Source organism: Pseudopipra pipra, chromosome 5 (genome assembly GCF_036250125.1).
Source record: "Pseudopipra pipra isolate bDixPip1 chromosome 5, bDixPip1.hap1, whole genome shotgun sequence".
Lineage (NCBI taxonomy): Eukaryota > Metazoa > Chordata > Aves > Passeriformes > Pipridae > Pseudopipra > Pseudopipra pipra.
This window is the reverse complement of record NC_087553.1, coordinates 20,050,494-20,338,851: the sequence shown is the minus strand read 5'-3', so window position 1 is coordinate 20,338,851 and position 288,358 is coordinate 20,050,494. Positions and strand designations below refer to the sequence as shown.

The following is a 288,358-nucleotide window of genomic DNA, read 5'->3' as shown; positions in this document are numbered from 1 at the left end:
ACCAACTTACAAAAGAAAAAGGCAGGATTTGTGGACTGCTGATTTAATAAACAGAACATCTTGGTTTTTCACAAAAATTGCTAGAAAAGTATCAAAAACTAAATACTGAGAGGTAATATGGGGATTTCAGTCAGGTTGCAGGAGGAAGGAGGTGCTGGTGCAGTCTGTTCAGCACTGCTGCCCTCTTCCAGCTTATGCAAAAGCAACAAAACTGCCTCCGTTCCTCTGTTCATCTTGTTTATTTTCCCCTCCAGCTTCTCTCTTCTGCTGCCAAAAAGGAGAATGCATGGAAACTCGGTTTCTCCTGCTTGCTCCATATCACTGATCCACTCCTACTTGATGTGAAAATACATGTGTTGTTAGTCCACCCATATGTATTGGAGCTGTGCTTGTGGACGTTAGCCAGCCTGGGAAGGAGCCACCATGTGCTCTAGCATAGCTGGATCCATGTGGAGGGGACTTGGGCCAGTGACATTGGGGCTCATAAGATGTAAAGTTGATAGGCTGTTACAAGGAGGGGGAAGGTGGAAAGGTAGCAATGCCCTGTTTGTGGTCCAGGGGAAGGAACCCGGTACAGCTGAAATGCTGATGAGCCTTAGTGATGCTGTGGGGTTCTCTAAGGATCAGTCTGCTTCTCCTAATGTTATTCTCCTGTGGGGGAAAACACTCTGTGAGAGATTAGAGAAGCCTGAGATGGAGAGAGAGAGAGAGAGAGAGAGAGAGAACAGGATGTATTTGTGTTGTAGGCATGTGCTAAGGGATTTTAACTTTATGCTTTTGTGTGTCTGCTGCAGCAATGTCTCATGAATGCATTCACCAGCTGGCATTTCCTGCTGCAGGAGACACTGCCAGGTGAGAATTCAGTGGGGAGTTAGGTTCCCCAGGAGTCACTGAAAAATAAAAGGAAACTAAAGTTGTATTTTCAATTGAAAAATTTTTCTTTTTAGCAGATGGGAGTGCAGAAAGCTCAAAAAACATGTTGTGTCTGTGCTGTTATGTACTGCTTCAGAGCTTTACATCTTGTGGCAAGGTGTGGCAAAATTAATCTACAGTGACTGATGTGGTTACTATCTACAGTTTATTATCATTTCTGTCCTGCTTCTTTGGCAGAAACAACTGTGTGGAATGTGTGTCAAGTGCTTCAGTTCATTGCATATAATTTTCTGCTGTCCCTCTTGTAGGGTAGCAGTTTGGGAGACGGGATGAATAAATACCACATGAAGTACTTAAATCGCAAGAGGCCTTTGGTTTCCCTTCAAGAGATCAGTTTTGCAAATCATTGCCAGATAACTTCCCCATTCTGAAGATAAAAATCATGTTTCTTTGATTAGTTTTAATTTTTTTTTCCTTTTATACTGATCTAAGCTTTAGTCCCTTTGCCCCCTCAGTGCTAACAGGTCTGGGCTTGCATTCTTCTTCAGTTATCATTTAGTTGAGCCACAGATACTGGTCTCTTAAGAGAGCTCATAAGATTAAACAGGATGCAAGATTTACTTTGAGATACTGAGATTTTATTAGTTTAGTATAGACATGTTATAGGAACGGTCTGAGTTGTGGGCAGCTGACAGGAGCATGTTTTTTTAAGCACCCTTCAGAATATTTATACCAGATGTCAGACTAAACCTGTATGTTCATTCACTTGCATCTTATCACTGAATTTTCGTTGATGTCTGAAGTGTTTCTCTTTTAACGTATTTATCAGGTTAATTTCTATGCATCAAGTAATTTATATATTCCTAGTAATATTCTTTTTCATTAAAGATGAAAAAAACAAAATTGAACAGAAAACCACTAGCAGAAAACTTTGTGCTGCTGCTCTGTATTCAGATTTATTTATTTTTTTTGCAGTGTAGCACTAAATGGTTGTGTCCTGTACTTCCTTGATTTCTCTTCCTGGTTGTTGATAAAAATCAGATAGTAGTGGCATGGTCATTTTAGAGACTGACATGTCACTTCAGATATGCTTAGCTCTCAGTCTTGATTCAGTCCATGTATATGCATGGAGGAGCTTCAGTGTTTTCCTGGTACTGGAGGCAGAGGATAACGTCCAACATGTAGTAAGTACTTCTTGCAGGTGTACACAGTATGTGCTCTGAGACCAGGTGTTGGAAGCCTCCTCCCTCATGCAATTCAGTGGCCACACAGGGCTAGGATTAAAAGTATCTTGTATTAAAAGACACTGCACTGTCTGCTGAAACTGCCATGCAAATGGCATGTATAATCTGCAAACGGGTACTTGTTTTTGAAGCAAGTTGTAACAACTCCAGGGGTTAAAGCAAAATCTGAGTGGGGAGTTCTTGCCCATCTGGACCTTTTAGGATTAGATCTCCCAGGAGATCTCCTGTTCATGAAATTTAGCATCTATTTCCATCCAAAGTGGTAGCTCTTCCTACTAAACGTGCCAGCATAAGAACTGTTGTCCTTTTAGTCTCTCAGTGACTGCAGTTAGTGTAGGCAGGGTGTTGTTTGTATGTTACATTGGAGTGTTGCCTTTCTAGAGTAACTTCAGGGACACAAAGTTTAGTGTATTTTGTGGCTTTGGAGGCGTTTTTTGCCTCTTTGTTTAAAGGAATGGGATTAATTAGCAACAGTGTATTGAGAGCAGTGTGTTCTCGTTTTCTGCGCCCTGTTGTGTGTACTACAGACCTTGTGCTGAGCTTGACAATCAGATAATGTGATTGACTTGTTTTGAACATCTGAAATTAAAACTGTAGTACATGAGCGTGTAAGTGTGTTGATTATGAGATGACCAGGATAGCAGTGGCCACAGCTTTCTGCAAGGTCATGTTTGTGTCATCCATCAGGCTCAAAGAAATACTAGTAGGGTGACTAGATGGTATATTAATTACAGTTGCTATATTCAGATGCCTAGGTCTAGATTTGAATTAAATGACAAATGTGGCTGAAGTTCTTCCATCAGCTTACTTGGATTGAAGTGGTGTGCAGGGATACAGCTCCTTTTCTCACTGTGAGGCCAGACAGGCTGTGGAGGGGGCTCATGGGGTAGCTGGGCAGGCTCTGGCTGTGGGGGTCTCCAAGATGGATAATGCCCTGGGCAATCTGCTCTGAGCTTGGAGCTGACCCTGCTTTGAGCAACAGTGGAAGTACAGAGACCTCCTGAGGCCCCTTCCAACCTGAATTATCCTGTGATCCTGGATTAGGGCCTGGTTATGCAGAAGGGTGTTACGCTGTCCATAATCTCCTGTCCCAAGGTTGTCCTGGCAGCTAAAAATCTTTCTTAAAGTAATGCTGACAGAAGTAATTTCAGTTGATATTAAGCTGTCAGTGCCTGTTTTCTTTATCTGAGTCAGATCTGCCTTTTTCTGTCGCAAGCCTTTTCCTGTCAATTTTGCTAATCACTGTTTTAGATTCATAATGTTGATAAACATTCACACAAATTCCCACTAATGGTGAAATAATAAACACTGTAAGTAGATCTGGAAATGTGCACACATAAAAGAATAGAAGCAAAGATGGTACCTTGAGGATGTATTAGTCTAATGTGGCCAAAACTGTCTGCAGATGCAGCAGAGGTTTAAAAGAGATTCAAGCAGAAATTGTCTTTTGAAGGTGGGCTGGGCTAATGAAAGCAAGATGGTTTCTTAAATGATATTGATGGGTCTTGGCAATAAAGGTTCAGATGGGGTAGCCTGCAGGAGGGGTGAGCAGAAACCAGTGAAGGAATTTGAAGAATATTGCAATCATAAAGGAAGGAAATGTTTTAGAAGATATGTTTCATAGGAGACTAAAAAAGGAGGGGGAAAGAAAGATCAAGGTATTTAAAATGGTCCTGGGGCTGAGTAAACTCAATGCTTAAAGATTGTTGAGATCCTGTGTTAAATTCTGGTATGGATCAGAGAGCTGAAACTGAGAATGAGACTGCCAGAAAATCCTACCTTAACTTTGGAGGTAGCTTTGGGGATTTACCAGACTGCAGAATGTTAATTGTTTCAAATTGCAGAAGGAAGAGAGGGACACAACTCTCTTAATGTTGTGTGATGTCAGTTTTGGTAATTCTTGACGTGCAGGACTGTGATATCCTTGCATTGTCGTTACAGTGAGCTGAGTAAGCAAACAGCAGATCCTTTGGAAAATTAAAAAGCAAAGTTAAATCTCCCAACAAAGTGTCTGCAAAATGCAGACGAAATGAATTTATGTGAAAGTTGGCACATAGAAGGCTAATGCCTAAAACACTACCTTTCCTTTGGGCAGAGATGCTGTGTAAGAAGTGAAACTGTTCTACAAAAGCCTATCAAAAGGGACCAGTAGTTCTTTAAAAAAGTCTCTGTGTGTGTGTGTGTGTGTGTGTGTGTGTGTAATACTCTACAATAAAGAAGACGTAGAAGGGTTGGTTTTTCTCTTGAGCAGCTCCTAAGGCTACATCCAGCTGTTGTAGTATTGCCTGAAATGTGAGCAGTGCTCGGGTTACTTGTGCATCTGTGGCCAAGTGCAACACCGGACGTTGCCTGGAGGTTTGAAAGCAGAACTCAGCCTTGTTGCCACAGGCAAAGTGCAGATTAGAGAGAGGTTAAATGCTCATATTTCTGGGTAGGTATAAAAATAACACCACATTGCTTCTTCCTGCCTCTCCCTCTCCAGGCTAATGTTTGTGGGAATAAGTGAGCTGTGTGGTCTCATTGGCAATGACCACATGACCCTTTGGGGCAAAGGTTGTTCTCCAAAGACACCAGGGACCAGTACAGTTGGTGCAGGACAGAGAGTGAATCCAGCTGAGTTCTGCCTTCCTGGGGCCTGTGTGCGCAGCTTGTCAGTAAAAAGGAGGGCAGTACTGGCTCTTTAGGCGTCCCTGTTTCTCCTGGCATTCAAACTATTGGACTGTGACCCCATCTCCAAAGCCTCAAGAAGAAGTCTTCTTGTTGGCCACCCTGTCAGAACATTGAGAGAGGAGCATTGAAGGATGCCCAGAGGAGTGAGGCAGGGCAGGACCAGGGAATGCAAAGGGAAACAACTCAGAAGGCACACAGGGGTGAGTGGTGCCTCAAGGAGGAGGAAGATGCAGAGCTGGTCCTGAAGTCTGGCTAGAAGTTTGTCAGTGGGCTTGACCAAAGCTGTTTGTGTGGAGTGTAAAGGTGAGTGAAGGATGCACTCTGTGTAGTAATAAATAGGTAAAGCATTCAGTGAGCAGGGCCCTGGTATAGGTTTTGGGTGTTGTTCAGAGAAACAAACGCCTTGACCTGTTCTGGTCAGGCCCTCCTGGGAACACAAGGTTGCTGTGTATGTGCTGCATGAACCAAATGGTTCTGTGCACGGCCTGTGCCTCTGGTTGAGCTCCTGGGGAAGCCTTACAAAACATTTTCTCTATTTCCACTGACTGTAAAGCTCAGTAACAAAGGTGGGGATGCTGTTCTCAAATGACAAAGTATTTATGCTTTGCAGAAATTGGTCTAACAGTTTTAAGTTGATTAATGTGCTGGTTTTCAGTAGCAGCTGTACTTAACAGTGTAACAATCATATCTAAAAGGTTGCCTTCCTCTGGTTGTAGATGGATGGTGATAGCTCCACGACAGATGCCTCTCAGTTAGGAATTGCTGGAGATTACATTGGTGGCAGTCACTATGTGATACAGCCTCATGATGGTAAGAAATGTTATAGTAAATGTACTATTTCTCTGTGTGTATATATATAGATATATATAATTTTTTTTTCTTTCCAGTTCTTGTATAGTTCTCTGCTATCTTTTCTCAAGCTAAGAATTTGCAGTTGTTTGTATTCATAATGTATTCAGATGTAAAGCATTTTTTCTGCATTCTGAAGGGTGGAGGTTGGATTTTTCAATGTTGGCACCGAGACCTTGAGGTGATGACAAAAAAAATTGATTTCCTAGGAAACAGTTTGTATTTTGACATGACGTTAAGAATGCCTGGTGATCAGCAGCCATGTACATTTCTGTGCATAATGAGATAAAGATTATATGTTTATAAAGATACCCTGATGTTGCATCTGTTTTTTTAATTATTTTGATGGTGTTAATGCACTGTGCTTTCAAAGGACTTCGTCCTTCAGTGTAAGATTTTAAACTGACTTTAATTATTGCCTGCTGTCTATCAAATACCATTTCTGTTAACTTTTCTTTATTTCATTAGACACAGAGGACAGCATGAATGATCATGAAGATACAAATGGCTCAAAAGAGAGTTTCAGAGAACAAGATATATATCTTCCAATTGCAAATGTGGCAAGAATAATGAAAAATGCCATACCCCAAACAGGAAAGGTAATACCCTTGTCTGTTAAAGAAAATGTGTTAATGAGTTTTATTCCTTCCTTTTGGTGAACTTGAGCTGGTAGAACAGTATATTTTTCCAAGTGATGCTGGTTTATTGGATAAAAGCCTTATAAAAGAAAAGGAAAAAAAATAGGAGCAGGAGGTAATTGAGACCAAGTCCATTTTTGTTAGGTTTCTGGAAGCTTTGAGTAACCACTATAATTAGAGCATCCAGAACAGTGTTCTTCATAGGGCTTTCAAGAGCTTTCTTTTTCCAAGATGTGTTCTCTGAAACTGTTGTAAAGGATGAGACTTGGTGACAATCCTGTATTACTAAAAATATTTTCTATGCAATTCTCTCAAGAGACTTAATCTACTTTTACTGAGGTGCATAACATTTTGAATAAGTGAACCATTTTGGATGAAATAAAAATCTGATCCTCATCCTGAAGGAAAGAGAGTGGTTAGCCTTCCATCACCCTGATTTTTACATACCCACATGCCAAAGTGACCTAGGAAGTCTGCCTTATACCATGTAGCAGATAAGGCCAGATATTGAAACCCTGGTTTTATTTCTTACTTCTAAGAATAGACTTTTTAATCCATTCTGCTGAGCTGGTGGTTGTATAATTATTTGATTGTTCTACCTGTTTATCTTAAACCTTTGCAGGGCTCCTATTACTTGCTGTTTCTCTATTGTATTCCAATTCCAGCCTAGCTAAAACTGGGATGGGTTTTTTTGGGATCACTCTAAATAGAAGGAAGACATAATTTACTTGCATCTCCTTGTACTTTTGTAGTGTTCAGGGCTTTCTGGAGATCTGGGTGTTACATTTATAACTTTGCTGTGAAAAACTCTACCCTAGTCCATATTGTCATAAATTTTTAGTGATCAAGATGAGATTTTTCTCAAGAATTTAGCATATGGGATGTAGAGCTATCTTGAAAAGTCAGGCTGTTTTTTTGTGAAAAACTGCAAAGGAAGTTGCTGGCTGGTGACTTCTGAAAATCTCGCCCTATGTGTCTGAAAATATCAGAGGAACTGGTGAAGATTTTGCATATGATTACTGCATCTTTTTTTTTTTTTAAATACAAATAAGGTTCTTCTCATGTGAAGAATCAGGATCTTAATTATTAAAATCTTCCCAAGTAATCATGAGTAATGCTTGCTGTAATTTTAAGTCATGAAAATTACTTTTGTCCAGCTGAAAACAATAATCACATTTACTTGTTTAATTCTTGCCAGGGGCATATGTTTCTTCATTTGAATTCTCATTTGGAAAATTTATACCAGAATATTAAAGCATTAGAAAGGCTTCCTGCTAGGCATATATTCTAGTCCCTGAATCTGTTCAGGATAAAAATACTTGTCATTGCTGAATTTGTGGGAACATACTGCAGTGGGGTTGGAACTGCTGGGTCTCTTAAAAGGAAGATGGAAGTGGGCTATGACATTGTAATGAACAGATTTAAAGAGACATAGGTAAGCAAAGCAAGCAGTACTGAGGTGCTTCTGTGTGTAAAAGCTTGTACAGAACATAGTTAGGACTTCAGGAGATCCTGATAGTTGTCTGTGCAGGCTGCTTGAAATAGTGAAACATAGGTAAAGCCATGTTGCAGCTGTTCTTACATAGAGCAGTGATGACATCCAGTGATTCCCTATGCAGTGTTGCCTGAATTGGTATTATCATTAGGTTTTGGGATGTTACCTTTATTATCTGGTGTATTCCCTGAGTTTTTTGTGGTGGGTTTTTTAAATCTTGCATCTTAATTAATAATTTTATGATACTTTTTCCTTACTAGATTGCTAAGGATGCAAAGGAATGTGTACAAGAGTGTGTAAGTGAATTCATCAGCTTTATAACATCAGAAGCAAGTGAGAGGTGTCACCAAGAGAAGAGAAAGACCATCAATGGAGAGGATATTCTCTTTGCCATGTCTACGTTGGGGTTTGATAGCTATGTTGAACCTTTGAAGTTATACCTCCAAAAATTCAGAGAGGTTGGTATATGCTTGAGTATTTCCTCACTTATTTAACCTAGTTGTGTTTAGCTCTCTGTCATTGTAATTATGTAACAGGTAACTTGCACAGTATCTCACAGCCACTAGGCAGGGAGTAATGTTATGTTTAAAAGCCTTCAGAGGATATCAAGAGAAAAAGGAGGAAGTAAGCATTTTGATTAGACTTGCTGATTCAGAGTAGTTAAAGCTTTCAACTGAATAAATTGTCTAATATATTCGTGGTAGTAAATTGCTCTCTTCTTTAAAGGTGCCTATTAAGAATGTTGGATTTGCTCTTTGGGTTCAGTCAATAAAACTGTGCTTGTCTACATCCTCTGTGGAAGTAGCCTAATGCCTTTTGTTTGTCTGGACTTCAGAGCTGCAGAAGAAAAATTGTTTTTCTCATGCTAGAATAATGATTCACATGGAAACCTATCTGCTTCAGTGGGGTTTTTAATTATTTTTTTTTAGCCTGTCCCTCGGTTTGCTTTTGATACATAGTAGTTTAACTTATCCCTTCTCTAGCAGAAAGTGTTTTTCTTTCAGCAATTTAGACTTTTTGAAAAAGGAAGTTGCTTCTGCTTGGGTGTTTTGTTCTGTTCTGCCTCCCCTGTCTAAATTGGCATTGCTATAGATGAGTATGCTCTTCAGACTTTGTTTTGTAGACCTAAGGTTTTTTTAATTAATGGGGTCAGACTCGCTAATGATATTTGATTTGCTGACAGCACTTAAAGCTTCCCCTTCCCAGAAGGTCATTTACTGTGATAACTGAGTAACAGGAGGGGTAATCTAAAAGTTGAAGTACTGCTGTGTACTGTCTTTTTCCAGTGCTGTGTAGCAGTTGCACATGCTGTGATAGTGCTGTATGTGCTTTAATTAAAAATGCAAATATTGCCTAGCTAGTTTCAGTACTACTGAAGAAGTCTGAAGTGGGTCTATGCTACTTTCATTCTTAATTGACTGTTTTTGCAGATTATATATGCTGTGGTAGCAGAGTAGTTGGATTGGGTTTTAATTGGATGGGTGAATCAGATAGCTTTGCTCATCAGTTTTAAATCTCCGTTCCAGCTAGAGTGTCTTCAGGGTACCATATACAATGAAATATTTCTGTTTTGTAACTGAGTATTTAGTCTGCAGCAAGCACTTGCAGAGAATACTTTTTATGCCCATATTATTTTCTTAGCTGTTTTTATGTAATAGCATAAAGCATTGAACTTCATACTTGTAAACCTGCATGCAGATGACTGGAGGTCTTGGCTTTCTGTGCCAATAGCCTTTCTGGCTGTAGTCCTTGACGTGGGAAGAGAAATTCAATATCTTGGTTTTAAATGTCAGTTCTTGTAGTTGTATGATGATGGTGCCTGTGTGTGGTTGGTAAGCAAATGTTGCACATTCTTGGTAGTTCTGAGATTCTGTGATTTCTTGTGAATGCTCTTAACAGCTCTGTTTGGATTACCACAGATCTTTGGCTTTCTGCAGAAGATGAAAAGCCTTTCTTAGAACTACACAGTCCTAGTTTGTCAAGTTTTGGTTTCAGGAGTATGGCTAAGATGAAAGACACTTGTAGTATGCATGTTATCAAATCCAATAGAGTTTACAGGTCTTAGATGTCAAGCTCCAGTTGCTGCACAGTGACTCTTCTGCAAGTTCCAAATGTTGGCTAGAGCTCATGGGGCTTTGAAAAAGTCTCAAGCTTGTTTTTTTGTGCTATCTCTCTCTGTAGGCAATGAAAGGAGAAAAGGGAATTGCGGGAACAGTTACAACCGGAGACGGTCTAAGTGAGGAGCTCACAGAGGAAGCATTTAGTAAGTAATAATTTTTAATTTATTATATTATTACTACAGCTTTCATAAAAACAGCAGTTCCTTTAGATATCAGAATTCTTACTTGAGGAATATATCCTGGACTGGCCACATGTTATGCCTGTAATCCATTGAGATTTTTGTTTGAGATATCTGGGGGATAACCTGTGCTGAGATAAACTCCTACCATTGAGTAGGGTTTTGGTCAGAAGTCATATAGTGGTAAATGATAACACTCCAGTAATAGCTAATATCAACTGTGGAAGATTTTTAAATGCATATATTAGTGCTAGTATTTTTCTCTACACTTTCTTCTTTTTTTTTTTTTTTTCCCTAGCAGCTACATGTTTAGGCCACATTCGTTCTACTTGCAAGACTGTGGGGGGATAAAAGTGACTTGAGGACTTGAGGAGCTCATCTTTGAGAATGAGGCAGAGAAAAACGTCATCTTCATATAATTCTAAAATACTTAGTATTTCTTACATTTGAAAGAATACACAGATTGGCAAATAAAAGGTGTAGGGCAAGGAGCATCATGTGAATTCACTGTAGTTCTTCTTCCTTATACTGTGAATTAAAGCCTGACAATTGTAGGGATTTGCACTGGTTTTGTTGATGTGGGATTCCTGCATGTAGTCTTTACCTTGGCTTTCAAATGTTAGGGGCTGGTAATGTTGAAGCTGATACAAGAAGAATGAGTAAGCACAGCTCTAGTCATATCTACTGATAAGATTTAGTTTTTCAAGTATCTGATAAATATTCTGTTTAAAGTCACTGCTGAACTAGTAAAAATTCAAAGCCTGAGGACCAAAATGACCTATTCAGGGTCAGAAACATACTTTGCTCCCAGTTTGATGACTTTGGATACCTAATACAGATTCTTCAGGTCTCTTCCAGCCTGGAAGATAAGCTTGTAAAACTGGCTCAAAACTAAGAATCAAAATTTAAATATTGCAGTGGACTTATAGAAAGCTTTATTTTTTTAAATATGACCCTTTTAATTTTATAATTAAAGATTAGGCAATGCAAATAGTAAAATCTTATCTGTAGTCACTCATAGGTAATAGCTCTGTTTGTTCTGAAGTAGTAAGGGACTATCACAACTATGGGCCCTACTTGTTTTACCTTGGGCATGTTGCTAATGGTTTCTATTCTACATTGCAGCTGTTTGGAGTCTGTCCAGTTTGGAAGTGTGTTGAATCAATATATAGAAATTGTTCTAAAAGGTTTATTTCATGTAAATACTGATTTGTATTTGTGTATATTCTGATTTTCGCTTCAAGCATCTAAACTGCTGTTCAGGAATTGAGGGGGAATATGTAGTTGGAAACTTCTCGTTGTGTCTGTGTCCACTGTCTTGTTTTATAGAGCAAAGGGGCAAATTCACAAAAAGTTTCTCCTCTTGATGCTCATGGGCTGCTTAGCCCGAGTACAATGCTCACCAGAAAATAGAAACTGGAATCAAGAAATCAACTTACTCTATGGATCCTCTGTCCCCCTCCCAGATTTGATGTGATCTGTTAAGCTTCAGAAGGCTGAAGGGCTGCTCCTAGTTCTTGTTCAAATATCTCAGGCTTACTCTATGAAATAGAGTACTCTATGAAATAAACCTCAATTTGGTGTGATTTGAAAAGAGCAACTTTAAAAGTAATATTAAGTCCTGGCAAGATGCAAAGGAGATGTTGCAGTAGTAGAAGAAGGTAGAAAAAATTTATGTGAAATAGCTGACCATGTCAAGTGCTGCAGGTATTTCTCTCCCAAGGGGCAGCTACAGATCTGTCCAGAATGATGGTCTCACTGCAGCAGTAGCAGTGACTGCTGTGGCACAACCCTCAGCTATTTGTTTTAGCCTCACATCAGAGCTGGGTCAGAGTCTTGCCATTAAGCTGTGTTGGATGTGAAACATGCAGATTGAAGGGCAGTAAATTTTAGACCTGCCAGAGCCACTCTCACTATGATCTTAATGCAGCTCTTAACTTGCAACTGAAGTAACTGAAAACTTGTACAACCAAGGAGGAAATTAAAAAAAAAGGTGACAAAACCCCCAACCAACCAAAAATCCAATTACGAAGCCATCAAGTGTCAGCTTTCAAATGAAAACTGTTAAGGATTATACTGTGTTTTCAAAATTTTTTGTTGGTTATAGATCTTGTCTATACTTAATGACTGAAAACAAAGCCCCATTGTTTGCATCCTAGAGGAAAATGTTATGTTACAGTGACTCAACTTACAGTTTAAGAGTTCTGCTACTTTGCTGCCAAGTAGCAGTTGTAACATACCTACTCCCTCACAGAGCTCAGGGTACATGTTATTGTGAAGGTTTATGTTATAGCATCGCTCCCCATGTCTTCTCTCTGTATTTCAGAAGTACTTTTTACTCTTTTTGTTGGCCTCCTCTCTCCTGTGTGAAATCCAGAGCTCTTGTGCATACCCTGAAGGACATGCTGAAGTCAACCAGTGTAACGTCAGGCTCTGGCAGTGCCTTTTATTTTTTGCCATTGCCTGCCTCTGTTCATCTCTGCTGCCTCCCAGGAGGCTTCCATATTATGGAGTTCCTGATGGATTCTGTTTTATAAAGCAGCATAACCATTTCATTGAGTTCCTCACACATGGGTATGCTCAAGTGCTAACCAAACACAATTGAATTTCCCACGTTTCTTGGGATATCAAATGCTGGAGATTGCTTTTTCAGTGGTCAGGATGGCCACTCTGCTCCATTTGCCAGGGTACAGCTGGGTATGTTCTGCTTCAGACATGTGCAGGGCAAAAACAAGGTGCTGTCTTTTAGGTTATCTGATGCAAATTTAAGTTGAATTTTGTTTCTTAAGTGTTTCTTCTTAATGGGAAGAAACTTGTTTACTTATAACACTTGGTAACAAGTGTGTCTATATGCAGTGTGGGATGGTAGCTGTCAGGAGATGAAGGGCTCTGTAGCCATGGAGTGGAACACAAAGGTTATTTAATGGACACAAGGCTCTGTATATCCAGCAGCTCCTGTCTAACTTTTTTAAAATACTCTTTCTTTCAGCTAACCAGTTGCCAGCAGGCTTAATAACCACAGATGGCCAACAGCAGAATGTTATGGTCTACACAACATCATATCAACAGGTACTGTATCCCATCCCCTACTCTCCCTTTCTGCTGCTAAAACTCAAGCACTGATTCAGCTGCTCTGTTCTGAAAGATGAGAATGGATTTCATTTAGTCCTTTGGTGGTGGCTGTGCTGCCATTTCAACACCACAACAGTTCACGGCTGCTGCTGCTGCAATGCAGTTTCAGAAAAGGTGCATTTGAATGTAAACTTGCATTTTCTTTCTCTAGATCTCCGGTGTTCAACAAATTCAGTTCTCATGATTTTGAAGAAAACTTTTTATCTGGGAACATGAGACGGAAAACCTGTGCAACTCTAATGAAGAGGCAGTTTTAATGACTGGTGAAGAGATTTATCTCTTTGTATATTAAATAGCTGTAATGTAGCTACCAGAAGCTTGACTAATTGAGGTGTGAGTTCTGACTCAAATCTTTTTCATGATGATTTTAAAAAAAATAATTGGATTTTAAAGGTATTAAAGTATTTTTGTTTTGTACAAGAGTTTGTTGCTCTGTATAACTCCTGTATGCATTGTATATTGCAATTTATTACTGTCAGAGATTTGTAGACAGTTTCTTATTTTCATATTGAATCATGTTACTTTTGTAATTCAGGTAAACAGCTGGGTTAATTCATGTTTACCCTTTGAATTAAATTGTAAGGGTAAAGTTCATTTTTGAATGCAAGTTGCCTTTATTATAAAGATTGAGTTGGTCTTGGTTATGTAACTTGTCTTGCATGACAACCTCAACTAACTTTACATGTCAGCATATTTATTGAAATTTTGAAAGGGACTTTTTCCTCATGAAATGAGCAGCTCAAAAGAATTGCTACAACTGTTTTTTTAATGTAACTTCTGAATTAAAAGTTAATCAAAACCAATGAATGCTCTACTACATTTAGGGGCTTAGAGCTTATCAACAGTGTTGAAAGCACTGACTGTGTGTGATGCAGGTTTTTTTTTAGTTGCATTAACTCTCCTTTAACTTACTTTGATATTTTTAAGGTGGTCTTTCTGCCTTCGTTTTTATCTATGGTTTTTAGAATCCAAAACTTAGAAATCCAAGGCTAGTGGGGGAGGGGGGGATTTTATAGTCCTTGTGGTAAAAGATCTCATTTTAACTTTTTACTGAAATGTTTTAAGGTTTCTTGTGAGACTGTGGGAACTCAAATGTGTTAGTGACTCTGTGTGCAGGCTGCCTCTGTGTGTGTGTGTGTGTGTGTGTGTGTGTGTGTGTGTGTGTGCAGGAGTGGCTGAAACTTGAACAAGTGATACAAACCTGAAATGGAAGACAGACTTCTAGTTTGCTGTCTCTTTCCTGGTTTTGCAATAAACTCTTCCTGGGTAATGTAGTGCTGTATATTTAGTGAGCTGTTCTTGGTAACATTTCTGTTTCTTTAATAATTGGGTGGGTAATTTTGTTGCCATGTCTTAGCCTGTTAGGGTAATGGTGGGGGTTTCAGTAATATATCTTACTCAGACTGAATTTTGGGACCTTTGATATTTTTACTGTTTGCAGTGGACTGCAATGTAATATAATAATTATCTTTCCACCTACATGTCATTAATTTAAGCAAACTGCACCTTGCAACTGTTGCCATATAATTTCTTGTTGGTTTTGTCTTTTCTGAAAAAAAAAAAGAAAAAAAAAAGTAAAAAAAAAGTAACAGTTCAGTATTGGGAAAATAGCTTAAACTAAGACATCCTGGAAGCCTGAAATAGGCAGTTCTTTGCTAAACAAAAATTTTATGTATGTGCAGATTTAAACAGCGTTTCTTACATGTCAACATCATGCTGGCAGAGCCTTTGGAGGTGATCCAGTGTATTCTGTGGCAGTCTGGATGGATGTTCTGGGTTTTGTGGCAGCCTGTCATTCTTCAGCAGCTATGACTGAACAAATGGAGTTTTTCATTAAATGTAAAAATGAATAACACAATCCCTACATGAGCCCCTTCTGTTTGTATTCCATTTATTTCAGGGCAGCATACCCTGTTCTTGATGTTCCCAGATTTGCAATGGAAAAAAGCTGTGATACCAGCTATGGAGAAGCTAAGAGAGATTTGGCAGTTGGAAGTGCAGGAAGGGGGCTGAGGTCATCCCGCTCCACACATTTGCTTGAAACAAGCAACATTTTTCAGTCTGCCCCCTCTTCTGAGAGTTTAGGTTAAAGTATTTTGAGTTTGTGGTTTATACACCATTATGTGAGCAAAGGAGCGTTTTTTCTTTCTTCTCTTCCTCACCCCCTGAGGTCCAGGCACAAAACTGCAACCAACTTGCTCATTCACTTCTGAAACTGCATAAACAGAAGTAATAGTGCAACACTTTGTTCCATCTCTCTTTGAAACCATTCTAATAAAGTCTGAAAAAATACTTGCCTAATTTATATTAGGAGTAGCACAACCACTGCAGAGCCGTTAGTTTTGTTTAACAACTGCTGATGCATGTTCTCACTTTTTAAGTATTCCAAGTTTACAAGTAGCTTAGACCCAAAGCAAGAATGACCATTCCTGCTGCATCCCATGTGTCCCTACAAAACTGCTGTGTTTGGTTCTCTGAATGTTTTGTTTGAACTGACATAACCCCAAATTGAGCTTGTGCTCGAGACAGCTGTGGCAGCCTGTGCTGAGACTTGGAGAAAGGCTGCTTGCAACAGCAGTGATGTTCAAAGATCTGTTTCCAAGCACAGTGACTTTTTTTAGGTGTGTTTTCATGACACAAGCAAATTTTACCACAGCGATTTTTTTAAAATGAATTTCTGTGTAACTTGATCCTTCTGACATTTCTTTATAGAGTGCTTGTGGTGTCTTTAAAAGCACAGAATTGCTGTTATCTCTGGTCAAACTGCAGTTATGAGAAAAGCTGATTTAGGTGGTGCTCTTCTACATCCCCTTTTCATTACAGGCTTAATGGGAGCTGAGGCTCTGCCTTTACCAGTTTTGTTGATGTACATATGCATTGTTTTACTATTTTATTTATTCCTCTCTTCTGATCTCTACTGAATGCTAAAATATGTGGCTGGATGATGTAGCCAGAACACAGATGGAGTCCTGGCATGAGGTGGTACATTCTAAATATCTACTGACCCATGGTTATCTGCCTGTAGGTAAAAATCAGCCTGAGTTATGTGGGCTGTTCTTCAAATAGCTGTCCTCCTTGAACTGCACCCTGATATGCTGTGCATCATGTCAGATTAGTAGATGATCCCTATTGCAGTTTCAGGATGATGCTCATTAAGATGTTGCAAGCATATATAGGTGATTTCTCTCTTGCCTTTGGCAGGAGAGGAAGCATATGGGCAACTGCACACACAGAGGAGATTCCTCAGTGCAAAGCAAGGGGGAGAGCCAAGGGCTAGTGTTTTCCCCAGCACCTTGCTGTCATGATAAGAGTTGGCAGCAGCCTTGCTTATAGCTATAATATGTTCCTCATTTTGCAGAGCTCTGAATGTGATTAATGTTCTAGTTGTTATGTAGACTCGCTGCTTCAGTTGCATTTACAGCAATAAGACAACTTGCTTTTAAGTCACTGTACTCCCAAGTGGTGCAGGCTTGAGTTTTTCAGTTTTGATTTGTACCAAGTAAAGTAAAAGAAAGGAAGATTTTCACCTAAATTTGAAGTGAATTTTCTTGTGCCTATAGATGAAAAAACCACACCCCTGTATGTAGATTCTAAGATTAATAACACTATAGGAAAATTATATTTTATACAGGGCCCAAGCAGCCCTAGAGGAAGAAGTTAAATATTGATAATGTGGACCATGGTTCTTACTGTTCTCCTGTCAGAGTGGTTTGGTGGAAGGAGCAGTGGTAGGATGCCTTTTGGATGTGGTACACTTTAAGATATACCTTGTTGAAAATACAAACCAATTTCTCCTCTTCAAAAATCAGATATGCTGTTCTGGCAAAATAATTCACACTTTTGTCCTTTAAAAGGCTGAAAAAATACATTCAAGCAACCAAATATCGATCCATTTACCTATTGATTTGTGAAAGTGGGATGATAATGGAATGCAACGTCACCTCTGACCCTCAGTATGTAAAAGTTTAATGGGAAGCTCTCTGGAAACTGCCAGTTCAGCTTGTGGTGACATCCAAGGCCACGTGCTCTTGGGAGTGAGGGCAGTTTGCTCCTGTGCACAATGGTCTCCAAATTGGTGCCAGCTGCAGTTTATTAAATCAGAGTCTCCAAGGATGGCTGTGGAGGCAGGGCCAGAGGTGAGGCTGTGCACAGCAGCTCAGACTGAGTCAGCTCCCCGTGTATAAGAAATCTTCCAGGCAAATTTCCAGGGTCATTTCCTGGAATATTTTACTGCAGCACAGTCGGCCAGGGGATCTGTTTATCAGGAGCAATGGCACCTGATTTGCGTTTGTATGAAAGAAAACTATTGATGGTTTAAATCTGCTGGGCAGAGGAGCATCCTTGGGGCTGCTAATCTGATCTGTGTGTGCCTTACACTTAATCTGGCTCAGCCCACACAGTAACATGAACAGCAAATAAAACCACCTCCCAACAGCACACCTGAGACTCACAGTTCAGGTGTAAGTGCTGTGTCACTCAAAATACAGCTGCAGCTAGAGCATGGCCACCATTTTATGCAACAGCAAATTAGGAGGAGTATATAATATTTTCACTTCTCTCTGCACCCTGTGGGAAGACAGTCAACCCCAGAAAAGCTTATGTCCCATCACTGTCGAGAGCAACACAGCACAGATAAAGGGTGCTGGGATGCACAGGTTTGTTTCTGCAGCATCCAACTCCTTGGCCCCAGCCATGAAATCCAAAGCCAGCCAGACACCCAAGTTCCCTGTGTAATGTAACATACCAGGAAAAGCAACCTGATGAGCAGGGAGATGCCCAGAGCCAGCTAACAGGAAAGGCTAAGCACTGAGGGAGAAGGAAAGGATCCAAAAATCTCACCTCCAGCCAGCTGGAGAACATTTCTGCTACAGGGAAACAGGCTCCATCACTTTGTGATGAGAAAACAGGGCCTGGGGAGTGTTGCATCAGAGGATGAGTCCACTCTCACTCCATTGAAAACCATGAGCAACAGCCACATTTCACAAGCCAAGCAGCTGAAACTCATCCCAAATGTCTCTGGGGTGGATGCAGTGGGATCAAGTTCTGTACCCATCAGAAAAAGAAATAATAACAATAAATGGCCATTTCGTCTGGCTTGACAGCTCCCACATTGCTTCAGATGACTCAGCAGCACTTTTCTACAGCAGCTTCATCTTCCTAACTTTCTTCGGTTATCTTTCAATAATAACCACATAAATATCCTGCATTTACACTAAAACATTTACGCTGTAACATAAATAGGTGAAACCTCAAACTATTTCAAGCCTTTTTTTTTTCAAGACAGTTATTTCAGAGAGTTGCTCCTGGACTCCATTTTCCTTATGGAGCAGACAGCATTTAAGGTCGACATAAAAGTCTCTTCTCTAGTCAGGCAAAGTACAATGAAGAAATAATTGCAAAGCTGCTACTAAAAAGGAAAATTTGGGATATTTCTTAATACTGCTCAAAGTTGCAAGGTGCTACTTGTACTAAATAACTTTTTGTTAAAGGAGAACTATCAGCACTCCACGTAAGAGAGTGATGGTTACTCTAAAAGGCAGTAAAGAGTCCCAGACAATAAACATTTAAATTAGTGAATGCAGACAAAAAAAGAGGATGCAAACAAAACTAAGGAAATATTGCTTTTGAACCTTCTAAAATGGCATTATACCCAGTGTGCCTCTTTTAAGAATCACTTGGAAATAACTATATTGATAACTTCCATGTGTGGATAACAATATTTCGTAATTTAAACAGATACAGAAATAACTCTCTGAACACCAGGACACACTGAAATGCTTCGTCTCTTTTTCTCTTTGAAGATACCGCATCCAAGCCTTAGTTTTCATTTTAAGGAGCTGCTGTACCAACTTAGCAATTATGTCATATATTAAAAGCAGATGCTTGTGAGAGGCAAGAACCCCCTTGAAAAAAAACAATGACAGCAAACTATGCCCAGCCCCAGTTTGGTAGACATTTTTGTTGTTACTGTCAGGGCTGTAAGTCCAACAAGTACCGTAAAGTGCTTCAGGCTTTTGAAGGATTTAGGGAACAGACCAAGGCTTCATTTAGCAGCTTTATAGATGCCAGATTTTTACCAGATACCCTTAGGCACATAAGGATGGAGTTAGACAAACGGGCCCACAAGCTTACAGAGATCTCTTGGGCCTTCCTGCCATCCTCCCTCCAGGGGGCTGCAGGTGCAAGACACAAATTCTACGATCTGGCTGGATGCCCAACCTACCCCCACCTGCCTCCCAGCACGCCCTGGGGGTTTCCCCTCTCTGGGGGCAGTGCTGGAGATGCAGTATCCTACAGACTCATTCATGGAACAAGAGAATTCATTTTAAGCTCATCGTCCTGATACCTTTCAGCTAACTTCTGGATAAATAAAGGAGATCTCCACTTCCAGATCAGTGCAAAACACACCAAAATGAAGATTTCACAGCTACTAACAGGAGGAGGAACACGCTCACTGCACACAATGCCAGCAGTCAGTGCTCCACCCCTGCCCTGGGAATCTGGAAATGCTTCAGTGTCAGAACTGGAAGCCACAGAATAAAACCCCTGATGTTTAGCTCATTAGAAAATATAAAAATACACAGAGGACCAGCTAATGCCATAAAGAAAAATAAGCCTGAGTTGTTTTTAAGATAAATTCATACAGCAAATTCAAATTTGCCTTCAAGAGAAAATAACTCCTACTCTGAGAATCTTATTAACAGAAAGAAAACAGCATGAGGGAATTCTTCACTGATTGTTTAGGTTTTCCCATTTGTTTTCCACTAATGCAAGGATCACAAATAACAAAATAATAACAACAGTTATTACAATAGCTAGGAACACAAGGAAGGAATAAATCTGGAGCAGACAGCTTTTAGCAGTTTCTTGTATGAAGTCTCTTAAGGAGGTCTAGAAACAATCCAGACCTTCCAGTTCACTTGCTTGTCTCTGCTCCCCTGCTTCTGGCCACACGTATTGCTTGTTTCCTCAGTAGTTCCCCATAGTCAACTGCCATAAAAGTTTACCAGCTTGCCCAAGATGATGTCATTTTGAGCAGAGCTGGACATGAATGCAATTCATGTCCTTACCAGAAGCCTTCTGAGCACACTAAGTACTGACAAATGTTTTTAACAAACTGTAACAAAGCAATACCAAACTCCTTGTCACTCATTTTGAACAGCATGGCTGGTATATAGGCAGGGGAAGTAATTTCAAAATTTCACTTCAGAGACCTGCAAGCTGCATGGCACAAAGGCAAGGAAGGGCAAGAGTAATGGTGAGGGCACAGCAACTGTAGGAGAAGGTGGGGCAAGGAAAGTGGAGAGCTTCCACTAAGGAAAAAGCTCATGAGGTAACCAAGAAGTAACCTGAAACAGGGATAGTATTACATTATCATTAAATCCTCTTCCCTGCCTTGACAAACACACTCACTCTCTTCTCTGTATCAGAAATCTGAAGTCTGTACACGTACACCTTTGAAAAAACAGCCCCACACAGTGTTTACAATGCATTTGATAGGACAACCACTTTATTACAAAGAACAAACAATGCTTTGAAATAAGACTAATCAACTTCAATTGTACAAAATGTCAGTTTCCTTGTAGAGGTCATTAAGTAACAGGCTGTAAGACTAAGTTCACGTCAAATTCGCTATCCTGAAATATCAGATAACAACAGTAATACTTATTATATCTTCAGAGTTTATGGCATGATCATGTGCTCTACTCCAAACTACATTCAAAAGATATTGCTATAATTACTTTGAAAACACAAAGTATAGGTTATTGTTCATTTCATTTCCACTTTCACAAGAACATTCTTAAGGTGAAGCTGTAGCAGTGTCGGCCATAAGTGGCACGACTGTCCTATACTTACACAGTCACAACCTCCCTAAGGAGTTTAGTAAACCTAGACATTTCTACAATATGGATACTGTCATCTGATAGATTTCAGTTTCTGTTACATCTCCTTTAGCGGTATCTGAAATAAATGTATAACACGAATTCTCAAAGAGCTGGTGTCAACAGTCTTCTAAACAAATTTAAAATTGAACAATCAATATTTGTCTGATATCTAGTTGATAGGCAAACAGGTGGGATTTAGACATTATAAATACAGTTCTAAAAACAGACCACAAAGTGTATTTTACAGTGTGTACCACAATTTCAGGTTAAAGTAAAACTGTGAGGAACTGAAGGTTTGCTTATGGTCACTATTCAACATCACCCAACTTGGACAAAAAGAGAAAGTGACATCTTATGTCAAGTCAGCTGAAGAAAGCACACTTACAAGGAAATTACACTTTCATTGAAAATGCCACAGTTTTACCCTTTGGTAGTTGTGACATACCCACTGAAAAAGAAATTGTGCAAAGCAGGTGAAACCAAGTGCAAAAAAACTCCACCCAGACATACCCAACAGGTTTTATTCTTAAATAACGACTCTACAATCACAGCTATCAACCAACAAAATCAAAGCCACAAATGTTTTCTCTAAAGGCTTCTTTCACAGTACTAATAAGAAAAACCAAGTTCTACTCTTCTAGTTAACAGTTCGTGTGTATGATATTTTAGTTATCAGACAGTATTGGTAGTGAGATCATACCTGACAAAATGGACCATTAAAACACAAATATCTTAAAGCCAGTTAACTTCAGGAAAAGTCCTATACATTCATACTATAAACACTGTTTAAAGTGAATCTGGGATATCTGTTATTATCACAAACACACGGTTTTCCTCTGGAGTCAAACCACATGTATTACTCCTGTGCCACAATTAACACTATCAGAGTGATTTATGGTCCCCAGCACTTCTCATATGCTATTGTGGCGTGTGATGCGTTGTGATAATTAAGGCTGTACCAGCACTTTCGTTATAACCCTGATTTTCAGGGTAGCCAAAACTTGGCTATTAAATCTGCTCTGGGATACTTGAGCTGTTAAATCTCTTAATATTTTAGTGATACTTCTCCCACCAAACCAGGCACATAATTTATTTTAGTTTATATATTTACAAACGCTCTTAAGACAAATTTAACTGGAAGAGGCAAGAAATTCTACCTTGATGTATAGTCTTTTGGCATTTGGGGCAAAATTAAAGTGCAAAGTATAAACTTCATTGCACAGTAAATAATTTAGATTTTATTTTAAAATAAATCTTATTTAAGTGCCTCAATCTATTCACCTAGTGACCTTGTCCAACTCAGCCATTTTCCTCTACACTTTGGTAAACACAGGTTTACATATAGATATATAAATAGCATTTAAAATGTTTACCTTTATTTCACTACTGTGAACAAATTTTTTCTTTTAGCATAGGAATGGATCAACCTATTCCTAGAAGTAATGCTTGTTGATTTTATCAGCTAGCTAGTTAATGTAAAATGATGCATAGTAAAAGGGAGATACTGAACTTGATTGGTAGAATATATTGGTAAAGCAAACAAGCACTTAAGAAGATTAACTGGAATAAATATGTTGAAAGTTGCCATATAATATGTGCAAAATTGCTTACCATGTATTCTAAACTTTGGTTAAAATTTTCAGATTGAAGTTTTACAGAAACAGTATGGAAGCAACACAAGTGATTACAAACACAGGAATGAGGTAAGTTATTATTAGTGCAAAAAGCAAGCATATGCTAAAAGCAAAGCATATGGATTTATTAAAAAAAAAAAAAAAAAAAAAAAAAAGAGAATGAATCTCATGGAAGTTTTCATACAAGACCAGAAAGGTCTCTTGTAAACATTGGTATTTACAAGTTCAAGATTTGTACAACTACAAAAGGATAATTCTAAATATTAGTAGTGCATTTACATTGAATTTATGTTTTTTGTAATAAGAGCAATGGATAAGTTTCTCTTTTTCCTTTTAAATTTTCGGGGGATATCTTTCAAGATTAAGATATTTGTTACAAATAGTAGAAAAAATCATTTCTTTACAAAAAAAGTATATATTAAAATATTTATACATTTTAAGTTACTATATAATAACTGGAAATTTTTGCCTTGTACTCAGACACCACAATGAAGAATGTGGTATAAGGAACCAAAACCAAACAGAATTTGCTCTTATACCAAATCTTATGAATTATCTGTGCAAGATCCGAAGCAATAATGGGGACTCTACCTCAAATACTGCTGCTTGTGCCAAATTTGTTCTTTGTTTTTAATTTGAAAGTGTGTATTTTTTACATTTTAACTATCACTACCAAAAAGAGCTACTGGACAGGGTGTGATCCTTCACCCCACCATCTTCAGTATAGTTTCTATACGGTACTCATATACCTGAGCAAGGCTGTGTAACGCTGATGTGTCAAACGTAAAAAAGGTTATATATTTTTAAGATAAAAACAATGCAAAAATAAAATATTTGTAGCATTTACAAATAGTACAAGAGTTACATTAAACACTACATTCGAAACTGGAGATTTATTATGTTGTTTCTACTGATGGCTTTGAGAGTAGCAACACTACTTTGAGCCTGATGTTTTCATATCTGAAAAAAGGAGGAGACATTGTTAAATGCTTCGTAATTTCACGTGGTGTACATGGTCAAACACTTTCAAACAACTGCTGCTTCAGAGTTCTGGGGTACAGATCATGGTCAAACTCCTTGCCAGTTAAAGGGTTAAAACAGCACTGGAATACTAAACATTTTGGAAGACAGCAAAAGTTCTTGTTTAGAGCCTCTGGAGTGGCTGACTTGTAAGGTGAGCCAGAACTGATCATGCTAAAACTAATCTTTATTTTCAGTGAATCCACTCCCATCCCCAGGTCATCATGAACCTGTACAAATTCAAGCGCAGGGACAAGATGACAAAACCTCTTCTGGCTGTAATACAGACTTTAAAGTGTATAAGCATCACAAAATTGCACCTTACATCATCTAATGAAAATTTTTTCTAATAAGGAGGGTGAAAAGACTGAAAAACACCCCCTGATTACACACATGCATGTAAATGGATTGCTTATTAGACTGGAAAAATTTTTGAGCTGAAGTGAAGCCCAGGGAAGTCAGAAGCTTCCTAGGCTGTTACAGTTTTAGGGAGCGGGTAAGACTCAATGACCAACAAACTTGCTTGGTTTTGCTTGTGAACAAATCTAATTTTTTTTTTAAAATGCAAAGACAACTTCAACAACTATATTTGCATAAAGCTCCTGTAAGGAACAAAAGAACATTTCAAGACTTTACCTTGGAGCCACCGGACTTGCGTGGCCGGTCCGTACCCCCTCTCGTTCTTTGCGGAAATCCTGAACACTATGGCAGGTCGGGAAGTGTAGTCAACGTGAGCGTTGGAAAGCTGGGCAGCAGTCACTATACAGGATGTTTTAAGACCACAGTATATTCTCATGAATACAAGTTGACTTGGATTTTCCTGTAACTGTGTGGAACGGATTGCTAAGTAGGCAGAATATTCTAAAATATTTCCAGAGGGTGAAGCAGGAGGCTCCCAAGAAAGATGAATACAGTCTACACTCTGAAGGAAAAGAGAGAAAAACGTGATAGTATGTAGCTAACCATAAATATATAAACAATATAAAAATAAAACCCCCCAAATTCTAAAGATTATCTGAGAATTCTAACCTAAACATCATCACTCTGGAGATAAGGATGTATCTTTTGACTTTTTTTTTTTTTAAAAAGCATGGTAAACCCCTACAGATTTAAGGATGAATGAACAGAAAATCACAGGTAAACCATCAGATGACTGAATAAGACATGTATCTGGTAACATAATCAGTAAGTCTTAAAATTATTATTTTTAGCAATTTTCTTAAAGAAGAAGAGTTAAGTAAGTATTTGAAACTATTTTATATGACAATTTTAACTTAAAAATAACCCCAACAACAAACCAACTAAACCCAAGAGTTCTGAGATTAAACTGATGTATAAAGAATTTTATACATCGGAACTAGAATTACATTTATTTCTCACCTTGGTGATTTTGACTGTTGAAGGAGCTCCAGGAAAACCCGGAATGCAAGTTTTGAATTCACTGATTTTACTGAAAGGCCCAACACCACAGCCATTAATTGCAGCAACTCTGAACCTGTACACTGTGCCTGGAAAAAGATCCTGTTTCTTCAGTAATCTGTAGTCTGGTACATCTGCACCTTCCGTCTGAAAAGAAAACAACATCTGAGTTAATTTTCAAAATATTCTAAACACAATTAGCCTAAAAAAAGTAAGGTGGGTAGTAATAAATTAAGTTTAATTGAAACTGAAAATCTACCTAATACTTTTGTACTTAAATGAGAATTTATGAAAAGGTTCTGACTGAGGGCACTATCTCACCTCAAAACAGGTGATCTAAGATGCAATGTGAGAGACTATATCTCTAAACCAAAAAAATACCCCCTTTTTTCAATCATTTAAATTAAACTGCACCTTGTGGTTATTTTTACTCTGGAAAGCAAAGTAGCATTTACAATTACATAACTTATGATTCAGTTAGCATAATCTTCTGTCCTAAAAAATATTTTTATTTCAAAAACAGTTATTCCTGTAGTTAGGAGCTGCAAATTGATGTGGAGGTAATCAAAATGTTTTTAAAGAAAAGCTCTGTAAGATAGTAACAAATAGGTTTCTGAAACATTATGTGCCACTGTACTTCCATGATTAAAATATGCATTGATCCATCACTAAAACTTACAATGGAACTATTTGCCTTCTGAATAATGTACAAGAAATACAACCAATGTAAACACTGTAAAATGTACTATGCTCTTTAAAGATATACAATATTTATACTGAAGTGCTTTCAAAGAGAGGGTTCTGTTATTTTTCTTCTGTCTCACAAAAACAAAATACAATATTTGTTTCAAGTTCACTAAGACATCATTAATTTACACTTTTGTCATCAAACCTGCAACACCTTTGCAAGTTTCACATGTATTTTCATATATCAACTTACATGTACAAAACCATTAAGATAGAAAGATCTAATACAAAACCCACTACAGTTCCAGATCTAGTCTTTTTAAACAGCCTAGCCTATGTCTTATTAGTATCTTTAAGAATTTTTAGGCAACAATTCTGGGAAAAGAGAAGAAACTTTGAAACATTTCAATGCTGTACCAAAGTGACATATTAAAAAAGTTGTGGGTTTTTTAGTTTTTAAGAATTTTTACTGGTTTGAAAGTTTATTGAGTTTAAAATTCTTTCTTAAGGTTAGAAATAAGAATAGAATTAACAATAGCAACAGGTCCCAAAAGATTTTATGTGCAAGTTATGTCAGAGGAGAATCAGCAAGCACCTTGTTAGAAATGTTCAGTGTTTCCTCTGGCAGCAAGTAGAACTGGCTCACCACAGCACTGTTGTTCTTGAAAATTCCAACATCATACCATCGCCGGTCTCTTGCTTTCACTGGTGCCATCGGTCTTTGTGGAGTTTTCTAGTATTTGAAGAACATGTTATGTGGATTACCCAGAGTTCAGAGTAATGTAAAAAAGTGTTAAGACTCTAGTATATGTGAGAGACAACCCCCTTTTATACCAGTGTTACTTTCTTATACTTCAAATGGATATGCATATACTATTAAAACAGTGTTCAAAACCAACTGGTTCTTAAACATTGACTCAGACACAGTCTGTCATTTAAAAGGCAACAGCTGGGATGTCACATCTGATATTCTAAACAGGCAGGGGAAGAAGTTTAAAGCTGTAGAACTAGGTGTCTGTAGCAGCATGTAGTTGCGAGTTAATTTGGCTCAGAGGTCAAGAAGTTCCACAGAGTGGTCCAACAGCAGCAGCTCTCCCTGGGAATCAGCTGTATCTCAGCCCCAAACATGCTCTCCCTCAGCCACTGCTGAACTCGCCGGCAGCTGAGAACAGGCCTCTGCTGCGGCGTGGGGCGATGGTGGTGGAGGGTGTGTGAACCGTTCCTGACTGACCCAGAAAGACAAACTGTCTTTCCTGCTTGTCTCCAGACACCAGGGAGAGCACTTGCACAGTCAGTGTGCCCAGCACAGACAGGCCATGATCCTGCTGGCACGGAAACGGGGCAGGAACCGCAGCTGCTCTTGGCAAAAGCACCCCAACCCTTTAGGCAGCAGCTGCTTCTCCCCATCCTTAGTTCCTCGCTTTTGGTGGCAACAGTGGCACCTTGGTTTTGTGTATTAAGTTGTAAGCAGGTGAAATAGGAAGCATTTACTTTTTCAGGCAGTATTTACAGCTTGCATAGCCAGTCCCCATCTCCTCTAGGGAAAAACATCAAGATGTCAGTTAAGTAACGTTTCAAATCTATAGATCAGCAGCTAACAATAGTCTGATCTAATACATACTTCATTTTCAATTCAACTGTGCATACAGAAAAACATTGTACATTTGCACATCATGCAGCAGAGAGACCATTCCACTGTGCCAGTCAATAAAAATGATTCAACAGCTGAAACACATACTTGGATCTCCTCCCAACTACACAACTGCTACTTAGACTCACATCAAACCCACACAATGCAATTAGTTTTACAACAGAAATGTTTACCCCTGTATTATTCACTTCAAGCCCTAAATAAACATTTCCTTTAATTATATTTCTGAAAGAAAAGCAAACAGAAGAGCCCTTACAACTAATCAACAGAACAACAGATACAGAAATTTGATTATACTTTTTCAGACTTACAGAGGAGTGTGAATCATTTGTCTGTCCAGTACTGACCCTTGTTGAAGGCATGATATAAGCAGTTTCAGCAGCTAAAAACAAAAAGTTAAATTTAAAAAGCTTGAGTGATACAGAAAATTGAACACAAAATCGACAGAATATGGAAGTTGACCTCAATAGCCATTTACAAGTATTTGTTGCACAAGTCTGTCTCAGACTTCTTTTGCATGCAGTTCTATTTATAACACAAACAACTAATTTTGGCTTCTGTCCTATTCACAGAACAATTCTGAGAGTCTGGCATTGGAGGCTGCTACAGATAATAAAAACAGAAGGCAGAAAATCCTAAATAAGAACAGAATTATGAAATCCATATTAAATATTTGCAAGCAAATAATCTAAATACCAGATTGAGGCACAAATTGATGACACTGTATGAACAGTCTAAGTGTGAAATCTTAATTTGATTGCATTGTTTCTGACATCAATACAATCTGAATCTGAGCATGAGCAGTTAATCTGTAACAATCCTAACAAATGGGAACAGAGCATTCATTGAATTTAAAATGGAATATTAAAAAAAGAAAAAAGATAAGGCACACAAGCAACACAAGGGAATATTAGTATTCTATACTTGTGTTTCTGGGTTTTGCTTTTAAAACACAGTACTGTTTGGTAAAAGTTATACTACACACGTAACATCAATATAAGAATACAGTTCTTTAGTTAACAATCAAAACAATAACAAGCACAGCCTGTTGATATTTGTGAAAAACAAAACTCAAAAAACTACCCATATGTTTATTTTCTGCTTTGCTGCTTATTTTGGATATTTCAAGCAGACTATGAAGAGGCCAGCACATTTGACTAGTGGTGAGCTAGCCATGTTAACTGGACATATTTGTTAAAGGTCAATTGCTTAAAATCAAAATCATCTAAGGTTACTATTTTAGTCTTTTGCTGACTCACAATCACTGAACGAAAGCAAATGTGCAATGGGCACCAAAACTGGCTACCACTGCTATTTAGAAAATGGACCTTAAATGAAGACTTTAAAGGACCTTTCACTTACAGGAAAAACAGTGATTTACAGATGTATAAAAGGAATATCCTGATTTTAAAAGATGTTTAAATCATAGCAGAGATCATCCAGGCTGCACAAGGTCTTCAATGCCCAAAGCCTATCTACATCCCAGGTACTAGTCAAGATGGGAATCCCACCACACTAAGGGAACTCTGATGGCCTTAGATATATATGGCTCAAAATACAGTATGTGAAACACATTTCAAACCTTCAGATTTTGAATTGAATGTTGTTAGTGAAGTTTCATCTTTAACAACTGCCCCATTTGTACTTGATGATTCAGTTTTAACAGCCTGCTGGGTTACCATAGTTTGTGTGCTGGAGACAGTACTGGATACAGAAGCATCGGGATTTACAGTTTGTTTGTCCAAGTCATGTAATTCACCTACATTTGCTGATGTCTGAGCACCTTAAAAAGAGAAAATATTAGCCAGAAATCAATATTGATAACACATAACAAATCTCAACCTGATCTAATGGCTTTAGTTTCCTATGAAGCCTGAGTTTAGCTCAGAATTAGGTTAGAATAGATCTGATCATATTGATTACCAGTGCTTTCTTTAGGTATATAACTGAACTAAAGTCTGTCTGCACAGTCATAAACAGATACATGTAAACAGTTGTTTTAAGCTTGCCATTCTATATTTATTTTGTTACAAAAGGATTAATTTGGGAAAAATACACTAAAATAAAGCATCCACACAAATCACTATCACAGAGTTGTAACAATCAAGATTAACCCCCGTGGAATTTTGTTTCTCACTTAGCACTAAGAACCAAAATTTCCACATGATACTTAAATTACACTGTGAAGAAAATAAAAATCCAACAACCCATAAAGTACATGAAAGTCAAATATAAACAGATCAGGTGACTGAGCCTGGATTCACCACGCTGAACTTAAGGCACTTCAGTGAAATGCCTACATCAGTGCCTTGTCATCTTCTATTTCCTCTACAGTCAGAGAGAAACACGCTTCTCTGTACATTGCCTGAAGTTTTACATTATAGCTTTTCACTGCTAACAGACATGGTGTCAAAGAGTCTGGAGTTACTATCACCATGATGTTGTAAAATGTATCTGTCCTTTTTTTTATGTTAAAAATGGCTACTTATGTTTAGACACATTTGCCATCATAATAATGAATATATTGAGAATTTCACGTCCCTTGCAACACTTCAAATAATTTAGGATTTCATTTTTCCCTGTATCTTCTAAAAATATGTTTGGTAATAACTAACACAAGTTGGGTTTTTTTAAACTACAAAGGAATCTAAAATAATTTTAAATTACAAGACAAATAATCTTATTTTATGTTTATGAGATGAATTTTAACTCTGTCTTTCCAATTAATTTTTATTCTACAGTCATCTTACTTGAAGTACAAACAGGCAAAAGAGAAGGGGCATTTGATTCTTTGAATCCTGTAGCATCTGTGTGGTTTTTCATAGTCTCCTGTGTAATCTTGTTTTCAGGTGCTGCAACCTTTTCTTTTCCTTCTACTTTCAATAATGAGTTGGATGAAAGGGAAACTTGGACCTAAGCAAAACAACACATTTGTTAGTGTTTAACCGCAAAGTTGGGAAATTTCAGCTGCAAACATGGCATGAAAATGCTTACTCATAAGCAACAAGCTAAACTCCTCCAACAATTCCCTAGTACTCTAAATTAAACCAAGAAACCATTTAAAACCAAAAACTCAAACTCTGAGTTGACCTGGACATGTGTCTCTGATAGATACTAAATTTTATCTGACAGTGAGCTCACGTTCTTTTGTCATTACATGGAAGTTCATTGATGCACATATTTAGTCTACTGGGGGGACTTGAGGAGATGGGGAAAATCACAATTACAGAGGCTTTCAATTTTTGCTTTCCTGGCATGTACTTTAGATACTTCTACTGCTAGTGAAATTTATAGTATAACTACATGTGTTTTCTCCAGGAATACATTATGGATCCCATACAGATCTAAGACTTTTCTCATTTAAGAAAAGGTGCAAAATTACAAAAATGTGATCCTTTAGCCAGCCTTTGTCCTCACTCTTTCTGTTGAATTGGCAAGACAGTGGAATGTGTACAACTGTACAAATAGAACAGATAATAATTGGGTTTAATCTGTAGTAAGAACCTACAGCTAAGCAGACTAGCATAAAAGCACTAACAAAGAAGGAATATGCTTTATTCTTTACGCTTTCCACATTAATTTCACCAACATTTTAAGGATGAATAGTATTTCTACTGGTATAAGGCTCCCAAGTTAGCATTCTGGAAGTCAATACAGTTGCAGTTTCTTTTCTGCCAGGAAGAGGACTTGAAAGACTGTCTGTCAATCATAAAAGTAAAAGCTACATAAGAAAACAGACACAACTACTTCAGCAAGTGTCTTTTTGTTTGATTCGAGTTTTTTTTCCTAAGGCCCAAAAATTATGCAAGGACTTTTAAAACTGAGGAAGTGTTCTGGCAGTCCTCTAGCTTCCCACACTACTTTGCCACTCATGCATTTTTCAGTTTAACACTTACATTATTAGGAATGAGATTATTTGTTTGGCTGGGATGATCAACCTTCAGTTCTGGATAAGGGATGCTAGGCAATGGTTGTGGATTTTGATGTAGAGAACAGCCACCTAGCAGGTAAACAAAAACAAATCCCCATCAGTTATGTAAAATTTAATACTATGTTGGTTGGAATCTATTCCAGTAAGGGAGAGGGAGACCCAAAGTTTCCTGAAGGAAAACTTTGTTCTAAATCTGAAATGAAACTGCATGGTCAAACAGTCAGATAAAATCCCTTTCTCACTGTTTCCTTTCTCAAATCGTGCCCAGCACTGTACAAATATCTTCATAATTCAGACAGCTGACCAAAATCAACAGAAACAAGGTAAAGTGGAGTTTTACATAATCACAATGCAGGCATTCTGGGAATAACCAAAGAAATAGGGTCTCTCTCTCGCAAAAAATGGTTCTTTAAAAAACAAACTCATATCAAATACTTGTGCAATACTCTAGTCTGCCTGTGCACAAACATCAGCATAATGTGATCTGACTTGTGAGATCTTCATTACCTTGTGAACTCAGCACGGATGTCTCAGGAACACCAGTAACGGGAATTCCAGCCACCGGTGGCACTGGTGAGTCAGCGTGTAACTGAAGAAGATATCCTTCAACTGTAGGAACTTCATCCCATTTCAACTGAAAAGAGTTGGTTGTAGCTCTAATGAGCTGTACCTGTGATGGTGCTAGGGGCTTCTCTACAAGAAACCAATAAAACACAGATGGCATGTTAGAAATGGCCCTCCCTTAATCAGCTTACTAAATATCTATACATTGTGAGTAAAATCAGTAGCTCCTTTTCCACTGATGTACAAGGTATACCAGATTCAACAAGAAACCCTTGCCAAAGGTGGCAAGACAAGTCAGAGAATTATGCAGTGTCATGTTAGAGTGCTCAAAAATGCTCAAGTTTTCATGCTTTGTTTTCAAGGGCTCTTCTGCTGCCAGTAAGACTTCGAGTTACAGCTACGTCACTATAGAAATTACAGAGATAAGAGATCTTTGTGCTTTCCCAAAAGGCTACAGGTAGCTCTTTGGCCCCTAAAGCTTTACATATTCCTCAACAGAATTCACAGAAGATCCCTCTTCCTTTTTGTATGCTCTCTGTAACTAAAGTGAGTTTCCTTCAAACTTCTTCTGCAGAGACTGAAGCCTAGACATGACTGATGCCACTGGCCTGCTCCTCTCACTTGCCTTGACTAGGCTGCACTCTCAAGCACATCCCCTGCTACTTTTTTCATTTTATGATCTTCTGAGGGAAAAATAAAAAAAGAAAATAAAAGAAAAACAAAACAAACAAACAAAAAAACCCCACCTCACTATCTCCTAAATATTTCACAATCTCCAATAACAACTTCCATACTTCTGCTTCAATAGGCATCAACTCGCTCCCAAAAGTTCCATTCTAGTCCCCTCTTCCCCAGTACCATCTCAGTGTCCTGCCATTAATCCAGCTACTAATGAGTGATTAGTGCTCCAGAATTCCCTTCATCCCCAGGAACAATTTGGTCCTTTTTCAGATTCAATAGTATCATTTTGCAGTCCAAAAGATGAGGAAGCAGCAGCAGCAATGATCCCAAGAGAAGGAAGGAGTAAGTAGTAGCAGAAAAGATCACTAAAAGGAGAGGTCAGGAACCCTGAGTTCAGGCAAAACACCCTTTAGAACCTTGTATCAACTGACTATAGGATGCAATGCAGAATCTAGCCACAAAGTTCTTTCAGAGGCTCTAAACAAGTCTTCCTAATTTTTTCAGTGTAAGTTATAGCTGTAGCCTTTGAACAATCAAAAGCGAAGCATGTTTTTTAAAATAATCTTTAAAATTTAAATAATCTTCGAGATTGCTACAGCTTAGATGTTCTGATCATCCATGATGCAAGCTTCCCAGATGTTAATAAAACACGGAACATAGTGCAAGTCTCTTATTTTTGACTCACCAGTATCAAGGTACCAAAGATCTTTGCAGCAGACTTGATTGTTCCAAGCTTTTCTGTAACCATCTCTCCCACTCCAGATATACAGACGAGTGCCAACCGCTACCGCGCAGTGTCCTGCTCTCGGCCCTGGGAACAAGTTACTTTTGTCCTCCTGGCAATCTGAGATCAGACCTATCCATTCTGTGGTATCTAGTAAATGAAACTCGAAAAATTTAGTTTCTAGATGTTTTCCAAAGCAAGAAATAAAGATGTTAGTATGCTTAACTGCACAGAAAAAAATGTAAATAAATCACTTCTGTTTTTATAGACAATTGCATTTAAAATTGAAATATTACAAAGAGAAGGTCACTTTCCAATTAATATGCAAGTTAAATCAATTAATACAGGATGAATTTTCTGACCTCTGGTTATCTCTCTCAGGCAAATACAAAATCAGAAGTTGAGGATTCAGAGATAGTACTATCATGTTTAGAAAAATATCATTTCAGGATTTGTCTCTTGTGTTCTTCTATAAATGAAGGAGTATTTAAATTACTTAAAGTTGTATTAACAAAGATTTGCAGAAGCAAACCTGCTGAATCTTCCAAGAAAAACAATTATTAAAATATCACTTCTCAAGAAAGATGTAAAAACCCGGCAACTTCTTTAGTCCCTAATGTTACAGCTATGTATCCCTAAACTTTTCTCAGGGTCTTCAAAATAGTTACTCCACTCTGTTAATAAAGTATCATTTAAAACGCCCACTCCCAGAAAGGCAGAAACACTAACCCAAATTAAGGTAAGAAAATGAACCGGTACATTTCCATTCGCCATCATGAGCAGAAATTTCACCTCCTGCTGACTGTGGAACCCAGCCACCAAAAACATACATTCTGAAATATAGGAAAAGAGGGAAGAGGGAAAAAGAAAAGAAAAGACAATTAATATCCAGATCTGCTGCATGGGCTCTCTCAAACTAGGACGAAACAGAAAATTCCCAGTGCTTTACAGTTCTGGTTTACAGCAAATTTTATTTGAATCTACTCTCATTATAAAGTACTGTTGCAGACATCCACCTTCTGAAATTTTTGAGTAAGTTAACTGATTAAAAAACTCAACCAAACAAAAAATCCCACAAACTCCTCAAACGACTTCCCAGAAACAGAAGTTAATACTGTCACTTCTTACAAGCCACCAAACTGCTAATGCTCTCAGAAAATCACACTTTTACACAGTATTTCTACAATCCTTTACTGCAGACTTCTCAATAACTAAAATAAGAAGACTGGTATCTAAGTCAGATATCAAAATTTAAAAATATAATGCAGGCTACAAACTACTGACATGTTAAGTAAATAATCAAAAACTAACCTACTGAATCATAAGATACAAAGCTTGAACATCTTTTTTCCCCCTTGCCTCTTTCTCCTCATGCCCACTTGTAAATTGATATAAAATAGACTGAAACCCATGTTTAAAAATCCATTTTATCAATGCTATCTGCCAAAACAAACTACATTGGTAAGAAGCAGAGTAATGAGAAACAGAATACGGAAAAAGCGTGGAATAGTTTTGCCTAGAACTAGTTTTACTCTTTGAGCAGTTTTTTTGCATAGCTAATTTCATTTGTGTCACAGACACAGAGGCACTCGAGCTCACTCCTGACAGAGCCAGCTCAGGCCCAGGTCACCAGAATGCACAAAGGTGCTTTAAGAAGCCTGGAAAGCTGCTTGAAGGCTGGGCAGACTGTTCTGCTGGATGGAAACACTGACAGTTTGATACCCTTAAGTTAACAGTGGTACTTAAAATAGCAGCAGCAAAGTACTCTACAGGGCTGATGGTTTATACTGAGCAGTAGTGGATAAGTGTCATCATTCTCCTACTAGGTGTACCTTTCTAGAGTTGAGCTTTTAACAACAGACATACTTGTTTCCTATTACATTGGCCGTATGGAGACTGCGAGGAAGTGGTACTGTCCCTTTGGTTTCTGGTCTTGACCAGGTCATGGTTTCTAAAAGAAAAAGAATAAAAATCCTCACAGAAATCTTGTTATACCGCATATTTCACTCCCTGGATTTTAGGAGGGAACATACCTCTAAGATTAAGCAAAACAAAACTTCATCTTTTTCGGATGGCAACTTTAAGAAAGAAGCACAATAACAAGCCCCTAGAGGTTCTTTTAAAAAACAGGAAGGAATACAGTGTTTATCAGAAAGATATATTATGGTTCCATTATGGTTATTCAGCTTGGTTATCATAGTGATAACCACTCTAAAGAACTCTCTAAAGAAACAATCTCACCCATAATCAGCGAGGATAATATATGCAAACAATTTTGTATCTATTTCATTCCAGAAATTACAAGAGGTTAGCACTATGGTGTTAGACTCAATAATATCTGTACCACATCATGCCATTAACCATTCTATACTGTAATTTTTCCTCTCAGCAAGTGAGCATGGACTTCTACTGGCAAATCAACTCACCTATGTCAAGTTCCCAGAGATCATTAAGCCGACAGCCACACATCCCTCCAAAAATATACATCTTCGGACTTCCCACATCTTTTCTGCAGTATACGATGGCTGTGTGAGATTCTCGGGGAGATGGCAAGATTCCTTTGGTCACAGGAATACTCCAGCCAACGACGCCAGAACCATGTTGCAGCTCCAGTTCATAGAAATCATTTAAATATCTAGGGTATTATTGTCAAAAGTATGAAAAATTCACTTACAAGCATGATTACAAGTGCGCTTTAAACCCCAACCCCTTCCAAGTATTACAGACGTCTGTCTTGGGAGAGTGTAGAGTTTTAAACTCTCAAAACATTTGATGCATTGTGGACAGTACCAAAACTGGATTTAAAACAAAAAACCTGAACAATTATAACTGGTTGCCTCTAAGGAAACATGCTCTCATATCATATTTGCAACACTGTATTACATGAAGGAAACATTCAAGAGGGGTAAACAACATTCTTCGCAGAAATTACTACATACGGACACACTTGGAATAAACTGCAAAGTTGTGAGGAATAACATGATGACCAGAAACATTAGAGATGAATTTCTGCAACTCCAAAGCAATAAAGGTGAGAAGAAGCTATTTTTTTCTTGTGCCTTCAGGCTGGCCAATAGACAAATTAGCCATTTGTTGCTGAATCTATCAGCAAGTTATTTTTTAGATAACTGTTTTTGAATCTTGGCATTCACATGACGTACCCCTTGTTTACTGAGCTTAAAACTGCCAGGTTATAGCTCAGTGGATACTAGTGCTCTGAACTGCAGGTGAATGTGGATCTAAAACTGGAGCATTAGAGCACTGTTTGCTGGCAACAAAGGCAACTTCAGCTGTTACTGTAAAAAATTTCCAAATGAATTCATAACTATTTTCCACAGTAATATAGAGGAAACATCCATCGTGAATTCCCTGATGACTCATGAGACTTGGCTGATTCAAGTAATTCTAACAAACAAGCCATTCTTAAAATCATCACCCAGAATACTAGGAAAAATACCAAAGTCTACTCAGGTTTGCCTACATAAGTGTCAGAGCTGTCAGTCAGTGTTACATATTGTGGGGTTAGCAGAAGAAATATTTAAGCTTCTTCGCATGTAACCCGTCCACTGCACAAATAATCCATCTGCAGGTACCTGGTACACACAACAGCCTGACTAGAATGTTCCTGCTCAAAGTTGTCACATCCAGTCATTTGTCTTTAAAGCCGTTAAATATTCAAAGCAAATCAGCATACCTGGGAACGTTATTATTTGAATCTTCACTTTCATTTGCCAGGCCACCAAACAAATAGCACTTGTTACCATATAAAGAAAAGCTATGGCCAAGTCGAGGACAGGGTGGTGATCCATTGGAAGGAGCTTGAGGTTTGACTTTTTTCCAGAGCCATCGACTTGCCTTGAAGACAAGAAAAATAGTTCAGAAATATCTTCATTTATAGTCACTCACAGTAAATAGAATTCAGGTAATGTTAACAGTCTTATATTTTCTGAACTATTTTTAAAGGAATGCTGGGCTTTTCTCAGGACATATGTTAAAAGGGACACATATGAGCTTACTTAAATAAAAGACTAAATATTTTATACTTTATTTAGACTACATGGAAGTCTCTTTTTCAAAGGCATTTGGATTTTCTCCATCTTCAGAATCTATTTAAAGTTTATTCTTCCTGGAGCAGAGCAAAGCTTATCTAAGTTTCTTCTGCAGTTGGTAAAATAAAATGTGTTTGTTCATAAACAGATAAATATAGTAGTCCTCAAAACTGAAACATTTTCATACATTTCCTACCTGCAATTCATATAAATCATTACTGTATCTTCCATATTCAACCATTCCTCCAAAAACTAGTATTCTGGTACCATCACAAACAAATCCATGTGCTGCACAGCCTGGAGGAATATCTCCCCTTACAGCAGGAAGGAACCATTGATTTGTAACTATAGTAGAGAAAAAAAAAAAAGAAGAAAAATATTTAAAACACCGAAAAGTGTATTTTTAAACACCTCTGCTTTTTAGAGCATTACTTTTTACCTGTAGATAACTGTGAATGGGCTATTTGCTTAATATAGTTTTAATTGAGGGTTTTTTTTTTAATAAAAAGGAAAGCAAACACCTGTATCAAACCAATGTTACTCAGTATGAATGAACCCATGAGGTCACTGTAACTAAGTCATTTACGAAGGGTCACCCAGCAATTTAACAGACTTGCCAAGAATAGAGGCTAATGAGGAACACAAGTGCAGTTCTACAGAAGAGAGATAACTATGCTAACTCAGAGGGAGCTAGCCCTAGAAACAGAATTATTAGAGCTACAGCAGCATGGCAGTGTGCCTGGACTTAATAGCCCTATTCAAAAACTAATTACACTGTTCTGGGACCCATGTTAATATCCACAGAACGCTGCACTGATACATGGGAGAGGAGAGGCACACAGGCAAGAAAGAGCAGCTGAGACAGTCTGATCCAGCAGCAGCATATTGGTGTTTAAACTGCTCTGGAATTAAAGAATTACAGGAGACACTGTCTTCTTTATCCTAAGCTTTTTTCATGAGCACGAAGAGGAAAAGTATGAAATTAGAAGCTTCCAGTGAACACTGCTGCAGCGGATTAAGATGCTCACTGTGTGCCAGCTCCTCAGAAGTCATCACACGCATAGCAAGAGCCACGGATGGCATCCCACACTGGGGCAGCCTGGGTCACAACCCTGCACCTTAAACCCCAGAGAAAAAAAGGTCAGTTTGGGCCAAGCACTCGTCCAGGAACCGGAACAACTGAGTCATGATCCTTTTTGTCACTGCTATGAAGGGGAAACACCTTTAGCAGAAAATCCGGGCAGGAAAAAAAACCCAAAAGACTCACTCAAAAGGTACACATCAAAACCTTTGTTCTGACAGACAGCATAACTGTACTGTCTGAGAGTTTTCTTTGGGATTACTTGTCAGAACAGAAAGGTTAAGAGATTTTTTTTTTCTTCTCCCCCCAAAAATGTGATTAAGAATAGTAGATCTTTAAGATATCAGAGAAAAATCTGCTTGGAAAAACTCAATCAGCTAACACTGGCAGATTGAGAAGCACAGATCAGTCACTGAACTCTCCCGTCTCAGCCCAAGCTCTAACACTACACGCAAGTTTTCCAGCCTCATTCAGCATCCCGTACAGTAACTATTTAGGCATCTAATGCTTCACAAATAAAATCGGTCTCGGGCAGCTTCCTGTTTGGAAAGGCTCCCAATGCCAGCATGTTCACTTTTCCAAGCAAGATTCCTATTCCAGCGCGTTCAGCTCTCGTGAGCTGCCGCCACCAGAGGGAAGAAGGGGGATCCGGACACTGGCGGGGACTAATCCCGCCTGCCGCCATTCAGCCGAGCCCTGCCGGGGGAGACTCCGCACCCCCGCGCCAGGGGCTGGGAAAGCACAACAGGCGCATCAAGAGATTTTCCAGGTTCCTTTTCCCCAGAAAGGCCCACTAACGCCGCAGCACCGGCCGGCGCGTAGCGCTATCCCAGGGAAGACCCCACGGCCCAGGCGTATTTCCCGTCCCGCCATTTCACCTCCAGGCAGCTCCTCAGCCCGCCCGCCGCCCCCTCGGCCGAGCCGGGGGAGCGCGGGAGGCTCGGCGGGCGATCCCGGGTGCCGTGAGGGGCCCGGTGCCACCGCCGGCCGGAGCCGGGACTGCCCCGCCGCCTTCCCCCCCCGCCCCGCCCGCCCCGCCGCCCGGCCCCGCCCCGCGCACCCGTGTTGTAGACGTGCAGCTCGTCGGCGATGCCCTCGTTGCCGCCGCCGAAGATGATGAGCAGCTCTCGGATGGCGACCGCGCGGTGCCCGTGGCGGGAGCGCGGCACCGGCCCCGTGAAGGAGGACACCCGCCTCCAGCTCAGCCCGGCGGCGGCCGCCGCCATCTCAGCGCCGCTCCCACAACGCACCGCGCGGTCGGGGCAGCCCGCGGGGAAGGGGGGGCGCTGACGTGAGGGCGGCGGGTCCGCGGCCCGCCCGTGGCCCGCCCGTGTCCCGCCCCGCGGCCGCCTCCGCCGCAGCCCTCTGTCAGCACGGCCCCTCTGTCAGCACGGCCCCTCTGCCCCCGAGGACCCGCCGGGCTCGGCCGTGCTCTGGCGGGAGCCCTGTGGAAGCCGACCCGGGGCACCGCTGGTGCGGCGTGTGCTCTTCAGCCCGGGGCGCCCGGCTCTGCCCCTGAGCCCCCAGAAACGTGTAGCAGACTCACAGGTTTTTTTTTGACTGGCGACGTAATGCTGCTGCCTGCGAGGCGTGCGTGTGAGAAAAGGCATGAGCTGCTGTTTAAGCGCTGAGGGTTGAGATTAGAAATCAAGGTTTCGGTTCTGCAGTTGACGGCGGGTGATGTGAGTGAATTCGAAGGTCTCGTTCTGCAGGAGAGAGGCTGCTCTCTTTCCTGTGAGAGCAGGGTGTTATGTGAGAATGTAAACGTGTGAGGCTGCGGGAAACCCAGAGAAGGTGTATCTGGTACAAAAAGCCTCTTTCCCTTATCGAGCTCTGCGTAGTAAATTGCAATACCGAGATGTATAATTGAGCGCTGTCAGTATTCTGTAAAATACCACATATAGTCTTCAACTGTGCCATGGGAGGTTTAGGCTGGACATTAGGCAGAATTTCTTCACAGGAGAGGTAATTAGACGTTGGAATGGGCTGCCCAGGGAGGTGGTGCAGTCATGGTCCCTGGAGGTGTTTAAGGAAAGCCTGGAGGTGGCACTTGGTGCCATGGTCTAGTCAACACGGTGGTGTTCGGTCGTAGGTTAGACTCGATGATCTCAGAGGTCTTTTCCAACCTAATTGATCCTGTGATTCTGCGAAGGTGCTACTGTGTTGCCAGTAATCCAGGGGTTGCTGTCAAGTGAAGGATCTGGTCCCAATTCCGCAGGCTCATGTGGCTGTCTGCTGCTTGGATCTGTTCAGATTCACATAGAAATGGAAGGGAGGTGAAAAAACACAGGTGGATTTTGAAAAACTTTAAGCTTGATACAGCTTAAATACCACAGTATGGGAAAAGTACTAATAGTTGTGGCCATCTGCACAAAGCACATAACTGTATGTTTAACTCTTCATTTATTTTTCCTTCAAGCAGCTCTGCAAAAGATGAATTTCTGTACAAAATCAGACACAGATAATACAGTTTGGGCATGTTTGAGACATACAGTTGAAACCCCATATTTTCAGTTCCTGCAAATGGAAGAGCAATCTTCATATAAAACGTTTAAGATTTTTAAAACCTTCACTGAGTACTCCTTGTAAGTTTTGCACTGCCTCATGCTAAAAATATGAACAATAGTTTAGTGTTGAAGATGTTTATTATTATTCCTTTCAGTATTCATGAAAATCTTGTGACAAAACAACATTTTATCACATAGAAGGGTCATTCCTAGAAGGGAGGGAGAGAATTTGAATAAAAGCGGTGCTGTAGAAATAAAACAGCAAAAGCATTCCAGGAGAGCTTAGGAGGCAGGATATCAACATGTACTGGTAACCTTCATCTAAGATCCTTTTGAATCTAAACCAAACCTGTGGATTAAATGCTCAAAGATTTGGAAATGAGATGAGTCAAGTCAAAGTGCATGTTCAGAGTTGATTTTTGTGGGTTTCCCTTAGCTTTTGACTTGCAAGAACTCTGCCAACAGACATTGGAAAAACTTTGGCTTTCAGTTTGACTTTGGCATGTTGTATTTTGGCTCTTGCACACTAGTTATCTGTTCACATTTACCATAAATAATGACTAGAAACCTAACTTGCAGCTAGACTGTTGGAAGTAACTTCTGGAAGGGTTTGCTTCCTTCTCTTTCCCCCACCCCTTTAAGACTTTTTGTCTTATGGGATTTGTTTGCAATCTGCTAGCTGAAGCTCTGAGGCAAGTTTGCCAAATCTGGGGCTGCATCATCGTTCTGCACATCTGGAAGTGGTTTATGGGCTCTCATTCCTCCAGTGCAGCGTCTGGACTCCGTGCTATTCCTCAGCAGCAGAGAAAGAAAAGAAAACCATTACAACTCCAAAGTAAACTTTGAAGAGTCTGAAAAAGGAATTGAATCGTAAAACTGTTACTGTGCCCTGTAAGGCCCTTTGTGCGGGTGACTTCAAAGGAGGATGATGGTCAAGGAGGCTTTGGCAAGAGTGCTCACAGCTGTGGGCTATCTAGGATCCAAGTAAATAGCTCCTCAGCGCTTCAGAAGAGAGGAGTCCCGAATACTGTGCTGCTTTGAAGAGGTAAAAAGACTAATTAAGCAGGAAATATCTGAGCAGTAATGTCACTGTTTCTGAGCTTTCCCTTCTGCAGCCCCTCGTTTTGTTACAGGATTTGGCAGCTGAGTTAGGGACTGCCAGGTTCCAGGAAATAATGTCTACAGGCAGGAAAAATGAGTAAATATTTGTAGGGGAGCAAATATACCTCTCGTTTCTTAAAACTCAGCAGGTAATCAATCGGTGTTACTGAGGCGTAGGAATGCTGTAGTCCTAGAACTCAAACTTGCTTGGGAGTCTGTCTGAGTGTGGATTTTAAAGCTTAAAACATGATTCAGTTTGTGTGGATTTAATAATTTCTGAGGATACCGTGAAGCTGTGGCTATGCAACTTTCCTCTTGCAGTGATCATTAGGACTGTTTGTGACTATTATTACAAATACTAATTCAAAGACAGTGATCAGCTCTATGGAAATCAGTGGAAGGTTATGATTAGCTAAATGGGGTTAGAAAGTTACTCCAAGAGTGTAGGGGTTCTGTTGCCTCTCTGTTTACCTAAATGAGTAAAGTTTTTAAATGCATATGAAGATGATACTTGTGTGTAATGCGTGAGAGAAAGGCTTTCTCAGCTGTGGTGTTTTTTCCGACAGATAAACTTGATTTCCTCTGTGTAAATTAATGCCACATGAAGAGAGTGGTCTGCTGGAATGTAGATAAGTAGTGCAGATGTGAAAAAACTTCCAGAATGACTTCTTTCTTGCTGCAAATTAGTCTTCTGTTGGGACCTAACTACATAAGTGGTTTGTAAACAAAGCCACATCTTAGATTTTTTTCTCATATTTCTGTTGTCATTTAAGTCGTTGGTCAAAGTGGAGACTAATTTAGGATGCTGCCTGAACTTGAGCATTAACCAATGAGAGGTGGTCAGTTTTGTGACTCAGGTTTCAAGAATTCCTGCTGTTCCGTCTGTCTTCTCAAGGAGCTGGACAAAATTTCATTTTTATGTGGCATAGAAATCCCCATTTACCCTTACCTATGCTGTAATGTGTCCCTACGTATGCGTGGTAACTGGAAAAATTGTTTTCTGTCCTATATCCAGCTACACAGTATAAAGGTTAGATCACACAGTATAAAGGTTAGATCACACAGTTGTCTTGTTCCCTTCCCTCCAGCTTCTGGTGCTGTTTTTTACTGTTGGTTGTTTGTTGTTGTCTTGGTTTTGTGGTTTGGTTTTTTTTTTTCATAAACAGTAGGTTTGGGTCCAGAATTCAAACGAATGTTGTATTTCCCATAATCCTGTATTTTAGGGTTTATGTTCTGTCCTCTCGGGCATAAGGTCATGACTGCTCTTAGGCCTGGCTTAGAAGTACAGTTTTAGGGTACATTACACATACTCCCTCCTTACTGTTTGTGGAAGGATACTGCTCCTAGAAAATATTTTTACTATTGTTCTGAAATTTTCTGCAAGTCTGATAGACACTGTTCCAAGATAAGATTCCCATATGTTTGTGAGCATACTCCAGCAAGAGATCAGTATTCGTGACAGTTACTATGTTTTAGGTGAAATTAGAGATAAATGTATTTATAAATTGCGTCAGTGGGTGATTTAATGCTTCTTTGCACATTATTTTAAACTGTATTAAAAATGTTAGTTATCGCTGATGTAGGTGATCAGATGGAATTTGTTAAAATGCTTTTTACAACCTGCTAGTTCTTAAATTAAAATATGAAATATTTCTAGCCCAGAATATTAGTTATTTGTTCCAAAAAAGCAGTGTATTTACAGAGATCAAATACAGTTTTACTTTGACTAGTTCAGCAGTAAAATTGATAATTCAAAAACTTGTCCCTGAAATAACTAATTAGTATTCACTTCTGGCATTAATGATTTTTCTCTATTTTTTTTCCTCTTTTAATTTTTTTTTTTTGTTTTATTTTACCACAGATCACAGTTCTCATCCAACACGACAATGGCTCTTTTAAAGAAAAGTAAGAGAGATCAAAAACATTTGAAATGTATATTTTTTTAAAAAGCACAGAAATGTCAAATACAATTTCTCATGCAACTGCTATCACAGTTATGTATAAATTTATAGTTCTAGTTTTCCTAAATCATGCTTAACTTTCAGTATACAAATAAGTCTTTTCCTGTTAACTAAGGGGGATAAGTACAACCATAAATCCCATTAATTTAAAATTACTGCATGCATGAGACAATATTCTGAAATTTCAAGAGTGCAGGTAGCTGCTGGTTCCACGTGGGTTGTGCCTAGAGCACTGAACTTGACTGTTTTTTAATAAACTCTGGACATTAATGCTGTTCATACTCAAAATTGAGGTGTGTCCCTCGAGAACTTTGGGGTTCTCATCAACTGTCAGGGTCAGTGACTGAAAATGGGCCGTTGCTTGCCTTCAATTATGCACCCAAAATTTCTCTGCAGTCAGTAGGCTTTTTCCTCAGCCAGTTTAAATTAGTGCAGGTTTGGTGACATATGTTTACCAATTTCAGTTTATTCTCATGCCCAGTTGTGGCCAGTTGGCCCTTTTGATTAAAACACTTCAAAATCCTGCTCCCTTTGCTCTTTTGTACATCTTAAAATACCTTTTATGGTAGTCCAAAAGAAACAAAGTTGTCTGAAACAAAGAATTCCCGTCATCAAAGTAACTGTTGGTGATGGCAATGCACTCCTTCCCCTCTGTATTCCGTAAACTCTTCTGGTCCCTGCATGTGTTTAGTTTGTGTTGAATGACTTTATCTTGTCCAAGATTTGTAGGAACTGTAAATCAGAATACACAGTCAGGTGTATTTGCTGTCGCATGCCTTGTTTTGATTTTACTGATTTAAATTACTCTGTCAAAATATGTATTTTCAAATATTTTGAAACATTCCTGGTTCCAGTAGCATGCTGGGTTTGTGTTTCTAGAATTTTTGGAGTTTTGCTCAAATACACCTTGAAGATCTGAAATAGAAAAAAAAATTCTCCTGTGCATGAAGTTTTATCAGAGAAGCACTAGAGAAGAAAGGGCTAGCCAAATATAATTAACTCATGATGTCCTGTGAGGATAAGCAGACAACAAATTAGGCAGGAAAAAAGATTCCAAGCTCCTGGTAAATTCAGAAACATGTGAATTCCCTAGTATGGATAACCCATATATATTGTGAGTCTTATGATTTAGTGAGTAAATTAACCATGAAAATGAGGTAGTTGGAAATTATGTAACAGGGAAGACTTATGTTTTTAACATAAAATTTTTAGCTTGATCAAATAACGTGAGAAAGAAGAATTTGATAAACACAGCAGATACAGGTTATCATATGTACTGGTTGCAAATTGGATTTTTTGTTTTTAAGCAGATAATTGGGAATTATGTTATACTGTTATACTGGTTGTTAATACATTCTCCCTTTCGTTTCAGTTAACCAGATCTTACTGTTACTTCTTGTCTTAACTGTGTGTGCCATTCTGTATAACAAAGTTCACCAAGTGCCATTGACGTTAAAAAATGAAACAGGTAAATGACTTGCACTTCTGTTTCGTTTTACATTCCTCATGTCTTGATTTGAACAGCACTTTCCATCTTACTGAATCTTGTTTGTCCTGCAGCAGCTGAGCTACTCACACCATTCCATATGGTCTGGGATGCAAAATTTCTTGCTTCTGAATTACTTGGAGAAAATAGAAAGGAATTGGTAGTAATGACTAAGAGTTGTCATTCTGATTTCACGTTTTTATCCAGATGTCACTGATGTAGATGGAAGCTGGAGTATATCCTTATTTGTGCTGAACAGATTGGTGTTGTCAACTGGTAATAAACTTCGATCACGACTTGCCTCTTTGGGAATGTTCTTGGCCTGCTTATTGATTTCAGATAGACCATCAAATCTTGACATTTACAGCAGAAGTTTTTGCTGGAATATTTATAGTGACAGAAACCTGCTAGGGTTGATATGGTTGAGCTAGTACTAAATGTTAATACAAATAGCTTATTCACTGTTCCCAAGGAAAACAAACTCTTTCTGGGTATAAACCATCTATTTTCATTATATTTTGGTTGGGGTTGTTATGACTTAAATGGTTATGTTTTAACCAATATAAATATATCCATTTAAGTTCTGTAAGTTAAGCAGTGCTAGGGATAAAAATCTTCCTTATCAGTAATGTGACCTGATTCAGTATTATTTAGAGGTTTTTTTCCTTTTATCATTAACAACTTCCTGCTGGCACAAACTTTTGCACTGTTCCTTTTAAGCCTACTTCCCAAAGAAGTGGAGGTCATGCAATTGCACTCTTTTTGACTCACTTCTTTCCTTTCATAATTTTGGAACCTATTGTTGACTTTGTACTAGATATAACTGAGAAGTAGAAGTCTCAAAGGTATTCAAACCTCTTCAGGTTTCATGTGAATAAGCAGCTACATGAAGGACAGGCTGAATTGTGACCCTGCTGAGAAGAAGATGCTGAGAACTCTCTTATATATTCTGTTTGGAGGCATCCAGCAGTCCAGTCAAACCTCACGCAGTTCTGGACTAGTGACAGCTCATGCTGTGTGCCTTGCCAGATGGGGATTTGTGTAGAATGTGGTAAGGAAATGGGGTGATGGTGAAATGATTCCACTGCTCATGAAAGTATTTATTCATTCCTGGGACCCAGGTATGATGTAAAATGGATTTGTTTCTTGTAGTTGATTTGGAGAGTCCTGAGGAAATGGAAGAAGAAATCCCAGTGGTGATCTGCGCTGCTGCGGGCAGGATGGGTGCAGCTGTAGCAGCCATCAGTAGCATCCACAGCAACACAGAGGCCAGTGTTTTGTTCTACATTGTTGGGCTGAAGACAACCATCCCACACATTCGGTATATACCAGCCTTTCTTTGCATCATGCTGAAGTCAGGACCAGGTGGTTGTTCTCCCTAGCACAGGGATAGACTTTGCAGGACCTTTCAGGGAAAGGTTTCTCCCTTTTATTTAAGTAGTGCTATTGGTAGTAGCCCCCAGGATTCTGTATGTGTAGGAAGCCACTGACTGATGTAAAAGGATGTGAAATAGCCAGACCACAGACAGACCTGTCCTTCTCTGCTTTTTGTAGATAGGCTGCAGAAGTCTTTAGTAAGTATACATATTCCTACTCATCATAATCCCACTTTGTGGCACTGCTCTTACCTCTCATCTATCTTAAGCTTCAGAACTGTTTAAAACTAATTTCATCTAAGAGGATGAATGAAAGGTTATAAAAAGAATCCCAAAAAGCTTGTAACGAAAGCATGTTTCGGTGTTAAAATTTGCAAACATTGTCTTTAAGAGGAGAAAGGTGTGAAGCAAAACGAAAGCAGATTTCTTAGCGGGTCTCACCTCTGGCCTGTGTGCCACAATTTGTGTCAAACTGAAAAGATGTAATGAGTGGGGTCCCCCAGGGAGCTTTTCACATCTAGTTCATCAGCAACCTAGATAATAGAGTGAAGAATGTTCTTTATGAATCTGCAGTTGGCATGAAGCAGCAAATTTATTGAGGACAAGAGCTGAAAACAAATTAATCATGATGAACAGGAAAAATTAACTGTAAAATATGATTAGAATCAGCAGAGGGAATGACAGGGTAATGTTGGTGGGAATAGCTGATTGTATTGGCTCAGAGTGAAGTGGAGGTTCAGTAGCATTCATTTGGAAAACTGCAGAATTATGACTGATAACTGACCACACTGATTCACAAAACAGAAGGCATGCATCAGTGGTTATACATGTTGACATATATAACCAGAGGAGATGTGAGGAAACTTTTTCCAATCTTGCAGACGTTATTAAGGCATCAAAAAAGTGTGGTTAGCTTTAGGTGCCTTCAGGAAGGATTTAGAAGAGAGGTCAGAGGAGAAAATAAGCAGTGATGATAAGAAGTCTGACAAAATAATGAAAATATTAGTTTAGTCTGAAGAAAATATAATTAGGATGTGATGTGGCAATCATCTAGAAGGACATAAAACTGTAAAAGGGAGAAAACTAACCTCTACTTTAAAAGCATGGTAGATAGGATAAGAAATAATGATCTTTAATTATACAAAGAAATCTTAGAAAAATAGCACTTATTGCTAGTGATGGTGAAAGATGGGTCATTTGGGCAACACGTGGAGTCTGGCTTTGACAGTGCTGTGGGGTGTTTGTTTTGTTGAGGTTTTTGTGTGGATTTTTTTGTGTTTTGTTTTAAAGAAATATCTGTGCAATGGCTGTAGACATAAGTGATTCTGTGTTGGGATAGAATAGATGAGTGAGCTTTCAAGCCTTCTTATTCTCCTAAGAGTCTTTGAATTGAATGTTGCAAGTACTTGCCACACACTCAATATTTCTTTTATCACTTCTTTTTTAATCACAGAAAATGGATTGAAAATTCTAAACTGAAAGAAATAAAATTTAAGGTTGTAGAATTCAACCCTATGGTGCTAAAAGGAAAAATCAGACAAGATGCATCACGTCCTGAGCTACTGCAGCCTGTGAGTAAATGAACACCACATAACAAATTTTTGGGTTTTTTTAACACCTATTACAGGCTTTAAAATGTCCTAGATCCGTTCTATTACATGTGGGGGTGTAAGTCAGAGAAGCCAAATCAGATCCAAATGCTATACCCTGACTTAAGAAGGAGAAGTGCCCTATAACAAGCTCCTTGCAACTTGTCTGTCTTGCTGGGACCTTACTATTTGATGGCATAAAATTGGTAAATTGAATGTATTGTATCTTTGACAGTATATACATTATTTATTAGAGGGAGATGTAATAGTGTTTACTGTGCCTTCATGATGCTTGAGTTGGCTGCGTTCTGCTCATGTTCAGGGTTAATTCAGAGTCTAATGACTAATCTAAATTCCTGGCTGTCAGAAAAGACAAATCAGATGTTAAAAATTATTAGAAAAAGAGTAAGGATCAAAATAGAGAACATCAGTTTGCCACAATGCAAATCCACAGTTTTCTCTCATCCTAAATACTGTGTGCAGTCTTCATCCCCTTAACTGAAAAAGATGTAGCACCACCAGAAAATGTTCGAGTTTGTCCAGAATGTTTGTTCACACTGGCCTGCTCTGAGCCTTTGACATTTCTAATATATGGAAAAGATTTCATGAAGGGAATCAGCGGGTTAAAACTGTTCAGCCTGGAAATAGTGGACTTTTAGCATGAAAACAGTAGCGGTCTAGAGAATGGAGTGGTGTGAAGGGCTGAGGGGAGGATGGTTGCTCACTCTCTTCCCATGTAAGAACTAATGGCCATGAGATGATATTAGTTGGACTGACAGTCAGCACAAACAGGAGAGGTTGCACACTTCTCATGCAATGAGTGCTACTGTTTTGGGCTGTTTGGTTTGGGCCATGGCAAATAAATATGGATTGATAATAATGATAATGATAATAATAACAACGGACTCAGGACACTAGTAAAGGTGGGGGGAGGAAAAAAATGATCACTGGCTAGTGCTCAGTTAAGAGATATTAAAACTGATTGTTAATAGAGTCAGAAGTGTGAGACAAGTACATTAAACAACTTTACCATTTAGTCTTTACCTTTTTTTTTTTTCCTGTTTAATAGCTGAACTTTGTTCGATTTTATCTTCCTTTGCTTATCCAGAAACATGAGAAAGTAATATATTTGGATGATGATGTTATTGTTCAAGGTAAGCTGTCATCTAAAAAGCAGTTTCTAGCAGAATTAAAACTAAAGTTATTGCAGCTTTTATGGTCATTTGGAAATATGAGATATAATGGAAACTAAGGCAGCTGCTAGGAGTGTTGAACTTAGGGGAACTACAAATAATCTATTTATCTAAATGAAAGTCTGAAGAAGAACTTATCTGCATATGTTTTGAATAATTGTGATTGAAATTGTATGTGGGTTTCATTGTAATTGATTCTGGTCAATTCCTGAATGATACAATGGATTTCACTCAGGTGCTGCAATATTTATTAAATATGTGACGTGCATTTCCTGCTAGTATTTGAATTCCCCCAAATGCTACCAATTCCTTATCCAGAATTGCTGTTCTTGAGAGCAAAAGGAATTAACTCAAATAAGAGGATTAAAATTCCAAACGCTCAAAATATGATTTGAGCATCTTCAGCTCAGAATCCAAAGCAATTTGCAGAGTCATGATCAAAGATCTGAGAGTCCCCAAACAAATGGGAACAGTTAGAAGATATTCCAATCCTGAAAAAAATTTTTTTTCCTTATCATACAAAGTAATCTAATCAGAGGAACAACAGTGGTTTTTTTAAGTTCTGTTTCCCAGTAGGGGTTTTTTTTTCTGTTTAGAGTTGTTGTTCTCCCTTGTGTAATCACATTTTCTTGTTATTTTATAACACTTTTTTAGTCAGGGTGTTGTGCTTTAACCCTGGTGGGCAGCTGAGCACCACACAGCTGCTCACTCACTTTCTCCCCACCCCCAGTGGGATGGAGGAAGAGAAAAGGGTCAAGATAAAACAATCAAAGAAATAATTGTTTAATAAGCAAAGGATAAGTGGAATAAGAGGGAAGAGAAGAAAACTAAACCCCTTAGATGGGCAATCCATGCCCAGCCAGTTCCCAAGCACAAGCTGGCTACCTACACCTCATCTCTCCTTACCCACCCCAGATGCCCTCTTTCCCCTTTTCTTGCCGAGCATGGCATTGTGTGGCATGGAATAGCTCTTTAGGCAGTTCAGATCATCTGCCCAGTTGTGTTGCCTCCTGGCCTCTTGTGCACCCACCAACCTATTCACTGAGGGAGGCAGAATGAGGAACAGGGAAGGCCAGAACATGAGTGTGCTAAAAATCTAAACCTCAGCACCATATGAGCTGCTATGAAGAAAATGAATTCTATCCTAGCCAGGCCACAGGGGCAACAAAACCATTTTACCTGTTCTCGTTAAACATTAAAGGAATGTTCCAATGAACATTTTCTTTGGAAAGGACTGAGTATAACTACAATAAACTTGTTGCCCTAAATTAGTCTTTGCTGTAAGAACATTAAGACCACTGAATTTACACATGACAAAAGTATAATTCTCCACTCCTTTTCTACACCTTTTTCTAATTTTGCCTCTTGAGAGACAGATTTCAGAACATCTGCACTTAAAGTGTTGCTTTATGAAAGACGACTAAGCCACTCTGCCTTTCTTGTTTTAATTTGCAATAGACTTCGTATCACAGTTCTTAAACATGGGTGTTTCTCTGCTTTTTGTTGTTCTGTTATCAATGGACAACAGCAATATTTAACTCTTCGAAAAGTTCTGAAAATCTTCATTTAGGCTCCAGTTTCATGAGTGGTTCAAGCTGAGCCCACCACTTCCCCTGCGCCCCACCCTGCACCCGCACAGGGGTTCACCGGGAACGCGATTACTTTCAGCCTTAATTAGCCCCCTGGCAGCAGTCAAGGCAGCGTGGCTGGAGGAGGAGAGATGGGGCTTTCTCTTTAACTAGAGGTGTCAGTTTATGTCAGCTGATGGTGTTTGTGGAGCTGCAGGATAAAGGTGCAGTTTCTCATTACAGCTCGTGGTTGGCTGCTGCTGACCAAGTGGCCTCTCCTGCCCCCAGGCAGCTCCTGTTACTTATGTCGTTGTATCTGCAGTTGTGCAGCTGCAGAAGAATCTGATTCAGCTGGTTGACCTGGCAGAAGACTAGCAGTACAAAATGTAAAAAAAGAAGAAACCAAACTCTTCTTTTTTTTTTTTTAAGTCTTTTTTTTCCCCTTTGTTTCAGTCAGCCTGTCTTGTTCACCCTTTGGCCATGCAATCATAGGGCCCACAAGAAGGGAATAAAGATGGACATGTGGGAGTGAGGTGGAGGAAGAGAGCCTGTCCAGGCAGCTACTCCCTGGGTCTTAGCTGTAATTTGAGACTGTACTCTCTCAGATGTCTCTGCAATGGGAGTGAATGAGACTTCTCATGGGATAGGGAGAGAATGGGACTGAACTTTGGGATCATTTATTTGTTGGTTGTTGCTTTCAGCAGAGCGGTAAGAATGAAGATACTGAACTTGGGGTGTCGGCCCAGAATTCTTTGCTTTGATTTTTTTTTTCACTTGTTTTTGCTTCTCAAGAGAAAAGCATCAGCTGTTTAGAATCATGAGAAAACACTTAGCAAGGCATGCTGATCTTCAACAATTAAGTGTCCTACTAATTCAAATTCTGTTTTTGGTGGGACATGAATTTCCAGTCACCTGGTGAGTTCAGACAAATACATAATCTCTCTTTATTTCAAAATACTAGTTCCAGTGTTGGCAGTATGGGGAATGTTTTTGGTTACTTGTCTTTTAATGAGCTCACCTCAGGCTACTGGGACATGGCCTTCCAAGATAATTCACCTTAACAGTGACCAACCCATGCCCAGCAGCAGAACTGGCAGCTGTAGGAGTTTGGGTGCAGGCTCACTCGATTGCTGTGGCAGTGCTGTGCTTCCCACCTGCCCTGAAACTGTTCTGGCACATCGTGGGTACCTGCCAGTCAGGTGATGCGTGAGGTGCCAGGCATTACATTATTTCTCTCCACCAGAAAGGAGCTGGATGGTCTGTGAAGCCAGCAGGGATGGTCAGGAGTGACAGGCACGTTTCTACTAGCCATTGCTGGGAACCTAGGTATCTTACAAGGAGGTATAAATGCAATAATACCAGGAAAAACCTGATCCTGTGCAAGAGATTGAAGTGGCACCTTTGTCGGACTTGAAGAGGATCAGAAAAATTGCCTGTGCTCTCCCTCTCCAAAGGGCAAGCTCTGTCAATACAGAATTTTGTAACCAGGCTTCTTAACAGTGTATTCAGCTTCTGCTGTAAGTGATTTTGGACACTCAAACCAGAATATGAATGTATTGAATACCAGTGATAATATTTAAAGATAGACCTTAGACATCCAGGTACAGGACTGAAATTTAAGAATTGTCCCATATTACAAAATTCAGCCTTTATCAATATCCGGGCTATCCCTGAAAACTGGTGTGTTTATAAGTAACATATATGAGAAGGGATGTTATCCTATCAACCCTGTAGCAATGCAGTAGGTGTTGTTTTATGCTTTTGACCTTTCTGTAATCAGGTGACATCCAGGAACTCTATGATACTAAGTTGTCTCCTGGACATGCTGCAGCTTTTTCAGATGATTGTGATCTGCCTTCTACACATGAAATGATTAGAAGTGTAGGGATGCAGGTAAGATGCCATTCTGGAATTCTAATAATGAATTTGTTTACCCATAAGTGTAAGAAGATTTCATATGTGTTCCCCAAAGTGAAAGTTATATATACATATATATAGATATTTACTTTCGTAATAGTTTTACCGGTAATTAAGAACTTCTTGTAGTAACTCTGTAGTGCTATGCAGAGTTGTTTCCTGTAATAATTTAAATATATCTTGTTCTTTGGATTCTACTAAATTATGTTTGGTAATTTGCTATCAGTAGATAGTGAGCATTTATAGAACATCTAGTGAAGACAGAATGTATGATATTTGTATTAGTCACATTGGGAATGAAACCTAGGAAAACAATTTAAAGACTAACTCCTGGGCTGAGTTTCCCAGAATTGTCAGGGCATCCCTCTAGTATTACGGCTGCAGAAGTCTGATGCTGCATATTTGGTGTGAGCTACTGAAAAACAAAGATGTGGTGAGGGAAGAGCCTTATCAAACTTCCACTGTACCATACTGTGGAGAAACTAATTTAGTATCTGGAAGTATCCTGCCTTTCAGCCTTGTGTCATATGGAAATCACTATACATAACCACCATCTAGAAATTCAACTTTGGGAGCGCCTGTTTAGTCTCCCTCTCAGTGATAGAGAGATGAATGTACACATCTTTAAAAAGGTTCATAGGGGACAAACATAGTTTTTTATTTCTTAGAACACATACATGGGATTCCTGGACTACAGAAAGCAAGCCATCAGAGATCTTGGCATCAGCCCCAGCACCTGTTCCTTTAATCCTGGAGTAATTGTTGCTAACATGACTGAATGGAAACATCAGCGGATTACGAAGCAGTTGGAAAAGTGGATGCAAAGAAATGTAGAGTATGTGTAGAAATCTAGCTTTGCACTTTACTTTTCATACTTGGTTTACAGTTTTATTTTCTGTTTAAAAGCTCTTAAAAGTTTTTTTCAACTCCAGGCAGTCTTTCTTTTAACTCCTGTTTCAGCATTTCCATCTGTTTAAATCTGACCAATTTTGTACCAGGAAATGACCAGCTGGAATTTTAGTCTTGTGTTTAATGACAAACCACACATAATCCTGAGGGACACTGAGAACATGTGGTTCTCATTTTGGGTGACCAACTTCACTTGGGATCAAGCCACTCTTCCCTTCCTGAGGCTGGCTGAAAGAATAAGGAATCTTTCCTTGTTTGTGTGGGGACTCTCCTATTGTAGCATCAGCCAAACTGTAATTGGACACCATCTTTTTTTTTTTTTAATACCAGTAGAAAAGACTTCTTTTTCTCTAGTTGAAGGAAATTTGACGTGAAAGATATCTTTATGTTATTGACCACGAATAAGTCATAACACAGTGAAACAAGCACCATTCGTTATTTACATTAGTTCCCTGTTAACCTGTATTTGAAAACTTGACTCTGTAAAGGATTGAATTTCAGTTTAGTAAGGCTAAACTGCCACTGAATGGTTTGTGCTGTTGGGCTGTGTCCATTACTTGTTACTTTTAGAAATGAACAGATGAGGGACACAAATGAGAAGTATGTGAATGACAGAAGCCAAATATTTTTCTCTTACTCTGCTTATGTAACATATCCTGACAAGCTATTGCTGTGCTTTTAAAGAGATTTTAAGAGTGAGAACTCCATATTACTGCAAATTTGATCTATAAAGTTGATTTTGTGCCTGATTAACACATTCATGCTCCTTTTAGCTGGATTTTGAAATGGCAGTGAAAAAAAATTGCTTATCAATTGAAACTCAGTTTTGAGGGGAGGTTATGATTTTTTTTGTTCTGTGGCCTTTCAGCACCTCCCTGTACTTCCCAGGTTTCCTCCCCACTGGACTAGGTGGGTGGCACAGTGTCCCATAGGTGGGGTGGCTTTGCCCATGTGCCAACTGGTCAGCAGGGCCATCAGCACATGTGGACAGACATCTGGCTGCCATCTCCTAATGCCTCCCATTACCATGATTAGGCTTGATCTAGCCCTGGATTTACCACAAAATCCATAGGAAACTAATATTCTAATTGATGCTAACTAGGCTTTGACAAAATCCAACCAGAGGTCTAAAAGCTGGGGGAGGGGAAAAGGGAAAGAAAGGGAATGGAAAACATGGAAATATGTACATTTTCTTAAGAAATCAGGCTAAATTATGTTTGATTCCTTTAACAGCTTTCTTTTCTACAGTTAACTTTGTCATTATCGAGGACCACTGGCTGTGTGCAGAAGAAACTGGCTTCATGGTGGGTCTGACTCCCATTTTTCTTGGTAGCAACAATTTACTCCATGGGAATTGGAGTTACAGATACAATCAATTAACAGCATAAGGAAGAAGTCTGCTGAAAACTGATTCAAAATGATTTTGAATTTTGCCAGAATACTTATTTTTTAATCTTCTGCCTTTTGTGCTAAAAATTCTTTGAGGTTTTAAACATACTCTCTTATTTTTCCTTTTGCAGGGAAAACCTCTACAGCAGCACCCTTGGGGGAGGTGTGGCAACCTCTCCAATGCTGATTGTATTTCATGGAAAGTATTCCTCTATTAATCCTATGTGGCACATAAGGCATCTTGGTAAGTTTAACTTCTCACTGTTGCCAAGTTGGAACTAAAGTGAGTGGTTTGTAAGATCCCAATGCAGGACCTTACATTACTGTACCTCAGGTATTACTTTTTGTCTCAGATCCACAGCACATAATCCCCACTTCCCTCAAGGCTCATGAGTCCTGCTTTCTTCAGGGCAGGGCAGAATGTGGGAGTTGGATGCAAGTATCCTAACAGGTCAAGCAAACAACATATTTGCATCCCTGCAAAAACCCCAAGCACCTAATAGTTATGAAATTGCATGAAAAAAGGAAAAAGACCGAAATACCAAGGGCAAGTTACATGTTTAAAGACCAGCTAACCTATACTGCCATCAGCTATGAAAGAATATGTGAAAGATCTGCATATAGTCAGACTGAAAAAAGTCAGTTTTTTCTAGGTGCAGTTGGAAGAATATGGGAGGCTGGGCAGCATTTGTTGTCAGTATTCTGGAGGATGCAGTTACCTTTCACCTAGGAGTGAATTATCCTAGGAAAAACATAATGTCTTAGCTGGTGTGGTAAAATGAATAGATTTTGGTTTTAATCCCAGCTATGCCAGGATGATAAAAGTGTTGGGAGAAGAAACTTGCTGAAATTTTTTTGCTGATGCAGCATTAAAGGCATCAAGCTAAAAAAAAGCTACTCTATCATACAACTATCTGATGAAACCATACTAATAAGACTTCTGAAAAAAAAATCACTTGAATTTAACTCACTCTGTAGTGTTTTCCTTTATTAAAAACTGGATTTTTAAATTTTTTTTTTTAATCTACCCATGCAGGTTGGAGTCCTGATGCCCGTTACTCAGAGCAATTTCTTCAAGAAGCTAAATTACTTCACTGGAATGGGAGATACAAACCTTGGGACTATCCCAGTGTCCACACTGATCTGTGGGAAAACTGGTTTATTCCTGACCCTTCAGGGAAGTTCAAATTAACTCGTCCTGATAGCTGATACTGAAACAACTTAAATACTGCCAAACATAGTGTATTGGATGCATGTAATAGTTTGAGACGCAGCATATGAGGAATATGATTAACTGATTCTAGAAAACGAAGTATTTGTTAAATATATGAATAACTGACCATCACTTTTGTGTGCTTAGGGCTTGAGAGGGAGGCTGGAGTGACCATTACATGGTTCAGATTATCCTGACTTTCATGTGAGGTGAGGAACTAGGTTTACTTGACAGTGAAGTATTTTCATTATACATTTACAGAGGTAAAACTCGGTGCCAGACAGTGTACTTTAATTTAAGGTCTTTATAAATAAGACTCCAATGTCTTCTGGTAGAAAGACCTACCCAGCAGATACCTGCAGTATTACACACAAGGTGTCTTAGGTTGTCTGGCCCACATTGAAGAGCATGAAATGAGATCTTAGGCATATGTTACTGAGTAGAGTTGTGTTGAGTGGTGACTCTGTTTTGAGGCGTTTCTGTGTATGACACATCCTGTAGTGCACTTAGACCTTCGCTAGCAACATGTGAAAGCACATTCCGAGACACTGCAGTACAATTCCTGATTTTATTGTGAAACATGGATAGATTTAAGACAGATTAAGAACTTCTGTATTACTGTAACAAAAAGAGCACCAGTTCTGAGGGAGGACACATAGAATTGCAGTATTTAGTGAAACGGTCATTGTAGACTTAACTGTATTTTGCATCCAGTGACTCCTTTAAAGAAGACACCTTTCCCTTCCACTCAAAGAGGATAGCCTTTCAGGAGTTAAATCCTACTGTGCTACATACTCAGCAGTGCTAATTCCATGCTTCCAATTTTGTTGAAAATAAAATAATTGAATTGTAACAAATCCCTGATGCAAGATACTTTGAGCACCTGCAGGAAAACACCCATGTAAACAGCAATACATGATACAGTACACTTTAAATAACAGACAAGTCCTATACCTTTCTGACAATATACAGAATAGCTTTATGCTGAAGCTAATAAAAACAATCAGAATCATAATGCACACTTTCTTGATTTAAGACGCTCAGAATTAAGCCACATAATTTGGGAAAAAACTGTAAACATCATGCCTGCCTCATAACAGGTTGACAGTGTGCGATCTCAGTGAGAGCTGTTATAGCAAGATTAGAACCTACACTAACTAGTTACACACAACTGACAACCGTTGCTGGCTGTGAAGAAAGGATAAATCACACCCTACAGGACTCTCTGGCCCGCACGGAGTGTGGAGATACTGTTTGTATCTGTTTTTCAAGTACGTGAAGCACCAACTATTATAAGATCATCAAAACTGTAGTGTTTTGATCAGCTTATTGCTTTTACTTCATTTCTTCCTCACATGATAAAGGAGGGAAAGAAGACGATGGTTAAGCACCAGGATGGAATCTTGTTTCTTTCTCAATAACTAATATTGGTCAAAAATCTATATCATTTAGGCAAGTTCCTCAGAAGAGAGCTGTAGTTTCTACAGCCAACTTCTCATTCATAGAACAGCAGCTCCTATACTTAACTCAGTATTTTTTGCTTGTAAGAGGAATAAGAAGACCACCCTCTACAGACTGAAGAGAACGGAATGTTAAAACCTGCTAAATTGCAAACTCTTTTCACCCTGTGCTAATTGTACATGATGTAAACAATGTAGCTGTATGTGATTTTTACAGAGAATGCAGCCTTTCAATTCCCTGACATGTAATCTGTTTGAAGGGGTTGTCTACTGCTGAAGGTCATGTGAAGAGACTAATCACACAGTAACAACAGTGTTTGAATGCTACAGAATTGAAGAACCACCACTGTTGTTTGTTTTGGGGCTTTTTTCAAGGAATTCCAGTTCCTTACATTGTAATTTCAGAGGGAAAGAGATAGAGTGGTAGGGATATCTTACCATAAGCCAGCTCAGCTAGAATATTTAGGCCCTGTCCTGTGTGACACAAATTTTCCTCCCCAGTGTTGTGACTTGAGAGATGTCTTCACTCCCTTGATCCTGAATATGGTCCACTCACCAAGCAGACAGAGCTCTCTCTTCCCACCCAGAAGATACTCAGTACTCACAGCTGCAGAGTGCAACTTTCTGCACTTTTTAAGAAGGTAAAAGGCAGACTTAAAAAGCACAATTTCCTTAACTGTGCCTGATTAAAAATATCGCTTCACATAAGTTAAGGGTACACTTCCCATTTTCCCTTCTGGATATAAAAAGATTGTGAGATATCCAAATATTGAGGCATCAGTAAGAAGTATACTGCTGCTGTTATTACTACATTACAATTCATGAAATAAAATTAACGCCCAAAAGAAATCTTCACAAATGAGAAAGCAATTTGTCAAAACCTGCAAGAAATGGCATACATTAAATATAAAACTCATATACAAAAAAGGGCTAACTTTTTTAAAAAAAGTTTGAACAGTTCCTTAAAATCATCTAGTTCATCGATTTCAGCCTACCACACACTTACTTTGGACTATAATAAAATAACTAGGGGAGATAAAATACTATTAAAATGCTTCAGTTGGAGAACCGAGGTACCAATCTTGGTCACTGCATTAAAACTGCAGCATGGATGCATAGCTGAGAAGGAACAGCCCCTACACGCTGCTTCCCTCGTCTTCCTGTGTCACACCGGCACTGAACTCTGGAATCTGGTCTGCAAAGGACTGTGTCATCCATTGTCCATTAGGAACTACACCGAAGGACGGCCCCTCGCAGTGCTGTGGATCGCTTCCCGCTGAAACAAAACAAAAATCCCACTGTTTACAAAATGCAGCTGACAGCCCTGAGTCCTTGTTCCCAAGCAGTGGTTGACAGCCCGAATGCCCAGAGCGCTGCACTTTACCCGTTCCATTGGAAGAGAAGCTGCACTGCTCACTGTCATACGGTGCACGATCACAGTAAGCTCCTCCATACGCTGCTTCATAGCCTGGGTCATATTTTTCTTCTTTGACAGCCATCTTTTTAGCATCCTCTGCAGGAACAGAACACCTCAAGTATTAATATTTAGAACAAACATTATCAAAGAGCACTTTTATCAGAAAACACTTGAAAAACAGCCACAAATTCTACAAGATAATCCCCTGCTCTCCTTATAGAATTTAGGCTGTACTATGAAGAGAGTTGGAATCTGTAATTCTACACAACACAGTTTAGAAAAGATGGCACATCTGCCTCCCTCTCCCCCATCCCCCATTAAATTCTTTATTTCTTTCTTGCTTGGGAAACTTCTAGTTGTCTTGTACACTACACTGCATTTTAATAAAGGGTTAACAAAATAAGCACTGTACCTTGTGCAAGTTGCAAGTCGAATGTATACTGCACCTCCTGCACGTCTGTGTTTGGTGTGATGCCTTTCAGTTGGTCCCTTAAGTCTTTCAGCTTTATGTAATAATGAACTTTATCTTGTGCCCGGGGAAACTGAGCACATCTTGCACTGGACGATGGCATAACGTAGCAGAGCTTGAGACAAAGAGCAAGAAAAACAGCATTATTGAGCTATGAGTTAATATTTAGTGCATTGAGAACAACTTAACAGTTAAGCCCACTGCTTTAACCCTTTGTACAAACTTCGACTAATGCCAGAGGTGGTCGTGGAAGGGGCTAAAAGGAGTCTTTAGTTTTTCTTGTCCAGCCAGCTGTCTTGCCCTGAAGACAGGGGCCAATTATCAGCTGCCAAAGTGAGGACAATTTTCACCAGTTATTTATGTGCTGCAGGAGAAGCAGTACCAGTGTGCGGTACAAGAAATTTGCAGTGTGTGCCAGAGATTGGAGCACACTGCAGAGCTCCCTGAGCAAGCAGAGCCCTGAGCCAGAGAGTCCACAGAGGAGTTCGTGGCAGCATGCAAACAGCCCACACCAGTGAGGGAGGCACCATGGGTTAATTAGCTTGGCTTCTGGGCCAAGAGCATCCACAGCACACATGCCAGGGTGTGAAACTGCAGTTAGTCAGTATGGTTGGAGCCAACTCAAGTGTCTCTGCCTCTGCCAACAGCCTTAACTAAAGACATCAAGTTAGTTGAGCAAAAACAAACTGTTCAATCCTTTTATCGCCATGCAGTATTTACGAACAAGTACCAGTAAAGGGGATTATTTATCTTTCTTACAAATACATCTGCTGCAGAAGTCTTTAAGAGCTACTTAAGAAAGCAAGCACTTTATCAACAACAGTTCTTCAGGCTCTAATGGCAACACTTCACCTTTAGAGAAAGACAGCTTAAACTTGCTGCACTAGTAATTTGGGACAGAAATAAGAAGAAAAACAATCCAAACCTTTGAACTGACAAGGTAATGAAGCTTTAGAATAAGCTACCTTGGCAGGTAGTGTAATTGCCTTTGCCCTAACCTGTTTATAAGAACATGTTAAACAAACCTATTTCTGATGATAAATAGCTGGTCTATTGAGATACTTTCCAGCACTAGATGTCTGTGACTAATGCACTCTTCATCAAATTGTTTGTTTTATCTTCAGTACCCAATTGAACTTCAAACTGCAAATCAGCCCAAGGAGGTCCAGACTGATGGCAGTGCTTGGGCATGCCCAGCTCCTGTAATGCTGTAGTGGTTGTGTGTAATGGCACAGTGATGGACTTGCTGTTCTTTCTGCCCCACAGTGGCACTACCACCACCATGGTCATGTTCAGTATTAAAGTTCAGTAATACAAATATCCAGCAAATTGGACACAGGAAATCAGATTAAAGTTATCACAAAAGCATGCATGTATTATTTGTACTTAGACAGTTGTCAGAGAATGCACTAACCAACTAATCATAATACACCATTTCCCAAATAAAATCTGCAAGTCTGAAGAAGCTGCATGAAAGATGTGTCCGAAAATTGCACTATCCCCCTTTCTCTATTTAAGTAAAAGCCTTTCACACCTGTTGTACTTTGGTCATTATCAGAATGTACTTGGTTCATTGTCAGAAGTGTATGCAAGTCCTGAGATTTTGTTAGTTTTTAAACGGAATGCCCTGGTTTTGTTTCTTAGTCTCAATACTCACAGTTTCTGTATCTGGCACTTTGTGTGGCTGCAGTCCAAATTCCAGGTTCTTAACTTTAATTCCGAAAACTTCTCTACTAAAAATTTCATAAATACCTAAAATAAAAAAAAGATAGGATAAGTGTGAAGAAAAAAAAAAGCTATTAACAGAACAAATTAATTTAAAAGTCAAGGTTCTCACATTTTCCATTGAAAACTGCTATACGAGGTTTATACTTTTGTAGCTTCTGCATCAGAATTCGCCCTCCTTCCCGAATCTCTTTGCTGAAAGAGAAGGTACTCAAGATTATAATCACAACTATTAATTCATTAACAAGCATGATATATTCCCCCTTGCTGCCCTACCTGGAGAGGTCTTTGCTTCCAGGTGTTGTCCTTTCAACCATGTTTGTAAATCCAATCCCATATTTATGTGGCAAAGTGTGGTCATCCATATGGTTCAGTTGTTCATTACTTAGACCAGACATGAACAGACACTTCCCTGTGAAGTAAGAAGGTAGATATATTATTTGCCTATTTCTAAGGAAAAGAAAGCACAATGGAAAAAAACTCAACTGTCAAAATACTGGAATGCTAAAGGAAGAATCTATTTTAACAAAGCATCAGTTAATTTGGGAAGATTATTGCCCTATCTAGAAAAGTTTAAAATAACGATTATTACTTTATCTACTGCAAGAAAATAGAAAAGCCCTAGTGAACAGGAATTCCTCATCATGATCCTGTGTATGGAAACCAGTCTTTTATCCTAAAAGTTCAGTACAGAGCTTTAGATTTTGTGACTCACTTAAGCAGGGAGCGAATGTGATCAATATGGATTCCGTGGGAAAGAATGTGGCAAATACAATGTGTCAGCTTTCTTTTACAAGCTTGCCATTGCTCCTCCTTGCCCTGAGCCTCTGGGACAGAACTGCTGACATCTCACATTCATATTTAGCACATAAAAGTGGAGTTTGGGCGATGTGCAGTGCCAGCACAAACTCACGCCAGGTAGCTCCCAATGATTTGGGAAGGTTACAAACACCTGGATTTGCCAGAGCATGCATAGCTGGCCTGCTTCTCAGTAAAGGAGGTGATCAGTCTGACCAGGCTGCAGAACACTAGAGAAATACCCAAGCCTGGTTTTGGGTCTGCTGGGCACTAGGAATGTTTTGACTGGAATATCACAAGGCTGCAATTAGCCCATGTGGAGCTCCCTCCCACCACCACGGCTCCTGTATGCAGAACTGAGCATTTCAGAGTTCAGGTAGGATCTTTTTTTATGAGAACATGATGCAGCAAATGCTATACTGAAAATGGAAAAATATTTAGGACAAAACATCTGCCTGGAGAATCAGGTATGCCAGATGCACATGTCTGCTGGGAAATGGCAACTGGCTTTGCTTTTTCATCACTTAGAAAGCTTCTAAAGAAGAGATGGATGAATAAATGCAAACAGAAGAGGGCTTAGTGAAAAACATTTTTTGGATAATGCTTGTAGTTTTATTTTACATCAGAAATTGATGCTTATTGACTCACCCTTGATAACTGAAGTATTAGAGATTTAATTTTTATTCCTTAAGCTGCACCCTAATACAAGAATAAGGTATTTGGTAACGGTGTGTTTGCCTGACAATTCTAAACCTGCATCTAAAGTCACTGATTATTTCTCTTTTATTCCTTTTTATGTGCAGTATTTGACAGAACTACTTATGGGATTTAAATCACTCTTGGATGGTTAAAAGCAAAATCCCTCTCTGCATCCAAAACAAAAGAAAATCAGGAGAAAAACAAAACCCAAACCAGTTTAATTAAAATACCACAAATTCTAACAAAGTTCTGCAAATTCTAAAAGCAGAAAGGAAAATGAAAACGTACAAAAATGGTTTCCAGGTCCTGGGTAATGATGTCCTTTGTAAGCTGCCATCAGGCCAGGGTTTATGCCAATCTGGAAAGATATCAGTCCATTTGAACAATGAGAACATGGCTTGTAGTCAGCAATTTAATCAAGTTACAGTAAGGATGCTTGATTCAATTCTCTCTAAGTTACTGTCAACAAACAAAACTGTGTTAATGGCACCTTCCATCATTTAAAAAACCTGACAATTTTACAGCAGTGCCTCATTTAGCTGTGCAGTGTCAAAAGGGCAGCTCACAGTGTGCAGAGCTTCCAGTAAACAAAGCATTGAGTAACGGTCTCTCATGACTCTGTATCATACCTAAACCTTAGATTTCTCAGAAATTAGGACTGTGCTACTATGGCTTTTAACAGAAAAGGCAAAGCAGCTCTACACACAGGAAACAGTTTATATACTTTATCTTGCAAGATCTTGCCATATAAGCAATATAGATAAGTCAGCAGAAGGAATGTAAATCATAACGAGTACAAGACTTTTCTACCTAATCTTGTAACTCTGAGTTACTTACTATTACAATGTCCAGATCAAAGGTCAAAATATCAGGCAAGGTCTTGGTCAGAAGTTCAGCTTCAGATACACCATTAAAACGATCCACTTTCCTTTTGACTTTAAAAGTATCTGTGATCTTTTCTTGTTTGCCTTTTGACTTGGCTGTTTTTTCTTTTTTAGCAGCAGGCTTTTTGGGTTGCTTTGGCTCAGTTGCTTTGGCTTTTCTTTTCCTTCCTCCTTTCTTAACTTCTGAAACACAAAGCAAATATTCCTTTTGTACATTTCTAATGTTGCAGTGTCAAAAAGACTCAGCTAAATGTATAGATACAAAAAAGATGAGTTTACCTTCAAAATTCACTAATTAAAAAAATTACCAGATGAATCTTGGTTTTGCAGGCTCAACACAGAGCTAGCTTAGGTGTCTCTGTACCACACACAGACACACTACTCTCAGACAACTACACTGACTTGGGATACAAACCAAGAGTAACCCCATGATTAGGTTATGTTGTTTACATGTTTTATGCCACAGTCCTTTGGAAACAGCTTCATTGCTTTTGGAGGATATGCCAGAGCATCAAAGCTTAGGTTCCAAAGAATGCCACAGTAAGTTCTAGTCAACTATCCACCCTTCAGCTTCTAAATATGAAAGTTGAATGTTACAGGTGACATAACATCTTGAAGAAACCAAACTGCACGTCAAAAGCAAAAGGGCTCAAGGATTACCCACAGTGTCAGGAACACAAGCACAGAGGCTGAACGCTACATAAGCTATTCACACATTCACATACATTCACATGCTGCTTCCAGAACAGATACTCTCCAGGGCAGCATTCAGCAAGGTAATGCAGCATCTCAATCTGAGTGACACCAAACACTCATTTTTATTTACAAAATGCCAACATGAAGTAGTCACTGTTCACTCATCTGAAGCTTCCTCATCTTCTGGCTCTTAAAATTTAGAGATTCAAGCAGCACAGGTACTAGCTATGACATGACTACCCAGAGAGTGCTCTCTATCTCTATGTTCATTAATAATGTCAAGCTGTAGAACACAACTTGAAAAATATGAAAACATATCTAGCAGCAATCAGCTGCTAAATAGACAAAGTAATCTATTACTTTAAAACTGAGACTTCATCTTATTTTCAAAATTCATAGATGAAAATCTCCCTCAGATAAAAAATAACTATGGTAGATGCCCAGACACTGCCCTAAGTCTGCAAACTTTTTTGGAGCTATTCTTGTAAGAAAGCTGTGTAAACAAAAGGGAAAACAAAAATCATGTGAAATTCCCAGGGCATCACTGCAGCAACTGCTTAGGGAAGCTTTAAGTAACAGTACTCAAGCTCTAGTCTAGTTGCAATAAAGAGAACAGAAGGGTCTAGACTTGGTGAGCCACATAAACAGCTTTTTTCTACCCCTTGAAGAGTTAGAAGGTTTTTCATGTGACAGCATAATGCCACATAATGCTCCCACTCAGAGCAGTCAGAGTATTTTAAATGAAGCAGGATAATGTTTTTCTAACTGTCACACTGATCAGGTACCTACCAACCAGACACTGCCATGGAAGATGAACAATGCCAGGGCAGCCTTTCAGAGGATAATCCTAGAAATCTTACTATTTTCACCACAGCAGTAGCTGGACTCCAAATCTTTGTCTTTCATATATGTTCCTGTACATTTCACAGACATTTGATAAATATTCCATCCCCAACTTTGAAGGCCCTACTCAATTTACAGTTCTTGCAAAAAAACACCACTAGGGAACAGCTTCCTAATAGAGGATCACAGTTGTCCAAAAATACTTGCAAGTGCAGTCAAACAGGGTGCTCACAGTGACACTATGTTATCCAATACTAAAACTGCAAAAGAAGACTGACTACACAGCACTTGAGATGCAGCCTAACTGAAATGAATAATACTGTGACAGAACTGAGCAGTCACAACTATTTTAAACTGGAGGTTTTCCTCCTACGATTTTATCTGGCCATGCATCACAACTTTAACAAATAAAAATGGTTATCAAGCAATGTCATTGCATGAACTGGCTGATAAGTCTCCTTGGTACACAGAGCTCTGAGCTATATCTATTAAAGTAAGGTGAAACTCTATGTGTGAGTATTGGCTACTGAATCAGAATTTAGGCATAGCAGAAATCACTGCTTTTTTATGTCCTAAGAGTGAGCACAGTAACAGAACAACAGATGTCCCCTTGGCATAGCTACTGCAAAGACTAAGCGTACAAAATCCTAAGGGGGGAAAAGAAAGGCAACATACAAGTACAGAGAGTACAAAACTTGTGTCATGTACACTTTCCAGCACTGTCTGCATTTTGTTTAAATGAGCTGCACTAAACCAAGTGATTCTTAGTCTATACAACCAATTCCCTACCTATGATTACTACAACACACTAAGGAACCATTTAAACAAAAATATTTCAAATAAACAGTATTATATCGTTCTTCTCCTGCAGAAATTTAAAAAAAAATTTTGAACTCAGAATTTTTAAAACCCACCTTGTCTAACATAATATTAAAACCCATGACATTAGCTAAAAATTATGCATTTATCTATTGAAACAAAATTTTGCTTTTCCTGGAACAAGATAATTGTGTGAGACTGAACAACCTGAATACACTCACCTGGGTTTACTTCTTGTCTTTTTAATTATCTGTTAAAACACCTTATTTAAAGAATACAATTAATCAATACTTCCTCAGACAGCACCAAGAAAAGGAAATCCAATATGTCCAAAGAAGCAGTTTAAGAGCAATATTTTTTTCCCCAATCAATTACTACTGTTTTAGCTCTCTCAGCACAGCCCAGTCAATCTACCTTTCGGAGGCTCCTGAGCAATGTTTGGCTCTGGAATGCCCTCTAGAGTCGGCTGCTCAGCCATCGTTTCCATGTTGGGCACCGCAGTCATCATCTGATGGAATGGAAAGGAGTAAAATGCTTGAGCTTGCTGAAGATATGCGTAGTATCTTAGGAGGGAGAGGAAAGAGACATAATTTGTCAACAACTTAGAAACTTGGTGATGTACCGTACAGACCGTAAAAATCAAACTTTATCAAGGCTGGCATGTATCACACTTATATTCTCCAATGACTCTATTAACGAGGGAGTAAATTATCCAAATCTGTGAAGCAGTTTGGCTGCTGAGCTGGTATCAGTTAACAGTACAGTTCTTGTGGTTACTATAATGTGGAATTAACACAACATTGGTAAGTGAAGTGTAGAGCTTTACCCTTTTTTTCAGGAAAAACACTCTGTAGCACACACTTCCAAAGCAAACTATCAAACACATCAGCAATTTACAACACATGTGAGTTAAAACTCTTTGGACTTCAAGTTTCCTAAATTTTAGATTTTTTTAATGTTGCATCATTTACTTGATCTGGTAAGATCCAGAATGGATGAATCATTCTGGGCTATAAAGCATGAAGAACACACACAGCCTTTGTTACTATGCAGATCATTAAACAGCTTTAACAAATTGTGTGGCAGATGTTGTCCAGTTATCACACACTGGATCCCAACTCAAAATACGGCACTTATTCTACATGGAAGTGTTCACATACACAAAAACTCAATTTTCTTCCATGCATAAAGACATTTTCCCATATACAGCTTTCTTCCTCCACACATTTATTAGTCACCTACAGCCCTCACACCCCAACGCAAAATTCTGCTTTATACTGTCACTTCTTTCTACCTACACAGCCATTTTCTTGGCCACAGATTCTGCTGCTATAAAAATACATAGAAAGGATTTTGTGAACAGTAAATTTTCAGGAAATAATTTTATCATCTCAAAGCTATTAACAAAAACACCAAATAATTTTTAGACATAGACATATTTGTCCAAGAAGGCCAATGGCATCCTGGCCTGTATCAGAAATAGTGTGGCCAGCAGGACCAGGGCAGTGATCAACCCCCTGTACTCAGCACTGGTGAGGCCACACTTCAAATCCTGTGTTCATTTTTGGGCCCCTCACTACAAGAAGGACTCTGAGGTGCTGGAGTGTGTCCAGAGAAGGGTAATGGACCTGGGGAAGGTCTAGTGCACAAGTCTTGAGGAGCAGCTGAGGGAGCTGGAGTTAAGTTTAGCCTGGAGAAAAGGACACTCAGGGGGAACCTTATACTCTCTACAGCTATGTGAAAGGAGGTTGTAGCCAGGTGGGGGTCAGTCTGAAGTAACAAGCAACAGGACAAGGGGAAATGGCCTCAAGTCGTGCCAGGGGAGGCTTAGATTGGATATTAGGATAAATTTCTTCATGAAAAGGGTTGTTAAGCACTGGAACAGGCTGCCCAGGGAACTGGTTGAGTCACCACCCCTGAAGTATTTAAAAGCCGTGTAGATGTGGCACTTATGGACATGGTTTAGTGGTGGGCTTGGCAGTGCTGGGTTAATGGTTGGACTCAATGATCTTAGAGGTCTTATCCAACATAAATGAGTCTGTAATTCTAAATATCTCCAAAGAAGGGACCATTCACTACTACACAATGAATTTTTAAGAATCCCACTGTAAATCAGATTTATACAAGAACAGCCCACACTCTTATGATCAAGCCACTGATTTTGAACCAAATACCTGTCCTGAATCAAGGAGAATAAATATGAACGTAGGACTGTCAGATTCCCGAGGAAGTTGCCTAATAAAGTCATGGGAGATTTTCTGAGTACTGTGAATACTTTAACCCCTCTGCAGGAAGAGTTCCATTTTATATAAAATACTTGTGCAGCTACTGAACCAAACCAAACTGATCTTCAGATTTGTGTTGGGAAACACAACTGAGACATGCAGAATCCAGCTCATAAAGTAATACAAGCTTAATCATGCAGAGCAGAACAGAGTGAGTAACAAAGATGTGAAATGAAGACCAGATGCCTTCTTGTAATACAGGCCCTATTTTATGAGTATATAAAGTATCCTTTTCGTAAAGGGAATAAAACTTCCTTTAAATAGAGAGAAAATTCGCGCCATGCCACAAACAAGTCCTCTAACCACTTACTAATGAGAGGAAAGAGAACTTTTATCCCTACCTCTAAGTTTCCCACACATTTTAGGCCACATTTCTCGCGCGTGGGTTCAGAAATACAATTCTTTGTTACTGATGTATAACAAACATAAGAAAATGTCATGGGACATTTGAATAAATATTTCCAGTTCCACGGGGAATAAATATTTCCAGTTCCCTCGCACTACGCCCCCCCCCCTTCAGTTTATGCTAAAAATGAAAGAAAAATTAAAAGAAGGGTAGAGAAGATTTCTTTACAAAACAAGTATTAAATAATACTCGGAACAAACCCAAATATTAAACGATTTTCAGCTCCCCCTCGGGACGCAGCCACGATCGCGGCCCAGCGCCCCGTTCCCCCCCCGGGGCCCGGCCCCTCCGAGCCCCGCTCTCCGCTCCCCTTTGTGCCGCGGAAGGGGCGGGAGGCGCCGCCACAGCCCGGCCGCGGGCCCGCCGCCCGCGGGACGTGGGCGAGCAGGAGGAGCAGGACCACGGCGGCCCCCCCGCGAGGCCCGAGCGCGGCCGCGGGCGGGCGGCGGTACCTGCCCAGCTCCTGGGGCTCCATGGCGGGCGGGGCTGTCCCTGTCCCTGTCCCTGTCCTTGTCACCGCCGCCGCTGTCGCCGCTCGCCCCCCGCCCCGCTCGGCCCCCCGACCGACCTGCCGGGCGGCCCCGCCCACGTGACCCGCGCCGGCCAATGGGCGCGGAGGGCGGGGCCGGGTGTGTGTGTGGGGGGGTGTGTGAGATCCCCCCGTGCCCCGGGGGGTGCGGGGGGTTCTGTCGCGACTCACCGCGCTCTGCCGCGATACTCCTGCGCGAGGGGCGGGTCTCCACACCCTCTTCCCTTTTCCTTTTTCCCTGCCCCGCTGCCGGCGGGGATGACGCACGTCCGGCGCGGTCGGTGTGTGCGGAGTGCCCGGCCCGGCCATGCCCGCCGGCGTGCCCTGGCCCACGTACCTGCGGGCGCTGGCCGCCAGCATGCTGGCCATGTTCGCGGGGGCCGAGGTCGTGCACAGGTACTACCGGCCGGACCTTGTAAGTGCTCCCAGGGGCCCGGTCGGTGGTGGCGTGTGTGCGGGATGGAGGCTTTGCCCCCGGGAGGCGTCCGGCCTGGCTGTGCACAGAGATCGGCCTCTGCAGGGGCACCGTCCGGGCAGCTGGGACCGTGCTCTGCCCCAGTCTGGGCTCCTCAGGACAAGAAAGACAGGGAGCTACTGGAGAGGGTCCAGTGGAGGCTACAAAGATCATTAAGGGTCTGGAGCATCTCTCTTATAAGGAGAGACTGTGGGAGCTGGGCCTGTTTAGTGTAGAGAAGAGAGTGTGGATGAGAGGGGCTCTCATCAGTGCATATAAATATCTCAAAGGTGGGTGCCAAGGGGATGGTGCCAGACTCTTTTCGGTGGTGCCCAGCGACAGGATGAGCAGCAATGGCCGTAAACTAAAGCACAGGAAGTTTTCCTTCAACATGAGGAAGAACTTCACGTTGAGGCTGGCAGAGCACTGGAACGGGCTGCCCAAGGAGGTCACGGGAGTCTGCCTCTCTGGAGACATTCCAAACCCACTTGGACGCATTCCTGTGTCACCTGCTCCAGGTGACCCTGCCTTGGCAGGGGGGTTGGACTGGATGATCTCCAGAGGACCCTTCCAACCGTAACAATTCTGGGATTCTGTGACTTCTCTGGGGAGCCACCTCCACTCTATTGATGTGGTACCAAAAATAAAAGCTGTGTAACCCCCTTCAAAAGGGGTCTCTGCTGTAGGAAGCTGGGTTTTGAAAAGAGAGTTCAAAAGTGGTGAGAAGGGGCTGTGCTAGATTTAAATAGACTTCGTTTCCTTCAGTACTTGAAGACAATCAAAAGTTGACTTTAGAAATGACAACAGGCAAGGCTGTCAAAACTACAGTCACAGAAATAAACTTCAAATGAAACCACCCACCAGGAATATTAATGGTTTAGTCTGTTGGAGGCCTGACTTGTAAGTTTTCCTTAACCCTCCTGCTCTTGATTTTTGTAATTCACTGTGCTATTTTCAAATGGAAAATAAGTTTAAAAAAATTACCATGCTTGAGCTGTCACATCAAAATTTAAGCAATGAGGCTTAAATCATTGATAGATGCATAAGAATTTATGTATTTTAGTAGTCTCTACTGTAGCCTTCGTTACAGACAAATAGACATATTTATTCAGAATGATCAAATGATCTATATCCCTAAAGTAGGATGAATTTTGAGGAGGTATCTCGTTCTTGAAATGTCATCTGGTACCTTTTTAAATTTCATCTTCAGCTTCAGTGCTTAATTTCTAAATCAGGAAGGTAGAGGCAGTGAGACATTTTCTTCTGTCACCAAGAGAAAGAGTATATGTGGAAACTTCAACTGTTTTAGACATCTCTACCAAGCTTACTTTCTTTAATGGCAAAAAAGTAGCTTTGTTCATTTAAATGAAACTTAATTCTCTTTTATCTTCTTTTTTTGTTTTCCCAATTATATTTTGCTATTTTAAAATAAAAGTCAAATTACAAAAAGGTAATAATTTTTAAGATGTTTTGCATATAGGAATTATACTCTGCTCAAAGAAGAGGGCAGTATAATCACAGTTTAGCTATAATGCTCTTACAGAGTGTGATCCTTTACTGTTTTGTGAGTTTAGTGTTTCTTCTGCCACAACACTGATGTCTTTCTCTGTTTTTAATAGAGCATACCTGAAATACCTCCTAAGCCTGGAGAACTGAGAACAGAACTGTTGGGTCTAAAAGAAAGACCAAGCAAAGTTCGGACTTCACAACAGTGACCAGAAGTTACTTCCGTTATGAAAACTAGGACTGATAAAATATTTATTCAACTGTTTAAGTTGCAGAAATATGTATGTGAAATACTGTACTGCCTTAATGCTTTTTTGCTTTCCTTTAAGCAGTTTCAGGCAGCATTTAAAATAAACGTACAATGAGTACTGTTGTTAAAAGTCCAGTTGGTTGTGTGCCAAAATAGTTGTGACTTCTTAAATCTGGATTGCAGTGTAACTATCCTTCAGAATAAAGGGTTAAACCATGACAAAGATGTATCACTGACAGGAAACCTACTTTGGTCCACTGTAAGGCTGGGATCTTACAGCTTGGTCATTTTAGTTAAAATGGGGCAATTCAGATTACACTGAAATTACGTACATTTGTACTCCATTTGGGCATCTTCATCTGTTTATGGCTGCTTTTGATAGCTGTAAATATACAAAACTGAAATAACAGATGCAGGTTTACCTTTCAGTCCTGAAATAGGATCACCACAAAACTTGCACCAGGAACTGGAAGGTACAGAGTCAAGATCCTGTAGAGGTGGCACAACAACCCATTTTATGAGTGGTACACGATAGAGCTTGTGAAGGTTGGGGATTGTTTTCCCTTGAGAAAGATACCGAGATAAGGCACAGGCTTCATCCTCAGTTCTCACTCGGGTTTAACTCAGGGGGGTAAAAACCACAGTCTGACAGATTATGCATTAAGGAAACAAAAAAGCTCCCTAATTCCTCCTGACAAAGTACTTGGATGTCTTGTAATAGCAGAGGGATCCAGAAGTGATCAATGAGAGTGCTACTTTTACATCTGTTCCAGCTGTGAAGCTTTTGTTTGCATAAGTTGGAGCGGTTTATGTAGGAAGAAAGGTTTGTAATTCTTCTGCATGTGTATGTGCCTCTGCTCTCCTACAGTTTTACACCTGTTGGTGGGATGAGATCCTCTCCTGCTCTTATGTGCTGTTCAGGATGCAGCCTGCACTGAGCATGAGTACGTCACAGACTCTCTCTTTCAGGCTCCTTTATCAATGACAGCAGGCATTGATAGAAAGGCTGTAGTAAAACACATGTTAAATCCAAATGAAATCAATCAGTGAGACCATCTTAGTAAGTCCAGTTCTGGTGAAAATACTTTTCCCCCTACTGCACCTAACAAAGCTGAGATTAGCAACCTTCCACCTCAGCATAAGAGAATGTTTGTTGAAGAGAGAAGACGGTGCAGTTCAGCAGTATTTTGTTCCTGTTCTAACTGAGGCAGGAACAGCAGTTTTTCAATGATCCCTTTACAGAGCCAGGATTCACCAACCCCTTATCCTGTTACTCACACTTTGTCAGAGTAGCACCTCTGCTATGTTGTTGATTTCTGACATGAAAAATGCATTTCTCCCCCTTTTCTAAAGGTTTTTAAGATCTAAAGGCTGCAGAGGGAAGTTTCTAGTAATTAGGCTTAGATTTCTAGGTGTATCCTGTTGCTGCTGGAAACTGAGCAACACGGAGCTCAGCCTTTTCTAGCACTGAGGGAACTGTCCTCATTAGTGCCCATCTAGGAACAGCAAAGCTGACAACACTACAGGTTTTAACAGAAGCGACACCCCCAGAGCCAGTGTAACTGCAGCACCAAAAGAAACAGCCTGATGGGAGACACTTCTTCCAGCATTGACACCATTTTGCCTCAGAGCTGACAAATAAGTAGGCTTACAAGTGCATTTTGTGCTTATTAATAGCAAACACTTGTCACTCCAGGGTCTAGAGAAAGCAGCTGAACCACAGCTATGTTGCACATGATACTCTCAGCTGAAGTAGATGAAGAAGCACAAAGCATGACTCTCATGTGTGCTCTTTATTATTTCTCAAATTGAATTGTCATCCTCAAACCCATCACGGCAACGAGAACTTTAGCTATACAACAGAGCAAAGGTTGCCTAAGTCTACAAGTAATTAACAGACTAAGAATACTGTAGCAAGCAACCCTACACTTCCAATATTCCACTTTGGTTTGTTGGCTGCAAAAGCACTCCCAACCATACAGGAGTGAGTCGCAGTTCCTGTTTGGGGTCAAAAAGAGATATAAAAGTGGGGGTAGTAATGATATACTCAGAAAGGTATCACTGAAAATAAGTGATACCTTTGGAAGTATTAAAGCATCAGCAGCAGTTGATTGCTACACAGCACCAAGAAAGAAAAAAAAAAAAATAAAAATCACGCTGCTACAGTAAGAATAACAAGCCTCCAGAAATGGTGCACCTGCCCAGTCACTAACTTACTGCCAAAGGCTGCTATTACAACTGACACTGCCAGGTGCTGAAGGACATGCTGGTGTCAGACCCCTCAGCATGTGCCAGTAACAGAAGGCTCTTCTCTAGGATACTACTACACTGAGCAGAAACCAGAACTCTGAACTCTCTCAAAAACACCCCAAACGAAGGTCTCATTCCTTAGGCCTCAAACAGCATACTTCAATAAAACCATCTCTCTACAAACCCTAACACCATAACCACAGTGATACATGGCATATTTATTGCATGGAAATGGTAATCAGGCAATATAGAAGCCTAGTAAAAGTAAATGGAAAGCAAGTTCTTCAGGTCAGTGTTTAGTGCTCTAACCTAATTAGAAAGTTTATTTTGCTTCAGATTGCAGAACCTTGTAACTTCACAGAAATTCTGTTAAGAAAACAGAAGTGAGGGGTTCTTAAGGAGAATCACTATGTAGAAGTACCACACCTATGTAGTTCTTCCACAGAGGAAGGCAAAAAAAACCCCAAAAAACAAACCCTTCAGTGCAAACACTTCCTACCAACCCTGTGAAGATGTTTTAAAATAGAGGCACTACTGAGAAAATGCAGTGCTTCATCCAACCACTACATAAAACTAATGTAATGAATAGAAGTGGTGCCTCCAGTTTAACCTGTCTGCATCAAAATTTGGTGTCAACAGATTTAGCTTGAGTTATATTAAGTATCTATAGTGCTTTGCCATACTAAAGAGACACAGAACAATAGTGATAAAGTTTAGGAATAACAGCATTAAGGAGTGACCATGAGAAAAGAACTTCCACACCTTTAAAAAAAGCCTGTAGCAAACTGCTGTAGCTACACAAGTCAAAGGCAGGGTTTCCAAGTACCACAGAGGATGGCAGCAGCTCACAGGCAGTAAAGCCACCTCTGATGAGGGCTGTCCACATACTTAGTGAAAGGAATTCCCCCCATCTCAGCTGTAAAGCTACAACTGCCCAGCCCAAGTTCTAATGCCATTTTTAAATGCCTTGTCTCAACTTTAAGATGGCAGTATAGATACATAACTTGAATACTTTCTTCAACTAGCAAGTTCAACACAGCTCTCAGATACCACGTGTCTTTTGGCAAAGCAGCACAGCAGGCTTGTAAACACAAAACCCAACCATAGCCCTATGCTACACTAGTTGGTGTGGCTGTGCCAGCATGGAAAGGCACGAGGATTGCCAACTGCCCAGTTGTGCAAAGGACCATCCCTTTATTTCTTTGTGCCAGCCCACAAGGTGAGCTTTCTATGTAGAAATTTAAAGTTAGTGGTGTTTGGGAACATTTTATTTTGTACATGACAAGATTTTACACCAAGTCAGTTAAATAATACAAATTTACATTCATGAGGAATGTTTTTAGAAAAGTGAACTTAAAAAAACCCTCCTTTACCCTTAAACCCCATACCATCCCTCAACATTTTACAGTGGAAAAAACCAAAACAATCTAATTCACATTCCCTCTTAACCCCCCAATGCAGGACAGTAGTTGAGTGTAGTTTACAGTTCATCTTTCACATCTGTGGATTCCTGTCAAGACAAAGAAAGAATCAGGATATTGCTTTCTGAAAGTGGAAAAAGGTTACAAGAGCTGCTCCAGAGAACAGAAACTTTGTATTACTGTAATCACAGGTTATACTGCATCAAAGTTAAGTAGCTATAGTACAATAAGCATTCTCCTGTAGGAAATTACATCTCTGTAAGCTATAAATTTGCACTAGTCACAAGAGGTCATCTTGCAGGTCTTTTCCCAAGAAACTAAGGTATGGGAAGGGTTTAGCATATCCATCAAGACATCATTAAAACTGCAGCCATTAACTAAGTGAAGGCTGACTTCACATGATAGTTGAACTGTTTAGAAGCAATGCTGCTGTCTGCAGTCTTGCTACAAGTCTGTACTGTAAAAGCACTTGAAAAACTACATTCTTGCTGATCTTTGTTTTTGTCTGCAAGCTGTGGAAATATCACAGATAATCCAAAGCTTTTATCTCTTAAGCTTAATTTAGCTCCACCTTATCCAAGTGTCATCTTCTTACAATACAGTTTGATATGGAATTTGTGCTGCCTTTTTCCGCCCCCCTCCAAGAAAAGCCTGGAAAACCTGACACTAGATTTTAGTGTGATGAACAAAGTGAACAAATTTGTTTCCAGGAAGCACCACAGACAAAACTGCACATAAATATTGTCAAGAAAGTGTCAAATTCAAAACCCTACCTTCTGTGTTTCACTGTCTTCAGCATCGGCATCCACTTCCTCTTCATCTTGCTCTGCGTCCTCAGCTGCATCTTCAGGCTCTTCAGGTTCCTCTTCCACCTGTATGACAGTCACAAGCAATTTGCTTTACTTGTTTAGGATGTTTTGCTAGTTGTGGACTAGCTAAATACAGGCTATGGAAATATCCTAATGTTTGCCCCAAGGAGAAGGCAAGTTCTGTTTAGCACTGACCCACTGTCATGCCTTTCTCCAGCAAAATACTCAGGATAAGTTCTTGCACAGCATTATGAGAACTCATATTACTTATATCCACTTAGAAATTTCTCCATTAAAGAGATAGGCACACATGCCTTTGATCCCTAATTTACTCCTGTAGAACCACCACTTAGCTAGGGATAGGACAACACTTGAGAAGCGTAACGAGGTAGCAGAATCTCAAGCAACTAGAAAGAAGAGGTGGGGAAGGGAAAACATGAGTAGGAAGTCCAGATTCATGGCTAGACTTCTGGTGGCCCACTTATGTGGCAGGAAGCTGGATACATTTAATTGAATGTATGTGAATCAAGGAGTTACACTTTTTAGATGTAGCAATAGTAAAGTCCATTATCAGCCCCAAGTTGAAGACAAACTAACCTTTGCATCCAGGTCAATATTTAAACTCAAACGAAGCATTCTTTCTATTCGGTCTCCATATTCCTTAGTGTCTGGCAACATATATCCTGATCTCAAAGTTGCAGTTTCAAACAATACCACTGCAAGATCTGAAACAGTTTTGTCATCTTCATTTTCCTAATGTGGAAGAATATGAAAAACCAAACCAGACCTGTTAATTAGGCTGTGTGCAGCCAAGTAGTCAATGTTTCACTACTGTTATTTATTTACCTTGACTCGCCTGAGCATGTCCTTGATCAGTGGATGTCTGGGGTTAATTTCAAATGTCTTCTTTTGGCTAGCATAGTAACTGAGAAAAAGAGAAGTCACATCACTAAGTTTTAAAGTACAGGACCCAACTACATCTTTAAACCCATGAACACTGGTGACAGTCACAGCAACAAGTATATTCCCCCCATCCCACTTTAATACTAGCTTAATTCTAAAAACATTCAAGCTACTAAATTCATCTTCTCTTGTCAACAAATGACAGATAGCAAATGTCACTGATGAGTCTTGCTCACTAGGTAGTTTTACAGACTGAGCTTTGAATTAAAAAACGTAAGGCTATATTGGAGACTACCTTGGTTATAAGTGACCTTAAAAACACCAAGGATCATCTGAACCAGATGGAAGCTTGGTATAGGCACAGCAAGCAAGGGAGGCCATCAACTGCATTTCATGTCTGCTGCTACATAACTGAAAGCTTACTTTGTGGATATATCCTTCCCAGTTTGGTAAGCTTGAGCCTTCATGATTCTTTCCATGTTACCAGACCATCCATACTGACTAGCCACAAGAGCACATGGAGACTGGGTTAAACGCTGAGACAGCACAGCTTTTTCAATCTGTAGGGAAAATAAGTGCCTTAATTTTCAGAGATAATAGCTTATACAGCAAATACAGTAAATAACTCTGAAATTTCGGTCACTTCAATATTTTGTGAAAAACATCTAAGATCACATTCTAACTCAGTATCTTTCTGAAATAAAGGTATTAAGCATGTTTATCCATAGAGACAGAGAAGCTACTGTCAAGTCTGTGCTCAAATAATCTGCAAGGTGCATTGTAGCAAGTACAATAGAATTTAAAAATAATCACTACATGTAACAGAATAGTTTACCTTGTCTTTTAGAGCTTTGTCTTTCATCCAGTTTAGAAGTGGTTCGAATTCCTTTTCCAAGGCTTCCCGACTCTCCTTAGACTTTTCACTTTCTTCAAACTTAACTCCTTCTTTTGCTACATTCTGAAACCTCTTGCCATCAAACTCTGGCAAAGCCTGAATACAGTACTCATCTACAGGTTCAGTCAGATAGATCACTTCATAGCCCTTTTTCAGCAGACGTTCAACAAATGGTGAGGACTCAGCCTAAGAGGACAAAACACATAAGATTCCAGTTTAATTGCATTTGTATCAGCAGCTACTGAAACCTGTACAACTATTTGACAAACGTTGGTACAAGAAAAACTGAACTGCAGTAGCAGCATAAGCATGGAGGCTCCAAATTTACAGCAAATACATAATTCACAATGTTCATAGTACTAAAACTAGAAGCTGTAATATTTTTTACCCCTTCCTTCTTTCTTTCACTCTCACATACCTCCTTTCTGCTGGCCCCTGCCATGAAGTAGATTTTATCTTGTTTCTCTTTCATTCTTTCCACATACTGATCAAGGCTTGTGAGGTTACTCTCATGATGAGAGGACTGGAAGCGAAGAAGTTTAGCCAGTCGTGTACGATTGGAGTGATCCTCAATAACACCAAGCTTCACATTAGTACCAAACTCTTTCCAGAATGTGTCATTGTATTTTTCCTCTGCAATTTTCTTGATCATATCGAGAGTTTTGCGAACAAGTTTCTTTCTGATCACCTAAAAAAAGCAGCATTATTGAGTTACAACAATAAGCATTTGGAAGAGCCCTCAATTCAACCCCACTAAAAACAACGGATTCCAAACACTTAAGTGTCTCTGATCTAAAGTAGACACAGGTATTTTGAGAACAGCAACGTGTGAATTTCCTGTAGTTTAATTTCACAGTCCTTATGTAACAAAACGAAACAAGCTGTTATTCTCCTAAGGCTTGCTACAATCATGTGCTTACAATGAAAGAAATTAAGATAAATTAGCTTACCTTTAACAATTTATGCTGCTGAAGTGTTTCACGGGATACATTCAAAGGAAGATCATCAGAATCCACCTAATTGGGGAAGCAAATTTTAAGTACACATGACCGTATTTAAAGATTAAAAAAAATAATCAAATGATAGTAGGACATTTAATACTTACAACACCCTTAACAAAGTTAAGATATTTGGGCATCATGTCATGGAAGTCATCAGTGATGAAGACTCTTCGAACATACAGCTGAATTAAAAGAGAAGACAGCAGCCAGGTTACTTATTTAGTGACTTATTTTTTACATGAAACCATGTCCACACACTTGCTTGTCCTACCTTAATGAAATCACTTTTTTTGGATCCATATTCATCAAACAGTCCACGTGGAGCAGAATTAGGTACAAACAAGATGGATTTGAAAGTTACTTCCCCTTCAGCAGTGAAGTGGATGTATGCCATCGGGTCATCATGTTCCTGTGGAGAGAAAATGCTTTTAAATGACATGGGGAAAATATCAGAGTTAATATATTTCCACTAATAACCTTTGTTTGCCAAATAAATGCCATTATTTTGCAGCTAATCTACCTAACCATGCTTTGTTAGAATCTATCATGGAGACAAGAGTTTAAATTACAAGAGCCTAGTTACTCACAAAAATAACCTTCCTAAGGACCTACTAAGTTTTGTTATTTTTCAACAAGCCAATCACAAAAAGATAGCCAATAGCACAATAACCAACATAATATCATCATAGCACAGTTAAGAGACTCCCAAGTTAACACATTATGCTGTACTGACACAAAGACATTTCTAGAAATCTGTACCTCCCTTTTTCTTCCACCATGTGCAACAAGCACCACCATTCAGACTAAATATAAGTTTTCCTGTTAACATTTAGACACACCAGCAAGCTTCACATAAGATGGACCACATTGCTTCCTAAACCTAGGCCACTCAACACTTGGGTGTCAATACATTTTCTCTGGAAAAAATATTAACTCCAGACTGAGATGTTATACCTTCCAGACTCTGCAATTCCATCTACTGACAGCAACTAATTAATTCTTCAGAAACAGCCCATCCTATAAGCGTTCAGTTTTATTTACAAAGCAAGAGATACCAGAGCAAACCATTTGCTTTGGAATCATCTTGAGGCTCAGAGCTTACCTTGGAAAAGGTTTTGTAAAAAGCTTTGTATTCATCTTCTTCAACTTCTTTAGATGGTCTCTGCCAGATTGGTTTTATGTCATTCATTAGCTCCCAATCCCAGACAGTCTTTTCAACCTAGGTAAGTAAACACCACACAGTATGAAGAGACTCATTCTTTACTTCAGCTTAGGTCAATTAAAGACACTCCACTGAAGCCAACACGTAAAATAGCATGTAAAAACCACCAAATATGCTAATTTACAAAATTGTGCAATGGCCTGGACATTCTCAATCAAGTATATGCATTAGTGCAACATGTGGGAACAAATGTTTAGTCGACATTGTATTCTGTTGTTCTATGTACATTTAACACACTCACTATCAGTATTTCTGTTCTACTGCCACTCTGGAAAAAGCTTCCCAGCAGAGTATACTTAAACTAGTCAGTGTCAGCTTACTGAAGCCTGCTACCATTTCAAGCAGTTCACTCAAATACTTATAATTAGCTCTGTGACCACTGCCCCACAAGGCTCTTGTCAGTCATCTGCCTGACCTCAACCAAGTCTGTTTCATTTACAATCCACTGTCCTGCCAAGACACCTCCACTTAAAAGGGATTGGTCCTTGAAAGCACACACTACTGAAATGCACCTCTGCAAAATCAGTGAACCATCTGAGTTCCAGAACCCCAAGTTTAACAAAGCTTACCTTCTTAGTTTTTGGTTTCTTTTCTTCCTCCTCTTCTTCAACTGCAGCTTCATCATCATCTGTTTCTTCTTTCTCCTTTGCTTCCTCCTCTTCAATGGGTTCTTCAACCGTCTCTGTCTAAAGAGACAACTGAAAGTGGGGATTTGAACACCTTGACTTCCTACCAGGTATGTTCTAGTATTCTCTCAAACAGCTTAATCTCTCACAGCACTAGTTTGATTTGTGCTATTTGTCTATTGCAAACTTTTCTCTATACTGTTTTGTTAAATTTTCATGAATACACACTTTCCTTCAATAAACTGGGAGATGACCATCCTCAAATTTAAGTTTTTCATAAAGCTAATCAGAAACTTGGTGGATTTTAAACTGGTGCTACAGCAAGAAAACATCAGAATAGGCCTAACATTTAAGACAATGCCCTATTTTTAGGAGGACACCTGCCATGACCCCATTTGAAAACTTAGAGCTTCCATCTACCAAACAAAGCCAGTGGAAGAACAATCCTTCCTAGTAATCAGCAGTCTTTTTCCTTTGATAAAGTTCTTTGAGTCAGAATAAAACCAAGTTCCTTTAAAGTTTGTGATTTTAGCAACAGACCAATTTTTGGAGAGAAACTAAGTAGTAAAATACTAGCCAGAAGAGTCAGGAACAGAAGAACTTTAATAATTAGACAAGTAGCAGCTCTCTGACATGTCCTCACCCTTCCTGAAAGATCTGGCCAGACAGCTGTCACAACCCAAGCTCATACTGTGCAAGGCTCAGTTAAATGCTCCCTTACCTTGCTGCTCCACACGTAGATGGGGAAGTTTATGAACTGAGAGTATTTCTTTACAAGATTTTTCACAGTATCCAGCTCAAGATAATCAGATGCTTCCTCCTTCAAGACAAGGCTAAAGAAAATAAAAAAATCCTTCAGTTTAAGTGCCGGACAAGTATTTTGACATAGTTTTATAGGAGAAGATGCATTTTCCTGTTGCAGCTATAGCAATTCAGATTTATGCAAGTCAGCTTTAATAAGTTCAGCTCAAAGAATCCCTTAAAAAAATATAATCCCTTCTGAACTACTCCAATGACAAAGGGCTATTGTTTTCATCACTTGAGGCAGAACACAGTATCCAAAAGTCTATAGGAAAACCTTAAATCATATTGGTACTCATCAGGATCTTGATGTGCTTTCACGGGCTTTGCTTGAAAATAGAGCACCAAGATCAACTTTTTCATGCTAAGTGCCTTCTCCAGGAAAACAGCCTCTAAACCCAGACCAAGTAAACTTATCTGTACATGAAAGCAATGAAAATAGGACTGTCAATCTACCCCCCTAATTTGAAATTTGCATCAGGCCAGTCTCACTGGTGTATAAATAGCAGCCAGTTTCCAAGACAAAGCTCTACAGCCACTGTGTAGGTTTTGCCAGTTGTGTTGAGGAACTGAATGAGCCTGCATGCAGCTGAACTGTCCGGAATTACTTGCTGACAGTTCTTAGGATGCTCATGGTTTTCTTATGTTGGCTGCAGTTTACAATCTGTATGTTTCTATTCAACTCAATAAAGCTGTATTACAAGAATCAAATGCTATGAGTCACAATGCTGAAGTCAATTGCACATTTTAATAAGAAAACTGTAACCACACAACTTATTTTAAATCCAAAGAAACTTAGTACTTACGTTATGGTTGTGCCACGTCCCAAAGTGTTCCCTCTGGGGTCATCAATCACAGAGAATTCATTTGAATCTGACTCCCAAATATGTTGAGTGTCATTGTTGTGTTTTGATGTGACAATAACTCTGTCTGCTACTAAGAAAGCAGAATAAAAGCCAACACCAAACTGGCCAATTAACTCGGATGTTGACTGGCTATCATCCTGCATTTCAGTCATCTTGTTTAAGAATTCACTTGTACCAGACTTTGCAATGGTACCCAGGTTTTTAACTAATTCCTCCTTTGTCATGCCAATACCCGTATCTGTAACATGAAGCATGTTCTTCTCTTTATCACACTGAAAAAAAATAAAGAAAAACGCAGTTTGACTTCACTTTGAATCTTAATACATAACACACTGTCCCCTAAAAATGGCTAACTGTATTACCCATTCAAATATGCCTGGTTACAATAAAAGGAATTTGCAGTAACTACAGAAATGAGGAAGATCCTCCCTTCCAAATATTCCAATACTTCAGTTAGTGTTTATAAAATCAGAAATATATTTTCACCATTAAAACAAGAGTAGTCTTTGATAAATCTAATTGCAAGGGTCTTGATGTGCTCCTAGTCTGTATTTGCATCAGTATGAAGCCAAAAAATTTAGATTTAATGATGGACCATCTTTTTATATTCCTCCCATCACTCCTCTGAAAGAGATGTTTGTATTTAATGCATCTTACCTTGATTTTGACTGTAAGTTCCTCATTACCAGCCAGAGCATTTTCATCAGTTAATGATATCAACCGTATCTTATCTAAGGCATCCGAAGCATTTGAAATAAGCTCCCTCAGGAAAATCTGAAATAGAAACCAGTAGTCAGGAATTCCAGAAGAGACACACACACTCTCCTCCATGTTCTAATGTGATCTACTGATAAAGGCACTAACCTCTTTATTTTTATATAAAGAATTGATAATTAGCTTCATCATTCTGTTCACTTCTGCTTGAAATGCAAACTTCTCAGATTTTTCTCTGATTTCTTTGATCTGGGATGCATTTAGGCCGTCTAATTGGATAGCTTCTTCCTCTCTGTTAGGACAACGAAAACCTGTCAAGTAGTCTCATCCACAAACAGCATCACTAATTTTATCATCAAGCAACAGCAGTAACAGCCTAGTTCAAACAACATGAAGACCCTTTGTCACTGATGTAGCCCAAAATTACACGATGAAATGACCTAAGTGCAAAAGCAGCTACCCTCAACTGCACAACCTTAACCTAGAACTGGAGTGAAAATTCATGACTGCAAGTGAGACATTTTCATAAAAAGAAGTCCAGGGAATAATTCAGATACGTTAAAGCCACTGCAATCCTCAGCACGCAGTGCACCTCACAGTTGAGGCAGTTCATGGGCACAGAGCTATTTCATTAACAGGCGCTACACCGATGCCATTTATGACATGCAAGACTAAACTCCATGAACATACTGGTTTTTATATAGCTTATCGATATTGGACAAAACCAAGTTGAGCTTTCCTGAGCCCAAGTCCTCAGGGTCACTTCAGGGTCTTTTCCAGAAGTATTTTCTTTCCCCCAGCTGACCAGATCTCTCTTTTGAACAGCATTCCCTCCCCATTTCTGAGGCCTCAGGCATTACTGAGCACGAGTGCCCCGCGTACCAACCTCTGCACAACTTCATCATCAGTTCGAGACCCTTCTCTGCTTTTGCCCAAGTCATCTTCCACAGTCCCATCTACATCCACCTCCTCGGCTCTGACCGACACTGAGAAAACAAGGAAACCGATGCTCTGAGCCCCCGCACCGTCCAACTTCCCCCCTTACCCCTCCCCACGGCGTTCGGCTCAGCTCCGTCGTTCCACCACTCCCTCCCCCGGAAAGTTGAGCCCAGCTGGAGACACGGGAGATGGGCAGGGGCCGCCCCCTCGCTCCCTCCCCTCCGCCCCCGCCCGTGACGGCGCATGAGCCGCCCCGGCCCCCTCCCCCCGCCGCCCCAGCCCTGGGGACAGCCCGGCCCGGGCAAGGGCTCGGCACCGCTTCCCGTCCCCGCAGGGCAGAGCGCGGGGTCTCCCCTTCCCCCAGCGGCCTCCGTCCCCCTCACCCCAGCGAGCGGGGGAAAGGGGCCCTGCTGGCCGGGACCCCGACACCCGCCCCCCCTCCAACCCGTCAGAACCTTCTAGAAGCCCGCGGGCACTCACCGGCCAGGAGCAGCGCGCACGCCAGAGCGAGCCCCCACACGGACCTCATGGCGGCCGCGGTGACAAGCGAAGAGGCCGCGGTGACGAGCGAAGAGCTCCCGGCACCGCTCCGAGCCCGACCCGCGCTGCTGCCGCCGCCGATGGCGCTGGAGCGGCCGCGGCCCTCCCCCTTCGCCTTATCAACCCCCGGGCGGGGGGCGCCGCGCTGCGCCCACCAATGGCTGCGCACCACGCCAAATATACAGCCAATGGGGAGCCTGGAAAGGCGGGGCCTGCGGTCGCCGCCACCAATCGCGGCTTTCCATGTGCGGTTTCCTGCGGTCGGAGCGTGGCCGGCGCCCATTGGCCGGGCGGGGCGGCGCTGGGCCAATGGCGCGCGTGGGGGGGCGTGGCCCGGGCCGCAATGAATGGGCCGCTGCGCCGAGCGGCGGGGCCACGTGGGCGCGGCTACCGGGAGCGACGGGCGCCGTGTCCACAGGGAACCGCTTCCGGGGACACGCGGGACGTTCGCCGGGGAGACGGGTGCTATGGCAACGAGAACTTCCGGTCGCGGCGGCACCCCCGGGTGCGAAAGAGGAGCGAAGGGTCATGGTTACGGCCGTAACCAGCGGGGCCGGCAGCGGAGGGGCGGTGCTGGCGGGTTCCGCCGGCAGCCTTGAGTATGCGCATGCGCCTTTCCTCCGCGTTGCATGCCGGGAGCTGTAGTTCGCGCCGTAGGAGCCCCGCGGCGCCCCCTTGCGGGAACGCTATGGCAGGACCCTCCCTCTCCCCCGTGCTCAGGGTCCCCCGGCCTCGACGGTGTCCCTGTGCCCTTGGCCTTGGCTCTCCGCTCCCTTGCCGCGTGTCCAGTGCCCTCACACGGCCATGACAGAGACTGGCTGGCTTCAGCCGAGTCTCCCCGCAGCCTCGTCCGTGGGGACGCTCGGTGCTGGTGCAGGATAAAGCAAGCTGGGTGCTTGGCAGGTCTCCCTGATTCCCAACGCTCATCAGGGCGACCATCCTCCTGGGAGCTTGTTGGCACTCCTCAGCCCACCCTCAGGGCTGTTGTTTATCCATCAGGGGCCCGCTGGTGTGCGGGGACACGGGGACAGCTCCCCTGTGCCGGCCCTGCCAGGGAGGGACGGCGTGATGAGCAGCTGGGATTTGTGGTACTGCTGCTCAAGAGATGGGACATTCCCACCCTTTTCCAGTATCCCTTTCAGGGATTGCAGCTTGTGAAAAAAAACCACAATGCGTGCAAATCCTGCAGTGCGTCGGTGTTAACAACTTATGTTAATGAAGTGCTTGAAACCACTTCTGACCCCCTACCCACCCACCTTGCCATACTTAAAAAATCTGCCCAGGCTCTCATGTGCCAATCACCTGTTTCAGCTTACACATGTGCAACACTGGATTGGGGAAAAAAACACTAACAAAGTGACAATCACTGATTTAATGGACTTTGTACTTGGAGAGGAATGTGTTGGAAAGATACCGATCTGTGATGTTCAGTACAAAAAATAAAAATCCTCACTGGGTTTACAACTTCACAAACACAGAACTAGGTCTAACAGTAGCTAAAAGTCTTGGCAAAATGAAGTTTAGCACCTTTAGTTGTACAATGGACCAGGTAGGGTTTTTTTTTTGTTTGTTTGTTTTTTGTTTTGTTTTTTTTGTTGTTTTGTTTTTTTTACTTCAAAACTCAGTGATGTACCTTTTTGTCCTGATGGTAATTAAAGTACATAGAACTGGAAAGGAGCCTCTGTATTGTGGTAAATAATGGTTATCTTTGGGTTCTTCTTAATGAAGTGTCACGGTTCAACCCCAGCTGGCAACAAAGCCCCACACAGCCACTCGCTCACTCCTCCCCCCAGGGCGAGGGGGAGAATCAGAAGATTAACAGTGAGAAAGCTCCTGGGCTGAAACAAAGATAGTTTAGTAGGTAAAGCAAGAGCCACGCATAAAAGCAAAGCAAAACAAGGAATTCATTCACCATTTCCCATGGGCAGGCAGGTGCTCAGCCATCCCCAGGAAAGCAGGCCTCCAGCACACATAACAGTGACTTGGGAAGACAAATGCCATCACTCCCAACATCCCTCTGTTCCTTGTTCCCCCAGCTTTATGTGATGAGCATAATGCCATATGGTTTGGAACATTCCTTGGGTCAGTAGGGGTCAGCTGTTGTGACTGTGTCCCCTCCCAACTTCTTGTGGCCCTCCAGCCTCCTCAGGGATGGTGGGGTGAGGGGCAGAAAAGGCCTTGACTCTGTGTAAGCTCTGCTCAGAAATTGTGAAAACACCCCTGAGTTATCAACTTTGTTTTGAGCACAAATCCAAACCCATACCAGCTAAGAACATTAACTCTACCTCTGCCAAAACCAGGACATTAAACCAAAACTCAGTCTTGACCTGTTTACAAATAATCATGTAGCCTTTCTCTGTGATTTGTGGGTTTAGTAGTTGTTTTTTGCTGATCACAAATTATCAGAGAAATACAAAAGAAAGCTACTTTCCCAAAACGTATATGAACGACTGTGAAAACTAAGTATGAGAGGTCAGTGTCGGGGTTGCAAGTAAAAAATTATCTGTCAGGTTTTTCTGGAGACCTGTGTGAACCAGGAGAATTATTTTCCAAAAAGTAGTTTTACTTATTTGAAAATACAATTCATTATTCAGAAGTCTAAGCAGAGAAAGTTTGCCTTTTTCTAAAACTCACTTACAAGCAGTTCAGGATTTGATTTTCTAATTGTGCCTGTATGATTCCCAGAGTGAGATATGTTGCTTTATGACTGTGAATTTGAGGGCCATAGGGATTCACAGAGTAATTTTCCCTGTCTTGAAGAATCCTTGCATTACCAGGTTTTTATAGCATTTCTGGTTTTGCAGTCGTTTTGCTGGCAGCAGGAAAATATGCTTTGTGGCAATCTTTTTGAACTTTGGTAACTGGAATAGTAAGAATGCAAACCAATTCTGTTATCAACTGTGCTAAACCAATAGAGATTTTAGATTAAGTTTTGTGGAATTTGAATTTAATTGGCTGCTTTGCTCCTGTGATTATACAAAGTATATTATATATGTTGCTTTTGAAGGAAATACAAAACCTGATAAATCTGTGTTTGTCTGTTGAATTGAGGCCAGACTAGTAAGAACTGTAATGAGTTTAGTGACATTCATTACTTTCTGTAAATTATACTGTTTACTTTCAAGAATACCCATTTGGATTACCCAGGACAAACTGATAGGCAAGAATGAGGCAGCTGAGTACTTATGCTCTCAGAAAGAGAGTTTGTTCTCTTTACAAGGAGGTTGTAAATTGAAGAAAATATCTTCTTTGAATATTAAACTTCTAAAAATACTTTCTTTATTCTATTTTAAAACCATACATATACTATCAAATACCATTGTCAATGTTATAAGCAAATCTGAGTAGAGTTTTCACTGAAAATTTATTCATTTCAGCTTAATTTCTGCTTAAAAAACTTAGGGGGGTTTTTAAGATCTTAGTTGTACTGACTACAGCTGCCATTCAGAAGAAGTCTGAGTATCACCTTTCAGGATTTAATACAAAAAGAAAGGTGTAACAGTCAAGCGGTGATAGTTCCTCAGCAACTTAGCTACATTACAGAGCAGTTAGATATACTTTGATAATTGTGTGCATAATGATGGAAATAGTCTATTTTAGTACTCTGTTGTTCTGTTAACTAAAAATTCAGGGTCACGTGGTGATAAGATGAATAGAATAGAGGCAGTGTCTCCTTTCATGCAAACAGAAGAGCAAGACCCTCTCCAGTCCTCTGAATGCAACTTTATCAGGTCATCCACATGTCTATGTGGAATTCAGCTCACTGAAGCATGCCATGTGATTCCAGCTCTAAGCTGCAACCAGCAAGAAGTATAACCTTGACAGAAATAGCTGTAGAGATAAAGTGAGAGGAGTTCATAAGACCTGACTGTGGATATTGGACTTTAACAGCTAAATTAGCCAGCTACTCTGCCCAGGCTCCATCCATAACAGAGAGCCAGTCCTCCTTTCACTGTCCTGTTTTGGTGTATGTGAGACTCTTTCCTGAGCTGATTTAACTCTCTAGCCCAGCAAAATACTCCGTAGTTAAATCAGTTTAAATCAGGTCCAGGCTGCACCAGACTAGAGCATGGTAAAGAGGAGGACTTTATGACTAAGGGAAGGTGATATCCTGGTTTCCATGGTGGTGGGCTGAACCTGGGATGTAAATTACACAGGACAAAGATTTTGTACATAGGTGCAAACATAAGGAAGCCATAAAACCAAACACTGCGTTTGCATTGTCAGAATATCACCTCTTTTAATACACGGTTAAATTGAAATCTGTAACTAATGCAAGTTACATTTTTGTTCAGGGATAATTAAAGTGATTTAATTTGTGTCACTGCTAACTAGCCATTTACTGTCATAGTGTATTTGAAAAAGACACGTAAGTGATTTTATTTAAGAATAATTAATGCAGTCTGAAGTTTGTACCATCAAATTGAGTCCTGTCCTTCTTACATTATAATGCATTGGAAATATGAAGAACTACTTATCTGTATTCTCTGTAATTTGAACTTCATTTGTGTCTTGTAAAACAATACATTGAGAGTTTATATTCCCTTCTTCATCGATGTCTGCATCAGAGACTAAATGTTGTATGTACAGCACAGACTGAAGAAGGCTTAACACTTACACAAGATGCTCTACAATATTTGGGACTGAGTGTGAATATGAAACAAACAAAATGCTGCCATTAGCTATCTTTTCAAGCTGATTATCCAAATATTAGGAAATTTTAACAGTAACTACATACAAGAAGGATTAAAATACTACTGTTTGTAAACACTGACAGCTTTACTAAATGCCCCTGCTATGTAGCATTCTTACCTGCTCTCTTTTTATCAAGAACTTGACCAAAATACCATGCTTTGATTTCAACTTTTTTTTCCAGTTAGGAGAAATACATCCTGTATCCACTGCCTACAAAGTCAGTCTCAGAATTAGTAATCTCCACCAAACTGGGAATCCAGTAGTACTCCAGTTTTCAGAGCTGAGAAGGCTAATGAAAAAGTGAGCTCTTTCATTCCTATACTGTGAATGGCTGTGCAGCCAAACGTTCTGCAGCTTCATTTCTTTGAATCTTTTATTCTTTGCAAAGGAACTGCAATATGGTTTGTTTTATGAAAAATTAGGCTTTTATTGATTTGTTCTCTTCTTGTCCTCTGTTCTTGCCATGGCATCCACAGCTGGCTGCTGCTGGAGACAAGATCTGAGATGGCCATTCTTAGGAACTATCTAGGAACCTCTTCAGCTTGTATAATAACTGGAATGCCTAGGGACCTGAATGCAATGAATTTATCCAGGAAACTACAGGCCAGTCAGTCTGACCTTGGTGCCTGGGAAGGTTATGGAGCAGATTATGTTGAGTGCAATCACACAGCACATACAGGACAACCAGGGGATCATGGGTTTGTGAAAGGCAGGTCCTACTTGACCAACCTGATCTCCTTCTATGATCAGGTGACTGCCTAGAGGATGAGGGAAAGGCTGTGGATGTTGTCTACCTAGACTTAAGTAAAGCCTTTGATACTGTCTCTTATAACATACTCCTGGAGAAGCTAGCAGTCCATGGCTTGGATAGGAGCACTCTTTGCTGGGTAGAAGACTGGCTGATGGCTGAGCCCAGTGAGTGTTGGTGAATGGAGTTATACCCAGCTGGCAGCTGTTCACTAGTGGTGCTTCCCAGGGCTCAGTGTTGGGTCAGTTCTGCTTAATATTTTTATTATTAAAAGGAAGAGGGGATTGAGTGAACCCTCAGTAAGTTGGCAGATGACACTAAGTTGGGTGGGAGTATTGATCTGCTGGAGTGCAGGAAGGTTCTGCAGAGGGATCTGGACAGGATGGATTGATGGGCCAAGGCCAATTGTATGAGGTTCAATGAGCTGAGCTGCTGAGTCCTGCACTTTGGGCACAACAACCCCATGCAGTGCTACAGGCTTGGGGCAGAGTGGTTGGTTAGCAGCCCAGTGGAAAATGTCCTGGGGGTGCTGGTCGACAGCGGCTGAAGATGAGCCAGCAGGGTGCCCGGGTGGCCAAGAAGGCCAATGGCATCCTAGCTTGTGTCAGGAACAGTGTGGCCAGTGGGGCCAACAGCACTAGGGAATTGATTTTCCCTCTGTACTTGGTATTGGTGAGGCTGCAGCCTGAATCCTGTGTCCACTTTTGGGCCCCTCAATTCAGGAAAGACATTGAGGTGCTGGAGTGAGTCCAGAGAAGGGCAATGAAGCTGGCGAAGGGTCTGGAGGACAGGTCCTATGACAAGCAGGTGAGGCAGCTGGGTGTCTTTAGCCAGGAGAAAAGGAGGCTCAGGGGAGATCTTATCACTCTCTACAACTGCCTGAAAGGAGGTTGTAGCCAGGTGGGGGTTGGTCTCTTCTCCCAGGCAACCAGCGACAGGACAAGAGTACATATCCTCAAGCTGTGCCAGGGGAAGTTCAAGTTGGACATCAGGAAGAATTTCTTCATGGAAGGGTTGTTAAGCATTGAAACAGACTGCCCAGGGAGGTAGTGGAGTCACCATCCCTGGAAGCGTTCAAGAAATGACTGAACATGACATGTAGTGCCATGGTCTAGTTGACGAGGTGGTGATATGTCAAAGGTTGGACTCGATGATCTTGGACGTCTTTTCCAACCTAAATGATTCTGTGATTCTGTGAGTGTGGAATACAGTCAGAGCCAGATCCACAGGGAGCCTTGGGCACTACAATATTGTCAAATTAATCCTTCATTATTCAGCACAAAAAGTGGAACAACTGTAATGAAATGTGTTGCTGCATGTTTTCAACGTTTTCTTCCTTTCCCCACCATTTTCATATCACCATTCAGAGTAGTGAGAGATATGAGGGTGAATACCCTAAGGTAGAGAACTAACTGAACTGAAGTTTCACTCAGCTTGGGTTAATATTTTAATCACTGAGTAACTGGATAGAAATGCTGTGAATAGCAGCTAGTTTTTGAAGGAAGGAAGCAGTCTCCACCTGTTTTTGAAACTTGATCTAGAAAGTATGCTCCTGGTTTCCTTTCTGGACTAAAATCACTCTGGCGTGAAAGATGGAGGGAAGTTTGTTTTGTGAAGGTCAGGAATGAGCTAGGTTCTTCACTACTTGACACAATAAACATTTGCAGTACCAGAAAAGAGAGTTTCTGTGCTTGGAAAGCTTCAGAGTGAAAACTGAGATGCTGACAGAGCAATACAGGGTTGTTCCCGGGCTGGAGAAGGATTTTGGAGACAGCTGGTCTCCAAAGAGACACCCATATGTCTGAAGAGGGAACTAAAGGTGAGTTATCACTGTCCATGAATTTAAAGTTCAGTAATGTCCAGAAGGTCAAAAGGATCTAGTAGAAACTTGGTCTGAAATACCTAACATTTCAGACGCTACATTTACAGGAGACATAGTACTTGTACTGATATACAAGTCCCAGGAGACTGATGAAAGATTCATTGATGTTAGACACACTATACATGTGGTCAGAGCTGGTGTTTAGACATCTAAAGAACTGGGGTCTAAGTTGTTCCTTCAGCAAGCACTTTTGGTATAAATGTTTCTTTCAATATTACAACTGTTATTCACAGCACTATCCAAATCACATTAGGAAAAACTCTTCATCTGTATCTTTTGTCATTTTATATTTGTAATAATGTCCTAAAAAATGTTAAACACTGACTTAGACATCAATGTCATATTTACAGTATTTCTAACTTTTATTTCTGCTCTGCTCTAAGTTTGGAAGAAAGTGTTTGTTCTTCAGGTATTATTTGGCTTTTAGTTGTCTTTATCCCATTCCTCCTGAGACTGCAACTGGCACTGTTAGTGAAAAGTCAGTAATCTGTGGGGCTTCCCCCTGCCCTTCATCAAGTATTTCTGAAATTTGCAGGGTGTTCCTTGAAGTTTAGTGCTCTGTAGAGGAATTCATAGAAGAGAATGGATTTCAAGGAACCTAGCATTAAGGGGAAAATTAGTTAAGGTGAGGAATCATAACTAAAAGAACCTTTGTACAAATAAAATAACCATGTTTTGATCATTATAGAAGCCTCCCTGACTCTTCAAATACTGAAACCTCTGTAAGTTTCAGTATCACTGGAAATCTGCACCTGCAGCAACATATTTCTGTGGCTAAGAATAAAAAATATGTCACAGTGAATATCACTCTTCTCAAAATAGCTATGCCTTATTCTGATCTGTAAGTACTATTCCCCATGGCTGAAGAAAGTCTAGCTTGAAATGGCTGGCCACAGTGAGTGCACAAGTGGTGACATCAGCTATGAGTTCCCTTTGGTTTCACAGCAGCTTCTGCCTTGTGGTGCATGATTGGATTTAGGGGGTCAACTCCGTCAAAGCACATATTTTAACTAAAACCCAAGGAAATTATTGACATCTTTGAAGTTAATGCTCCCATGCTGTGGTGGTCTGAAGTGTTAGTACAGAGAAAGAGAGAAAAGCCAAAATGGTCAAATATTCTATTTGTGGAAGAGGGCACATTTCTGTTAACAGAGGATGAGCTTATTGACACCTGCAGCGAAATGGGCCCAGCAAACCCGTGGTGTAAAGAGTATCATTGCTGCTTCCCCCCGGGGATGGCAACCGGGGAGTCTCGGCAGCAGAACAGAAGAGCTGCTGGTGAGGAGGTGTCACCCTTCGGCTGGGGCGGGTCCCCAGGGCTCAGCTGGGCTGGGGGAGCAGCTGCGGCAGCACAGACTATTTGCATGGCATCACCCAGATGTGTCGGGATAGCTTCCAGCTTGTTCCTGCGAGCTGGGCCAGCTTTCTTATCGCTCAAGAGAATGTTAAATTTTTTCAGTGTAGAGCCCATGTCCACAGCGACCACATCTGAACGTATCCGCGGGAAATACAATTTCTGCGCGCTGACACTCCTCTTTTGCTCAAGAACAGAGGCACGAAGGTATAAAAGGTTTCGAAGAGACGACCTTAAGCTTTAAATAACGTGCTTTCTTTTTTCCCTTCCCATGCGTGGAAGCACGGGAAGAGGGAAGGACCCAAAGTGGCGGAGCTGCAGGGCTGAGGCTGGATTTGCTGGGCGAGAGCTCGCCCTGGTGGCCTGTCGGCAGCTTGTCCTTGCAAGAGTTCACCGCTGCCAGGTCCTTACGTGCACACGGCTGTATTACATTTGTTGTTCCTCTTACTTTACCATGGTATTCTCCTTTTCCCACTGCTTTTATATATTTATCCCAGTGTAGAGACATTAAGACTAGAAAGAGACATTTCTCAAAAATTTCAGCTATTCTTTGCATGTATGTTTTTGTGTAAAGTAAGTATTTCTCTAACTTTTTAATAGGGAAAATACACTTTTTGTCATTATAGAAATTGCCACCTCCTTGAAAATGTGTCATGACTTCTCTCTTGTGTCCCAGAAAGAGGCTCTTTGCAGTACTGCCAGAGAAGGTTAATAGACAACCTTTCAGGAACCTTAATTTGTGTCAGAAGTCCTTATTCCTTCATTCAGAAACATCATAAGTAAATACAGTAGCCTGAAAACTCCAGGCCTGTTGACTGTACAGAAAGGAGTACCAGGATCTCTCTGAATAGCTGGAGGTATAGTTTAGTTATCTCTGTTTTTTGTTTCTTATATGTTAGGTCAAATGTAATTTGCCTGGAAAATAGATAGTATAGGACTATTGACTAGAAAAAAAAAATCATTAAGCTTTCCCAAGGTATGGCAAGATATTTTCTTTTCAAATTAATTTTGTGAAATCCGGATTTATATCACTGTAAAACCCATGTACTGATTGCATGTCCAAATATACCTAGAAATAAGGAAAAACCTTATACCATGACAGTGAAATGAATTTTAAGGATGACACCACAATTTTTTCCTTACTAGACTTTGAATGATGGTAGCCCAGGTGGAGTTGAGTCCAGTCAGGAAGTCACTTTGCCTATACCTAGAGCACAGCCTATATGAGGACTAAAGCACAGGCTTGAACTTAAAGGCAACTGGTGAGGCAAAGGGTGGGAGGTGTGTGGGTGGAGGCACAGATAAGGCTTCTGACAGCTGTTCTCACAGGAGCCTGTTCCAGGTTACAAAGCTGTGCCACATCAGAGCATAGCTTGAACGCTGGCAGCCAAAGCCTGGATGGAAGGATATATCATGATGATGATGACAACAAAAGTTCTGTAGGGAAGAAAGGTTACAGGCTTCTCAAGGTAGTTAGAGCCTCCTTGTGTGCCTTGGGTTTTGATTCTGAAATATTTCCTGTTTTGAGTTAGGGGGTGGTGACACACCCTAGCCCAGGTGTTCTAGCTGCGTACACAAGTATGAAATCTCTCTCTTCTTACTTAATTCAGGAAACTCCAGTGACCCCTTGTACTTCCATCATTGTAAAAGCCCCAGACAACATGAGCAGCTTGGTAAGTGAGCTACTGGATAATACAGTAGAAAAGAACTGAAGTATTTATTGATCAGGACAATGCTCTTTTTTTCCTCTAGGGTGTGTTAGTCTTCTACACTGAACTTGGTTTCTTGGTTCTGGAGCACACTAGTCACAAAACTCCTTTTCAGGTCTTCTCTATGATGTTGGACCATCCTTTCTGTTCTGGGGCCAAATGATTTAATTATTGTATGTGAAGTGAAACAGCTTTAACAGGGGTGAGTGAGAATATCTATTGTTTGAATACTCAGAATTACATGTCTAGCTACTTTTCTTGTGTTCTTTTAGCCTGGCATTTCTCTGTCATTGTACATGCTAACTCACTTGAGTCTCTGTTCTGTCTCTTGGTGTACAAGTGTTTCATCCATAGCTGCCTTGCTATCCTTATGTATTAGGAGCTTTTTTCAGCATTTGTGAAAAGTGTGTGCTTAATGTGGTGACAAGGCTGATGTAAATAATTTCCTTGACAGCATGTGAGTCCTTCTGCAGATTTAATCCAGTCTATCTCTTGAATATTCTGTGTGAAATACGGTGGGGTATTTAACAGGAGAAAGAGTGTGTTTCCTAAGATAAATGGTGTTTGTAAGATGAGAGTATCCTAGCTAGGTGATGAGTTGGCCGCACAAACCCAGCTATAGGATACAACACTGTTAGACTCTAGCACGTTTAAAGCATAAAAAAGCTTTATGAGGGGTTTATGTTTGTAAGCTGTATTTTATTCAGCTTTTTCTGGACGGTGGCAAGCCAGCATGTGGTAGTAACTCTCAAGTACTTCTGAAAGCAAAATGATTTTTACAGTGTATGGGAAGTACTCTGACAGATTTTCTTTGAGTCACAGGTAATTGTAAGCAATCTGATACTGATGGATGCTACAATGAAGTCACTATACCTCTGTATCCTGAACTGTGATATGGGCTTGGAGGGTTGAATATAAAGAATTAGTTTTGAAAATTTTTTGAGAATTCATTCTGTTTGTATCCAACAGCTAACAGGTTGTGAAAATGCCTGTAGGAATGATTAGGTAATGAAAGCAGACAGTAATAACATTTAGGATAGAGAAATAGACTTTGGATAGGACAAGGTGCTGTGTAAGACAAAACACTGTCATGCCCACGTTAGGCCCGTTAAAGCTATGGGGGAAAAGGGCAGGAGTGAATCTTCTGCATTCTTCTGAAAGACAGAAACTGTCAAAAGAGACAGATTGAAATCTGTTGTAATAGTTTTGTACCAAGTCATTCTCAAGTTCTCTGGCTACAAGGCCTAGACACTTTTAAAGAAATAAATGCTTTTTGGTGTGAGTTTTTATTAATAGCAATGGTAAATATACTGCTCTATTAAAGAAGTAGTAGAATGCAGTGGATGATGTGCTGAAATTATCAATCTTAAAAAACTAAAGAACTCTTTAAAAGGATTTGCAGTAGATTTTTAAGAGCAGATGTGTCTGTCTATGGCTTTAGATCCTTCTGAGTAACTTGCATTTTAAGAATGGTGTATTATGATGTATTACTACAGCTGTAATACATTTTGCTGTACATATTGGAGTAGCATTTCAAAGGCCCCCATTATCTGAATTTAGATCTATCAATAGACATCCAGATCTTAAAAGATATAATTGCTCAATAGAACATGAGAGTCAAATCTTAACCCAGACTTCAAACTCAGGCTGTACCCAGCAATTCCTTATTATGGTTGTTATTAAGTGAGAGCTGCTTAGCATTTAACAGTTCTGGAAATGTTCCCTATAGTAATTAACTCTTGGAACACTCCTAAGGAAATACAGCCAAAATTCCTATCAATTTCATACGTGCATGATTAAGCCTCTATGGTCTTATTTCATAATTCAGCCACTTAAAGATATATGTTACCTTGCAATGACAGGGTTGTGTTATAGTTTAATGGAGTATTCTGTGTTACCGTGTTGACACTGAATTTTCCTGAACTCTCAAATGCATGAGAAGTTCTGTATCTCTTTTTTAAGGTTGCTCTAAAGAAGACACAAAGATAGCTTCAGTTATTTGCCAAAAATGGATTTCCATGAGAACAACTTGAAATGTTCACACTAGAAATTAAGGGTAGATTAGAAAGTAAGGTACTTCATTTCGGGTGAATTATTATTGATTTAAAGGGTGTTGATGTTTCCTGATAGGCTTGTTAAAAAATGTTCGTAGTGTTTAATTCATGCAAGATACACACCAGGATTTTTCCAGATGGCACAGTGATACACTGGATGGCTGTAATGCTATATTTCTTCTGTCTACAGTCCTTACCAGTAAGAAGTTTCCAGCATAAACAGGGTGATTTGATTTATGGTGCTCTTGATCTATCCTGATTATAGCATATAACTCACTTTGCCATGTTTGGTCAGCAGACGTAATTGGACATCATCCTGTTTTCCAAGTCCATGTCCTCCCTGACTACAGAATGGCCTGCCAGTGATTGCCATCACTGATGGTATTTCTGCTGTGCTTCTGTAAGACTGGTATCATTAATCCAGCAGTTGTGCCATAAATTCTACCACACGTGGTTCGGTTCTTTAGGATATTGAGATTTCTTGGTTGGGCATCTGCTGCTTAATATATCAAAAACGTAAAGACAAAAGCAAACATGTATTTAATTTCATATCAGAAGACGTAGAGAATATGAAACCCACTATAAATTAACTGTCTATTTACTCTTTGTGAAATGAAATAGTCTGAGCCTTTCTTCCGATAAAACTAATTATAGGGTTCAGAAATTACTCAGATTGCAGATTGAAGCTGTACCAATTTTATCTGACAGATCACTGTAATTGCAGCAGTAAAGTGCCTGCAAATTTGTGTTGCTTAGTAACATTATGGACAAAGTTATGAGGAAGGAGTCATACTTTTTAACATATACATACTTCCACTGACTTTTCTGTTGGAATGTCATTCACTACTTGCATATCACTGTTTAAACATTATGCCCTGGCAAGACACAGTCCTGTGTTCCTGGAGCTTGTGCTGGTGAAGACTTATCTCAGGGAATACCTTTGTGCAAGGAGGAATTAAAGCTTCAAGGAGACTCCTAAGCCAAGTGTATCCATAAATCTTTGCAAGCTCCAGACACGGTGTAGTTATGCTAAACTTAGTTACAACTGGGATGCAATGTAATGTAATGGATTTTGTAGAAAGGATGCACAGGCTTGCCCCATAGAAGGGAGAGCCATACAACATCACATTGAAGGAACATTAAGAATATGGTGCATCTATCTTTACCTTCACCTCACTTAATGTTTATCCTTGCATATTATTATGGTTATAGGTGGCAACATTAACCAATAGAAAATTATAATAGCAATTAACTTTAAAGTTTGATTCCATGCACATACTCTCAAATCTAGGCCCAAAAGAGGAAACAAATTGTCTTCCAACCAGTTTTTGCCATCCCGTTTTTGCCAAGTCCTAGAAATGTAAAATGTTCTAAGGAGTATGTATTAACCCAGAGATGGATACATGTCAGGAGTATTATTTCTGCTACAAACCCAACAGTTAAATGCTGATGTGGATGTCTGGGCCTGCCACAGCCTTGTGCTCAGCAAACAGACTCCTTTACCAGGATAAAGCACAACTCATGTTAGTGACACTTTGCGAGAAGAGAAGAATTCAACATTTAGTCAGATGTCAGTTTTGAGGCTTCCAATTTAATTCGTGATAAAATGTGTTTAAATGTGTTTTCCTTTCTTCCTTCTTAAAAGGGCAACGGAGATAGAAACTTTGACCAGTCTTTTCTGATATAATTCAAAACCAAATTCAAATACACAAGACCAGATAAAGTAATAGGATTGCATGGTTGGAGGCAAATCCAATATGTCTGGCATTAGAGTAAATTTTACTTTTATTTTCTCTGAATAAATATCTGTTTTCAAGGAAACTTCTAAGAAGAGAGGTTGCATTTTTACAGTATATGTGTGATATATTCAGTTTGAAGTAATACTGTACACCCTTACATTGTCTCTCGGCTTTGAGATGTTGATATTTAAAAGAAGGTAAACCCACCTTTTTTTTACAGGATTTTTTAAATTATAGGCGCTGCCTCTAGTAACAGGAAACATCACAAAATCTTATAAGGCTGTTTTCAGTTGGTTTTGACTTTGGCAAAGTTTTGCTATGTGGACTATAGGGTTTACAACAGGCTTTTCTCCTTTGTTTTGGAATTTCAAGTAGAGATTGCCTAGGAGAAAGTATACACTGTTAATTAAACTACTCTGGTTTAGAGCAGGGGATGGAAATGGGAGGCTGTGTTCCATATGCTACAAATGACCCTCTCAAAATCTGCTTAACTGTCTAGGTTGCAAGTGTCTGCAGAATTGCAGTTTGTACGAGCTCAACAGGGACTTGGCTAAACCACCCTGATAGTGCTACTGTGTGCAGTCGCAGCGATCCCAGTGGGCTGCAGTGTGACGTTCCCACAAAGTTTGTATCAGGTTTCAATATAACTTTATTTGATCAGTTAAGTCTATTCAGGCAAACAAACTGTCCCTCAAAATTAATCCTTTGGTTTTGAGCCAACATTTGTTTTTGCTTGCTTCTGTTCAGGAAAAAAGAAGTTTTCATTCACTTCTTGCTGTGGTGTTTGGTTTTTTTATTACTTCTTTTTTCATCTTCAGACTTTTTGGGGTGAAGGATATTTCCTGTTTTGCTTCTACGTTACATTGTGCATGACAGGATTAATCCTTTAGTTGGAGGTCAAGGACAGCTGGCAGAGTTTTCAAGTGATCTCAAGAAAAGTCAGGGCTATATATAAAGTGTTGAGTAATAAGTGACATATTATATGATCACCTCACCTAAATTTGTCAGTAAAGGAAATAATGTTTTGGATATATTTGAACCCTTATTCAAGTTTCATTAGTATCTTTAAAGATTGAAAACTGCTCAGTTTTCCCCAAGATCTTCAAACTTATTGTCAGTGTTATCTCTGCTTAGCTGGGTGAGTGACAACAACCCAATTCCCCAGGTGTGGAGGAACCCTGACAGCTGATGGATTACGGACTCTTGGCTTTGACCTGCTCATAAACTCATTGAAAGCAAGATTTTTTACTGAGCTCTGGCTAAGTATAGTGGGGGGAAAACCCCCCCAGACCTACTTAGTCACATAATGTGATGTCATGTGTTATGCTGATAATTGGGTCAGTTATGTAAAGAGTGGTCTTCTAGTGATAGAGAGACAAGATAGCAAACGCTATGACATCTTCTCTTTCTGCAACCCTAAGGTGAGGCAGGCCTTGGGAAACTAATTCCTAGATCCTGCACTTGGAACGCCTTGGCCGTCACTTTTTGAGAGGGAAAGGGCAGCATCAACTGGAGTAACTCGGAGGACACTCTGGCCCATGTTAGCATGTCTGTGCAATTCAAAAATATTCTTTGCTCTTTGAGCTATTCTAACTCAAATTGGTGTAGCATAGAGATGCCTGAGCTACAAGACCAGAAGCAGTTTGGTGTGATAGCACCAGCTTCTGTATAGGCTAATTTGTTCCTCTCAGAGGCAAATATTTTGAATTATTTGCTAGGATCAGAATACTGATGTGTCTACAATGCAAAATGGAATTAGTTGTAGTTAACAACACTTGGTGGGCTTTTCTTAATCAGGATATTTTTTTTATGAGTGTTAAACAAACTTGTGCAAGAGCTAATGGAAATGGTTGAGGGTGGTGGCAGGCAGAGGTGTCTGGGATGCGACCCATCTTCCGGACAGTTTGACTGTCTCTGGAGTGTGTTTCTTTACATTTCCTGTCCACTGTGAACTTAAGTAAAGACACTCTTGGCTGTGCCTCCTTTGCCAGCATTATTATTTTGAGGTTTGGTATAAAATAATTTAACACTGTTTATTTTTTACCTTGCAGACTCAGAATATCCTTTGGACCAGATACTGGTTAAGTGCTCACCTGTCACATAACAGGTAGCGTGTGCTATACTGGATGGTATTAACAGAAAATAATGACAGGCATCTAACTCCTCTGGTAAGTTTGCTCCTAAGTCATATATAGTTCAAAACGTATTTCATGTGAAAAGAAAGGTAGGGTTTTTTAATTGCCATTTAATCTTCTCAATATAAGGCTGAAAAGCTAGAAAGTTGGGCAAAAGCAGTTATAAAACTCATGTCCCTATTTTTGTTTTTCCTAAGTCTGTACAAGCTTTATGTGCTACTTTAAATTATATTAAAACACCTTGAGAGTTTTGGTCATGTCTGTAGTGGATGGAATAACGTACCAGAATTCACATCCCAAGTTTTCTGGATAGCAAAATTGTCCCACTTTGAGTTACCAGAAAATCTCCTAACTTGTTTGGATTATGTATTTCTTCTCGGAGGAGGGGCAGCTGATAAATTTTCACCAGGTAGAACTAAATAGTCAGAATCTTCTCTACCCAGTTGCATTATGGAAGTGTAACACTGGAAGTATTCAGCTGTGGTTTATAGAGAAGTTTGTGTGGAACAGCGCACGCACTAATGTTTCTGTCGATTGCTTTATTTTTCTGCTCTCATTTTAACCATGTATTAATATGCACAGGTAGTGTGTGCTTATATTCTCATTTTTCCACTTTGGATGTGGCAAATTAATTTTACTTAGTGATAGTATTATTGAAACAGAAGCAAAGGAAGCAGATATGTAGCTCAGGAAAAAAAGTTTTTTTCTCCAAAGAGTTAGATGCTTTTACGAAATAGCTGCACATGAACACAATTCCACTTATTTTTAAATACCAATACGAAAATGAAAAGCATATAAAAATTTAACATATGAAAAAACTTTCCATATGGAAGCATTTGTTAGTGGGAGAAGTACTGGCTGGTTAAAGGGACTGTAACAGGGTGTGGTTTCCAAGAAGACTAGAATCAATAGCATCTGATGGCATTCTGTGGCCGTTAAAGCGAAATAATTTTCACAAACACATTTAGTAAAATTTATGTAAGCAGGAAATATGTTAAAGATGAGGAAACTAACATTCCTCAGAATCTTTTAAGGCAGTAAGAAAGACTGTTCTTTCTTTATTCTTTCACAGGAGGTTGTTTCTGTGCTGCCTTTGCCCATTCTCTGTCAGTCCAGGGTCATTCAGCTCTGTAATAAACAACTGTCTGATAGAATCTGTCAAAAGCTTTTATTGCTTACCAAGCTGTTCCATTTGGAATGTTGCACCACAGAAGCTGCAGTAAGATATTGTCAGCTTTCCTAGCCTTGCATTTTAATTTCATTCAATGGCACTTTAATGAATTGTAGTATCTGTTAGCCCAATCTGAGGCTTTATTTGAAGGCTGTACTAGCTGATTATAAATCCATCCCTCAGTGACTTAAGTGCAGGAGTGTCTTTATTAGCCAAGTGGTTTCCAAAGTGTTGAGTGCTCTCGGTGACCTCAGACATGAGAAGGAGCTGGCAGGGCTGAGCAGGCTGTGGGGAAATTTGCATGTTTCCCCTGTGTGAACAAAACTCTCAAAAGCAAGAAATTAGAGGTGGTGTAATCATAGGTCTAGCTCGTCATACATAATATATGTGAAACACTTGACAAGTTCTCAAAGGTGTTTCAAATATGCACACATGGAGATCACATGGCATCTGTGTCTTGAACCTTCAACATTGTTAATAGAGTTGGTGTTTGTGAACTGAGGATTCTATGTAGCCTCTCTCTGAATTACTCCCGGCCATAAAATTCAGTCAAAAATAAACCCGTTAATGAGCATCATGTGCGTTATCCCCAACCAGACCCCAGTTAATTCCACAGGCCTTGAATAGTAGTGGGATGCCAGATATAAATCAGGCTCTGTGATATGTACATAACACATATGCTGTTTTGCTTTTAGGCCCATGCTTTCTCTTGTTCTATCCATGCAGTAAGACAGCCCTCTGAGATTCTTCTTTGAAAGGATAAGTCTTCTGTGAAACTCTTTATGTCGGGTAGGGGTTTTCATTTTCTTTTTTTGTTTTTATTTTTTCATTGTCAGCCTTACCTAAACACCTTTCAATTTGTACCGAGTAAGTATCAAAGGTGTGGTAAATTCTGAAAATAACATGAGGGAAAGTCTGGGTTCTTTTGTGCATTGTGTAAAGTATTGGAAATTTCTCTTTTATTCATCTCTAGGATCACTTGGACTGATCTGATTAGAAGCGACATTTAAAGTAAGACTAGCCTGTAGGATTATATTTCATGTTAAGTGCCATTTTAGAAAAAAATTGACATCCTCTACTTCTGCATGTTGTATTCTGCTTAAATAAAAACTGATACAAGTATTGGAAGATGGGATGTGGATGCAAATAAAGGCAAATTAATTTCCACGCATGCTCCTTCATACCAGTTTACATTACCACATATTTTCCAGTATTTGAGTTGGAAACCAGCAGACAAGGGAAAGGACAGAGGTGTCTGAAGTTGAGTTGCTTAAAAACTTATTTTTAAACACCATTACTTCGTGTTTTAGCTCTGTCTCGGGGCTTGCTGCTAACACTTAGGGATTACGTTGATTTGTGAGAATAACCTGCTCGCCAAACACCCCATTGAAGTTGTCTTAGCTAACAGAATCACATCAAAGAAACAACTTTTCTTTTAATTTGTACTGCATACATCAAGCATTAAAAAAGCATGTTGTCTGATATGCAGGGACAATGATCTTTGAAAGCACTGGGACTAGATACTTAAGCACAGATCTCTTTTTATAGGTTAGTCCTGGCTATCTGGGGAGCCAAACTTTCTGCAGCAAAAGTATAGGTTTCTACCAACAATAGTAGTTTTCACATTCAAGCCTCTGTCTTGCACATGCCTGCAGAAGAAATAGAAGTATTGTCATTCTAGTCTATTAGTATAAAAGAAGAAATGAATGTGAAACTTCAAAGCCTTCAGGTTTCAAGGAGTGAGTGATATTGCTACTGTCTTTTTCCAGATTTCCATTAGAGACAAGTTTTCTAACCTTAATCCTGGTGTAACAGTGAGGGAACATAAATCCATGTCTGCAATACTCTCTTATTGCTTATGCCAGAACAAGCAACACCTCCACTGAACTGCTGGAAATGGCTTCTTCATTACTGCTCCTCCTTGTATTATTCAGAGCAGTCCTTGTAACTTTTCCTTGAGAATGCCTCACCTAGCAAAGTGGTTATTGTTCACAATATTTATAGTCTTGGGACTGGGAGACCAGGCTAGGCCGTGTTCAGGAGAAGAACAATGTGACTTTTTCTATTAATTTCAACTGAATTGCATGTGGGATTAATTAACCCATAGGCTGGAGTGAAAAAGCTGTCCAGTTGTAATGCATTTTTGCTTTGTTGAAGGTGATTGATTAGGAGTTGGAGTGACAAGAAAACCTACAATACTCTAGAACTACGCCATGAATTCAGAATTTGTAATTTCATAGATGACTTAATTTTATTTTCTAGTTGTACATGAAAAATCTGATGCCAAAACTTAAATGGGAGTTTTCATTTTCTCTGCCGTAGGGTGTTGCAATGAAAGCGTTCCGTAAAAATCTTCTCTGACTAGAAAGATCAAAGAAAGCAAGTACCAGCTCAGGCATTCTCTGCGAAGCTGTCTTTCCTCTCACCTTGTCCGTTTTCTAAATATTGACCATCTTGTTCTCTCCTTGTTCCCAGAATTTATCATGATTTGTAGTGATGTATACCAGAATCACTTACTGAAATAACAAAATGACAGTGTAACATAAATGATAATGTTGGAACTTTGATGAAAGGTGTATCTTGTCTCCACCAATAAGCCAGTGTTGGAAGTCTGTAGAGTATCAGACTTTTGGCGATCACGATTGTAATGTCAATCAAGAACTCAGCCTTGCTAGGAAGGATAGAGCACATATCTTCCCAGTGACAGACACTTCAAAATCCAAATTGATTGTTTCTCTTTCAGTTTGTTGTGGTTTTGCCTGTAAAAATAAGGTGAGCATCATTCTTTGTAAAAAAAGAGAACGCTCAGGGTAGTATTTAGCCTGAAATCCTTCAGTTTTGTATAGGATTGCTTTATTTAGAGATGTTTGGAAAGGAATGGCTGAGTAACTTCCAGCCATAAGTGACAATGGGTTATGTGGATCTCCTTGGTATAAGAACAAGTCGTATTTGATGTTTACTGTACTGGAAAAAGAATATGTTCCTTTTGTTGTAAAAGAGTTTCTGAGCACATCAGGAATTCTGTTTTGACAGTGGTCTGGTCTTTGTTCTTTTTCATCCATGCATCATCTAATATATATATTTTTTTACAAGTGTTTATAGATTTGGCTCAAGTTCTCAGACTGCCAGAATCTACAGCTGTCAGTGGCAAGTGTTTCACAACCACATGGGGGGCCTCAAGACAGCGGTAGAACTTCTGTGGGTTTCACTGTATTTTATATTCAGCTTGATGATGATGATGATGATGATGTGTTTTGAGCTTGTTTTTCTCACGGATTTAAGCAGGTGTATAGAGCACTTCCGAAGCGCACGCTGGCTGAAAAGGTAAACATCTGATGTGGCGTTTGTGGTAAAAGGACCCCAGGCAGCTCCGAGCACAGCAGAGAGCAGAGGAGCAGCAGAGGCATGAAACTGGGGGACACTCCCTGGGCGGCTCCACTTGACCTTGACCTTGACCTTGACCACCAGGTGCTGGAGGCGGTGACGGATGGGGGGACGCTGCTTTCCTTCCTCAGCTCGGCAGATCCCAGAGTCCCGGCCCGGCGGCCCCAGGTGAGCCCCGAGGGCACCCTCCTGCCGGACCACGGTGCTCACCCAGCAGCGGCCGCCCCGCCCTCCTTCCCTCCCGGGCCGCACCTGCGGCCGCAGCCGGACCCGCCTCCCGCCTCGGCGCGGCCCCGGGGCGGGGCCCGAGGAAGTGACTTCAGCCGGCGGCGGCGGCGGCGGCGGCGTTGTGGCTCGGCGGGGCTGCGCGGCGCGGACCGTGTGCGAGCATGGCAGCGGCAGCGGCAGCGGCAGCGGCGGGAGCAGCGGCGGCGCGGTCGCTGCTGGCGGCGGGGCGGGCGGGCGCGGGCGGGCGGCGGGGCCGGGTCCTGCCCCTGCCCGCCGCGGGGGCCGCTCCCTTCTGCACCGTGGCCCCGCAGCAGCAGCAGCAGCCGTCGCCCGACATGAAGAGCTACCTGTGGTCGCGCTACAAGGAGGCCAAGAGGGTCACCAAGGGTGAGCGGAGCCCGCGGGCGGCAGCGGCGCCGCCGCCCCGCCATGCCCGGCAACCTGCCCCGGGGGTCGGGGCGCCGCCGCTCCCGGAGCGAAGGGATGCGGGTTGGAGGCTGGGAGCGGGGGAAGGACGAAGGCTGTGGGGGCAGCCTGAGGGGCTCGGGGGCGAGGCGCGGGTCCGTCCGACAGTGCCTGGCGAAGCGCTGCCCCCTCCCGTGGTCTGCCCGGTGCCGGGCTGGGAGAGGGGTCGGACCGTCCCCTCGGCAGGTCCGCAGGGCTGAGCCCGTCAGAACACCCACCGGGGCTGCAGCTGTTTGGAGGTGCCTCGAGGAAGGAGCCTTTCGTGCAGCGTGGCTCGGGCTGGGCAAGGTGGCAGGTGCTGGAGATGCGTTGTGTGGGGAAAGCAGGTGTAAAAAGGAAATCGAGAAGTTGGTCGTCTGTTTGAGGGAGTTCCTGCAGTAAGCTGCTCTTCCGAAAAGTTAAAATCCTGTGAAGTTTTGGATGATGTTTTTCATTTTTCCTATGGTTCCATTATAACACTGTAAAGCGTTGTAAAATGCTCGTGATACGTCCGACTCTGGGGAGCCCTGTTCTTTGGCCCAGCTAGGCAAAAAGCTAGGGGACAGATGCTTGCTTGCTTCCTTGCTTCTGCTTTTGCTCTGATGGGACTAGTATTACTAAGGTAATACTTGCTCGAGTGCAAGCTTGAACATGTGATCTTTTTTGGGAGTTGAAAGTGAAAGAGGCAGAGTGTGTTCTACAATATCAAGTGAAAAAGATTGTCCCGTAGTGGCAATGAATAACCTTTAGATAGCATGTTTTGGCCTTATAAAAAGAAATTACTGTGTTATTCTGTACCTAAGAGTCCTGAATGTGGGCTTCACAATGCTGGGTGCAAATAAAGCATTTGTGAACATAAAACAGCGTCAGCATTTCAGAAGTGAAATTAAAAACTGTGTTAGAGATCTCAAGAGAGTGCTGTGGGATTTTGGAGGGTCAGATAAGGGATAGGAAAAAGAGAAGAGCCTTTTATTTTGAACCTTTTTTCCTTTTCTTGTCTTGGGAATTAACTTTCTCTTATTCTAAACCACACCCAAATAATACTTCAGGGTAATGTTATGAAAAAATAAGTCGGTCAGTGGGTGTGAGTTGGCAAAAGATGAGGCAAGTGCTTCTAGAATAATTCAGACTCATATTACAGCCTAAGTCGCCCAATGGCTTCAAGTATGTGACGTTTCATTTAGTTATGATGTTGAGATGATGTTTCAACATCTCCCCTGATTTTTGAAATAAGGTTTATAGCACTTTGGATGCTCTCTGCTAGCCAGAATGTCTAATAGCTACCAAGCGTTTACGCTGTCTGTTTTTAGACAGGCAGTACTCAAGCTTTTTTTTAGCTGAAATATCTTTTTATCTATGTGTAGCTATATAAATATCTTTGTTTTTAAAACAAGTGTTGAGTCACCAGGCTGAACAATTGACATTTGAAAAAATACTTTAGCTGTAATACAGAAACGGGTATTGTAACGTGATTTTAGAAGTTCGCAAAAAATATGCTTATGTCTTGAAGTTAATTGAATGATTCATGGCTGTTTTTATAGAGGAAGAGTTTGCCTTAATTGTAGCATGTCAAATTGCATTTGATATGATTCCTGGGCTTTATTTGAAATTTGGAATTAAACTCAGTGAATTTGCCTTTCTTCTTCTCTTAAAAATTAAAAAACTCGGGTATCTGCATCTGATAAAGTTGAATGGTTGCAGATTACTGACTGTAATTGGGCATCTCTATGTTTCTTACTATATCTGCCTGTCAACTGTGCAGCAGTTAAAGGCATTGCTTTTACAAAAGAAGTGTAATTTCCCATTCCATGAGTTGGCCAGAGTTTCCAAAATGGAGTGCTATCTAACAGACCTGGAGTCTCCACACCTACCCCCACCTTGTTGAGATGGTTTCCTCTGGTGGTGGAACATGTAGTGATCTGTACTCAGAGCTGAAGGTGTTGAGGTAAACTTGACCAATTCCTTTTAAACCTATATAGAAAGTAACCAAACAGACCATATTCCCTTTAGACTTACCCTTCCAAGCACAGATTTAAGATGATAGTTCCCCTTTTTTTTTTTCCACTAGTAGGGAAGTCTGGAATATATAAAGGTAGTCTATGAGAAAGGAAGGAAGGAAAACATACTCATGTTTTATGCTGACAGGAGAGTAGTATTTAGCCTCCTAATGTTGCTGTTTAAAGTTTTCTAAACAAGAAATATAAACATTCTTAGTGTTTAGTACTGACATTGGTGTTGGTCTGAAGTTACTTGATATATTATGGATTTAACTTCTCTGTATACTTTTCCATCAAATATCAAGAGAAACAGCCTTAAAAATGGAAGTGGTTTACACACTCTAGGCATGTTAAGTAGAGAATAAGCAGAATATTTTTGGTTTCCTGATTTGCTAGAAGGTTAGTAAGCATAGCAGTGTGTTTGCAACAGTTGTTTGGAAACTATGGCAGTCATATAAAGTTTACTGAACTCAAATAAGTAATGTGGTAACCTTGAAATGGTGAAACAAAAAAAAAATCAATGTCAAATTAAAACAATGTCAGTTCTGCTTCTGTAGCAGGAGCTGGACCAAGTAATGGGAGGAGAAGACAAGGTTCCTAGAGGAGTAGTAATAATAATAATAATAATATCATTCTCCAACTCCAAATTAATTTTCAAAAGCCTTAATAAATATATTAACAGAGTTAGCAAGAAATTATGTCTGCTGTTCTCTGATAAGCAAGATGGCAAAATGCATTTTCTCTCCAACTTGGACTGTGCAGATAAAAGTGTACTTCAAATAAAAACTATGGGTCATCCAGACAAGTTTGGGACAGCATGTTCAATAGCATCATATTGTTAAGGAATAGCTGCTTAGTGTGAATTAGTTTGGTAGTTTCCATCATCATTTATCTATATTTAGCAGTTGCTCATGGATTTCTATGTCTTTATTTAAATAAAACTGCAAGGCTGATATAACTTTTTTTTTTTCTCTTCACAGAGTTGGTTCCTTCAATTATGAGTAACATGCTGAATCCAGATGCTATTTTTTCAAACAATGAAATGAGCCTGTCGGACATTGAAATTTATGGTTTTGATTATGACTACACGTTGGTCTTTTATTCTAAACATTTGCACACGCTGATATTCAATGCTGCTCGAGATCTTCTGATCAATGAACATCGGGTGAGTAAAATTAATGGAATAACAAAAAATTTATGAATAAAGAGTATAATAAATAATTTCTGACTGAGAGGCATAACTCATCTTGTCATACCTCAGTCCTAGCTTGTCTCCCTTGTAGCACATTTTGTACAACAGCTACATATGAACAACAGAAGTGCTGGTTTATTCTCAGCTGCAGTTTTGAGCAGGGCACAGTCTGTTAAGGAGTACAGTTATTTTTGTCTTATTTTTTAATGTGGTGGTGTGGTTTGTTGTTTGTTCCTGACTGTCATTTGAGTCACATTAATGAATAAAAAGCTTAAAACTTACCATTACTCTGTTTTATCTACTGCTGTGAGTGCAGTGATTAATTTCCATATGGAGTATTTTTAGACTGACTTCTGAGGAAGGTCTTTGATTGCACTGTGTGCTTGCAAGGTGCTCTGTGTTTGCTGAAGGGGCAGCGTGTTCAGTGACACTGTAATCAGAGCCTGGATATGAGTAAGTGTTCAGCTCAGTAGTCCCCTGACCCCTTGCCACTGTGTTTGCAGTGGTGACCAGTTGACATCCAAGCATTTTGGAGCTGGTTGTTGTGTAGTTTGGGGGATGGGAAAAGTTCCCGTGTGTTGGGAAGCAGGGCAGGGGGGAGATGGGTGACGAAGGAAACTGAAGGTATTGCTGGCATAAAGACTGGAAAAAAAAGGTGGACTAAAAGAGACAAAGCTTATTGAACTGTAGGACTTGCAGGAAAATAAAAGACAAAAAGTCCACAGGAGAACTTAATAAAACTGCTTGTGTATTTTTATGCAACCTAAATCTGAATGGGTGATGTTATTCTACTTTCGTATTTGAATCTAAAGGTTAGGAGCTATATATAAACATCTATAAATATCGTTGCAAGAACAAACAAAACTTCGTGGGTGCTACAAGCATACACAGCTTGATCCCCCAACAATTTTGGCATGATAGTGCCTTGGTAGTGATTTCTGTAGGATGTGTAAATACATTTTATTAAAGCTGTGTGGTTCTTGTGAAAAACAATGTTACTGTAGGAGTCAAGATTTCTTCTTGTAGACAAAAATTGAAATGGTTAAAATGATTAAAAAATGATTCTTGATTAAAGTCTCTTGAGCTTTAGTAAACAAAGCTGTAATTACTTTTTGAGACAGCTTACTAAAATGCATTGTCTCCTCTTGGAATTTACCGAGGGACAACAGTTTTTATTGGTGCTATCTATGTAGCTGCTTATGCTGCTAATTTTTTTTTTGCCTTTAACATTAGAAAAAAAATTCTAGATATTATTGTCTGTTATGACTGTTACAGTCAGTCTAAAAGATGACCAATTTTGGTCATTGCAGTCTGAGGTAATTCATCAGAAATTGCAAAATGCAGTGTAGGAAGCAAGGAATTTTGAAGTATGTCCAAGAGAATAAACATCAGTTTAGTGCTAATCACGGAGGTGGCAGCAGGTGCTCAGTGTAAGCTCTTGTTCTTGGGTTTATTTCTTTCCTAGCATACAGGCCTTGGGCCATCCTATTGGGACTGCTCTTTCAGTCCAGTTATGTTTATCCCTATCAAAAGTGGAGTAAGCAAACAGTACAATTTTTATAATTTTGGTTTGGTTTGGTTTGTAAGGAAGCGTTGATTTGTGTGCTGGGGTAGGCTCAATCTTTATTTCTTGTGTACTGCCATGTATGTGAAAACACAGCCTTCTAGCAGAATAAAGTAGGCAAGTCAAGTATGCAGAAATTTGCTAAAAGTCAGAAATAAATTTCATTGTACATGCTTGATGTGGTTGCTTTGGGTCATGTTCTGCACATGGTAACTTTTAATTGATCATGTTTCTGTATCCTTCATTGATGTCCCTTGTGCCTCTGCTTCATGTCCCCTGGCCAAATCTTTGTCTTCTAACCTCTCTGTAGGCTTTTGGTGCTGTTTTTCATTCAGATCAGTAGCCTACCACATGTTTGCTTGAAGTGGTAGTAGGGATGATAGTTAGGAGAAAGGGCTGTTTTCTTTAATTGTATATGCCCGTGCTCAATGCAGGCACGGTCTGCAGGGTAAAAACTTTTATCAGCAAGATAAAAACTTCGGGCAAAATTGCAATTCATTTATTTATTGTAAGAGTGACTAGAGCTTCCATTGAAGCTGCATGATGTACACCCCCCCCCCCAAGGCTTGTAAATTAGCCATACATGCATGGAGACTGTTGTAGAAGGGTGAAAAATGTGCCTGAGATGGATTTGTCAAGATCTAGGACTACTGTAGCCTGTGGGAGGCAAATGAAAGATTGCCTTTCAGAGGGTTAATCAAAGAATTGATAGTTTTCTCAGGCCTTGTTGAAACGACTGAAGCATTTTACCTTTTAAAAACAAAACCCTTAGCCCCAGGCACACATGTAACTTTTTTTTTTCATGGCAACCTATGGTTAAAGCAGGACAAAATTACAATGGACTGCAAATGAGCTTGTACTGAAAAATGCTAGAAAACTATATAATAGTGGTGTGAGCTCCCTACGTTACATATAAAGAATATGAGGAAAGGGTACATGACAAAGTCATTCAAGTCACATGCAACTCTAAACAATGAGTTTTTAAAATATATTAAGAATATATTAAATTAACTTTTCTGAATGAGAGGCTGATGTTCAAAGTTGATCACTACAGAGTATACCTGGATGTCCAGCTTCAAGTACCATGATTGACTTAGATTTAAAACAATGACCTTGGATTTTTGGAAAAATTGTTGACTTGTCTTGCACTGTGTACATATGTTCCTGCAAATCTTCACCAGCCTATCAAAAGCCTCTTAACAGTTAGAGAAAATGAAAAGCATAGAAAACTTAGACTTTTAAAGTTCTGCGGAAACAATTTTTATTTGTTTCTACTATGGATTTAAATTAATTGCTCTCTTTTCTTAGTATCCTGCAGAAATAAGAAAATATGATTACGATCCAAATTTTGCCATCAGAGGACTTCATTATGATGTGCACCGGGTATGTATAAATAACTTTGTGATGCGTTACTTGGTGCTAAGAACCCAACCAAAGAAAATAAATAGAGCTTTTAAGTCTTCCAACTTTCCACTCTATGTTGATTTGTAAGGATTTTGTTTCATATTTTCCTCTTTCATGGTAAGCATCATTATTATTAGTAGTTGTATTTGAATAGCTCCTAACTAGAAAACGTTTTGGGTTTTTTGTCCTCATGGTGGGCAGGGGAAGGCAACTTAAGAGTGCAACAGAATAAACCCAGGTAAAAACAATTGATAAAAGTTTTTTGGAAGCTATGAAGGAAGTTGAAGTGAGGGTGCTCAGGTGTTCTTGAGACAGGTTAAAGGTAAAATCAGTTTGACTTTTATAATTTCATGTGAAATAGTTGATGTGATAAAAACTGTTACTTTTTTTTTTTTCCTGCAAGGCATTGTTAATGAAGATCGATGCTTTTCATTATATTCAGCTGGGAACAGTTTACAGGTGGGTAAAATTATTTTCTATTTATAATAAGAATGTTTACTCTTATTTTTTGAATCTTTTAACTGCATTTATTACTGTACATCTTGGTTTCGTATCAGGAACTGTGCCCTGACAAGCACAGACGTGAATGAACATTGCAGGCTTACTGAAAGGGGGTTTCTTTGCACCTCTGTGTGTACACACAGACATGTGTACACGTTTACTGACTGGTACAGTACAGCTGATTCCCTGGTCCAGCTGGGGAAGTTGGCAGGCTGGTTGGTCATATAGTGCTGACTCACTTTGTTTCCGGCTGTTAAATTGTGCTGAAAGACATCTAAAAATACACTGATGACTTTTCTGCTGTTGCTTTCTATGTAAATAGTCACAGAGTGCCTGTTAGTGTGACTTTGGTGTGGTTGTGGAGACATTTGAGAGGTCTTGCTGTGTTTGCACAGAGCTTTTAAGTTTGGACGCATCAACCACATCATACTTGCAGAAGGAAGCTTGACACAGCCTGACACTTTTTGAATTTACTGTAACGTGGGTAATCTCTGTGCTGTTCTTTGTTGCATGATATAGACTTACTATATGTGAACTTTGACAGGAAAGTTTTTAGTATGGCTCAGTTTGCTGTAATGAAGCAGTACACATTTGACTGACTTGAACACCACACACAGTACCAGATTTTAAATCAAGCAAGAAGCCAGACCACCTTTCTTAAAGTCATTGGACAAAAAGTTTTCATCTGGGGCCAAAAGATGATGTGACCTTGAAGTGATTTACTGCGGGGGATTGTATATGGTAGTATGAAATGATGATAATATGCTCATTACTTATTTTTGTTTGCCAGTTGTGCAGGTAGGCAAGATGATTCAGCCATAGTCATTCATCTGTTATTGTACTAATTTGGCTGAGATGCCTTTTGTGAGAGGGTAGAGGAAGGCAAGGAAAATGAAAAAGGACATAAGATGGCACAGACCAGCATTATGCTCCTACCATCAACACAGTAGCTATCTAAATCTACCAAAACAATGTGTTCTGTATGTATAATCAGAGTCTGAGGGGAACTTTATACCAGTTTATTTGTGTGTGCTGATGTAGAATAATTATTGTATGTTTCAACTGACAAAGCCTGTTGTGGTTTTCAAAGAAATCATTTATGCAGGGCTAGGAGGGAATCAGAGAACTCGGTGTAAAGGTTACTGATGGTAGGATTTGCTGTGAAAAATGCTGGTTTGTTAGATTAAAGGCCAGGTGGGGTAACCAAAGCTATGTTTATCTGTAGCAGTATGTAGTAGAAATGTAGAGATTGGTGTGGATGGAAACATGTATATATGAGAGCACCAGAAGAAATGTTGATGGAGGGGACAAAAGGATGGCATGTGTTGGTGGTGCCTGCATGAGTTGGTCATCAGAATTTCATCACATTTGCATGTTGTTTCCCTAGACACCTGTACAGTCATGAGGGGAGGAAAAAAGAGGCTGAAGGATGTGAGAAATGATGTCAGGAAGAGCAGTGGTAGGACTGGAACTGTAGAGGTGTCCTAGATGAGAAGATGAATGGGTGGTGAGTCCATCAGCAGTGTTGTGTTATGGCTCAGAGTGAGACAGAATAAAGAGGCAGAAAATCAGGTTGTTGTCAACTCCTAGTACAAAAAGCACATCCAAAGCCAAAACATGATGACCATGCAAGAAAACTCTAGAAGGATGTTGAGATTAATGAAGTGCTGGTGGCCCTTGTTCTCCTTGTCACCCAAAGTAATTCTGGATAGACTGCTAGGCCACACATCTTGTTATTTATGAACCTGTGTGAGCGTGAGAGTGAAAGCTACCACTTCACTTAGTACTTTCTCTAAATTTTGTTTAAAATGATATTACCTTTTCTCTTCTGTACCAACACTGAGCTTTGCTGTCGGGTGCTGCATGTCGGTAGTTGTTAGTTTTGTCCATGCTGTCAGTGAAATGAAACAAACTTTTTAGTTTTACAGCTGGACTGTGAACTGTGTCAAGACTGTGAGTCTTCTGGTAAAACTAATCTGCAACTTTGCCTAGACAATCATCTCTCCACTTTGGCTTTTACAGTTGTCCTCTCTTGATTTGTTCTTAAGTAGTTACAGATCCACAAGTGTTTTCTTTAGCAGTATTCATATACCACTTGGCATAGGTGTCTGCAGACCAGAAGGTACCTTCTCAATTCTGATGGTATTACTTGGTATCCTTTTAACGTTTGGTTGCATTTAACATTTGTGTTTTCTGCTGTGGAATGGGTGATGTTGAACTCTTTATGTTACAAAACCGAAGTATTATCTGCCCTGTTTGTGTGCAATACTGACTTGAATGGTGGAGTCCTGCCAAGAATAGCTCAGAGTTATGTACTAGTCAGTGTAGCATTGACAAGAGCAGTAAAGGAGCTGGTTAATGTGGGACTCTGCTACCATAGAAGCCCTGAGGAAGTTGATGTATCATGCCTTTTCACTGCAAAGCTGGTGTGGATGATAAGCACTGAAAGTACTAGGCTAATCAATTTATTTATTTATTTTTTAGTGCCTGAAAACACTTCTTGGTGAGACCAGGAAAGGGAGGCACTGAAACAACAGCCTGTTTTAAAAAGCTGCAAAACACCATAAGTAGGCATAGAAAAAAAGAGACTGGCTGATTTGGTTTTCATTTGTGTTTTTTATTCCTAAGCAAAATCTCAACACTTCTGTGTCCTTTGGTGAGGATATTTGCATGCCTGCAGTCTTTTAGATGCTTTAGTAAAAGATGCTTGATGATGCAAACATCTAAAACCAAACCAAAGCCTTTACTCTCTTAGTAGTTCATAAAGAAACTCTGGGGAGAGATCATATCTCCTCGTTCCCTATTTGTTGTTGTATTTTTTATGTTTTAATTACTTGTCAACCATCCTTCAAGTAATCTTAAATTTTGTGAAACTGAAATGTTGGTGCAGTTTAAAACAAATTCTTATTTAGTTAAAGGCTGTGTATGTTTTTCTTTCTCTTGAATCTTCAAGGTCATGATGCAGAATAGTCTGGTTTAAACACTATCACATCATCGATACTCCATGAAGGGAAGGCAGTGAGAAATTACTTTGTGATAAGAAACTGTAAGCTCTAGCTACTTACAAACCCTTGAGGCATAATTTCTTTTCTTGTAAGAAAGTAAAGTTAAATTTTAAAGTTAAAATTGGAATGTGATCTGTGTGTAGCAGTCTGTTAAAATGTTGCTTGTTTGGTAAGAAAAGATGCTGGTTTAGCTTATAGACAAAAGTGTTCCTGTGACATTATTAGTATTTTAATAAGGTCCAGGTCTAAGTGTTAATCTGTTGGATTTTGGTGATTACTTGAAAATTTTAATGTGACTTTTGAACTAAAGCTGATGTTGTTTTCCAGAGGCCTCAGTGTTGTCCCAGATGAAGAAGTTATTGCAATGTATGATGGTTCCCATATCCCTTTAGAACAAATGAGTGACTTTTATGGAAAGGTAAAAACACAGATTGATCTTTATAAATGGTGTGGGGGGATTTTTTTGTTGTTATCAGGTGTGGTTGTTTTGTTTTGTTTTTTTGTTTGTTTGTTTTTGTTTTGGGGGTTTTTGATTTTTTTTTTTCTTTTTGGTGTGAGGGTAGTGGTGTATAAATTTTGTTCTCATTATAACTAGCAGTTATATTTTCTCAATATGTGATTGACTTATAGTACTAGGTGTGAAGTTTGCCCTCTAAAGTTTTTTTTTTTTCCTGCTTCTTGTAGTTTCTTCTTTGACTGCTCCTTTGCCCAGTCATTCAGACAGAGTAGTGGAACATGGAAAATCAAGTGACTTGCTTAGTGTTGCACAGCAAATCTGATAAAGGCTGAGAAATGAACCATATCTAGTGCTTTACCCAGGCTGTGTACTTCTTCCTGGTGGTCTGATGGCTTGACTGATGTAGCAGCAAGTCAATGTGTGGAGACATCTCCTGTGTGCAGACTGGTGGAGTGATAGTAAGAGGATCTGACAAAAGATGAATGATAAGAGATGAAACATTTAGGTTTAAGATCTGACTTTCTCAGGAAGATTGATCTTTTGCTAGTAGGTTCCTTCCTCTTTTCCAAATGAAGAATGGTGCTGTCTTTTTACTGAAAAGTCAAGTTTATTTTACACCTTTTACTTAGGGGTGTTAATTCCATGTTGACATGAAAGGACCTTCTTTGTGCTGTGGAGCAGTTTATTGTTCTTGCACTTGTTCTTTTTTTAAGGAGCTGAATTTAGGATTCCCGAGTCTGTTCTCGGCAGCAGTTGTGAATATCATCCTGGCATTCCCTGTGGGCCTCCCTCTTTAGGCCTATACTTTCTTAGATCTTGGAAAGGAGAGTGACAGGACAAGAGGCAAGAGACACAAACTGAAACACAGGGTGCTTCCTCATCAGGAAGATGACCTTTCTTTACTGTGAGGGTGATATGACTATCGTTATAGCTTTTACAGACTAGAAATCTCTTCCCTTGTTACTGCATTAGCTGTTGTAGATTCTTAAAGCTTTTTATTATCTTATTTTAAGGAGGTGAATTGTTTTGCAATCCCAATCAGTATTCCACTTACTAAAAAAACCCCAAACAAATAAGAAAACCTCCATTCCCCATCACAATATCCAGTGCTCCTTATTTGCAGAAGTGGAGATTCTAGTGAAGACCTCTAAGGGCTTTTCTTGACTTTAAGCTGAGCGCTGTCTTGTTTTTATGAATTAAAATACTGCTTTTAAGAGTAATGAGTTGGATTTATTTGAATAATTAATCACAATGCTTTTGTTGGAGATACTTTATCAAAGGTCTTAGTTCAAGAAGAATCTGAAGCAATGTGAAAGGGATGGCAAAACCTGAATATCTGCAACTAAGCTGAAATGTTTATACGGAATGAATGAAAGTGTTTTAATCTGACAAATGCCTGACTTTTTTTTTTTTTCCCACCACTGTAGAGCTCACAAGGAAATACAATGAAGCAATTCATGGATATATTTTCCTTGCCAGAAATGAGACTCCTTTCTTGTGTGAACGAATATTTTCTGAAAAACAACATAGACTACGAACCTATTCATCTGTACAAAGATGTCAAGGTAGTAGCTTTGAAGATTTAGGTAAACCTCTATATTTGTGTGTCTTCTCTGTGAGCACTTCAGGAAGCTTTCACCTATTTTGTCAGCCTCAGTGAAATACCTCACCTTAGGTTTTGTATGGAGTAATTATTGCTATATAACCTTAAAAACGTAAGTAAAATTAAAGTAGAGCTTGGAAAAGAAACACAGAATCATTTGAAATTTTTTTGAAATCTGACATCCTCTAGGGCTGTTGCTCTTTTTGTAGGTTTGAGGGGTGGATAGAGGGAAAGTGGAGAAGTTCTTTCAAGTTGATAAGACTTCGTTTGCTTGTTATTAAACAAGCAAACGAAGCTATAGGGTATTCCAGTTTGGAGCTTTCAGTTGTAATGCCTCTACATCTTGGCTAGTATACAATCACTTGCTATTTTATGCTTCTGGACAGTCTGTTTTGCCTGTTTATCTCTCTTCCTCTTCCAGAAAAACTCTAGTACTAATCTAGTAATTTGACCCTCTTGATTCCTCAGGATCTATCCTGCAGAGGAGATCATTTTATGTCATGGTTGTGTAAGAACACAAGAGATAATGCCCAAGGTGATAGTATTTGTCTGCACAGGCATTCCATCCAAAACCTTTTCCTGGCTCCTTGTTGACTTATATTCAACTTGTGTAGTTGTTCAACACATGTGATGCACTCATATGTTGAATTTCTCACTTTTCCAAGTAGATCATATGGATTTTAAGAAATTTTTTACCTCCAGAGTAATTTTTGCTTCTGCCTGTGGTTGCATAGAGCCGGAAGGCTAGTTCATGTAATTCCTGCTGAAGTATGTGTAGGAATTTCTGTACTGTTCAGCATTACCAGCATTTTAGAAGCCCTTTACTGGTATTTTTTGAGGATTTTGAGGACGTAGTCCATGTAAGTACTAAAATGGCAGTGCCACTGATCTAAACAAAGTGATCTGGTGCAGAGCTGGCTCATGAGAGCTGCTAAATGCCTCCAGAGCTCCTTACGAGTGCTTTGCTCAAGCATTTAGCTTCTTTCATCTGTTCATAAATTCCTTATTTAAATAACCAGGGCATTTGTAAGTGATTGTAATCTAAAATCTGCCAGACATAAAACTTTTGGTTAGTTTTTTTTTTTTTCCCCTGCAAGAGGAGAGGAATGTGTTCTGCTCCAAAGGTCACTAGAAATCTGTGGTGACTCTGCTGCTGCAGAGGGCTTTCACCCCACTTCACCCTTCTCAGCAACCTTTCACAGTAGTTATGTAAAACAGCCCCTCTGCTATACAGTTTTGTACTTCCCAAAATTATAAAGTTAGTGTCTTGGAGGACAGGCTTACTCTTTTAGTAGTGACATGTATATTCGATGAACATGACATGACATTTCTGTAAAGTGCAACTCTGAGAAAGGAATTGTTTTAAAAACAAATTGCTACTGCTCTGCAGTGAGCATGGATTTTATACTTGAAAAGATTTTAAAGTTCTCTAGTGCTCTGTTGCTTTCCTTACAGGACTCAATCAGGGATGTCCATATCAAAGGAATAATGTACAGAGCAATTGAAGCAGATATTGGTAAGTACTAAAGATACAATCTATCAAAGCTTTTTTCAGTGTTAGTATACTGATCTTTCTGGCTTCCATATTTAAGATTACAAGTTCTAAATTTTTAAAGCTTGAAAGCTTGTCAAAGGTGCCTTTGTTAAGTGCCTTGTGTTCTGAACCCCTTGGTTGAATGCAGAGAAAATTCTTTTGAAAAACTTTCTCAATTAATACTGTGTTTTCCCCAATCCTGACAGAGAAATACATCTGCTACGCCGAGCAAACTCGTGCAGTGTTAGCTAAGCTGGCTGATCATGGCAAGAAGATGTTTCTCATCACAAACAGTCCCAGCAGCTTTGTGTAAGTGAGCAGTTGTTTTCTGTTTAACTATACATTTCTAAAGCATGGGGAGAATGATGTTCTCCAGTGTAATTAATTATGTTGCTCTGATAACTGCACATCTGTTATGCTTCACTGTTAATATCCCTCTGTCCTTTCTAGGGACAAAGGCATGAAGTTCATAGTTGGCAAGGACTGGAGGGATCTCTTTGATGTGGTCATTGTCCAGGCTGATAAACCAAACTTCTTCAATGATAAGCGAAGGTAGGTGTTTAGTCAGTAAAGAATGATTCAAGCAGCTTATTCCATATAAGGCTGTAGAGGGTGTTACGAAATATTTTAATTTGGCTGCAACATAAAATGGAATCATACTTGGTGAAATCCTGTATGAGGTCACTACAAAATGCAGCAATATGCAATTCTGAAGTCTAAATATTTACCATGTCTTACCTAAGACAGTTTCAGGAGCTATCACAGCTACTGGAGTCAGGGTCACAGAAGCTATTTTTAACATCTTGCTTGTAAGTTGGTGAAGTGCGCTTCTTTCCTAAGAAACATGAGAAATTTTGATGCCTTTCAGAATCATCCCTTTATCTGGAAATGTCTTCCATTTCTTCGGTTTTTTTTTAGTTACAAATTATATTTAAAGGGTGCCTCTCTGGCTGACAGACTGGAATATTTGGACTAGTTGTTCAATTAAGTAAACACATTTGTAATGTGCATACACTGTTCTTACATTTGAAAAAGACCTGTTCCTTTATGTGTAATTATGATTTGAAAGTGAGATAGAGGGAGGTGGGATTTTTTCCCCTTTACTTTTCTTCATTTTATTTTAAAAAGAACTTTGCTGTACATCTTGCCCCCAGTCCTTTACCCTTTTCTTCAGTTGTCCATGTGTAGAAAATGAGGTATTGGGCAAGATTTTTACACATCTTCAGTTTTTTTGTGTTCTCTCCTTCTTGGCAGACAATTCATACTGTGTCTTCCCCTCTGCCTGGGGTCCCTGCCTTACATCTTAACAGCTGTTCTCAAACTAATAAACGTCGTAGGTATACTGGAGAGATACATTGCTTTTCACTGGTTAAAATGGAAGTTTTGGAATCTTGCTTCTTCTGTTACACAATGTTCAGGTGCTAGACAGCATGTTTTCCTTTTGAGAGATGAGTATTGTTAATGTTTTTAATCTCCTAAGAAGTGACAGAATTTCTACAGCAATGTAACAATTGTATATCTATTCTAGACCATTCCGGAAGGTGAATGAAAGGGGGGTGTTGCTTTGGGACAAGATTCACAAGCTGCAGAAAGGTCAGATTTACAAACAGGTATGCTTTCAATAAACTTTTTTGGTTCAACTTTAACACCTATTTCCTAGAATCCCAAACTTCTTTAGACATAAAAGCTTCTAAAATGTAATATGTTCTTTAAGACAGTTATTTTCACGTCTGAAATTGTAGAAATTCATTGTTGGTATTGTATGTCCTTGCCTCTTGAAATGATAGTATTACTGAAAACCACTTGCAAAATTTGGGCTTCGTAATATGTAAACTGAGAACAAGATTAATGATATGAAAGTGTTTTTAGGAGTGTACTGAGTTCCTTTTTCATGCAAGTTTTATGCTTCTGCAATGTACATGTCGTTGTTTCTGCAGGGTAACTTGTATGAATTTCTGAAGCTTACTGGCTGGAGGGGCTCTAAGGTGCTCTACTTTGGTGACCACATATACAGTGACTTGGCAGTAAGTAGTTTGCTTTCACAAAATAAGATAAAAGAAGAGGCTTTTTGTTAGTTTTCCTGTCTCCCTCCCCAGTTATTCAGTATAACACATTTTCATTTGAGATTTTGAAATACAACAAAATTTGGTTTGTTGTTAAGCCATATTGCTTTTTTCTGCAGTGAAGAACATTGGTTTCTTTAAAGGCCAACCATGTTTTCCACCTGACTTGTAGCATTTAACTTGTTTACTAGCTGTGGTCGGGAATGTGTGAGTTTGTATACCTGATCCAGATACTGATTGTGTCAGATGTAGCAGAGTAAACAGATATCCAAATATACAGGATACGCGTGATTTGGATGACATTTACTGCCAAGTGTAATATGAGCTGAATGAATTTCTGTTTTGAATGCAAGAGGAAATCTTCCTGTCACTAATGGTAAACTTCCTTCTTAAGACTTTACTCTGGTTTGTATCCCAACTCTCTGAGCATTTTTTTACCACCTTATGAGAAAATGTATTTTAGCTGTTAATTAAGGGTAAGTGAACACCACTTAAGTCTTTTGTAATTGATATCATATGAATGCCTGGATAGGACTTTTCCACTGCCAAGCTATGGTAACATGTTTCAGCAGCAGATGATGTTAACATTTTTTTCCCCAATCTGCTTTTGAAAAGAAGAGTAAGTTTGGGTGCTTGAGAAGACTGAGGATCAAAAAAAGGAGGATGCAGCTGTGTTCTAGTCTGGCACAATGGATAAGAAAGCAGAGGTGGCATCTGCCTTGTGTTGTACCTGTCAGGAGGAGTTTGAATAGCTGGGGCTCCTGATAGGAGCCTTCTGTCTGCTGAATGTTAGGGTAAATATCACAAACCCAACACATGGTTCCTCCAGGTACTTCCGACAGCAACAGTGGTCTCATCTACAAGAGAAATGTCCTGCTGTTTGTTTTAAACCTAATGAATTAGTGTTTATTTGCAAGCGCTTGTGTGTTCTTTATCTCTCTTCAAAAATACAGGATTTGAAGCTTAATTTGAAATTAAGTTTTATTGCTTATTGGCACAGTTAAGTCCCACGATTTCATATTCCTGCTTATACATAAGAAGCAATTAGTGCCCCTTTGGGATACACAATAGTCAAATTCTTCAGTTCTTTTTAAGCAGTTCTTCTTAAGACTAATACCTGTATTTTGTAATTCTTGGTAAATAGGACTTGACCCTGAAGCATGGCTGGCGCACTGGTGCAATTATTCCAGAGTTACGGTCGGAGATTAAAATCATGAACACAGAGAAGTACATTCAAACCATGACCTGGCTGCAAACCTTGACAGGATTATTGGAACACATGCAGGTTTGTTCTGTGTGTGTGTAATCGGCTCTGTGTAGCAGAAGGGATCCAGCCAAGTTTCTACATGCTGGACATCGATGTTGCAAGTGCTTTGAGTCTCATTGAAGTGTTTGACTGTAGATAAATAAATGCAGTTATTTGTGTGGCTAGTTAATATGAGTTTTCTCAAAATCTCATCCCCTTCCTCCACTGATTAGCCTGGATCAATTCCTGCTTTTGTTTGTTTAAAATGCATGTGGATAACTCCTGTACACTGATCTCTGAAGTATTGCTCATGTCCCGTTGGCTGATAAGGGTTTATTAATGGAAAGGCTTATCTATGAGGGTATCCTTAGTTACAGGTTATCCATACTTTGCATTCCAGGTTCACCGTGATCCTGATTCTCAGATGATTTTAGAAGAATGGAAGAAGGAAAGGAAGGAAATGAGGTAAGACACAGGAGATGAAGATTTGCAATGTGCTTAGTGATAGCCAAGGGTTCTATGTAATGTCTTCCACAGGTTTTTTCAGAATTTCTTTCCCTTCCTGATTCCTGGTAGTTACAGACCTTATAAAATGTTTTTCTACAGCAGTATTCTACCTGTCTCTTGTGTAGCTCTTCTCTCCTCTGACACTTTGTGCATATGAACCCCTTTTCCCTGTTCCCCTTCTTTAGAACAGATATTACTTCTCTGCATGAAAAGGTAACATCAAATCAAATACTTTTCTCATTTTGGTTTTCCTCTCCCTCTGTGTTCAGCTGTTGATTACACAGCTTCTGCACAATTAAACAATGTATTTCTTTGTCAAGGCTTAGGTTACTTTTTTGGTTTTTTAGATGATTTCTTCAGATGACATGTAATATGTTTTAGAATACATAGAAACTGGGCTCTGCACTAGACTGGATTTAGCAGTGGATTTATCACAAAGATAGGTAATGGGACTAAAAATCTAATAATCTCTTATCACGAAGGAGAGGAGTAATCCCTAAATGCAGGGGGTGTGAAGGGCACAATTGGCAAGGCCAGCAGCTGTACCAGCAGCAGCCTTTCCTAGAAACATGGAAGTAAACGAAATAGGAGTGATGCTTGGCAGCAACTAATGACAGAAGTTAATTCCAAGAAGCATTTAAGCTTTTTGTGTGCATTAGGCCAAATATTTGACTTTTTTAAAAAAGTCTGTTATCTTTGGAACAAGTGGATGTCATTAGGATATAGATAAAGGTAAAAGTCTGCTTTCACAGTCTCTAGAAAGAAGGCTTGAGATGTCACGTTTCTAATGTCAGAAGCAACTTGTCAGAATGTCAGAAGTTTGAAGCTCTTCTGTTCACAACTGTGATTTCTAGATCTGGGCTACGTGTGTGCAAGGGGTGTGAAAATTTCTTATGTGGCACATTTAAGTGTTTAGAAGTAAAATGGCAAGAGAACAATGCATAGACCATCTTACAGGAACTGCTTGCTTCAGGTCCTGGATGCTGGCTAGCAAAGAGATGTGTGCAGGTGTGTTCACTTCATTGTCTTTGTTTTCTTCCTTCGGGGGACAGGGAGATGAACAGGAATTTCTTCAATGCACATTTTGGAAGCATATTCAGAACTGATGAGAATCCAACTTATTTCTTAAGACGCCTCTCTAGATTTGCGGATATCTACATGGCATCACTGAGTTGTCTCTTGAACTATGAGCCTGATTACACGTTTTATCCAAGAAGGACTCCTTTGCAGCATGAACTTCCAGGCTGGTCAGATCAGCTGTGCACTGGTACATTCAGAATACCTTTCCTACAAGAAACAGTTCAGATCAAATGAAAACTTGGTGACTTCTGTCTAAAATGGACAAATATATCTTGGTTTTTTTGAACGTATGTGTATTTTTATTTAAGTCACTTAAATCTGTTACCTTGGTTTAGATGTATCTCATACTTAATCTCATAAGCATTGTAACTGTTTTCTCCTCTTCTGCTCAGACATGTGAAAACTCCTCTTACACACAGAAGAGATGATGGACTGCCAAAACAGTAGTAGGCCAGGAGGGAGGGCAGCACATCTGAGGGGGAAGGACTGGTGGTGTTCTGAGGTGGTTGTTTTTGTTTATTGGAAACTTTGATTTGCAGCCTTGTGGTTTACAAAGAAATACCTGTACTCTCACTTCTGGCCCTTTTCAGCACTCCAGCTGGAGCCTCTAATGGATCTTGGCACTGAAAAGCTTAAATCCAGTGTTAATCAATTGTCATTGTCATGGCTGGGCTTCGCGAACGAGGATTTGTGGAGGGCTCTACCCATGTTTGTTACAAGGGCGTTGGTGGCTGGAAAGGCCAATACGAGATGGACACGTCCGGTTGCAAAAGGCACAGCAGAAAGAGATAAACAGCTAATAACCAGGTCAGGGGGAGACTCAGAGGGGTAGTGTACGTATTGTACCTTTCCTTGCTGCTGTGGCTAGAGCCTGACCTAACTGACCTGATGGCTGTAGTGTCGGTGGGACTGTGCTGCACTGATGGGCTCAGGCTGATGGGCTCTTTCTACTGTCTGTGCAGTTTCTGTTCTTGTAATGTTTGTACTTGGCTGCAGGTGGACCTGAACCTGAACCTGAAACTGCCAGTAACTTGGGCTGCTTCGGCTTCCTCTTGTTAACTTTTAGGCACCTTTCTTTTTAAGTTCCAAAACACTTCAAATATCCACTCTCTAGTAATAAAGTAACTTCAAGAGGTCTTGCATTTTGCATTTCGAAGTGGAGACAGATCTTTCCATCAAGCTTTAGTTTGATCCTAAATGCTGCTTTTAAAATTTTTAACAGTGTCTTATTACAGTGGTATGCAATGTGGTTTTGCTGTTTGCTAGGAGAGAATGTATTTCATATAGCCTTTTACAGTCAGAAGTAAATACGCACAATGGGCAAAGGAGTTAAAAGAAAAATTAAGGAATGAGAAAATGAAACCCAGAGTATTTCTGTTGACATGGTTTTAGCTCAAGCCCTGAAAGCTGAATTAGGGATGGTGCAGATTTTGCATAAAGAAAAATAGTTTTGGTGGTGCAGATTAGAAGTTTTATTGAATTACTGAAACTGAAGGTAATGCATAAACACAAACTCTGGGTAGCATTTGTTCCAAAGATTTGAGCTGAAAAATGTCTACTTTGCACAAGGAAAACATCTGTTGATGTGTTTCCTCTAACAGGCACTTTATAGAACTGCTATATAGTTGTTTTTAAGTAAGAATTATTTTCTTTCTCTGGATCCAAAGGAAATGGGTTGGTTTTTTTGTTTGTTTGTTTGTTTTTTTTAACTGGTACTTCCCACTCCAGCCATTTTAGCAGGTATAATATGATTAATAACTTCCAAATTTTAGTTATTAAAGCCTTGGTTTTTAAAAGCATACAATTAACAAAACATATAGCATCTGGTGTTCTTAATTTCACTTTCATGATTGTCAGGTAAACAAACTTTTGGTGACCAAAAGTTTTCTCGTTTTGGCTTTTTCTTTTTTAACCTGTCTGTATTATGTGCAATTACCTAGATTGAATTTCATATACAGTATCTTTCATGTTTTTAAAAGCATGTTTGCAAAGTAAAGAATGTATTTTAATCTAGTTTGCACAATTTTATAAGTAGTTTTCCTGTATGCTTGAAATCAATATGATGTCCTCAGAGGTGATTGTGGATTTTGTTTTCTTGTGCTCCTATTTCAAACTTGACGTGCAACATGCCTGAAGTGTGTGTGTGTATTTAAACAGATGAATACACTTGAAATGAGGAAGTTCATCTGACTGTCCTGCTGTTTTGCTGGATGGAAAGATAAAGTTTTGCAGGAAGTTAGTTTGACTTTATCAGGAGACTTGTTGGTGAGGCTGTGCAAGAAATATTTAGCATAACTTGTTAATGAAATGTGGGGATGGAAATATCCCGATTTGCCTTCGGTTCTTTATTCTAATGCTCAGCTACAACTGAATTTGGTGTTACAGGTGTGTAGCACCACTCATGCTCCAGAGATTTTAGTTCACTCTTTAAGAAAAGAAAAAAAACCCACCAAAACCACTCTACATTCTCCATCTTACTACCAGCAAATAAGAAGATTGTATTATTCAGTTCTGCATTATTGAACTTGATCATGTTTTGTTGATTATAGCTCTGTGATGTTTATTCTTTCAAAGCTGGCTAGGAGCCAGTTTGTTTGCTTAATTTTCCTGTGTTAAGCAGGAACAGTTTAATTGGCTTGGATGGTGTTATCCACATAATACACATTTTGTTTCAAGATTTTCTTCTTTTACCCTTCCGTTCTCTTAACTTAAAAATCAAACTTCTGTACCAAGTTATGTTACAACAGCGAGCTCAAGTAAAATATTGTTTATATTGCATGAGTTCTTGAAATAAACAACGTTGCATGAAAAGAATTAAATATGAGAGGGTTGTGTTTCCTTAAAACAATCCAACTATATGTAATATGAATTTAAGTGAGAGTATTGAAGTGTATTATTTATTTTTCAGTGCTAGAATGCGGCTCTTTAACTTTTAAAAATATCTTGCATTTTTTTAATGATTTCACCTTGGCACTCTCTGTGTTACTTATTTTAACCTTGTTATGCTATTGACTTCAAAGAGATTTTTGAGCATGTTTAAAAGGCAGTGTTTCTTTATATTAATTTTGAGAGTACAGTTCATTTGAACACCAAAGCAAGAAGAAATTTTTGTTCTGTTCTATTAAAAACACAGAAGTGAATAGTCTGTCAATAAAAGAAAGAGTTTTATGAACTGTGGGGCTTTTTTTTTGTGATAAAAATATTTAATGATTATTACAAAAATAAATGTTTGGACTTTATCTTCTGGTCTCTCTGAGCCTTAATATTTTGGGTGACTGGGGAGAAGGAAAGAACATGATCTGTATTAATTGCAAAATTCTCTGGGGAAAACTCCTAGATACATAAGTGTGTGTTTTAACTGTGTTTGTGTTCTAAACTTTTTAATATAGGTAAAAAAAAAGGCAGGGATATGTAGGGGTGCAGGGGAAGAGGTTTGGGGAATTACTTCTGTCTGTCTGTTTCATCCAGGTGTTTTTACACATTAGATTCCCTTTGTGCTCGAAAGCTGCATCAACAACCCTGGGTTTGCCTGCTTATCTTGTCTTGACAGTAGGCATCCTGGGGTGACACCACCTAATGCCCCCCAGGCATTAGGGGGATGTTGCTGCTGCCAGCAAAAAGATCTTCCTTTGCTTGCTGTTTTGTGGTTTCCTTTGTGTTCTTGCTGTATCGCTATGATATGAATATTTTGGTTGAAGGAAACTTATTTGATTCACTTCTAATAGTGTGGTGCCAGTTACAGCTGTTACTGCTGTGCTTTGTAAAAATACAGTTTGTGAAGAAGCAGCTTCTGCTCCTTCCGGACCCGAAAAACTGAATGTGGGCATTGCATGGTAAGGGGATGTTCATATTCGTTGTCTGTCACAAAAATGGGTCAGGTAAAGATTGATTGGCATTTAAATGCTCTCACATCGCCTGCATGTCTTGGTAAAGATGCCTCAATGACTACTTCCCTTTGTACAATGAAATGAGATGTAAACAAAACAGCCAAGTTCAAGGAAAGACAGAGGCAAGTGGGGCAGACGGGGTGGTTGTGTTTCCTGCTGCTGAATATCTTACCTGAAAGTATGCTAGCAAAAAAATCCCCTCAGTTTAAAAATAGATGTTTAACACATATTGCGTTTCATGCTTGTAGCTGAGCCAAATGAAAGCACAGACCTAGAGAACTAAGAAATGTAGGATATTTGCCAAGTTAGCAGCACTGTGTGTTTGTGGCCATTTTAAAGTCTGTGAAGAAGAATAAAAGCAGTTACAAAGCAGGCTAGTGAAAGTTATCTACTTTTCCCAGAGAGGAGTCTGTTTGCTTCTGGTTAGGTTTGTTGAGACTCAGTCTTGCATTTAACGCTCATAGTTGGTACTGCTCAGACACAGCCAACACATCTGAGGTTGGTAACTCTATGAGTTATATAGACTGCATCTTAAAGCCGAGCTTTTTTGGTTTTTAATTTGTAACAAGATTTTATTCCCTGTAATGTGTAGGTGCTGGTTTTCTTCACAGTAATTGTAAATAGAAATGTGTTTAATAACTGACTAATGCCAAATTCAGTCTTTAGTTCTGATCATGAGGACCACTCATCACAAGCTGTTGGTCATCTGAATCCTATAAAATAGAACAAAAAGAAAATCAGACTTGCACATTATGTTAAGAAATGAAAGTAACTTTTTGGCACATTTGTCCATACAGGTGGCAGAGTTGGCACCCAACATTTTTGCATGAAATGACTTTTTACTGGATGCAAAAAGGTGTATTTTGATTTTTAGACTCTGCATGTACATGAGGGTATTGCTAACTTAGACCACTGAAGCTATTCAGATACTCTGGCTTTACTCAATCCTTTCTTCTCTTGATCCCCAGCCCCCTCCCCCTTTGTGTTTCAGATTCTTTGGAGTGCTAGCATGGCACTCGGCTATGTTTGCAGCAAGGAGACACGAAGACAAAATTAGAAGGCTTTTACAGTTTGTATACACATATCACTGTCATCCAGAGGCATTTGAAGTCCAGTTTAATTCAGCTCTCTTTGAAGGTGGACTTGAAATACCACTGTAGACCACAGCCTCAGTTTTGCTACAAGAAACAACCCAATTGCACACACTGGTGAGACAGGAGAGCCAGGAACTTATATGTTGTTTTCTTGAATTAATTTCTCTTTTTTTCCAACTAGACATTTTCCTTTCATGAAGTCATTCCCTCTTAACCTTATATCCGTAGTTTCTCAAACCAAAATGAACACTTACTGAGAAAAGATCATAAGTAGGTTCTGGTGGAGTCAGCACAGAAGAACTTTCATATGAGGGGTTGGTGATATTTGAAGGCTGTGACTTGTCCAGTGATGATGTGTCAGTGTCATCTTTTGACTACACAAAAGCACATAAGCCTGCTTAAAATTCATCCTCCTTCTAGGGCATTAAGTGGGGCACTTATGCTTCACTACCAGCCAGTGCAGTGTTGTGACTGAACTGGCTGTATCATCTAACTCACTATCTCTGAGCATAAACTGTGTTTTGGATTGTTATTGTATTACTCAGGTCACCTAACATTGATTTTTCCTCTCCCTTCTTATTTTTAAGCCTCAGCAAAGAATGGGAGAGGAAGTGTGGCCCTGACCTTGTGCCTGGGGTAAAAAGTACCTGATTGGTCCCGAGTGCTCTCATTGCAACTGTATAAAAATACAGGCATTTCCCCTGGCTCTTGGGTCCTGTGTTTTGTTTCTAGAAGATGATTCATATTATATGCAGGGGCTAGAACAGGAAGGAATTTCTGTTTACTTAAAGGTGGACTTTCTTTTGGATTGGTTCTTGTGTAGTCTTAACTTTTTTTGTCATCCCTTATCTCTGAGAAGCTTGGCTGTTGCTGGCTGTTTTCACATCATCATGTGACGTGAGATAGCAAAGTGAGTTAAGAGAAATCAAACATGAGAGCACATCGATATAAAAACCTGCAGCCATTTAAATTTGCTTGTCTTTTGAATCTGGCCTTTTTCCTATCAAACATTTCAACCTCCAGAGCAACAGAATGATTAGCTCTGCCACAGAGGAGGGGGAGGAGAACTTTCAGTGGTTGCAATTACCTGCTGGAAGTTTCCATGCATGCAGGAGCCCATTGGGCACCCTGGATGGAGATGTCTGGGGGCAAATTTAAGCTTGTGCCCGAGACCAGTGTGGGAGCCTTCCCCACTTTCTCTGTCTCAGTCTGAACAGTTCAAGTGGGAAGCGATGGGGAGTATTTCTGTCTTAACAAAATACGCGGAGAAACTGGAGGTTGTGAATTTGGGAGGTGCAATGGGTCTGGAGAAGCCCCCCCTGCTTTGTGTTCCTGTCTGCCACCTACCTTGAAGTGCTGGAAGCTCGTGTTTCTCTTCCTGAACCTGAGGTAAGAATATCCGATAAGAGCCACAACTCCAGTAACTAGACAGATGCCAAAGAATATTCCCGTCCCAGTACTGGCGTGGAGAGGAACCTGGAAGCAAGCAGGAGGGTGAATGAGCTGTGGGTGGGCACTGGTCACCTTCCAACAGCCAAGCACATGTAGTGTTCCTTGGAGATATGCTCTGATCCTGAGCTGCTCTCATGCTTGAATTCCTGGCACATGTTCCCTAGAGACAGTTGAAGTGGCCTTTTGATAGAATCATGAATTGTTTAGGTTGAAACAGGTCATGGAGTCCAACCATTCACCCAGCACTGCCAAGTCCACCACTAAACCATGTCCTGAAGTGCCACATCTACACATCTTAAAGCCTTCCAGGAATGGTGACTCTACCACTTTCCTGGCAGTCTGTTCCAATGTTTGACAACCCTTTTAATGAAGACATTTTTCATGATATTCGGTCTAAACCTCCCCTGATGCAACTTTAGGTCATTTCCTCTTGTCCTGTTACTCGGGAAGAGAGACAGGCCTCCACCTTGGTACAACCTCCTTTCAGGTAGATTTTTTTGGGGGTACTGGACATTGCCTCCAGTACACCTTCATCTTCTTTATGGTTTTAAAGTAGAAAGTTTTGAAGAATACCTGAGGCATCTTTTCTGGTCAAGTTTTTCAAAGGAGCAACAGGGGCCACAATGAGACTTAAACCTTCCTGGCTTGAGGAAGAGAAACAGGTACCAGATTTGCCTGAGTAGTTTTGTAAACCTGTCCTACAAACTCTAGAGGGCTTTGCATGGGTTCAGGCTCACTCCCCACTGCTTTGTGCACTGGGGAAGCGATGGTTATTGCCAACTATCAGTAGCCATACTGTCCTCTAAGCCCTGCTTACCAGGGCTCAAACTGAGTCTGAGACCTAGGCCCATCTCATCACTGGTCAGAGGGACTGTAGCCTGTGCAGAGGGGTTGTAGGGTTGGTCTTGGCTCTGCCAGTAGCCCAGCACCTGCTTTCTCTAGGTCCTTTTGCCCCAACACATGCAAAGCCTTTATCCTGAAATCATTCTTCAGTCAAGCTAGTAAAGTGCCAATCCATATAACTGTATATAATTTTTATAAATATTTTAATAAATACGTAGGTGAAGGACTGAAAACATTGTCACATGATTTGGATTTAATCTAAAGGGAAGAAATGCTTCTAGACTCTGACTTGATTTGCCTTCTGCAGTTCTGTGGCCTGACAGACAGGTATCATGAAGGTGACTGATAGTTTAGGGGTCATGGTAAGCTTTAGGGGCCCCAGGGCACGCAGCCACTCAGGCTGCAGTCTCCCCAAAGCATTGTGCTCCTTGCTGACATTCTAGGAGATGAGGAGGGTCTGGAAACAGTTAAGAGGTTTGTATTGCTTTTCATACAATGCCTTAACTCTGTGGCCTCGTACTTAGGAAAAAAATTATTAAACTTACCCTGACAAAAATAGTCATATTGTTGTCTTAATAGATATGCTGTCTTTGTGTTGGTTTTTTTGTGTTTTGTTTTGTTTTTTTGTTTTTTTTTTTAAGAAAACAATTTATATGGTGCAGCTGGACAGCTAAATATTAGAAAAGGTTTAGTTGCCCTATAGCATGTGAAAGGTATTATAATGAGTGTAATATCATGATGCTGTAGACTGACAGAAATTGCCTATTATTTTGAATCATTTGCAGGCATTAATTTATACTATTACCCAAGTGTGTCGTTTCCTACTTCTGAGAATTGTAGGCTGCAAGAGGTTTTTGTGAACTGAGATTGTGCAGGCATGTTACTGAGCTTCTAGCAATATGCCTGCACATAAAAAGCTGGTTTGTAAAGGAGAAAGGGTTGCTCAGAACAAAATGAAGGTGAGAAATAGGGTGTCAATAGGATTAACCTTGTGGACCAAGGCGATGGCTGGATAACTAGAACCTTTGCAGAAATTCATGCAGGCAAAAAATATCTGTTTTCAAAACACCATGTTGTTTTGGATAGGAAAGAACACCAGGGCAAGAGTAAACAATGTTCCTTAGAAGCTTGAAAGATGTTTTTGGAAGAACTAAAATGGAGCTTTATGAAATCTCCATTACATACATGAGCTCCATTATTTTATATAAAGAAAATAAATTTATAAATGTGGGAAGAAATTGTTCAGATGGAAACATTTTGATTAAGCTTCACTGGCACCTTGTTTTCAACTTCCAGTTCTCTTTGAAAGTAACCTTTTAAGTTGAGAACTGCATATATGACAGGGAAACTGGGAATATATGAAGTTCGGCAATGAGTTTAGGATCATATCAGCCACAGCCACCTCCCATCACATCAAAAAACTAAATCAGTATGTACTTACAGGTTCTGGTGGAGCCTTTAGAGGTTCTGAAATGATGTGGATTATTCCATTGGAGGCAATTATATCCCACTCAACGATAGCGCTTCTGTCCACATATCGGATCTCGCTCTGACAGGAAAAAGAGGAATGAGAGCTGAGCTTTGTTGCTTCTCCCTTTGGGACTGAAATAAACATTGTCTGCTTCCCCACCTCAGTTACTGACACCCAGAGAGAAAAAAACACATGAGAGCTTACACTGCTGCCTCCCTGGACATCAACCTGGGATGGCCCTGGGCTGGTCATGGTTCTCCTGTGTATGAAGTAGCCATCACCATGAACTGTATATTGCCTTCAGGCATTCATCTCTCCTTTCCCCCCCCCCCCCCCCCCCCTTGCTTTTTCTCTTTTCTAAGTAAAGTATTTTGTGATGCTTGTGCAAGTGCCAAGCTCTGCCTAGGATCGCTGTTACTCCCAGGTACCAGGCAGCTGCTTTCTGGGCTGAGGCTGTCACTTGTTTGCAGGCTCAAGAGAGCTGGGTCAGCCCTGATGGGGAATCACTGCACGTTTTATTTGGTGCCCCCATTTGGCAGATTATCAGGATGGGATCAGTCGCTGCCAAGCCAACACTTCTCTGAACTCTGCTGATAATGGGAGTCTTTGACTGCTTCAGGCTGGTCCTGAGTCTCTCCAGCCTGCATTTGTGTTTTGGGAGGGTAGGTTCATGGGCATCTGCACTATTACAAGCTGTGCTTTCAGTTGCATCCTGGCAAAGTGGTTTCTCCTCAGTGGGCAGAACCAGGAGCTGCTGCCTGCTCTTACCCCTGGCACGAGGCAGTACACTGCTGCTGAAGCATACAGCAACTTTCTGTGCCCAGGGAGGAAGGGCTCAGTGTGGTGTCAATGCACAGCACTGTGGGAGTCACTTTGTGTCCTTCCTCTCCCTCACCCCTGTGCTGCCCTGCCAGGGTCCTGGTGAAAGATTTGTGGGCTCCAACCACGTGTGCTGGGACAGGTGGGGGCTTGGCTGCCACTTCTCCTTCCCACCCTGGCACCCAGCTGAGCTTTACTGCAGGTAGGTGAACCGAGAACTTGCTCAGGTCCTCCACAAAGGATGAAAATCAACAGATTTCTAACCAGGTCTTCAGGGCTGGAACAAGATGTGTGTTAATGGCCTCAAAGTCTTCCCTTGGCAGCTTTTGAAGAGAGGAGGTTGTGGGGTTTCTTTTTGTTTGTTTGTGGTTTGGGGTATTTTTGCCTTTTTTTTTTTTTCTTTAAATGGAGAATGTCTTCTAGCTCATATATCAGATCAAAGTCACCCAAAAATGCTCCTGGTGTGCTACTGAGTGATACAGGTAAGCCTTGTACTGGTGCACCTGATCTCTCTGAAGGATATACTTTATTAATGCAATTACTGGGTTTGCAGTATAAGGTGGTTTTAAAAATATAAGTGGTGATTCTTGTGCCAAAGGAGTTTCCTCTGGAAGGGGGAGGAGGAAGGCAGCAAAGGCAACAGATGAAACATTTGTGCACCTCTTCCTGCAGCACCTATTTATTCATTGTTGGTGTCCATGAAAATCCGCCCTGGGCCCCAGTTAGTATGTTAGGCACCATTCTCTAGAGCACGTTTTAATTGCAAGCCCACAGCTGCAAAGCTTCTTATTTTTGTATTGATCTACACAGCATTACCCACACCAGAGTCCCAGACCTGGTTTGAAGGGGTTGCTGCCACAGAGGTCATTTGAAACACTTGAGCAGTGAGTGTTTTCTTAATAACAAATGAGAAGCTGGGTGTGTTTTTGAAGGATGCATTCCCTTAATGTGTCAAAAAATACTTTCCATTTGCAAAAAGAATATACATTTTCATATTTAAACCCCACCAAAATAGTAATAAAAAGGCAAACCACTATTTTGTCTGCTTTTGCTCTGAGCAAGGCTGTGTTGGAGTTCCTGCCTCTCCCAGAAAGTTACTAAGAAACTTTACAAATGCCAACACCTACCTTTAATGATACACTGCTGCTCTCATCTCTTCACCTATCACACAGCCATTTCCCATAATCCTGCCAGGCTGAAGGAAGGGTTGAATCAGGCCTGTATCCCCATCCTGCCATTCCTGCAGGTCACTTGACCTTTTAGTTTTGCAGGTCAGAGCTTGCTTGTTTGCGAACTTGTAGATTTGCAGTTTGCCAGTTGTTATCCCACAGTCTCTTGGCAGGAAGGAGCCTTCTGAATTCAGTCTCTCATTGCTGCCCACTCTAACCTTATCGAATTGCTCTCCAGAGCAGTGTGCTAACCAATTACAGGGTATAGCATGAGCAGGGGGAAAAGCAGGAGGACAGGAAATTTATTACAATGGTACCTGTTCAGCGGCGGGGGCTTGATGTTCCTGGCCCCTGGTGTTTGTAATGAGGAGTTTTTTCCCTAGATGAGTTAGAAGAGTGGTTCCATTGGTCAAGTCCTCGTAAAACACTATCCTGGCATTAGATAAATGATACTCGATGTCTCTCCCTGAAAGTGTCTGCAAATGAGGGCAAAATACAAGGAGTGTTAATGGATCTCATTAATCCTCTGGATTTACTAGCAGGCTAAGTGCCTGTGACCTTTTTCCCCTCTCTGCTGTTAATGCTGCAGCAAGTGCAGCAGCAATAGGGGCTATGGGGAAATCTGCATGTGAACAGTGGGACCTCGGTCCCTGCTGGCCTCTGAGGGCTGCCTGCAGCAGGCAGTACCTGAATTCCTGCAGGAGAAAGGATTTTACTCTTCTGTATGATGAGCTGAAGTGATGAGCCTCAGAGATATCCCAAACAGCTTAACGATGTAAGCCAGTGCACAAACCCATGTGAATAGCTTGAGACAATGTTTAATTGAAGGAAGGAAAGAAAGAATAGAAGGGATAAGCATAGAAATGAAGCTAGGAACAGATGCTTTTAATGTATTTGTGGGAAATACCAAAGCTGTGTGCTGCTTTCTTCAAATAACTGCTCAAAATTAATAAGCCAGAACAGACTTCATCTCAGGCAGACTCCTTCATAACTGGGTAACTAAAATCCCTGATGGAAAAGTCTCTGTAGTTACTCAAATGCTTGATAACCTCGCACTTCTATCCGTGGAAGGGAAATGGAAACAATGAATTCACCTCTTTCAGGAGCACAGTTTAAATTATATGGGGTTACATAGAAGTCACATCATACTAAGATTTTTTTTTAAGCTTAAATTTCACTGGGATACAGAAACCCATAATTGCTGTTTAAAATGTGTTATTAAAATGAGGAAGGAAAAAAAAAAAGAAAAAAACCACCGACCTCATTTTCCTTTAACCCACTATCATTTGGAGCAAAGAGAGTGGCATGCAATGACAGGTCCGTGAGGTACTGGAGGAACTCTCTCCCCTTTCTAGAGCTGTTGGAGTAAGCCATGATGTCCTAGGCAGAAACAAAATCCAGCTTTACTAAAGGCAATTGTGCACTCCTGTGTGAAGAGTAGAAAAGATGAGACCATATAAATAACAAAGGAACTTTCTCCTATTAGCCATGAAGCAGATGTGGAGTGACATTACAAAGGAAGTTTGTATTCAAAATCCAGCTTTAGCTGCTGATTGGATGAGCACATCTTAAACTGAGTTGTAGTTGTACATATATTGCCTTTCTGAGTACTGGCAAGGAAAGGACTTTTAACATTTTTTCTTTTCCCAGTAGCAATATAATAAAGTTCCAAAGCACAGTGCTCCTTGTGATGTTTAAAAAGCCAGGAGCATTTGTGTAGAGAATCTCCTTTGTGCTAAAGCTGCACCAGCATTTTAACTCCAAATACATTTTAGAAACCAGAAAACTGTTTGGAGCCAGCAATTACAAAAATAGTAACTAAGTTCTGATGTTGATGGTGCAGGTTTAGATCATACCCCCTTGCTTTACTTGTGTTTTGTGGTTACGTGTGTTTGCTGTGCTAGTAAAGCAAACACTGAGACACAACCCACAAATTCCCCTTCGCTTCCCTCCCCCCCTAAGCAGCGTGTCAGTCACGGGCCGTACCGACAGGAAGTTTGTCAGCGTTGGGAAGGACATCAGCACTTGCAGCAAATTCCCACTGCAGGAGAAGCCGTCCCCCACGTAGCCTGGCTTGCAGGTGCAGTTCACCTCTGAAAGATAGGAACACGGACAGCTGTTTGGGCAGACTCCCTTCCCGAGAAGGCTTTAGGCTGCCCTGTGCCTGAGGAACAACTTGCAGGCAACATTTTTTTTTTTTTAGGTTAAAAAGCATCAGATTCTCTTGCAGTGTTATCTAGCAGCCTGTAGCTGATGAAAGGAACCAATACCTGGGCTGCTGCTCCCATTTAGCCCAGAGGGATATGGCAAAGGACCCTCTTACCTTTCTCCCTGTAGCAGAAAACATCCCAGGTTTCACTCAGATTGACTCTTTTCCCATAGTCCACGATGCCGACGTAGCCAGAGCCACAGTTTGGAGAGGAGAAGCCAGTCGGGTAGCCCACTCTTTCCCCATCTAGCCAGCCAGCAGAACACAGGTGGTACCTTGCCTGTGGTTGGCACAGCCATAAGGGGAAAAAACACAGGGAGTTGCTGGGTGGTGGGGCTGGAGAATTTTGGATGAAATGAGCAATCTCCCCGGGGTGCTCAGGCAGCACCTGCCTTGCCCGCACTCTCTGTGCATCTGAGTAGTCTCTGTCCATCCATCTGTCCTGCAGCCTGCCCTGTGCAGAGCTAAGGGGCTGCAGAGACTGGAGCACCTCTGAAAGTTGGTGTCTCCTGGTACAGACCAGTAGATCCTTTCCTGGAAAAGCTTCCCTGAATGCAGTATCAGAGGTGGATGTGAAAGCCAAAGGTGATGTGCAATTCTCTTGTGTGCCAGCCCACCTTTTGCCAGTGTGGGAAGGACTGACAAAGTAGCTCAACACAGAAAGTAAGTCACCAGAAGTTCTGGAGCCAGCCCCATCGCCAGCTTTGCTGCTTCAAGGGAAGTATTTAGACTATGGAGCACAGGGAACCTGCAGCTCTGGCTGCAATCTGAGTCTCCTTGAACAGTAGAAGGAGGTGTATGTCCTGGCTGAGGTACAGCCTCATGTTTTGCTAAGGGTGTCTCTAAATGGTGAGTGTCTTTCTTTCTTCGGTAGGTGTGAAGGGGTCAGAAAGAGGCAGTCAGTCTGACCCACCTTCTAAAACAAGTTTTGCATGTGATGCTCAACCCACTGACATCAGCCATGTGTTGTTTATAACATACTCAAGGAAAATAATACAGAAATGGGTCTGCGAACTTAACAGCATTTGAGGAAAAGATTCCTGGAGACTTACTTGAAAGAAATAAATTAAGCATAATTCTGAGGTGCACATTTCTCTAAGAAGCATTAAAACCCCAATGAAAATACTCTGAAAGTCTGACTCTACCTCTCACCCCAGTATCACTGGAAACAAGAACTTGGCAAGTGGTTTCAGTGTTGTGTGAGCAGGCACGAAACCAACAAGCAGCCTGAAAACTGCTCCTGGCCAAACATGGCATGAGGGAAGAAAAGGAAGGAAAATGAAGCTTATTAGCACAGAGCAGCCCCCTTGCTCCTCCCTCTCCATTTGTGTGTGGCTAAATCCACTCTGGGGATCTCCTCCCACAGAGAGGCTACCTCACCTTCTGTGCATACAGCAGCTGGGTATATGTAGCAATGGTGGCTGACTCGTTGGCACAGGCCTCCTTTGCCTTCTCATAAGTCATTTTGTACTGCCCTTGTGGGGACCGCAAATGGAAAACTCCAACCGTGGTATCTGCAAAGAGAGAGAAGAACCAGCTCTTCCTGAAGGGGTTTCCATGTTTGGATGCAGAGTCAGCTGTCCCATGCAAATACTCATGAATTTTGTGAAATGTAGTTAGGACAGATTGATTCCTTAGGGGTAACATTCCCACCTGGAATGCCTTCACATCTTGCTTCATAAATCTGGTATTGCACGGTACGTAAGCACATGTTCTAACTGCAATCTCATGGTTTCAAGGGGACATAGGTAAAGAGCTGAGTGAGCTCACAGATCCTGGCCACTGGCCTCAGTACAGCAGCTCAGGAATGATGGTGTGCATGGAGTGCCATCCTCACCTTGGAAATGGAGGTCGGCACAGTCAGCATCGGGGTGGCACTGCCCATTGTCTTGCAAGCAGCGGTCAAGAGGAAGCTGCATCACGGTGCAGTTCAGCCCATCACCAATGTAGTTATTTTTACATTCACACTTACGTTTGTCCTGGTCAGAGAGAGAATGAAAAAGGCCAAATCAAGTACTTAGCTGACATAAAACCGCTATTTCAAGCAACATTCTGAACTGTTGGAAGAATTTCACTTGATATAAGCAGGAATAGACAAACAGGAGAGTTGCTACTAACAACTAACCAAAATGTTTACAGATGTACTTTGGTGCTTTGCTGAATTAACACCAAAGCATAATTTCACTCACAAAATTAATAACATGCATAGCAGAGTTATATGACACATAATTTACAAAAATGGATGGCAAATATATAAAAATTATATTTAAATGACTGGGCATGGAAGCAAGATAAAAATTTAACAGCCCACTGATAGTAATAAATGAAACCAAGCAGGAATTGGTGACATCCAGGGGTTGTGATGGTTGACAGCTGGAATGGATTAGTGGCAAGACTTTTCTAGATCACTCCTGGAAGGCAGCTCAGGCAAGACACCGAAATGGAACAGACAGGTGATCCTGAAAGCACCAAGACAAATGCTGGGTCAAGTCACCAGCACAAGTTTCCTAAATCACATTGACCATGTGGGCTGTGGAATTTTTATCATGTGGCTGCAGAGCTTTTTATTTGAGTTCAGCAAGTGACATTATTCCCTTGACTGTCCCTTTATTTAGCTTCCAAATTGTATTTAGTTTCAATGCAACAAACTCCTGTTGCAAATAAGGATATCAGTTAGGGTGAACCAAGAGTGGGACAGAAAAACTGTGCATGCAAAATATCCCATCCTCTGTGGTACCTCATTCCCCAGAGCAAAGATGTCAAACTATTCTCACCCTTCAGCTGAAAGGATACCAAACTGATGTGGAAAGTAGGTTAGAGCTCAGTAAAGGTTGTTTTGGAAAACAGGGGCTTAAAGGGGTACAGAGCATGATCCAACCAGAGGAAAGGCTTCTCCTGGCACCAGGGAGAAATGCCTCAGATTTCCCTGCTGGGGACTGAAATCATTCAACTTACAGGTCCTATGACAGTGCAAATGGCATGCTCATGGCAGCCTCCATTGAACCCATCAGCGCAAGGATTTATTGGAAGGCACGTAAACCCATCTCCCTTGTATCCTTTCTGGCAGTTGCAGAAGACTTTCACCCCAATTTGTGTGCATTCAGCTGCCTTGTGACACCCACCATTGTTTTGTTTGCAAAGTTCTGCAGCTGTATGGGAAAAAGAAAGCAAGTGAGTAAAGTTTACTTTTAAAGATCATATTCTTCATAAAGACAAACCTTCACCGGTTCTTTCAAGGTACACTAAAGTATTAGAATAATTTTGCTGGGGAAAAAAGGACTGTTTCCTTTTCCTGAGGCATTACTGAATTTCTGTGAAGGCTATCCTTTAGGTCTCTGAAGCCCTTGTCAGAATGTTCTTGATTTAAGAGACACAGCATCACCCTGCAGACTTCTGGCCAGGTTGACTCTGGATGATGCAAAATACCTGGCTGAGAAAGAACAACTGTTTCTGCAACAGTGTTACCAGGGTACTACCTTGATTAAGGTCATCAAAGGAAATCATAGAATCATTTAGACTGGAAAAGACTTCTAAGATCATCGAGTCCAACTCTAAATGCTGTCAGGGAAGCCCTGCTTAAAACCCTGTTGTCTTCCAAACCTGACTGAGGTGCACTTCTTGCTCATGCTCCTGGTTGGTAAAGTCTGGCAAAATTGGCCTTATGCTTTAGAAAACCCTGATCTCTATATATTCTAAATTTGTTTCACTTGCTGCTATGTGGAATTTTTTAGGTTCAACAGGCATTTCATACTGGACATTAGCCACGTGCATGTGTATGTGGCAGAGGGAACAACCTGCCTTCCTGCTGTGAGTGGGAGGGGGAGCTCACCTGTGCATGTGATCCCATCCCCGTCATACAGCGGCTTGCACTGGCACGTCTTGTTCTCTGTGCAGACAGCATTGGGGGAGCAGCTGGGGGAACACACTGGTGGCAGAGCTGTGGGGAAGGCAGAACAGCTGGAATGAAAGAGCTCTTTGTATCACAATGCCCTTGTTTTCATGCAGAGGGAGAACTCCCTCATACCAGTCTTGCTAACTGGAAAACCTGTAAGAATATTTTTTTTCTTGACTGCTTGGCCCTGGGGTGATACCTTCTCTCATGCACCTCCACAGGGGAGGTAAGAACTCCTATTCCCATATCACAAAGGAGGAGACAGTGGGGTGAAGGGACTTGTTCACAGTCCAGAGTCCCTTAGTGTTCTTTGATGGCTCCTGACATTATTAACTCTTTCTCTCCCTTATCTATGGAAACCTTCTGTTGAATTGCAAGGGCTTTCAACCCATGGCTCCATGTGACAGAGTCTGATGAGAGGAGGCAGAGACCTAGCTTGGTTTCACACAGCCGGCCAGTCCATCCTGTTTCACAGAAACATCGTCCTGTTCCTGAGTATCCTTCATCACACTGCCCGTTGTTCTTGCACTCACAGGCTGGAAAAGAAACACAGAGAGATCACGTGCAGAGCTGCCATTGGGAAAGGGGAAGGTCTTTCTCCACAGAAACATCACCTAGACTGTCAGTTTAGATCCAGTATTATCCAGCAAGAATTTGGATGAGTCTAACCTCATGGTTTTTCACCATGAGGCCAATCAACAGAGGACCAGACTTTCCAGAGTGGTTGAGCAATCTCCATCCTTGGAGGTTTTCAAGTCCTCAGAGGATAAATCCTGAAAAACATGAGCTCAGGATTGACCCTATTTAGAGAAGAGAGTTGAACTAGAGACCTTCTGAAACCCCTTCCAACTTGATTTATCCTGTGGTCCTATGATTTTAGAGCTGGCATTAATTCAATGTGCCTCTGAAAATGAGTATTGATCTGCATTATGGTGGAGTAGCAAACTCCACTAAGGACTGTGGCAGGAAGGAGTTAATGGCTGAGCTGAAGACCCAGATGGATCAGTCCTAACGAGCAGCAGCTGGTAATTGTGAGGAAGCCAGAGAAAACCAAGGTGTGTAGAGGGAGAGGGTTTGATTGCTGTGTGGGAGAAGGTCTTGCTGAGTAAGGAAGCCGGATATGAGGTTAGTGAGCTTTGCTGTAAAACATGGACAAGTTACCTGTATTTTTTTTTAAGGTTTTAGATATTTTTGTGACTAAAAGCTTTTGAATTCCTTTTATATATGGGATGTTACTCCTTGTGCCCTGCAAACTGAGGCACGAGGGGGTGATTTAATCTATAGGTGATGTTTTTTGCCCCACTCTTTGGGTCCTGGAATAACTTATATTCTGAGTCATTCTTAAGGAATTATTGATGGCTCTCTGCTTTATAAGGTAATGCTGTAGCGTCCTTTCTTGCCTTATCTTTCTTCCTGAAATATTGTTGTTTAAAGAAGAAAATGATGTGGGGTTGGTGGAACTGATTTTTTTGAAAACCTGTCCTGCTGAAAGGGAGCTTCTCTTGCTGGCTTCGTTTCTTTTCACCTGGTTACTTAATTTCTGGCTGACATAAATACACATCAAAAAGAAGGGGCTAGAAAACTGTTTTTTCTTAGAAAATTTGGGTTTCAGTCTAACAGCTCATACAGTTTCTGTTATGGTGTGCTATAAATTGGATAAATTGTAAGTGAGCATAATCTTGAACGTTGGTGTCCAAGGCTGTTTTCTTGCATACACCCCAAGAATATCTAGCCTGCAGAACCTCCCCATCCTATGGGCCTCAGGAGAAGTACAGGTGTACATGGTTAGGGTGGAAGGTTTAGTGTTACAGTGTCTTATCTGAAGGCTTTATGTCAGGAAAACATTGAAGTCTAAAGGGTGATATTGATCCTGCTTCCACCTACTTTACATTTAAAACCACAGAGAAGGGGATTATATGAGCAGTTGCTTGACTGTCTCTCTTCACAAATTGCCTTCATCTTGGTGTCCTTTTTCTTCTCTGCAGAAGTAGTGCATGGCCTTGGCCTCCTGCAATCCTTGAGGAACCACATTACTAAAATGCTTAAAAAATCTTAAGCTTTATGTGGATGGGGGAGAAGGGTGTGCTGTAGTTAAAAACATTTGTTGCTGGAGGCTCTGCCTCTATTCCCTGTTCCTTATGTACCATGTAAGAGTAGGAGGCGCTGTGCGGAGACAGCTACACAGCCTCTGCACCCCCTGCCTTCTCCTCCCTTCTGAGACTTTGTGCCATCTCTCCATGTGAGGAGGCACCCAGGAAAAATGTTGGTGTTAAGCGGGAAGCGTTTTTTGACTTGCTTAGAAACTCATTGCTGACAAAATAGTTCAGGCTTGATGTGGGCATCGATATGGAAAGGAAACTTAAACGTACGTCTGCAGTTGAAGCCGTATCTGCCTGGCAAACACAGCTCACACGACGTCCCGTTGAAGCCCCTGTTGCAGTGGCACTTTCCTGTCCCTGTGTACCCGTCATTGCAGAGGCCATGGTTGTTGCATGGGGTCTCTGAGCCACCAGGGCAAGCTGAAAGGTTTAAAAAAAAAAAAAAAAAAAGAAAAAGCGGCTCTTTAGCTCAAGTGTTTATTCATTGTCACTGTTGGTTATTTACTGTTCTGTAAAAATAATTGAGCAGGGAAATGCCTCTGAATGCATCTCTGGTGAGGCACGTAAAAGCAGCTGTGACACGTATGACTACTGCAAGCCTTTTGCTCTGAGTTCCTTGACACACTTTTACAACTCCTATCAGTAAGGTGCCGAGGACCCTTCCAGCCCTGGGTCGTGGATGCTGTTATCTGGCTGCTTGCTCAGTCAGACCCATCTGTGAATGGCACTCCCCAGACCCTGCCAATTTCGAGCCTTGCTTGTGCATATCTATGTGCCTACATGCTGTATGGGTGAGCCCAAAGCACAGGTCAGGCTGGCCTGGCCAAAATTACATGGGATCTGTATGTGTCTGTCTGTGAAACTGGGGCAGAGCAAGCTGGCAGGACTAATATGTCACTGGACCTGTCTGCCAACAGAGATTCTTACTTGCACCCTGACCCTGTGTGTCCCGGCGGGAGCCTCTGTACTGTTCCCCTGCAGGGCTGGGGGTTGAAGGAGCAGTTTGTTAGTGTCTGCTAACTAACAGCTGAGATAAAGCCTCTCAAATTGTCTCACACCTCTTCAAAACTACAATTTCTGAGCTCATTCTGCTGGTGTGTGCACCTGCATGTGGCTGAGCAATCAAGCATTTGCCTCAGGTGTGTGCCAGTGTAAATGTGTGAATCTCATGTCTGTCTGTGTATAAATGACTTTTAGCTGGTGACTAATTAGGTCTCTCTAGGCTTGGTTATAGCAGGACAGCCTTTACTCTCTATAGCATTCACTTTGCTACTACCGTGGACTTTAAAACTTGCCCTAAATGTGAAATCAGATTATTTGGAGCAATAACAGTCTCTGTGTTCTTCGGCTCTTGCAACCAACTTCCCCCATCTTGCAGCTGGTCCCCTCTCATGCCCCTTATCCCAGCTCTCTCAGTTCATGCAGCTGTACTGGGGCAGGCCACAGGCCAGCAGTGTAGGTGGGAATCCTACCTTGGCAGTCTGGTCCAAAGTAGCCCTTGCAGCACTTGGTTGTGTGGATGACCATGGAGCAGTTCCGACGGCAACCATCCCTCCGCAGCCCATAGGACTCATATGTGCACCAGCTGATTCCTTCCTGGGCACCACGTGTGCCAGCACAGAGAGAGGAAGGGGGAAACACAGGAAAATGAGTGCTGTGGGGGGGGTTGTTTTTTTCCTCTTTAAATCACATTTTCTGATGTACATCGAAGCAAAATGTGATGTGTGAAGGGTGCAGGTGTGACACTCCCACCTTCTCTTTGATTCCCGACATGTTAAGCACCATTAATGAGAGTGGTGGGGCTGCTCTGATGTCAACCAAAGCGCTTGCTACAGTGGATGCTGTGTGAGACCAACAAGCATCCCCCATCACCAGCACCTGGCTATTTGCCCAGGGACAGCTTTGTCCTTGAGGGCTTATGGCATCACTTAGTAGTGTGGTAGCACTGTCAAGGGTTTCCTTTTGATTTATTTATGATAAGAAAATTTTTCTAGTTTGCTTATATGAAGTACAGAGAAGAAAAATTAGACAGCTTACATGCAAGATTTGAATGTGTTACCTTTGGTTTTGTCCCTGGAGGGCATTTGGAGTTACTGAAACAGCTAACACAATGCCCCTGTTGTATAAAATGGAAAAGGAGAAAAAAGCATATTAAAATAATGGTTATGGAAGACTATTTGACATAGACAAAAAAAATCCATTTTCTGAGAGCAGCAAATATGAGCGGAGAAGAGGTAAGACTTATTACACTTGAAAAAGATCATAAAAAGCTCTGGAGAAAGAAGAGAGGAAAATGACAACAAAATAGATGCAATAATTTAGTGCCACAAAATACAAGAAAGTAGTTTTGATACCAGAATATAACTTCTGGAAGAAAAAATTTAGTTTCATTTAACAAAGTGAAACGGAAGCCGACTTGAGCAGATAGTATACACACAACTGTTGGTATTATATTTGAAACATATATTCCAATAAGCTTTTTTTAAGACTGACTAGGTGAAAATTTTTTTACTTCTAGGTAATTTTCTCGGACATTCAAATTAAACTGAAGAACATTTGGTCTTGAAATTGTTTCAAAATGGCTTTTAAAATGTTCCATTTGTGGGACTCATCAAAGTTCACAGAGAAAACTTCCTCCACTCTAATGGTGCCTGTTCAGGTGTGTTAAAGAATATTTCTGTGAAAGCAAGAAATGTCAGAGACTGACACAGGCTAAGTAGTTCTTTATCTTGTGTCATTCATACCCTGTGCTGTTGGGACAGCAATATTGTTCCTTTGTAATAGGGAGCTTTGTAAATGCAAATTCTATGGACAAATCCAGAGTGTGAACTTCTACTAATTTAAAAGCATGATCAAAAGATTTGCCCTTGCTCAAATTTTTGCTTGCATATGTAAGATTCTGTTCTTATTGAAAACAGGGCAGGGCTTGCTAAGGTGGTCTTAACTGAAACTGCTTGTCCTGTATGTTGCTTAATGTGGATGCAGAATTTCTGTTGTTTATCTCTCAGGTGCAGTGCTGCACTTCATAATCTTGGCTCTAACCATATGAAGCCAGTCTGAAGTGGTGGGATGTACTCTCAGTAGTGCCAGAACTGCAGCAAGTGTTACCCCAGTCTCTGTGAAGAAGTTTGGCCCTTGGGCTATGTCTTTATCAGGGTGGGGGACCAAAAAGGGGGCTGACCATGAAATCCACAGTGAAGAAGCTGTCGCAGCGTCCCCCCAGGCTGGGTTCCATCAGCAGGCAGTTGATACCGTAGGCGATGCCCCCGTCAAACTCCAGCTGCCGCTGCACTATTTTGCACTGTCTGTCATTCAGGAAAAGGGCACCCTGAGAGACAGGACAGAGAGAGAGGGGTATGAGAGGCCATGAACTGTTCTTCCTTGGGGCCAGGCTGAACCCAGAGCCTGAATGGGAGTTGAGGATAACCTTTCCCCTACAGGAAAGTTCTTGGTGCAAGCTGGTGTGTCAAACTATACTGTAGGTAGCATTGAAGGCTGTAGGGGTTTGAAACTAATTTTGCAACCTCTCTTCTTATAGCTGGATGCTATAACCTCATAGATGAGAGATGTGTGTCTAGAGTACTGTGTCCAGCTCTGGCAGCCCCAAACAGAGGGAGGATGTGGACCTGTTGGAGAAAATCCAGAGGAGGGCCACGAAGATGATTAGAGGGCTGGAGTATCTTTCTTATGAAGAGAGGCTAAGACTTGAGGCTCTTCAGCCTGAAGAAGAGGAGGCTCCAGGGAGACCCTAGACCTTCCATTCCCTAAAGGGTGGCTATAAGAGAGTTGGAAAGGGGCTTTTTAGAAGGGCATGTAGTAATAGGACAAGGGATGATGGCTTCAAACTGAAAGAAGGTGGGTTTAGATTAGCTATTGAGGAAAAATTCTTAACTGTGAGGTTGATGAGGCAATGGAACAGGTTGACCAGAGATGCTGTGGATGTTCCATTTGTGTAAGTGTTCAAGGCCAGGTTGGATGGAGCTTTGAGCAACCTGGTCTAGTGGAAGGTCCCCCTACCCATGGCAGGAGTGTTGGAAGTAGACCTCTAAGGTCTCTTCCAACCCAAACCATCCTATGATTCTATGATGTTTTTTCTTTGCTGAAGAGGACAGAGTATGCCAGCCCTACGTCCACAGGTTTACCTTATGCATATTTAGGCTTTGATGCTTGTCAGATATGATCTGTTACATTTGCAAATTAAAATGTGACATTGTTCTGATTTAACAGGCTATGTGCATGCCTGCAATCTTAATTTGTAGGTGCTTACAAACTAGAGTTTGCATGCAGATGGAATTCAAAGACAGGTTAATCTCAATGGGTTTCCATTGGTATTTCATTGTAGAAGTTAAAATGTGCTGGTATTTCAGTTTCAAGGTAGCCGAGAGCTGTCTTGAACAAATAGAATCAGAGCAAATGACAGCTCCAGAGAGCCCTGCAAACCACCTAGTTTGCTGAATCTGTTGGTGTGGCTGTTGACACATACTGGAGATGAACAATGAAGTTTTGGTGCCTCTGACCCTCTCTGGGGGCTGTGGAGAGGCACAGTGCTCTCTGCATGAGTGGATCCCGCATCAAGGGCGAGGGATAAATGTGCTGGCAGAGCGAACACTTACAATGTCCCCGTTATCCCCACAGCTCACACTGAGGTTGGAGCCTTGCAGGGTCTTCAGTGAGGTAGAGCTGGGGAGCTGGTAGGCCAACACCTGGGAAGGAAGCAGGGGAGATGCAGGTGTCTGGGCTTGCGCATCTTGGCCTTGGCAGTGCTCCTAAAAAGCAAGGGCTTACCGCAGCATCACGGACAATGTGGAATTTGAGGTACTGCACCAGTTTGTCAGTGTTGGACTTCTTGAAGAGGAAGTCCTGCTGCTCCTGTGGGAGCCCACGGATAGCTGTGTCTGTGGGCCAGAAGAGTGTGACGGGTTTGTGAATAGGGTCGTAGATCAGCCCAAGCAGGTTGTTTTTCTGCAACATACCAGAAATTGGGGTGGAGGATTAATGCCCTATCTAAAATGGCACTGACCCTATGGGGTGAATGTCTAGTATCACTGGGATGCAATGGCCAGTGGGGTGCCTGGTCACCAGCCTGCAAACACCATGACTTTAGAATTCAGGTGTCTAAATTGAGCTGCCCAAGTTGAGTTATATGACAGAATTCTCAGGAGTGCTTCATCACTGAGGACTGCCCACTGAAAACCAGTCTGATGGCCCAGCTTTGGGTTCAGAAGGTCATACTTGGGTCAAACCTTGATCATGTAATTCGATATACAGTAGGGCAGAGCTGATCGAAGGGGGGAAAGGTGGCTGTGAGTCTGTGTGATATCCTCTCACCTCTGTGGGAGAGGAACTGCATGGTGACCAGGATTGCTGTGTACCATGTTGTGAGACCTTTTGGTCCTCTGAACAGCATCCTGCTAGTGATGCCATGTGCTATGTGTGTGCTTTTGTCTTTAAAAAATATTGTTTGCAACCTTTGTCCAATAGCTCCTATTTCTGGTGTGCTTACCTCTAGCAAACTGCTGAACAGGATGTATCCATGTTTGGCTGCAACCATTTTAAGGCTTTCCTACAAAGAAAGAAATGTGAGTAATTTATCTAAAAATTACACCATATGGATATTTAGAAAGCAGATATGAGCTTACTTTTCCCTGTAAGTCACTTTTTGTTATATAACCAAAGCCACTGTAAAAGTCCTGTGCAAAAGTTCCTCTTATACTATTCTTACTTTGTCTGTAATTTTGGTGAATTTTAAATGTAACAAACATTTAATTTATGCAGCAGTGTTAGTGTTTGCACAAGGTCTTTTTAGTATCACTGCTTTTTTCCTGACTTATATGATTTGTATATCTAACAGTAACTGTGGAAAAGCTCCTGGGTTGACAATGGCAATGGGCTGTACGTACCTTCTTGAGGGGAAAATCCTGCATATGTGATGGGACCAGAATTTGATTTATGACATGGATCACACCATTTGTGCCAACAGCATCACTGACTATGATTTCAGCTTTGTCGTTCAAAACCAGTGAGTTCTGGAAAGGCAACAAAAACATGTTTTCTTTGGAACCTTGTGGGACAGTAAGGCTGATGCTGAATTGCTTTGACACAGTGATTCCAGACCATCTTTTCTTTGCAGCAAATAGCAGTTTCAGCTTTAATAAATGTCCCTTTGCTTTTTCAAACTCTCATCATGCTAATAAAGCCAGAGTCTGAGGATAAAATAATGTTTAAAAGCAAGGGTTATATAACTCCACTCTTGGCATGCTGGGTAAGTGCTGAACACTTCAACTGAATAAGCAATCTTATTTGAATGCCATTGATTTTTGTGCATCAGAGAAGGAAAGGGAACCATTCAAGTTTTTTAAAATAGCTGAATGAGAGTAGGCTGTTTAACTATTCTGTTCCCTGCCTCTTCCTGTTCAGTTACCTGAGAGTAGCTGATGTGTATCAGGTCACCTTGGAGAGAGGTGATGTTTGTGATTCTTGTCAGGTCGTTGTACAACAGATTGGCACAACCCACCATATGGTACCGAAGGACTTGAGCCATCACTCCTTTGGCAATCCAGTCCTTGACCTACAGTGCAAAGTGGAGCAGTTGAGAAGTAGTTGAACAAGGCTTCTGAACCCCAAAAGCTCATCTCGACCTCACCAAAAACATCTGGCCCTTTTACTTACTCGTGGGTCGGTGTTCAGTATGTCTGTGCGAGGTACAAACAGAGTGAAAGGGCCAGGGCCTGCGATATCTTTGATTGACAAGGCCTGCCAAATTTAAGAGGACAAAGCAGTAATGAGTTAATACACCTAATGCCATGCAGTCATGGGGAGGTGATGCCTGCAGCCCCAATGCTGCCATGTGTTGGGTTCCCTTCCCTGCAACACAAGGGTGAGAGAAACACTCTCATGTGGACTTTCATTCCTATCTCCATTTGTCACCTCTGCTCACAGGAATGGAAGATTTTGCTCTTCCAGCTTAAAGCCAAGTTCTCTGTCTCCTTAGCAATAGCAAACAGAAGAGGGAAAGCTCCCTTTTGAACAGACAGTAACACAGGGTGGGCAGAGGGGGCTATTCCCTCCTGTGCAAGGGAAAGATGAAAAAACCCTTTCATCTTGGGAAAGGTGAGAGTGGATAACATGCATTTGTGTGTATATGCATTTAGCTGATACATGGTTGCTTGTACGCAGGAGTGGATTAATTACTTTTAGGGGTACAAATTGACCTGGGGTATTGCAGCCACTTTGCAATGACCACTGAAAGCTGAAGTAAGAAGAGATCTCTGCTAAAGCGAGAGGAAGCCATCTGTCTACCATGATAACAGAATTGAAGCTGGAATATGAGTCTTTAGGCTAGCAGGCCAGTATAGAGGTCTGTGCTGCCCTGAGGCTTGGGGTAAACACAGAATGGCTACTGCCAGTCTCCAGAAAGCAGTGAGAGCTGGTGGTGCACTCTGGCCCTCTCACAACACACACAGCATCCTGCGATGTTTCGGAGAGGCAACTGAAAACACTGCTGTTTGGAAATGCAGAGTTAGTAAACGAGTGGTATTTTATTGCTTCAGACTATGAATGGTTAAAAGCTTCTGTTTTATGTCTGGTCTGGAGGTCCTACATTTCCCTGGGATCTTGGTCTTGGTCATTAATACTCTAGATTTTAGTGACAGCTAATAGTTTAAATTAGAGCATCTCAAGTATCAGTGACTGGAGATCCAAATCCAGACCCAATTATGCTGAAGGATGTTGGTACACGCCAGGTTCTTGCCTGCTCCCCTTCCATCTACACGCTTGAGGCAAGAAAAAAAAAGAAAAAACCACTCAACCTTTTCTTACCTCTAAGTGGAAATAAAACTTAGATGTGTTGGAGTTCCTGAGAAGTTCCTGCAATTGAGAACAAGACTCTGTAACAGTGATGAATATGTGAGGTAACGTCTGTGGAGTGCAAAACAAATGCACCACTCAGACAAGAAGGGGAACTTCTGGTTTGGAATAAATATTGTTCCTGTTCTTTTCTTACCTTGCTCTGTCAAATAGCAGGCTCTGAAACCTAAAACTTCCTAATACTGCTCTGGTACTGCAGTCATAATGATTGATCATCAGAGATTTTTTTGGTTGGTTGTTTGTTTGTGTGGGTTTGGTTTTTTGTGTTGTTGTTTGGTTTTCTGTTTTTTTTTTGTTTGTCTGTTTTGTTTTGTTCATTTGTTTTGGGGTTTTTGTTTGTTTGTTTGTTTGTTTGAGGCAGTTATCTTGCAGCATCCTGTTCCTATTCCTTGTTTCTTGGATTGGGATAATTTCAAATTCTGGGGTACAAATTTGTCCAAGAAAAAATGGCATGTTTCAACTACTGTATTAAGTAACTATCTGAAGGAAACTAAGAGCGAAGTGCAGCACTTTACCTGGAAGATATTGCCTCGGCACATAAATCCATCCCCAATGTAGTTAGGTTTGCAGGTGCAGGTCCTTTCCGTCAGCTCAGTGTCATTACAGATGGCAAATTCACTGCAGCCTCCATTATTCTTGTAAGATCAAATTTTAAAATATAGAATTCCTTCGTTGCCAGGTGCACAAAACAGTTCTAATTCAGCACTTTCCTCCCCCCCATTTACATACTTTATAGTTTAGAAAGACTTAATCACAACAGCTTTTTGAAATCACATCTTATTGGTACTTGATGACATATACTTTCTTGCAAACACCATAGAGCATTTAAAGTTTATAACAAATAACTCTCATTTTATGCAGAGGACATAGTTTTGGTTCACTCCTTATATCTTTAGTTCATGATGCTATAAGGATGCAAAATATTTACATACAAGTCTCGTTCTGGATCTTAGGGATGAGTCTTAGCTGCTCTGCCAAAGCAGAATTGACTTACACTAAAGGGAACTACTTACAGCTGTAAATCACTTTAACAGTGCCAGGAGCCTGAAGTTATGGAGGAGCATTAGCAGAGGACTGTCTATTGTTCCCTGTCTGTCTGATGGCCCAGATCAACTGGAACAGGGAACTGCTACAGGTCTTTGACTCTAAAACATCCCCTATCTGTCCCTTGGGTCTACTGCCAGTGCAACCTTGGGCTTGGAGCAGCAGATGCATCTCACCCAGCTGCCTGCTTCCAGAAAGTTCCCCATGCTAAAGTGAGATGTTCCTCATTCAGGAACAGCATGCTGGGGCTCAGAGCTCTGCTCAGTCACAGGCAGATTCTCCCCAGTTAGCACCTCAGCTTGCAAATAAGCTTCTGTCCTGCACTTGAGAGCAAATTGGGAAAAATTGAGAAGCTCTTTTGTTTTCTTTCTTGTGCTTGTTTCATGGTGCCTTTTCTGTTGCTGGTCATCTCAGGGATCCTTTCCATTGGGGCACAAGTGGGAGCAGAAGCTCCTTTGGGAGCTACCAGTCGGACCTGACTTTACAGGTCACACAGCTGCCTGGCTGTTAACAGTGGGTTTGGGTGGGCTTGCTATGTATTTGTCTAGGTTTAGACAGACTGCTGGGTGTCTTAGCTACCTGTGAAGCTTTGCTGCACAGAAGTTTGGTCACCATGAAACCAGGTAAGCCTCTGGTCTGACATTGGTGCTTCTCAACATTATCTTTTTTTTTTAAAGTACATAATTAGCCTGGCTTAATTAGTCAAGTGGAAGCAGAGTTGCTGGAACAAGGCATAGGAAAAAGCAAAAGAATACAAAATCATAGGGAGCAGTGGCTCATAACTTTAAATTCCCCTTCCTCCAGCCTCTGGTTTTGCCCTTGCTCTTTCATCTCTGCAACCTTTCAAGGTTAGATCAAGCCTGCTGACAGGCCAGACTGGGAGGGCAAGAATTATTGTTGCTGTGCTTAAAGCACAGAGGATTAATGTACACAGGAGAGTGGATATGTCCCTGCAACAGCTTGCCAAGAAGCAGAGTAATGCAGCTGGTGCAGAGAACCATGTTGCTTGCAAATATGTGGTTTGCAGTGTGTGAGGTAGCTTGTGCAAAATGAATCTGGCTAATTCTCAGCCTGCAATGACAAGTGAGGGACAGAATGAAGAATGCCATGGGATGTCCCGGGTTGCGTGTTGTGGATGGAAACAGTTTGTGTTGGCTTTTTGTATGAACTCTAGCAATGACAAAAAAAGATATGACTTAAGTTTTACCACTACAAACTAGGTACTGTTTCTCTGGATTGGATTTTAAGTAGTTTTTCTGAGACTTAATGATGAGTCCAGGACCTCACTTGTATTACGTCCGGGCTGTGGTCCAAGAAAAGCCCTTTCTGCATATTTAGTTTCTATCATAGCAACAGCACTAAAGCATGTACCGAACTAAGAATATTTATAGATTGGCAAAGTTAATGTAAGTTAGTTCTTAGCATACCTGACTTAGTTAAAATGCATACAAACCCCAAAAGTGTAAGGATGATAATGAGACCTTAAATGGACACTTACTTGTGAACACAGACTGATATATGTGCATCTTTTACCATCTCCAGAATATCCCTTTAGGCAGTTACATACTGCCTACAAAACAAAACCAGAAAACATGCATACATGGAAAAATGCTTGATCATTATTTCTTTTCAGCACACATATATTTAATTTGCTTTTTTCCCCCTCAATCATTTAATAGTGATATGCTGTACAATTTGTTAAGCTGAAAGTACATCATCTCTCCTGCAGCAGTTTCTTGGCCAGCATGAGCAACCAGAGACTGAGACTGGGGAGTAACAGTTTTCAAGAGGCTCCGTCTGTCCTTTCCTTGCCTGTCCATTTCTGGTTTCCTCTCTGCTGCCCTGGTCATTTGACATGACCCCTTTGATATCTGCACATAAGCGTCTTGCTGGCAAAACAGACTAAACCCTTAATTTGTTTCCCTCATTTTATTTGCATAGGTTGGTGTTCCCCACTTGTCTCTTTCCTTCCCCTGCTGTGATGAAATGTATCTTCAAAACACACCTGGAATTATGTCCTGATGTTACTGGCAGCTTCCCAGTGGGAATGCATCTGACACTTATGTCCTGATTACTCTATTTTGCACTTGCAATTATCAAAAAAATGAGAAATTAGCATAGTTGCAAAGAAATTAATTATTTTCTCCAATTCACTACTTAATGGTTCTCAATTTAGGATTTACGTTTAATATGCAGCAGAAGTAAAACTGTGAGGTGGTGCAATAACAGTGTTTTATGTATCTTCTGGGTGACTGACAGCCCTAGAGAAAGCAAACACGTTTCTGTCCTACAAGTTTACCTTTGCAGTGCTGGGATTTTGTGGTGGACGTTGTTATTTCTCTGATGTTAATTACATCCTCACGGGTAAGGAGGAATAAACAAACATGTTGTAGCTACTACTTCTGTCCCCAGAGAAGATGTATGGAGGAAAGTAACCATCACCTTTCTTGTCCAGAGGGGTGGGGGAGATGGCTCTGTGCTTTCACCAAAAATGTACTGGCTTACAAATGACAGTCAAGGCACAGAGTTATTTGTTTGGACTGGCAAAAAGGGCTAATGGGGTTGTTGTCCCTTCTGTCCCTGAACAAGTGGAAGTCAGGAGGTGGCCTCTGACTCCCGGTCTCTGTTTCCTGCCTTGCTCCTGAAGAAATACTGTTGTGCAGTACTCGCTGGAGGATTACAGTCCTGCCAATAGCCAATATGAAACTATAGGAAGATGACAAGAAGTGTTAGAACCAGGGAGTTCAGCTTCTTCTGAAACTGTTAGAGAAATAAAATCACTAATCTCTGTCACCCGCTTGCCCTGACCAATTTGCTTCTCCTTTGTCCCCTTGTTCTTTTATGCTACTTTCTCTTTGGAGAGTATGTGGCACTTTTGCAAACAAAAGGGACAAAACAGAGGAGTGAATGAGAACAGCAGAGGAGTGAGCAGATGCAGGAATGCTGCAACCCCTATGCAAGAACTATGAGTCAGGCCATGTTGTTTCCTTGTGAATGTGTTTGATCTATGCTGGGAGAAGGGCTAGTCTAAAATGGAATTTCTCCATGGAGAGTTTCTATAACAATAAAAGAAACATTATCTGGCAATACTTTCAAACTGACAGGTTTTCATATCAAAACCTCCCAAAAGAGAAAAACAACTACTTGAGATAGCAAAACACTGCTTTCCTCTGCAGGTTTGGATTTCTTTTACTGAAATTAATTTCTTCGTGTTTTCCCACCCTCCCTCTCAAATACCTTTTTAAAGAAAAATATACTTTTGAGAATTTTTGGTTTGAAATCCACTTCTCTATTTAAAAACAAAGATGGGCAAATCTTTCTTTACACAATTGTAAGACTTGGCCAATCTTATTTTTCTTCACAAAGTACTCACTTGATTGGGTCCAATCTGTGTGCATTCTGCATTTCTATCACATCCACCGTTGTTCTCCAGACAAGGGTTGATTTCTTTATAAAACATAGACAGTGTAATAAAGAAAGATTGACTTCTGAAAACCCAAGAAGGGAGAATTTTTAAATAAAGCATAGCAGGAACGCAGGTTTAGGACAACTGTGAATCAGTAAAATTCATTCCTTTAGCTGCTTAATACCTCAGTCTAGGCCTTTAGTTGTCTGGGTGAAGACTAAAACTCTGCCATCAGCATTTCTAAAACCTGGGGATGTGTGGTACATCAATGTCTGAAAGTCTTAAGGTTTGTGATGGTCAGAGGAGTGTGAGTGTATCAAGCTGGTGAAGATGAGGTTAGCCTTGCTGAGATGTAGATCTCATTTAACATTTGATGTCACACCACACTGCTGCAGTTGCGTGGTTTGCCAAGTAGTATCAGCCACATGGCAGGTAGAGGTGCCTTTGGCATCAGCCTATAGAGTGTCAGGAAACTGCACTTCTGGATCACAGTGGAAGAAGGATCATCCACCTGCAGGAAAACTCACTCCTGTGGTGTTCCTCTGTGCAATAGGTGAGACACACACATGCTTACCGATGCAGACTATTCCGTCCCCGGTGTACCCAGCGTTGCAGACGCAGACTCTGTTGCCTGGCGTTGTTCTCCTGCACTCTGCCTTGGCAGAACAGCCACCGTTGCTGGTCTCACAGGCATTGATAGCTGAACAGTGACAACGACACAGATTAAACCAATGTGCTTAACTGGCTTTTCAGGTTAATCTGTCTCTGTGTTTTAAAGGGATTAACTAACATTTTCAGAACACAGAATCCTCCTGATTTAGGAGGCCACAGACTTCACTAGTGCCAGATATTTAACACATTTTATTGTTTAAAGAGGGAAAGCTGAGAAGATGTTTCTAGTATGGAAGGTAAGAATTCATCCAGGACAGACTTTCAGTAACTTCCCATCTTCCAATTCCACCTATTTTAATGAAGCAACAAAAAAAGAGACCTTTGCATTCTTCTCTAGTTTAAATGGCCATTTTAAGCTTTCCCTGAGCTTGACTTTTTCTGCACCCAGATCATACTCCTTCTCTCTTGCAGGAGGTCTAGAGTATAATACCACCTAGCCCCTCCTGTGACAGAATGTCCTGGTTGTTATTCAGATGGTTACTCCTACTGTTTCTCCGACTCTGGGTGAGTCAGAGAATGAATTTGTGTGGATTACCCTGAGAGCAGGGAGGGAACCTTCTCTGAAGTGTGAATAAAATCAGCTCAAACATTGCTATAGTTTTTCCTCAAATTATCCTGAATTGCTGTTTCAGCAGCCTTAACAGCCACACTAGGGAGCTGACTTTTCCCGTAACTAATTTTGCTCAGGAATCCTGTATAGGGGAACAAGGGTGAGGGCAGAGTCACTATGGATGACCTGTGTCACTCAGATCTTCCTGCACATGGGGAATTGCCCACCACTAGATTAAAACGGATTTGGCTGTTTTGTGCCAGAAGAGAAAAGGATTAGTACCCTGTCAGCCACAGTGAGTAAGTAGAAAAATATGATTCTGTTCTCAAAAGCATTAGTATTTTAATGAGTTAAGGATTAAGAAACACAACTGTAAAATTAATTACAATTAGTGTAGCTGGAAGCTGTCTACTTTGTAAGTCTGGATATCCCAGACTCTTGGAGGAACACCTAGGATAAGCTGCTATTGCCCCTTTCTGAGGGTCTCTCAGAATCTCTCTGGTCTAAAGAAATGGATTTTACCATACCAGAAATCTGAGCAAGTTCAGAAAGCTGAGGAAGTGGTAGGGCTATACAGCTTCCAATAGCTGGAAATGTTACTGTACCCTGAATTGGCCTCTCTTTGCTGGTCTTTGTTGGGAAAGGGAGTAAAAGTCATAAACCAGGTTTCATTACTCTGCAAACAATGGGGCTGGGCTTGTGCACGGCATGTTCCCTTTTCTCTGGTCTCCCTTAGCACAATGCCTCACAACTTCGAGATTTTGGGCCCTTTGTCTGCTATGAATCCACACCTGTTGGGCTGTTACTTGTTTTGAGTGAACTGGCAGCAATTCCTGTTTTTTAACTGGTGCATGGGGAAGTGCTCATCTCTCACCAACTCTACCATGACCAGTGAATGCTTCAACCTTGTTTCTTTTTTTTTTTTTTTTCAAAAGGGAATAAACAAAGTCCACTTGCCTGTGCAGAATGTCCCGTTCCCCTCAAACCCAGCTGCACACTTGCAATAGGCAGTGCCATTTGATAGGAGAAGGCAGCTAATGAAGTAAAAAGAAAGAAAGAAAAAAAGGCAGTCAAGTCTTTTGTACTGCTGTGAGTTCTTCTGAAGGTAACATTGCATAGAAATAACAAGGCATTTAACTATACCCATAAAAACGAACCTAGCTGGACTAAGCTTTTCAAATGTATTTTGAATGTTTTATTTTAGGTATTAAAATTCTACACTTTGGTCATTAAGTGACCTATTTTCTCATGCAGAACTCCAGAGTTCGCATGTCTACCCCCTCAAAAACTGTGCATAAATTTATGGAGGGATGCAGCAGCCCTGATGTTCAGGGGCCAGACATCTGAATTCTTTGGGTTTAAGTTTGTTTGTTTTTTTCGTGGGCAGTTTTGCCTTCTGAATGCAAGTGTGAGCTTATTGCCCTGTGAACTCTGTGCAATACAGGGATTGCTCCCTGGTGTTGCTCAGGGATAAGGTCAAAATGCAGTCAGCACAATTCTGCCATGCCTGCACCTATCCTTGTACATACAGGTGTACATCAGTGGATGAAAAATACTCAAGAGAAGAGCAGTCTGCTTCTGTCAGAAACAGTCTTGATGACAGAATGTGTGGGGTTCCCATGAGCAAATTTGAGAGTGGAGTTTTCCAAAAAAAGCCTGTTCAAATATCACTGCTGTGAACTGCTGTTCACTAACACAAAGGGGAGAGAATCACCTGCATCAGGAAAAAAAGGTTTTGCCCCTCTGATTTCTCAGCTCCTACAGAAGAGCTGTGGCTGAAAGTGAGGAATCTTTCCAGCCATCTTTTCTCATTTTTTTAAGTGTCTTGGCTAGTGTCTTGCTGTCTGGTCAGTGATGAGGGGCCAGTGGGGGTCACTTCCTCCTTTGAAAACTAGTTAGTTCCCAGTATTGGTGTGCTGGACTGGTGAGGGCATTTTTTTTGTTGTTTGTATATTTTGATGTGAAGAGGAGAGCTGTTTCTTGTCCAATGTAGTTTTCTTTGGTGAAGTCCCTAATGCCAATGGCATTTCTCAGTGATATGTGTGGTGGCGGATGGGGCAAATAGGAGGAGCTGATACTCCTAAAGGTCACTTCAGAAACCCACCTTTGTCATTAGTCTTGGCCTGACCTCCTGTTCTCTTTAGTGCTGCAGGCCCCATTTCTTTATATACTGCATGGTAGAATGTCTTGCTTTTTTTTCCCCCTCTCGTTTTTCTTTTTTTTTTTCCTCACCCCAAAAATCCCATTTTTCCCCCATTTTAACATGAACACTTTGAACTTCTTGGCTTTCTCATTGTGTACATTACATTTGCATTGCTCCTTATCTCTGTGATGGAAAACATGAGTGTTACCTACACTGCTGGGAAGTCATGAGCAAGATGGACTATGCTTTTTGCATTGCAAGAGATCCCCTTTTTCTCCCCTCTCCTCTAAATAAGTGGATTTCATACATACTTAGCACTGGTGTGGCATGAAGAGTTACATGCGTCGTCTTTGATTTCTGCAAGTGGAAAAAAAATTAATCAGGGATCAGAACCTTTTGGGGCAACATCCTTTGAAGCTCAGAGTCTTTTGATCCCATCAGGTGGAGCTGGAGTCCGAGTTCTGCATCAGACAACTGTGCTCTCAGTCTGTATAGAAACTCCATCCCTATAGAGAATCCATCTCTATAGAGACTCCATCTGTATAGGTCAGTGGATAGCACTTAAATTCAATTGCAAGTAAGAGTTATGTCATCATATTGCTAGGAAAATATTTCACCCATTTTCATTTATCTGTATTTAGTCTGGTGAATCTTGCATATTATTAGTTTAATTATGTAGGTGTAGGTTTTCTCAGATACAGCAACTCTTATAAAATTCTATTCATTACTAATTTTTTCTCTGGGAAAATTTAAAACTGATATTGAATGCTATTATTAATGTGTTTATGGCATTTTTTTATTCTATCCTATTATGGGCAGAGTTCTGAAATAGTTATTGAACACATTTTAATTACCTCTAACTAAAACATAATGTGATTGGATATAGGAGATGGATTTAGCCAACACAAAACTATTTATTTGCTATTTACTTTTTTATTGCATTACCAAGAACATAGTTTAATAGACAGTGTGGTGTAGCTAAATCAACTTATTGAAGCACTTGAGAGGCTAAAATTTGATCTGAGAATCAAAATGTGCTAGGTAATCCTGCTCTGGAAAAGATGTAGCTTTTATAAATGGGATGTTCTTTGGGACAGATACAGGGTGACACAGGTAGAGAAGTAGCTAACTAGGGAGTTTCAGTATCATGAGCAGTATCTCAGCTGGCTCTCCATTAGTACAGTAATTAATTGCCGTAACACAGGAGTGTGACCCGTATTTCACTCTGTGTGGGAAGTCACTGGGTATCTGGTAGTGCACTGGGACTTGATCGTGGCTGTAGTTCTGTCATTTCCTGAAATGCTCACTTCTCACCTCAGGAAAAAAAAAGGAGGGGACACTCACCAGTCTCACACACCACCCCTCTCCAGCCAACGTCACATTCACAGGAACCATCCCCGTCGATCCCACTGCTGCATTTCCCATGGACACAAGTGCACGCTGTGGGGAGAGATGGGAGGAAGCCACAGTCCCTGTGCAGTGTGCCAGTGTGCACAGCAAGGGGAAGGAAGGGCAGGAGAGAGGGCCCAGACATCATCTGCTGATGGCAGCATCTGCTGTAGGCTATTTCAAAAAATGCTTTTTCTTGTGCTTTTTGGCTTCTAACTACAGAATAAATCTAAATTCAAACTATGCTTATCTTTCCTCTGTCCCCAAATACAGGGACGGAAACTGTATTTTAATGAAAAAACATTGGAGAAATAGCAGTGCTAAAGGGGATTATTCTTGCTGGACGCTGTTCTAAGCCTGTAGTGTGCCAGAGTAGGAGGCACTGTCTGCAAACAAGAGATTAGAGAGAAAACACCAAAATGAGAAAAGGAAAGGGGTTAATGATGTTTTAAAGACTGCCCTATTACCCCGAAAGCACTGTACCTTTCTAGAATCTAGAACAGACATGGTTAGGAGATGTAAGGGGAAGGTTTTGACATGTGACAAGACTGGCAGAGCTGCCTGTGTGGTTTGGGGATGCTCAGTACCTTGATCACAGTTGCGGCCGTATTTGCCATCAATGCAGCTTTCACAGGCTGTACCGACAAACCCCTCTTCGCACTGGCAGGTGCCTGTGCCATTGATGCCATCCAGGCAGACGCCGTTTCCAAAGCAGGCGTTCCCTGCTTTTCCTGGGCAGGGCTGGCACTGCTGCCCGAAGAAACCTGCGCAGCACTCCCTTGTCTGGAAACCCAGAAATGCTGTGTTGAGGGTCAGGGTAGCAGGCAGGGTGAATGAGAGATCTGGATTTTTACAAGGGCGTGTAGCAATAGGACAAGGGGTAATGGCTTCAAATTGAAAGAAAGGTGGATTTAGTTAGGTATAAGGATGAAATTCTTTACTGTGAGGGTGATGAGGCACTGGAACAGATTGCCCAGAGAAGCTGTGGATAACCTATCCCTGGAAGTGTTCAAGGCCAGATTGGAGAGGGCTTTGAGCAACCTGGTGTAGTGAAAGATGTTTCTGCCCATGGCAGGGGTGTTGGAAGTAGTTGATCTTTAAGGTCCCATCCGACCCAGGCCATTCTATGCTCCTGTGATTTTTAGCAGGACTTTGCTGGTCTGTGACCACATTCCTCAGTGTTGGAGGACACAGGCTGCCACCCCGAGTCCTTGGTGGGACCGAGGTGCCCTTCACCTCTTCAGGGAAAGGTGGACAGGATTTTAGGGACATGTATAGGGTTACCCTTCCCAAACCTGTGCTCCCTCTGCACCCTCAGCTCCCAGCCTTTCCTGTGCTGTAGCTATCAGTCTTTAATGTTGCATTGTGTTGCATCCATAATAAAGGTCAACAAATATATTGTCAGGAGCTGCCTTGACATGTTGTGTGTGCTTAGCAGGGATTATGAGGAGGGCGAAGTTCAGGGATGGGGGTTCCTGACTTTTACCTCAATAGAAGCAGTGTACTCACAATGATGGTTTTAGCACACTTTGGCTGGCACCCGATCTGGATGGTGTACATTCTCATGTGGTTTTCTGTGAGGACACAGTATTTCCTCTCCCCTGCCTGAGCAAATATTGGAGAAACAGATGCACTTCTGGGTAATAGTGATCAGCTACTTTAAAATATTTGAAAAAATGGGACATTACCTTAATGCATGTTGTGCACTGATTCACATATTCACAATGAAAATGAAGGAAGTACTTTTAGAAATAAAAATATATTAGCAAAAGGATTTTTTTTGCTAGTGAACACATGATCAGTTTAACTCAGTGTCTTGTGGTGTTTTAAAGATATGTCCAAATATTACCTTTGCTCAGAATTGAACAGGTTTTATTTTCTGAAGTTTGAAAAACATTTCTTTTTTTTTTTTTCTTTTTTCCCCTTCTTCTCTTGCACATTTTCTCATCTTTCTAGTTTTTGGAAAGCTGGGTTCTGAACTTGTGCAAAAACAGCTGTTGAAACATTGTCTTTCAGGTCTGGACACAGTTGGGAAAGATTTCTTGCTAAAGAAAACTTTAGATCTCACTGTATACTTGTGAGGAGATTGAGATAAGCATCCATCCAGCTGTTCATCGTAAAGGAAATGTTGAGGTGTTTGGGTTTACCCACGAGTACACAGTTTGGTTTTGCCAGTCAAGTACTCTAGTGAGGTAGATGGGACTTGATCTGCTTTGGAATACTATTACTGGCATAATTCATTAAAAAATAATAAATAAAAAAGGAAAATATGTAATTTCAATGGAAGAGCTTTCCCAGATAAACTTATATACTAAGAAAATCTAAATATCTGCAGTTCTCATGTGTTGGATCTAGGCATCCAAAGTCCCTACAGTCTCCAAGTCTCCTTGTGACCATTACTCACAGCACATTGCTGGGGATGGGTTGAGTTTGCCTTTCTGTACATCTCTGATTTGAAGGGCTCAGAACCACTTCTGTAGTTCAGGCATACTCCAGATCATGTTTAATTCCCTCAGTTTTGCATGGTGGTGGTAAACTTTGCAATTTGAGAAGTCTTCGGTTGTCCCAATGCATACTAGACACTGGCCTCGAAGGAAAAAGCTATCTTTAAGCTGCCCTTCTGCTGCCTTGACCAAAGGTAAATTTTTTATAAAAATCTCTAAGGCCAGGGTGGATTGAGTCTATTGACTGTAAGCAATGTATGTAGCAGGCTGAAGTAACTATGATAATATGATAACTTTTGTTGAAACTGAGGCAATTGTATTAAAAATGGAATTGAATGCATGTGTACTCAGTTCTGATATGAAAAAAATAAATTAGCATTAACGATAAAGTACTTACTATTTCTTTTGTTCCTGGGGGGCAACTTGATGGGTGTGAACAAATTCTGCATTTTTCCTTAAGCAACAGAAATGGAAAGTAGTTAACAGACTGTATAGAGCTGTAGACAGGTTGTGTCATAGAAAATGCATGATTTCCAGCTATATTTTTAAACCTAGCCCTTGTGGTGCATAATTAGGATAACCCCTTTGGTAAAGGTTCTCAGCAAGGAAGAATATCCCTACCAGTGGCTTTGTAGGGCAACCCCACAGGAAGCCTTCTGCCAATGGGGAGGAGAAAGAAAGATTTGGGAAATTTTATTTGCTCTTCTAAAGTGACGCTTCCCAAAGGTCTTCCCATCTAAACCACAATAAGAGGCAAATCTTGAGCTTGGATATAGCTTTCCTGTGGTGCAAGGGCAGCTTGGAAATGGAAAACTCATGCCATGTGTGTGAATTGTTCACATACATAAGGTTGGTTTCTGCAAAATGCTTAGGTATGTGTTGCACCCAGTACACAGTTTTTAATACTATTCCTGTTTGCTTAGCTACAGCCTTACTTTCAGCAAGGCTTAAGTGAATGTTTTAGTATGTTTCTGCATTTGAATAAAGCAGAGAAGATAATTTTCCATTGAAAAACAGAGGATGTGACACAGCCAAGCTGTAGAAAAGCCTTGAGTGAAATATGGGACTGTTTTCCAAGGAAAAGCTGCAGAAGTTCATGCCTGTTAATTTTGCTTTAACTAAAGTGCAAGTCTGACTTTTTCTTCCTTGTCTAGTTTGTTGCATGATCCATGAAAAGGGAGGAAAGCTGCCTGTTTGCTGTCCAATTTGATACACTCAAGAGAAAAGACAAAGGACACCTTTGTGAGGAAGTCACATCCTATGCTTTAGAGGAATGTGAAATAATTTATATTTCAAATGTAAAGTGAATGAAGGAGGGAGAATGCTTTGCTCAGAGGGTACCAAGGAGTTCATGTGTACGTACGGAGGTAATCTATACTTGGAATGAAAAGAAATTATTTTTCCTTACAAAAAACATTTATTTTCCATTTTTCCCCCCCTCTTATTTACTTTATAGACAAGTGGCCTGGCTAAGAAGATGTATTAGAACAATGCATTACTATTATTTCCTGAAAATTATAGCTCAGGAATTGCTTATTCCTGTGTAACTCTGATTATATGATATCCAAGCTGTCAGTACACTGATTGCGGGATTAAAACTGTCTTAAGAGATGCTAAAACTCATTTTAGCAATATAATTTGTAGAACATGTGTGTATTTCTTGCTGGGAAATAGTGTCACATATCATGTACAGTTGAGCTGTGTTTGGCTATAGATCTCTCTGATGGGCCTTTAAGCATCTATACAAACAGAACCACTTACAATGATCACGGTATCATTGATATCACATCTGTTCTTCTGGATTTCCAGGACCTTTCCCAGTCCATGAATAATTCCTTTGTCTGTTGCAATGTTTGTATAGCGTATAGGTGCATCATTTATGAACAGCTGCAAAAGACATCCAACCAGTTAGAAAGCAGCAGAGCTGTTGGGTGGCTGTATGGTAACTAGAGCAGTAGCAGGTGAAAGAGGTGTATAAGTATCACTTCAGGAAAACCAACAAAGGCAGTTAACATCAGGCACTTGCTCGTATTCCCGTTGCTGCATTTAACTGCTCCACTGGACTGGAGGGCATGAGACGACTTGCAGCCTGTTGAAGTTTCTTAGCAACAGGATTTGGGGGAGCAGCTTTTTCCAACAAGGTATCTTAAGGTAAAGCATATGAAGAAGGACTCTATAGCATGCCAAAAGGTGGGTTTGCTGTCTGGGGGGTGGGGGGCTTCAGGGAAGTTCTCCTAGCAGCTGCTCTTTCAAGGAGGGCTTTCATCACCTCAATGCTACCCCACGCTCCCATTGTGCTCTCACCAGCAACAGCCCCACTGCAGACACCTTTCCAAGGCTCTGCTGTGGGCAAAGAGCAGGGCTAAAACTACTTGGATGAGAAGATTTCTGTCTTCCTTTGCCTGTTCCCAGAGGGAGTTCTGGGATAGAGAAGGAGGAACGAATTCCCTTCCTGACTTTCACTTAATCTTGCTGTGCCTGATTTTTCCATGAGTGGTGTTGAAAGACAACTGATATTTGTTGCCCAGTTCTTTGAGCTCTTAGGTTTGAAAGTGGAGTAAATACACAGAAAATAGAATTAATGTTATATAATTAAGGGCAGGTTCCTAATAGCTCTTGGAAGTCAGATTAATGACTGCTTTGGAATGCAGGCTTGTGGTTGCTAGAGACAGACATCTGAAATGCAATGCTAAATGTGAACAGCACAACTGAAATCAAATTCAGTCAAAGATCCCTTCAAGGGTGACTTTGAATTAAGCAGGTATGAGACAGGCCTTGCATTTGAGAGACAACTTTTGTGCTGTTATGTTGCAGAAGCTGGTGGGGGATGCAGAGCCCCTTTGGACTGCATGTTAGTTTAAAGCTGAAGCTGGATTTGTAAGAAGCAGGAAACCTGTTACTCCAAGCAAGTGCAGACACACAAGTGCAGTACCTGACTGTTGTGGAGGAAGAACCCAACCTGGTAGGAGAACCCTAGCATGGTCTCCCTGTGCATGCCATTGTGCAGATTGTTCTTCAGGAGCTTCTCATCCAGTACAATATGATAGCGGATTTGGCCTTCATCCTGCAAACAGACAGTTAAATTCAGGGTTATGTAGCAGAGCATGAAAAGTTACTAGGAATAGCATTTTCCAGAGGATATAAGCCAAACCTAGATTGGCTGAATTTAAAGAGAAGCCTTTCCAGTAGGCAGGTTATTTCATACTTCTTACTGTAGAGACCTTGCATTCCTGTCATAATAAAATTTTTATTGACCGTGGAGGGTGAAAAGCTATTGAATTGTGAGGGCCAAGGTTTGCTTGACCCTGTAGCATCTGTTTCTGTGCTTAAGGCTGGTTGATAGATTCAGAGAAAAGTCAGATGACATTTTAGGACTCTGAACTTCATGAGTTCATTTGACATCAAAAGTTGCATATTCGTGTGTGCTTTTATAATCTTTCCATACCTATTCTTTCTTCCTGAATGATCTGTGGATGAATGTTTAGAGCATATATATATATATATATATATGAAATACATCTCTAAGGTAATTTTCAGTTAATAAAGAGCTAGAGCCACACCTGTTAATTGAAAAGTTTTCTATGCCTCATTACTATTCATGTCATTGAAAAGTGATGAAGTTATTCTCTATACATCAAAATTTTGTGAGGGCTTCTCAAAGCTTCTGCATCTTGTTCTGAAGCAAGAGACTTCCAGGAGGAAGGAAGCAGAAACAAGATGTGTTTGTGAGAGGTTTATAGATGTGAGAGAAACTGAGGCATTTGGAGAGTTTCGGGGCTGACTAGCTGACAGATATAGTGCTTCTGCAGCTTTATGTCTTTGCAATAAAAGGTGCTTTGTGGGAAATCCTGCTGCCTGTTGTCCCCTTGTTCTGAATGTTCATACTTCTCATTCTTTGGCTCCTTCAAAGTGCGTGAAAGCATGAAGCAGCTCCAGGTTGCAAGATTTGTGATGTAGCCTGGCTTTGCCCACAGAGTGAAATGGTGGCCTTGACATCTCTTGAGGTGGGCCTCATTCTGTTTTGATTTCCACAGATTTGGCAAAAAAATATTTGCAGATGAGAAGGTGGGAAATAAGGTAGAGCTAATCTCCATCAGCATCCAGCCCTATTTAATGCTCCTGACTTGGATAAATTGGATGAAAAGTTAACTCTCATCCATCTTGATTTCTGTCTTTTGTCACCAGTAGAGTTAGGACCTCTTGTCTCATCAGAGCCAAGAAATGGGCTCTCCTCCCTGTGCCGAGCACTTCCCTCTGCAGCAGAGTTCTCTCAAGTGTTTCACAAAGAGGTTAAGGCTCAGGCAGGCTTACCCTTATGGTTGTTTTCTGATTTTTTTTTTTTTTTGTCAGATTGCCATATCAGGCAAGGTTGGGAGCATGGCAAGGTTCCATCCTCCTCTTGGGAGGATGAAAGAAAGACCGGTGGAACATCGGTAAATAGTGGAAGTGAAAAGGATTTCTCTGTGTATGTAACCCAGACCTAATGGGATTGATGTCCTGTGCATCTCTCAAAGTTTGTTATAAATGCTTCTTGCAGTGATGCGGAAATGATGATGATGTGTCACAAAACACCTGAAGTAGCATTCAAAAGTCATTTGAGCAGACGTAGGTTGATCACATGTGAATTCTTCTGGTGAGGCAGGAAGTGGGGCTTTTGCCATGGGTCTGCCATCAGTGGTAAATGCTTTGGGACGATTTGGTTGAACCTTGTGCTCCTCAGCTTCCTGGCTGCAAATGGAGACCATGCAAGTAGGGACAGAGTGTGGCAGGGTAAATATTTATGGAAGAGACAGGGAAGTATTAATGTCATTGAGCAAATCATGGGTAAAACTTCCTCTGCAAGGTGTGTGGCTCTCCATATATGCATTCCATAAAACTGTTTCAAATTGAAAAAAATATGAAGAAAGCCACTGGGATGATTCAGAAAAAGGATAGCTTAACTTGAGAGGAGACTGACTGGCTTGAGAAGGGTGTTTTGCCTTGTAAATATGCCAGGGCATGAGTGCTAGAAAGAGAAAGTTGCTTCAGCTAAAGCATATTCCTGGTATAAGGATAAAGGGGTATAAACTGGCCAGAGGTATGCTGTCAAAATAATATAAACTAGCTCAGGGCACGAGGATTGAGGTCAGCAGGGGAGCTGGGAGGGACACATCCATGCTGGTGGGAGGAGCTGGTGGCCAGTCGGGCATGAGCCTGTCGTGGGGCTCCTGGGGAGTGGCAGCAGCAGTGGGCTTTGCCTGAGGAAATTTTTGTAGCCACAAAAATGTCAGAAATTTTTGTGAGTCCTGGGACTGACCAACTGTGTTTGTAACCTGGGATTAGACACCATATGTGGGAAGTAGCTGGGCAATAGTGTTCTTACAGGAGTGACAAGGGCAAGCATCTGGATAGTTTTAAGAAAGAGTCAGAGTATTTTGTGGCATTATTAATGATGGGATATTTAGTGATGTCAGGGGACTGGACTTGTTGACCTAGAAAACTCATTTTAGTGTTTTTTCCTGGTCACTCCTATACTGATCTTTGCATTAAAAAAACCCACTCAAAATACCCCAAACCAAAAAAAGTTTACTGATGACGTCTTGGATATTATCAGCACGATTTTAATCTAGAGAAGGACAAAACCCAGAACAAATAGCTAGGTTCTTCCAGCATGCCAGGAAAATATACGTAGATCTGTGCCTCCTCACCAACTCTGGTGTTAAAGAAAAAAACCAAACTCAACAAATCTCTCTTCCTGTTTTTGTGTCCTCTCAATCCATCCACTTGAAATTGTGATGAAATACTGAGCTGTTAAGACAAACCTTGTGAGTAATACGTACCAGAGTAGCAGACTTTTTATCCTTTAGGTAATTTTCTATGGCATCATTATCTGGGGCAAAGACTGTGTACATGTTTGCTGCTTCTATTTCGTTTGCCAGGCTGTATTGCTGTTGTGAAACACATAGAAACAAATCATAATGACCACCGATTGTCTGATATCAGTCCAAATGCAATCAAAGCAGAGAACTTCCTCTGTTCTTAAAACATTGTGAAAGAAATGTGAAAGCTTACAACGATGTAGCCCCTGAAAATGGAATAATCAGGCATTTGCTCCAGGCGGGCCAGCAGCCTTGGCATGACAGAGCTGCGGAGGGGGGTCAGAACCTGGAAAGGGAGCAGATATCCCACATCAGCGTGTGTGCACCTGCTGTGGATCAGATGCAGGACAAAATGCTGTTCTGTGCAAACACTTTTTTTTTTTTTCCAAAGGCAGTTAATTATTTTGCACTGCCTGTGGTGCAGAGGAACAAACCCTCCCTTGTGTGGCCGTGTACCTTGTCAATAACGTGTATGACCCCGTTTGTGGATGCGATGTCACCAGACACGATGTGAGCGCCCTCCACGGTGAGGTTCTGAAAGAGAGCGAGGAGACAGGGTTTTCATTCACATCATGGAGGTGGCGTTTCCCCAGCAGTTCATACTGTGGATTTCCACACCTTCCCAAATGCTTGCCTGGGGCTCCACCATGGCTCTGCTCACACCACTCCACACCAGGGGCTGGTTACTCTCTGGGAATCATGCACAGGAGAGGGGGCTTTGGGACTCTCTGCTGTTCCCTGTGTGCAGACTGGCAAAGCCATGGGGTTGCTTGCACTGGAGTGGTTACCTGGGGTAGGTGCACTCCCCCACCCGCAGGCAGGCTGAACCCTGTGCCAGTTCACATCGACTTGGTTCTGTGCAGCTTTAAAAGACCCCGTTCATGATTTTTCCTTTGGGACATGGAGATGGGGGAACTTTCCCCTCCCTTAATGGGGATGAAGTATTTAAATGTGCCTTGTGTATTTCCAGAAAATCCTCCTCAGAATACAGAGTTTACCTCATAGAAAGGCTGAGTGGAAAGGGCTGTCGGTTGTAGTTATTTACCTTCAAAAATATCTTCTTGTGATTTAGGACTATTGACTTGCATATGTGGAGATGGGTGTGTTATGACTGCTTCCTCCTATCTTCCTGATTCTTTAAAATATGTTATTGGGTTTCCTTGATGCTCTTTGTCTTAACTTAGTTCACACAGGCTGCTCCAGGCAGAAACTGCCCTTTTGCTTGGTTACAAGACAGCCCAGAGTTTGTGGCAGCTACTGGGACATTAGGAATAAATAATATTGTGGACAAATTTCAGCTAGGTAAAGTGGTGGAGAAAATCAAGCTCATGTTTCTCCCAGAGGGCCCAATATAATCGATCTATTCCCTTAATTTTATTACGTGGTCTTTTTTTAAATATAACATGTGTGGTTTTGTAATACAAGAAAGTCAGTGGCAGTGATGGTCAGGGTTTAGTGCATGATACCAAAATGGTTTGCAGGTCATCTCACCCCATTTTCTTTCGACAAGTGTAGGAATTTGCTCTGTAGCGATGTTGGCAGCATGTCAGAGGATGATAAATTCTGGAAATCAGCAAAGCTGTAAGCTCCTGTCAGTACATGATACCTAAAGGAAATTAACTGGATTTGAAGGTTTGGTATTTTCTCTCTCTCCCCGCCCCCCCCCCCCAGATAAATATGGTTAGTGTGTCTAAACCCATGGTTTTTAAATAGGAATTGCTTGTATTATACCTAGTTCAGCTGTGTTCTGATCTTAGCTTGGCCTTTAAACACTTCTGGCATAATACAAATAATGTTTTGTTTCCAGTGGACTTGCTACAGAGATTTATGCTGCTGTAACAAGAAGGGGAATCCTATGTCCTTCCTTTAAAATCATAAAACCTGTCTTGCTCTAGTGGCTTCAAACCAAAGGCTTGTTTGACATAAAAAGAAATAAATTAAAAAAAACCAAACAACCCCCCAAACAAATAACATACTTCAGTAGAGTTGGAATGTTACTTTTTGACATCCAAAAGGCTTTCTCTCCTTCATCCATGTTTTCAATTGCTTGCAGAGAAGGCACGAGGACAGTTAGATTAGAGGCAGTGGATAACACTGAGTTTATCTTGGCCTCCTGCATGAAAGTAAAGAGAGTAAAATAATTCATCCCCAGGACAGTCTATAAATAGCAGCTGGTGACTTCTTAGCAAGGTGGAGTATGTGACGTCCTTTGTGACCAGCCTGGGGAGGAAAAACTATTATACTGAGCAGTGACTTGAACCAACAGTACTTTGAGCTGTACAAAAATGGTCAGCGAGAGTCTATTTTTTACACAATAGATTGCCAGCGTTTAAAGGGCAGAAATAATGTTCGAGTCAGAACTGTTTTTTATTATGAAACACATAACTTGTCTCCTACAAAAGTTAGTCTGTCTCATGGATTCTGTTTTATGCACTCAAATATTGAAAAATAAACAAGATGATGAATACTAGTAGTTACTGATAACTTCAAGTAACTTATTACAGAGCACTCTATGCTATTTAAAAGATAGAAGGACTATGGATTGTGAAATAAGAAACTCCCACGACACAATGTTCCCATTCCAAAGAGGACTATTTAACATGGCTGGCATTTTTCAAGATGCCCAGGACTTACTTGTGTCCATTAGGACTACAGTGGAGCTTGCTGCTGACAGCTCTAATTTTAGGTGGGGCTTTCAGCTCTGTAGTGTGCATGAATTGATTCATCTTCCATATGTTTTTATCTGCCTTAAGGATGGAGAAAGCCTCCACTGGAGAGGATTTTTCCAGTTGTGTGGATTTTTTGGTTTTGTGGAGTGAAAAAAGAAGAGCAAAAGATTTGAGTGTGATCTTGCTGTAGATGGGATTCTCCAAACTTTTCACAGGCTCCACCTTGCCATTTTCGATGCTGCAAAACTCAAGGGAGCAATATGAGTATAGGTTGTACCTTTTTGAATCTGGTATGCTGCCTGGGAACTGGCTTGTTTTGGACAGTCCTTCATTACCCATATTGGGTTTTAAATCAAGAAGGGAATCATCTCCCCTAAATAGCTGGGAATTTTGTCTCTGTTAAGATCATCTTTCTTTCTAGCCATCATCCCAGCCACCTTCCAAATATTTAAATATAGAAATAGCAACACACTTCCCCATCTCATCCTTCCTGATCAGCAAGAAAAATATATGGTTATAAAAAGTGGTAAACATCACATTCCTGTTCAACTATGAAATTAAAAACCTCACAGATGGATCTACCTCCCTATTTTGCTCATGTTTGTAGTTACCGTTGTTTAGTTTGATACCATTTCTCTGAAGTGTAGCAGAAATTTCCACATCTCTGTTTCAATAGATTATACAGAATCTGCCCTCTGATTTCCCCCCTCATTATCTAAAGAGCTCACTAGCAGGTGAACAGCATTTCTCATTGTGTCCATTTCTTTAAATTCTTAAGTTTCTCTGTACAGTGTCCAGTGCTGCAGTCCGAGCTCAGGGCCAGGCAGATAACTGACTTGAATTAGCCACATTAGCTTCTCTTTCAAGCAGCTCCCTGAGGTGTTTGTTGTAATTGTGTGCTTTAATGATCTCCAAGCCATCTAACTTTGAAAAGCATGAAAGCAACTAATGTGCTGTGACTTCTCCTTCTGATGCTTTTCATTAACACATCACTGTTCTTTTTTGTTTGCCTTGTATTTGCTATACATTTCCTATATTTAGGTTTTAAGCTCCTTGTGGGAGAAACAGATTTTGATCTTTATTCCTAGTGTCAATCACAGTGGGGTAGGACCCCTAATGTTACTGCTGCTCCAGAAATAAATGATAACATGAAAATAGAAAGTAGATTGTGACAATCCGTCTATCCAGAACTTTGGTTTGTAAAATTTAATTTGGTGTTTCTTCCATAATCTGGAACCATACAAGTTAATCTATTCCTTCAGTGAAGTTGTTCACCTTGGAGAAGAGAAGACTCCAGGAAGAATTTTTCAGCCTTTCAGTAATTAAAGGGAGCTTTTAAGAAAGACAGGGCAGACTTTTTAGCAGGATCTTTTTCAAAAGAATAAGGGATAATGGTTTTAAGCTGAAAGAAGGTCGATTTAGATTAGATATGAAGACCTTTTTTATGGTAAAGGTGGTGAAACACTGGGAGAGGTTACCCAGAGAGGTGGTAGATGCCCCATCCCTGGAAACATTCAAGTCAGGTTGGACGGGGTTCTGAGCAAACCTGACCTAGTTGAAGATGTCCCTGCCTGTGGCAGGGAGGTGGACTAGATGGCCTTTAAAGGTCCCTTTCAACCCAGACCATTCTGTGATTTGCTGTGATTCTATGTACCTTGGTCAAGCCTGCCAGACTGAGATTCCTGCCATGGGCACAATGAAAATGGTGAGGCTCAGGCCTTTGTCCACTGAATAAGAGAAGTTGGAAGGAGCCACTTGGGGGCAGGTTCAGTCTCTGCTTGCACCCTGATGCTGTTCATCTGCACCATGGTGTATTTACATACAAAGCTAGTCATGGCTTACATGACCCCCTGCCTCAGAGAGCAGGCTTGTAACTAGCTCTGTGGAGCCTCCTTGCTTGCCTGAATTTGGGTTCAGAATTTGTTTTTCAGGTAGAAATATGGAACCAGGTGATCAACCCCTCCATGAGTGGTAGGATAGGCACTCTGATGCCTCTCCAGAGCTGCAGCCTCTGTTCTCTGATTGCAATACTGCTGTAAGGTTCCCATTCCTAAAAGCTACAAGGCTTATGTAAACTGGAACATACTAAAAAAATTAGCCATGAAGTGTACTTACATTAACCCACTGGTTAAATGCAGCTGCTTCTGACAGAGTAGATAGCTCCTGATTAGAAAGAGAAAGAGAGAGTAATGAGCAGCTAAGCTGTAATTAACTGTACCAAAGTACTCTTGCCTGTGGTGTAACTCACTGTGTCTGGCCTGGCTGATGTGACATGGAGGAGGAGGTTTTCAGTGTGTCTGAAAAGGGAAGACATCAGTGTTTTTCTAATTCTAATACTTTCTGGTAATGGAAATGGTGAGTTACCAACTCTTGAAAATCAGGCTGGTGATTGCTTAGGTGTATTAAGTGTATCTGACCTTGGTGCGTATTGTGTACTGACCCCAGGCTAAATGTTAATTTTCAGGGCTTCTAAACCTAAATCTTTTCTTAACTCCATGCAAAATTAATTGGAATTTATGTTGTTTTGTTTGGCGTTTGTACAGCATCTTACATATCATGCTGCAAGTAGATAGCCTTTATTCTGCCACAGTACTTAGAATAGAGATAGATGATAATATGAGCAGGGGCGGCAGACAGTGCTGAAAGCCATGAAAGATTATTGCCAGTGGCTGAGGCAGAGGACACTTTCATTTTTCCTACACTGTTAAATGCATATTTATTTCACCAATTTACTTGCTTTTGTTTTATCTGCCTGTGGGTCAGCATGGTTTGTTCCAACATGATAAATTGATCATTTCCACTGAGAAAGACTTCAGGGCAGAATTTCAGAAGAGCTGACTGCTTGCTGCTTCCAACTGGGAGGTGAGTGCTTAGCACTTTTGTAGGTTTGGACTCTGGGATGGACATTTTTAATTTTTTTTTTTAAGCAAGAAATATGCTCGGATTCCTTAAGCCACTTTCCAAGCTATGTTTTTAGACACAACAGATCATTTATGTATCAGACAAGTGTCTCCTGCTGGAAGACTGTTTGTGGATAGCACTGATGGGCATCATATTTTTCTAGCTGTTTATAAAGGCTTTGCTATCTCTCTGGTTAAGATCCAGCATGAGAACTGTGCAGTAGGTCCTGTGCTCAGAGAAAGTGACCATCCTACTTACATCTGCAGCATTTCCATAGCATATTGTACCATCTCCTTCGTAGCCCTTTGGACACACACACTTCCAGCCATGAGAAGACTCAAACTGACAAGTTGCCTTTGAACCAGAAAGAGAGAGAATTTGTCAGATACTCAGGAGACCACTCAAGAGCAAGAATGGCCTGTAAAGCCTCTTACTGGAATCCATTTATATACAAACACAAACTTACAAAGGATCTTTGTACCATCTTCCGTGGATGTCCTCAGTCTCCTATAGGACACACTCCATCAGCCCAGGGCACTAACTTCCTCACCTACCCACCCTGCACTAAATCTGTAGGAATCCAAACTCTTGCTCCACCTTTCTTATTTCCTCCCTACATAAACTGGACCCTATTCCTTCATCCAAATATGACAGACTGATCCTCTGCTCCCCAGTGCTCCTCACTTTAGCTCTGTCCCTGTGCCCCCCCCCCCGCTAGTGTGGCTCTTGCAGGCACTACAGGACACAGCAGAGCACATGCAGCTCCTGATACAGCTAATAGATGCCCAGGGAGAGATGTGTGACTTGGGTAAACATCCCAACAGTCTGGTGCATTCAAGTTGTAGTTGCTGGTAGAGAAGCAGCACTTATTTATACTGGGCTCGAGATAATCCTTCTGTGCAGGCAGATTTGGGAGCAGCACTTGCAGTCTGTCCTCAGCTCATGTACCATACTGACACAGTTCACACAGTATTTTTGGTGCTTGTAGCACTGCTTGGAAAGTGCTTTCTCAAACAGAAACTGCAGGCTTGAAATGGCAAGTAAATTCTATGGTGTGCGCAGGAGGTGAGGTGTGATACGTATCTGAACACTTTGTTCAAGGAATGATTAATTACTCACCAGATGATGGCATTTTCCATTTTGTTCCAGGCATGAGTTTATGGGTGTGCATTCAATTCCATTCCCCTGAAATCCATCCTTACACTTGCAGTCATTCTGTCATTTCAATGAAACACAGCAATTCATTAAAATGATTAAAATAGCGTGCATATTCTAGACATGGTGAATTAGTTTCTCTGTGTTTCTGTGTAGCTTAGCATTGACTTCAGTGGAATGACACTGATTAATATCTCCAGAAGACCTTTATACCTGACATCTACTAATGTATTTACTGAAGAAGTATTTGCTGCCATGGCATCACCATGTAGGAAGGAGAGAGGACTGGGATAAGAACTGAAGGAGACTGCTTTGGGTAGAGAGCACTGTGTGGAAATAACATCGTAGCTGGGAGGGAGGGGAGGATTTGGGGAAGAGAACAGGTAAGGAAGCAGAGCAAAAGGGCTGAGGACTAGCACCTAAGATGGCAATGAATGTGAGGACCTACCTGACCTGGCCCAACATATATGCAGGTGGCATTTTCGTGGCACCCTGCCGTGATGGGTAGCAGGCAGTTGTTGATGGCTGAGCAGTCCCTTCCATCACCTGTCCATCCTGCCTGGCAAACACACATGTGCTCTCCTGGGCCTGTCTGAACGCACTCGGCCTAGGGGGAGATGCAGAGGCATCAGTTCAGGACAGTTAGGTGGCATCTGGCTTCAGGTGCAAGGCCTGTCTAAGCCACAGTGATCCTGCTATCTGGGGAAAGAGCCTGGAACTCCAATGAACATCGTGACTCTTCTGCGAAAGTTTCTGGCCCCACCTTCCCCTCTGCCTACTTTTTCATGGTGTCAAGCTCTGTGGGGAAAGCACGTACTTACATTGATATTGCAGCCACCAGGGTTTAAAGCAGCACAAGGATCAACTTTGCTGCAGCTCAAGCCATCTCCCTCATAGCCAGGTTTGCAAACACAGCTACAGAGACAAGAGGAGGAGGGAGGCGTTAAACGTGATAGGACAGCTCTAAAATAAAGTGATTGTATTCCACTGTAACATGCTATTTATAGGGAGCTTAAAATTGGTAACCTTGGATTCATGATGCAAGTAGCCTAAGTGCGTACATTATGTTTTTTTCCAAAATGTTGACTGGGTTAATTGAGTCTAATCAGGGATCTATTCTCTGTGTATGAGATGGGGAGTGAAATTAATTCTGAGCTGATATGATCATTGCAAAGTTGAGCTAATAGCTCTAAATTATTTATGAGTTGGCTATGTTCTTTCTTTCAGTGATGTCAAAAATAGCTCTCTCCCTGAAACGTATGCAAGACAATGCAAGACAACTGTTTGCCTGGGTCCCCTCCCCCAGGATTAACCTATATTGGAGGGAATTACTTAAGCCCTCAAGTTTGACAGCATCCCCCATTCTGCTTTCTGCAGTGACTCATTATGAATACACTGCATCAAGAGGCAAACTCGCTGCATCTGAAGGTGAGCTTGAGGCAAGTGCAAGGCAGCTGTAGCAGTAACAGAGGTTTGTGACCAGTCCTGTCAGGACTGGGGAACCTGTGCTGAAGTCTGCAGGGCTGTGGCATGCAAAACTTGCCTGAGCTGACCAGAGTGAGATATCTATGCCCAAACTGCTTGAGAATTCCATTGTTTTTCAGCAAGGCTCAAACTTCTAAATCACTAGAAATAAAGGGTTCCTGAGAACCTATGTAGATGTTGGTAGGAAGGTAAGAAGGGTCAGATCGGTATGCATCTATCTTTCAGTGTTAAGTATAAGGTACAGGACAGGGTAATGAGATCTCTTAATTACTATCTTGCAACTCAAGGTCAATGTGGTGCATGATTATGCTTATTTGCAGCATAGCAGTGTTGCAGTGGCTGATGTTTGTGTACTGCTGCCAGGGACTGTTTTGATCAAGCAAATGGCAAAGAGCTGCAGCATAGTTAATATTACTTTGATGAGAGTCACTGACTTACCTCACTGCGCCATCACTAATCTGACAGTCTGCATGTGCATGGCAGAGATGTAGGGAGGGCTCACAGGGAACAATCTGCTTATCACAGAGTTTCCCTGTGTATCCAATTCTGCATGATCCAGGAAGGCAGATCCCATTGCTGTCTATTTGATTATCACACTTCCCATAAAGGCAGAGGCAGTCTATTAGAGATAAATTACAGTGTGCAATTCCATAGTGGTAAAAGGTATTTGTCCTTACATAACATTTCTTATGAATCAGATCCTTCTATTTCTTCAAGAATCTAAACTTTTGTATTTTTTAAGTCTCACTTTGATGGGGGACTTACTGTCTATTAATCATATCCATGTCTTTTCAGATGTGTTTTATGGGTAATTATTTAAAACCCATTGTATCTTTACAGTGCACTTATCTATCAACTAATTTCAAAGCACTTCAGTGAAGTAGGAGCAAAATGCTATGTTTTAGTCTATTAAGTTTGAAGTTACTAGTTGCACAACTTCTGGTGTACTTTCAGTGATATGGGAAGCCTTCAAATACTGAACCCACAATCCTACAGATTGTACAGTGCTGGGCTGGTACACAGAGCAGCAGCACAGACCTACCAGCACTTTGTTGGGACTGGGCTGATTAATGCTGCTGGGAGGCACAGCAATGTGCCCAAAGGACACAGCAGGTAAGCTCTGTGTATTCCAAAGCAGTGCCAGTGGTGACTAGTTAAGCAAACACTTATTACTTCAGTGGGACTGGAGCTTAAAAAATTTTATTATGGAATTTGTCTCTCAGCTTTTTTCCAGTTACCTCTGAACCTTCAAGTGAGCTGTGCTTCATGAATGACAGGATGTCTCATAGCAAAAAAGGCTATAATTATATTATAGAGGGGGGATATATGTGTTTTTGATATTGTATATGTTGTGAACTCTCAAATGTATTATGGTTTGACTTAGCAGGATTAAATCTGTCAGTATATGAAAGATGACTGTAGAACTGAAAACTATTCAATAGATCAGAAATTATTCAGTAAGGATGATTATTAAGTGGCCCTAAATACAATCTGTTTATAGATCTAGCTTAGATTACATATATTCATAATTGCTGGCAGAATCTGTTCTGTTGTGGGCAAGACCAGATGGGAACAGAATAGCAAAGATTTTCTTTTCTATTACTTATATGAAGGACACAAAAATTAAAAGAACAGTAAATAAGTAAAAAGTAAGCTACGCCCCCTGCAAAAGTCCCCAATGAAGTCAATGAGAAGATTTACACCGACTGTACGCTTATGGTGTGTCCCATAAGAAATGAAAGTACCCCAGAGACATCTTGCTCATCCACCACAGGGACTATTTAGTGATCAGTTAATTCCTACCTACATAATGTTCCAGGGGTCCAAAAGAAATAGCCCAAGCTCTTACACTGAGGATGTGCTGGTGTACTTACCTTTGTCACACTGAGGTCCATATTTGCCGGGGTCTGAGCAGAACTGGCAGTGCGAGCCCTGAAATGCCTCAGTGCAAATGCAAGTCCCATTTCCATCCAGGCCATCCATGCACTGTGATATGGAAGAGTGGTCATTGCTACGTATAAATTAAAACAAATCTTTACCCTTACCCCAGAGAAGAGACTATATATCTGTACATATTATGACTATGATAGACTCTCAGGAAGTACCTCAGGTTTGATGACAAAGGTGTTTCAAAGCAAAAGCTTTCCTTATGCATTTCCTTTGCTGCTATATATTCTGCCTTCCTTTGCAATTTTAAGGTGAGAATAGTGAGCTGGGTCATTACTCTGTGCTGTGCAAACTAAAACAAGGGGAATGGACCATGCAGCATTGCCTATGTGCTGTATGTTGAAACCTCAAAAATCTGCAATTTGAACATCTGAGAGGGGACCAATTTATTTTCCCTCCTCTGTATGACTGAACCTGAAATTCATGGCCATAAATGAAGGGGACAGCTCTTGTAGAGCCCAACATTCCAGTTCTGCAGAAGGGCTCCAGGGACTTTTGGGACACAGCCTGCCCTTCCTCCCTTGGAGTGCAGGGTGCTGCCAGATGCTCTTCTTACCTGCCCATTTCCTGAGCAGGGTTTGGAGAAACCTCCTGGACACGGACTGCAGTCAGGGCCAAAGAAGCCTTTGCAACACTTTGGTTCCTGTGAAATAAAGCAAATATCCTCTTTTACAGTGCCTTGGTGCAGAGGCAGTACACAAAACCCAACTCTCCATTGTGTTTTGGCCCTCTGGCAAAGGCCCATAGGGATAACTGGCTCTGAAAAGGATTGTGTTGGACCAGAACCACCCCTGCGATGGCCTTGTTAAAACCAGGCAGGGTGCTGACAGCCCAAGAAGGGGATGCACAGGCCACCAGGTCCTTCCCTTGTTCTTATCAGACTCATCACTGTTAGAAACCCCTGTCCTGTCCCCACGTACAAACATGTCTGTGTGTGTCTGCTTGTATTGTGTGCACTCTTATATTTGCCAGTGGGACTGCAGTGCAACTGGGAGACAGGCAGTCTCCTTTGCATCTGAGATGCTGTGACAGCCAGACATGTTGCTTTGATCTTCCTCCTTCCCCTCTGCACCAGTGTGGGATTTAGCCACCACACAGCCCTAAATGGCTTTTTCAACTGCATCTTTTATTTTATTCATGAATTGGCTGCTTGGTCTGTTTATTTATCAAGGGCACAGAAAGTGCATTAGAAAAAACCCCATTTATGTGTGTGATTCAAGGGAAATAGGGATTAGCAGAAGGCTTTCAAAGCTTACAGTTTGTAGACTTATCTGCTTGTTACTAAGTGGCACTCACGAAATGCAGAAGCCTATTTAGGAGCCCCAGGAGCTGGAAAGGTGTAAGTACTTCTTAGAGGCTAATGAATTCTGTGAGAACTAGACTTGTCAAGCAGTAGTTGGACCGAAGTTCTTGTGTTTCCCATTCATTGTTATCCAATATGATGTGAAGTCCTCGGACAAGAGTGGCTGGGACCAGGAGAGACCCAGCTGTTCTGTTCTTCATGGGTGAAGCTATATGGGGCAACAAACACAGCTGGGCTTGGAGCCCTATCTGAAAACTCCTGCAGAGTATGAGTGTGGTGTTGTCAATGATGTGAGACAGCTAAAAAACCTCTCTGGAATTTGTCTCATATTTAGCTCTAAGATTTACAGTAGCTCCTCTCAGCCTGCTGTAGAGAAGTGTATGGAAGCTACACGGACATCTCCAAACACCTCTCAACTCCAAAAGGAAAGTTCAGAATGTATAAGGCAATATTTTGGTAAAAGAACCTTTCCTTAAGGAACCATAACTCTATACCTTTATTGTTATATTGCAGTCTCTAGCGCAGCCGATTTTCTGAAAGGTTGGGTGTTCAATAATGCATCTCCGTTTTGAGAAAGGCTGGAACACGCACAAAATGGAAGCATTAGTTATTTCTAAGCAACATAACGTTCTGTGATACAGTCTTAATATCACCACATAACCTGAGAACAAAGCACCCTGCTAGTATTTTATTTTAAAATTTTATTAAATTACATATTTTTTCCTAATATGAACTTCATTTTTATTGTTACTGGATACTGACTTATAGGACTACTACCAGTGAATTTTTTATAACATGGGGAATAAAATTCCTGTGGTAGCTAGACTTGAATTTTGTATGTGGAGAAACACGTAGCCAGATTTGCATCTCTTAGATGCAAAGCAGATGGAAGATTTTCAGTCCTTACTGAACCTGTGTCTGCAGACTGTTACTTCAGGGATGAAGCTTAATCAAAAGGAAATTTTTAACAGATGTGAGGTCTATTTTAAACATTCCAGTTTGCTAATTCTCAAAGCATCATCATAGTGATTCTCATTCCTCGTGTCTCTCTTCTGCTGAAATAGAACTTCACCTGAGAAACAAGTCAGAGCTTCTGTGAATTGTACGAGAGGTCTTGCAACAGCAAACAAAATAATGCTGGAATTACCTGATAATCCTGTCATTACCCAAAAGATGTTAAAGTACCATCTATATTTGTATTTTATTCAGTCCCCTGTATTCATAGCTGGTTCTTTTGATCACTATTTTTTGGGAGAGCAGTAATCAACATATGGGGATGCCTTTCCTCTGTGCATTTTGTACAACTGGTGAATCTGCCAGGAAATGTCACTTACGATTGGCTTTGAATCCTGTGGGCAGTGAGCCAATGAATGCGATAAACAACCTGCACAGACACCCTAGAAGGAAACGATAAGGATAGTAATTTGAAAAGGTATTATACCAACTGCTGAGATACATATTTATGGATTATACACCCTGTAAATTTTAAGAATATCTGTTTTATGACTTAAGCATGATTTTGCATCCAAAGAGCAGCAGCAGGGCTATATCTGCTGTCTCTGACTTTTGTGGAGTGGTTGTTCACTTCCACCTTCCCCTTCCAATCTCCATTTGTCCTTCCTCTGCTCCCTTCTTTTAAAGAATGTGACGCTTCCTCAACAGGAACACAGGGACATGAATGCACTGGTGTCCTTTACTCAACTGAGTATAACAAAGAACTAATATTGTCGGAGAGTCTAGTGCAGTCTGCACACTTAAATTCTATGAGAATTTTTTATTTCTTCCTGGAAGATCAAAAATTAGTTGAGTCTTTTATACAGACAGTGTGAACAGAAATTTGTCTTGTGTATAGGTGATGAAGAGAAAAATAGTCTTTGCTCCCACATCATAGATCCTGTACTCCACTATGATCCAGTGATATATAGCTAATTTTATGTTTTCACCTTTTGGTTGCCTTTCCCACCAGCTAATTTATCACCATGTGGTGGTGACAGTGACTGGCAATTACATCACTGAGGAGATATAAACTCCAGTGGCAGTTTTAAAGGTGAATCCTCTACAAGCTCAACATGCAGTAACTTCAGAGAGGTTGAGCCTTTCAGAATGTGGATATGGAGTTTGTCAGAGCTGTGGTGCTTGTGACTACCGATGTCTTGTTTTTCAATCAAGTTAGCATAAAACCTAGAGCCAGCATCCAATGTGTTCCATCACTGTGTTTTGTAGTCATTGGACAAGAGGCCATGAGGCTGAATTATGGCATTTTCCCCACAGGTTTCTCACTGGAGCTGTGGTGAAAGAATCAGGTACTGGTTTGGATTTAGTAGTCCCTCATGCTGTACAGCACTTATAGGAATAAAGGAGCAGACTTACAAAAGCATTTGTGCATCAAATTGTTGAGGTACTGATGCCACTATTATGTTTTAAAGGTTTGTGAGTCAGATGTATTTTGGCAAATACATTTGGACATTACAAAAGCTTTTCTACAAGCTGCATAGTCATGCCTGAAGCTGACTTAGGCTCTTGCCTTCCTCTGTGCTTCTGAAAATCCCTGCGTGTCTGCTTCTTTAGAACTTAAAACTCCGGTTAATTGCTGTGGACAATGTTTCCCTCTGTTGGTGTTATTCTCCCTGCTGCTCAGTGCCAATTGCTATCACCTATTTACTTCCTTTCTCCACCTGGAATGGCCTCAAACACTGACGTGTACCTGCTCCCTCCTTATCCTGAGGATGAGCGTCCTGTCTCTCTCTTCTGCCATGTCACAGCGAAGGACAGAGAAAAGTGTCTGCACTTCCATGCAAGGCCAGATCTGCCTATTTTCAGTGCTACATTAAGATACTGTCCTTGCACTGAAGTAATTGAAGCATGGATATATATTCCCCTCTATCAAATCTGCCACAGGGCCCGTGCTCTGGGAGGAGTGGAGCAGAGAGCTGGGTCAGCTACTACTTCATTGTTCAGACCACCTCCTGTCTGAGGTCATCAGAATTGGCCACGGTCCACACATCAGGCAGGTACTGCAGACCTGTTGTCCCTCCTGTGCTCTTTGTGACATTAAGAATAAGCACTGCTGTCCTTCAGTTAGACTCAAGTGAAGCTTTTAGAGTTCTGGTATGGTTACGTGGATATGGATGCCTTAGCCTAATGGCATCATCTTTAGGGATGTAAAGTTCTTGTGAGTGTATATACCTACCAGTTCCTACAAGGTTTGTGCCTTTTAACTCTTTGAATACAAGCAGTATTTCTGAGGTGGTGTTACTCCTGTTTTCTGAGAGTGATGAAACTGCTTCATGCAAAGTAAAACTGCCAAAGCCATTGCTCCCTTCTGGTGTTCTCCTGGCCAGCAGTGTTCTGCTTAAAGCCTTGAATAAGTGGTTGTACCTTAAACTACGCACAAGACTTTCAAAGCTGACAGGAGTGCCTAACTTGAGTTTGGGGAATAATTTTCGTAACTATTTGTTTTTTCTTTAAACAATTTTTTTCTCAGTGTTACTTTAGGATTGATTGGTGCTGAATTTAATTTCTAAGTAGTTTTTTGGTTAGGAATTCAGATTACTGAAGTTTTCTGGGTGGGGATTGCTTTTTGTATCAGAGATTGCTGCTTGGACCTCTGCCTGGTTTATGATTATATTGCACATGCAGCACTTTGTAGTTACCGCCAGAGGTAATAGATTGTTACTGCCAGTGTTTTCTTCATTACATTTTGATGTTGTCCAGCTCTGCTGGGAACCTCTTTCAAGGCTGTGGTTCTGGACTGTTGTAAGTTAAGCCAGTAAATATTTCCCTTTTGTACCGGAACTGTTACTGGCCCAGACATGTGCTTGAACATGGTCCAATAACAGCTCACTGGAGCCACGCTCACTGCAAGAGAAAAGCTCCGTCTGATACCCTGTTCTCTTACCAGAAATAGTATCTGAATGTTACCAAATAAAGGCCTGTACTGTGTCACCTAACTGAGCAAGGTATGTCAAAATCCACCCCTTTAAATATGAAGCAGTTTTGTTTCTGAAAGAAAGCAGGGCTAGGGGAAATTTTGGCTTCTGAAAATAACACATTCCTAATATACAAATATAAAATTAATTATTATGTTAATATTTTAATTTGCTGTCTCCTTTCCCTGCATATTTATAGAAGTGAAAATATTGATCTAGAGTAGTTTCCCTGAGAACTTGACACTGCTTCCATGTACTTGTATGTACAGATGGAATTCAGGAACTGGAGGACAGAGCTGGATTGGAGAGACAACATTTTTCAAAGGGCTACTGCAACAACCAGTTTTTTTGAAATGGTGTAGAATATGTTCATATGAGTTCCCTATTTGCAAATAATTTGCATCTGTGCAGTACTGCTAGGTTGGTGGCTGCATGTCTTTGATATATTAATTTCCCAAAATACCCCTTTTTAATGAATAATATCAGAGAAAGCTATTAAAGAAGAAGCTAGAGTGCCTTGAACAGTTAAGAACTACCAATTCTGTGTGATTCTCTTACCTTTGTGACTTGACTTCTTGTCTCATCACACCGATGTGGTAGAATTGGAACAATTGTGGGTGGGATAAGAACTCCCTCAAGAGTGTAAATACGACCATTTTTTGCAACAATATCTGTTTCTTCCATTTTTTCTCCACTCACCAAGACTTGTCCCTATGAAACAATAAATTATCATTATTAAAGTTCATAGCTTCTCGATTTCTGATAATTTAATTTAAAAAAATTAAATTACTTTCTGTTCTTGCTTTTTTTTAAAATTGACTATCTGATTTTTATCATGCTTGTTTATGCAAGAAGCACACATATATTGTACATTTTCTTGACTATTGATCTACAGCAGAGGTATCAAAGATTTTACTATGAGTGTGCACTGTTAGCCTGTGGAACTGGTTACTGATAGACTGACCAAAATGAGAAGACTACTGATGACTCCAGGCACTGATTTTAGAGGGCATAAACATGCTTTAGTACTCTCTCTGGCAAAGGAGGAGGCAGAAAAGTGAGAGAGAATCCGTGATCTATGTTATTTTACACGAAGAAAAAAAAAGTATTCTTTCTGCATTTATTCCTGCAATGCTCTGCCTTCACAAGAATTTTCATAGGTGCATCTCTGCTCCAGGACAGAAGGAAGCTAACATAATAGATAAGTTTGGTTTTGCAGAAGTACTGAAAAATTAACACCTTTAAAAATGTATTCACTGGGTACATCAGAATCAGAAACTCTAATAGTAAAGAGAATTAAAGAATATCTTTGTGTGCACTGAGGAGTGTTTAAAATAACTAAAACATGTAACAGAATGATTTAAAATATTTTAAGTAGATTTTAATTTTTTTAAAAAATTATGCAGAGCATAAATGAGGACCACTCCTGGACTGGGGCTAATCATAAGGGAAAAAACCCTGCAGGCTGTCCTTATATACCAGTGATTTCCTCTGCATCCTTTATATTACTAATGGTAACAGCAGGTAGGAGTGGCAAGTTGAAAATTTCTGCCTCATTGTAGCAAGAAATTCCTCTGCTAACGTCCCCCCTTCCCCCTTCTTTTATTCCCCCTGCATGTGAACAGTTTCCTCAGTCAGAGAGAGTTGTTCACAGGTGAAAGCTGTGACTTACAGTGCTGGTCCTGTTAAAGTAAACGAACTGCTTTGCCATGCTTCTGATGTGCTCTATTGAGACAAGGCTGGCAACCTCGAGCTGAAATGAATATAAATTGATTGAAAGAAATGTAAAAACATTACTTTTTTCAAATCCAGAAAGACCTTCTTTGGGGCAAGGAAATGACCCTATTATCAATGTGGGCAGCCTTTGCATTGACTAACCTGCTTGTATAACAAAGTTAGTGTCATTAAATTATGACTGAGCTTGCTGGCTGCTGCGTGTGAAGAGCTTGGTGCTCAAACAAATATTAATTTTTCTTCTAATTATAGCAACCAGTCTAAATAGAGTTAACACTTCTCCCTAAAAATAGCCCTCTTTGCATCCACAGACCACTGTAGAAATGGCAGTGCTGGTATCCCATGAAGGTACACTTGCATGAGAGCATCTCATGTCTCTGTTCCCTCTGATCTCGGTCTGTGCTGGGAGTGGCCTCCACCTCAGATGCTCTGAGTGGGACCCTTCAGTAAAAATAAAATCACTTCTTTCCTTCCTCCCCCACGACAGTGACTGGGGTGGGGATGAACTTCCACCTGGGAAAAATGGGGGGCTTGCTTAAAGTCTGAAAACCAGAAGACTAATTTTATCAGAATAGGCTCAGAGAGAGCTTGATTTTGATGGCAGTAAGTACTTTTCCCGCTATTTGTGCCTGCAGTCCTGACAATACCCCCTGACAGTGTTTCTTGCTCTTACACTCTGGGTCAGTAAAGCAGCTGTGCTCACCTCAGTATTGGAGACAATGTGGTATCGGACGAGCTCCAGCAGCTTCCATGAACCCTGCCAATGCAGAAAAGAGGCTGTTTTAGCCCAAACAGAGTCACACAAACCCAGCCTGACCTGTTGAGAGGCCATGGTGAAGAGAACAGCACCACTGGCAGGTGCACGAGAAACCCCTTGTCAGTGGTGGTGCTCAGCTTGTGGCATGCACCCTGACATTCCATATCCTCACTCCTACCTATTATTTTGACACGGGCCTTCCATGACTTGCATGTGTGTTGGGAGAGGCAGGAGGTGTCCGGGGGACAGGACACCAATAACCACCTCCTGGGAACCCACCAGCAGCGTATCCATGCAGTGGGGCCCTTGTGGTATCTTGACTGTTCCCACCAAGGGTGACACCTTTCAGGAGAGGGTTTGGGGCTTTGCCATGTGGCTGTCTGGGCAAGAGCAGAGGACTGGGGGCCTGGTGTGGAGGATCATTGTCGCTATATGTGATAGGAGACTCCAAATCCCCTTCCCCTCTAGGTGTTGTCTTGATCTTTTAATTGTTAGAGATGGCTTTAAACCTTGGTCATAGGAGCTTAGTTTAGATGAACACTGGACAACATATGTATGCATCTCCTATCTGAGAAAGCTTTGCGTTATAGAAAGATTATACCTGTGCAGAGAGCAGGTAGTCCAGAACCTCAGCTTTCATATTATTCAAAGCCTCATTACTTGGAACAAAGACTGTGTAAGGCCTGTGGTCCTGCTGCAAATCCATTCCCAGGCCAGTTTTCTGTTTTGGTTTAAAAATGAAAGTGAAATATTAATATTGAATAACACCTGAAATAGCTTTATGTAATTGCTTTTCTGTATCCTTACCTCTATCAAAGATGTAAATTGACTGTATCTTCCATTATGTTGAAGTACTGACATTATGGTTTCCTGAAATAAGATTTGTTTTAGTTGGGGACATGGAATAAATGCCAGTTCTTATAAGACACTTCTTGAGTTACTGCGCAAGTCTCAGTTATTACAGATTGAATACATTTTGGTTTCCTTTTTATTTGGGTGACTGGTGGTGCCTGGAAATGGCTTGTCTTGGTGCTATAGTGGAATATAGTTAGAGTTTGTCATTGTCCTGTGTAGCCACATTAAAAACAGTATGCATATGGGGAAAGGGTTATTATCTCTTCATTCCCAGTGTGAAAGGGTGGAGGAATAAAATATTTGCAAAAACATCATATAAAGAAGTGAACTTTTAAGGAAGTATGATAAGCACGTCACCAAAAACCCCAAAGCATCCAAAATCACCAGGTTTTATAATATTAGCCTTTTGGGGGGAGGAATTGCAACTTTAAATACAAATCTTGCTTGATATCTGTTCAGATGTCCCTTCTTTTAGTATGCTTTTCAGGAATTCAGTGAAATTCCCTGATTATAACTGCCAGTTTTCCAAAGAACCATTCAAATGCAGTGAGTCCAAATCCTCCATGAAGTAGTCTGGCAGAAGAGCATATGTCTGTTTGCTGTGGAAAGTGTGTCATTACCTTTCACTTTGAACGTTGCTTTGCTGAGCTGAAGCACGATGGCTCAGTAGATTTTGTTTAGTAGCTGTCAGTCATCCTCCTTTGCATTCAATCAATGTGAAACTATTTTAAGAGGAAGTTTGCCATTGCATGTATATAGCTTATTGCTCACCTCTTTGCTGCTTTCAAATGTTGGCTCCACATTGTCCATGGCTTTGTCAATAATGTGCAAAATTCCATTGGAAGCAATAATATTTCCCTGTAAAAGTTTCCCTTTCCTCCTTCCTCCTTGGATTCTTATTCTTAATTGATTATCCTGAAAGAAGCCAGGCAATGGATAACAAATTCTTTATTAGGAAATGACAACAGAGCGAGTACACATGTTGAATGCAGTCTAAGATCTCATTACATTGCCAACGTGAGAAATTTAAATCTGGGGAGGCTAAAGACCGCTTCCAATGCTTATCAATGAAATGGAAAAAATTCCTTTGTCTTTGGATCAGGATCATGTTCTTTTTGTTCCAGGACAGCATGGTTCAGAAGAGAAACAGGGACAGGTCCTGTGGTGAAAGCAGTGTACCTGAAAGGGCTCTGATGACTGCTACTAATAAAAATCTGCCAGGAAATGATTTAAAATGTCATTGTACTGAAAAGCTCAGCTTCTGTAATCTCAAGGGACTACAAACCATTTCCTTATATTATATGTATATTTAAAATAATAAAATGTTGCTGATTCTGCACTGTACTGAAGCCTGCAGGAAAAAAACAGGGCTCAGACAGCAGTGGTATTTCCCTGTTACAAATGGAGTGTGTACTCATCGAAGACAAAAAATAGATCTCTCTTCTCAGATGCCACCGATCTACTGCAAAACATGAGAAGTACTTGATTTCAGCCTCCACACAGGCCCAAGCCATTAAGAGACACTTAATGGGCCAAGAACAATAATTCTAGATTATAAAATCTAGTATATTATCCGTAGAGAACAAATTTTTTGAACTGTGACATCAGACTGCCCTGATGTTTACTGACATCAGATGAGCTGGGCTAATGATGAACTCTACTATTCATTTTTCATGGTTAATTGCCATGTGTATTCTATTTATGCTGAAGGCTTCTATTTCCTACATCGTTTGAAGGCTGCTGATGCTCAGTGGGAGGTGGGTTCTGCAGTGCAGTCAGTATTTGCTCCATGTAAACAGTATACACAGGTTTCCAGCACAAACGCTGGGCTTCTCCCTCCCCATGCCACTTCTTTCATTTGGGCTCTCTTAATGCTCCTCCTGCCCTTCCTCCCTCACCCCCCTCATTGGTCATGCCTGCAGATTTAAGATGACTTCATGTTAGCAAACAGTTTTAGAGCAGTCTGTCTTAGTCTGCTATGTCACCCAGCAGTGAGACATGTCTAAAGGTAATTTTTGTTTTTGCTGGTTTTAGTGGGATCTTTGATGCCAGCAAGATTTCAGGTTTTACTTGAAGTCCTTGTAATGCATGGCCACAGCTGTGCTTTTTCATAATCCAACAGCTATCTTCCACTTGATGCCTCACTGCAGAGGGAACTTTCCTACTCCTTTTCAAGGGAGCAGAGAGCAGTATTCTTGCTGTGGTAGGCTGAAAGGCCACTTACCTTTTCTCCCTTTGATATCTCTCCTGGCTTCCCAGTCAAAGTATATATTATACTGGTATTATTCAAGCTACTTGTGTTAAGTTGACCAGCAATAACATGGAGTTTAGTGAAGTACTGGGCTTTCTGTTTATTATTCAGAAGATCCTTTATCTAGAAAAGCAGAGAAACAGAGATGCATTTCAATGTAGGCTTCATCAAAAAAAAAAAAAAAAAAAAGTCAAGGTGAATGCTTTTTTGTCCTCTCCAGCTGTTACATTCTGAAATTATGTGTTTTCCTCTGAAGTCAGGTGATGGAATCTGAATAGAGACTTCTCTTGGTTTCAGTTCAGCTCACATTACACCCTTATGTCCCTGTATGAGCAATAAGTGTCTCCAGAATTGTCCTGATGTCAGTGGAAGGTAATGGATGCTGACTACTTACATATCAGCCTCCTCTTCTTTTTTCTCACTAAAGCTATTATTTTTTGTATCCCCCTTATGTAAAAGGTGACCTTCAGGCCTCCCTGCTGGCAGTTCAGATCTTAATTCAGCCCCTGTCTCAACCAAGTGAAAAGACTTTGATCATAGACATGTAAGACAGTCCAAAACTTGAAGCATGAGAGTGTTTTACCCGAACTCACCAAATTATTTTGTTTTTCTTTCAAGTAGGAACAATACAATTTCTGGCCCCTAGATATAAATGTGTCCAGAAGTGTACTAGAGCAAAGAGTTCTTCTGTATCTTTTCAATCAAAACACAACACAGATGAGAGATTTCTGAAGGAGCCAAATTCCCCCTAATGTAAATCCCTTTATCTTGCTTACTTACATTTGTACCTTTGAGCCCCTTGTTTGTTGGTACAAGCACAGTGAATGGTCCCAGAGTGCTCAGCGGCCATTCGTAGGTATTTTCTTATGAGAAGAGGAAAGAAAAAAGTTTAAATGCCTATCGAAAAGCTCATTGGACAAAGGGACTATGCAAAGTATGCAAGGGCAGAATAAGAAAGAATACTGTCTGTGGTTATTAAATGTTAATTTAAGATTCTGAATCCAAGTTGTTAAAAGATGAGAGACAGATGGGATGTGAAATCCAGGTGCTGCTGCATATTTGACACAGGGATGAGGCAGAACATTCAGAATGCTTCTGTGGCATGCAGGCCAGGGCAATGAACATGAAACCAATAGTTTCTTTGGAGATGTGTCCTTACAGGAAGACAGCCTTCTGCTTTAAATCAATTCAGCCTCCATAGGGTGAGGGATAACCTGCTGGTAGTGCAAATATCAGCAAACACAAAACTGGTAATCAAAACTGATGCACTGAAAGTTAATTAGAGTTCATTTACTACCCAGCGGCTTTTTCTGTGTCCAAGACAGCAGCATGAGACCACTGGTTCTACAGCTGAAAGCATTAAATATTTCTAATATTCAGCTCTTTTTCTAGAGGTATAAAATCAGAACTGAAGAAATATTTACAGTCGTTACAGGTGTGTTGTATCTCAAAAATAATAGGCTATCTTACAAAACATCTGTATATTCTTAGCTTTTGAAAGACACCGATGTGTAATGAATGTAATGTAAGACAACCTGTGTGGTTAATGTGTCTTTGTAGCTTCTGGCTAGTAAATCATACAGCATATTTATGTCCAAAACACAACCAAAGAACAAAAAGTCTGGATTGTTAACAAATGGTGGTACTCAGCACATTGGGCATTTTTCAAACAGATAAGGAGAAATACACAAAGAAACTGCAGCTGAGCGCTTAGTGCTGAGGCAGTGGGTATTGGTCTTCAGTGCTGAATGTGAAGGTCACTGCCAGGTTTTGCCCTTGGCCAGCTATGGGGGATTCTCATTCCCTTCTAGTTAGGAATTAATACTCTTCATTTTAATTGCCGGGCTCTGTGAAAAGGACTGAACAAATTATATTAAACAGAAGATTTTTTTTTCATATTTACAAGTTTAACTCAAAGATCCAGTTCAGTTTTAGCAGTGTTTTTCATAGCTCATATTTTTGGCCATGAAACAGAAGATGATGAAGGCAGTTATGCTGTTCACTTCACAAGGTGACTGCAGTAACTATGAAGAGCTGGAAGCTGTGAGCCCTGATGGGGGCTCCATCTCACCTCTTCAGGCAGTTTGGAATGTGAAGACCACCCAGCTATGGCTGAGGTGCTGTGCTGGGGGGGTCCTAAGGTTGATGGAGACAATGGATGGATCAGTCCCATCATCTTGCCTTCAGCCTCTTTCCTGGTGAAAGCAATGCTGCTGCTGATGGCTAGGGACTGGGGAAGAGAGACCCAGCTGGGAATGACAATGGTTTTGGTGCACTACTGTGTGTTGTTCTAGATCTAATCTCAATTGTCCAAATCAATGGGGGCAGGGAAGAAGAAGTGGGATGATCCCAGTTATTATACTATGGGACAAAATCCACTGGTGATATTAAATGATGTGTGAGGGGTTGAGGAAACAACTTTAGCATTCCTGCTTGGAAGTTCTTGCACACTGTGTGGTGTGATGAGCAAAGCAGCTTTACATGGTCTGAGGACTTTGCAGTGAGTCACATGCACTCTGCCATGCTGTTTGTGGCACCTTCCTATGGCAGGGGGGCTTGGGGAAGACAGGGCAAGATCAACCCACTGGGTAGGAGCTGCCTGAGTATGGTTACTTACCCAGAAGCAATAGGGTGGATGTCAGCTTGCCTTGCCACCGTCCTCCCACTTCTGCATTCAGGTCTTGGAGGCGCTCCATGATGTTTCCATAGCACACAAAACCATTCCCCACGGAGCCCCCCTGACATGTACACCTGTGAAGAGATTGTGACTTTAGCTGTGTGCTGGTGCCTTGTAGTGTCATAATAAACTGGCACCAGGTGTTACCTATTGCTTCTCTGAAGACATTTTCAGGGAGCACCAACGCATTTTAGTTTAATCTTTGCTTCTGCATGCTGTGAAGTATGTCACCGTGCAGGGCAGCCTGATGGCTTCTTGCCTGTTCTCCTGTCATGATGTTGTCCTGTCAGCTGGGCCAGGAGGGAGCAGTGTCTATCTTGCTGGACTCCTTTGAACAGGGGCTATTTGACGTCCCTGGCTGCAGTGCAGCCTCTGGTCCCAAAATGTTGTGATTGCTGGAGCCCAGAAAGCTACTGAACCTGCCTGTTTGTGGGTGAGGAGTGGGTACAGAATAAATGTGTAGGGTGCTACCTTGGCAGTGGAGAGGCTGTTTTGTGAAGACCTCACTCATGATGTGGGATTTTGCAGGATTAATGGTAGTTAAATGGGGAGATGGCAGCTCATCAGTCCTTGCACTAGCTGTATGGGTCTTGTAGAAAAAGGTTGTCAGTCCTTTCAACAAAGTAAAGTTGTGGTTTGTTACCCTGCCATTTAAGAAATGCAATGATTTTGGCAATAATACTTGTACTTTCAACATTATCTTTTTTTTCCCTGAAGCTGTTGAAGCACAGAATCCCATGTTTTTTTAGATGTATATGTTGTGTTGTTGCTGTCTCTGTACTGAAATAACAACTCATATGTAACACCTTGGCTGTTGCCTGGGCATTCCAGCCTTTGAGAGATACCAGTGAAGAATGCCTGACCCAGTACTATGGGTGTCTAAAACAAATTCAGGTTGCAGTGCTCAAGAGATGGGCAGGCAATGCCTCAAGATGGGCTCAATGTCCACTACATTTGAAGTAGTGTGCTGCAGTCAAGGCAAAATGTAAAGGAAACTTATGAAAGAACCACCACAACCATCAGCCTTACATTTTCTGTCCTATAAGGGAGGGAACACTCCTTATGGAAATGCAATATTGTGGCCATAAAAGACCTCAGCTTCATGAGAGAGGTGGGGAAGAAATCGTTGGTTGTCAATGTGATTGACATATGCTTGCTATTAGGTGCTGGTGGGTACAAATGGTTGTGCATTTTGAAAAGCTACTAGGTCTTGAGTGTGCCTTGACCTTGTGTCAGCCTGATTGTTCTCCAGGAGAGGTGGTTAATACTTTCTAAAACATCTGGACTCTTCAAGCCTTGTCAATGTGAGGGGCCATTGATGCCTGCCGATTTTGCCAACCTGAGTTCTTTCTGTTGCAGTCTTCAGGAAATCAGCCCCTCCTTGCCTGCACTTGGGAGACTGGCTAGAGCTGTCACCTCAGTCATTTACTCATCCTTAGTGCTAAAATTAAAGCAGGCACACATCAACACACACACAGAACAAAACCCTAACTATATTTAGGAAGCTAAACAGCTATATGGTATGTGTTGTCAAACACTGGCTTTTAATTGTGCCTTTCCTAATTAAGTCTGCAGTGTGTTCAGTACTCATATAAGCCCTATCCATAATGACTCATCTCTCTGGATATTTTTTCTCATTAGAGAAGGAACATTACTTTATGTGAGCAAAAAATGTTCTTTATATAACTAATGGCCTAATAATTTGCATTTGCTGGCTGTTAGAAATACACATCTGCCACTCACATCTGCCCCACAGCAGTATCAACCCGATGCTGAACCCTCTCCTGTTTGCCACATATGGTCTCTGCTGTAGCTGTATCTCTAGAGATAGCAATAGTATTTGAAAATCCCCAGGGTCCCTGCAATCTGGGGAGCTGCACACAGTCTCAGAGGGGTGCTGCATTTTGGGATAAGAGGCTCAAGCTTTGATTCTTTCTGATCCTGGGTAAAAAGGGCAGTCTAAAAGCATCTTAAATTTTTAGAGTGTGATTCTGATGGTGAGTCCTCTTTGTTTTAAGGGTATCTCTTGTGCAGAGAGAGTATGACTGTGGAGCCCAGATGGAAGGTTTAGGGGTGGGATAGAGGAGCATCTGTTCCTTGGGAGCTGATCCCTTTCTTCTGGTGGGGTAAACATTGCTGTATTGATGTTGACAGCCCCCTTCCACTTCTGAACAGAGAAGAAAAAACCTGAGCATTCAAAGGAGCTGAGAAATAGTTTAGTAGAAAAAAGGAACTACCCTTGAAATATTGCACAAATCAGATTAAGGTTTCAAAATAAAGTTCTCTTCTCTTTTTCATCAAATGTCCATAAAGAAGCAGGTGGTTAAACAGAGTAATTTTTTTTGGCTATCATTTCCAGGGTCACAGTGAACTGCAGAAGTACCTACCTAGTTTGAAACTTCCCTTCTGAGGACAATACTGCTTTTAACTGAGTGGGCATCCAAGCAACATAGTTTGGATTTGTATGCTGAAGGAAAGCATTTAGCAATTACAGGTTAGCGCCTATTGCACAGGATTGAACCCATCAACCTATCTGTTCCCTCACCCCTTCTGATGAACTAATTTATCTGATGAAGTAATTTACTCTGTGTGGTGGAGTTTGGGAAAGACCAGCTGGGTGAATGACTAGAGCTGTTTTGTCTTAGCTTTGTCTGGAGGAACTGCTTTGCAACTCACAGTGCATATGGATTTACAGGTATTGCTTTGGTTGCATGGTGTATGGGCTGGGTGCAGCTTTACAACAAACTCTACTGGACTACCTAAGCTTAGCTGTTTGATGTTTTCATGGTATGCTGCACAGACAGTATAGGCAGGACTGAAAAAGATGGAAACCATTACTATATTTCAGCTTGCTCGGAGAACAGGGAAGAAAACTTTTATCTCACTATAAGAGGAAACATCAGCTTTCTGTCTCCATTTTACCAAACCTCTATGATAGAGTTTTGGTTTATGAAGCTGCTAATTTCTGAATTGAAGACATAGAGTAAAAATAAGAATGGGATTGAGAAAGAAAATAATAGAGTTTAAGCGATGGAAAGGCATTTCTCCTCGGAAACCAGAGAGGTTATGATCTAATATGCAGTGTAATTCTGCACTGGCTGAAGCTTCGTAGCTTCTGGGTAAGGCTGAACATGATTACTGTGCTGAAGTAGTGCTATAGAAAAGTGTCAGTACTCACTCAGGAAAGATGTATGTGGGAACATAAAACAGAGGAGATTTTGATTTCTGAGGAGGTTTCTATGTTATATTCACAAACTAAACATTTGTCTTTTTTCAATCTTTGCCTGTATGAGAAATTTATTCCTTTACAAGTCATTTGATTCTGGAGTAAGTAGAACTATCTGTATGGAGAAAGCTAATAGCATAACTGTATCCTTAATAAAATCAAAATCCAAAACAATGGAAAGGAGGCAATGCAATTTTGTGGCCTCTGTTACAGTTTTGTGTTTTAGAAGAAGGAAAAAAACAACGACAAAAAAAGCCCTCCCAAATACATTTAAAATCTGGGATGCAGCCAAAATGCAGCCTGTCACTTATCAGAATTAATTTATTGTGCCCACATTTTCCAATCAATGTTTTTCTTTGTAAATTTCCTCTTTTATAAGTGGATTTTCCTTAGTTGGAAACTATTCAATACAGTTTCATTTTTTTTTGCCAAATAGGTAGTTTATTTTGATTTGGATCCCACTCCATTCTTCTGTACTTGTTTTTGCCATTAAGTGTCATTGAATGAACGATGTGCAAAGCATCTGGATTATTTTTTTCCATCCCTCACTCAAAAATTTTTCATTTTCCCATTCTGAAATTCTTAAAACTTCCTCAGCTTTTGAAAATTCTGTTGCAACAGTGAAACAGTGATTAATTAGGAAAAAAAAAATCTCCTGATTTGTGTGATGTGGAATTTTATTTTAAAGTTTCAACTCAAGTGCTCCAAGTATAGCATGAGTATACACTAAGCAGTTTGAGTCATATACTGTGGTCTAGAACTGAACTAGAGGATATTCTAGATAAATTTGTTTGAAATGCACAATAGCTTCCATAAAAGTGATGTAGATATTACACTGCAAGAGAAAGCTCCTTGATGACACAAGAACTGGCAATAAAAATACTTTCCTGAGTGAATGCTTTCTGTCTACAGAACTATATGATAATTTATTCCTAACCTACAATTAATGGCCTGTCTTGTCTTTGGCATTCAGACTCTCAGCTCCTGAAAAATAACATTTCAGAAACAGCTCTTTATACCCAGTTCTGGCCTACAGAAACATGTAAGCCAAATTCTGTGAGAATTGGCTTAACAAAGAGAGCTTTGTTATGTTAAGTGTTAAAAATTGAATTTCTTCCTAACATCTGTGTAGCATACTTCTGTACAGAAAAACAAACTCTTCCAGAAATTTTGCGGTTTCCCACCTGCTTGACTCGAGATTTTGAGGAATCTTCTGAATTTGGTGCTGCTTTCACAGCATGGGGGTCAGATTCCCTAGTTGTATCTGTATTAGTATACTAAAAAGAGGCAGGGCTTCAGCACTGTTCCATGATAATTAATGCTGATTAATTTTTAGCATGCTGCCTGGCATGTTTCTGGCCCACACCAAGTAGCATTTTCCCAGGCAGTGCCCGGGCACAGTCGAAGGGATAGCATGTGCCAGGGACTGCTGCCAGGAGGCAGTTACTCTGTTTTGGAAGAGACTTTAGCTGTAAGACAGACAATGCTGCTTGTCCTCAGAAAGAGAAAAGAGGTTTTGGTTCTTTTTATTTACTAGTGTAGAAATGACCTCTGAGTGCTATAAAAATGAAACTTAACAGGTATTACCAAATGGTCTGATGAAATCTAACACTATGTTAATTGGCTGACCCTAACCCCATTAAATCTTGTGATTTGCCCCTGATAAAGAGACCATTAATGATAACTTCAGGAGGTGTTCATCCACTGCATTTCTTTTAGCAACCCATTACTGGGGGAGGAGAGAGAAACTGTGTGAAACTTTAATAAGCAAAAAGACTCACGTAATCTGTCCTGGTGCAACTGTTAAGCATTTAGCTCTTTCATGGCAGGTGTTGTTTGTTTCACAGATGTCCATCATGCTGCATCCTTTCCCAGGTACAAAGTTTGTATAATGTTCCTTGCATTCACAGTGAGACTAAATCAGAAGGATGTGAGAGGGGAGAGAAAAATTAGCCATGCACAAGTTGTGGTTTTCAGCACACTTTCTGGAACTAGAGTTTGAAGACAATGAGCCTTAGTTAATCACCTGGTGAGTTCAAATGCAAATATAAAGCTTACCCATATTTATACAGCTCCTTTCCAGGTTTTATCCACTCCAGAAGACTACTGACTCTCATATAAATTTTCTTCAGATAAAGCCCTGTAGATTCCCTTTTCTGACCAGAGAACATTTAGAATCAGTGTGGCTAGGTCAATATTTTACCTCTGTTCCAGCCCACAGCCCTCTGCTTTCCAAAAGGAGTGCCCAAGCACACCATTAACAAGTGAGGTGTATCATCACTGCTGTTGTACACACCAGCCTGTGGGTGTCAGCTATGTGCAGCTCATCGAGACATGAACATGAACTGCAGAACGACCCTGGGTGATTGAGTCCCTTTTTGGCTCTTCAGGGTTTCCAAGCAAACCTGGCATGGTCTTCTCAAGTCTTGCTTTTTTGATGATGTGAGTTTTACACACCGAAATCTGAGCCAGTTCTCAACATCATGAATAATGTGTTGTCTATATAAAGTGCCACTCATTGATTGTTCCCAAGGACCCAGATTACTTCTTTCCTAAATAAACTAACTTCAGGTGTGTATCTGTGGTACCTGTGTACTAGTCCTACAAGCCCTCTGTGGTCAGAGAGACAAAATTTAACTGGGAGAAGATTAATTTCAATGCCTCCATTTTGGGGAGGCAAATCAGAGCCAAAATACTCTCAGAAAAAAGAACACCGTTGCCATTCCCATTTTCAGAGTGGGAAACATGATATATATACATTGAAAAGGGAGCTAAAGGGACTCACTCTTCATCAGTTTGGCTTATGCCAAATCTAGGAATAGATCTCCTTGAGACCTGTTTCCATACCTGCATGGTTCCTTTTTGGAGACAAAGCATTATTTCTTCTTAGGCAGTTGCCATAGGAAACATCTGGGGCCCTCTTTTAACACTGACCTTTCCTGGACTGTCATAGATGCAGATGGTGGACTGTGCAGGGCAGTTCCCGTGTGCTGCTTGGCAAGGGTCTACAGGTAAGCAGATCTGACCATCCCCTCTGTAACCTTCCTGACAGGTACATTTGTGCTGATTTGGTCCAAGGTAAACACAGTCAGCATTGGGATCGCAGACCTTTTTGGAACATGGGTTGATAGCTTGTGAAAAAAGAAGTGAGGTAAATGAATTATTGCCCACAGTTCTCAAATTGAAGACAAGAATTTAGCAGGGCACCTCTATGCCAAACAAAGCCTGGGTAGACTAAACTTTTCATAACAGCCAAGTCCAAAGTATGGTGGCGGCATAAAGGCAGAAGGGAGGAATGCTAACATAGCAACCAACTGTTTGCTTCTGAACAGAAATGATCTCTTAACTTGGCAAATTGAGTTATAAACAGATTAAAACCTGTAACGTGCTCATTAAAATATCACAACTATTTCCTTGTTTGCAGTGGATTTTAACTAGAGAAGGTCAGGTAGGTGGTGCGAGGTCTGTACAAGCTTTGAGCACATGTAAGATCAGTTGGAAAATATTTCTCGAGACAATGGGCCTTCACTGTTTTCTTTCTGGTAATTAAACAATATAATGTCATCAGCTCAGCTATATGGAGAACTGGCCAGCAAGTACTTTGGTCGAGTCTTCAACACTGCTCTATTTTCAGGACTGCACTAGAAGACCATTAGTTATTTCCATGAACCGTTTTTTTTAGGCAATGGCATTGCTTGTTCTTTTTCAAAATCAAGCAGTGCTTGGAAAGCATCTTTGTACACCTTTGTGTCCAGTTTAGGTTATGGTTAAGTGCACAGTGTAGCTAGAAGATGGCAGGCCGTGGACTCACCTAAAAAGTGATGCTTCTCACTGCTTTCCCCTCTTCTCTTCCCTTTCTTACCTCTCAGCTGGGACTGAGAGAGTTGACAATGTTCAGCTTCATTTTTTCAAGCCTTCTCTTCTGTTCCAGTGTGAAATCAAACTCACACACATATTCACATGCTCAAAATCAAGCATAAACAGTGTCACCTCCAAGCTGAGACTGAGGCAGCCACCACTATCCTCACTTAAATACTTAGATTCTCTGGAGGACATTTGGTCTGTGCTTCCCAGCCAGTCAAATTTAAAACACACTGTCTTAAACCACTTATCTAAAGGTGCTGGGACAGAGGATCAGCATCCATGCAGGCTGCATCAATACAGACCCCAAGAGAGGGAGAGATAGTAACATCCTGCTTCTCTGCTGGTTTCTGCATTTTCTTTGTGTCTTACTTGTCTGTGCTGCCTACTAGAAGAACCTCACATTTCCTGAGGAATGACCTGCTAATATCTTGCTCTTGGATGGTGTTCAAGCCTATGCAGAGAGGATGACACTGTAGTTAGGACCAAGAGGACTGAATGCAAGTATTTCCAGACAGAATAAGAAGCATTGCGTTTGTGGCCTGATCCAAGCCAACATTTACTAAATAGTGCTTCCAGCATCAGATGAAGCAATTTTCTTCGTTGCAATTGGTCTAGAAGGAAGAGCTGGTACTGTAAGACCTAATGTAAGTAGAAGAAGGAAAATCTGGACTCATAATACAGTAAATTTGGGCATTCAGTGGCAAGTTGAGGAGTCTATAAAGACTCCCAGATTTTTCCTCTAGCTGAGATTCTTTAGCTTCATTTCATGAAAAATAGGAAAGCTAAAATGAGCCTTACTTTTCTGTAGAGTTTATGCTCAGTGATGGAGCTGAGGTGCTACATGATGGATGTTCAGTAAATATAAGTCCTTGGTCCCCGTTGTTGATTTTTATGGAAGCAAGCTTTGAGGCTGAACTTTAGCAAGCAGAGAGATATGACAGGAGAAGATTTGTAAGCACTGATGACCTCGTATGCACCCTATGTATTTCAGGGGGGTTTCCTACCTTTATTCTGGTTTCATGGGCTGAAACTTGTTAGCAATTGGATGGACGTGATTCTGAAGGAGTCTAGTTTGTGCTTTGGGATATGAACCCATGAAAAATTAGAGGGTGAGATTTGGCTCAAAAGCACATTCCATATATCTGAATTATAATAGTAATGATGTTGTATTCGAAGAACTAGGTAGACATGAAAATTACTCACGTTCACATCGTGTACTGTCCCCATGATAGTTGGGCAGACACGTGCATTCCAGTCGTCTTCCATCCTCACCTGAGGCTGTACATCTGGAGTTTGCAGGGCACTGCAAGGCCTCACATTCAGCTATCGCTGAGGAACAGAGGGTGATAGGTTAAACTATGCCCACGCACTGTGTCAGGAGGCACTGCATTCTGCAGCAAACCACTTCAAAGTGTGCCTGACTCAGGCACCATCGATCCCATTGCTGTCATCTTTTTTTTCTGCTGACTGAAGTGGTGATGACGGTTATGGGAATTACAGACAGGGTTTGAGGTTTAGTGTATGTTTGGTTGCTCCTGTGTGTCTAACCTGAAACTAATTTCACATTTGTCCCTACCAATTCTAACCTTATCAGAGATGTTGAATGTATCTTACGTAGGAAACAATCTACTTACGCTGATCACAGCTGAGCCCTTTGTATCCAGAGAAGCAAGTGCATCTTCCATCCCCTCTAATTCCACTGTTGCATACTCCATGAACACAGTCACAAACTATATGGAGAAATGGATTTGCTTTACTGAATAATAATGGTGTTCAGAAAGGCATCGTTAGTGCTTACTCATAGCAAAGAGTGTACTGGCCAATAACTTTGGCCAAACCAAGCTTTGACCTGAGTGCCTGAATTTCTAGGCTTCCATTAATGAGAAGATCAGTATTTGCAGTTGCACATATGAATAAATTTGTGCAAAAAAATTCAAAAATACTAATTTTTGAAGGCTCTTAATAGCCTGAGATCTGAAAATCTTCACAGGATACACACTATAAACACCAAATTGACTAGTTGCTAATGCCATAAAACTTGTAAAATTTGGCATACAGTCTGGAGCCAAAGTGGGATATAACATGTAATACAGACAATTTTTATAACTCTTAACAAATTGCTTGAGTTTGCTTCAATTCTATTGGTGTCTTTCAAACACCTCAAGAAGAGATGAGTTTTGTGACTTTTTTTTCCCCATCCCTAAACAGAATTTATTTAGTTAAAAGCATAATTAATCACAGTATAGGTCTCAGGCTTCTTTCCTTTTCCTATACTCTGTCATTTCTGGTTATAAACCCTGTGACAATAAGCACACAAGATGCTGCATTCAGAGTCCAGGCAACTATGAAACCCTGCTGTAAGTGTTTTTTGAAGCCTTAAGTATACTCAAAAAACTTTCTAGTTATAACTGCTTGAATTGTGGTAATGATGCTTTTTAAAAAGGCCATTTATAGTTATATTTGGAAAAGCCTATAAGATGTACAGAGTTGTATTGGTGACTTCATGTTTAAGCTGCAGTGAGGTAGCATATCCTCTTTCCCTTAAAAATATATCCTGTGTTCTTGCAAGTCACCTGCACTAATTAATTATTAACTTCTTACCTATGTTTGTACTCATAATATAAAAACCAGGAATGTCTAAGGTATTACTGAAAAGCAGTTAGCCACAAATGAAAAATTGTTTATATTTTATTTATTCTAGAAAACTTAGAGGAGTTGAAGTGTAAAATATTGCTTAAATTAATATGCAGTTGAATCCTCTAGTAGTTTAATGGAAAATAATTACCTGTATGTATTGAATTAATTCAAGTACCCTATATTCATGAAAATGTTGGCTCAGTTACATTTCTGTGTATCAACACTGTCATCCAGTGGACAGCTGGTGGAAAAAGGGCCTTTGAGTCAGCAGTGGTGTAGGATTAGTGTAGAAAGGCGAATAGAGATGATTTAAATTGAGATAATTTGTAACTCTTTAGAAGTAACATTATGTAGATCTTGATGGGAGAAAGGGAGTTTCACTCAGAGATAAACAAGCATCTATTACCATTTCAGAATGAGACAGTTTTAATTTTTTTCAGGCAGTTTCCTGGTTTGTCAGTTTAATTTTCAGCAAGGATCAGGAAGGTAAATAAAATACTAGAGATCGTTATGAAACAGGCGAGACTGGAAAATGTTGTATAAATATATACAGTTGTGATACATATACATCATAAAAAAATACACATAGTTTTGGTCCCTACCTCAATGTTCCATTTCTCCTGACAGAAGTATGGCTAATCAATGAAATCATCAACCAGCCAAACCCCAAAACTAAACCAAACCCACCCTCTTTTATACTTTTGACAGAATGGTGGAACTCCTTGGCACAGAATAGAGTGAAGAGCAAAAGCAAGTTGGATTCAGAGACAGTCTCTGGGTGCTTCTACTCTTTTCCTAGATATAAACTATTGGCCTCCAATATGGGATACTAGGCTAGAAAGATTTTGGCCTGATTAAAAATGGCCTTTTTTGAGTCAGAATATACTGATTTAAATACCACGTGAGTATTGCATGCCTTAATACAGATGGTTCAGTTTGTGGATATGCTTGAAAATCTACCAAAACACTGTAAGCCATGGCATATTATGCAGTTGATATATTCCCATCCAATATTTTAAACACCATAACAACCTTCTGTATTTAGATCAAACAAATGCGAATCCATAACTTAGGCTGAAAAATGTATAATGTGATAACTGGCTAACAGGGAGCCATACCTGTGGGAACACATGGATGATTCTAATCCTTAGTTTATTTGACTGTTGGCTAAAACAAAGATACTCAAGACAAGATGCAGATGTTTTTGTAGCACTACCCTGAGAGGCCTTTAGGCCCTCTGTGCATTTCACTGTGATTTCTTAGTGTCTGAATACAGCTTTCACTCACCTTCTTTTATGTAATCAAATAAAGAAAACTCAAACTTACCTGATGTGCAGTCAGGACCAAATAAATTATCTTCAGCACATTTTTCACAGGCTGTTCCACCAAACCCTTCCTGTGAATTACACAAAAGAAATCAAAATTTAGGTTTGTCATCTATTCAGTACAGATAGATACATGGTTAGCAGCCTGAAAACAGCCTCTTTCACTGCCAAAAGAAAATAACATGAAAGTTCAATCAGCAAATAAAAAAATAACTACCACAATCTAGACATTGTCTTTTGAATAATCTTCCCCCCTCCACCTTTATTAAAAATAATTTGTAGATCTTCAAATCAGATGTTCTGACTATCAAGTTAACAATAAACTGCAGTAATCAATCCTAATGTCCTAATCAGTCTTACAACTGTTAGGTTGCATTTTCTGACTACTTCTCTCTCTGTCTTTTTCACATGTCTCCAGAGGAAACATTTCTGATGTAAAGAAAAGATCAACCAGTAGAGGGGGAGGTAGAAAAGATTAATTTGAGTTGTTTTCTTAAAAAAATCCTTTTGCCTGAAGTTAAGCACTACATGTTGCACTCTCGGCAAAGGGACATTGTATTGAGAGTTCAGTTGCATGTGTAAGGACTTTCTAATTAGGAAAAAAATTAATAAGTAATAACGCACTCTAAAATAATAGAGGAACTCAAAACACCTGTTTCGTAAAGGCAAGATGAAAAAAGGTTTTAAGAATTTCACCTGAATATGCTCAAGAAATAATAGTGTGAAAACTATTCCAAGCAAAAAATGAACTCCAAGCTGATCTTCTCTGCTGTTTCTGGAATACTTTAGCTTTAATGTATTTATACAGTGAAACATGCATTGTTTCTTAGCAGAGCTTACGTGCTATCATTGTATTTTTTCATTTAAAAGAAAGGACATACCTGACAAGTGCACGTTCCATTTCCAGTTATACCCTGTGAGCACTGTCCTCTCCCGTTGCATGGTGATGCAGCTCCTCCTGGACATGCTAGACATGACAATGTTTAAGCCATCAGTCAGTTTGCTCTGACCCTTATGCTTCCCTTGCACAGTCTGGAAGCCTCAGAAGCTACAGGGTTTTGGGCCAGGCAGGGATTTTGGGTGACAGCTGCTGTTTTGCAACTGCCTGAATCTCTTCACTAGAATCTCAGATTCAGCAGTCTGTAAAGACTGTTTACAGTCTTTTCTTGTCTTTAAACTTAAGCTAGTGACTACAGTCAAAGGATTGAACAAAAAATTAGTTTTCTTATTCTAAAGTACCAAATGACTTTGTCCCTGAAAATCCATCTCTCTCTGCAGACACTCTAACCTGTTAGCTTTTCTGATGCAAGTGGAGTTTGCCTGATCACTCCTGTATGTTAATACAACTCTGATGGATTGAAAATTTGCTCTCAGAATTACATTTGATGCTAAGTTAGAGTTTAATAAGACTTACCCTCCTGCCCTCCAGATTGCATTTGCTTTATGTGGAAAGTTTTTCCTTTTCCCCGCTGCTTTTGTAGGACTGTGATAATTGATTCAAATGACCTTGGAATTTAGAATTTGGATATCTCACAAGCAAATCCCATCCAGTGGGCTGGGGTCACTAGGAAAACTTGTGTGCCAAAGATGTGTTATGCTCTTCAGATCCTGTGGTGCTAAAACCATGATTACATGCAGTGGTATACCAGGTGGTGGTTTTGTCTGAACAAAAACCCTAGCCAGCAGGATTGGATAAGAGAAAATGACCATATTTCCAAATAAAAATAGTTTATTTTTTGTCTGAAATGTTTCAAAATTCAAATTTTTACTAAAAGATTGTCTGTAGGAACTGTATATTATAGTATCTTATAGGAAATAATTTTGTCAGGTTTTTTCTCCTGTAGGGATACCCTTATTTTTCATAGTTGTCCAGCTACTCCTTGGAAATGATTTATTAACTCTCTTCTATAAGCCCTTCCTTCCTGTAATTAGAATTCCCATTAGGTACCATAATTCAGATGCAAGTGGTATCTAAATGTATCAAACTCCTACTGGCCTTCCAGGTACTCTGCTGCACTTTACTCGTAGATTTATTGCTTATAAAGAGTCTCAGAGTTTGTTCTGTGTGAGTGGAGCTGGGCAGCACCGGATTTATGCTCCCACTGCCTAACTTAATCCTGGTTTAGAGTGTTTAAGTAATGTGGAAGTTTTAATAAAAATGAATTCGATTTGGACAGAGTGATGAGCAAATAAGTTGATGTACCTATGTATACATCTAATTTCACTGAAAGCTTTGGCTTTGTACCAGTCTGTTAATATTTCTTAGTTTATTCCTTAATGTAGTCTGTGAGGTCTATTGTATCCAGGTAAGCTTCTTGTGAAAAGCCAATAAATTTAAAGACAAAAATTTTAGCGCAGTTTGTCTTGTACATGCTGAAATAATATGTATTAAGAATTTAGGTGAAATAACCAGAATTGAGGTAAAGTAATATTAATATATATATATATATATATATATATATATATATACTTTAATCTTTAAAATTGCTTTTAGTGAATCTTGTTTTCTGGCTACCGTATGATAGCTAAATCTCATCTTTAGGACTTGTGCCAGCTCTTTAGTATTTGCACAGCGTGGGAAAATGTTACCTGCATTGATGCTTTATTGAATGTGCAAAGATAGAGAAAACTCAGTTTATGGTATAACTTCTAGGAAATGTTATGTTAAAATTGTTGGCAAAATAGGTTTTTTTTGCAGTTGGCATTCATTACACTTCCCCTTGTATTCACTACATCTTGTCTCTTGTTTTGATACCATTACCAAGGGACAGCTTTATCAGAAGTTTAGCAAATCTACCATATTGTTGTACAAATTTAGGCAGGCAGGTAAAGTGCTTCCTGCAACCAGGGGGGCCACAGGACGCAGTGCTGGGACACAGGAGCAATGCTGGGCACAGTCACCTGCTGCCACCCTGGGGAGAAGTGAGACCTTTGCTTTTATTGAGGATTGTTTTTGAAAAGCAGTGAGAAAAAGATGTTCTTGCTTATCTCTTACAGCAGTCAGAGTATAGAGGCCAAATCTTCATATCTAGGCCAAAAGAGCTTAAATCTATCAGCCTTTTTTTTGCCTCATGCAGTTAAATTCAGCACCTCCCAAGTGTCATCAAATGCAGCCTCTTAAAATCCTTTACTTCACCTGACTCCCTGCAAGGCCGAAGCAGTGGGTAGAACTTGTGAAGATGTGTTTTGGACCATTTAATTGCATAGAATTAAATTTATTATTGTTCCTCTAGTTGTTTTTTGTTTTTTTTTTTTTTTTTTAACTTTTCACAATTTCCCCCCCCCTTTAGTCTTACAGTGCTTTCTACTCAGTTGGTCATATCATACACCTTTCAGTTGGTACCCAGGCTTTTCTTTGGAGCCATGTAAATATTTGCCCAGAGTGGGAACCAGTGCTGGGGTAGGGAGTAGCTCCTGCTGCAGTCCATCAGTTACAGACAGTGGACATCTGAGATCCACCAGCTGTGATGTCTGTGGTTGGGTTATACTGGCAGTGTTAAAAGGTTGTGATCTTTCCCCCTGGACCTTTCCCCACTTGGTACTTTTCCCTTTTGACTTTGTGACTTTTTACAGAGGGGTTGCTGTGTGGCCGGATGGCTTGGTGTGCTTCGTGGGAGGGAAAGGGACAAGAGATCTTTCATTCACTTTGTGCATTTCAGCTATCATTTAAGGAAGTCAGAGTGTTATTTAAGACCTAGTTTTATCCTTGCCATCAGATGCTAAACGTGAAATAAACCCCTAGTCAGGGATTTTTCACTGGCCTCAGGAAGGGCCGTCTTTCCTCCAAACATTTCAAGTTGTGCTGTATCCTACTAGAGAGATTGTGATAACATAGAGAGCTATTTTCTTCCTACAAATGACAGCAGAAACAATACTGAGACCTTGATTTCTTACTTTTTGGGGTCAGGAAGTTTGTCCAAAGGAAGAGAGGGCTTCCTTGCCTCTGCACCTTCCTTCATGCAGTGTTACAGGCAGGGCTTGGACTCAGGGGCAGTGAATTCTGCTCCTCTCCAGAACTACTGATGTCCCTTGTGTGGCTTCCCAGGGCACTCTCAATACGGGATGATGAGCACTAAGGCTGCATTTGGCAGTGGGATGGTAAACCACCACCCTCAAGTGGTTATGTTCAGAAGAACACATGACCACGTACTATGCACTCAGATATTTGTTTGTGTTTTCTATTGCAGTAGCTAAAAGTTGGAGTTTTGCTTTAGTAGATAAATAACTGCTTAAATAATAGCTCGGGCTAAAACTATATTTTTTTAAACCTATTTTGTGGACAAAAGGACTTCACAGACATTGAAACAGACCTTGACGCCATTAACTAAAGAAGGAAACACTCTGGCTGGGTAGGGAAACTTCCTCTTGGAAGTGGGTCTTGATGCCTATCTTGGCAGCCAGAGATTTGATGCACTTGTGGAGATGCTGAAAGGCTTTTCCTGAGGAAGGGGTAGCTTATTACCCCTGCTTCAGTAATGGCCTTCAGATTCACTGGCAGTGCAAGAAACTGTTTCAAGTTGATCTAAAAGAAAAGACCCTACCTGCATCAGAAAGTAGAGAACTAAAGAGATTTAGAAATACTTCAGACACAGGTGAGGGTGATTTTGACTTAAAATGAAACATTTAAACCTGTAGTTTGAAAATCTTAACTTTTAAAATATGAAACAATTTTGCAGGCATTGACTGAAATGATTTGTTTTGAAAATCTCAAAACTACGGAGATTTCCTGAGGTTTTTTAAGTTTTCTATATTTTTTTCTTTTTAAATGAAGCTTTGAATATCTGTTTAAATCCTCTAAGTTTTAGCTGAAAACTGTTGTTTATTTCTATTTCTGTAACAAGCTCTGAGGAGCAAACTTCTCATAGCAATAAGTTCTGAAAAGCACGAAAGTCACTGCTTTATTTCTGTTCAAATTATATATTTTAAAAAAAACCCAACCAAACCAAAACAACTTACTCGTGCAGTCTGGGCCCCAGTGTCCCTGGCAGCACTCAGGTTGTTCAAATTCCTTCACACAATGATGCCGACATCCCGGAAAAGAAAGTGTGTGTGTTTTAATTTCCAGATAATACCTGAGGAGAAGAAGCTGGAGCTGCTTTAAAGTACTTAAAAGCCTCCCATGGGGAAAAATAAAATTCTTAACTTCCTCTTCTCCTTTCAGTGTCAGACAAGAGCACTTTAAGCTTAGTTGCACTGATCCGCCTTTTTTTCTTCATTAAAACAAACGTTGAATGTAAGGGCCTAAAAAGATCCTTGGATCCTGTTTCTTTTGAATAGTATATTTATCTTCCCCCCCAACATAAATACAGCCTTTTTCTGTAAGTTTTGATTTGAAATAGTATTTTAAAAATTATTTAATATCAAAGGTACTTAAATGCTAAGTAAACTCAAAATAGTTGCATTTTCTCTAAAATACTGCTTTTCTTTTTTTTTTTTCAGTCTGAAAGGCAATATTTCAAATTTGCTTTGAGATTTTTTCCCTGCTCTTCACCCCCTCACCTCCCAAACTTAGCAGTTTTAAAAATCTATTATTTACATGATAATATATGATAAGGATAATACATAAATGTAATTTGATACTATATATATTTTTAAGATATTTTTGTATCATTCATATCAAGTATGAAGAAAAAACAAGGAAGAGATTATATGATATCACTCAAAAGAAAATTTGATAACCACTAATAGCAATGTTTATTTTCCTGTTATACCATTTGCTGATTACTTTTAAGCACCAAGTACTCTGAATGAAGCTTGAGTTCTGGAGTTGATGAAGCCAATAGCAAACGTTCTATAATGAAATTGCATAGACTAGAGCATTTGTGATATGAATTAACATTTTCTAATTCATGAGGAACAGCATTAACAGAGAAAAGCTCTGACAGAAGAGATACCTGCAGTCTGGTATCCCAGTCCCATTGGTAATTTTGGTGTAACCAGCAGGGCACTGGGTGTCAAGGTTTAAAGAGCAAGGTACACATTGAGTTTTCATTCTAATGAGCAGCTTTTGATCACATTGCTTCTTCATCTGTAATAGGAGAAGAATAATTAAAAGAAGGAAAAACTCTGCCCCCAGCGACATTTCTGAAAAAATTTACCTCAAGTTTGCTCTCACTCCCACACACGTTCCTCTCAAAAGTGGACTTTGTGTTATCAGCACCACTGTATTGGACCAAAGGGCTTGGAAAACCTGACTATAGTGCTATAACTTAAATGCCAAAGGCTTGTGCCCCTTGCTGTTGTGGTCCTAGTTTCAAGAATACAGATCTGACAAATGACTCAAGAAGGTGACAAAAGGAGAAAAGGCTTAGGGTATTGTCAGAGCAGTGGCATTATATTTTGGGGTTGTAGAAATCATAGATGTGAAAACGTCTATATACCTAATATAGTGTCTGTTTCCTACCATTTAAACAGTCAACCTATTTTAAAGCAGCAAGTCTTTGATGAGCTGCACCTAATGTCAGCTTCATCTTCTTTCTTCCTGCTATTTGTAGAAGTTTATAATTCACAAATGGTGAGAAATGATCTAATGCAGAGTATGATTTTTAAAAACCAGCAAAATGACCCTGTGCAGTCCAGACAGTACTGGACCTTCTGGGCACATGTGGGATGCTGACGCCTCTTTGCAGAAGCACACAATTGGTCTAGGTGGGTACACTGGCACCTTGGGTTTTCTACATGTCCCATTGCCTGGTAGTCCCAGATGAGGCCCTCACCCCTATGGTTTCTCCTCTTGAGAGATGAACATTTCAGTAGCAAAGCTCGTGAGGATGTATCACAGACATGATGAGGAGATTTAGTTTGATAACCTCTGAGGGACTACCCTTGATTGTCATCATCCAGTTATATATACATTTCAACATCAATTTAGTTGTCAAATTTTAGTCTATAAATGCACTGTTTAAATCTAATTTGGGTAGTGCTCAAGTGTTTGGGTAGTGAAGCCCCTTGCTGTGTAGATGCATTTCAGGTATCTTTGAAGTAAAAATGTGACCTTTTTCCGGATGTGGCTATAATGTGGACACAGCTTGATCAGACACTTGGTAAAGCAGTGGTGAGCAGTGCCATGCTGGCAGGGCTGAGCAGCCTCCCTTCCCCTGCAGCAGAACCCAGCACCGATGAAGCACTGGACAAGACCTGGCTTTTTGCGCATCAGGCTCCCACAAATTCAAACCAGAGCACCTCTGCACCTCGCTTTCCCTCCAAAACCACCTGATGAGGCAACAACATGAGGGAGTTTGAATGTTTCCAATAATCCTGGTGCTCAGCACCAGTGTGGCCACCTTAACAGCTCATCCCTAAGGAAAGCACCAGAGCACCCATGCACTGGAGTAAGAACCAAACAGCACAAATGCACAGTTCATGCACATGAAATCCTATGAGCATTTCCACTGGGTGGTATCATTACTGATAATATTGAAGAATCATAAAATCTGGAGTGCTGGTTGATTTTTCTGAGTCTTTTACCAAGTGTGCTACTGAAGCCCTGCTCCTTGCACTTGCTTGGTGTAAGCCTGAGGCTGGATAATCTGCTAGGCCTGTGGAGTATTCAGGTCCAGAAGCGGAAAAGCTGTTGGCATTAGTGGTTGAAATGATCTTATTGCAGATGTTGTCATCAAAAAGAAGGAACGCCATAGATTTTCATTTTTGGAACAAGAAAATTCAAAGGGATTTTTGAAAAGGTAAAATCTAAATAAAAATAACTTATACCCTTCCCCTATGACCAGCTCTACAACACTAGGAATGGTGGTATTATTTCAACTTTCTTTCATTTCCCTTTCTGTTTTAGGGAAAATCAAAGAAAGTTGAATTTGTAGTGACTTTTTTTTTTTTGAGATAGAATAAATTTAACACATTTCCTAGTACTTTTTGTACATTTCAAAATATCTTTCAGTTTAAAAAACCCAACTACCAACCACCAACAACAAAACACCTGAAGTGCCTTCCCCCCCTTTCCAGTTATCTCTGCCTTTCTATTTCCTCTTCTACAAGTGTTTTTATTTCAGAACACGGTAAGGTACAGTCTCATGTTGTGATGTGAGACAGTTTAGAGTCTCACTGTTGAACTCCTGGTTTAGATTTATGACCCAATGCTTCCTGCCACTCTACAAGGGTGATGGAAACACATGTTGTGATATTTCACAGATCCATAGGATTTGTACATGACAAACATACCACTTCCTGAAAAGACTACAGATCTTAAATTTATAACTTTGTACAATTACTTCCAGAAACTCAATTCCTTAGATTTTTCTTCCTTACTTATCTGAAACAGCTGTCCCTTCTTGTAGTTAGTAGAGTGGATAATTTTCACTATAAAAAAATTTCTGCTTTCATCTTCTGACTTATCAGAAATCCTAAGAATTTTCTTTTGATAAATGCATCAGCTACAGTCTTTTGCCACATTTGCCATTTTTCAGAGCCTTTTTCAGTGTACTCATAACATTTCATTTGAGCCGAATTCTCATGGGGAGTAAACAGATGCATTTCTGTTATTTCAGAGGACTGAATTACAGAACTTGTGGTTTATAATTCAGTGTCATATACATCAATGATTGTTAAGGTGGATTTTTCTTCTATAGGATACAGTATCTGATAACTGGTCTCTCTATAACACAGAGTAATACAGACATATAATAATCCATTACTTAAATAAAAAGCTGTTTCTTACCTCATCTTGGACTTGTGACGACGAACACAGTTTCATTGCAACCACAAAAGCAAAAAAGAATAAAAAACCTGGATTTTTTCCCATTGTGAAAAATTGGATTCTTGTTCTTTCAGAATCCTCCAAACATGGAAACTCAAATTCAGACATAAAATTATTGTTCTTCAGAGGTGCTACTCCTTCTGCATTCTTAGGTAAATAGTTTAACAGGACTCTTGTGTTCCCCAATGTAAATGAGTGTGGGATTTGGCATGGAGAGCTTGCCCAGCCAGGAGAGATTCCAAAATGCAGGGTATTAGCTGAAAGTTTTCACTGGAAAGCTGAATAAAGCCTTCCTAACTGAATGACAGGATATCCTGACAGGGCTCTGATCATTTATTCCTCTCTCTGAAACTGTTGACAGTACAAAATGAAGGACACTGAACTGTTATGACAGATGATTTCTTCTTTTAGGTGGGCATTGATAGGGGACTGGAGTAACTGCTGTGCTTGTTATCATTCATTTGTTTAACTGATCTGAAGGAGAGCAATGGATCTCTGAAGTTGTCTTATCAGCCATGTAATTAGCCTACTGTAAGGGTGCGTCCCCTGAATGTGGTTTTGGGAGAAATACTAGTGACTTTATCTCAGGAGACCAAATGAACATCTTCCAACTTTGGTTAGCTGGATAAAAGGGGCACTTTTTCTCCCATTTTTGCTATTTTTGTTAAATAATTTTGACTCATTTTCTGGATCTAAGCAGAGGAAAATTAACTCAGATGTTATTGGATATGGTTAGGAGGGATGAGTATACAGACAATTTGATTTGTCAAAAGCAAGACTGTTCTTTCTTCTCAGAGGTCTTCAGCTCTTTTCTAGTGCTACTCTTTGCTGCTGCTGTGGTCAGTCTTGTAAGGGCAGACTCTCTTGTGTCTTAAATATTTGATAACTTGGCTGTCTCCAGGTTGTCATCTTTTCTTGGTGCCCCTGACCTCATAATTTTTTTAGTCATTTGAAGACACTCCGTAAGACTGCCTTAATACAAAGTTGTGCTTTGTAACATCTTATCTTTAATTTTGTGTTGTTTTCCTAAAGAAAGAAGTGTGATATAATATAATGTACAAATTAATCTACTTTCGTTATATACTCTAACAGAATGTTGCAAAATTGCTGGTAGGAGACGGCAGGGCAAGATGTTTCCTGTGTACTCATCAGATCCTGTTCCTTTCTGCTATACGATGAGGAAGGTAAATCATTTCTTGTTTATGCAGACATGATAGCAGCCAGGGGTTGTGATGTACACGCTGACAAAATGTATGTCCCTGAGAAGGGCTGTTTCTCTTTTATGAGGTCAAGGCCTTTTATGCTGCTTTGGCCTTGCATACAATGTAAAATCTGGTGTGACGGAAGGAATGGCTCAGGTTTTTTTCCAAGAGCTGAATCCTGAAGGATTTTCTCTTCCATGTGGTGATAGCTCACAGCCACATCCCATTCTCTGTGGGATGTTTGGGAGCGAAATTTGTCCTCCCTCTGCTGCAGATGTGCCTTGTTGGAGCATGGACAGAATGTCTGACTGGGAGGGGTCTGTGCTACCTGGGCAAACACGTTTGCCTGGTCCCTGCGTGGGTGATGGCAGGAGCCAACAGCTTCTTCAGCAGCTTGAGGTCAGATGGGTTTCTTGCCTGTGTTACCACTTCAGACAGTACAGTGATGAAAGGAGCTGTAAATTGAGCACGTCCCTTTCCTGTCCTGTAGATCGAGATAAAGAGCAACAACATCAGCTCTCTTGTTATCTGCTCTTGCCTCCTGTATAGGCATTTGTGTGAAGTAAACTCTTTTTCCCTTTCCTTCCTCTCCCTTGTCAGAGCATGGCCTCCCCACTAACTGCCATGACGACCACTTTCCTTGCTCCAGAGGAACCAGACACCCTTTCCTCCTTTTGGTGATGGGCATTGTCCTTGTTCATGGAGGTTAAATACAGACTGTGCCAGGCTCTAACTATAACTCTGTGTGGCTGGCTCCTGCCCTACTTTGGGCAGAAATACAGGCTAATAGGTCCCCTGGCACACAGGACAGGGCTCGCTGGGCCTCAGAGTGTGGGAAGGTGACACCTCAATGTTTAAAGCAGCCTGTGCAGTGTGGCAGTGTCCCTCCCCAGCCAGGGAGCTGGCACACTGCCTTGCTTGGGAGGAGGCTGTCCTGGCCTGAGGTGCCAGCAGCCATGCTGGTGTTGTGTGCTGGGGTGCTGTTGGCATGGGCTGGAAGCCCTGACTGCCAGGTTTTGCCCTTTGCTTTTGGAAACATGATAGTGTTGTTCTTGGCAGGCTGGAACCTGAGTCCTTCCTCCCCTTGTGCCTGGGCCACAGAATGCTGAGGAGTCCCCCGAGATCCCCAGTAGGGATTTCGTCAATGTGCTGCTCTGCATGTTGGCACAACTGTGCCAACTTTTGTCTTTGGCCATCCGCCAGCTCCTTCTCTTGATGTGTTTTCATCCTGTCCTGACCTTGCAGCCCATGTATTTCTGGGGCTGTCCTCCTCCATGGTCATGGTGGCAAACTATCCCCTCCTCGTTATCTTGTTGCTTATATAGTTTGCTGAGACCTTTGTGCTCTTGCATTCCCTGCTCTTACTTTTTCCTGGCTTTAGCCAGGATATCTTATTTTAGCTTTGTTTTGTATCTCATTCTGTGTCCAGCTGGAATGGTGGAGAGGTCTTGGATATCTTTGGTTCCTGCAAGAAGATGAAAATTTTGGAAGCCTTAGATGACAAATATCAAAATACAAATGTCTCTGTGGAGTTTGTTCCCTTGGAATTTTTTTTTTTAAAATAATATTAATACAATTGAGGGAAGTGAGAGCAAGGAATGTGGGAGTGACAGTGGCTGTGGTCATGGATACACCTGAAAACTGGGATCAGTTTGACATGGAGGAGCCTAGCCAACTGTCCCTGGGGATGTTCCAACCAATTGGATGCTCTGTGTTTCAGCTGCTAGTCACCCCTGTACCTCTGAAAACATTCAAGGTGCAAGCAACCTGGTGAAAAAATTTAGGAAGAGTCACTGTGTATGCTGTAATTCTGCAACTGTACATGCTGTGGCACATCCTTGTGTGTGTCACTACACGTGCTGTGGCATATCCTTGTGTGTGTCACAATTTACCTTTGCTCTGCTATTGCATTCCTGGACTGGATGCTTCTGCTTTCAAGTAGATGTGAATTGGCTGCTCTTTTATTCTCTTCTTCCACCTACTGCCTCTCTTCAAGTTACTCCTATTTCTGTGCTGAAAATGTCAACCAACCAGAGAAAACATGATGCTTCATTTATGTAGATGTTTTTGAAGACAATGTTTGTACTACAATTTATTTCAGTGTTACAATGAGGCAGTTGCTCTTTTTCACAGCCAGGCACTGGTTTATGAGGTCAGTTTAAAAGTAAAAAAAAAAAAATAGTGGAGAGGCAGACATACATGATGGTTGCAGCACTTGCTTTCCTCTACACAGTTTTGATGATCTCACAATTTCTTGCATTTAAAAAAATTTTAATCGATTATTGACTGCACAACTTGCATTGTATATTGTTCCCCTTAACTTTCAGAATTTAAAGCTCTCTCAACCAGAGATGGCTGAACAGCATATGATGAACTCTCAGAGACTCACACGAAGCTCAGCTATTTCACAATCATATGGCAAAAGCATCATCTCAGAGGAAGAAATAAAAAAGAAATAAGATTGTTTCGAAACAAAGCACTCGTTGCAGTCTGAACATTCGTGAGCTATGTGTGATAAAAGCTGGTACTGCTTTCCTGGAATGTCCCACCCTTCTTGCAACTTAGCTTCTCTCCCAGGGGTACTGCCTGGTTAGTGAGATCTTAGAGTGTCAAGGGTGAGGGCAGTATTGAGCTAAAATTAATATTCTTACTTACTAATTTGGAAGTAAGCAGCAGAAAATAAATGAATTACTGTTTTTTTACTGTATGTGGCTTCTGTTTTAGAGCCAATCACAGCAGGAAAACTATCACAGGGATGTTTGAGACTCCACATGTCTGAGGGAAGTCACTTTGCTCTTTGTTTGGAAACTGGCTAAAGCACCTTGCAGCCGGGTAGGGAAAGATAAAATGTGTTCATAAAGAAGAAAGTTTCCTAGAGGGAGGGAGGCTTTGGCTCTGCCAAGAGAAACGTCTGAATGCTAATTGTAGGTGGGAGGAAGGGGGGTACAAACCATCAAGTTGCCTAGGAGGAGGCTTGGGGAAAGGAGGGGGGAATATTTGGGAAATACTGCATTTGATTAACACAGACTTAATTGGAACGTAACAAAGAGATAAAAAAAAAAAGGTTTGGCAAGTTAAATCTTTCCAGTGCCATACATCTGAGGAAGCCAACGGCAGCCTATGGAGAGCCTGAATGGGCAATGTGGAAAATGCCAGGGGTGTGTAATTTTATCTGTGGGGTTATGACAGCCATCATTTTGAAACATGGTGACTATCAGAACTAATTAATTCTCCAAGCCCACAGGATGCATTAAGATGGAGCTGCAGCTGGTATGCTGAGGAATGCTGTGCACCCGGCAGAGGCCATCGCTTTTATCAATGTTAATGAGGGAGAAGGCACAGACAGCTGATCTAAACCCGAATGCGTTCATGATGCATACAGCTGATGGCAATGCAGACTGCCAGTCAAGGGGTGGTCTTAGCCATAGATTAGATCCTCATAGTGGCCTCTTCAGCTTTCTTTCTTTCCCTTCCTTTTTTTTTTTTTTTCTTTTTTTTTTTTGTGTTCTCAAAAGAGTCTTTCAGCTGGTGAAATTGTAAACAAAAGGCATTCTAGCCAAAGCTGTGGCAGAGAGGGCTTCGCTAAGGAGACATGAGTAGAGTAGTGTACGCGGCACTAACTTGGACAATGTTATTTACTACAAATTTTAAGGGGAGTGTTGGGTGGGGGAGCTGTAAGACTGAGCTTATAATCAGAATCATGCTCTAAAGAGAAAGACCACAATATCAGGGCCCACTCAGAGGTATCTCTGCTATCCTTTCATGTTATAATTGCAAGTTGTTTAAAAAAATGAAAGTAATCCTCAAGCAATAGGTAAGGCCCCAAGTCTTGTAGCTCCAGTAGGATACAGGATGTATAAGTCCCTGATTTGTTGGAAAGTGTTCCCCATGTACAGCCATGAGACAGATGCACAAGGGCATGAAGCTACAGGGTTCCTGGGTAGCAGTGCCTCCACTGCTACCCAGGAAAGGACTTAGTAAACAGGACCTGGAAGTGTAATTGGCATAGAGGAATATTAAAACCATCTTTTTGTCCTTGTCTCTACTCTGCATCTGCTTCATTGTAGTTCTGGATAGACCATGCATAGACTCTGGTTCCATGTTGTTGCCACTAATGGTGTGATAAGTGGAGGAGGTACTGCCCTGGTACTAAATCTTGAATTTTTTTAAAAAAACTATGGGTCTTTGTGGTGATATAACACACTTCAGAATCATTACATCTCCTATACAATGGAGTATAAATATAGCATGTATTCCTTGCAGAGATTTGAAATAAAATTAACTGCAGTTATGAGCTGCTGGATAAATACACCAAAACAAATTTGTAGTTTGACTTAACATCTGTGTAATGTCAGCATGTAAGGAGCTTCAGCTTTAAGATGTGATCAAAAGATATTGGAAACTAGGAACAAATAATGGGCTTCCACAAGATGAGAAGTTAGCTCAAATGGATCTTGATGGCAATTCTCAAGCAAACCTCTTTCACAGTTTGTAAACATCCAGGAAGGAGACTGGGGTTGTTTGTATATGTCTTGTACTTCTGCAGTTCTGCTAAGGTTGCAGTATGTAAAGCAAAAATACCAGGAAAAGCCTGAGATTCCAGGATTTAGGATGGGTAGAGGGATGTAGAGCATGGATTTCTGGTGGTGTAAATGTTACATTGATTTTTCTAACCCTGTGCTAGAGAAGCAGGACAGAGAGCAGCACACATTTTTCAGCTTAGCAGTAGGCCGTGGTAGGACTGGGGATTTTTGGAAAATCCAGGCACCATAAGGTAAGGGGTTTTGTGGAGTCGAGGGAAGGAGGAGAGGCTCTGCTGACTTCCTTCCTTGCTCTAGACAACACAGAGAGCTTGCTGTAATTTTGGCCTACATAGAGCTTGTATCCTTTCATGGTAATAGTTTTGACTAGTCAGACTTAAACAAAGTGAGATTAATATAGTTAATAATTTACTACTAATAGAACTGAATTGTAGATAATGATATGGAGCAATCAACTCCTGCTCAGGTTTTCTTTTCATCCTTTTAAATGCAGCCTTTATAACACTATCTAAATGTGTGTGTTTATGGCTATAGTGGATTGATTTCAGCTACAAATTATCTTGTCTAGGAAAAGCCATATCAAAATATGATTGAGAAAGAAAATTGTGCAGAAAACAGTATGGCATAATTTCGACAAATAGAACAACACAATGTTATTTTTTCATTGTCTTCCTTCTTATATGTGTAAACTTGCTGTGATTTATATCAAGTTACAAGGCTCTGTTATGTGCTGTACTAGTTGGGTAACACAGTGTGGGAATGCAGAATGGAAATCCCTTAGCCGTGATCCAAGGGCAACAGGTTGCCCATGGGGACATCTGATATTGCTGGGAAGAGCCAAGTGCAGTATTGGCTGGCCAGCAACCACTGCCCTAGGAAATAGAGCTGAGCTTGGGAGAAGGAAGATCAGGCTGCATTTTTGGCTCCTTTGCTTAAAGATACAGACAAGCCACTCTCCCTTCTGCCTTGGCTGCATCTTCTTTCTGCCTTTCTGTAGTTTGTCTGGCTTTCACAATGGCCCTGTGTCGGTGCCTCCAAAAGTGACGCCTGGGGCGAGGATGGCTCCTGTGCAAGTTAATGCCGAAGAATAAAACACAGTTTCTCCACCAGGATCCTCCAGGCTTCTTCAGTTCAGTTCACAGAACCGTAAAGATCTTCTAGTTCCGATCCCCGTGCCAGAACCCCTGGGGCAGTTCTGCAGCGGGCTCGGAGGCGGGGGCGGGCGGGGGTCCGTCCCTGGTCCCGGACCCTCCCCGCGGGACCACCGGAGGGCAGCAGAGCCCAAGCCACGGCTTCAACCCCCAAACCCGCGGGCAGCAGCACCTGGAAGTGGCTCCTCGAGTCCCCACGACCCGCTGCGAGAGCCCTGTGGGAGGCAGCTTCCCTGCCTGGGTAATCCGCACAAGCCGCGGTGTGAGTGTGAACGCGTTGACATGACCGAGGTGGTTTCCTAAAAATCCGAGAGAAAGCGGGTATAAAGAAATATTTTAAATAAATGTAGATTAAAATATATAGTATGTTATAAACATGTAGAAAATTAAAATATAAAATAAATCCATAAACAAACATGGTAACATATAAATATATAAAATATATTAAAAATGTAAAAAGATACAAAACAATCATATGAATGCATAAAATATATAAAATAAATATTAAATGGTATAAAATAATTATAAAAATATAAAATAAACATAGAACATAGATATATAGAAAATAAATATAAAATATATAAAATAAATTCATAAAAACGTGATTATAGCAATATTAAAATGATGCATGGTTTTTAGATGATGGAGAAGTTTGGAAACAGTTGAGTTGTCTAGTTGCAAAGGGTGCATAGACATGAGGCACATGTACGTGACCGAGAAGTACATGAGGTAGAGAGGAGAGGATATAGTCAGATACCTGCACAAACGTATGCTGCGTTTCAAAAAATGAGCAACCAGGGAACTGTTCTCTTTCCCCTGACTCCCACAGAGCTGTACATACACTATGAATAAAAATTTTGTAGGCTTTCAAGTACATGGGACTGTCCGTTGAAGTTCCATTTAAAAGTTTCTACTTTGTACCTTATATGTTGAAGACTAACTTTTGTAAGAAAGTTTACTGGTTTTTATGGTGATGAAGTAAACACACAAGGATTCTGTCCAACTACCCAAAAGGTATGATAAAAAGACTATACTTTGTTTCAAACATACTGGAAAGTCTAAATAAACATGCAAATGTAAATTCAGTGTTACTGGCAATGTGATTAGGCTGAGCATACATGCAAAAAAATCTCTTCAAAGGCTCACTATGTGTAGCAAGGTCTGTACAGGAGGCACTTGTGAAGGACTGTGCAAAGTCGTCATCTACAAACATAGATAAGTTTTGGATATGTCTAATGTAAAACAAAAGAGCTACAGTTTTGAAAAGTTTGATGGAGAAGACAAGTGTTTAGAAGTATGAAGAGTCCAGAATTAAATGTCCTCCCCAAGACTATTATTCCTTTTAGCAGTTAGACAATATCATGAAGTATTCACCTGAACAGAGGAAAAAATATGGTATGTAGGGGTTATAAATTAGAAACTTTCTAGTCTTTGAATGCTTGACTTGTTTTTAAATTTTAAAGATGGAAATGTTGGGGGTTTGTGTTTTGAATTTTTTTTTTTTTTCAATTTTTGGAAAAGTAATCACCTAAAATATTAAAAAAAAGAAAAGGAAAAAAGAGGAAAAAAATAAAACCCAAACCCACCTGTAAATGAAGTTTTAACGTAGTTATTTCAAATCCACTCAGGTTATAAGGAACAGAGACAAGGTTGTTGATGTGAAACCCTAAGCAGGAACAATGCCACTTCTTTAGCCCCAGTACCATCACTCATGTTTGTATATATATTTTTTCCTGGCACTGCCAGATAGTCTTCCAAGACTCTTATCCAGCATTATCTATCTCTGTGATTACAGAATGTATTTTAATATTGTTTAACATGAGTAATATTATAACAATGTAAAGACAGACTATTTCACATTCACACTCTCTTTAGCATCCTTTTTCTGTGCATCAGCTTTGTTTGTTTGTTTATTTTAAAATTTTGACCTGCAGAAGTGAAATTACATAAATACCTCAGGTATCAATTGGGGAAACTACATTATTGATCTCCTGGGGAGATACTACCTCTACTTCCTAGAAGACCAAATAGGTAATTAAAGATATGGCCTGAATATTTTAATGACAAAGATTCTCTTCATTCTTCTTCTGACTCTGGTGACTAGTTCTGGTCATCCCATCCCGTGAAGGTTATAAAATGATTAGGAAGGATCTGGAGAATGAAAATGGCAAATATTAGAAAATTATGAAGTCATGAACATCTGTGTGAAGTAGAAGACTAAAAAAGAGATAAAATGAATAGAGGTATTATGACCTGTATAGAGATAATAATGGGAAATTCTCAAGTTTTCTACTACTGTAATTCTAGAGTAAGAGAATTTTTGAAAGAATTACTTTGAAAAAAAGACAAAAAAAGTTATTTTTTTGCAAATAAGAGTTTAAAAAACTTTTAGTCTTTTCTGCTAATGCAACTTCTTAGTTTCTTATTGCATAATTGTAGGTAGGTAAGTCTTCACATCTTTTAGAAGTTTGTGGTTGGGAGGAACAAAGCAGAAAATTGTTTCACAAACTTCCTATGGAGAATTTAGCTAGAACCTATAAGAAGGAAATTCTTTTTTCTTGTAGAAAATATTTTGAATAACTTTGTTTTATTTCAACTCAACAAGGTTGAGTTGAAGAAATTTTACTGGAGGGAAAACATAAATGTTCACCTTTTTTTACCTCACTTGCTGGATAAAGCATCTGCCTAGCACACTGGACCCCTCAGAGATGTAGTAGCTTGTCTCAAACTTTGTTGAGGAGCAATTTAGGTGCCTAAATACAGGCACCTGGTGCCTCTTTAGATGCCTTCGGATGTTCAGGATTACTGAGTGCTGTGATTTCCTGGAGTAACACTTGGCAGCCACATGGATACCATGAGGCATCTAAAACAGTCCTAGACAACTAAAACACACCCTATGGGCATAAGGACTCCAAGGAACTAGTAACCTGAAAGTGTCAAGAGCTGCAGAGATAATGGGACTACAAGGGCAGGGCCTAGGATGACCACAGATATCTCCTTTCCTAGTCCCCATTAGGCAAACATCTACAGAATCACAATTTTTAAGATATAGTTTTCCTTCTTACTCACTTGTTAATCCACAACTTAGGAACTTAGGCTGCCTGGAGGTCTTGGGAACCAGTCCTTGGGAAAGGATGTTATGAGGGAAAATCGAACTGATTCCTTGAAATCAATATCTTCACTTAGAAAAGGTTTTTTGGAGCCAAGGCTTCTGTTGGAAAAAACAATATAAGGAAAGAATCAAGTGTTTTTCATCCGATGCAGGCTGCAATCAGAGGGTAGAGTAGATACTCATCTGTTTCCATCAACCACTGCTGACTGTTTCAAGAGATGTTATGAAATAAGTTTTCTGCCCAAGACCCAGCTCTCAATGGCTTGGCACTCTCCGCTGTTGACTAGTTTTTCAAAAGAACTCAGTTCCTATTGTGACTATTATGACCAGGTTTTCAAAAGATTTCAACAGACTGAGTGCTGAACTCCTTTGAAAGTGTCTTAATAATTATTTAGGTGAGTAAATAGCATCTGAGTCTGGTTGTAAAAGCTGACTCTTTCCGGAAAATCTTACCAAGCAGCAATGTATATTATTAAACTTAAATTTTCATGTTCCCTGTACATGATTTACCTTTATATATTCTCAGCATTTGAGCTGTTTTAGACACAGTTTCCGCAAAATTAGAGTAGTGGAGCAGCTATAGGCTACACTTGGGTGTGCTATTCTTAATTCAGAATCAATGAAATGCAGCCTTCCTATTGACGAATTGATCATGTTAAAACTTGAATGCTATTATTGAGCAGAGTTTCCGTATTTGCTGATGAGTAACAACAGCAGACATGGTAGAAGAATGAGGGTGAATTCTTCAGTTAGTGTTATACCTCAAGACCAAAGACTAGGGGGAAAAGAGACTGTGCTGATAGCAGCCTTGCACCCAAGGATGGCGGCACTGGGGACAGCGGTGAAGGTTTTAAGCACTGTGTCTGTTACAAAGTTGGATTTAACTAATTCCTATCACAGTGCTTAAAAGGTAAAATGCCCAAATTTGTGTTCTTGGCAAAACTCCTGAGTGAACACATTATTCTGAATTTAACCCTTAATATATGTGAAAATGCAAGAGCATAGCAACACACCATGTAAAATCAAAGGCTCATTTAGACTGGTGTCCTCTTTCCAAGAGTGCTCAGTACTGGAGGTCTAGCAAAAGAGAATAAGAAACAGGACAAATGTAGAATAATGTTTTTAAAGTACTTTTTCCAGATTCTATCTCTAAGAAGTTATTTTTGTCTGGTTTATATTAATTCTTTTGCTTCTATAGCATCTTGTGGCAGTGATTTCCACAATGTAGTTTCATGCTATGTGAAAAACCTCATCTCTTTTATTTCCAACCTTTTGTCAGATACTGTGTTGTGTGTCCCTGCATACTGGGGTGTGAGAAATAACCAATGCTCTGTTTGTGACTTTGTGGAATTGTATCGTATCCCTCCATCCTCTGCCCCCGTTATTTTTTTTCCAGCTACAAGGGTTATAGTTGATGTAGTTTCTCTTCAAATGGGAGTCTTCCTGGGCCTCTGACCTGAATTTTGCCCTTCTCTGGGCTAAAACCTCTTCTAGTTCACCTCTGTTGCTTTGGAGATGGGATGAGACAAACTGCCTTCAACATTCAAGGTGTTTTTGCCTCAGATTTCTATTGTTATTTAACAGTATTTTTTTTCTGTTTTGTTCTCAATTCGCCTTAAAATTCTTAGCATTGTATACGATTTTCTGTCTACTCTTAATCATGGAGCTGATATTGCAAAGAGGGAGGCACAAGGGTCCCAGATTTTTTTATGGAGTGTGAATACTGGTTTAAAGGCTTTCCTTGGGTCATGGTTGTTTTTTCCTGTGTGTGTAGATGAACGTGGGATTTCATTTACTGCTTCTCCCCCAACTTGCTGTGAAATGCTCTTGCATCCCTTCACTCAATTAGCCTTACAATCAACCTCTCCAAATATTTTTGTAACATGATATGTTTTGTTGCCTCATTATTAATGCCATTTTCATGTATGCTTTCAGCATAGTCATGCATCTCATTTCCTGGCCAGTGTTTTCTGTGTAATGTGAAAAATTGGCAATCTGTTCCTTTCCTTTATTTGCTATTTCAGCTAGTTGATAATCCACTTGAGGAACTTCATTCCATACCACTTGGTTCCTTTCAGAGGCTTATGTAAAAGGCTATTATGCTCTGGAGCCTGAATGGCTGGGTCATATGGACTGCTATAGCTCTGATGGAATTGGGGATCTATACTCCTTGGAAGAGCAGACTATCTGTCTTAAAGAAATCACAAATCTTTAATTCCTATTCTTACAAGTACTGCATAAGAAAATCTATTATCTCAGTTTCTTGACCAAGGTGCTCAGCTGTGTCATCAACTTGTCACAAAAACTTTGTATTTCATCTATCATTTCTTTATCACAAAGCAAGGTGTTGGTGTAGATATGTACTCACACTTTCTTTTACTGTTTGAGGCAGAGAAATGAAAAGTGTTTGGTCATTTGGGACTCATGCAGAACCAAAGTTAGTATGAAAGTGATACTGTAAAGTGAAATATTTATTATTTTTGCTTAAAATTGGATAAGGGTGTCTAAACTATATTATGTCGGCTTCATGAAAACTCTCTCTGGTGAGTAGTGTATTGCACAATAGATAGAATTACAGCATTATTTTGAACAGTCTTTGAATAACTTGTTTTCTGACTGTCTGGTTGCTATAACCTCATGCTGCCCCTGATGTATTTTCTTTGGCTGGAAATTAGATACCTGCACAGAGCTGCAAACATCATCTGCAGAACATGAAATAGAAAATCTCAAATGTATTTGGACTGAGGCTGCCCTATATATTAGATACACAAGGAAGTGTGCTTTGAGACATGATGCTGTGAAGTTGTACTTTCTTCTTTCAATTATTTAAACCACTTGAGCTTGTCTCTCAAACTTAATAACACCATGGTATTCCCTGGTGAAACTACAGTTTATGATACCAGGTAGGGTGAATTTTATTTTCTATTTCCTAAATTATTATTTGTCAGCAAGTGCTACAGATTGCTTTTCTGTAATTGTCTTCTGTATGATAGATGCACTGAGATGTTTTGACTCTTAGATCTCTTGGTCACATGGAACCCTTTACAGAAGTATTCAGAAATATCTCTCATTCTGATTATTATTTACTTAGGAAGGGGTTTGATGTTTCTTCTTAATGTTTAGTATTAAGAATTAATTAATTCAATTAAGAATTAATCTGAGTGCAGCTGAAGACATGGATGATTAGGCCCACAAAACATTTGGATGCCTCTTCACCCTGCTCTCTTTGTGAACTGGAGAGGTCCAGGACCACCAAGTATGCCTGGGCACCTCTGTTCCTGTCTGCACCTCTGTTTTGTCCTGAGGAGCCCCTCGCTCTCTTGGGCTGTGGGCGCCAGGATACACTGTCATCCTGGCAGGAGCAAAGTCTGAGAAGGGGTGAAGCATCCTTTTATGAACTGGGTGCAATTAAGTGGCTTGGGTAACCTGATGGAGAGGGGAAGAGATCTCTCTGTTCCTCATAAATGCTTGCCAGGCCTGTGTTAGAGTATGTGTCGTGTTATTAATCTTTGGTCATAATGATATTGTAGTCATTGCCTGCCACCAAAGAACACAAGAGCTCATCCCCACCTGTAGTGCAAGGCAGTATGGGCAGTGGGATCTGCATGAAATTCAGGAGGTATATGGTCCATGGATGATATATATATTTTTGTTTGCACATGTTGGGGTGTTGCTGGTACCACTTGCCACTTGTCTTCTCTTAAACAACCTAGTTGTTAGAGCAGTCATTCAGAAAATGGGGGATTTGACCTCTCTTTGGTTATTTTTCCATTGTCTGTTAGCTGCAAAATGTATCACCAGCCCTGGGACAGGGTTGCTGTCTTGCTAAAATACCTGCATTCCTGAAGTGGTATCTCTGTAATTATCTGGTAGAAAGCATTTCTTTATCTAAACACCATGGAAAATTTACAGGAAACAGAATATTTTTAATTAATTTTTTTTCTTTTAGGAATATAAAGCATAATTAAGATTTTTCATGAAAACTTTCATATTGATGCTGTTGGTCCAAAATTATCAGTCAAATATTTTGCCTGTTTCTATTATGAGCACTGGGAATTATGAATTCTGACATGAACACATAGGCAATAACACAAGTTTATCTTTTATTGATGTTAGAAATGAATTGCCACAATGAAGTAATGTCAATGTCATAGTGTTAAAACAAAGCTCTTGAAAAATCTGGACTTGTGTAAGAGATTAATGAGGCTAAATGTTTAATTACACAAAGCCAAGAGGTAACTAATAGCAAATATGCTAGCTAGTACCTCTATAATTAAGACAGTGATGTAGTAGGAAAGCACAGCTAGAGAATTTCAGAAGCGAAAAACAATGCATTTTTTTTTATAGTTGAGGCAATTAATCCAGATAAAAACCTACTGGAGTGAGCTGGAGTCACCAAGCAGTGAAGGGAGATTTTTAGGCATCTTTCAAAAGCGTCTGCTACAGTTGTATGAATAGTTATGAGTGGGACTAAGTGTTGTACTGGAGGGCTTAGGGCGGATTGTGGGGACTGGTCTGTAACTTCTGCCCATGTTGGTCTTTGGGGCTTTAGCCCTTTTGCACATTTTGGCTTGGGTGCGTGCTTGAATTATGACTGAACAAGATGGAATGTTTCACTTAAATCACCTGATTTTGGGTTGTTATCAGAGAGATGCTAATAATGCCAAAGCTGAATTTATGAGCTAAATTGGATACTGCATTCGTTGCAGCCCAAAAGGTGGTTTCATGGTTTCATGGCAGCAGAGTAGAGAAATTGCTCCTGATTATAACTAAAATGTTTTCAGAACAAGGAGAGAAAAACTGATTTGTGACTTAAGGAGGTATTTCCAAAATTCATTCAAGAACAGCTAAGAAAAAGAGCCATCTAGCTGTAAGAAAAGGAGTGATTTAAAAAGGAAGAATATGTTGTTGGCTCCAGCCAGTTGGCCTAGAGATGTCATAGGTAGGACTTTACAGTAATTAGTGTTGGATTCATTCCTCTGAAAATCAACAGTAAAACAAAACAGCAGCACAGTGCTGTGATGCAGCATAGGATGGATTGGCATGTTACAAATTTACATGCTTTTATTCCAGTACTCTATTTTGAACATCTTTCAGCAAAACTCTTGTGAAACATGGAAATTACTCAGTTAGGCCAAAGATACGTGGAAATGACTCAGTCAGGCCAAAGCTACAAGAAAACTGGGACATGCTACTGTCTGATTTCAGTTTTGGCTAAATCTTCTATATTTAAGTTCTGGTTTTCCTGTGTTGGAGGTATTAAAACATGTCAGTAATGTAATTCATGAGAATTGTGAAAATTGTCTGGCAGTTTTAGGTTTGGAACTCAGACTAAGCCAGACGAATGCTTCAAATATGGTTCATACTCTGCTGAATGGGAGGTCCACCAGCACTGTTGCCTCCTCTCGAGTGACAGAGGTATGTGTGTTGGCTTCAAGGACGTCAAATTCATCCTCTGGCAACCTGTGTGGTATGGACCACTGTAAATCCCTCTCTAAACTTCCATTTAAAAACAAGTACTGGAGTCTGTCCATAAAAGCTAACATTCTGTTTTCCCCGGTGATGAATTACCGTAACATTTGATAAACATAGTATGCCATAAGAGGGTATATCAGCCACTGTTATCAAAAGTTAATTTTCTAGACTAAATATTCATTTGGATCATTAGAGCTATTAAATCCTGTGTCAGTTTTTAAGAAGCTGGCTGTGCCTGAGTGCTAGAAGGAGCCTGAAAAGAATCATATCCTGTCAAGATAAATGATTGAACTGTTCAATGAACTCTTTGACTGGCATTGGTTCCAGTCATGCCAGCTGAAGCTCAATTCCTCTTTGTCTGTGTGGTCTTGTTTTCACCTTGCCTGTGGGGTGAAAGCGGTTTGATGTGACCCCCTCGCAGACAGAGGCATGAGCCTAACCTCTATTTACACCCTGTCATAATAGAGAGCTGGCAAACACCGCCGCTTGCCGCTGCTCTCCTCATTTTCCCTGCTTTTTTTGTCAATAGTTAGAAGTTGTGCATTCTAATAATAATCTAATTAGCATAGTGGGCTTATAACATCTTGTTTATGTTGCCTACTCTATTTTGAACAAAAAAGGAGCAGAGAAAATATGTTCTTTTGGATATCTTAAGTACCGCCTTAGGGACTGCATATGAAGTGGAGCAAGAAGGTAACTGGATAATGTATATATATAGTTTTGTCCTTTTGAAATTAAAATTTGAGATACAAACTAATTCCGTAGTCTGAGGCTTGAACTCCGATTTGAAAGTTGGTGTATGGCACTTGATATCTGATTTATTTTTTGGCATTCGTCAAACCTTCTCCTAACAATCTGAGTTTGTTGATAGTGCTGTCCTTTTGCACTGACTCTAAACTCATTTATTTTCTATAACAGTAAAACTATTGTTCAGCCCCTTTTCTTCATGGCCAGATTTTATGTGTCACCTACTGCCTCCTGCTTCTTCTCTTCCTTTCCCTCTGGTTCATTAACTGTTTCTTTGGGCAGACCTGGAATGCCAAAGCAGCCCCCAAGATCTTCCAGCTCCATGCTCTGAGAGTGACTGCCCTGGAGCACCCAGGCTTCTACAGAATTCAGTGGAAACATGCACCTCCCCTGGAAAACAGAAGACAGAAAAGCCTTGCTGGGGACTCTTCTGGAAAATAACTGTGTGGATTTGAGGATTTTCAGGTGAAGTGAGACACTTCAGGTCCACTTGAATGTGTTGTTTCAATAACGTTGGGCAGAGCCCTGTTTAGCTCTACAGTAGATGCCTCCTGACAGTGATTTATCACCATAGTGTGTAACAAGTTTGTGACCTACAGCAGTGACTGATAGCTCCCCTAGACTTCACAAAAAGGAAGAAAAGAAGCCTCATTTATAACTACAAAGGAAAGAAGTGATTCTAAAAAGAAAGAAAGAAAGGAAAAATGTGCTGATGAATCTCCTTTGTGTTTTGAGGGATCATTTCTACTTATACAAGGAGATAAGTTATAAATAGAACTAAAATTTACGTACCATTGTTTTATGGCTGAATTAAAAGAAAAAAAGATGTGAATGAGATGGTACAATGTGGGGAGACAGATAGAAACCTATTGTATAATATATACAAATATAATTTTAGAAAATAAAAAGTCCTTTTGTAGATAATAGAAAAAGAAAATAAAGAAAAATTTAATCTATCTAACCTATAATTCAGATTGAATTCTTTCAAAAGTAAATCCTGATGTGAGCAAAGAGAGCAGGAACTAGCTACGTTCATTGGATGTCCTCTTGAACAATTATACACATGTCCATACCAGATAGTAGATCCAGTGACAACTGAGTCAAAGTGCTACTGTTACTGTGAAGCAGGTTGAAGAAAGCCCCTAAATTTGTGGAGAAGACATTAAATCAAGCTGCCTCAAAGGGTAAAAACCATTGTCCTCTCAGGGTGCTCCTGGAAATGGAGGAGATGTGTGGGAGAAATCTTTGGGAGTGCTCAGTGGGAGCCTTAACAACTTCCGTGGCATACCTGATCTCTGCCCTCCAGGCCCACAAGATGGGGAGTGACTTAGATGGTCACGTGTCTGACCGCTGAGATCAGCAGAAAGTTTCTCTTCTTACCTCTTCCTACGTCGTCGTAACAGCTCAGAGAGGAAAACTTTCACTTCTCTCCCTTGTGTTCCTTTGTCTTGTTTGTATTAATCCTGGAAGGTAAAAATATCCAAATTAGCTTATGGATTTTAATCCTGTTTCAGACCTGCTTCCATATAAGATAGTAAGGTGTTGCATGCTCTGTAATACTTCACTTTTTGGGTCTAATGATTGCTTCTGCTACCACTTGTCATTAGTGGCAATAAGCTCCAGAAAACCAGCACTTCTGCTGTTCAAATGTTGTACTTTACTACTAGTCCTGTGTGACTCATAAGTGCTATGAGGGACACCTGAAGTCAGCTGTAGATGGGTATACTTGTAACAGAGCTAGTTAGATTCTGCCAAAAAAATTTCTTTCTTCTTCCTTGTGGGATGAAACTTAGTTACAGCAAAGGTTGTTTTCAGGAAAGGACAAATTCTGGAAACTGCGTATTTCAGCATTTTCTAGATGAAATTTTTGTTTTTCTACTTTGGCACAATTGAGATTATAAAAAGAAAACATTTCATCTGAACTTCCCCTTCTTTCTTTCCCCGTGGCTATTGATTTGCAAACCTTTTCAGGATTTTGGCTTTTTGTTCCACTGGGAACAGGAAGAGTTTGGATCCTCGGATGGCAGAGAGGAAGGCTGCTCAGGTCAGCTCAAGGATCCACACACATCAACAAGGCACAGCCTCAAGGTACATTACCCTGGCCATGTTCTGGTCCCCAACTGGGTCTCCGGCATGTAGCAGCCTTTGCAGCAGTTTATGGCAGAGAACTCCCTTGCTAAAGCCCTTTCCTGGAGCAGCTTTGTATGCGCAGCAGAGCCTTTTTACTTGTGCTTTCCTCAGTGGCTCAGGGTTTGTCCCTTACATTACTTCCAGGGGCTGCTTGGTTTTGGAGTAAGCCGTGAACTTAGAGCACCGATTGCATTAATTGCTTTCACGCCAGCATATTTCCATTGTGGCTGCCATTATAGTTGTGTAATGTTTCTTCTCTCTTTTCTTTCATGGCTTTCTTTGCCTTGACAGGCTCAGTCAGATTCCCTCATTCACATCTGCTAATGTGAGAGCTGAATAGAATAAATCTATGCAATGATGGTTTCGGAAAAGAGGGAGGGTGGATGGTGGAGAAGTAGCTGTCTCAAAAAAAATAATTTCTACTTAATAATTGGTATTTCAATAGACAAGTTCAGTTAGTTTGTCCCATGCAAGATGCTCATAGTATGAGTAGTAACAGGGCCCCAAATCCAAAAGTCTTATCGCCCCCCTCCTCCTTTTTTCCTCAACTTAAAAGTCACCCAAGCGAAGGAATAGACAATGCACAGATTACTTTATTTGGCTTCATCAGGTTTGCCAGGAGAGGAAAATGCTGCCAAGCTCCTCAAGACAAGCTAGGCTGGGTGCTTGCCCTTGTGCCAGTGTGAAGACAAAAAAAAATCAGAAGCCTTGAAAAGAAGCTGGTGCAGCACATGGCTCTTTCCCACTCCTCACAAATGATGGCTGTTGTGCTCGTTAACCTCTTCTGGGGCTCAGTCAGTTCATGCTGTGCAGCAGCGGAGAGCTGAATGAAATAAAAGGCTTGCAGGACCCATAGAAACGCCATAACTCCTTCATTCCCAACACACATGCAAAGGCTGCCTTCCTCGTGGAATACCAAGTGCCTCTCGTCAAACTCTTAATAAGTCAATCCCGGCTCCATGTGGCGGTGACAGCTCAGATTCCAGCACAGACGTGTGGGGCCAAGCCCAGCTTCTGATTTACCCCATTGGCTTTGGCAAGCCACCTCAGGCTCGTGCTTGGCTTCGCTCTGCCAACATGCTCGAGTGAGTCTGAGTCTTCTGCAGACATGGGCTCAGCTTACCAGCCACACAAGCCCTGTCTCTGTGCGTGGGCTAGTCCTGCTAGATCCTTAGCAGGGGTCTAAAAGGAGACACACAACGAGCTTTCCACTTATAAGATAATTAAATAACTCCATAACATGCCTTATAAAAAAGTGTCTTTTTTATCTGAGTGGCTACGGTTCTGATAAATGAAAGAGAATCTCCTCTTTGTGCTTATAAATGAACAAAGAGAACTGTACAGGCTGATCCGAGGCCCACAGAAATGAAAGAAAAACCAAAGACTTCAAGGCACTTCAAATGCAGGCTCTTCTAACTAGTAGCCTTTGATTTTAAGGATTTTTATCTCAAACTGGAGAGGACAAAGCTACTGTTTAAAAGGAACTATGAGCAGTTGAAGGGCACGACAAACTCCCATCTGAGGATGCAGAAGGAGTCTGTGTGCCACAAACAGACTAAGATATGAGCTCTGGTATTTAAAATAAAAGGGAAGAATATTTGAAACAAAGCATACAGTTAATTAGGAAAAGCCGAGAAAATATAACAAAGAAAAAACCCCTAAATAAAATTTTCTGTGGCAGTTCGAATGATACAGAGAAACACATCGTCTCAAAACTGAATGTTTTCTTTCAGCATTTTTCACCTGCATTTAAATATCAAAGCGCAAAGTATGCAGAAAAAAAAAATGGAAGAAAAGGCCACTGCAGCAAAACATATATATTAAAACATGAAATATATTTAATTATGTAGTATGGATGCACTGCCTTGGACCCCAAAATACAATATTAATCAGTGCTTCTTAGATGTCAATGAGTGCAAGATGAAGAGCTGCTTTCCTTGTCTCATGATTCTGTTGCCTTTCTGGATGAGGAACTATTTCTGGAATCATCCTTTTCCTTTTTTACCCACGCCAGGTCCAAATCACCATTGATTCACAGAATTCTGTGAACTTTTGGATGGTGTCCCTTCTGTTGAGTCAATGAATATCCTGTTTTGCTGTCAGAGACTGAAGGATCTCTTCCCCTAATTCCTTGGTCAAGCTGAGAAAGCTTTCTAGGCTCACCATGCAGTGAAAAATAACCAGATCAAGAGTTTTATAACAGCAATTTTCAATTTGAAAAGTGCATCAAAACTGCTTTTTTTAATAATCCTGTGTATCTTTAAAGGAAATACATCAGAAAGTTTATAGCTTGTCTGACAATCTCGGAGGGGGCATGTAATTGAATTTACTTTTGTTACATTTCAGTTTAAATGCATGAATGTCTGTGTGCTGGTCTTATGCTTGGTATGTAAAAACAGAAAGCAAAGCCTAGTTAAGAGAAGCAACAGCAAAATGGTATGAGTGTTTCTAAAGGATGAAAAGTGTGTGGTCTTCATTCAGATTTCAAACTGGTTTGACCCCATGTCATCCTATTGGCTTTAGTTATTGTCCTGATTTATGTTAGCACAGACAAGAGCAGGATTAGATATAAATGTGGTAGTCCATTGTTTAGATGAAACATGTTTGTTTTCCATACTATCATCCAGAGAAGTTGACTAGAACTAAGTAATTTGAAATATCTTAATTTTTTAAAAAAAGGTATATAGAACCATCTGTATGCCCATTTCATGCAGAATTTAGAATTAGAGAGGGAAGCATTAAAGAAAAAAACAGTTCTAGATCATTAGCAAAGCATTCTTAGACATACTTCTATCCTCAGTGTTTCAGTAATTAACATACATGAAAAGATGAATTTTATAAATGAACTACAAATCTTATCATCTGCAAATGCTGAGGTTGTACTTTGGGTAAATTGTACCCAAATCACTGAAAAATTATTTAAAAAGTGCTATCTTTTTTTTTCATGTGTACTTAACTTACCAGAACATTGCACTGTTACTAAAGCCCACCTGATTATGCATAGTCTTGTGTGACTTTTTAGAAAAGGGAATAATTTATTGCTTGCAAGCTGAACATAAAATAAGACTGGCTTAGCTTGGCTGATTTTTTGAGTTTTAATATAGTTAGGGAAAAAATGTGTTTTCACTTGTGTACCACCCCATGGACACTGGGACTAGGCAGAGCCTGCTGTAAAATATGGCCCTTACTGTAAAGTCTAATATGGCTTAAATTTAGACAGCAATGTGAATTATATATATAATGTTTGTATTCTTAACCTGGGCTGATGAAACTAGGTGAATCAACTACAGGGAATGGAGAACACTTAGATATATGTGATACTGGCTAATGTGAAGAGCCAAATGTAGCATGGTAGCATGTCAAAAATATGTTGGAACATGAAGACTGACATGAAGTTCACAGAGAAGAGTCCTCTTTAACAGGCAAATGTGGGTAGATAAGTATCTTTCCATATCATGGAATTGTTTCTGTTAATTGAACATGCTGGAGCCTAATGTGGTAGCCACTGATGTTGTCTGTTTTAATCCTGAATAACTTTAATGGGAGCAAAATAGGGCCAAGATCTTCTAGACCAAAAGTTGTCTCTTTCATCTACTTGCTGCCTCCTCATCTCCTGCTAGGTGGCATTTCTGCAAAGTCTCTTCCAAAGGGGCTGTGATGCTGGGTCAGGCCAGTCCGATACCTGTTCTCAGCCTCAGAGACACAGAGAGGAGAGGAGACAGGGCAGGAGACCAGCTGGGGAAGGTGGAAGGACTGGAGAGAGCAAAGGAAGGACGTGGAGAAAGAGGAACTTTCTCAAGTAACAAGTGATAAGATAGGGGGAAAGAGTCTCAATTTGCACCAGAAAAGATTTAAGTTGGGTATCAGGAAAAACTTCTTTATAGAAAGGGTTGTCAAGAATAGCAACAAGCTGCCCAGGAAAGTGATGGAGTCACCATCCCTAGAGGTACTTAAAAGACATGTAGATGTGGTGCTTAGGGACACAGTTTAGTGGTGGACTTGGCAGTGCTACATTTATGGCTTGACTTGATGATCTTTAAGGTATTTCCCAACCTGAATGATTCTGTGATTCTATATATTGGCTTGAGGCTATATTTTGTGACCTTTGACTTGTGACATGGTCATGGCGAAAAAAGCTTTGTGGAGTCTTTCTCTCAGGCTGATGTGAGACAGTAATGAGAAGAAGTTATCTTCTTTGTGCTATCTCTTTCCCATAAAATTTAATTGGAGAAATTATACTGTGTCAAAGATATGGCTCATCAGATAATTGTGCCACTGCCTCTGGGACTTATATTTCTGTTCCTAATTTTTGTAAGCTGTTTTAAAATGCTACATCGAATTATGTTTAGAACATTATCATTGTGAAAAAGATGTGTAAGAGTTAAGAAACACTGAAACCAAATCTCCTTCAGCAATCTCCTGCAGTATATGTGTTATTATGCAGCTTTTAATTGAAGAATGACATTCGAGTTTGCAACAGAATCCCACTGAAAAATGAAAAAAGAATTTTAGAAAAAACTTTTAAGAATACTTTTAGTCTTGGTTGTTGGTTTTTTTTTTTTTTTCTTTTTTTTTTTCCTGAAAGACTGGAAATAGAAATTTTATAAATAAGTAAACTAGAAGCCTTATATGATGATGTTTAGTATGGCTACACTGTGGTGAAACAGTGTGCATGCTCGTCTGGACACACAGTGGAGCTGCCTCTCAGCCAGCTGCAATGGTTACCACTGGCATGTAGCCTTAGCAGTGTGCTCTCAGCATGACTGAAGAAATGATCATTTATCCAGATTCTTTATGAACTTTGGAGCTTGCATTGTGTTTTGTGTTGCTGAAGCCTGGGTGGTTTTAATGCCTGAATTAGCAAGTTAGCAGCAAACTCCATGGTGACCTGCAACCAGTGCCTGCAGGGTAGAGGCAGCCTCACTGTCAATCACTGAACTTGAACTTCATGTTGACAGTGAAGTTTCCTAGAGATGCTCCCCTCTCTGTGTAGGGAAGGATAGCCTCTAGCTCAGAGTACATATGGATGTTCTGGTATTTTGGAGTCCTTTGAGGACGCAGATGCTTGAGGAAAAAAAAAAGGCAGGTGTAACAAAGATTGCGTACCTTAATGTTAGGAGGCAGACTGACTAAAACAAAGCTCCTTCATGCAGAGTGACATCCCCAAACACCACAGTGTGCCAGAAATAAAAAGTCTTTTCCAACCTGGTCGATTCTATGATTCTATGATTAAGAAAATAGCAAGTAAATGCTCTGCCAGCAGTGAAATTCTCCAAAGTATGGGAAGCCTGAAACGGGCCACTGTTTTGTGCTTGCAAGCTGTGTGTGCTTGTAAAAGAGGACTGCAAAAAAGTCTCATTATTTCTACAGGCAGTAGTTAGCTTCATATTCTGGTATGCCTTAGTAGTTATAGCTAAATCTGGCAGGACAGGCTAGGTGTGAAACTGTGCTGAGGAATGTCGCGCTAATTCTATATCAGAAACCAAAATGAAAGATGAAGCATTTTTGAGTGAGCTGAGGTTATATCTTTCGTCATCATGGGAGGAAACTAATCTTCTGAGGGTTAGGTCATAGCTGCAGCTCAGAGCCGAACACCTCACATTGTGAGCAATTCAGAAATAATGGCAAACAGCACAGCTAGACTTTGCCAATCCACAGAATTACGCTTTATGGGATGAAGTTTATATTAAAGGATCAACATTTCCCTGAAACCTGATTGTGTTGGATCTGCAGTCAGGACAACAAGAGAAAAAAGAAAGACAGAAGGAAAAAAGACAGAAACAGAGATCTCAGTGTCAGAGCCCAAAGAGGATAAAACCTGCACAGTTGCTACAAGAAGCGAACAGCAGGGCAAGGATGGAAGGGTACAAAGTTGGGGTAAGTGAGGTCAGCTTGTGAGAAGCAGAACCTTGCAGCCAGGGGAGGTGAGGCCAGTGTGGATGCCCACTGCCACCACTCCTGTGGATGCTGTCCCACTGGTGAGCAGGAGGACCTTGGTGCAAAATCACCATATTGGCAGAGGCAGGACTATGGCTGATAAACCTAAAGCCATTAGAAAAGGTAGAGGTTAAATCAGAGTCCTTCTGATAGTAAGAAGATTGAAAATACCTATTGAGTCTCCTTGCTGCATGATTCCCAAAACAATGAGGTAAGCAGTGTCTCACAAAGAGAGAATTACTGGGTTATGTGTACTAATTAGGGCTCTGATAGACATTGTCTATTAATTTGTCTATCAGCCTCCTGATTAGCATTCATATTTCTTCATGAAGGAAAGCACTGAAGAATAGCTTGAGTCTTTTTTTGCTGCTGGCAGCTGGCTGAGTGAAGAGAAGAAACCATTGCTATGGGTGCCTGCCTTGCTTCTGGCTGTTTCTGTGTTTGACTTTCCTGCTCATGACAGTATAATGTGATTTTTTTTTTCTTTGCCATGTTTTCAAACATTTCCATCATCTGCGGAATTAAACATAATACTTATCTTAGTCTGCTTGTGATATTAGTCACAGGTTACCCTGACAGAAAGTTGCTCGAGGCACTTTCACGGGCAGAAAAAAAGCAAAACCAGCCTGCAATCATTAGAAAATGATAAATTTAAATACAAACCAACTACTTACGAAGACAAATATTAGTGCACAGTTACCTATTGCCAGGTTTGTTTTGATCTTTGATTCTGAGGTGCAAAGATGTGGTCCTCGCCCTCTTTGTTAACAGAGATTGAGAAAGTTTATTTGTAAGAACAAAATATAAGGCATGGAAAAAATATGGCCATTCCTTTTTTTTTCCTTTTAGTTTTTGGCTGCACTACTTTAGAGGAACCCTTCCCTTCTATATAAAGGATTCCCTGGCTGTCAGTTTATTTTTCTGCAGGATTTTAAATCTCTCTTATAGCAAAGAAAAAGTAATTGGGGTTTTGATAGTTCTATGACATTTGTAGCAATGCAGGGGAGAAAAACCCACACAATGAGCAGACAAGGGATAGGTGGGGGAAACTTCAGAGCAGAATGATGCACAATGGAAGAGTAAAGTGGTAGGAAAACAAATTATGGAAGAGACAAAGACTCTATCTAAATTTAAATCCTAGATAAACTGTAATAAAAAATAAATCCTGCAAATGCAAATATATCAATTAACTTCTATTTGTGAAAGATGCACTGTGTGGAGTCATGTTTTCCCTTTTTACTTCGTCATTCTTGAAAAGACTACTGTTATTTTTCCCACTAGTATTGATCAATGCAGGGGAAGCCTGTTTTCGAATAAGATAATTTATTAGAGAACAAAAAAAAAAAAAAGAAGGTTGGTTATGGAAGCATTGGCACTGTTGTTGGGTCTGTGACCATGGGAGGCAGAAGAGTATAGAAAAAAGAGACCATACTAATAGACTGCAGTAACAAAATAATTCTTACGTATTTAGCTGTCTAGGAGATGCTTTTGACAAGGTATATTATAAGGGGGGGAAAAGCTGTTAATTGGTAAAGATCAGTGTGTGTTTGCTGTCTTGGTTTTCCTCTGCACCCATGATTAAATGACTTTACACACTAGTCACTACAATCCTCAATCTCCGTGCCAAGCTCTTGAACTGAAGTGCCATGGTTCAAGGTACTCAGAAAAAGGGCTCCTAGCTTCCTCTACAGCCGTGCCTATCCAGCCCTTCAGAACTTTTAGGCATCAACATTTAGACCTCTAATTGCAATTTCATCTATACACTCACCTGCATTTATATTCCTTCTTTGCAAGGGCAGATGGTACTTGATCTTTGCTTAGAAGGAGACAGCCCTCATCCTCTTCTCACGTCCATTGAATCTGTAACATCTCTTTAGTTCCTGTTCCTCTCCCTCCGACAGTGACCACAATTTTTAAAGCAGCTTAGAAATGTAGAGTCCTAAATCTCAGAGAAGTTACTGAAATTTGCATTTGTTAGAAATGCTTTTGTTGGTTTTGAAATGGAACATAGGACATGCAAGACACGCTCATATCAACTCTGTTCCTCCATGATTATTTTAGCAGGTATTGTGGACCAGCTGGGCTCCATTTACACCTCTTTTCATAGAGAAAAAAGGAGATGTTTTCGAGCGAATCCACAGAGTTCTGGGCCATAAAGAGTGTTAAGGGTGTTTTGATGCATCTCAAACCTTAGTGTTGCAGTTGTCATCCACTCTAACGTGCACAGATGTGGACACACACACACAAACAAGCAATATTGAAAATTGGGCTTGTAAGTTCTCATCCAAAACGATGAGTTAAGACACATGAATTGACAAAATCAAGGGATTGACTGGCAGTATGAAACTTCAGGTTACCCACGTTGCAAATGCAGTGTAGTTGTCAGTTCACAATAAATCATCTCGTTGTCATGTAACAGACAGCATGGAGCACGTTAGTCTACATAAACATCCAATTTGCCTCCTTGTAATGAAAATACTGTTCTTTGGGAATGCTGCTGCGGTGTTTTACATGCTCTCTTGCTCACATGCACATGTTATGTGAAAGGATGCTGTTTTCATAACTGAAAAATATCACTGGAGAATAGGCATTTTTATTAAAAGTGTGTCTCCTGCTGACAGTTTACATATTTTGACAACCTCTTGGAGAGCAGCAATAATCAAGTCAAGGCCATGCTGTGTATGGCCTCAGTGATGCATGGCAGGAGCGGCAGAGACCCCACTCTGCATCCTGCCCATACTCACCCCCAGTGTGCTGAAGTGGAATTCCAAGTGCAGTTCTGCATTCATTACCACCTAATTATCTGACTCAATGTCTTCCAAAGTAATTTTTTCCTCACGACTAAACTCAGACCAAATATTTTTATTTACCTGTGCTGACAGACTTTCATCTGTGAAAGAGCTTCACATCATCCCATTTTTGCATTCTTGCAAATGCCCAGCCTGAGCAGAGGCAGCACTGGGGGATTAGATGAAAGTTATTTGGGGATGTGAGGTCGCTCTGCTTTCTGCTTGCCAACCATAGGTAATTTTGCAAAAAGGGGAATAAATTCTGGGCTCCCCTCTCTATATCCTAGTACATTTTGAATCATCACATATATAAAATTAATATTCCTTTTTCCCCCGCAAAAATTAAATATAGTGAAACCTTGACCACAGAGTACAGTCAATAAGAGAGTGACACCATAGATCTATCACAAGGAACTGTAGGTTATCTTCTCCCTGGACAAGCTGTTATCTTTTCAGCACTTAATTTTTAGAAATGAAACTATTAAAAGAAGGCCATTGGTATTGCAAATTTTGGTATTATGAAGTTTATCTATTACTTACGGATGGATCCTTTGAGTGCAAATGAGAATATAATACAATGTTTTTGTGGTATGGTGGTTGGATAAGACATTTTGTGGCATTTCATGGATTTACAACTGATTGTATAGATAGTTGTATGGAACTTATAAGCAATAAACTTCCAAGAAATGATAGTGGAGGAAATAGAATCAGTTTTGAGATAAAGAATAGCCTATTCCATACAAGAGTTGTACAGGACTATACCTCTGATTCCTGTGATTAAAAAAAAAGCAAACAAAAAACTCATTTATTATTGTGACCTGTAGTTTCAGAACTGTGTACAGTACCATAGTGGTGTATTTTAACTTCTGAATGTTGCTTAATTTTCACCTGGATGTGAACACAGTGGACCCATTCTAAGTAGGGCAATTCCACGGTAGAGCAAATAAGGATGTAACCTACATCTGATAGATATCTGCTGGAAACCAACTGAAAATATAAAATGGCCAAATATATCCCTGAAACGTTGTTCAGTGGGTTTGTTTGGAAATCCTAAATAGCATATAGGGTGACAGAAGCCTGGAAAGTATGAAAGATTGATAAAGTTTCTCTTCTCTAGAGACTGATCACCATAACAGGGTACAAAGTGGGTTTTGATCCTCATGTATTCTAAGAAGGATTTTTTGAAGCCTCTGCTCTTTCAGGCTCCAATTAATAGAGGAATGAAGGATGTACTAGTCTCTGACTATCTCTAGAGATCTCACTAGAATTTGCTACCTTTTTTTGCATGCACAGAATGTGGGTTTTGGATGATGTGGGTCAGAAAAAAAATGACGATAATATATAAAATGGTGATATTCATAGGCAAATGAATCCCAACTGAAAGTACTTCCTGCAAACCTGTGTGACTATACAACCTCCACAAGAAAGGCTTTCTTTTCCTTTGGTGAAAAGTAATCCAGATTTAGAGAAATTTTCTACCACGCACATGGTTTTAGCAGGGCCAGATTGCTTCTGCTCAGACCAAGCACTAAGCACAACTTGTAAGGAAGAGTCTTACTCTCCATGGCTAGAGTGGTTTAACAAAACATCCTGCCAAAACATCCCTTCAGTCTTTACTTTGTTTTTGATTTGTCCTTCACTGTGGTGTTATATCTATCTGGTCTTTCTCTTTGTTATGTCTCATGGAGACAGGATACTCTTACTAATCCACACTGTGGAAAATTTCACACAGGCCCTCACCTGCAGATCAGTTTAACTTCTGTAACTTCCTGAATGCCTGCCCCATCCATTGTACCTGTCTAGGTGTTTCTGTTGCATCGCATAGAGAATATCACCATCATCTCGAAGTCTTTTCTCCAAATTTCTCCATACTTCAATATCCTGATTTTGCTTCTTATTTTCATTTTTTCTTCTGCAACATCCCTATTTCCTGTATCTAGGCTACTTTTCAAAAACACTCTATCTCACCTTCATTTTATTCAATGATGCTGGTTGTGACAAATGATTTGTCTGTCCCCAGACACATTTTATCTGTTGCTGCTGCTTTTTCTGGTCTGCCCTCACCTTTTTATTTTTTAAAAAATCTAGTTGAGAGCAAATGGTCATTAAAATAATTCATATGCATCACAGCCTGCACACAGCTGGCCAGAGCAACTAAGAAATCTTAGTGTTGTTACCTGTATCTGTTTCTGTTTGGCATTTCAGTATTTGTTGTTTTGGGGTTTTTTTTAAGGTATACTAGCTTAGTTAATACAAATTTGTTTGGATCAGAAGTTGCCCTTCTTTTCAGAGATTGATAATACAAATAATACAATAATATAAAATAATATAATATAAAGATAACATAAAATAATATAATTCCCCAAGGGGAAACGAGTGTTAGATGGGGCCCTGAATTCTAATTTAGTACAAACAGTAAAACTCTCGATAAAGATGAACAAGTCTATTTCTAGAAGGAAATATGGGATAATTCCAGTTTGAGAGCTGGTGCTATCAGCAGGATGTCCTGCTGATCCTGGTGACAGGACAAGAGGCAATGTGTACAAGCTGAAACACATGAAATTCCATCTGAACAAAAGACAGTAACTTTTTGTTGTTGTTGTGGGAGAGTCACCCAGGAGAGGCCGTGGAGTTTCTGTCTGTGAAAATACCCAAACCACATCTGGACAATTTCTGAGCAACTTGCTTCCTTGGGCCCTGCTGAAGCAGGTTTGACCAGGTGATCTCAAAAGGTCCCTTCCAGCTTTGAACTGGGAATTCTGTGATCACTTATGTTTGAAACAGAGAATCTTTGTTTATGTTATCTAATGCATGTTATGTTCATTCCTTACAAAGCAGGTTTTCCTTAAGGTGCCTTGGTTTGCCAAATTAGATGTCTTGTGTGAGTTCAAATGCACTGTATCAGCGCAGCCTGTGAAGTAAAAAAGTGTGAGGAACACAAGCTAATGACATAATCTGTAGTGATGTTCATTGACCTGAATGGCCCATTTTCTCAAGTGCACAGAAATGTTCGCTTTACTCCCCTTGTGCAGGATAGGTCTTGATGTCTGACTTCCAAGGTTCAGACTGGAAAAGACATTCAGGATATCACATCCTAGTGGATGGAGTCTTTTAAATGCCTTTGTGAATCTGTACATTAGAGAGTGAAGAAATAACAGAAGCCCTTTATTCATTTAAACTAGGATTTTTTTTAGGTTTTTTTTGTCCTGATGTGTTGCATCTTGAATTGTAGGCAATGAATTAATTGAAATATTCTTTCTGGAAAAAACAGGAAAAGAAGCTAGCACTGGACATATAAACATTTTCCTCAATATTGCAAAGATTGTACTTTATATAACATCATGAGATGTGTGCTCTACCTTTGTTTTTCAGTATTAGTTATCCATCTATTGATTTTATTTCCTAGAAGTGATTCTTCCCATTTCTTCCACATTTATTTTACACTTGATGCAGTAACCTTTTGTTGGCTTAGAAATATAGAATTTAAAATGCAAGGTAAAACCAGAATTCAAAAATTCCATATTCCTTCTGTGTGCATTGCTCTGAACTACATGGTAGGTAAAAGAATAATAATATTCTGAGGAAAAAATATCTTCTTATTGATTCAGACAAGGAGTGAGGGCTATTAGGTGTGACACCTAAAAGCATTTACTGCTTGTGTTCAGAAAGTCAGTGGAAAAATGGCTTGCTCTGTGTAAGAAGAGGTATTTTTAAATAACAGTACTTGCTTGTGTCTGCTTGGTTATAGCTTTGCAGTGCACGACAATATCCAAATACAGTTTTTTCTAATGGAAGTTATTTCCAGGTTTTCATCTGAGGAATCTGCTCATGACTGATGTGTAGAAAACTCTGCAGGGGTGAGAGTTTAGCTTGGCTTCTCATGCACTCCCCTTTATAAACCCTCATCCTTGCCTAGACCTCCTATTTTGGGTCAGAATAGTTTAAAAAATTGCTAATGAGAAACTCAACAGACCACCAAGATTTGCCAGGGGTTTTGTGAATTTGTTTATTAGGCGGTAAGGTGTGATGTTGTCTCAAAATATTGGCGTTGTTGACTTAGAAGTGTAACTCCTTGTGGATCTTCAATGATTCCCCTGGGTGAAGAACGTCAGCCTGCTTTGGGGAGAATCTGCTTCACAGGTGAGGTTTGAAACCAAATGCCCAAACATGATCACTGTGGGTATTGGTGCTGGCTGTAATGCAGCTGTAAAACACTGAGAGCAGGCACTGCTTTGGCAATGGTGATGTGGGAAAAGCAGATGCAAAGTCTCTCGAGAGGATGATGTGTGTGGGAGTGCATAGGCACAAACATACGCATATATATGTAAATAAAGTTCTATGTATAGATACCTAATGTCCCCCCCAATCAGCGCAATCATACATTGCAAAGAATGGTGTGCTCATGCAGCAGGAGCAGAGATGCTCCTGTGGTTGGTGCAGGGGTGCACCTGGCTGCAGTGAGGAGCAGGAGGTAGCCCCATCCTTATGCACGTCCCAAAACCCAGGGTACTCCACACCCACAGCATTTTGTCTCTGTTACAGTTTCTGAGGGATTGGTTAAGTGCTTTGGTACCGCCCAGTCTGGGTTCCAGGGAGCTGTTATTTATCTGCTTGTTAAGTGGATGGTATTTAATATCAAACATATTCAAAATTATCCAAAAATCAAATATTTTGGGTCACACGCACAGACTCAACACCTTATTTGCATTCACTGCTGTACAACATCTTAGGGTTTTTTTTTTTTGTTTTGGTTTGGTTTTTTTTCCCCCCTCCTTACACTGACCCTATGGAAATTTTGTGGTGGCATTAAAATGACTTAGCGAAATATTAGCTCTATTTCAATATCTTCTTTCACAGCAAATTTTTTTTCAGGGTGGGGAGGATTTGGGAGCATTGTGCCTTGTTTCCCTTCTGTGACTGTGGTGGTGATGTGCTTGGCTTTGTGGGGACCCCTCGGCTGCCCTTTCTTCCCTTGGTGTCCATTGTGGCAGGCTCATTCATGCATCCCTAAATCCAGCGCGTGCAGCAATATGCTGACTTCCAGGGGCAGGAAGGGCCTTCCTGAAACCGCCCCGCTGGCTAAAAACACTGCATTTGTTTTATGTCCTCCTCTGGAAATAGCCGAGCCCCGAGCTCGGCTTCCCACCTAGTCCGGGTGAGCCTCCCCCAGCCCCTGCCCCGGTGGCAAGGGGAGAGCCCCTGGCTGGGCCTCCCGACTCTCCCTGCCCCCTTAATCCCCCCGCCCGCGTTGCCCAGCCAACAGCCCAGACAAGCAGGTGATGCATTGACAGGGAGCAGATGGTCTCCCGCCGAGGTAAACGGGGCTCAACAATGAAACCATATTGATCATATTGCTCCTTTTATCTTCTTCAGCTTCAACTTCGGTCTTGAGGTTTCTCCGCTAATAACATCTCCCCCCTCCTCTCCCCCGGGTCGCCCCCTGTCCCGTCATCACAGCCTGCCAGCACTTCTGGGGAGAGAGGAGTCTGAGTCTTCACCCTGCCCACCCAGCTCCAGCCCTGTTTCCTCTCCTGTTGAAATCCTTTTGCGAGCAGAGAGAATCAAAGAGTGCTCACCGTTTCCCTTCTCTAGATGCAGCCACCTCCCCTATTCCCCAAGACACTTTAGCCCTGTCCCACCTTGCACCCCTCTCCATCCTGCCCTCTTTCCCATTCAGCATAGGGGTGAGGAGACTGCGAGGTCCCTCTGCCCCCTTCCCCAGCCCGACCCACGGAGGCACACATCCTTCACTGACTCACCTCTCTCTTCCTCTTCCTTTCGCCCCCTGAACCTTGTTTGTGTGCATGAGTGCAGAAAACAGGCTGAGGAGATAAGTAATTTGCTCCCACCTGCCCTGTCGGGTGTGTGCCCTCTCCTGTACCTGCCTGTGGCCGCAACTCCCTCAGTCTGCTCAAACGTGTTTAAATGAAAGCAAAAGCTGGTGCCTTTGACAAGGAGAAGCCCTGGAGCTTGCATCTTGCTCCTTCCATCATATGCCCCCCCTCAGACACTGGTGTACAGATAAACAAGAGAGAAAACCCAGGCCCTCTGCCTGCCTGCCCGCCCACCCCCCTCTCTCCCCTCCCTTTCACCAGCCTCAGCCCTGCATTCACCACTGTGTGAAGATGCTAACACTGAGGGCCTGAGCACTGTTAGCCACTATTCACAATTTTAATACTACTTCATAGCTGTCACATAAATTCATTACTGACGGCAGGCTTAGAATGGCAAGAGGGAACTTTAAAAAAAAAAAGAAGAAAAAGAAGGAACATGTAAGGAAAAAGAAAAAAGAAATCCTAAGGGCAGTTTGCTATGGTATCTGCACTCGTTTGCAGGTGGTTTTTGAAACTATAACTACTGTAACTCCACGCAGTGTTCTCTAAAGTAGCTATCACATAGTGGGGGTTTCTTTGTTTGGTTTTTTTTTAATCTATTATGGCAGCACACACACGCATGTTTTTTTTACAGTAGATAAAAATGCCTATAAAAGCTCACCCCTCCCTTTTTCCCCCCCCCCCCCCGAAGGAGTGGAGAAAAAAAAAAGAAAAAAAAGAAAAGCAAAGAAAGAAGCTTGTGAATGAATGGAAAACAATGCAGGGTCACAAAGCTGTCGCAACCAATGTCATAGTGGTGCTGCTGGGCAGGCTTACAGAGGACTTCTTGTTCCTTGATTTTTATGGTGATCGGTAGAACGCATGTAGCACTTTGCGAACAGGTTCAGGACAAGTGGCAAAGAAAAGGCTGCTCACAATAAACTCTTTTCTACAGCATCGGGGGCATTATCCCTGCAAACACCTGTAGTTTTCAAAGAGGGAGCTGTAAAAGACACAAACAAAAAAATATATATAAATAGCGAGGCAAGATATTGTATTCAAGTTACACTGCATGTCACAATTGTTTACAATAGTGGGCTTTTTAACTCATCTGAGACTATGGAGTTTAGAGAAGCCCCAGAAATATTACTGAATACAAATGCCAGAATTTAGAGGATGCTGAGCTTGGGAAAGAGAAATGAGGTGAAAAGAGAAATGGAAAGATCAGCCTAGTAATCTGGCAGGGTATCAGTACTGCTCTTCAACAGTGCTGCAGGAACTAAGACTCTATTATTCCTTCTGAAATGGCCACCAAATCCCCACAGTCTGTGAAGTAAGGACCTGAGCTGAAGTCCTGGGAGCATCCTTACATATACAACCTGGCCTAAGGGGGCTCAGTATTACAGTCCAGACTTGGTACTAGACACTAGTTAAATATTATTAGATTGTTAAAAAAGCATTTCTCTTCCTCTTCTATGTTGGAAGAAAGTAACAAAATATGATTAAGAGGACATATAAAAAGGCTCCCTAGCTTCACTGACTTCAGGCTGGTGAAGTAGACATCTCTGCACTCCAAGATTCCTCATTCCAGTAGCTATAGTGTGAGCCAGGTCCCCAATACTTCTTGGGGTAAACACCCCCATCCATTTCAGAATAGGTAGTTATTTTCTTTCAAAACCTGTAATGAAGATCCTCATTAGCAGCCAGGAGAGCTCTGCCCATAGAGAAACCTCTTCTCCCTCCAGAACAGTTAAAGTGGTTCATTATTTCATAAAATTAAAATTTTGTATGAAGCAGACTGTCGTGCAATTTGAGAAAATTGATATATCTTATTATGATTCTCTATATCCTTCACCATTTCCCTTTTCTCTTCCCAGTTTTTCCTTTTGGATTCAATTCCTTAAAAGTCCACATTTCCCTTGGTAGATTTTTCTTTTTACTCTGCAATCTTAAATTTACTAAAATGTGTCTTACTTTGGTAAATTATAAAAAGCCATAATTCTCTGTCTTGATTAGTTCTGCTGTTAAAAACTTTGTTAAAAAAAAAAAAGAAAAAAAAAGTCTCCTCAACTGACCCCAAACGTCACCCTACCTCTTCCTACCTCTTTTCAGTTATCAATATAACTATGCATGCAACTTTGTTGACTGATTGAAACCAGAGAAAATTTGAACCAGAGAAAATTGCTGCATGTTTCATTTAGAAAGTGATCTGATATCTTGGCTAGGGAATTAATCAAAGGCAGGGAAATGAGAGCATGGTCACCCATCTCTCCTATGACACTCCTCAGTGCCTTAAACTGTCACATCTTGTTTCATTTGGGAGTCTCTGGACTGAAGCATGACTTTTTTAACTGGTACACAAATACCAGTTTAAGGTATTACTTGATAGAGAGTCGCCTTTCTGAGGCGACTTTACTTACAGAAGTAAAAGAATGCTTGGCTGTTCAAGATCATTAACCTGAGACCTGCAGCTTCTTTGTACAACTCTCCTGCAAATTGGAACGAATTGGAAGGCACTCATGGTAAAAGATGAACTGAGCAATATGATGTACTTTATCTTAAGAAATGAAATAATCTTCTCTATTCCCTAAACAATTTGAATATGCTTTATTAAAAAAAGAACACTTTTTTTTTTTTAAGATAGTTGGAAGCCTTTCAAATGTCTAAGAACCCTGAAGATACTTGCACAAGAAGAATTTAGTATGAAAATTCTAAAGCTGCAATTTAGTCTTGTAGGGATCTAGTATGTCTTATTAAAGCTGCAGTTTAAAGTACTGTAGTTCAAAACATTGTTTCCTGCTGAAAAACTCCTACTTTTCTAGTAGTTATCTTTTGTATTAAGATGACTGGAAGAAATGGTTTTTTACTCCTTAGAGAGACCTTAACTGTAGAGTTGAGTCAAAGACAATGAATCTTTCTGGTGACCTCGGTGGGCTTTGGCTCACTTAAAACTTCATTGAAATTGCTGTGCAGGGACATACTTGTCTGATTCTGTGAGTTTTTACCCCTTTGGGCACGCCTTATCAGAACAGTAAGTGTATTACATCTAGGAATTTTAAATCAAGTGTACATGCATGTGTTCTTAGAATCTGAACCTGCATTAATTACCCTGAGTTAAACAGCAATCTGTTATCTTTGGCTAAAGCATAACCAAAATTTTTTGTTTAGGACAAGCTTTGGGATATTTTGTGAAAACTTGATTCTGTCTTGGTGTGCTGGTGATAACATACACACCTCAGCATGCAACAGCAGATGGGACAGGTGAGCTATTGCTGTTCCCAGTCTCCGTGGGCTTTGTCAGAACAGGGTTGGGAACAAGTGGCATTTCCTTGCACATTTAAAGACATTACAGTGCCACGCACAGTCAGGGATTTTAGCACCTTAATTATGTTTCTGGCAAAACCGTGGTTCTCTAATTCCTTTTGAAATGCTGATGTGCTTACCTGTCCTTTTTGATAATGAGGTTAAATAAGTTCAGTGTGGCCAGCAGGGATTTACTGGAAGGGTGATATTTTTCCTGTAAGAACTTGAGACTGATAGCTTGGTTGTGTGGGGCAGATCTGCTTTCTGTATGCTTCGTTAGTTGTTGCTTGACCATGGACTGAGATTAAGATATTTTCTTTGCCTTTGGATCTGTTCCAGACAGTTTTTTGGACATCTCTGGACTATTCATCTTTCAGAAGTCCAAAGAGATGTATACTATGGCCTATTTTGGTCAACTTGAAGTTGATCAGGCAATGAACCTCATATTCAAATGGGTATTGGCTAGGACAATTACAACATAATTAATTCTTGCAATTTATCACTTTGTAAATCACTAATCTGCAGCCTTACCCAGGAATTCTTTACAGCTTTGTATAGTTCTGCTAATACCAATCAAGACTGGCCATGAGGCCAAAACCTTTCAGGATTATCCATCTGAATACTTTCATACATAAATAGTATTACTGAAGCTGATGGGACTAAAAGTATAAAACTATTGAAGTGGTTGCAGCAGTGAGTCTGTAATGTGCCTTTGCTCATTACGAATTGCTTGGCATAATTTGGTGTATATATATAAATGCCTTCAGACATGTATATTTATATATGTTCTTTTACATGTATGCAAAATGTATCTTCTCTTCCAGCAGTGCCAAAGTAGAACTCCTGGCCATAAAGCAAAGAATGAGTCAAGGTTTTTGAAAATGTCTAAATACTATTATTTGCACTTTGTCATTTAGTTTTGTAATGTCTGTAGTCATGCTTTTTTGCAGTTCTCTTTGGCTCTGGGGAGTTTGCTGACTGTGGAAAGACTATTCTTTTTGAGATAAAGTCTTCCTGACACTCGGAATATACTCTTTGACCTATATCCTCTGTTTCTGCTTTCTCATATGCACACTCTTCCTTTTGTTCATGACAAGAAAATGGATTAAAGAGATAGCAGGCAGTGTGAATTTTCAGCTCTAATAGGGCCTTCAAGCATCATCAAATAAGATTATTACTTTGAGAAGGGCAAGCAGGGTGTTTGGCTCAGCATGTACTGACTTGTTCTTAAAGGTGCTCTCTTGGGCAAGGATTACCACCAATTACCTGAATATATCTGAGTGAGGACTGCTGCAGTGGATGCTATGGCATTATCCACTACACAGCTTTTAGATTCAACAGGGTTTCTCTAAAAGGGTTTGTAATTAAACAGTATTTTAACTTCCAAATATTTCAAAATATAGCCCTGCCACATTCCTCGTGACTGCAGTCATTGGTTTCTGCACTGCAGCAGCAGTCTGATTGTGTGAAGTAAAGTGAGGGACAGGATCCCAGGTTTCCTAATTGTTTCCTGACTACACAGAGCAGTGAGCCTATGAAAGAGTTGGGATTAAATCTGCATCTAAGCAAAACAAATAGGACCCGTTTATTGTAAGCTGAAAGAGGCACACTGGCTATAGTTTCTGGCTTTTGCATTATTATCATCATGCTACGAACACCATGGCTGCTCCTTTCGTGCTGACAATTGAAAACTCCAATATTCCATACTTTAAAAATCTAATGTTATAATTTGTTGCGTGGTTTTCCACTCATTCATGTTGCTCCTCAGTAACTTAGCAATGACAAGTCAAGATATGCACACACCATATTGTTTTACATGTTTGACTAGAACACTGACAGATTAATAGGAAGGGTAAATAGCTACGCACTCTGTGGTGGCTCAGTGTGGGCTGGCAGGATTGACTGCTGCCAGACTTTGTTGTATTTGCACAGAGGAAGCCGCAGCAAAAGCCTGCTGGGGCAAGGTGACGTGGGTCATGGGTATTTGTTTCTCATCTCTATAGAAAACAATTGTCCTCTCAATGGAAGACAGCTTTTGGAAACTGTGTGGTTCCACTAGTGGGGAAGCATTTGTACTTCCAGAGCGCTAAATAAAATGCTGCTATAGAGTGGCAGATGTGTTAAGTGTCTGCAATATACTGCATATCATGCAGGAGAGTTTGGGTTCATACACTGATAAATTATTTGCATCTATTTCTTTAACTTGCTCATTTTAGAAGAAAGCGAGTATTACTTAGATTTGCATGGATATTTTCCTGGCAAATTCTTCTATGCTGAAAACTTTTCCAAGACATCAACTTAAGAAGAGCATGAGGGTCTGCATTAGTTGATGAGATACCTACTTTGGTTATTGCAAAAGATCACTGTTTTAACGATTGCTAGACAATCATCTAGGAAGCTCATCTGAGACCACACCTTTACAGAATTAGATACCATAAAAATTTACAGTGACACTGAGCTTTTAAAGTGATCATACACTAGACAGGCATCTAAAGTAGCATTTTTCTTCTCTAGTTTCCAGTGTGAGGTGCATCACAAAGACAGTTTTAGACAGGTGAGATAGAGATATGAGGTCCAGACTCCATGGGGAGCATGGCTTCAGCTGTGTAGATGTTGGGAGGGCAAACTAAGGCACTAAGGTTCCTTGGGGTAAATGATCTCAGTGTCGCTTCAAGAGCTGAAAGTCCCTGTGAAGAATGTGTGAACATATATCACCTGGATGTTCATCAGGTGCTTTAGGTAGTGCTGGTGATGGTGGTATGATAGGAGAGACTGCTTGGGAGGCTGAATAAACCCACCCAAGAGGTTACCATGTGTTGATTCCCCTTCTGGCCCCCTCTGAGTACCTGAGCTCAGTGGTTGGCTCAGCTGGGGGGTACATCTGCACTTACAGGTGTGTTATCAGGCAAACCTAATACCATCTCCAAAGGTCACTCAGAGGGCCCTGCCCAAGGCAATTTTAAAACACAGTTTCTGAAACTCAGTTTTGTGTCATAACCTTCATCCTTTCCTGAGTTATCCTTGAGGATAAACTGGGTTTTCTAATGGACTGCAAAGGTGCAGAGACTTCCCACTGTGTCTGACCATCACAGAGTGTTGATTAAACAGTGTTAGGAACTTTTCTGTGTCTAAAGTTTTGTGTGATGTTCTCTCATGAGTTGTCCTGCTCTCTGTCTGGTTCCTAGATATGGTTTCATTCTTGGTACGGTAGTGGCTGCATGTAATGTGTGAAGAGTGTCAGCCTCATGCAGTGTAGGCATATGGCCTGTGGAGTATTGTTTTGTCTTACATTCATGCAATTCATTTCCTTGAGCAGAAAAAACCAAACCAAGACCAAACCAATAAAAAACCTGTATAACTTTAATTTAACCCATTTTTGATTTCATGAGACTCACTTAAAATAAACTGTAGTGGATAGAGAAACTATTCACTGCTTATGTATAGATCTCAACAATGTTGACAGCCCAGAAGAAAATCAGTGTGAGAAACATCCCCCTATTGTTAAGATAATGTAAATACAAGACAAAGTGCCTTACCTCCAAAATGGGAGGAAAAGGGCAATTCCTATCCTTCCTTCCTGCAGTCTGTTTTACCCTTTCTCTGCTTTGGGGTAATTATTTGCACTACAGGGAGGTGGCCATAAATTACTATCACCCTGAAAGTGTGGTGGCATGAGCATATTGCTGTGGGGCAGAGTGGAGTGTGAGTTTGCAGAGCCTCAGACACTACCTGGTGAGATCCCTTGGCCACGCAGTAAATACCAGAGGACTCGACTTTCAGCACAAGCTGCAAAAGCTATTTTGCATTGCTCACAGGCTAAAAAAAAAAATCATGTGTGAGGGCTGGAGACAGTAATATACTGTATATTCAAGCTCTAATTTGCGTCACTGTATTTGTATTGTATAGATGTGATCTGATGTGGTGACGTTTTACGGTAGCTTTGTTAAAATTACTGCAGAAGATCTAAGGATCCAGACTGGGCCCCAGACTTTTTTTTCTCCTCAAGTAGAATATTTGAATAGGTTAATGGCCACAATAAACCTGTGGACAGTCCTGAACCACATCAGGATGTGACAGTGATTAGTTGCTGCCATTTGGTAATGGAGACAAGACTCTCTTTTTCCCTCATTTACAATGACCTTGCCAGCTGTCACTGGATCTTTTCAGCATATGCAGAGAAACTGCAAGGCCTCTATGCAGTGGAAGAGGGTTCTGGGTTTTGGCCATAGTTTTACTGAAACTTCAAATATTCTTGGACTACATATATATATATAGTTTACAGGTATATACAATTTCAGGCAGTGCAGTCATAGAAAAATTTAATATGCTTTTGCCCTGAACTTTTTTCTTCCACGGTTTCTGGGCTTGCAACAGATATATTCAATTTGTTTGATGGTAAAGGCACAATACATCTACCTTTATTCTACACAATACTACTTTATTCTGCATAAAGAATCTTTACTTTTATGCCTGGTATGCCAGACTGTGAAGTTTTTAGAGTCAAAAGAAGAAGAAACATATATAAGAAACTGTCAAATATGGAGATACCTGGAATCACTTCCTAACTTATACAGCTGGCAGAATACTGAAAACTCTGTGTAAGTTTTATGGTGTTTGGAGGCTTTTATATTTTTCTTTGTTCAAATGGAGACACCTCTACCTGTCTCTCAGTACTTATTGCAATTGTCTTTCCGATGTCTCCCTCCTATGGGGCAGGCTCCACCATCCAAGGACTCCCTGCAGTGACTCATGGGTCAATGCAGGGTATGTATGGCTTGAGGTATTTCTGGGGTAACTAGCTCAGGTAGACATCTTACCTTGGGAAAGAAAAATGCCCCAATAACTCTCTTCTGTGCTATATGGGTTTATGCATCAGTATTCACAGAGGTCTTTACCAAGGCTTCCCGTGGATTTAGGTTGTAATTTCGTGTTCCCTCTGAAGACTTTTGCAAGTGGGGTTTGGTGCCAGCGTGAATATGCTATGGAGAAACTGCTCTGGGCAAAGTGTTGGCTTAAATTTGAACAAAGAAGTAACTGCTGTGACTTTAGAGCCCTAATAATTGCCTCTTGAGAAGTAATAATTGTCCTTGAGGGTAGAAGGAGTGAATAGACATATACGGCGACTGGAACGTGAACAAATGTGTGGGAGGTCCGAGAGTGTAGGGAAATTGGGATCCTTAGAGAGATTATATCCTCCCTTCCTAGTGTGACTTTTGGCTGGCTGGATCTGTACAAGATACTTTTCTTTAGTATCCATCTCTTTATTGATGGCTCTTCACCTGAATTTTACATGGTGGGATTCATCAACAGCTGTACATTTAGCACTGGTAAAGAATGAAAGTAAACAAAACTTTTATCAAACTTTACTGCTACAATTGGATTTTCTTTACAGGTTGTCTGTTGTAAAGTTAACCGTTTTTAATGGATTTTATTATTACCATTGGTTGTTTCTGGAGAATAAACCTTTTTTTGCATTTTTGAGGCATTGTTTCATTGGAGATATTGAAGAACAGTCTGTATGTAGTTCTGTGCTTTAGAATGTCCCTGCTTGAGCAGGAAGGTTGGACCAGAAGGCTCACTGTGGTTCTTTCCAACCTTAGTCATTCTGTGATTCTTTGGTCGTTTTTGTGTTTGCTGAAACAGGTGACAAAAAGTGATGCTGTTGAAGATATCACTGAGAGTCAGGCACCCAAGCCCCAAGGACTTTAAATAAAATTGTGCAGAAAGGATGTCTCCCGGTTCATAGAAGTGTATTGCCACATAGTACAATAAAAAAAGAAATAAGCAGACATCAATTTCCCTTCTTTAATGAACTCAGAGCCAGCAACAGCGCAAGCAGCAATAAAGAGTACAAAATGTTGCAGTACACATGCACAGTGGCTGCTTTGTATTGTGTGTTTAATAATTTAAGGTCAATAAAATACCCTGATAGAAGCCAACTAGGTCTGGAAGTAAGCAGACAGACATTGATTAGTTACGAGCAGGACTACAATCATAGTGTTAGTTCAAATAATTTGTTTATTTATTATTGATTTTCTGGTTTTACATGTTCCTTGCCAGGAAGAAGAGGAGTGTGAAGTTGCTGATTTACTTTCCTTTCAAAGTGTTTGCCCGAGCAGGGCATGCCACAGTATATTTCAGTACCACACTCCAGGCTTGCCTGATCCCACATCAGAGGAGTTTCCCTGTGGCACAGGGGTTGAATTCTGACCTACTCAGAGAGAAAGGAGCCCAGGTGTGGTAGGAATTGGCCCTGATCACCATCATGTCTTGGAAGTTTCAGTCTTGTGAAAAATGTATCACATTTGAAAACAATTCTGGCATCTCCCAAATGCTGTTAACAAGGTGAATGGTTAAATCTCCCAGGATTAGGTTCTGTCACCTTTGTTAATTCTACTGCCAGTGTGATCCTTATTCCATGGTAGTAAAAACAAGAGAAGGGGAGTCTAGGATCTGGAGTTCCATTCAAATATATGACAGAAAGACCTCTATAAAATGGATTACACCTAAAGGGTTCAACAATTAAACCTACAACTAAGATAAAAGTGAAATGTAGAATACAGGAGCAGAATGTCTGTAGAATTATAAAAGGTACTTGAGTAAACCTGTTAGATAAGAAAGCCTTGCAGAAAGGAGGACTGGTCTCACTGCAACATGAATTATTTGGCAGCATTTTTGCCCTTCCAACTTGTTTGGAAATGTATGGATGAGCTCAGGTGGTAGCCTGGAGTTCTGGATCTCTGTTGCATCCCCTAAGGCCTGCTGATAGAAAGTGTGTCCCTTCTCATTCAGACACACAGCCCCTGCCTTGTGAGCTTGTCCTCTTTCCATAACTTACAGTGCTGCTGGCTCTGGGTTTCGCATAAATAACCCTTGAGTCATTACCCAGCCCCTTCTGTCAATATGATGGGAAAATGCTGTCAGCAAAACCACTTGTTACTGGGGCACTGGTTCTTTAAAGACTGCAAGTAACACCACTCTTCTCCTGCAGAGCAAACATTATTGATAGTTTTCTGCCACAGCAGTTTGTACAAGTCCCGGAAGAAAATCAAGATTTGTTAAAGAGGATGGGTTACTCTTGTTGCCAATGCAGGAGATATTTTTTAGGAACTTTCATTTCTTGCAATACACCCCTGAGCTGAGAGGCAGGAGGTGTAGTTTTGGAGGCCATGCTTGCTAGCTACTGCCTCTTATTTCTGCAAAGTTCCCCTGATCTCTAAGGAGTGGGGTGCAGTAACTGGTATGGTTAGGGGGAAGCTGCAGCCATGGGGACTGAGGACTGAATTTTAGTTTCTGCGTGGAACTCACCCTGCTATTATTAATTGAAAATTTGTAATTATGGTATTGAGGTTCATTTAGGCTGAAATTTGATGGAAGCAAAGTTGCAATGGGGAAGTCAATTAGTTCTGTGGTTTTTTTCCTTTCTTTTGGTAAAAAAGACTTCAGCATTTGTGCTGGTTTTGAGTTGTTTGGAATATTTTTTTCTAGTGGATGCTAATTTTGTTTTCTTTGCAAAATAAACCACACAGCACCATTCAGAATGCTTATAAAGGCAAAGATGCAAGATTTCTTTGTTTGTTGTGCCATATTATCCCAACAGTCTTGCAACGAACAGGAGTGTTCAGTTTTACATGGCCATATTGTGGATCAGTGGCATTGTCTGGTGGTTGTGGAGACAGCAGTCAACTTATATGCTATCAAATTAGTTCCTGTAGAATTTAATTAAAGAGGTCTGTCTACATCAGCACTTTTTCTGGGTAGCATTTTGGAAAACCCTTCCTCCACATAAAAATATCTTGACTGTTGTGTGTCTTTATTGTGTTTTGGATGTTCTTTTAATCAAAGCTTCTGCTGCATTGAAAATCTTCGTCCTGTATAAGCTCACTGTGAAGTTTGTAACTGATGAGAGCTCATTTCAGAGACAGAAATGCTGCTGAAAGCATTGATGTTTTTGTGAAACAACCAGCTCTTGACAACTAGCAGCCTTATTCAAAATCCAAATGTTTTGCCCTTCTGCCACTAGTTTGTTTGTTTATTGATTTTTCAGGATATCGGTTTGTTCCTTCAAGTACAGCTAAGTTTTTAAAAGACAGATGTGAAGAGAATTTCTACTGAACTCAAAATCCTTTTCCTTTTTGAAATGAGCAAGCAGAACTGCAGACTCCATTTGCTTATCATGCCCCAGCTCTTCACTGGAAAGCAGGACCAAAGACACTCTGTAAGTGAAAACTGTGACAGCCAGATACAAATTTTCACTCTCCTAAATTTCCACATGGAGGGTGTGCGTGGCCCTCCAACAGCAATTGCCTGACTGCCTGGCATGATGGCAGCCTGATGCCTCACACATCCAAGCCCTCTGCCAGTGGAAACACACCACATTACGAAGGAAAAGTAAAACACAAAGAACAATTATAGATCTTTGATGGATTTCTGATGCTAGAAAGACCCAATCAAAATTTCTCATCCGACTGTCCTGAAGAGAGGAAAAACACTTATCTTAAAGATTCATGATCTGAGAGCCTGATAGGATCTGCCGTTTCCATAGAGCCGGGCCCTAGATTTCCCTTTAATGTAATTAAGCCTGAAGATTTATGAATACAACAGGCCAGAACTTGATCCATGTTCATTTTCAATTACTGCAGTGAAAGGCCTCCATCCAGATGTCTCTATTTACAGCATTCACACAGGCAGGACCGGGGGCTGGGGGAGGAGGGACTGCAAATTGTCACACTTGTTAATTCTTCACTGAGGACACTCAGCAGAGGTCTTGGCTTTGACCCCGTGACAAAAGGCAGGGGTCTGCTGGAGCAAGTGCATCAATGACGAGGGGGCTGACCCGCCGACCCACCGGGGTCACTCCCTCTGCTTTGTAGGTATTTGGGTAATAATGGGGGTTCATTCCTTATTTTTATTTCTGTTACAGTGCCGGGGCATGGAAAGAAAGAGAGGAGCTCTGATGTGAAAGACAAACATACATAATGAGAGGATCAAGCTTCCCCTGGCAACAGTAACGACTATGAAATGCTACAGGGGAAATACACAGTACTTAGTGACCCACATAATCAGGCCTATTTTAGCAGCATTGTTTTATTTTTCTTTTGAACCTTTTTTCTTTCATGTTCCCAGATCCATATCATAGTGCAATGTGCAATTTTTAGGCATAGCATCTTTTCCCCATCACCAGATCTAACCTGATGCTCTAGGTAGGCTTTTAATCACATGTGAGATGGCTGGTACTATACCAAGTGTTGTGCTTTCTATCTGTATTTTTATTCCAGTTCCTTAAGGCTCTTGACAGACATATGCAAGATGCTTTTTTCCCCCTTGAAAAATGCTTAAAGCAAAGTAACTGAAGTGTCACTGTAAAAGAAAACTGTACCTTTTAGATATCTACACAGAGCTCAGTGCTTTGTTCACCTTCGACAAAGCTAGTGAAACATTGTGTGTTCCTAAAAGCAGCAGTTTCTCTCTCATAATGGTGTTTCTATTTTCACAGGACAAGCAACAAGGCTGTGACAGGGCAATATTGTTTTCACTGAACTATGATTGCATGTCATAAATTAAAATATCTTAATCAGAGCAAACCCCTTACAAATTTTCCAAAAGGATACATTATTTCTTGAAATAGCAGAAAGTGTTCCACTCCATTAGCATTTCAAAGAGATTTATTTCTTTTGCCTTCTGAAGCTGTACTTTTTTGACTTGCAGATAAGCTTAGAGGGATTTGAACAAACTTTGCCAAATGTGAAATTATGAGCAAAACCAGAAGACCAAAGCATCCTCTCCACTTGCAGGCAGTGAATAAAAGCTGCACAAATACTGCCCAGGAATGGCTATTCTATAAAGCTATTTGGTAAAGAAAAGCAAGAAGGGGGAATGAACACCTGATGCTATCAAAACCATCAAATTTTTACTATTTATTGGGATGAAATTCAGAAGTTCATAAAAAAAAAGTAGTTGAAAACAACTCAGGAGGAGTGGGTGCCACTAATCAGAATAGCCATAGAAATACTGAACAATTCAGATTTGAAAGGACCTTTTAGATGATCCAGTCCAGCCATTGTAAACTGTGCCTCTGTTGTAATCAGTTGGCTACAGAGTTAAGAATCTGAATGTGATTTCTACTCAGCTATTGCTCTCACCACAAGGTATGTTCTAGCTTTAGGCTTAAGACCTATTTAACTTTAGGGTCTTGTTTTTTAGCACAGATTTCACCTGGGACTTGCTAAGCCTTGTGTCTCTAGGTTTCAGTGAAACACATGTTTCTGTGATGAGGCTTCTTGTTCTCACAGGTGGTCTATTGTCCTACCTGGAGAGCAAGACATAACCATAGGTTCAGAGTCTCTACATAGAGTACACAGTTCTTGCCCCTCTTTTTTGGGGTAGAGTCCTCTTGTCATGCTCCTGGTGTCCCTCCCCCTGCAGTCACTCTGAGAAAAGCTAAAGAAGGTGGCTACACCTTATCAGGGAGGCCCTGGTGTTCAAAAGATGGATCAACAATAAGGAGAAAACCAGCTAAAATATTTTGGTAAAAGAAAATTCAAGATTTTTGCCTTTGTTTATGTCTAGGGTGAGAAGATGAGAATCCTCAATAGCAAAACTTCTGTTAAACTGATCCCAAACCATCATGGTAAAAGGGATGGGGAGAGAGTGGTAAGAAGCAGTAAGGGAAGCATCTTTCTTCTCATTAACCATGGATTCACCACAACAATGTTTTTTCATCAGTAATTTATGATTTTTTTCATAAGAGACAATTATTTTACTGCCATATAGAAAGACAAGGATTTATTTTAGGAACTAATAAATGAAGTTGAAGGTATGTGGCTTGATCTTGATACACTTATCTGTTCAATTCTTTCTTCTCTCATAACTGGGAGAAAGGACCAGCCAGTTATAGCAATGCTTTCCATAATACTCAATAACCTCTGATCATGTCTTACAGAGCACTCTGCACTGACCTACTGCGAATTGGTCCACCACAGAGCATTTCAGAAAACCCCACCTGTAATGCCCTGTGATTAATATTGCAGGTGTAGAAAAAATGTTTTAAATATGCGCTTGTAGCTCCTATGCGACATTGCTCAGTTGGTGCTTGTATTTTGTTTTGTTCTGCATGTCATCCTGAACAAACTTAGTGAATTTTTGTTTAATGTAAGCATAAAAATTCCATAATTTAAATTGTTTGTTATTAAAGAGCGTTGACAAAAGATGACAAAGGAAATCCTTTATTTGAATGAAAATTGTAATATGAACATGTTGGAAAAGAAGGTGGATGTATGCTATTTGCAAGATTTGTCTGGTAGAGAATACTTTAACTAAAAATTTTTTAGTATCGTAGTTAAACATGATTACATCTTTACTACTGTAAGTAAAAAGCACACAAAATTTACCTTCCTTCCCTCAGGGAGAAGAGACTTTCTCAAGCAGGGAACTGAGGCAGTGCAGTTCAAGCTCCACTTTGATGGAGAAGGGATTTGAAGCCTGCAGTGTAGACCACAGCCATCAAATTGCATGGCATTGTTGAAACAGCTCAGGGGCTGCTCTCTCCCCAGGATTCACTTGTGTTAATATTCAAACTGAAGTTTTCTGCCTAGTTCTCAGAGAAGCATGGCCCTGCTGAGGTTGATAGATATGTGCTGCTTTGAAATCAGTCCTTATTTCTTATTCTGCAGTGAACAGTGGTCTCATATTCCAGGACTTCAAATTATATGTTCCAAAGTTTGACATTCAGAAAGTTGAATATATGTTTATTAAGTACTGAACATGAACTATCATTATGTTGTAATTGCAAGGAATAAATACATTTTGGAATTTTATAATCTTCCTTTCATAACATGTTGAGACACTTTTTACTTCTTTTTGTACTATTTATGTACCTTTTCAAAGGATTTATTCTGAAATATATTGCTCCAGTGCACTGGAATTTTAACAGCTGTTGTAGGTAATGTACTTAGTTTTCTCTGCCTGGCCCTGCCCTTGGTGGATGGGGAGGAATTCTGCTGGGGCAGAGTTTTTGAGGTCAAACATGCCAAAGCAACAGAGTTTGGAAAAATCACTTATCAGTTGGGTAAAACTTAGCAGAAAAAAATGTAGTGGGTACTAGTTTGTGAATGCTGTTGTCACAGGTGACAGGCAATGTACATGATAGATGTGATATTACTTCTGGACTTGCATAGTTTTGGTGACTAATGGAGTCTAGGAATTTGGATGTTTGAGGTCCTGGTCTCTCCCTCACACACAATTTACCTGGAAGAGGGCAGCATCACAAACCTGCCTTCTCTTCAAAGGAGAACACTGGTTTCTCTGCCTCCTCCTTCCACAGGCAGGTGGAATTTAGGGACCTCTGTGGTACTGATCTGTCTCACCCATGCCTTATGGAGGGCTCTGGATTTGACTTTGACTCTTCAGAGAAGACTCTGGGGCAAAAAGAGGAAAGGGAAGGTGTGCTTGTTGGTGTGAAAGGAATCCTGATCTCTGAGGATTTACCAATATCTTTTTGGTGGCCTCATCAGTATCCTTTTCTGCAGTAAATCCATCTGTGATTACCAGGGTTCCCACATATACCCCAATTTTATGCATGGGTTTAACCTGGATTTATTCAGTTGGACATTGGGACAATTCTTGGTACAGATGAGGGTGCACATATGGTACAGTTAGGGGTGCACATATCCTTAGAAGATTAAGACTCAAAGCTAATGGGTCCATAACTGCATCTCTTCCTTACACAGTTAAATGTACCACTTGGCAAAATGATCTGAGATGATGTAAGATGATTTATTATTTGTTATAAGATCCAACCCTCCCTTTCCCCCCATAATCTCTTGAATTCTGCTCCAGGGATGACTGAGTTTATCTTAGATAATCTCAGCAATGAGATCTGATTGCTTTGCTCTCCTTGGAAAGATAGCATGAAGGCCTGAGAGGTGTAAGAAATTAAGATTTTCTGCCAGCATCCCTGACTAATGCTAGTACACATCTATTTTCCAATTGTTCCTATTTCTTTATTAACCACAAACAGTAATGGTATCTCAAACTTTTATATACTGGAAAATTTTGATCTACAAAATATTAGTTTATTCTTGTTGTTACTTATCCTTTGAACAGCCAGCCTTTATGCCTGTAATCACATTTATTTGCTTTCGTCAAATCCCAAGACTGCACATTCCTCTTTTAGTTTGTAATTTACATGATGAGCTCATACCCTTGCTGAAAGTATCTGCTACTGGTATTGAATGGATAATAATCAGGTAAGCATTCCCCCCCAACCCTGTGCCACTGTACTGCCTCTCCCTGAAGATTCTAGACATCATGTCTTGAGCCACAGCACAGAAGGTTAAGATACACTTATGAAATCCTTTAAAATGCTGTCAAAGATGCCTATTTTCCTTCCTCATAGAAATTGGACCAAGTAATCTGCTATGCAAGGTATAAATGACTTCCTATTACAGGGAGAGGAAAGATACATTATTTTCAAAGGGACAAGAAAAATCCTAAACTGACCAGTGGCTCAATGTGGCAGATTGGTCACTTTTTTCACAAAAATATTTTGAAGCAAGTAATACTAAAGATCTCTATTTAAAACAAAGTGAGTGTGAGCTAGAAGATGGTGCTCACTTATGGTCTCAAAGTCTCATGAAGGCCAAGATGTCTGTAAACCTCTTTAAAGTAGCTCAAATTCAGTGTCATGAAAACATGAAAAGTGTTTTCCTAACCTCTACATAGAATTATATAGAGCTGTGAAGGACTGATCAAGATTTCTTAAGAATTTTTTTCTGACTGATGAGCTGTACTTGTTTGCTTTTTTTTTTCCAAAATGTGTTTTTATTAAAAACACCTGATGCAGTTGGTAGAACCAAAAGTTCTGCTGTTAATGTAATATAATTGCTGTTGTGAGGATGGTTTTACCTTGTTCTCTGAATAGAGCCAGGAGTCTGTTGTCATGTTGATGTGCTATAGATACCAGTGGTCCCTTCAATATTCCATTGTTTTATGAAAGTAACTGCTAGAAAAATTAAAGTATTAAAGCTGAAAATCCCCAGTGCAACTTCATTTTAGATTAGATGCTCTTGTTCACTTGTATTTTGTTTTTCTCCTTGCAAGTTTGATAAATGAGGCACTCGCTACACCAGTTAAAATTTCAAACTGCATATTTTGCTGTGAGGTTTCAGATGAAGTTTGTTTGCTGCCTAGGTAACAAATCCAGATGTGGCACTCGTCTGTGTATTTTACTGAATTATGTGGAAGAAGCTGAGGACAAACATGGGAGACTGTACTCAGCCAAAGTATATGCTGTGGTATCCCAGAATGTTACTAGGGAAAACAAATACTGTATCTTTGTCATTTGGATTTGTCTGGAAGTGAAACCAGAAGCTTGGCATTTAGGCATGAATAATTGCTTGCATGACTTTCATTATCTTTAGTTGAGCTAAGATTGTTTTACTTTAGAAAGTAATTTCTTTGCATATTGATTAAAGCCTCATGACTACAGTGTTTCAACAGAGAAGAAAATTCAAGCAGAGGGAAGAACTGATTGCTGCTACAGAAAACTAGCAGTAGTTTGTGCCTTTTTACCTCTGATAACTTTAATCTTGGATCTGTTTTTTTAATTATGGTTGACTTTAAAATGTGTGTTTCTGAAGAGCAAAGCTCATCTTGCAGCTGGAATTGATATCGTTATTGATAATAATTTTGCACCTCAGTATAGTACAGAGATAATCCTTCGAAGACCAACTGCATTTGGCCTGCATTTGAGAGCAGGCAAACAAAAGCACTAGTACTTAGCTGCTAAAGGGATTTACTGAGAAAAAAACCTAGGGTCCTGCTGTAACATATCTAACTTCTGCTCTGTGCTGCTTAGCATGGTAACGACCTGAGATTCAATACTATATACATTCAGAAAGTATAACAGTTATTTTCTGTATTTTTTGAGGTTTGAAATAATGGTAATATTCAAAGTACAAATACATTGTCTTCCTAATGTATCTTGAATCACATGGATTTCAGTGGGAGATTTTGCAGTTTTACAGCAAATTATCCTCCTGTCACTTGACCTCTTCTCAACCCGAAATGAATGTGACCCAACAAGGAGGTAGAATCATCTCTCTTTATTTTGGTGAATGGCTCAACTGCTAAGAACAAATAGGGGTTAGCAGCTTGCATGATGTTTGTGGTGACTATGTTCTCAGGACCCCTCTCTGGGCTGAGATTTCCCCTGCTCCAAACCTCTCCAGCTCCTCCTTGGCTTTAGGAGCAGAGTTGAGCTGTTCATGCTTCAGAAAGCAGACTGGTGGTAATGGAAAAAGAGAGAGGCAGAGGCTGATTTTGAGCAAAGAGCTGTGATCAGTCCTGGCTCCACTGAAGTCAGTGAGAGTTTTGGCACGGACTTGGATAAGGTCAGAGTGTGTGTGGTATGATGGGGCGATCTATCAGCAAGGCCATGGATGCCATTCCATGCTGGTTCTGAATGAAACTCCTGAAAAGTTTCCTATGATGGAAATGTTCAACAGGAGGCAGTTGGCTGGACAGCAATGAAACAGGGAAATATTCAGTCACGAGGGACTGCAACTGAAGAGATTGGAAATAGTTTTAAAAAAGAAATTGACCCACCACTCAGCTTGTATCTTCTAAGACAATAATGGAAACGTCTTTTAATGTCTAAAGTTCTTGCACTTTAAAGTGATAAAATAAAATCTGAAGGTTGAACAAGTCCGTTTTACCTTGTCATCACTAAAAGGATAAGTAAATTTAGGAGACAATCTCATTAATATTGATGGATTGCTTTAAAGATATGATGAGGGTGGCAGTATAATAATTGATGTTCTGAAATATTTGGAATTATACTGACTTTTCCCTTGGAACCTTCAGGTGAAATCCTGAAAGGATCCTGTTGTTTTTCTGTGCACTTTGATAATCACAGGGACTGTAGCACACATTTTCTGTGACCAAAGTCACCTGGAAGAGGTTGCTGACAGTGTTGCCTCAACCTCCTCAGTATTTTCATTTACTGTGTCAGTGGTTTAAAAGTGGATTTGTACATCTATGATGATAGTTCTTCCATATAGTGGCTCAGAGAAATATTGCAAATACATTATATGTTCAACATGGATCTGTACCCTGAATTATTTTCCATTTTAGAAGTCAGTTGTTTGACTTAACAGTGATGTCTTTGAGAGGCTCCGTAAGGTAATACTAAATTTTAAAAAAGTGCACATCTGTCAGTTCTTGGAGTAATGAATCTTAAATAGATTTGCAAGTTATTTATGGGTATCAAAGCGATGTTCCTATTGTAGATCAAGAGCCGTAGTGTGCTTGCCCTCTCTCCTGCTTTCCCCCTTGCAGTGCTGTAAATCTAACTTCTGCTCATCCTATTGTTGGAAGAAAAGCATCCATATTGTGCTGATTGCTATTAAATTAAAGCAGAAAGGGAGGGAAACAAATGCAGAAGCCAATCTTACCAGCAGGGACACCACTATCTTTTATTTTGTCTTTTGGGGGTCACAAAGTCATGGCAGGCAGCTGACCTCTGATAACCTTTTCAGTGCCACAGCATGCAGTTTCTTTCGGAAGAACTTAATTAAACACAACTGAAGTTCCTGGCTAACATTTGTTCCTGAAAAGAATCATCTTTGATTGGTGTTTTCTGCTGAGGGGACAACAGAAATGCTGCTTTTGTTCCGAGGAGAAAAGTTAGCATATGTTAGTTAAGGATTTGTGGTTTCCTATAGTGGTGCTGGGTCTTTCTGAAAATTCACTGGGTTCTCATCTAGCCCCAGAGCACCACAGCAGTGGAGGAAAAGCAGAATGAGCAAGTTTAAAAGACATTTTAAATGAGGTTACTCCTACTTATTGAGGCTGATGTGTAGCGTGGTCCAAGGTAAATAAAATTATGTTCTCCCTGTAGGGTTGGTGTGTCTATGGCAGTCCCTGTCTTTGATATGAAGTGTGCAGTATCAAACATGAATCCACCAAGGCTTGACTGTGAGCCCAAGCAAGATTAACTGGAGCAACATGGGATTTAGTCAGTTCTTCTGCTGTGGAAATGTGCTTGCAATGCAGGAGAAAACAAGCAGTTTTTATGGTATAGGTTATAAATCCAGAACACTGATTGAATTTAGATAGCACCTACCAGGTAAAGTGTATAAAGCTCTTTTTTCATTGGAGAAATATGCGTCTATAAGTAATTTTCTGTATGCTTTTTCAAGCGTGATCAGATTGGCATTTTGTAAGTAATACCAGTGGCAGAACATTTGACTAGACTGTTAATGACTCTTGGAAATGTAGCTGTGTTCTGTACTTAATGATTGCAGGATCTTTTTGAAACAGAAAACACTGATAGGTTTCTTGGTCTAATACAGGATGTGTGAGTCGCTGCATGAATCTTTGATAGAGACAAGCTTAAAATTTTAGCTTTGCTCCGCTAGAAACTGACAGGAGGAGTGATGTCTCAATGGAGAAATAGCTCTCATCAGCTTCTGCCTGCTGCCATAGCACAAGTGATTCTCAGTTTGCAGTGTCTCACTTTGTTTCCTGGGTCAAACCTAATGGACTCTCTGGCAGCCGAAGTCCTGCTCTGTTGTCAGTCCTTTCTCGCTGGGACAGGAGCTCCCTGTGAGCTCTCAGGGCAGCCAGGAGCAGGGCAGCAGCTCCTGCACTTGTGGGCTGTCCTGGGTGTTACCATGGGAGGTGAAGTGGCACTGCCTCATTGAGAGCAGCGGGATGGGCTGTGGGAAGAGATTGGGGAAAGGAATACAGTGTGCTGTGGGAGATCCCTTCTCCTTTGCTAAGGAGAGACCCACTTTAGCAGATCACAGCTAAGCAAAAATTTTCCCTTTTTTTTTTTGCTTTGCAGTCTTCTCTTTCCTCCTTTTACTCCTGATCGTTGATACTGCAAAAGAGATGTGTGGATGGTGTTTGCTGAGGCTGTGTTGCCTTCCTTGTAGTTAATAGGTCTCTGTGCAGGCAAAGGGTATGGAAAGCATCTGTTTTTGAGGTTGGGGCCACACTTAGCAGAAATGATGCTGTCAAAACTGCCTGGAAAGATCAGGTTACCAGCTCATTAGAGGGAATATGTCCTGGTAACTGTAAAGTGAGCTTCCATATTCCCTCATTTCTAGCATCTAATTTGCTAGGTGGTTTCATTTATTAGCATACATTCAAGTGTGTGGGCACTTGTATGGCTCTTTCTTTAAGAAACAAAAACATTAACCCTCTAGTACACCACCTGTTTGCACTTCATTGTCAACTGTGAGGGGTTATTTTATTGGCTTCATTGTTTTGCTTTTCATCATTTTTTTTATTATTACAGCATGCAGGCTGTTATCCTATTTCTTTTGCTAAAAATGGACTTTGTCATTATACCCTACCTCTGGCTGTATTTCTTTATTTAAAAGAAATAAAGCTTTTCTTTTATATCTAGTCTTTATATCTACCCTTGGTCTGTGTCTCTGTCCTAGTGGCTTTCCAAATGTACTTGATTTAGCTTTTCAATATGTAATTAATGCCAAACAAGTTAATTGCTTTACAAGTGTCCAAAATTCCCTCATTTCATTTCTATTCATTTATCAACCTTCATTATACAGCCACATAAACACAAATGATCGTTAATGAATGCCTAATGTCGTATTCATTAGAAAATCAGGTTAATGGCTAGTAATGAATATCTGAGCTACTTGTTACTTTCAAGTATGTTTTTTTCCTTGTTGATTACAATACTTTTTTAATCTACAAAGAAACCATACCTGTGTGTTAGGCCAACTGAAACACGATGAGGTCAAAACTTTGCAAAAGCCCCTAACCATTCCCATATTGCAGGTGCTTTCTCTTTAGGTGGAATGCTAAAGATATTTGACAAAGACAGACAACTGGTAACTGCTATCTTATCCTCAGTTTGTGATTAATCTACCGGGGGGGACTTCTCATGTTATTAAATTCGTTTTATGCTAGTCAAGGTGACAATGGTCATCCCTAGATGCCTTTCTACAGTCATGAGAAAGTTAGTGGTTGGAGTTGATGATACTAGAGGTCTTTTCCAACCTTAACGATTCTATGATTTTGCAGGATTAGTGTCACTAGCTGGCACATACTGAGACAAATAGTAATTTTAATAAAAATCATGTTTCTCATTATAGGAGTATGGGGTGCCAACTCTAATGTTTCCACATAGTTTTGCAAGCCGCTAAAGTTCAAGACAGGTGAACACTCAAATTGAAAGCAGTGATGTTTTATAGTAGCTAAAATTTGACTAGATCTATATGTTCAAAGACATCTATATACTCATGTGCTGTTAAAGATCAGTGGGAGTGAGCAGGTCTTACACGATTTAGACCACAGATCCTCAGCTGCTGTATGTTGCCCAGCCCTATGAGGATGATCTGCCCCTATGAACTTCTAAAGTCACTGGAAGAATACATCTGTACAGCTGCAAGCCCTGCTCTGATAGCCAGTGCTGTGTGGAGTTCTTCTAGGAAGTGATCCGCTTTACAGTTCTTCCGGGCATGGAAGTGCAGTTCTGTTCTGAATGTTGAATAGGACCTGAGACCTTCAGAATATATGCTTTGGGAAAGACCTTGTTTTAATTGAAGGTAAAACTGAGTCCTGACTTTTTCTGTAGTTCAAATTTCACTTGAATTTATCCTAAAACAGATATGAGATTCTGCCCTGACTAGATTGCTTTCTAGCTAAAAGCATTCTTTTGTCTCTCCCAGAGGTGGTGCATTTTAATTTCTGGTCCCTGTAACTGTTGTATGCTATGTTAATTCATTAGCATGGTTAGTATCTCCTGCCCCAGTTGTGGTTGAATTTTGATGGATGAAGCAATTCCTAGATGTTGGCTACAGTGAAATGTTTTAAAATATTGTATTTTGACCTAGAAGGGTTCAGTAATCCTGATTATGCTAGATTATCCAAATGCAAATGTGTGTATGTGCATGCATGTGTAGTGTCTTTTCCTAGATATTTAGAGAAAAATAACATTGAATAATATCTTTTGCCTTGCTTTCTAAGGCACTGCCTGCCAAAAAGATTTGGCAATTTGAAGTCATATGTCCATAATAACTAGGCTATATTTCATATTTTGTTTTATAAAGTGTTGGCTCCTCTTTGTTTGCTATCACTTCTGCCATGGTAACATGAAGGCCTGGAGATCCTACAGGCATTTAAGCTGGAGCTATAGCTCTTCTGAAAACGCAGGAAACAAAAGACCTTGTATTGTTTGCATTGATATCCACCAACAGCCTTCCTGTTTTGCCTTATTAGACCTTTCAGGAACTTCACAAACAGACTGAACAACAATGGTAATGAACATGGTCCTGCTGGACACCCCAACCACAACGGCTCTTTACAGTTATAAAGAAATTACTTCTAATTAGTAACTAAACCTTGAAAGAATACATTTGCCTGACTAAAAATGGTGTGAAAAAGAATCCTCAGTCTGACTGTGTAGACTGCATTTTGTCAGACATTGCAGATAATTTAAAAAAGAAACACAATACAGTTAGAACGTAATTGATTTTTATAATGTTCCTGTCAAACAAATTACAACATGAAATAAGATGAGAGAACTTCTACAACAAAAGACAGTAAGTTGTATTTATTATTTAGTGAAAGTATGTAAGTGACAGTGCTGTATCAAAAGACATTGTCTGCTTTTAGTTAATTTTGGTAGTTTGGTAGTAACCACTTCAGGATCAGAGTCCTATATCAACATAAGAGCTAAGTGTATTACATATGTTGTTTGATCTCTAGCAGGAGTAATTAGCAGTGCTTATGGTTGGAATGATTCACAAGGGTGTATATATCGTATCTTGAAAGTTGAATATGTGCCGTGGGATTTTTTTGTGAATAATTTCTGCTGACATTCCAGATTTCATCAGCCCCCTCTCTGTCTGCTTAGCACTTTGCATGACTGAACTTTAATGAAAGTGCCAAAATGTAGACATGTGCTGGCGTTGCTCATTAGGCCAAGACAGCTTGAAATGGCTGCAAGACACAATATGGAACATCACGGTGGTACCTCGAGGCAAGTGTTTTGTGGGTGTCTTTAGAACACATGTATGATGGGTTCCTGGGTTTGGCCTGGAAAGGGAAAGGTGAGCAATTAATACTGACATGGGGCTTCAATCCACTATGACAATAATAGTGAGTACCTAATTTTATTTATTTATGTTATTTTGTGTGGGTCGAGCATATCAGCCCATATATAATGGAGAAATCTCATGCTTTGTCTTTCAGGTCACTCTACCATACTGCAAACCTGCATGAGGCAAGACTGAAACATCAGTTAAAATTTCTGTTGTGACACGTGGGAGTCTCCTTAGATCTGTTCTACCTTTGAAATCTGCTTTTGAAATCTCCTCTAGAAGTGATATCCTGCAAAACCAGGATATCAACCTGCAAAACCAGAATAAAAGTAAACTAAACCACTTGTTAAATACATTGCAGGCTGTCCCTTATTACACAGCCCATGTGAGTGGAGTATAGGGGGTTGGAGACATTTACTGCTGTGCTCCACGTATAGTCTTACACAGAGTCTCCCTTTTCCACCCACAAAGTTAACCACTTTTTATCTTATTATTTAATAAGCACTATTTCCACATCAGTAGTATACAGCATATCCAGAAGTCCCATCATATCCGTGGGAGATGTTTTTGCTAATTTTTTTTGTGTATACTTCATTTCTCATGTGGTTTTTAGGAATTTATGTTCTGATCAGGCTTGGAACAAGTGTTCTTATGCTGTTGGATAGCTCTTGATCTTCTGACTGATTAAATAACCCCTTTTCCACACACAAGGATTATAAAGCAACACAAAACAACAACAAATAAAACCTCGCTTGGCGTAATCTCTAGTAGTATTTCTAGTACTATCACCTTATTCATTTAATGTGCTATTCAGATGTTCTGTGAAGAATATTTTAGGAATACATAGATGTTGAAGCATTGATTTTATTATTCATCTGCTGTGTAAGAATCAAAATCTGCTTTATAGGTGCAATTTTCTCTTCACTAGAAGTACAAAGCACAAAAATTACAAGAATAATTTCATCTTTTTCTTTCAAATAAAAATAAATAGATGAGTTCATCAAGGAAATTGCTGACCTGTTATAATTTTTCTTTCATTTGCTAATGATCTCTTTTTTCAGTGAATGAAGCTTGAGCCTGGTGATTTTTCCTGCAATGTGTACATGTATATCTGGTAAATTAATGGCAGTGTGCTGGGGAAGATGGTAGCCATAGGCCAAGGCTTTCCGTTGCCATGGATCCATTGCAGACCCCTCTGATTGTAGCTTGTTAGGGCTTTGTTTAAACAAATAGGAACTGGAGGAAAAAAGGGTTTTCAGCTATTTCTGTCATTTACATTTTAACTGTTCTAATTGTCCTAATTTCCTTCCTATTTACAATAAATGGTGAGAGGAGTAAGCCTTCAGTGGTGACCACTACGCTCTTCACACTCAGGCCGCACACCATCCATGTTTTTTCCCCTCTACTGCTTAGGCATGGAAAGGATTTAGCTTGCCTGGGTCTGCCTGTGGGTGGCAACGTGCTGTACCTACAATACATGCACAATACATACACATTGCCTATAAAATATTGTGTGAGAACTGAGAGTGCTTTGAGCATTAGTTATATAAATAATGCTTAATTCCACCATGGGGGAATGGTCCACCGTGGTCAGCTGTGGCACTTACTTAAATTCACTAGTCGTTTAAATAGAGAGATGCACCCTTTAATATTTCACATAGCTGTTTGTATTGAGACCAGGTTTGTGCTGAACACAGGCTGCTGTGTGCAGGTACCCAACTGTTGTGCCAGTGTAGGACACTGTCATGGAGACAAAATGTTGATGGGTGTCTGGCCTTGTACAGGCTGTAATAACTCATCTGTGTCCAAATGTGTTCCCCAGAATGGCCTTCCTATGGGGTCTGCAATGAAAGGAGGGAAATGTGTGAAATTCTAAAAGGGTCTGAAGAATCGGATTTTTGGTACGTGGTCTGCTGCTGGTCTGAACTCCACCTCCACCACAGGACCTGTGTTATCTCTGCATATTCTCTGTGTCCATATCAGCTATGCCTGTGCAGAAATGCTTCCCAGCTCTTTCTCCAGACCTTCTCCTGTATGAATAGAGAATTACTGTGCATCAGAAGAGCTGCTAGACCTTGTTTTAATTGCAGCTAAAGTCCTTTTTACTCTATTAAATTAAGAAAATATGAGGTGACTTCAAGTGGTGTAAATCCGGTTTACTGTTACTTTACAAAACCATTTTTACTCATTAAGTGGGAGCATTTGCTTTAATGTAAATAAATCCAGCTTGTTTGTAAGGTCAAGAGTGGTACTTTACTCTGAAGATGAGTATCGTGACTTTGCTATGGCTGGAAATGTTTAAGGCTGTTCCGCTTAGAAGCAATATTTAGTAATGCTACCAAGATAAAATAAATATTTATTACTTGTTAACTATGCATAATTATTTTATTAATAATGGTGTTAATAATAAAAGCCAACTTGTGGGCTGACCTTCATTGATTCAAGTCTATGTGAACTGGAAAGTGGGATCCAATCTCTTTCTCCTTTCTTTGTTCAGTTGTAATGTGCATCTTACTCAATGACAGGATCTAACCTTTTTAAGACTGCATGTAACCCAAAAGACTCAGGCTGGCCTCAGGCAGTGATCCAATGATGTGTCCCAACACTGTAGAAGGAGGAGGCAGGATTAAGGCTACAGTTACTCCGCTTTCTTTCTTGTTTCTCATGACAGTCCCAAACTGTAGTCACCCTCTGCATTTGTTCAGCCATAAGCTTTTTAGGGCAGAGGCAGTCAGGAAGTAAAGCTGGTGGAGCAGCTGATGAAACATATTATAAGGTGCTATTCCTCTACTTTTTGCAAACACTATTGTTAACAGTTCTTGTGACAGTGCTGGAGTGGTAGTTGTTCCTGGCCCTTGGCTTTGGTGTTTGTTCACCTTGGACACAGGCCTTTCTCCCTGGCTATGCTGTCTATTTAGGCTGGGAGGTTTTCGGGGTAGGAACTGGCGCTAGTGTTCTGTGCAATGTTGCATACGGTAGACCTAGGTTGCTCTTGTTCCTCAAGTTGCACAGTTATAAAAATCAAGGCAATCTGTCTGGGAGGGACAGGAAAAGAGATGGTCTGGTAAAATTTAGCCTAAGGAATTGTGTAGTCGACATTTGTCTATATGAATATAAATCGCTATTCCAGTGGGCTTACACTTTTATTTGCCCAACAAAAGGAAGATTCCCCACTTGCTTGTCACCATACAATTTTTTTCCTCTACAGTAGAAATAAGCCAAGTGTTTGTGGCAGCTTCTTCACGTTGTGTTTTCCTCTGCTATAAATGGCTCTTAAAGCAAGACATGTAATTTTCCTCTTCTCTTCCAGAGCACAGGCAAAAGTAAATTCCATGGTCTGAGATGTGCAATGTGCTGCTGGAGTCAGAACTGGTCTGTGCAGAGGTCTTCAGGGTTGCCTTGATTGTTGAAGTCCTGGCTCTCTAAAGCACCTAGAACTAAGTAATTTCTTGCTGGCCAGGGTTTACAGGAACCTGCGGGCTCTCAGTGCATATCTTCGTAAAGCAGCATCTCGGGAATGTCACTCCAACTGACTGCAGAGCAGCAGTCAGGTGGTTGGTCCACGATGGGCAAAACCCGCAGGTTTTGGTGCAAATTCTGACCCTGGAAAGGAAGCGGGGAAGCAGGCAGTGCTGGTGTGCCTATGGCAGTAGAGACATACTGGTAATACCCTCTAGTGGAGACAAGAGGAGTGCCAGCAAGAGGAGGGGGTTTGCAAGCAAATTTAAACACCGACGTGAACAGCTTCAGGACAGCTCTATCACATACTGTACGGCTGCTGTAGGATCGTGCGTGGGACACATTTACTAGTATACTTGTGGTGATTAGAGGATATGGTTTATTTCCAAGTCTCCTAGCCACTGTTAAGAGGCAGACAGAGCTGTGTAGCATAGACAAACGTTTTGCAACATCATTCTTAGTATTATACATGAGGGTAAAGCATGTACTTTGCACTCAGTTTTTAATGCATAACTACACAACATAGAGGCTGTTATCACCTTTTTTTTTTTTTTTAATTGTGCTTTGTTGATAATAGCACGTAACAGAGGTGAGAATTTGTTGTGTGCTGTTTCTTGCTGCTGTTATTCCTTCACTTCTCTGCAAACTTCATGGGAACACTGAAATTTCTGCTGCTGAAATAGAAAAAAAATATGAGGATACGGCTGTATAAATAAGCAAACTTTTTCCCCCCACTCTCTAAGTAATTTGCATGTGGAAGGTTGTATGGTATTTTATCAGATTCATGGCAATATTATACCTGGATGATTGGATATTTTGCAGTAATTACTACTCTGGAAAATCTACTACTTCTGTTATAAACCACATTAATTTTAGTATGAACAGAGGTAAGGTATGCTGCTGTTCTGTGATGCCTCTCTTTTGTTACAAGATAATATCGGTATTGGGGAAAAGTCTTGAAAAAGGGCTGATACACATGAACCAAAAAATCTCTAGCCTCTGCCTTGAATAATTTATCACTGAAGTAAAGGATATTACTTTAAATTGGAATATGTTATGTTGGAGGAAGAAAATATCTTGGAGGTCTATGATATTTGGCTTCTTGAGAAATTTTACAATTTAGCTTTCACTCACAGAAAGCTATGTGAGAAGTTGTTTATTTAATAACACAATAGACATAATTTTGATATTATTTTATAAGATTATTATTGGTGTTGCAAGTAGGGAAACATTTCCACATAAAACATACCAGCACTTGCATTATTTAAAAAAAAATATAAATCAAACCACTATATGTATTGCAGAATCAAAAATAATAGGAAAAGAGTAATGCTGATCCTTTAGTATCAATGCTTAACATATTGATGCTTATCTTGTATTTAGCCTTTTGATTTTATTATCCAGTTAAGTGAGAAAAGTTTCCATGACTTTGGATTTTGTTTGTATGTAAAGACCAACCTTTATTCTGCTTGTATCTCTTTGTTTTGAATACAACTGGAAAGAACATAAAGTATGACCTGGTTATCCACACCCTGAGACAGTTCATTAATCTAGATGTTTTTCTTTCCAAGGTGAGGTACCTAGGATTCAGGTGGCACCTGGCATTATTTTGCTAAATTTTGAGGAGTGACTTTAGATTTACACCTCTGAAAGCAACAAATGTAATTAGGTTTGTTGGGTTGCCTGCTTAAATTATCATGGAATCAGATTTTAAAATTGCTTCCTAGGCTTTTAGTCAGTCTCAGGTAGGGTAATGTTTAAAGCAGATGCTTAGTGCTGGCTTAATGCTTAGTGTTGGCTTAATGCTGCTTTCTTTAAAATAAAGTGAAAGTTTTGAAAATCCCATAAGCACTGTCTGATTGCTGAAGCCAACATGATTAATTATGCCTGAGTTGGCACACCAAATTTGGCATCTGAAATTTGTGTGAATGCAACATAAAACCAGGAGCTTTCTGAACAGTGTGAAACAGTTATATTGGTCTAAGGTGTATTGATTAAGACACACTGCTGAATGAGACAATGGCACATTGCTGGAGCAGTTTCGTAGTGATGAACTCAATGATGGTTTATTTATTCTCTGTGGAAAACTTCAAGGGAAAATCACACATCCAAAGATAAAATGAGATGAAATTGCAGTTTAGTATTGTGTGAGACTATTACATATTATATGGTGTGAGGGGGATAAATGGTGGGAAAAAAAGATATGCAGTGGTAGAACTGTGTAATCTTCCCCCCAGGTATAAGCAATTTAAATTCACCTGTTGAGTGAATTTAAGGCACAGAGGCACTCTCACTCATGGTTGAGCTCTGAAGGGAATTATTTCAGCTGTGATCTAAAAGGCATTCATTCAACCTGCAAGATTCCAGCCTGCTGGTGGTTCACACGTTTTCATCACAGATTTCTGGAGTTTGTTTTTTACATTATTTTTATTAAGAACTGCAGAACAACACCCAGACCCTTGAAATCAAAGGATTTTGGCAAGTAGCAGTAAAACATTTGCCTATTTTTCATTTAGCATTTTGAAAGGGACTCCTTTTCCCTCGAGAATTGTACAGCCTGTCAAGCTCAGATAGAATATGAAGAAATTAATCTGCTGTGTTTGTTTTTTTCCTTAGCCCTTAGAAAATGAAATGATGAGTAGAAGATGAAAGTTAATTCAGCTTTTACTGGAGCAGCTACGTGGTTTGCCCTGAATCACTCTGTCCCCGGACTGAGCAGTCATGGCCATGAGCTGAATTGATGGGTGGAAATGCAGGACCATCCCTCTCCTGTGGGTAGCACATCATCCTGGTCTCCTCGTCCTGCTCTGGAGAGATGTTGAGGCTGGACCACAGCTGCTGTCTTGGGGAACTCAGGGTTCAGGATCAAATATGGGAGAGCAGTGCCAGGAGGCAAGGACAGGGAGGAGGCAGAGCTTAGGGCACCACAGTTACTGTAGCAAAAATTGTGAAACCAACTGCAATACATGATTCCAGCCAAGACACAAGAATACCCCCAAATTCCTCTTTTTGTATTTAAAATCCTGGAGGAGTAGTAACCCATGTTTTGTATGAAGTTAATTGTAGATAGAAAAATGCAGTAAGTTCTCCTGGTGTTTTTCTTTCTCTGTGTACAAAGGTATGTTTTCTCTCACAAGAACAGTCTAAATATTCCATTAATGCCTTACGTGTAATATTAACAAAACCTCTTTCAAGATAGATTACAGTATTTTGATTTGTTACTCATCAGTATGTATAATTATCATTTAACAATGTTATGAAGGGCTGATGAAGGGGAGCAGGTGTTTAAACATGCAGTACTAGTGGTTTGACACAGCATTTAATTCTCTTTATTTGTGCTTTTTAAGGACATTTATTCAAGGAGGGAAAACAAAGAACCACCATGTAGTCATGCATGAGAAAGAAAAAAAGTGTTTAGTCAATTTTTGGAGCAAATATTTTTTCATTAATAAGGGTGAGATTTTTAATGGTACGATGACCTTACATGAAGATACTGAAGGTAATGACGCGTGTTGCAATTTTAGATAGCAAGAAATTTATATCCTGAGTTGGGCTTTAGACCCACAAAATCTTTCTGGGTATCGGGGTAATGAAAACTAAAACTTGGTCCTGAAAACCCAGTATGATTTTTGAAGTCCACACACTGGAGGCTGCCGCTTACAGGAGGTAACTCCCAGGACCATGAGGAAGGCCAGTGCAGCCACATGGTTGATGCCCACTCTGCCTGCCCCACGCTGGGCTTAGCTCCATTACCTCCGAGGTGGCAGCATCCATGCTGGAGAACACGGAGGGAGAGAGTCACCTCTTCAGAGCTTTATCTGTCATAAGTTAGAATCCTCAGGACCAAAGAGTACCGTGAACTGTCTCCCTGAATGAGAAAACTTCCATTGGCATCCAGGCAATGCTTTCCTGGAAGAGGTGCTTGCAAACCTCCATGGCTATGAGCTAATCTTACCAGGAGCAGTGTCTCCCTGGTTAGCAGTTCGCCTTCTCATAATTATTATTATTTAGCTATGAAGTGTTAATTAATATAGGATAATAGAGCCTTTTAAAATAATCATATTTGGGTTAAAAAGATGTGCTTATTTTTTTCTCTCCAACAGAATTTCTTTAGTGTCCAAAATTATCCAAAATGAACTATTTTGCCTTCTGAAGCATCAGTTTTTGTAAGGGGATCTGGCAGTCACTTGTGTAGCCAGAGCAGGCTGTTCAAAACAGTTCCATAATGCAGCAGTGCCAGTACTGAACTTCCTCTGAGCAGCTAATATAGCACACCTGGCTTTTTCTTCTTTGTCCATGGCAAACAGGCTGAAGTCTTATGAGGTGATGCAGAACACCTATATTTGGTTTTTGCTCTGCTTTACTGTGGAAGACCAGTTTCAACATCCTGTGTGAGTATGGTATTAATGCTGTAGCCTGACAGCTCTTCCAGGACAGGCTTTCCCTGATGGAGGAGAGGTAGGTACCTCCAGAGATGGCTGTTCAGCCATGTCTCCCATTCCTGTTGCTATGCTGGTGACTTCATATCTCTTTTTTATCACTCTCCAACTAGTGTTCCTCTGGTTTTGTAGTGCTTCATTTGCTCTCTTTCTGAAGAACCGTCCTCTGCACGAAAGAACTTATCGTTACAAGCTCAATGATTGCTCTTCTCAGAAGCAAAAGGATTTTTGCATTAGCAACTGTGCTATTGCCATCATGACTCGATTTAAAGGTGCGAAATCTATGCCCTGCCTTATGGTGGAAGTCATTGTAAGTCATCCTAATGACGTCTGTCAGCCATAAAATGCACACATAAAAAAATAAACATAAGGTAATGTTTCATGATTACATCTGTGTTTCTCATTGCCTGATAAATTTTTGTTTCCCCTGCATGATATTCTGATATTAATGAAAATGGCATTATTTTAAAATGACTTACTTTCTAGGCAACCTTTTCCTCTGTTTACTTTGTCTCCTAATTGCTGTTACACATCATTAACAGAGAGGCTAGAATTATTCCACCTGCTGGGCCAAATAAGTTGCCTAAGGGACCTACCCCCTGGCTCTTTAGGTGGCTGGTGCTTGGGGTTTTGATTCCTACAGATCTTGGCATTGGTAGCTCGCCTGTTATTTCCCAGTGAGGTAGGTAGGTCCTTGCTGCTGCTTGCTCAGAGAGATCACCCCTGAAGCTCCAGGTGCTCACGCCCAAGAGGTGCTAAGCAGAGGGTGGTTTTAAGGGAGGTGCTGCTGCAATTTCAAGTGTCCAAGTCAGGTCCCTGCTCTGGATTGTCTGCCACAGATGGCTGTCTTTTGCATTATATCACAGGGCATTTTGGAAGCCGAGCCTCCTTATTTAGGTGGCTAAATATGTACTCTGCTGCTGAATTTCCTAAGGGTTCTGTCAAAGACAGACCCCTCTTGTGGGCCCCCGACAGTGATGATGTGACTTCCAGCTCCCTCCCTAGGGTGCCCACTGCCTGCAGTGCCAGACCCTCCTGGCCAAGGTGCTTTTCTTTGCCCCTAGTACCTTCCAGGCTGTTGAGAGTGAGTGTGAGTTCAGCTCCTTGTGTCAGGTGAGATCTGTTGCCTTGTGCAATGAGAAGTTGTCAGGACGTAGAGCTCGTTTGGCACATCATGCCAGTGCTGCAATACCCTGAAAATCACAAACTTTTATGATTAAATATTAACATTTTGTCAGAGGGCTCCAACACTTAGAAGTTAACCAGGCTGACTTTAGTGAGAGCAGAGGGTTTGGGGCACCCTGCAGACAATCAGCCCAAAGAGCAGATCCTGAAGCAAAAGGCCGGAGGTCATTTTAATATGGCTTTTGTGTCTTCATAAAAAAATGTAACTTCTGGTGTCACTTGCATGAGAGTTGATGTTTAACTTTTTGGCCTTTAAGAAATTATAGTTTGACATTAAGTTTAACTTTCTTGGCTAATGAAATTACCATGATGGAACAGCCCAAGTAAATAATAGATACAATAACTCTTCTTTGCCTGTTGTGTGCTTTTACTATTCATAATTTTTTAGGACCATAGATATTAGATACACTTACGTAAGTCTTAACGAACAGTAATTATCTTTTGGCTAAAGCAAAAGCCCAAACGAATGCTAAGCTGCATTATCGCTTGGCTTCTGACATGAGCTGATAATCAGATTTTCTTGCTTAAATCCATGGTGCTTGAACAATGCTACCCACTGTCTGTCCTTCCCGATATTACCCTTAATTAGAAAGAACAGAAACACAAATCTGAATTATTTCAAAATCTGGTTTCCATGGTCAGTGGTTGGAAGGGCTTAACTTTATTACAAATAAACCTGGCTTTATTTACTAATGAAATCTGAAATGCTAGGCCTGTAATAGTAGATAGTCTAATCGTATGGTGTTTACATGCTGAAAAATCTTGTGTGGGCAAAGTATTTTGTAATAAATCGTTAAGTAATTGAATTATGATTCTTTTATCCAATTAATAAAGCAGAAAAGGAGACCCATAGGAAGCCCTATACCATAGTTTAGGGCAAGTAATGACGCATTGTTCTCTAGCCTTGTTCTTTGTATGAAGGACTTTTTTTTAAGATGCATTTGGCGAATGCCTGTTTCTGTCTTTCCAAATGTTACAGACTTTAATTTGTCTTTTTTCCTAATCCTTTGTACTTACTGGCTCCTTGTTTCTGAACTCTTGACACAGTAAAAACTTTTTTATTTTTTTTGTGTAGCTGGGGAAATCACTGTATTTGGCTCTTTTTATTTGTTTAGAGGCTTGGAAGCACCTTTTCTACCACCAAATACAGTCTTGTAATTTGCAGTGATAACTTTTAGTCTGTGTAAAAAGCCAGAAAGATTATCTTATCATACCTAAACTCTCTTACTCCACTCTGATATAATTACAAATCTACTTCCACAGTTACTGTGGTAGTAAAATGTAACTTTAGAAAAATATAACTTTAAGTCTATCATAAAAGCAGAAGAGTAAGAGTACATGAATGATTCATTTAGTGAATGCTTTCTGTTTCATAACATATGTGTAGCTCTTTCTAATGTACCAGCAAACACATAAAGCTTTTATCCATAGCTGGAATTTTCTGCAGCATTTTCAAGCTACCTTCCTTTTCTAGTAAAATATTGTTCATCTTTAATAGATATTTTGTGCATAATAAATAGTTATTTAAGAGAAAAGCCAGGAAGAAAACCACTGTGTTCTTGGCAAGCCAACAATTGAAAAGTACAGGTGCTAGGAGTGGGTATAGACCTAAAGTAAATAGTTAGTTGTTTTTTTTTTTAATCAAAAGAAGGTACCTTTCATTCTGAGAAATTTATTTCTTTTAAATATTTGCTATCCACAGCTGATAGCGCATAATGCCACTTTTCTTTCTCCCTTTACAAAGGGAATAGCTTGTGGTAACAAGCAGATGCTTGAGTGGACTGTGTAGCATGAGGTGTACCATCAGCCAAGAAAATCAATATTTACTGTTCTAGTATCTTTGTGGTGCGGGAGTTTGCCTTGTTTGAAAAGTGGATTGTGTATAATATATAAGACCTTGCTTTTAGTTGATCAGAAGAGGGGTATTATTGAAAAGGGCACATTCTCTACAATGAGTCACACTTAACCCTCCATGTCCTATAGTTCTAGGCTGTTCATTTATTATGCAAAAAAATCAAACCAAAATCAGCTGAATGGTTAGATCTGAGAAGTGCTTGCAGTCACTCTCTTCTTTGAAAGTATTTGTTTGGACATAATCAATATGATTAAAACCAGTACTTGTTCACTAGCACAGTGAGTCCCTAGCCCCCAGCAGAGACCCCCAGATCACTGCCTCCTCAGGGCTTGTGAGAGCAGAGATCTACAGGGATTGCAGTGATGGCCAGAGGGGGATGCATTAAATCTGTGATACAGAGAAGTGCTGAAATATAGATCTATGCACTACTTGGGGAAATAAACTTTTACTCTCAAGGACAAAACCATTCATATTAAATAAGACAATTGAGAAATCTCAGAAACACTTTCCCAGTAGTAATGGTTTACTTGAGATTGCATTTTGCTGGAAAGACTTGGATCTCTGTTTTGCATTGATTTCCTCCTCTCCCACCACTTTTCATTCTACATTATAAAAAGAGAGTTTAATCCATTGTGATAAATTCTCATGCTACCTTTTCCTGCACTGAGCCTTTCATCCATAATTTTTTAATTCATAGTGGTGGAGTACAAATGAGGAAAACAGATGTTAGAAATGGCTATAGGGAAGCTATGAATTTTGCAGGCCAATTTGATGAAACAGGAAGGTATTTACTCATGGAATGGAAATGATTGTTCATTTCACTGTTCTTTGCTCTTCTCTTTCTTCTTCCATGGTTTATTAGGCAGATACTACTTACAATGCCACACTTTAAATGTTTATGAGTTTCAGTTATGCGGGAGCATAAACCTCTACTTTGTAAAACTCTTGATCCTGTGCAAGGCTCTTGACTGTGTCAGAAACTATGAATGCTTCTTGTAGTTTAATGAAAAGCTGCAGTAGTGGAGAGTCCCAAGGGTTACTAAGTCAGTCCCCTTGTTGCTACTAAGTGCACCCACCTTTCTCTTGTCATTTTTGCCAGGGTTTGAGAATCCAGAGGGAAAGAAGAAGTTGGTATGCAACTAAAGGATGGAAATGCTTCTGAACATGCTATGTTATGCACAGAGAATGGGAGTCTGAAGAGAAGGGTGCTAAAGGTGCTTGTTCTTTCTCCTGGGAGCTTGGAAGTTGCATTACCACAAGTCCTGAGCCCAGCTCAAAGAGCAGTACTTGGCTTTGGGGGCTGGTGGAGGTATGTCTCCCCCTGAGCTACTTTGCACTAACTCCCCATGAGCCTCACCCCCTACTTCTGCCAAAATCTCCTACCTCACATTTTCTGGGGGTTCTCTGGCTTATCCAGCAGTTTGGAGTTACGTGCCCAGGGTGAAAACGGTAGGGCTGGCACAAATAATACAGCCAAAAAATTTATTTCAGTCATTGATGCCTCTCTTGACAACCAGAGGGTTGAGAAACATGGAGAGGTGAAAGGGGATGTGGAAGGTCAGTCTGGCATGCTCAGGTGACTGGCCAAGGTCATGGTTGCTCACTGAGGTCCTAAAGCTGTGGGGAAGGACTTTGTGAGAGCTGCTGTTGACAAGAGGGCCAACATGCCAAGCTAAATGTACAGTTACTGTGCATTTTATAAACATTAGCTGTGCATAAACCAAAACAGATTCTCCAGTACTCATCATGCTGTGATGTTTAATTGATCTCTGTGTAGCTCATGGGATTCTGTGGGCCTTATCTTGCCCAGCTTCTGCTTAGCCTTAAAAAGCCCAACTTTAAATAAGAAAATGAAGTTATTTGATTGAAAATGAATGTGAGTAAACAAGAAGTGAAGATGAATGGAAAAACTTGTCTATGTTTCAAACCGTACTGAAACTATATATCTTCCTTCTCTTTATAAACTCTTCTTATGCCTGGAATTTTAAAAAGGCATATTATGTTGGAAAATACTTCCTACACCTCTGCTTCAGTGCTGTTTGTCTAGGATGGTAGTACAGTGTCTCATACAACATACACACAGATGTGTGTAATCACTCTCATGTTTTACTTTACAGAGCACTCACAGAGAAATCTTTGCTGCCTGGTGCTGGATTTGTGGCACCTTGGAGTATGTTGTGTGGTCCTGGGCGCAGCACCAAATTCCTGGGCAATCTAGCTAAACAGGGGAGTCAAACCTGAGGGGGGTTCTTCTTCTCAGACAATTAAGTGAGGGCACATATTGCATGCAAAAATATTCAGTGATATGTGTTTAACAGGACTCAAAGTGGAGAGGAGTTATTTGCTATAGCTATACTTGTATGACAAAATTATTCTTGGATTGCATGTGGTAGTATCATCTTGTGACATGGACATACAGTAGAATCAGATCATATGCCATCTTTATGGTAAACTTTTAATTTTCAAAAATTGCAAATGTCTTAAAAATATATGGCAGTGAATTTCTTTTTCTTGTTTATTATTAGCAGTATAAAGGCATAATGTGTTGCTTGTTGCAGTGTTTTCTTGCAGTCATTGTCTTTTTTAACAGTGACAATTATAATTTACCTGAGCATATCAGTATTTTTTTTTCATGCTAGGAAGAACTATTTCAATTACCTGGCTTATTCTTCCTCATAGTCTGGAACAGATCACCTGGTGGATGACAGTAACATTGAAATAGGGCAGTCCAATTTCCATTTTAAGAGTTCATAGGAGTGAAGAGGCTGCTGTATTTCCCCTAAACCAAATCTCCCAATAGCTACATCATCCTCAGCACCTTTTGGTTTTCTACATCCACCTTCCCACTTTAGGATAACACTGTCAATTTATTGATCTCCTGAAGAAAGTCAGCTTCAGGATAATTTTTGCAGCTATAAACTTTGGCTTTTTTTCCTGCAATGATGCAGTCTATAGGCTTTCATTATGGTTTCTCCTTTCCATCTTCCTGTATGACTCTGACACAAAATTCCATTTTTTTTCAAGATGGGTTGGAAGTGCCCCAGAAACATGTCATACTGATTTCCATGAATACCATATTCTGTGTCTTGGAAAGAGCCATGACGACACCTCGGCATGCAGAACCTACTTAAGAATATTGCCTTGAGTTGTTAGGACTCAGCAGGAGGGACTGTCTAACCTTTTAGCTTACCCTGAAAAGCAGAAGGTCCAGTTTGTTTCTTCCCAGTAGTCTAGGGTCAAATGTTTGCACAGTAGGGAGCAAGATGTTTTCTGTATAGTCTCCAGCTTCAAAAGAGAGTTGGTGTGAGGCCAAATGACAAGTGTTTTGGAAATTTCTCCTGGTAGACTAAGGGCTACAGTTTATCTGAAATTATTGCCAAGAGAGGGCAGAGATTCATAAGAGAAGTCTTGATAAGAAGTTCAAATTTAGGAACTGTGGCAAATCCTTAGAAATAGGTGTTTGGAAACATATGCTGAGAACAGGAGAGGAATTTCTTCATTTAATAAGTCTTCTTTTTCCTTAGGATAAACTTGGATTTTTATTTCTTCTAGACTGAGAGATGTGAGTCTTGTGAAGTATATTTTGAAAGTGACAGAGCAAGTGTGACCTAGGCATATAATTTGCAGCAATATAGAGGGCAAAATAAAAATCGTTTTTTTGTGTTAGGTTGCAAGATTGTTTAGCATTAGTTCATAATGTATTTAAGTGTTCTCAGTCTGCATCTATGTAAAGTTTGCAAATTGAATGTTTGACATAAAGAGAAGACTGGTAGATATGAAAAATAGTTGATTCATGGGCATCGAGAAGAATATTGGGAAAAGAGACAACCTGGATCATTCTGAGTGATTTTCAAATTATAACATGAACTAACTTCAACTTATGTGAGTTTTAATAATAATAAGTTATAATACCTAGAATATGAGGGGAAAGGTTTTATTGATATATTGATTATCGGAAATTGATGCTGCATTTGTGACTTTTATTCATTATTGTAAGGTATGGACATCCTACTCTTTAAGCTTTGTGTTATCAGTGATGGAAGTCAACAAGGACATGTTGCCAAATTTTAACTCTTCAGGTTTAATTTTTTTGTATTTACTGTCAGCTTCAGATAGAGTCTTGTCCTTTTAACAGTTTCAGCTGCAACAGTCACACTGTTTCTGGAAAAGGCTGGGGGAAAAACTTTACTTGGCTAATGGGGAAAGATTGAAATTATTTCTTTGAGAAACACTGATGCTCCCTGAGAGTAGAGACTATATCTCAAGTAGGATTTATGCCTCTATCCAGGATTTGCCTTTTGCCAGAGTCCTGAACTTTGTGAAGAGTATAATGAAAAAAAATAAATCTGTGGTTAGAGAATGATTAGGCAGCTAAACTCTTGGAAAAATCCATGAACCCTGAGAGCTCCCTCTCTTGTGTCACCCCTGAGCCTCCCTCCCTGGGGCTGTCTGACCAGGTAGAGCTGCTATGGTGGAGGGCTGGCAGCCAGGGGAGTAGAGACATGTTGAGGTAGTCTCTTATTACAGCTGTGAAGGACAGAGGAGACTGAAGATGCTGCACAACCACAGAAGCAATGTTGGAAGTTACAGAGCCTCTGATCTGTTGCTGCTCCTCTCCACTAGCTGAGACCTAGACACTTCCTCTCATTCCTTGTAGTGGTGTGTGCCAGACATTTACCTGTTATTATTTAGAGCTGAATTAATGGAACTGTTCCTCTCAGTGTGGTCTGGTCAAGTAAGCCTTTGTATTTGGTAGCATGTGGGTTATTTTTTCTCTTGTTCTGAGTATAGGAAGGATGACAGTGTGTTAATTACCTAAGAAAAAGTCCAACTTGATAAAACCCAGAAATATTGGGGAGTAGCAGGGAGAAGCTAGATCTGAGAGGTAAGGAAGAAGCAATTCATAAGAGAAAGAAGAACGTATAAAGAAGCCTGCAAGTAAAATTCAGAAATAGATGTAGAGACCGCTGATGGCTTTTGAGCATGGCAATGCAGAATTTAGGCACTACCATAGAAAATTATCTGCTAAAGTACTGGATAGAGCTTATAAACTCTTTCATGCTTTTGCTTAGATGCTTAGCAAATAAGTGGTCCTCTGAATGTGGTTGGGATGGCTCACTGGAAATTGGATGCTGAATTTTTTGTCAGGCTGAAGGGTTGTCCTCTGGCTTTTAAATCTGGTTTAGTTACAAGAAAACTTGCTCTTGCAGTCGCTTTCTGTTCAAACAAGAAGAAATTCAGGCTCTGCACAGCAAAGCATTTGAACACATAAAAAGTTAAATGTGAAGTAGTTAAGTCTGGGTCTGGCTTTAACCCTAAGCATAGACCTAAGTATTTTGTCAGGTCCCAAGCATGATGCCTGAATCCTTTGCTTTGCCAAAAAGAAATCAGCTGAATTGTGTTGTGTTTTTTTTTCCTGCTCTCCAACATAAATTTTGAATGTAGCCAGTGTTTCTAATTATTGTCTGGTTACTTTACACAGGTATGTGCCTGATTTATAGAAAGCTTGCTAAGCAGCATGACTGTCATTCAGGATTTGGCAGAAACAGCCGTCTATTATTTGGTAGTGATTTGGTTTCTGAAGGGCAGGCTGTAGACACAAACAAGAGACGTAGCCTTCAGAAACATTCATGCAGCATCCTTCAGGAAGGGAGGGGAGGTTATCCAAGTCTCCATGCTGCTGTACTCATATAAATGCTCCCTCTTTTGTTGCTGCTGGACTCCAAAGAATAAAACCAAAACACAAAGCGCAGGCAGCACCACTGAGCAAATGCCACAGTGTTCCCTTAATCCATGTGGATCAAAAAACATGAACGTTTTGATTCTGTAAAGAATCTTCCTCAGCATGCTGGATTAATCACATGGATTAATAAAACACTGTTGCACTCACTCAGTGGTGCCTCTTCTGCTTTGTGTTTTCTTTTATTATTCTTTGGAGCCCTGCAGGAACAAAAGAGGCATGTTTATAAGAGTACCATAGGCACTGGGAATTCTATGAACCTCTCCCTCCATAAGGTATGCTTCTTGAATTTTTCCCCATGGATCATACACTACAGATTTGTCTGCATACTAAGCCCTGTGTGCTAGTGTTCCTCTCTGCCTGAAATACACTGAGTTTAAAAACGGTGCTTTTTTCTTTTGTTGTGTTTCTGTTTAGTTCTGTAAAGAGTGTGGCAGGGAGCACATGTGGAATGCTCTCATCTAGCTGCTTTTGTGGAGCTGACACTTTTGTGTATAATTTCAGTCACTGGCTGGAGAGTAGAGTTGGTGGGCAGGGGCCAACTTCAGAGAAACATGTAACTCCAGCAACTTTCATGTACAGAAGTGACTCAGGAGGTACAGACTCACTCTTTTCATTAATATATACTCACACATGAAAATACATCCTAATGTTAGCCTTTGAGAAACCATGTGATAAGCTGCCAGCATCTGGCACCTGACTGTTCAACTCTCTCTCTGTACGCTTATTCCTGCTCTCTGTATTTTTTTTATAACATCTGCTTTCCAAAAAGCATTCTTTTATGCCTTGTAGATGAAGGCTGATCCCCTCCTTTAATGCAGGCCCTCACTTCTTTTCATCAGTGCAGAAAATACTGAGTAGTGATCAATCTTAAGTTTTGGTAAGTTAAAGGTCTGAAATTTCAGGGGTTAGCAGAGCTAAATTTGAAGCTTTAACACTTCCAAAGAGTACACAATATGGTCCTGGGATGACCCTAATGGAGTTAATTTCAAAGATACTAAATAACTTTTTCATTAGTAGAATGTACTTGAAGATTTTTGGTGTGTTTATGTTTATCAGCCACAGGGTTGAGTATACAGTAATAATAAAAAAAGTCCTAATAAAAATAGCTTGAAGGCTTTCTAAAATATTCTGCTCATGACTTGGATATCCATGTTTTATCTACATACATGCCTGTGTTTATTGTTATCCACTGTAATTAGAGATTCTGGCCTTTGTCTGTTAGCTCAGTCTCAATCATTCTGCCTTTCAGGACACCTGGGTTACATTGAACCTAACAAATTACAGTGTCATGGTCTGTTATAGTAACTTAGTATGCATATGAACTGATACTCTATCCTAGGCCTTCTGGACACTAAGTTGTCTGTTCTATAGATGACATTCTGTTATAAAGGATACAGGTGCCATAGCAAATCAGTCCAGCAGAGTAATTTTCTCAGTCAATTTCTGTATCCTCGTGGAGATGGGAATTTTTTCACATGGCCAGTGCAACACCTTTCTCACTAGATTCCTCATAATTTCTCAGGCTTCCTAAATTCTTTCTGTTCTTACCTTCCTACCCATGCCTTTGTCCCAAAATGCTACTGCAGCCTCCTGTTTACACACTGCTGCAATGCTGGATGACTGTCATATTGCACCCACTACTTACAGAGTGCTTCAGGTTCCAGCCCCACTGATTTCAGTCCTACAGCATCCCTTGAATTTTGTATGACAGAGGTCTTCAGACTACATTTCTCTCTGTGTCACCATTTACTTTTGCCAAAACCAACTTTCCTGCCCTCTGCTGGAGATGGGAACTTGATTGACTGTAGCATTAAACCAGAAGGGACCTGACTTTTTCTTTTCAAATGCTGCTCTGAAAATGAATTTCTTTCAGGTTGATAAGGCCAATTTCAAGCAGCGTCCTGCAGAGAGCCCCTCCTTTACTTTCATAGCATATCTGATTTGCCTAGGATTCCCTTTTTTATAGCCTACTTTGTTCTTTGAATCTTAGGAATTCTCCTATGACTCAT

The 288,358-nt window shown here is 40.4% G+C and overlaps 7 protein-coding genes and 1 long non-coding RNA gene across 17 annotated transcripts in view; 4 read left to right on the top strand and 4 right to left on the bottom strand.

The window, feature by feature from the left end:
- The window catches only part of NFYB (nuclear transcription factor Y subunit beta), a 17,886-nt gene extending 2,828 nt beyond the window's left edge, over positions 1-15,058 (top strand). For both annotated transcript variants that reach the window (XM_064654851.1, XM_064654850.1), the window contains exons 2-7: positions 5,504-5,597; positions 6,105-6,235; positions 8,030-8,227; positions 9,951-10,032; positions 13,058-13,137; positions 13,352-15,058. In XM_064654851.1, coding sequence (XP_064510921.1) covers positions 5,504-5,597; positions 6,105-6,235; positions 8,030-8,227; positions 9,951-10,032; positions 13,058-13,137; positions 13,352-13,384 — 618 coding nt within the window. In that variant the 3' untranslated portion in view covers positions 13,385-15,058. The remainder of the gene's footprint in view (positions 1-5,503; positions 5,598-6,104; positions 6,236-8,029; positions 8,228-9,950; positions 10,033-13,057; positions 13,138-13,351) is intronic.
- Positions 15,059-20,681: 5,623 nt separating this feature from the next.
- Positions 20,682-39,777, bottom strand: HCFC2 (host cell factor C2). The gene is made up of 16 exons (XM_064654836.1): positions 39,588-39,777; positions 37,643-37,791; positions 37,092-37,252; positions 35,824-36,032; positions 35,264-35,348; positions 34,127-34,230; positions 33,359-33,547; positions 31,936-32,121; positions 31,394-31,497; positions 30,248-30,410; positions 29,080-29,280; positions 27,809-27,879; positions 26,442-26,579; positions 25,121-25,306; positions 24,377-24,662; positions 20,682-23,680 (listed from the first exon to the last, which is right to left on the bottom strand). The coding sequence occupies exons 1-16, from the start codon at positions 39,751-39,753 to the stop codon at positions 23,655-23,657; spliced, it is 2,424 nt and encodes an 807-aa protein (XP_064510906.1). The 5' UTR covers positions 39,754-39,777; the 3' UTR covers positions 20,682-23,654.
- Positions 39,778-39,909: 132 nt separating this feature from the next.
- GLT8D2 (glycosyltransferase 8 domain containing 2) lies at positions 39,910-62,219 on the top strand. Of its 6 annotated transcripts, none has more exons than XM_064654846.1 (11): positions 39,910-40,123; positions 40,950-42,079; positions 43,997-44,040; positions 45,469-45,564; positions 46,735-46,903; positions 48,412-48,529; positions 49,617-49,701; positions 53,089-53,201; positions 53,894-54,060; positions 55,655-55,767; positions 56,560-62,219. In XM_064654846.1, exons 3-11 carry the CDS (start codon positions 44,022-44,024, stop codon positions 56,730-56,732), a joined length of 1,053 nt encoding a protein of 350 aa, XP_064510916.1. In that variant the 5' UTR covers positions 39,910-40,123; positions 40,950-42,079; positions 43,997-44,021; the 3' UTR covers positions 56,733-62,219. The 6 variants fall into 6 exon arrangements, with proteins under 6 accessions (XP_064510916.1, XP_064510919.1, XP_064510917.1 ...); XM_064654849.1 differs by having other exon boundaries at positions 39,910-40,209; positions 41,802-42,079; XM_064654847.1 differs by having other exon boundaries at positions 39,910-40,209; positions 41,714-42,079.
- Positions 57,291-70,135, bottom strand: TDG (thymine DNA glycosylase). 4 transcript variants are annotated; one of them, XM_064654840.1, is made up of 10 exons: positions 69,690-70,135; positions 66,961-67,109; positions 64,142-64,371; positions 63,593-63,662; positions 62,084-62,219; positions 61,920-62,002; positions 61,740-61,834; positions 60,026-60,197; positions 59,581-59,709; positions 57,291-59,472 (listed from the first exon to the last, which is right to left on the bottom strand). In XM_064654840.1, exons 1-10 carry the CDS (start codon positions 70,133-70,135, stop codon positions 59,333-59,335), a joined length of 1,650 nt encoding a protein of 549 aa, XP_064510910.1. In that variant the 3' UTR covers positions 57,291-59,332. The 4 variants fall into 4 exon arrangements, with proteins under 4 accessions (XP_064510910.1, XP_064510913.1, XP_064510909.1 ...); XM_064654843.1 differs by having other exon boundaries at positions 69,938-70,016; XM_064654839.1 differs by having other exon boundaries at positions 57,291-59,709.
- On the top strand, positions 70,030-72,199 carry LOC135414275 (uncharacterized). Its single transcript, XR_010430648.1, has 2 exons — positions 70,030-70,162; positions 71,840-72,199. It is a non-coding gene; the product is annotated as an uncharacterized LOC135414275 (long non-coding RNA).
- A 3,277-nt stretch (positions 72,200-75,476) lies between these two features.
- On the bottom strand, positions 75,477-85,261 carry HSP90B1 (heat shock protein 90 beta family member 1). Its single transcript, XM_064654835.1, has 18 exons — positions 84,904-85,261; positions 84,371-84,470; positions 83,635-83,776; positions 83,428-83,544; positions 82,711-83,042; positions 81,825-81,936; positions 81,047-81,163; positions 80,358-80,474; positions 79,527-79,664; positions 79,360-79,437; positions 79,205-79,270; positions 78,673-78,942; positions 78,195-78,440; positions 77,783-77,919; positions 77,303-77,381; positions 77,054-77,209; positions 76,421-76,519; positions 75,477-75,736 (listed from the first exon to the last, which is right to left on the bottom strand). Exons 1-18 carry the CDS (start codon positions 85,244-85,246, stop codon positions 75,707-75,709), a joined length of 2,679 nt encoding a protein of 892 aa, XP_064510905.1. The 5' UTR covers positions 85,247-85,261; the 3' UTR covers positions 75,477-75,706.
- A 20,947-nt stretch (positions 85,262-106,208) lies between these two features.
- NT5DC3 (5'-nucleotidase domain containing 3) lies at positions 106,209-127,084 on the top strand. Its single transcript, XM_064654832.1, has 14 exons — positions 106,209-106,449; positions 109,484-109,668; positions 112,568-112,642; positions 113,067-113,122; positions 116,497-116,587; positions 118,054-118,191; positions 119,685-119,745; positions 119,970-120,072; positions 120,214-120,315; positions 121,292-121,373; positions 121,701-121,787; positions 122,971-123,111; positions 123,473-123,537; positions 124,632-127,084. Exons 1-14 carry the CDS (start codon positions 106,224-106,226, stop codon positions 124,891-124,893), a joined length of 1,674 nt encoding a protein of 557 aa, XP_064510902.1. The 5' UTR covers positions 106,209-106,223; the 3' UTR covers positions 124,894-127,084.
- On the bottom strand, positions 126,060-212,715 carry STAB2 (stabilin 2). Its single transcript, XM_064654834.1, has 69 exons — positions 212,353-212,715; positions 209,576-209,709; positions 208,638-208,753; positions 204,563-204,648; positions 203,683-203,752; positions 201,354-201,449; positions 200,923-201,048; positions 198,790-198,986; positions 197,637-197,770; positions 192,570-192,703; positions 190,733-190,815; positions 189,926-190,075; positions 188,473-188,616; positions 187,654-187,716; positions 187,448-187,567; positions 186,793-186,846; positions 186,028-186,108; positions 184,914-185,066; positions 181,761-181,823; positions 180,921-181,004; positions 179,680-179,766; positions 179,051-179,162; positions 177,615-177,795; positions 176,513-176,606; positions 176,140-176,298; positions 175,656-175,751; positions 174,795-174,890; positions 173,751-173,798; positions 170,943-171,079; positions 170,458-170,572; positions 169,423-169,500; positions 169,160-169,252; positions 168,928-169,035; positions 166,041-166,172; positions 164,870-164,995; positions 163,506-163,562; positions 162,174-162,269; positions 161,252-161,447; positions 160,620-160,715; positions 159,587-159,632; positions 158,090-158,166; positions 156,485-156,610; positions 155,878-155,951; positions 154,003-154,074; positions 151,976-152,095; positions 151,413-151,460; positions 150,264-150,347; positions 150,016-150,162; positions 149,495-149,620; positions 149,098-149,157; positions 148,380-148,556; positions 148,208-148,297; positions 146,776-146,922; positions 145,654-145,710; positions 145,067-145,190; positions 143,865-144,014; positions 141,927-142,031; positions 141,433-141,540; positions 140,559-140,752; positions 139,441-139,582; positions 138,984-139,117; positions 137,718-137,883; positions 137,381-137,487; positions 136,655-136,774; positions 135,712-135,870; positions 133,377-133,484; positions 130,988-131,116; positions 129,895-130,014; positions 126,060-129,259 (listed from the first exon to the last, which is right to left on the bottom strand). The coding sequence occupies exons 1-69, from the start codon at positions 212,497-212,499 to the stop codon at positions 129,209-129,211; spliced, it is 7,710 nt and encodes a 2,569-aa protein (XP_064510904.1). The 5' UTR covers positions 212,500-212,715; the 3' UTR covers positions 126,060-129,208.
- Between the last annotated feature and the right edge of the window lie 75,643 nt (positions 212,716-288,358).

Coding starts and splice junctions, on each gene's coding strand:
- NT5DC3 (XM_064654832.1), top strand. CDS start 106,224: ATGGCAGCGGCAGCGGCAGCGGCAGCGGCGGGAGCAGCGGCGGCGCGG. Junction 109,669..112,567: donor TTCTGATCAATGAACATCGG/GTGAGTAAAATT, acceptor CTCTTTTCTTAG/TATCCTGCAGAAATAAGAAA. Junction 113,123..116,496: donor CAGCTGGGAACAGTTTACAG/GTGGGTAAAATT, acceptor GTTGTTTTCCAG/AGGCCTCAGTGTTGTCCCAG.
- HCFC2 (XM_064654836.1), bottom strand. CDS start 39,753: ATGGCGGCGGCCGCCGCCGGGCTGAGCTGGAGGCGGGTGTCCTCCTTC. Junction 35,349..35,823: donor TCTCTGGGAACTTGACATAG/GTGAGTTGATTT, acceptor TTTTTCTTTTAG/AAACCATGACCTGGTCAAGA. Junction 23,681..24,376: donor GCAAGTCCGGTGGCTCCAAG/GTAAAGTCTTGA, acceptor TCCTTTTTTCAG/ATATGAAAACATCAGGCTCA.
- TDG (XM_064654839.1), bottom strand. CDS start 70,135: ATGGCCAGCATGCTGGCGGCCAGCGCCCGCAGGTACGTGGGCCAGGGC. Junction 64,372..66,960: donor TGCTCAGGAGCCTCCGAAAG/GTAGATTGACTG, acceptor TTTGTGTTTCAG/AAGTTAAGAAAGGAGGAAGG. Junction 62,003..62,083: donor GGAAGCAAAGACCTCTCCAG/GTAGGGCAGCAA, acceptor CTTCTCTTTCAG/CAAAGAGATTCGGGAAGGAG.
- STAB2 (XM_064654834.1), bottom strand. CDS start 212,499: ATGTCTGAATTTGAGTTTCCATGTTTGGAGGATTCTGAAAGAACAAGA. Junction 173,799..174,794: donor GCTATGGAAATGCTGCAGAT/GTAAGTAGGATG, acceptor CTTTCTAATCAG/GAGCTATCTACTCTGTCAGA. Junction 137,488..137,717: donor TTTCTGCTACAGGGAGAAAG/GTAAGAGGGTCC, acceptor CCTATCTTTCAG/AGGTGAACTGCACCTGCAAG.
- GLT8D2 (XM_064654846.1), top strand. Junction 54,061..55,654: donor TGGATGCAAAGAAATGTAGA/GTATGTGTAGAA, acceptor TTCCTTTTGCAG/GGAAAACCTCTACAGCAGCA. Junction 55,768..56,559: donor GTGGCACATAAGGCATCTTG/GTAAGTTTAACT, acceptor CTACCCATGCAG/GTTGGAGTCCTGATGCCCGT.
- HSP90B1 (XM_064654835.1), bottom strand. CDS start 85,246: ATGGGCGCCGGCCACGCTCCGACCGCAGGAAACCGCACATGGAAAGCC. Junction 84,471..84,903: donor GTGCGCGCTGCTCCTGGCCG/GTGAGTGCCCGC, acceptor TTGTTTTCTCAG/TGTCGGTCAGAGCCGAGGAG. Junction 80,475..81,046: donor AGAAACCAAAAACTAAGAAG/GTAAGCTTTGTT, acceptor TTACTTACCTAG/GTTGAAAAGACTGTCTGGGA.